Source organism: Mixophyes fleayi, chromosome 4 (assembly GCF_038048845.1).
Source record: "Mixophyes fleayi isolate aMixFle1 chromosome 4, aMixFle1.hap1, whole genome shotgun sequence".
NCBI lineage: Eukaryota > Metazoa > Chordata > Amphibia > Anura > Limnodynastidae > Mixophyes > Mixophyes fleayi.
This window is the reverse complement of record NC_134405.1, coordinates 228,590,991-228,821,489: the sequence shown is the minus strand read 5'-3', so window position 1 is coordinate 228,821,489 and position 230,499 is coordinate 228,590,991. Positions and strand designations below refer to the sequence as shown.

Below are 230,499 nucleotides of genomic sequence, written 5' to 3'. Positions count from 1 at the left end.
TCAGCATCGGCATAGGATTTCCAGTGAGCGTTACCAAAATCGGTGTCTGATTATTCTGTGGAGGAAAGAGATTTAATTTGGCCAACGAGTGACACAATCGATGTGGGCTCTTCTCAGGCCTGTGCGAATGAAGGAACCGAGTAATGAGGTTTTGGTGGGGAAAGTCCACCACGTTTCATCCCTTAAAATAAAAACTAAATACACAAATTCATATAGTGCCAAAAACAAGAAAATAAAAAAAATCAAAGGGATGAAAAGTGTGGGGTTCTGCTAAAATTGCAAATAGCAGTCCTAATCTATGCCATCCCTGCTGGTGACACACAAGGTTCTCCCTGCCATAGTCAGAACATAGGAAATACCCTAGTTATAAATATACCTACATTTGCATCGTATGCTCTTAACTGAGCTAGCCTTGCAACACCTATGGGGGGTTTCTATTTTGTATACATCCGATTGTTTACAGATGAAGATGCCAATGATCCATTTGCTAATCTTATGATTTGGTGAGGAACTAAAGAGGGTGGTGGGTTGTGTAGGGTGTTTTTATTTCAATATTTTGTTACATCAGTGTGTGTCTATTAGTTACATTTTCCTCTGAAGCACTGCAGATCCCATTGGACCCTGTGTGCCAGGACATGCTGGTAGTTCCTCAAGTGCCAGCATGCCCTAGCATCCATGGATATCCTGGCACTTGTAGTATTACAAACACCAGCATGCCCAAACACTTAAAGACTGCCTGGACATGCTGAGACCTATGCACCATGGAATAAAATGAATAATAACTTGTTTACTCTTTTTACCTTATTTTACTTAATTAACCCCTACCCACCACACCAGGGGAGTGGGAAGAGCATCATTTCTATCAACATGGGGCTCATTAGTTCTAGGGGTGGGCTACATTCCCCATAGGAATTTCTGTCACAGTTCTAGGGCTTTTTGGTACTAAAGCAGGGGGGACACAAGCTGCAGGTTTACCTGCTATAGTGCCACAAGCACTAGACTAGTGCTGGTACTGGCAGTTTTGGGGCTGGTTTGGCTTTTAGGGGAGGTTTCAGTGTTTTTTTTTTTTTTAAATGTATTTGTTTCTCGGGCTTACAGCCAGTGATATGATATGGTTTAAGCTTACCTTACTAAAATGTTTTCATCTTTTGTACTGTGCAGAGTCACGCTAAGATAAATGCGGCTCTGGTTTAAGTATAAAATGTATCCAACTCTACATCAGGCCCTAAATGTCACAGACAAACAATTTACGCTTAATGGTGTGCTGTGGTAAGGAAACCTCAATATCCCATTTCCCCCACAAACACACACACACAATTCTCTAATTTATTTACACACAAGACAGACAATTGATTTAGACACTGCTTACATAGGTATAGCTAACTTGAGAGTACTTACCACCAGGGCCGGTGCCAGGGTCCACGGCACCCTTGGCATTTTTAAAAAAGCGGCGCCCCCCACCCCCCCCCCCCTGCAAAAATCTCTCCTCACCTTGTCTCACCACCGCCGCCTCTCTGCTCCGTCTCCTCCCCTCCGCTCACTGACACTAGTAAGTGGAGGGGAGGAGACGGAGCAGAGAGGCGGCAGTGGTGACAAAATAGCCTCTTCCCCCCCCTCCCCGTCCATCTGAATGCTGTGCGGCGGCCGTGACAGGTATGGTCAGTGGTCGCCGCACAGTTTTAAAGTATTTCAGAATTCTGTGGCGCCCTTCAGAGCCCGGCGCCCTAGGCAAGTGCCTAACCTTGCCTAATGGGAACGCCGGGCCTGCTTACCACACAACACCAACCAGTGCTACAATTGTCAGGCACCGGATATAGAAATTTTTCACTGTTTGTGCCCTTAAGAGCCAAGAATTGGATCTTAGATGTCATACATATCTATATTACCTCAATTCTTACAGCTGACTGGGTAATGTGGAATAACAATATTCCAGCAACACATCAAAAATTGGCTGTGGGCATTAAATGATATATAGCCAATTGCTCTAGGTCAGTGATGGCTAATCTGTGACACTCCAGGTGTTGTGAAACTACAAGTCCCAGCATGCTCTGTCAACTATCAGCTAGTTATCTACTGGCAGAGCATGCTGGGGCTTGTAGTTTCACAACACCTGGAGTGTCACAGGTTACCCATCACTGCCCTAGGTCCATACCTTGGTAGTAAATATACAACAATCTTAAAACAAAAAGGTTTCAGCTCAACCCCTTCTGTATTATCCCGCTGTATCTGTTATCATCACCATGGTTACACTCACCCAAAATAATAGTAATAGTAGGAATTTATGAAAATATATCTTCCATGGAGAGAATATGGATTAGTAAGCATTTTTGGAGAAACTATTTGAATGTCTTTGTTTATGTTTTATTTTCCTGTTTACAAGCACCATGTCTAAGATTGAGGCTGACGCGTTTCATGTATATTGTTTACTTTATTGAATAACGTTTAAAGTAAAATGTAAGTAGTAACACAGAAAGACGCGGGAAATGACAGTTAACATAAAACTTTTATAGGAACCTATTACCATTAAGACTAGAGTCACATTTGCAGCATCCACATATTACATCTTTACATTCAAGCTCTGCAAACAATTACGTTGTAATGAGTAATTGGCTTATTCAGGCAACATGAGAATCTGAGTCTACAATGGAAGAAACAGAGATGTTTCACATGGCTCATTTCATGCCACAATGAATTTATATAATAATAAAAGTCCTTACTGAAAAATATTTAGGTATCTTACATATACATGCCTTTTGATTTCTTATTATTTTATAATTACCTTATTATTATTAATTACACCAATAATAAGGGGTAATTATAAAATGTTGAGAAATGAAGTGAGCTTTAACTCACTATTTTGTATAATGCACACTACACAGAGCACAAATTGGTTTTAATATTCACTGTCTCCTTATTGTTAAGGATTTTAATTGATGAATAATAAAGTATAGTTTTTTAGACTTATTCCCAGGATAATAGAGTCCAAGTAACTAAGTATCAATTGAAGGCTGTCAATGCACCATCTGAAGGAAACTGTTCTTTCTAACTGTGTTGACACATTTAACAGTTTCTGATTGCACCTTTCCATAAGATATACATAAGAACAAAACTAATATGGATTTTGAAAGAGAAAAAAAAAGATTGGAAAGAGAACAGCCTAAATTATATAATTCTAGTGCGGTAGTCTAGGAATCACTACCCCCTCTCTTTTTTTTTTTTACTTGGCTCTTTTCACCTGCTAGGCATGCCCCCAATGGTTTGAACTCACCTATTTGACAGGATGATGCTATGGAGCGGCGGCATAAATTTATCTATGATTATCAATTATGGGGGTGGTGGGTTGCAAGAAGTTGCTGTAATGGGGCCCAGATTTTCTCTTGGCTGCCCTGGTCACATGCCCCATCTGGTGACTTTTGCAGCAGCGTCTATTAGTGATATAAAATTTGGACTGCAGAGTTGTTTGAATGCCAATTCATTTATACGGTGCAGTACAAATGCTGCCTAGTTGGTAAGTATAATTTCCTGTGACAACTAGGAGATGCATATGTTTGAAGGCACAGACATTTCCGCTCAGGCTGAGTGGCAGTCCCAATGTTGTCTAGCTGAAGGAGGGGGTTTATCCTCACTCAGGGCAACCCATATTCAGTAAAACAGCTATCAACAGGTACCTTTCACTATGAAAGTGTCTCAGTTAAGTGAACCTTAAGAGAAAATGCAATATTTTATTTATCATCACTACGGGTTTTGAAAGATTTCCAGTAAAACAGAACTTGTTTCATTTCATATTAAAAAGTGATGAGGCAAGTTAAGCCGATTTTACCACTTCTGTATTATCTATTTGCATGTCTAATGTGAAAGAAGAAGATCTAATTGTCCATGCAGCATTGACTGGGTATCAGGGCTGTATGTCTTCATTCCCATGTACACTTCTTTCTATCAGCGATTAATTTTTTGAGATGTAACAACTGCTTCAGTTCATTGTCGAACCCAGTCTCCTTCTCTAGCGTGGTTATAATCTGTAAAAGATTTAAATGGATAAAATAGATTTTGAGACTTATATAATTAACCTATTATAGTTCCATGATACTAATAATGCTTTGTAATTATTTATTAATAAACAGCATTGCTGGTTAGCAACTAGCAGATTCCAGCAAGAGATTATATAAATTCAATTTATATTTTTAGTTGGGAAATCCTCTCTCAGTGCCAGGCTCTGTTTTGCAAACTTTGTGTTATCACATTCCATGCTCAAATCACTTCTGCGGGTAAATGTATGAACATGCGGGTTCGGCGATTAAATTTCAAGCGGCGCTGCATTGTAAAGAGAAGTTTCCCTTTACAATGCAGCGCCGCTTGAAATTTAATCGCCGAACACGCGGGTGTTGAAGAACCCGCATGTTCATATATTTACCCCCTGATGTGCATTCTTCACATGAAGTTACATATTTAGGTAAATTCACAAATTGGCAATGACCAACAAGAGACATTTGTGATACAACTGTTTTTACAAAGTTTTTATGTGGCAATAAAAAAAACTGGCCCAATGATATTTTTTTGCTCCTGGTTGAGAACAGAGTATCTTTTATACATTGTAAGATAACTCTAAATTACACAACTGATAAGGGATGGAATAGCTAAAACAAGATTTTCTTTTTACAGATAGGATTTGCCAGTGCATAGAATTTTAAATGGGTTGTCCACTTCAGGACAATTTATCATAAAACATGCCCACCTGTTACCTGTTCTTTTAGACAAACTGGGCCTGATTCATTAAATTTCTCCTGGACAAACCATGTTACAATGCAAGGAGTGCAAATGACTTTACTATTTTGCGCATAAGTTAACACGGACTGTTTTTTCATGTAGCACACAAATACTTATTTTTTTATACTAAAATTTAAAGCTGATCTAGGACATGCCATACCCAAACTATAAATCTGTCCCCACATTTTAAATTTACCTCCCCCTTCAATGCAACATGGTTTTGCCAAGGTGCAAAGTTACTCCTATTTTTTGCTTTACTTTCCTTAATGAATCGGGGCCACTGTGTCTTAAGAGCTGCAGTGCTTATTTCCTGTACAGAAGGGGCATGTTTTATTGAGAAGGATAACCCCTGTAATCATGTAGAAGGGCAAGATTCTAACACCACCTCTACTCATTTAACCTATTATCTTTGCTCTGTCTATGCACGTCTGCATACATGAATCAATGTATTTAAATTCTTACCATAAAAAGTATTACACTTGAAATAAAAGTATCCTCAATTCGTCATTCTTTTCAGAGATATATCGTTAGATAATTGATAAATATATCAGTAGAGAAAAGGATATTTTCAAACTAATTAGGGGGAGAGGTCCAAATGTGTAAGCAGGAAGTGCAATCATTTCACTTATGTAAGCTATAAACATTTACTGATGACTGCAGATTTCTTACTGTGACTCAATTTCACAAAGCACAAGCAATAAAAAACAGAACTTTCGTCTGTGGCACTACTTATTTGATATTAAGATTAACCAATAGCTGTTTCATTTTGTAACCTAATCAGCAAGGAATCTACATTGCTGATGGTGGTCAGGTAAAGATTACATATTGAAGACATATGCTACTGATTAAGAAAAGACAGTATTAATTGGTGCATTCTCAAACCTTATTGCACTCAAGAGCGCTGTCTCTTCTACCTACCCATCATCCCGGCCCTGTCCATTTATAATTCAGCTAAGGCTTAATTTACTTTCTATACAACACTTAACTGAGAGCTGAACTTAAAAGGAGCCCCATTTGTTTATGCGCTAATATGTGCCTACACTCTTTATTTCCACAACTGTATCTGACAGGTGTCTTAAGATACATGCCACATTAAATCTAGCAAATAGATGTGTCTGGAGCAAAGATATAGATCCCAAATCTCACAATTCTCGCATGATTAATTTGCGCGTGCACGCCCTAGTGGCTCAATATTTTATACAAAAAATACGGGCACAAGTTGTGTATAACTTGTCAGACTGCGTATGTACATAGGTATGTACACGTAGGTTTACGTTGTGCAAATGGATTTAAATCTGGTCTTTTGTGCACATTTTGAAAATGTTTCAGGTGGATTTTGTCTTGCATTAATGTACGTCAACGCTATATAAAATAAATTTGTACAACAATACTTTTTATTTACTGAGTGTTGTTGCTTTCCTCTTGTGTGTCTTTATCTGCTTTTGGTTAACATTCTATTTTGTTCACAGCACAGTCCAGGGGGTAAATGTATCAAAGTGCAAGGTTGCCAGCGTGTTTAAATCGCGAGTTTTGCTAACTCTGGCGATTTTGTGCGATGTAAACACTCCCGAGTTTAGCTAACTCTCCTGTGTTGTAACAGTGAGTTGTAAACACATCACTGTAACACTGCCCCTGTCATACAGCTGCCGGAGCTCCGGCAGCTGTAAAAACTGTAAAGAATAGATCAAAGTGAAAAAAAAAAGCGTGAGGTCCCCCCGCTATTCCAGCTTAACCCTAGTGCTGCTTGACTAGTGCTGGTCCCGTGAAAATCGGGGAAAAATTTTGCGTGGGTCCCCCCGATTTTCACTTTACCAGCACTAGGCAAACCAGCCAGGGTTGGCGGCACTATAGCAGTGGGACACACGGCAGGGGTCCCCCTGCCATAATGACTAACCAACCCTAGACTGTTCAGCCCTGGGCTGGATTCCCTAGGGAGTGGGGTCCACCGAAAAAAACGAGTGGGCCCCCCCCCTAGAAAGAACCAGCCCATTGCTGATAGCACTAGGGCTCTTCCTACTACCCCTGGGCTGTGGGTAGTAGGGTAAAAAGGGCGAAAGTGAGTAAAAATAATAAACTGACGCCATTTTGTTTTGTGGAACTACAAGTCCCAGCCAGCCAGGTTGCTAAAAACAGTGTGGCCATGCTGGTGCTTGTATAGCTACAAGCACCAGCATACCCACGGCAGCCAGGGCATCTTGGCACTTGGAGAACTACGGGTGCCAACATGCCCTGACATCCCTGGCTTGCTGGGACCTATAGTTACACAAAAAAAAAGTTAAATAAATAACACCCTTGTAAACACCACATACATTTATTAAAAATAAAAAACCCACAATAAACACACTAACCACCCTCATTTTCACCACATCTATTTAATAAAAATAAAAACACCCCAAATACTCACCGAAGATGTCTTTCTTCTCCAAAGTCTGCTTGCCCCAGTCCCATATTAATTATACCTTCCAATAGTCTGTGCTTGCCCCAGTCCCAGCAAAATTATACTTCCAAAAGTGATGGCTTCGCCACTTCAGCTACCACCTTTACGCTGACGACACTCAACTATACCTCTCCTCTCCTGATCTCTCTCCCTCCCTCCTCTCTAGGGTGTCCGCCTGCCTCTCTACCATCTCCTCCTGGATGTCCTCTCGATTCCTTAAACTTAACCTTGCCAAAACTGAGCTCATAGTTTTTCCTCCCTCTCATACCTCATCCCCTTCTGACCTCTCCATCACTGTCGACAACACCTCTATCTCCCCTGTCCCCCAACTTCGCTGCCTTGGTGTCATCCTCGATTCCTCTCTCTCCCCTTTGGCCCCACATCCTCTCTTGCTAAATCCTGCCGCTTCCAGCTGCGTAACATCGCTCGCATTCGGCCCTTCCTCTCCCAAGATGCCACCAAATGCCTTATCCACTCTCTGATCATCTCCCGCCTGGACTACTGCAACCTCCTCATTGACTCCCCCACTCTCATCTCGATCCCCTTCGATCTGTCCTTAACGCTGCCGCTAGGCTTATTTTCCTTTCTCGCCGCTCCTCTTCTGTCTCCCCCCTCTACCTAGCCCTTCACTGGCTCCCATTCCCCTTCAGAATCCTCTTTAAGCTCCTCACACTCACCTACAAGGCCCTCGCCAACTCCACTGCGCCCTACATCTCCACCCTCCTCTATTCATGCTCCATCCCGCCCTCTCCGTTCTGGCTCTGACCGTCGCCTCTCTTCCCCTCTTATAACCTCCTCCCACACGCGTAACCAAGACTTCACCAGCGCTGCCCCCCTCCACTGGAACAAGCTCCCTCCCTCCATCAGAACTTCCCCTAATCTGTCCAGTTTCAAATGGGCCCTAAAAACCCACCTTTTTCTTAAAGCCTTTCTGTCTCCCACTTAACTTCCTACCTTATCTTCTGCCTCCGTCCCTCTACTCTCCCTCTCTCCCCTGCATCTCTCTGTCTGTCCACCCCTTCCCTTAGATTGTACGCTCCTCTAAGCAGGGCCATCTCTCCTCCTGTTTCCACCACTTCTAACTCTGCTCTCCAGCTACTTAGCCCTCCTCCTTGAGGGTCCTCCACCCCACGTCCACTCTCGCTCCCCCCTGGGGGTCTCCCTGTCTTCCGCGCCCTCCTTCTTGGGCCCCGTCATTTGCGGATCCTCCCTCCCCCTTCCCCGCCCTCTCTAGCTGTGCATTAAGCTTACTGAGTTGCCGTGCTTACTGTTTACTGTACTGTGCTGTCTCCCATTGTATTGTAATTTGTTTGTCTCAGTACGGCGCTGCAGACGCCTTGTGGCGCCTTATAAATAAAAATTAATAATAATAATAATAATCTTCTGTGAGTATTTGGGGTGTTTTTATTTTTATTAAATAGATGTGGTGAAAATGAGGGTGGTTAGTGTGTTTATTGTGGGTTTTTTATTTTTAATAAATGTATGTGGTGTTTACAAGGGTGTTGTTATTTATTTAACTTTTTTTTTTGTGGAACTACAGGTCCCAGCAAGCCAGGGATGTCAGGGCATGTTGGCACTTGTGGTTCTCCAAGTGCCAACATGCCCTGGCTGCCGTGGGTATGCTGGTGCTTGTAGTTATACAAGCACCAACATGGCCACACTGTTTTTGGCAACCTGGCTGGCTGGGACATGTAGTTCCACAAAACAAAATGGCGTCCGTTTATTATTTTTACTCACTTTCGCTGTTATTACCCTACTACCCACAGCCCAGGGGTAGTAGGAAGAGCCCTAGTGCTATCAGCACTGGGCTGGTTCTTTCAAGGGGGGGGGGCCCGCTCGTTTTTTTCGGTGGACCCCACTCCCTAGGGAATCCAGCCCAGGGCTGAACAGTCTAGGGTTGGTTAGTCATTATGGCAGGGGGACCCCTGCAGTGTGTCCCACTGCTATAGTGCCGCCAACCCTGGCTGGTTTGCCTACTGCTGGTAAAGTGAAAATCGGGGGGACCCCACGCAAAATTTTTCCCCGATTTTCACGGGACCAGCACTAGGCAGGCAGCACTAGGGTTAAGCTGGTATAGCGGGGGGACCTCACGCTTTTTTTTAAAAAAAAAACTTTTATTAATTCTTTAACATTTTAACACGGCCAGGGCAGTGTAACAGTGATGTGTTTGTACAACACGCTGCTGTCAAGCAGCGTGTTGTATCTGGCATGTTTTGAAGCAAACTCACCTGAGTTTGCTTACTCGCAGCTTCATACATTGGAGACTTGGATAGCTGCAGTAGCAAACAGTCGGGAGTTTGATCTCTGGCGATTTTGCAAATAGCGATTTTGACAGAAGCACAACTCTGGCGATTTTGCATGAAATCTCAGCTTCATACATCGGCGAGTTTCAACTCTCCAGAGAAAATCGCTGGAGTTGCAAAATCGCACTTTGATACATTTACCCCCAGAAGTGAAACAGCACGACGTAGGCTGTCATGAGATGGTGGCTGTTTCCAATACATAAAATGAGCTCAGAATCATTTTACTGCTGTTTAATTTAGATGCCTAAGCTGCCGTGTTAACTTTATCAGTGCCAGTACAATATTAAGTTTAGAAGAGTTACTCTTTCAGCCAAGTAGAATAACCAATTTATATAAATAAAGGTTAATAAATAAATAATTTTAGTGTTCGTTCTTTATCATGCACACATACTATTCACATTTTGTAAATTTGACATTACAATGTGTATAATTTAAATATGATTACGTCTACGTACCACATTGTAATATTTTTCAATATACTTGTAGAGTTCCAACATAGCCACATCTTCTTTAAATTCATGTTCATGTTTCTAAAAAAGTTCAAAAATACATCAGTACAGCATCTGTGTTCCACATCAATACATCAGTACAGTGTCTGTGTCACACATACATACATCAGAACATCATCTGTGTGCCACATACAGGGGAGGGTTGGCAAATTAGGGGCAAGACACGACTCAACAGCCTATTAGAAACATTTTAAAGGAAAAAAAAATGCAGGTAGTCCAGTGACCCAGCCCAAGCTAGCCCACTATGGGTTCGGCCCAGGGAGCAGATGCCCCCCAGCCCAGCCAGCAACTGGCCACATATATACATCAGTACAGCATCTGTGTCCCACATAAATATACCAGTACACCGTCCGTGTCTCACATAAATCATACCTTCAAACATGCAAGTCCACAGCAGCGAGACAGGAGACGCGATCAGGGCACAAGGTGACGTGGTTATTTCAAGGTGTGGTCACGCCTCCAGAGGGCTGCAGCGCTAGGCTGCGCATTAGCTATCTCTCTTCCCCAAACATTCCAACCCATAGGACAAACATGCTCATGAGTGGGACAGCAGGACAGAACTCTAAAGTCTGGACTGTCCTGCTGAAATCAGGATAGTTGAGAGGTATACACAAATACATCAGTAGTGTCAGGGTCCCACATACATACACACATCAGTACAGTGCCAGGGTACCACATACATACACACATCAGTACAGTGCCAGGGTACCACATACATACACACATCAGTACATCCAGGGCCGCTGAGAGGGGGAGGGGGGGTACTGATAACTTAATGCCGACGGTTTTTGTGTTGGTTTTTTTTATCCACGTTGAGAGGGGGGGGGGGGAGGTGGCTCAGCCCCATTCATTGGTGGGGGGAGCAGGGTAGTTAAAAAAAAAAAAAACACACTGACGTGATCACGGCACCAGCGTCCCTCTTACCTCCTCCCTGCTCCGTTCACACTGAATGTTTGGCATGACGTCATCAAGTCACACACGACATTCAGTGAGGAGCGGCGCAGAGAGGAGCCTGCAAGTAGTAGGGTTGCCTAGCGTTTTTCACCTGCTAGCCACGCCCCCAAACTTATGAATACACCCACAGCGGTTTCGCAATTTTTATTTTTTTTAACATGCTCAACTATAAGGGGGGCCCTATGAAGTTGTTGTATCGGGGCCCTGAATTCCTCTTGGCTGCCCTGCACACATCAGTACAGGGTCTGGGTCCCACATACATACACACATCAGTACAATGTCTGGGTCCCACATACATACATACACACACACATCAGTACAGTATCTGAGTCCCACATACATCAGTACAATGTCTGGGTTCCACATACATACACACATCAGTACAGTGTCTTGGTCCCACAAACATACATCTGTACAGTGTCTGGGTCCCACATAAATATATAATAATAAAGCAGTTTTTCCTGTGGGCACCCCCGGCTAACGGCATCCTGAGATTGTGTAAACAATGAGGACAATGGCAGTATTTGATAGATATACTTTACCATGCTTTGCATGAGGAAGCATTACATGAGTCCCCAGCAGTGACTATCCGTCTGCGATAGCCGATGATCGCCTTTACCGGCCGGGGGTTTTGCTAAATAGGGAGGAGCCCTTAATTCTGTGAAAATCCTTTTTTTGTAGGATTTAGGGCTCATTTCCTTTAATAAATAGACCACTTAGTTTTACTGAAGTACCACACTTTGAATATATGTTTGCATATCTGTTTGTGTCATGTATGTTAGGTAGCAAAATTCAAATGAATAAAATACCATTGATTCCATAGTCAAGAACTCTGTCAACTCTGTGGAGGATAATGGAGATGCATCTCGGATTTCATTATAGTAAGCTTTAATCTCCTCTTTATACAGTGGGATTTCTTTGGCATAAAGGAGCTTGTTAGTTGGAGCGGACTGTGAATGGAGACAAACAATTTGTATCAATCAAATATAACAAAGTTATGTTCAGTACAGTCTGATAATACATGTTACAAGTACCCACATTAAAGAGATTTGCATAAAAAAAAGTAAAATCTGCAAATTTTTTAATAATTTACTGTATATTTGTTTCCTGAGTTCTGATGCTCACTCCAATTGTTTCTGATTCACAGAACCTGCTCCTACCTGTGATATTTATAAGCTGCCAATCAAGCTTACTAGGCAGTAGTCACGATGAGTGAGAGCTTGTCCTAATATACTACAACAACTCCTGTCTGGTGTGTAATATGATGTACTGGTTTATATCCAGTTCCAAGTAAGTTCCCCAACTTTTTCCCATTTTGTAAGACAACTAGAACCTCCTAAGTGCCTGGAATGCTGCATTCCCATTTATTAAACCATACAGTGACCCAATGATTCAAGGTATACTGTTCACCACCAAAGGGCCTCATGGTGCCACATCTGCTGCCAATCAGACTGCATGACCTCTGTTTTCAAATTCTTAGTGTTCATCTGGTACCAGCAGAGGGAACCCTTTATGAATGCCCTTATATTGTACCAAACTGGCTTGCTTCTGTGAAGTTAAGGTGCTGTGCACTGTACCTGAGTGTGAACTTAGAGGAAGACAAATGAGTGACAGGTTAGAATAGCAAACAACACAAAGGACAAGAGAGCTCTCCCTGTACTGTGAAAATGTCCTTTCTCATTTACTCTGCAGCTGTTGAAGTGGTCAGTGCTCATCATTTACGATGAGTCCTTACTCACACCAATGCTTATACTTTTTTATTGTATTGCTGGGACAGCCTCTTTAAGGTTAGATGTCAGGTCCCAGACATTATTAGCCCCAAAATTCTGGCTCTCTGAGTAGCATTACAGTGGGTGGGTGAGACCTTCGTTATTTGGTTGCATCACTACTTGGGAATCTTACATGGGGATAGAACCAGCGTCATGGTCCTGACACCTTATACCATCCACTCCTTTAAAATGTAAAAAATTTTTTTTACTGACCATAGTTTTTCTCCTACACTAAAACACTGCCAAAATTAAATTATGGAAATGGTGCAAAATGAACTGGTTGTGTATCTCTTCTGAGGCATTGGGAGCACCCTGTATGGATTATAGACCATGTCAGTTTCCAACAAGTGAGTAATGTTTCCATTTGTTGCATTTATGGATATATTACCTTTCCTAGTTGCTGTTCTGCAAGAGAAAATCCATCCATAAATGCCTGAGTAATTACTGACAAGCAGCTGTCCAGAAGAGGGGTCTTTTTAATGTCCAGGACAAATTGTGGATTTTTCAGTATGTTAACCCAAAACCGCAGAGGAAGACTGATTAAAATAAAAGACAAAAATATGTAAGTAAAACATTGACTCAGGGTCTGTGATCTTACAATGGTGACTGGGTCCAGTATAGTGAGAACATAAATATAAACCATAAACAACATCTATTAAACAGGTTCATTCAGTAACACAAGTGGTTTGGAAGTGGAGTTCATTGGCTCATTAAGACAATTTTTGGGAAAGTGCTTGAAATAGCAAAAATATTCTGCGAATTCATAACAAATGTCTAATATGTTAAACAGCTATTCTCTATCAAATTTATGCAATTTATAGATATTTCCATGGATCTAAAACACAATGTTTTCCAAAAAGTTTTTTTTATTAATTTAAATGCCACATACATTTAAATTGTGTTTCCAGAATGTGTGTTCCATGTAGAAACTCCACTAAAATTAATGAGTTTATTGAAATGAATGGGAAAACTGTCAGCCAATCAAAAGTGGCAAGTGTGGGAAACCACTTGTGATTGGCTGCTGGTGAAAGGGAGTCCCTGGGACTCCTTTTTGATTGTTTAGCAGCAGCTAGTGTTAGTTAGTGGGTGGGTAATTTTTTTAAGGTTATTTTTTCCCCATTTGGACTACACGTCAAGACAGAAGATATAAGAACATATTTTATTTTTCCATTTGGACTATGATGGATTGAGAAGGAATATTCTAATTCATATTTAGTAACACTGTAAACATAGGTTTGGGGAGTCTTTTACTCAAAGTTTACTTTAACATTGTGTATGTTTACCTGTTTCTAATATTTTGGTATAATGGTCAGGGGTCCATTATACTGGGATTGTCACTCAAGGGGTACTAATCTTGTACTTTAATCCTACACCCCAGCACTTTTCAGCTCAAAGATGGACGCCCCTTTAAGGTGGGATGCTGTTTTTTGCAATCTCATTCTCCATAGACCAGACCAGCTCCTCTTGTGATGTTGATTTTTTTTTTTAAACTTTCAATAGTTTTCGGTGAGACCCGGGTAGCGCTGATCTCTCTAAACACTTATGAAGGTTGGAGCACCTTGCACACTGCCCTTGAAGTGTATCAGGTTACCCATCATTGCCTTCTATACTTCACTGAGAAGAGACAAGTATACATTAAGGGCCCGATTCATCTTCGGACACAATTCCATTTCAGTGTACCTTGCGGAAAATAGCTCTATGCATCCTTACGTCAATGAGGGCAATTGCATGCAATTCAGGTCTGAACACAAACAACATTTATGTCTGCCTACAATGGTGGGAGGGGAGGGAGGGGTCGGATGAACATAGACAATGTACAACACTAGAGTGCCGAGGATGTGTTAACGCAGATGCGACCGATACACTGTTCTGTCTACATACGATAATATATGTATTGTATATAATTGACATGGATATTTATACTATACAGTGTGCACTAGATTGTTTTCTTCTCTTCTTTTGTTTCTTTCCTTGATAGAAAAGGATCTATGCTCTGGAAATCACCCCCAATACTACATTAAGAATATTCAGGGCCGGACTGGCCACCTGGCAAATTTGGCAAATGCCAGAAGGGCCGATGACCAGAAGGGCCGCTTCGGATTCGTTATCACTGCCTTCCAGGACCTGACAGTCAGGTCCCGGCAAAGCAGTGTGTAGAGCAGAATTAAAGGGGCCGGCCCTAGCCTATTAGTGACCGGCCCCGACATTCACTGACTGCTGGGTGGCTGGCTCCTCCCCAGGAACCAGCCACCTTACTACCAGTGCCGCACGCGCGGATCAGTCCAGCGCTGCTCCGCCTCTTCCCCACCCTTTCCAGATGCCTCTTCTGTCTCCTGCTGTCAGATTTCCTCAGAGCCTCTTCTGTCTCCTGCTCGCCGGCGGGTGCTCCCATCACACAGAAGCTGACAGCTGCAGGTCCCTCCTTGCTCAGCGCCCAGAACAGCGCCATAATCAGGTATGTATACATTTTATTAAGTGCAATGTAGTTTTTATTACTACTATGTTGGCACTATTTTGAACCTGGGGGCACTACTGTGGGGCATAATTTGATCCTGGAGGGCACTACTGTGGGGCATATTTTGATCCTGGAGGGCACTACTGTGGGGCATATTTTGAACCTGGGGGGAACTGTGAGGCATAATTTGAACCTGGGGGGGCAATACTGTGAGGCATAATTTGAACCTGGGGGGCACTACTGTGGGGCATAATTTTATCCTGGAGTGCACTACTGTGAGGCAAAATTTAAATCTGGGGTCACTACTGTGGGGCAAAATTTAACCTGGGGGCGCTACTGTGGGGCATAAATTGAACCTGGGGGTGCTACTGTGGGGCATAATTTGATCTGGGGGTCACTACTGTGGGGCATATTTTGAACATGGGGGCACTAGTGTGTGGCATAAATTGAAAATGTTGGCACTATTGTGGCATAATTTGAACATAAGGGCACTATTGAGGCATAATTTGAACATAAGGGCACTATTGTGGCATAATTTGAACATAAGAGCACTATTGAGGCATAATTTGAACATAAGGGCACTATTGTGGCATAATTTGAACCTGAGGGCACTACTATGTGGCATATCAATTGGGGGCACTACTGTGTGACATAATATGAACTGGGAGCACTACTGTGTGACATAATATGAACTGGGAGCACTACGGTGTGACATAATATGAACTGGGAGCACTACTGTGTGACATAATATGAACTGGGAGCACTACGGTGTGACATAATATGAACTTCTGCCAAAGGGGGGTGGCCTAGTGCTTTTTTACGCACAAGTCTTTGTCATTGACAACTATTGAGGGGGCTCCAAGAAGTTGCTGTATCAAGGCCCAAAATTCCTCGTCGGCCCTGCCTGGGAATCAACGGGGTAGACGTCTCCAGGTAAATAATCTAAATGTTTCCTATCTAATCAAACTGATGGCTCACATCCAATTATCTCTCACCCACCTCCTCTATCTTCCTTAATTTATATACTGTGTTATTTAAAATGAATAGAAAAGACTCTTATCCAATTACTGTCGTAAAAAGATTATTTTCCTCTGACATTTTGCTGTAGATGGAAATACTTTTAATGTGGCCGTGTAGGGTCAGGTGATCATTCAACAGTTATGTTATTTCTCTGATATATTTGTTAGCGTTTTATTTTGTGTGGAATGGTTCATTAAAATTCTGCCATCCCAGCTTAATTGAGAGAAAGGGGTACTTGTTAATTATATGTGTGCAACTACTCTGCTGCAATTTTGTGGGAGATTTGCAAAAAGCAGAACATTGGTTCCCTACAGTGGCGCCCGTATAATTGGTGGTATTGCTGTAGTGTGAGGGTGGTGGTAATGTTGTAGTGTTTGGGGATTAGTATTGCTAATAAGTAGGAGAGGGTATTGCTGTAATGTGGGGGTGATGCTGGTTGCTGTAATGTGGGGGGTCATGTTGGTTGCTGTAATGTGGGGCTGATGCTGGATGATGTAATGTGGAGTTGATGCTGGATGCTGTAATGTGGGGGGTCATGTTGGTTGCTGTAATGTGGGGGGCGATGCTGGTTGCTGTAATGTGGGGGGCAATGCTGGTTGCTGTAATGTGGGGGTCACGTTGGTTGCTGTACTGTGGGGGGCGATGCTGGTTGCTGTAATGTGGGGGGGTGATGCTGGTTGCTGTAATGTTCGGGGTTATTGATGTAGTATAAGAGTGTGTTTTATGCATTTTCCTTGTGCTCCAGGTGCTTTGCAGAACAAGGGAAATGATCATGTGGGCAGTAGACCATACATAAGTTTGTGCTGGTGCTTCATGTTGCACTGCACCAGCAACGTCACATCACGTGCAACAATGTAGTGCACGGAGCCCACAGCAGGTGGGCCTGTGTGCTGTAAATGACAGGGCTGATTTTTAGTCCCAGTCCGGCCCTGAGAATATTACACTGAGAGGTGGTGACAAGTGTCCATTTAAGGCTTGATATTCCCTTATACTAAGTCGGTGTAACATAGTATACACTTTGGGCCTCATGTACAGTCAGACCTAAGTCCAATATGGAAACACAAAATGCGCATGCTCTGTAAAAAGGAGTATATCTCAGTCTGTATGCAGAAATATTTACTTGTTATAGTTCCTTAAGTACCAGTATGCCTGGGCAGCCATGGGTATGCCAGCGCTTGTAGTGCCAGCATGACCAACATTTAAAGGTGGCCTGGGCATACTGGGACTGGTAGTGCACCACAAACAAAATGACAAATGAACCCTTTTTTTACGTGTAGCCCCCTGTCACTGTGTGTAGTGTGGTGTGCAAAGGGTACACAGTGCACCTCCTTCTCAAGCCCTGGCTAGCTGATGGGCATGGGTATAAATGATCAGGGGGTCCCTGCACATGCAGGTGTTTCTCTGTAGTTAGTGGGACACAGGTAATGTCACTTTGTAATGCAGTGTAAAAGTCACTATAATTTGGGCGCCAGACCATCTCTATAACAAACTCAACTCTTTATTTACATTCCTCCTCCAGCACGATAATCATAATGGTTGCAGCAATAAAGAAATATATACACAGCTCCTCACTCTCTCCAGCACAGTTCTTAATGAGCAATACGAATATGGTTGCAAATATATCTCATTACTCCTCCTGCACAGTTCTTAATGTTATCCAGATGTTATATAACATAAATCATAGGTCTCTCTTACACTCCATACTCACTGCAGATCACCCTTTCTGCAGGGGCACATGCATGGATGCTAATAGGCAGGCAGCTTCTCCTCCATGCAGCTCTGACACACTCTGTGTACCTCTCAACTGCAGCTCATCCCTCCTCTGCGGGGATGATGTCTCCTGTGCTCTGACACGTCACTCTGTGTACTCTCAGCCTCAGGATCTGACACTACAGCTACCAGGCCTCTTGTAGCAGCCCTCACTCCAGGGCCTCTTCCATGCGAAGTGTCCCCCTCTTCCTTGGGTTCTCTATAGTGACATGGAGTTCTCCCCCTCATACAGGGCACACATTCCTTGCCCTGGTTCAGTCACCACGCTCAGACAGCCAGGCAATGCTGGGGGATCCTGGAGCTTCCACCCCACACTCTCCCAGGTCCCCAGCTACCATCTCTCTCCTCTTGTGTCTCCTCTCTGTCTCCTTTTCCCCTTGCTGACAGCCCCTCCTTTTTCTTCTCACTCAGTCTCACAGGCTGGGCTGGGTTATCACCATGGTAACCTGTTTATGTAACTTTTCATAAACTATTAGCTTACCCTCTAGGTGACCCCTCCTGAATTCACGGAGGTGCAGGGTTTTACTAACACGCCACTAGGGGGCATTACATACGTATTACCTCACACCTACCACACCAGGGGGTAAATGTATCAATGACCGGATTCTTCAGCGCTTAAATTTAAAGCGGAGCTGCCTTGTAAAGGGAAACTTCCCTTTACAAGGCAGCGCCGCTTTAAATTTAAGCGCTGAAGACGCCGATCTCGCCGGAGTTGAAGAATCCGGACATTGATACATTTACCCCCAGGTGTGTGGGAAGGGCCCTAGTGCTAAAAGCCCTGGGCTGGTTAACTACAGTTGGCTGCAAGTTATTTAGGTTGTGGTCAATTCTCAATACACATGTGACATCATTGTGCATGAAAACTGCAGCAGTGTGGCTGTTTCCTGCCCACTACCATGACACATCTTAAGTCACTTAAATCTTCTATTGAATACATTTTCCTTCTGAATTACACATAATTTGATGATACCTACCTTTATGCACACATCATGCTAATTACAACACTAAGTGAGCATTCTGTTACATATAAAGAACAACTAATATACTGGTCATTCTATGTATATGTAAGTAACAAATGCAAATACATGTCTCACAACTTGCCCTGTCTACAATACATATCCCAATGTGGACTTATTATATATATTTGTCACTACACTAATCCATACTTGCCAACCTTTAATACATTTCTTCCGGGAGCTGCAAGGGGGAGGTGGGCGTATAGGGGGCGGGCCCTCGGAAAACGCGTCATTTTAGCCCTGCCCCCAGGATGTAATGATGCAAATCGCATCATTTTACAGTGGGGGCGGGGCCAAATGCCGCGATTCCCGGTGAATCGCGGCGTTTGAACCAATTTCTGCCCACTTCACTAGGAAGTGGGCAGATCAGGGAGAAAATGCGGGAGTCTCCCAGACATTCCGGGAGAGTTGGCAAGCATGCACTAATCCCAAAGTGTTAGTTTGGCACCTGCATAGTTTGCTCTATTGTCTGCTAAATTTAGTAAAGTATATTAGTGGTAAATTGCCACTCTACCTTCCGATATACAGAAACATAGCAGTCTATGTTGTTAAATGAGGTTACAACTTACAATAATCTACCGTATGATGATGTAATGTAATGTTGCGCTGGGGGCACAATTTGGCACCTTTATCTCTCCCAGAACTTTCCCATATACAATGTTAAATGGATTTAAGGGTGTCTTTATGAACACCCACATTAATTCAACCAAATTTCATGATTTTGCTAACTAAAGATACCATTGGATGTTTATGGGAAAACCTGCAATGTCGTTGGGCCTGATTCATTAAGGATCTTAAATGAAGAGGATCCGTATTTCAGTCTCCTGGACAAAACCATGTTACAATGCAAGACAAGGGCAAACGCAGGATTTTTAAGGGGGGGTTTCCTCCCCCCCCAAGAAAAATAAAGAGCGAGAGCGATCTGCTGCGCATGCGGCAGCGCATGCGCAGCAGCTCCATTTTGGTGATACTGTACAGCAGCCGCGGCGCTGTCAAAGAAGCGTCCGCGGCAGTGCTGTATTGTAGTACAATACAGCACAGACGCGGACGCTTCTTAGACAGTGCCGCGGCTGCTGTACAGTACACTGCTGCAGTGTTTAGCTCCAGTTCGTCTGCGGAGGGGAGGGGTTGCTGGAGACCCAAAAACCCCCCCTGAGTGTGCCCCTGCAAGGGGTCCAAATGAGTGTTCTGTTTTGCACATAAGTTAAATACTGACTGTTTTTTCATGTAACACACACATATCAACTTTAAATTTCAGTGTAGAAATAAGCTATCAAGTATTTGTGTGTTACATGAAAAAACAGTCAGTATTTAACTTATATGCAAAACAGAATACTAATTTTCACCCCTTGCATTGTAACATGGTTTTGTCCAGGAAACTGAAATAAGGATCCTCTTCATTTAAGATGCTTAATGAATCAGGCTCGTAGATTGTAAAGTAGATCACTACCTCCTTCATCTCCAGAACTGGTCCAATATACCACTAAAATCATCTCAAAACTTGTATAACGCTGAAGACCTCTAACTCAACACAGGAGATCTAACAGCACAACCATACAACTGAAAAGTACAAAATTGTTTATTAAAAAAAACATGGGTGTTTCTCTGCAGAAATGCAACATTATCAGGACATAATATGCTATCTGTTGACTATTACTGAACTTGGATGAGGCTCCTTAGTATCTGCAGCTACCTTTCAATTGATTAACTTAGGGGGCCTGGTGGTTTGACATTTATCCGAATCAAATGTTGCAAGCTACAGTGTGGGGGGGGGGGGGAGGGTGAATGTATGATTTATAAAACAAATGGTTCAAACTTTCAGGGTGGCTACATGGTTTTGCAAGGCAGTACTGTTTATTTTGCGCTACACGTCAGCACTTAGCCTTTGCCTTCTATATCATTTATGTTGTATCTGGCTTCCTTCTATTAGCCTCAATCCAGTTAGCAGCCCTACAGTTGGGTGGTTAGCTTTGCTTTCTGCCAACAAGCAAAGGATCTTGGACACTGAAGACTCCATGTTAGACTAAAAATTAGCAGCTCAGTTTACAGTCTGACACTACAATCCAGGATGGGTTAACGTGTAAATACCTATTTGTTTTCCAAATGTGCATCACATCTGGATCTGTAATTTTCTTGATTTCTCCCTGGGTATCCAAGAAATCAAAAAAGTATTTTATAGCCACTGGGGGTTTGTTGTGTTGGATCGTCCAAATGCTTCGAAACAGTTTTTCAACAGCAGAATGTATAGAAACCTGTAATAGATAATTTGGTTAAGTAGAACATATGTAAAGAACATCACACTTCTTGTACATGTACAGCTGAACTAAAGATTGCAAAATAGAACGATAATTTGTTTAAAATGTGAGAACATGGTCCAAATTTGTAGGAACAATTTTAAAACGTTACAACAAGTTTCCGGTAAATGAAATAGTCATCTTACATATACAAGATGTTGTTCTAACACATTTAAACACAAATTGTATAAGACAAATCATAATAAATGTAACTACAAACATCCATTTAGCTCTCTCACCCTGTAGTGAAGCAATCTCAGGCGGAGAACAAGCTCTGCATGCGGAGTACTATGCTTTGTTCTATACACAGAGGGCCTGACTCATCTTCGGACATAAGTCCCTAAGCGTGCCATATCTTGTATGAAGTTGCTCTGCGCATGCTCAGAAATGGATATTACACCAATGAACGCAATTGCATTCAATTCATGTCTGAAGACAAATGACACCTACTGCTGACTACAGCTTGAAGTGTGGTAAAGGGAGAGAAGGGGCGGATTGGGGCAGCATGGTGGCTCAGTGGTTAGCACTTCTACCTCACAGCGCTGGGGTCATGAGTTCAATTTCCGACCATAGTCTTATCTGTGTGGAGTTTGTATGTTCTCCCCGTGTCTACGTGGGTTTCCTCCGGGTGCTCCGGTTTCCTCCCACACTCCAAAAACATACTAGTAGGTTAATTGGCTGCTATCAAAATTGGCCCTAGTCTCTCTCTCTCTCTGTGTGTGTGTATCTTTGTGTCTCTCTGTCAGTGTTTGTGTACGTTAGAGAATTTAGACTGTAAGCTCCAATGGGGCAAGGACTGATGTGAATGAGTTCTCTGTACAGCGCTGCAGGATCAGTGGCGCTATATAAATAAATGGTGATGATGATGATGATGATGATGATGCAATGTTCAGTAAGGACGTGCCGAGGGCATTCCAACTTGGATGCGGACTATTCAAGCTTGTACATCTTGTATGCACGTGTTTTTTAGCTATACCATTTGCACCAGCTACTGGACAGGTGTAAATGGCGACTGATAGTGAGGACTACACGTATGCATACCACTATCTAGCACAGAATATGTGTATGCAAGGAAGATTTACTATAAAAACTAAAACTATAAAAAATTAAGAACACCCGGACTTATGTATTTAATGTAAAAAAAATTAACACTTTTTAGAAAAAATAAAAAAAAAATACATATTTTTATTAATGATTTTAGTATTGTTAGCTGGCAATTATTTTTTTTTGCATGCATGAATTCTAATGAGACTTTATGTTGCTCATATGCATGTGTGTCTTTAACTGTGTTTTGTCTGTCTACATACGGCAAGTAACTTATAGTCAGAGCGTACTTTTACCCATATTCAAATGGAAAAGTATCTTGAGACACGCTTGTATTTGAATACGGCTGTAGGGGCGTGCAAGTTACATGCTTTTTTTTTTGCAAATTGCGTTCACATTGCGTTGGAAAATAAATCAGGCACAGAATTGCTGATCACAGTTTTTGTCACTAAGTCATTTATGAAGTCTTTGGACAACATTTAAAGTACATACTTGTGGCACTACAAGTAGAAGCATGCACTTGTAGCGCCACAAGTATGTACTTTACTTTAAATGATGTTCCCATCTGGAAATATTAAGTTTTGCCACATAAAAAAAAAAATATTTCCCCACTGGCAATGAAATAGTATGCCACGTAATATAATAAAATATTTTTTCCCCCTTACATATAATCATTAATGAAATTTGGCTCAGTAATTTATCATAAAATAATTTGGCCCCTGTAAAATAATTAATAATAATTTTTGCCTCTCTAAAAAAAATCATGATTAGCAGCACTCTGTGACTCAACCCTACTTCATAGTAAAACAATCAGACTACAAAAAACTGTCTGTTGCAGACTTATTGCTGGAAGTTTTTGTTTGCACTGTTCTAAATCCAAGTATTTGGAAAACCATCTCGAAAAATTCTGCATTGGGATTGCAATAAAAAGGATGTGTTAAAATGCATCAAATTCTTTAAGATAGGCTTTGACTATTTCCTAAGTAGCCACCAGAATTTGGTTGTCACTGCATTTGTAAATTCCCTTGATAACCACTGGTCTAATAAGTAAATATGTTTTAAAAGAGCTTTACTATGCACTCTATTTCCAACATAGGACAACAGTAAAACAAAACAATAACTTACATATTATCTTCGCCAATGTAGTCTACCCATTGTTTTAAATTAATACTTTATTCCCACAATTGACCTGCACCTATTGGGATTCCTTTCCTGTTGTTTACTCAACTACAACTGTTGGAAAATTGCCTCAAGCAACAACTACTCTTAAAATAAAGTAAATCATATTTTCTATCATTATCCTGGGATTTCCCATCATTATATGGAAAACTTTGGTAGATATGAAATAAAAGTAGGGAAGAGTTCATCACCATCATCGTTTATTTCTAAGGTGTAACAGAACCTGCAGTACCATACAATCAACAAAATATAAACAGAACAAAAAACAAATAAGTAAGAGGGGAAAAGAAACAATAGCATCAGTAAAACTCAATACAAGATGAAACAATAGAAAAAGCATCTACATTAGAAGACAAAACTTGAACAAAAACACACATTTCAAAGAGAACATGGAGAGGACCATGTCATGAGAGCTAACATTCAGGAGGGGCAGGGAAACAAGCTGAAACAATTGAGGTGGAGGGAAGCGGGTAAAAAGTGTCAAAGTCGTATAGTTGGATGAACGAAAGTATATTGGTTAATATTGTTTTGCCGTGCGATTGCGATCCGTACGCCACGTAACACAGATCCGTACGCCACCTAACACAGAGCGTGGTGCGATCGCACGGTAAAATACGCACGCACACACTCGCATGACAACATTTAGTTATTTATGTAATTCATATTGGATCCATTACACAGTAATTTATGAGCAGACAGTATTTGGTTTATTATTAGTCTATATATATTATGATTATATGTACACTTCAGTGATATTCAAGGTTCAGGTTATAGGAAAGGTATCATGCCTAGTATCATATTAAAACCCTATTCATCAGCAGCTGTCCGGTTCCATCGCCGAATAGATCGCATATTGCATATCTAGTTATTGATGTTAGGGAATAAACCTTTGTATGATGCTGGCTATGAAATGCTAATTGTAACTGGAGCATTGGCGGGAAGAAAGGAGCTCATCCCCTGGAGAGACGACCCCCACCTTTGGATTCCTTAGATTGAATCAGCCTATGACCTGTTTAGCCTGGACCCATCTGATGTCTGGTCCTATAGAAGCAAGCCACATCATTTGCATTGTTCTCTGTAACACTGACTGTGTATATATGATCATAGCTGTGCACTCAGTTCTCAGACTTCACTGATCACAGTATTCAAGGGTGAATCATTGTCCAGGGGTGCCCGTGGTTAGCGCAGCGAGCGCATGCGATAGCAGCGGTATGTATGTATCTTTTGGTATTGGCTGTACTGTACTGTATTATAATATAATAATGTATTGAATTGTTGACTATTTACATTTGCTTAAATAAATCACTTTGTGCGTTAGAAACACAATACAATCGACCTATGCAATGCTTATTTGAAAATGATAGAATTACTTTAATAAAAGGGTTGGTGAAGCAAGAGGTGGGATTTGTTCGAGATGGAGGAGAAAGAAAACAGATAGATAGGGGTGGAGTGAAAGGAGTGGAAGGGACAGGTGGAGAGTGAGGAGAGAGCTGTATTAGAATGAGGCAGGATAGGCAAGATCATTTTAATGTCCCCACATTTTATTATTATAATTACCTTGGTAGAAAGTAGCTTTGTCAGATACAATTCCTTTACTTTAAACTTTTGTTTGCCTTTGTTTTCCATATTTTTTAGATCTTCACTTTCTTCAGATTCGGATATTTCCTAAAACAAAAATATATCTATACACATCTAGGAGATTAAACTTTCTGGACAAACTGGTACATCTCACTCTGATTTTTGATTTAAAAAAATGTATGTATTTATACACTTGAATGTGTACTATTATATAACTATTACTGCACAATGCAAACTACTATCATTTAGTCTGCCCTCAATACTACAATCATGAAACCACAAGACCAGGCTGACCAACCTGTTGCCTGCAGAGCACTAGTGACTAAGTGAAACTTTCTGCCTCTGGGAAGGATCTGCAGAACCATTTACACATCTGAGGTCTGAGGCGGAAACAAGTGTGATGGCAGAAGTAAAAAACGTCACATTGAAGTATACCTACTATCACTTTTGGAGTACTCCCCAATTCATTTCAGAATTAACATTTTTCAATTAGATACTGCTCATTACAGCCTCATTTAAGCCTTAAATATGTCATGATCCTATAATATTTATTTAAAAGATGTTGTATAATATGGTGCTAAGTAAGTATTTCTTAACACCTGGAGATATTTTTCTTTCTTTTTAGCTTTTATTTTGTAGATGTTAGTTATAGTGGTAGATCAGGGTTAAATGTTATACTGTATGTTGTTTGTAGTCTTAAAAGTTAATAAAACAATACTTGATTAAAAAATAAAAAGGTCATGAGAATAAAGTAATACCAGGCCTGTAACATTTATACATTTTAATGTTTTGTTTTTAATTACATTGGTATTTGCATATCTTAAATGCGCTTTTCTGTATAATGTGTGTGTGTATGGTGAAAAACACATCCGATAAAAATTAGCGGCTGATGTTACCGAGATGTGTCCCACTAACACTACTAAATAACACCCAATCTCTGGCATCTCTGAGGACATGTAAAATCGAGGTGTTTTGTAGGTGTAAAAAAACTGTGACCACCCAGGAAAGAGTGCCACCCTTAATATGCAATATCCATATTTTGAAACCGATTTAAACATCCCATAACACAAAATAATCATATCATTATATATATATATATATATATATATATATATATATATATATATATATATATATATTTATTATATATACACAAGTATATATACACACGCATGCGCGCACACAGACACACACACACACACACACACACTTACCAAATGGATATAATCATTAGAATATTCAGTATCTGCAAGATAAATGCATATTCTATATTAGGTATGACACAGGTGTAAATGTAAATATTTTAGGCTTTCTGAACTTGCATAAGTTCATTCCCTTACTGCTGTCAAATGATATTGCTGAATAAAACTGCTTTGTGTAACATGATAAACCGCAGGAGGGGTGAATTTCTAACACTGACAGCACGTCGTATTAGACTATCTACTACTTGTAAATCCTGATGGTTTGAAAGACTTTTTGTTAAGAAGGTGCTGGGTTGTCTACCTGACAAGCACCCCTGTATTAGAAAAAAATAAATATAAGGATTTCCAAAATGCACAACAAATAAACACTCAAGGCTAGGCCTAACTGACTTAGGTTTGAGTTAGGAGTAAATCCAGCTAGAAGGTGCAATTTTGCACCTTGGTAAAACCATGTTGTGTGCAAAATTGCGGTGTGAACATAAATTTGCCCAGCATTTATGTGCTACATTGGAAAGCAGGCAGTATTTTATCATCATGCAAACAAATCCAAACAATCAAACTGAGAAACAAATCACATTTGCACCCCTTGCATCACAACTGGCTTGTCCAAGTGCAAACTTGCACCACGTAGCTGGGTTTGTTTCTAACTCTATGTGAGGTATTTAATGTCATTTACCACGTTAAGCAATGACAGAAAGTGGTCATTTCCAATATGTAAGGTCAAAAGGGTAAACTATTATTAATAAGGTCAAAATGATAAATGATAATAAAAACATCTCATAGCTAAGCACAGCAGAAGATTTGTATCTTAACATAAAAAGTTGCAATTTTACTCTTTTTATTTATTCTACTAACTGATGAAATTACTAACTGTGTATATTTAAACCACTTACAGTATATTAATAGCAATGCAATGGCACTATTATCATGCACCTGGTACCAATTTTTGGCCACAAAAACACACAGAGGTTGAGAAACAAATTTTGTTAAAGTGTATGTAATTTGACCTTGCTTCAAGAGAGTTTTAATGGTCTCAAAGCTGCACTCCATCATAGTGTACTATAGTGTTTTCACGGATGCTAAATGGGCACTACATTACATTTTATAGAGCTTTATCAATTGTGATCGCAGCAGACCATGTCAACATTGAGGTGACACAACACACAGAAAATGCTTTTCAGAAACTCTGAACCAAGCATGGAAGAAAGAATGGAGGGAGAGAAGTCATGGGAGGAAAGGTAGATTAGAGTGTCATTGGCACAGAGGTGATTTTGTTTTTCAAAGGAGTGGATGAGTTGACCAAGAGAGGAGGTGTAAATAGAAATAAGTAATAGGTCCTGGGGAATCCGAACTGATAGGAGGATAGCTGGAACTAGAGGAAGAGACACTGATGGGACAATCAGAGAGGTAGGAGGTAAACCAGGAAAGGACAGTGCCATGAGGGCCAAGGGCGTGAAGGGTGTCCAGGTGGAGAGGATGGTCAACTGTGTCAAAAATGGTGGGGAGAAGAGCAGGCAGTTGATGGTAGAAAAGAGGAAATGGGGGTTTTGGGATTGGGAGGAGAAAGGGATTCTGAAATAGGACTGTTTGGTAAGAGAGAGGGCAGCATAATAGGATGACAGGATGAATTTGAAATGGATAAAGTCTGCATCGGAGCTGGACTGCCCCCAGAGGCTCTCTGCAGAACGGGAGCATCTCTGATGGTAGCAAGTGAGCTTGGAGTGCCAAGATGGGGTCTTAGAATGAGGGTGTGTGGTGTGTGGTGGCAGGGTGGCTTCATCCAGGGCTGCAGAGATGGGGAAGTTGTAAAAGTAGGCTGCTGTGTTAGTGTAATACAAACAGGAGATAGGAGAAAGGAGTGGTTCAAGAGTGGCAGTGAAGCAGATGGTGTTAAGATCACGCAGGTTGAATAGTATAAGCAGGGTTTTTGGTGCAGGACAATGAGAGGGAGGTATGGAGAAGTGGAATGGGAGGAGGTTGTGGTCAGAAAGCAGGAATGATGAATTAGAGAAGTCAAAGAGGTAAAAGAATATGAAGTCAAGGGAATGCCCATCATGGTGTGTGGGAGAAAATGTCCACTAGTTGAGTCCATGGGCAGAGGTGATGGAGTGGAGTTTGGAGGTAAATTGCCATTGAAAGTTGCAACTCGGATGTTGAAGATGTGGGTGGGTAGTTTGGAGGAAAGTAAATGGGAGAATAAGGTGGCAAAAATTGTCAAGGAAGTGAGAGGTGGGTGAGGGGGTAGTAGCTGACTGCAACACCGAGGTGGAAAGTGGAGAAAATATGTATTGTGTGAATCTCAAGGGAAGTGAAGGAGGGGGAAGGGACAAGGGAAATAATGCTAAAGGTGCCAAAGGAGAGGGCAGAAGCATAGACAGTGTCAGAAGGTGGGATCTAGGGGAGGAAAGAATGGTGCGGCTAAGCAGTTTACAGGTGGGGGGGTTATAGAAACTGATAGGGGAAATAGTTTCTCAGTGCGAAAGGGAGGAACAAAGAGGAAATGGGACAAGGGATAAGATGGAATGGTATAGGAGGGATAGGAGAGAGAAAACCCGAGGTTGCAAATTGTGATGATAGAAATAAGGTAGTACTATCTTGGATACCAGGTGTTGCCACTAATATGGCTTGCCACTACATTTGTGATTGTCCACATATTTTGGCAGGGGGAGTCACAGCTTTATATTATTAAATCAAAACTATTTTAACAGCATCTTTGATTTACAAGATACCATGTGTGCCCTGTGGTGTGACAATGTTTGCAGAGTTTATGGGCTTATGCACAAGGATGATACTTTGCCAATAAAGGCAATTAGATTGCACATATGTTTTTATATCATTTGTGTTGCCTGTTTCATTTGTGTTAACTGTTTTTATTTTCATTCATGTTTTTTAATGGAGCATACCTCATTTGTATATGCAAATGCTAGCATTTGTTACCTATTAAAGCATCATGACCTACAAATATAACGAAATATATGTAAATAGCTCTACTATTTTAGTATGCAATTTACAGTTGTTGTTTTAAAGCAGCTTTGTGATTTACCAACAAGAATAAACTCTAAAAAAGGAGTATCAATGTGGTTGGGCCATTACATGTGTGTCTGGTTTCTGTTCTGTTCCCTGATTCTTCCTGTGGCTTCTGCTTTCCGTGTTTTGTCCTGGAGCTTTTGTTTTCTATGCTATTCGCGGGTTCTGTCCTGTGTAAGTGGTTGAGCTGCTGTTTATTCCCACTTAGAATCACTGCCAATTGTTCTTGTCTGCCATTTAATATGAGAGCTTCTGTTTTCTGTTACTGTTGGCTTGGGTGTGTCTAAGTAGAAGATCATCTCATCCTATGGTGGGCAGCTACTTGATTTCTCTGATCTTCAGCTTACATTTGTGTCTCTGCTCTAATCCTTGGTCATCTATTGACTTTGTCTCCTAACCATCAGGGTTTGCTATTCTTGTTTCTCTCTGAAGTGTTTGTGAGCCAAGTGAGGGCTCATTTCCCATTATGCACTATATTTCGGCAGCTAGGGAGAGGGCAATAAGTGCTGAGCAGACAGCAATACATGAATTATCCCTGCCTGCTCCTCTATAATTGTTCAAAATGGCACCAGCTAGCACGACTCATATGAGGGACCTATAAAAAGTAGGTTCTACCAAAATAAGAGATTTTTTTTCCAAAAGTGCCCCTGAAAATATTTTGACTCCTAGACAGGTTCTCTTTAAAACAAAATTAATCTTTGCAGTATTCTGCAAAATGAGGGTACTCCCATGGCAATAGCAGTCAGACTTATAATCACTGACCACTCAAGCAGTGTACTGTAAAGATTTACGGCTCGATTCATTAAGGATCTTAACTTAAGAATCTTCTTATTCATGTCTCCTGGACAAAACCATGTTACAATGCAAGGGGTGCAAATTAGTATTCTGTTTTGCACATAAGTTAAATACTGACTGTTTTTTCATGTAGCACACAAATACTTGATAGCTTATTTCTACACTGAAATTTAAAGTTGATATTTGTGTGCTACATGAAAAATCAGTCAGTATTTAACTTATGTGCAAAACAGAATACTAATTTGCACCCCTTCCATTGTAACATGGTTTTGCCCAGAAGACTTAAATAAGAAGATTCTTAAGTTAACACCCTTAATGAATCAGGCCCTTAGTCATTATCTTTGATATTGAAATGTTTATTAATATCCCTCCATCTCTTATTAACTGTATATAAAATAGAGATAAAGGCATGGCACTTTATTGCATTATGCAGTATATATTTTCTAAAATATATTTACATATTGTCTGGATGAGAAGGGTTAGACTGATTCCCCTAAATGAACTATAATTACTGTACCAAGTCATAGCATCAAGTCATTTTGTCATTAGATATAATAAGGGTTAAGGTAAACAATTATGTGTCCAATATTCTAATAGCTTTATTTGGTCTCCTGTGGCATGCTGAGCTGTACTGTCTTTGACTGAGTCATTCACAACCATATGCCATCTATGCCACAGCACGCAATTCTTGACATAAAGAGGAAACCCTGCAATTGTGCTGCTCACAGAATTAGTGTACAGTTTCCTAATTGTTGAATGAGTCAGACATATTTACTCTTTCATTAGGGTCACTTAATTGTATAACACTTACATGGTAGTTGTAACAACAGATATGGCAAGCTTGGCTCAAAACCCTAGCAATTTCTTATTGCAACTACTTATTTATGTTCACCCACCACTATTATATAGTTATTTGTCAGATATTTTATTCTTGCACTGTTGCCATTTATTTGTTTCTTTTTAAATTTTAGGACATTGTCAAATGTCATCATATACCATAAGCAACATGCTGAAATTCTAGCTACTTGCATTAATATACAAAATAAAACGGATTTTCATATTTAAATAAGATATATATATATATTTTCTTTTTCTTTTTTCAAACAAGTTTTTAGGTTACCTTGTAAGTCACAGTTTTTTTTCGGAATAACTTTGATGGTTGCACCATTCTCAATCTGGAAAATGTTGTTAGGGACAGTGTAAAAATCAGATAGTGGGATGCAATATACAATATTCCTAGGGTAGTTGAACCAACATAGAATACACATGATGCTGACAACCTCAAGCAAAACACCATTATAGTATGGACAATTACATTTTTGATTATATTTTGTAATGCGTAAAACAAGGACAATTAACATGTTTTGACTATGAGTCTCTTCTCCGTCACTTTTTCAAAATAGTAGTGAATTCATTATTTTGTGTACTGGATTTTGCGTGTGATTTGGATCCACAGACCTCCAGCAACCGTGATGATTTCATTTTAGGTTGTGCACAGGGGAGGGATGGCAAATTTTGACCCGGGGGACATACACAATCAAGTAGCACAGGCTCCTCTGTCAGTGTGTGTGTTTTTCTTCTAATGTGGGCATGGTTTTATATAGCCAATGAAATATATGAAAAATTGTCATGCCAAAGAGGTATAATCAGTGGTCGAAGTCTAAGTTTAGAAGTGGCAGTATAAAGAATGTAATTGAATGGAATTTGATAGTTATACAATGAAGCCAGTAGGAGAAGTGGTGGTATGGCAGACCACTGTATATCAGCTCACTTCAACCACTGGGCTTAATCAAATACAACACAGCCTCAAATGCCTAATATTCAATGCAGACTATACTAGTCAGCTTTATACAATGCAGAGAATATTCAAGTGAACTCTTTACAATGTAGAGATTATTCTAATTATTATTATCTTTTATTTACTAAATGCCGATATATTAGTGTTGTAGAATGAGGGGATCATTCCACAAAAAAATTACCTACAAAGACATGAAACAGTAGGTACAGGTGGGCTTCCTTAACGAATTTAAAGTTTAATTGCTGGTGGGGACAGTGTGTGCGGCTACTGTAGAGCAGTAGCATTATCAGTCTACAATACCAAGAACAGTCACTGGATACTGGCATTTCTGTGCACCAACTGTTGGTGCATCACTGTTGGATTGAAGATAGATGGTAGAAAGCGGAGGAGTGATATATGAAACAGTCCTGTAGAAATCTTAAAACAGTTAACCATAACTGTCCTTCATTATTCACCCCAACTGAACCCTCCTTCCTCTTCTGGTTCTAGAAAAGGCTTTTGCTTTCCTGTTGCACAGGAACTATTGTAGCTATGCGCCAGTTTGGAGTATCTGTGAATCTGGTGTTTTTAGTAACCATAATTCTCAGTGCTGGTTGCAAGGACAGTTGATGCCCATGATGTTCGACAGCAACAGCTGTTAGCAAAGAGGCAGTAAGGATCATCCAAAGGAGGAATTGAGATAACAAGTTGACAGTAATGACAGTTTTCTGGCTGGGTCCAGGTGCTGTACTGAGTTGGTATCCAGTAGATATTATAAATAACTACCTTTTAATTTCCCAAATGTTTAGCTCTTTTAAATTTGTGGGAAGATGATTAAGTGGGAGGTAGGGTGCCAAAAGCATCCTAATTGCCAAAATACAGCATAGAAAGCATCCAAATAACATACAGTATCTATGATATACAGTACAGATAGTATGTTAATAAATATTTTACAGTACAAATAACATTCTAGCAACCTCTATACAATACAGAGAACATTCTAGTTCTCTGTATTGTAACCACTACTCAAAACATTAAGCATACTAGTGACTATTATTTAAATGGCAACCATGTTTTGAAGGCAGCTATAAAATGCAGACCACAATTGTGGTTGTTTTACAATGAGGTTCCCCCAAATCTCTTGTTGATTTAAAATGTAGACTGCAAAAAAATCTCTAGTTGCTTTATAATTCAGATCACCGCACATTTCTGGTCTCCCAGACTTATGGTGGTATTTACTATACAGATCCCAAACCTCTGGGGGCTTTACTATACAGAATCAAGACCTATGAAGGCTTTACTATAGAGATTCAAAACTCATTCTGACGCAAGCACATGTAGATGAAGTTTGGCTGTCCAAGGATACCATCAAACACAGTAGACAGCTTCTGAAACTGTGATTGGTGGATAACTCAGCCATCCACCAATTTTTTTATAGGGACCACTCTGATTGATGGTCGCCATAATATACATTAATTTTGTGGCCGCCTATCCATAGCCATGCATGGAGACTTTTAAGCATGCAGAAGATCATGCACCTCGGTTCCAAATTAATCAGAACAGCAGAAGACCACCTTCTGCCAACCTCCCTATTGTAGCTGTGTGACTGCAGGTAAAAGTGGCCTGAGTCCATTACAATTTTATCATCTCCCCCACCCAGTGTAGCACTATGCACTGTTTTAGTGACTGTCTGATTAAAAAATAAGTAACTATTATATATTTTAAGACTGTAAAAGCTGTACTAAAGACTGAAAATGTTTAATTAAAAAGCTTCATAAAAAAGGAAAGTAAATGTTCCTTTTTTCACCAAAACACAGTGTAAGCATTAAAAATTTAATCCCCTGAATAAATATCTACAACATTGAGACATCTCATTGAGGTGCAGCTGTGTCTTCTCACCCCAAAAGTGGTAAGACAACGGAAAACCCATACTACCAATCTTATTCTACATATGGAGTAGTAATGGGAAGCTTTCAATCCCATCAGATGCTGTAGTTTTGGCTATAGAATATCATGTTAGTGGAACTGTACCAGTATGGGTTTCTGGGGAAGACTGTGGTGTTATGTTAATCGATCAATGTTGACATATCCTTTTGCCTGGAAACTGCATTTGTTCTTGTGCATCTTCCCCTTTTATAAAAATTTGTTAAGAGAACTAGAAACCCAAAAGTATTTCCCAATCCATTACCTTGTAATGTTTTATGGTGTTTAACCTCCTTACACCATTCTCCATCGTGACAGTAGAATCATCTATGTCTGACAGTTCCTTATATGTCTGACCATGATGAAGTTCTAATAATGGAAAAAAAACAAAACAAAAAAACCATATATACTGTATATATACACATACATATACGCACACATATACATATACACACACAGAATGAAGAATGTGCAGGCTGAATGAACCAAATAAATACTTCCTGCAGTTATATATATTTTTATTTATATGTTGTAAATAAACTATGTTTTGTTAGATGCAGAAATGAAATCACAGCTATACATAGAAACGTATAACTATGATATGTCTTCTATATCTAAAGGTCTAATGCTTGGTTCAACTATTAATTCCCACAGAAGATAACTTCTCTGAGGAGACAAGCTTGGTTTAGATATGTATTGCCTAGCACCAGATTCTTTCTTCTGGTTGCAAAAGCAAGTTTATTAATAGGTTCAACATACTTGTCAACTTTAGCAATCTCCCCTCTAGGAGATCCTGGAGGGGAGGGCAAGAGGTAGGTGACGGGGCAGGGCAGGGAGCCCCCTGCCAATTGTGTTATTTTGTGTCCGTCACCCGTGACACAATGTCATCGAGCCAAAGGGGGCAGGCCAAAAATATGCAATTTCGTGACTATTTGCATCATTGAGTTACCTGGATCAAAAGAGAAAGGTCAGCTCTCCTTGGGGTCCCGAAAAACCACCCGAACTTGCTGATTTCCTCAACTAATAGTTTACAACCACTCAAAAAAGAGCCTTTGCACGCTTATTGTGGCAATACACCTCTATAGCAGAATGACAAAACATAACTATAGTTAATCTATATAATACAATGTTGGTTCACCTTTCATGGGTGGGGGGGGGGTTATGAATAGAACTCACTGGCTGATGTGGGGTCATATGGCTATTTCTATAAAGAGAGGTGTGGTACAAATTCTGTGGTGTTACTTTTAGAATATCACTTAGATGATGTAGGACAATATGAAAAATGAGTAAATGGGTACCATAAGTCTACAATATATTTATGTAATAACTTACCTGGATTGAGACAAGTTAGCTAGATAACAGACTTATTTGGCCTGAACGGAAAAGGAAATTTCTAAGGTAAAGTGTGCATATCAGCCAAAGAGTTGGAGTTATGGTGTAGCATGTATGAACAAAGGGGAAAAAGACAGCAAATGTAGGGATGCTTAATACTTAGCACTATAATTAAAAATTACCTAATCCAATATCACAAAGTGTGACTCCAAAATGATATCCTTTTAAAGTTAGGAAAGTTTGAAGGATTTTCTCCTTGACTTGTCCAATACTATCACAATCCAAAACAGTAACATTTACACTTTGACTGACATCTTGCTCACTCTCATGTTCTGAAGTCATTGGAAAATGTACGCTGATCTCCTAAAAGAGAAAATAACCAAACAAATAATCAAACTAAACAAAAAGCAAGGATTATATTATAGTATATAAAATATATATATATCTAAACCTATAACCACACACACACACACACACACACTATATCCGTTGGCTTGCCCTCTTCCCATAGTCCATCTTAGTACCATCTCATCCCCAGGTAAATGTTGCACACTCACCTGGCCATGCACATGATGTAAAAGAAAGCATGATTCATCATACCAGGCCACCTTCTTCCATTGCTAAATGGTCCAGTTCTGACACTCACATGCTAATTGTAGGCGCTCTTGTCAATGGACGTGGGTCAGCATGAGCATTCTGTGTCTATGCAGCAAGCTGCGATGATGCACTGTGTGTTTGGATACCTTTCTATCATAGCCAGCATTATCTTTATCAGCAGTATGTGCTACAGTAGCTATTCTGTGGGATTGGAGCAGATACCTTTGCTCTCCACACACATCAATGAGCCTTGGGCTCCCACAATCCTGTCACCGGTATACCAGTTGTCCTTCCTTGGACCACTTTTGTTAGGTACTAACCACTGCATACTGCAACACCACACAAGACCTGGAGATGCTCTGACCCAGTCATCTAACCATCACAATATGGGCCTTGTCAAAGTTGATCAGATCCTTACGCTTACCTATTTTTCCTACTTCCAACACATGAAGTTCAAGAACTGACTGTTCACTTGCTGCCTAATATACCCATACCTAGACAGGTGCCATTCTAAAAACGTAGATAATCAGCGTTATTCACTTCACTTGTCAGTGTTTTTAATGTTGTGGCTGACCGGTGTATGTATCATTTACATTTAATCTGAACTGCAATGGAAAACAACACATATGTATACAAGAAATTTATCTTATTTTATTTGTTAACTTTTGTAAAAAAAACATTACCATGTTAGCAAGTAACTGTTTTTAACATCTTAAATTGGTAACATTTTGCTTTAATGTAAATTGTGCTATGTCATAACAAAAACAGTTACAGTCACCGACTCTGAGGTGTAGCGATCACTATGTGACCATCATTAGATCCGTAGGAGAATCTATTATTTTATCGGTGCTCTGTCTTTTTGTAGATAGCTGCTTAGTACTGATCACACTGGTATTGTTTTACAGGGTGGTGCCACTTTTTGCGTTCTCTTTTCAGTGTTTCAATGCTTGTTTTTTAATTATTTAAACTATGGCACAAATTAGAACAGGTACAAACATACTATCTTTATATACATATATCATCATGCTCATAACAAAGAGAAATGAGATTAGTATTAACCTTTATTTATAGGACACCACATGAGGTCTACAGCACCGTACAGAGGGAAAACAACAAGAAATTACATGGTATAACAGTACAATACAGTAAACAAATAACACTACAATTTTCAACACAGCTACTGGGGTTCAAGGGGTATATTCTGTGCAGACTGAGTGGGTGCAACTAACAGGTTTAGAGCCACTGAAATAGGTGCTAAGACAAAGGAGGAGTGGAGTCAATGGGCAGAGAGCCCAAGGAGGAGGGGCATACTGTAGTTGGTGAGCAAAAGTTATAGGTAATGAGAACAGGAAGGAAGAGGGCCCTGCTCACTAGAGCTTACAATCTAAAAGGAAAGGGTAAGACAAACAGTTGACACATAAAGGCGAGCCAATGTAAGGGGATCTGAGAACAAGAAGCAAGAGTGTGAAAGATGGAGGATGAAAGAAGGTGAGGTGTCCTAGTGGAGTACTGGTAGACTTTTCTAAACAGGTGGGTCTTCAATGACCATTTGAAGCTATACAGGCTAGGAAATATTCTGATAGAATGAGGGAGTTTATTCCAGTGGTGGGGGGCAGCACGGGAGAAATCTTAGATAAGGGAGTGAGATGTGGTTACCAGAGGTGAAGAAAGGTGATGATCAGTGGCTGAATGGAGAGGGCAGGAATGAGTATTTATGGAGATGTGGTTGGAGATATAGGGAGCAATGGAGTTGGAGAGAGCCTTGTACATGAGGGTGAGGAATTTGAAGAGGATTCTGTAGGGGAAGAGGAGCCAGTGTAATATTTGAAAGAGAGGAGGCAGATGTGAAGCAACGAGAAAGGAAGAGAAGTCTAGCTGCAACATTAACTATAGATCAATGAGGAAATATATGGGAGTGGGGGAGGCCAGTAAGGCAGTGTTTGCCATAGTCAAGGCAAGAAATGATCAGTGAGGGTTTTTGTGGCATCCTGGGAGAGGAGGGGTCTGACATAGGTGATGTTAAGAGCTGGAAGCGACAGAACTGGACAAGAGATTGAATGTGAGGGGTGAAGGAGAGGGAGGAGTCAAGAATGACACTCAGGCAGTGGAGTTGGGGAACAAAGGCGATAGTTATGTTGCCAACAGTGATAAAGAGGTCAGGTGGGAAGGAGACTCTTGATGGAGGGAAGACAATGAGTTTAGTTATGTTTGAGAAAGCATAAGGACACCCAGGAGGTGATGGCAGAGAGGCAAATGGACACCCGAGAAAGGAGGGAAGGGCAGAGATCAGTAGATGAGAGGTAGGGTTGAGTGTCGTTGGCACAGTGGTGGTACTAGAGGTCGAAAGAACTGATGAGTTCATCAATGGAGGGGATGTACAGAGAAAAATGCAGAGGGCCAAGGACAGAACCCTGTGGGACTCTTATGGGAAGGATGGAAATGCGGGAGGAGGAACCAGAGGTAGAAACAGAGAAGGAGCAGTTGGCGAGGCAGTAGATGATACATGAAAGGACAATGCCAGAAAGGCCAATGGTGTGAAGGGTGTGGAATAGGAGAGGGTGATCCACAGTGTCAAAGGCCGCAGAGAGGTCCATGAGGATAAGCAGGGAGAAGTGGCCCCTGGATTTGGCTGAGAGAATATGATTGGTGACTTTGGTCAAGGCAATTTCTTTGAAGTGGAGGAGGCATACGCCAGATTGAAGAGTATTAAGGAGGGATTTGTCATAGAGGTAGCTGCTGAGACAGCTGTAGACAAGCCACTCAAGTATTTTGGAGACAAAAAGGAGAAGATAAATGGGGTGGTGGAGAGTAAAGTGGAGTCAAGATTATTTTTTTAAAGAATGGGTGAGACAAGAGTATGTTTAAAGGATGAGGGGAAGATTCCAGTGGAGGGGGACAGATTGAGGTGAGCAAGGTGGGAGCAGGCAGTGGGCGGAGAGGGAGTAAAGGAGGGGAGAGGGCCTGGGATGCAAATGGCAGGTTGAGGGTGAAGAGGATAATATAAGAGAATGGACTTCATCACCCATAGTGGGGCGGAAGGAGCACGAGAGGTGGTGACTGGATGGAGGGGCAGGTGGATTGGCAAAGGTGGCAGAAGAATGATGGGAGGAGGAGATTTTGTGTCTAATTGCCTCATTTTTCACTTCCAAATTTGAGGCTAAGTCAGTGGCAGTAAGGGAGGGTGGAAGGGTTGTAGGAGGGGCATTAGAGTGTTTTGAAAGTGGCAAAAAGGCAGTAGGAATTGGAGGACAGTGAAGACATGAGAGACTTGAAGAATGAGTGTTCAACAAGGGAGAGGGAGGAACTGTTGCATGAGAGAATGAACTTGAAATGAAGGAAGTCTGCCAAGGAAGGAGATTTCTTCCAGTGGCATTCAGTGGTACGGGTTCCTTTTTTTGAAGAAATCAGGTAAACTTGTAGTGCGAAGGTTGGGGTTTAGAGCAGCAAAGTTGAACAGAAGAAATGGGGGCAGCAGAGACAAAAGCGGTAATGAGGGTGTGGGTGTAAAGGGAGGCCACTTGGTTGGGGCAGGCCTTGGGTGGATAGAGGGAAGGGGAGAGTTTCAAAGAAGGGGCGACAATAGCAGGATCAAGAGCATCAAGACTACGTCTAGAGAGGTTACATTTGGGGAGGGTGTAGTAGATGGGTAAAGGAGGAAAAAAAGGAGATGGTGGTCAGAGAGTGGGAAGGGAGAGTTGGAGAATTCAGAAAGAGCACATTGATGGGAGAAAACAAGTTGGTGGGGTGGAAGTCCATTGTGAGAGGCCAAAAGAAGAAGAAAGGGCAAGAAGTTTGATGGATGCTGGGTTTGTGGTTAAAGTCACCCAGGATGATGGAGGGGAGATCTGAGGAGACAAAATGGGGAAGCCAGGCAGCTAAATTATCAAGAAATTGGGAAGTAAGACCAGGTGGCGGTAGACACATAGATGGATGGAGTAAAAGAGATGGATAGAGTAGACTTCAAAGTAGGAGAAAGAAAGGCAGGGCTCAGGGGAGATGACACGAAAGTTACAATTGGGGGACAGGAGGATGGCAAACTAAGCTGCGTGGGCAGTCATCAGATGTGCCGAATTGGGTGAAATGGAGACAATCATAGGCGAGATCAGCAGGGGAAGCAGTTTCAGTGGAAGAAAGCCAGGTTTATGTGATGTTATGAAGGTTAAGACAGAGTGTCGGAGAGGAAGAGGTCATGATTAGAGGGCAGTTTGCTGTGGATGGATTTGGAATTCCAGAGAGCACAAGAGAAAGGAAGAGAGGGAAGTAGGGAGATATGGATGGTATTGGTGGGGGTTGCTGGTGCATGCAGGTAGGCTGGATCTGGGATGGAGATGAGGGCAGGGGGTGATGATGGGTATTGAATGGGAGCAAGGAGACATTGTGAAAGATTAAGGGAGTAGGGAGAGGAAGGCAAGAGAATGGATTAACAAATGAGTAGACGTAGGATGCAGAGGTACTATGAATAGGATCAGGGGAAAGAAGAAAGACAGCAATGTGTATGTAATAGGCTGACTGACTGACGTGCGTGAGACTGTCTGACTGACGTGCGTGAGACTGACTGTGCTGACGTGCGTGAGACTGACTGACTGACGTGTGTGAGACTGACTGACTGACGTGTGTGAGACTGACTGACTGATGTGTATATAACTGGCTGACTGATGTGTGTGTAATTAACTAACCTACGTGTGTAACTGACTGTTCTCTCTCGGTCTGTGTGTGCATGTTGCGGCATTTAGATTGTAAGCTCCAATGAGGCAGAGACTGATGTGAATGAGTTCTCTGAGCAGCGCTGCGGAATTAGTGGCGCTATATAAATAAATAGATCATGATATGCATGTAACTGACTGACTGACGTGCGTGTAACTAACAGACATGTATGTAACTGACTGGTATGTGTGTAACTGACTGACTGAAGTGTATGTGACTGACTGCCTGATGTGTATATAACTGGCTGACTGATGTGTGTGTAATTAACTAACCTATGTGTGTAACTGACTGATGTGCGTGTAACTGACTGATTGACGTGTATATAACCGATTAACAGACGTGTGTGTAACTGACTGACATGTGTGTACTGACGTGTATGTAACTAAATAATTGATGTGCGTGAGACAGAAATAGAATGTTTAGTTTCATACATACTTACTGACAAATCTATATAGAAAAAAATTAATAAGTGTTACAAGGAATAGTTAGTAAAGACATACTTACCACATTACTAAACTCTGTAATTTGCCACAGCAGCCAATCCTCATTCAAAGTATAAAGAGCTTTACAGGTTATTGCATCTATTGGGCCTTTGTGTATTCTCTGATTTAATGTATGAACAAGACCATACAGAGGTTCTCCCACAGATTCCTGTGAAGTAGTCTTGTAATTAATAGCAGGCAAGGATTTATAATTATTTGTCTAAATAATACATGTCATCTGTACATTCCAAACACTATCATGTCCATTTACAACATAATTAAGTTTTATTTTTTTTCTATGGTCTCTAGGCACACTTAGGACCTGATTTAAAGTTTTAAATAAGTCCAACTGCACAACTGCCATAAAATGCAATCACATTTAGAGTTAAGTAGAACTTGCAATTGTGGACCCAAATGCCCTGGAGACACCGAGAAGGTTTGGCAGTGTACACTGGGGCAGGCAGACATAAGTATAGCACGCTCCCTGGAGATGTGGTCTGCTTAGACTTCCCTGCATCTCTAGATGTGGTATTAGTAAGATTATTAATTGCAGGTGTCTAAAGTCTGGTATAAATATATTTGCTGAAGCTGATGTCAGCATCAGCATGGAGCGTGTACATGCAAAAGTGGTAACCTGCACTGGCTGGCCTGCTCACACTATAAGAGACATTTAGCATGGGTTCCTCCTGTCATAATTGAAAACTAGCTCAGACACCAGGTGGCAGACTATCTAAGGGGAATCATACCTGCAAAAAATGTGCAAGGATAAACCAGCCAGTACCAAATAGCACTGGGGCTCTTCCTGGCTACACTAGGGCTTTGGATACAAGGGTAATAGTGCATAGTAAAAAATACATTAATTACGGTCATGAAATTACAAGTACCAGCAAATGCTGACTGCAAAATCCTACTGAAACATGTAGTTCCACAAAAGTAGTTCATGAAGTAGTCAAATTAGAATACAAATAAAAACCATAACACAAGACTTGTTCCTAGATGAGCCACAATGTGAATGAATGAATGAAGAGTTCAAAATGCAATCAGCCAATAACAGAGGCTTGTGTCTAGAGTGTGCGTAAAATTGCTCTGATCGGCTAGAGTATATTCACCTCTTGAAATCAAATCAAGTTAATTGCATTACGACTTTGCAAGGAGTAAGCCTTGTCATTTTTATTTATTTGTAAAACATTTTTTTTATTTCAATTTGACAAATTCAAGAAAGATAGTTCCCTATGGATTTAGGAGTATAATAAAGGAGTCTAATAAAGAGGTAAAAGGGGACGTTTCAATATATTAATTTAACATTTGGTGTGTGTGGATTTTTTTACTGGACTTTTGTTCCAGCAGGGCCTCTACTCAAAGTAAACGGAAAGCATAGCTTACGAAACACAATCACATATATTAAAAAGACCTAAACCGTCCATAAATACACAGCCTATGTAACTTTTTGAGAACTGATAAATGTATTCCTCTCTTACTGAATATATCAACACTGCAAATTTGTCCCAACTAGAACCTCATTGTTTTTCTTTTGAGACTCCACCTTTCCTATAGTTTGCTGGTCATTTAAAATTGTCAATCACCATAGAACATTGCTCTATTACAACTTCCTCCTAATAAACATTCATATACTGTGCGTTTCACTTAATGCTTATAATAAGAATAATATATGTGTTTTTGCAATCTAGTTTACTTGTATTACATTGTTTTATAATATAGGCAAAAATGAAACAATAAGAACAGAAAGAAGAATATTGCTGTATGAAATCAAAAAAGGAGAAAGAGTAGCAAATCCTTGTAGGCCATGCATGTCTTATGGAGAAATACGATGACACACAGATACATGAAATAAAAGAGTGTTTCCTACCCTCAGGTAGCCATACAGGCAAGTAGACATCCAATTGGTCAATAACTTTTCCACAACTGTTTCTGTCCGTCTCAGCATTAGCTTTGGATGTTTGTTGCTTGATTGCTCCATTAGATCTTTAATTAAAACTTCAAGTAGCCCAGTGAGGTATAGAAGATTACTCTGAAAGTTAATGGTCAGGAAGGATGCAAACATACACCTAGTAAAAAAATGGAATGATTATCATACATGTACAGTGATTCCAAGTAAGATATTAGCACAAACACAATCCTTTATATACAGTACATCTAAATCAAAATTATGAAACATTTTCTAGAAGTACTTTTTTTTTTAATATCACGTTCAAGTGGTTTTTAAACATATTTTTCTGTTTGAAAAGGTTGCTCCACAATTGACATGGACTGCTATTGGAACCTTATACAATCTTATCTGTAAGATTTCTTTAATACTGTTTTTTTATTAAAGTTCTTTACAAATAAAATAGAAAAGGGAAAAGGGTAAAGAAATAAAAAATAGTGTGCAGTGGAAGTAAGGGACACATATCTGAAGTATATCATACTTTTAAAACTTCCACTCTGGGAAATCACAGAAGGGAGGTCATGTGACAAGTGCAGGAGGGGGTGTAACCATAGCCCTACCCCCTGCTATGAAATACCGAAGCTCACGACATTGCATGGCGAATCTTGTCATTAAGCCCTGCCTCCAGCAACACCTGAGAGGATGCGAACTGTTCCGGGAGGACTCTCCAAAATTCGAGAACCTCCCAGAAATACCTGGAGAGTAGGCAAGTATGAAGTATATACATTTAAGATCTCCAGTATAAGGTGGTATACATTTCTGAATTTGAAGACAGCCAGAATAAACAAACATCAACAAAATACCATACTTGCCAACATTTTTTTTCTTTTTCCGGGAGATGCCGGCTGGGACGTGGGCGTGTAGGGGGCGGGGCTGCGAAATCGCGTCATTTTGGCCCCGCCCCCGTGACGGAAGGACGCAAATCGCGTCATTTTACAGTGGGGGCGGGGCTAAACGCCGCGATTCCGGGTGAATCGCGGCGTTTAAACTAAATTTTTCCCCCTTCCTATCAGGGAGATTGCCACACTCGTCCGGGAGACTCTCGCAAAACGCGGGAGTCTCCCGGACAATCCGGGAGAGTTGGCAAGTATGCAAAATACTAAAAAGAGGATTTTTACTCACCGTAAAATCAGTTTCTCTTACTACACTGGGGGACACTGCGTTACCTTGGGGTATAGTAGGTGGGACTGGAGTTAGGCACTTATAAACTTGTTTGTTCCCCTGACTCCTCCCCCACTATGCCCCTCCTCCGTAGCTGACTTCAGTTTTGTATAACCAAGCCAGGAAGAGAGAAGAAGCAATTTAGAAAGCAACACCAAAGATAGCACTACTTTCAGAGCAAGGGAGGGCGCGCAGTGTCCCCCAGTGTAGTAAGAGAAACTGATTTTACAGTGACTAAAAATCCTCTTTTCTCTGTCCTACCACTGGGGGACACTGCGTTACCTTGGGGAGCTACCAAAGCTGTGTCCAAGGGCGGGAATGCTCTGGAATGGCTGTGCGCAATATTTTGTGGCCAAAACCCTGCATTTGTGAATGCAAAGGCATGCAACAAAGAAAACAACATGCAGCAGAAACAGACTCTGCCACTCTGTACAACTGCGCCATTGAATGACGCTGTTGTGTCGTACAAAAAGCTGCAACCCTCCTGGAGAGTGCATTGTAAAAGTCACTGGATCCTGCAGAAGGGTACAAACAGAATGTTGGTCGTGATGCGATGGAAAGAGACCACCTAGACCCTGCCCCGCCCCTACGTTCTTTAGCGCTAGAGAAGCTAAAGGGCATAAAATTCCTAAACAGGAACTGTGTGAACAAGAGCACAAACTATCTCCTGTTGGAGAAACGTTACACACAAAGAAGAGGCACAAGAATGATATACCGCAATCCCTGTGTCAGTGGTATGCAGGCACTAAACGTCAGAACCAATAATGCCTCGTACAACGCACCACTAATTTTTTGGGAAATAAAATGAGGAAGAGCCATACACACTCTCGCCCCGGATCCCCTACGAGATGTGATAGCCAAGGGAGCAGCCTGCATTGAGTTAACAACTCAATCCACTCAGTGATATCCAAAGGATCACCATATACACCGATTCAACAGCTTAAGCCAATCAGCGATATCTAAGGAAGTACTGATACAGTGCTTAAACCATTCAGAGATATACCAGGGAGTACTCATACAATGAGCTAAACGGCTTAACAAACTCAGCGATAACTGAGGAAGCACTCATATAGAGAACTGACAACGTAAGGCTGTCATATATACAAGAGAGCACTCATACCATGAGTTAACAGCTTAAAAAATTCAGAGAGTCACCGGAGGTCGAAGCAAGCCCCCTGATGACGAGAATTAGACTACCTGGAAATATGCGACCAACCAAAGGTGGGCTAAGCCTGAAGAAAACCCCCCTTAAGCTAGGCAACCTTCCGGTGAGCTAACCGGAGAGCCACGGAAACTGTCGCTGAAGGGAGTAAGGCGGAGACCTGAATCGGAGCCAGCTAGAAAAGAAAACCCTTTAAAGATTCCTGAGTGGGATGTGTAAAACTCAAGCAATTTACACCAACCGAATATATTTTCAAGCCCAAAGAAACAGCTGAAGAAGCTCTACGGCTGTATTTCAGGTAGCAACCATTTCCCTGTAAGGGCTCTCAGGCCATAAATGTTGGGTGTCCGACGCCACAGCGTCAAACTAGATGATGGAAATCAAAAAGGGCCGAACTGCAAAATGAGGCCGCTCTGGGACCGGAAAAAAGAGGGACGTCAATGCTAGTCCCCTAAACCAGGAGAACACTGCTTTGCGAGACACACGGCGGACCACCAGACTAGCTGGGATGCGCCCCCTCCTAGAAACACTTGAACACCCACGAGGAAATGGGACCTGTAAATAACATGTACACTCCCTAAGTTCTAGGGAAACCAGACTTGGCTATGGACAAATCCACTTGAGGGTCATTAGATTGAGAACCGACAGACAAAACAGGTTAACATGTCAAAAGAACCTGGGCTCCCTCTTGGAGAGCCCTATGACCTAACCAGGAAAGCACAAAGGTATTAATCCTGGAGTGACTCACTTTATCTGGTAAATGACTGATTGCTAAGGCATTCGGCACTCAATAATAATACGTTGGACTCACTTGGCCCATAGTATGTCACAAAGCACACCCCTTTGACCATACACAGGTCGACCCCTATCCTGCAATTAGGATTAGGGGTGTGCACCGGCCACTTTTGGGGTTTTGGGTTCTGATTAGCTTGAGGTTTTGGGTTCTGATTTGTTTTGCCAAAACACCCCACGAAAGGTTTTGGTTCTGATTTTGGGTTGTGGGTTTTGATTTTTTTTTAAAAAAGCATAAAAAGTGCTAAAATCCATATTTTTATTTTTTTCACTCCTACACTATTATTAACCTCAATAACATTCATTTCCACTAATTTCCAGTCTATTCTGAACACCTCACACCTCACAATATTGTTTTTAGTCCAAAAGGTTGCACCGAGGTAGCTGGATGTCTAAGCTAAGCGAGACAAGTGGGCGGCACAAACACGTGGCCCATCTAGGAGTGGCACTGCAGTGGCAGACAGGATGGCAGTTTGCAAGAGTTTGCTAGAGGTGCAAGATGGAATTGTCCTTGGGCCCTCCCACCCACCCTGATGTTGTTGAAATAGGACATTTGCACTTTAACAAACCAATCAGGAACAGTGAACGTAGTTTAATCTCTGGTACTAATATTTATGGACTGCAGGAACAGTGAATTTAGTTTAATCTCTGGTACTAATATTTCTGGACTGCAGGAACAGTGAATGTAGTTTAATCTCTGGTACTAATATTTCTGGACTGCAGGAACAGTGAATGTAGTTTAATCTCTGGTACTAATATTTCTGGACTGCAGGAACAGTGAATGTAGTTTAATCTCTGGTACTAATATTTCTGGACTGCAGGAACAGTGAAAGTAGTTTAATCTCTGGTACTAATATTTCTGGACTGCAGGAACAGTGAACATAGTTTAATCTCTGGTACTAATATTTCTGGACTGCAGGACTATCTCTGATCGAGATCGTGGAGGAAATTGACGAGGAGGGTGTTGCTGGTGTGGATACAACAGGACCAAGGGATTTAGGTGTCCCTGGACTGCTGACGGTCCTAGCCACAGGTCCTGAACTAAACACTGAATTATGAAGGTTCTTCAGGTGACGTATAAGGGAGGTTGTCCCTAGGTGGCCAAGATCCTTACCCCTGCTTATTTGAGCTTTACATAAGGTACCTATGGCCATACATTTGTTGTCCGGATTGGGATAGAAATAACTCCAGACCGAAGAGGTGCATTTTTTGGTCTTCTGCCCAGGCATGACGATGGGCTTTTTCATCCCATGGACAACAACTGTTTCCCCCCCTGGTGCCTCATTTAAGATAACCACATCAGCATCCTCCTCGTCAAGTTCCTCCTCAGCGCCAGCTACATCAATATCCTCCTCCCGGTGTATAACATTGATACCTTCATTAGCCAAATCTGTAACTGGACTGTGGGTGATCCTTCCAGCATATGCAGAGGGCGTGCTGCAAATGGTGGAAGGAGCCACCTCTTCCCATACAGTAATGGGAAGGTCAGGCTTCACAACCACCAACACCCTTGGACTCGCCTTGGGGATTTGTGATGCCATCTCTTTAGAAGGCAGAGTTGTTTGCTGTGTTGTTGCTGACAGCATAACTCTTTTTAATTTTTTTGAGGGGGGGGAGGAGGAGGGCTTAGATCCTTGGGTGAAGCTGAACCACTAGTCCTGAACACGGGCCAAGGCCTAAGCCGTTCCTTGCCACTCCGTGTCGTAAATGGCATATTGACAAGTTTACGTTTCTCCTCAGATGATTTCAATTTTCTTTTTTTGCTAATTTTAGTCAACTTTGGGTTTTTTGGTTTTACATGCCCTGTACTAGGAGATTGGGCATCGGCCTTGGCAGACGACGTTGATGGCATTTCATCATCTATGTCATGACTAGTGGCAGCAGCTTCAGCATTAGGAGGAAGTAGGTCTTGCTCTTTCCCTACTTTATCCTCAAAATTTTTGTACTCCATTATATGCAGCACTAATGAGTGTACCCCTAAACCACACACACTTTGGAAATGCTTAAAAATTGAACGTAGTAAATGTAATATAGATTGCAGTACCTATTCTCTGGAACTGCTTAAAGAATGGACGTAGTAAATGTAATATAGATTGCAGTACCTATTCTCTGGAACTGCTTAAAGAATGAACGTAGTAAATGTAATATAGATTGCAGTACCTATTCTCTTGCACTGCTTAAAAATTGAACGTAGTAAATGTAATATAGATTGCAGTAGCTATTCTCTGGAACTGCTTAAAGAATGAACGTAGTAAATGTAATATAGATTGCAGTACCTATTCTCTTGCACTGCTTAAAAATTGAACGTATTAAATGTAATATAGATTGCAGTACCTATTCTCTGGAACTGCTTAAAGAATGAACGTAGTAAATGTATAATAGATTGCAGTTCCTATTTTTTGGACTGCTGAAACAGTGAACATAGTAATATAGATTGCAGTTCCTATTTTTTGGACTGCTGAAACAGTGAACGTAGTAATATAGATTGTAGTTCCTATTTTTTGGACTGCAGAAACAGTGAATGTAGGTATTGCAGTACTAATATTTCAGGACTGCAATAATATATTGCTCTAGAATTTTTTTATACTTTTTAAACTATTTTTTAATAATTTTTTTTTACCTTTTTTTTGTATAATTTTTTTTTTTTTTTTTTAGAGTTTTCAATAATTAGACAATTACTATGGACTTAGCACAAAAATGCACAGGACTAAAGCACCACTGGACTCAGCAGGACAGACACTGGCCAAAGCACCACTGGACTGAGGAGGACAGAGCACAGGACACAAGCATATAGCACAACTGGACTGATCATGCAGGAGTACCACTACCCTACAACCTCCCTCTACCCTGATCACAGCCCAAATGAAAATGGCGGCCGCTTGCGGGGAATTTATGCAATCCGAGTCTCGCGAGATCCGACGCGAGACTTGGACGTCAGAGCCTCAGTTTCATTTTTTTGGGCGCCGGAAATACCCGAACAGTGCTCGGATCCCGTCGGATCCGCACTGTTCGGGTGGGCTCGGATTAGCGGAATCCGAGCCCGCTCATCCTTAATTAGGATATGGGTATTCCAGAAGTGCTACAAATATACAACAGCCCTGCATTATAAGACCGAATCTCTACAGGTTTCCTGACCCCCTGCACAAGTAGGACAACTGACCCACTCAAATCAGTGTGGCTAAGCACCACCCGAAAAGTAAACCAGTTGATCAGGGCAGAGGGATGCGATGCACGTCCAAAACAAGGAAAACAGCTTCCCTTGATGAGAATCTCCCTGTTGAGGCATGGGAGATGTTCCGATGAGGAGAGCCAATGATTCACTAGAACCTTGGTATCCTATTTTATAAAACATAAACTCATGTTACTGAAAGGAAATTCTGCCAGGAACATTTTGGCACTGTGTAGAAGAGAGATGAGCGTGTTCTTCGGTAGGAAGATACGGAATGTTCCATTCTAGAAGATGAGGCAGAAGCCAACACTTCTGGTGTGGTAGAATAAGCGAAGACCTGGGAAGGTCTAAAGTGACCACCTGCGAACTCAATAATGCAGCCCTGCTGCTTGCTGAGAGGCTGGAAGTATAATATTCTGGCAGAAAACGTCTAGCTATAAGCTAAGCGTTGGTTGTAATAAAGAACTTCCATCTACGGGGGATGCCCCCCCAGACCTATGGATGTTTACCTGACAGCCACTGTACATAAACTATAAAATACCGCTGTAAGGCTAGGCCTGACCCGGAATGTGGTATCCTGACCTTAGATCAACAGAGAGGATGAACGGATTGAACACGTAAACATCATGGCCTGGTGTCGCTGACATAAAAATAAAAGAAAGCACACCCATCGCCAGAAGCTTTTGAATACTCGTTTGTAATAGTGCCAATTAAGAGTTCCGATATTGGAACGTAGTCCTGTAAGCCTGTGACAAACTAGTGTTATCATAGCTGGATGGCTATATTACTACCAGCTATGACTCTGCTGGGTGAATACAAACCACCCCAGTAACCCTTAATGGAAATAAAGGGTAGAGAACTACTTCTGTCAGAGAACCCCTAGATAAAACCCTTTACCAGCTCCTGCTCTGTGTAGGAAAAACCTCTTTAATCAGCTCCCATTTTAGGGATAGCAGAATAAGAGAACTGAAAAACCACAGGGTTGTTACCAGCCGGGATTACTTCCCTTGTATTCACTCTGACAGGAAAGGGAGGAAAGATGAAAATCTGGCCAGTCTATTACCATTTACCTGGTTTTTGTCAAAAAGCAGATACCAAGTGAAATATATGAGGAAAAACATTTTCTCAATAGGGTGCCACTAAGGCTTAGATTGCAATGAAATAAAGACTGGAGTTTTGCCTAAAACTGTGTAAAGTTTAAGCCGGAATAATCCACCTCGTGTGTCTAACCAGAGGGAATAATGTGCTTGTTAGTAAAACCAAGATCGAAATAGACATCCTCTGGTGAGGAATGACCTACATCCTGATTCTGACTGTGACAACAGTGAGAAATAAAAACCCGCCCATCTGTGGAAGATGGTGAACAACAGCGTCTCTGTTCAGATGGTTTTTCACCTGAATAGCGGAATGCCGCTTCTGTGTTAGCGGACAGATATAAGCTGTGTAAGGGCTTAACCAACACAGTGTAACATGTGTAGAAGTATGAAAAAGGGTATACTCACGCACCATTTCGGACTTTAAAATCACCTTAATGAGCTCGACCACCGGAGGCGACAGTGATTTAGGCCAGACCTGTTTCTGCAAAACTGCTGACACCGAAATGGGAACACCCTGTTTGTAGACCCTAGGCCATTGATGCTGCCGTAGATTTAGCCCAGCTTGACATCCGCGGAACTGCTGTCACCGAAGTGGATGCACCTTGTTCGCCAAGCTAAGTCTCATAAGCTGCACAGAGAGCATCCGGGCTAAGCTGTAGAAAAGGTGATATAAAATATACATTTTGTACAGACATACTGCAACTCAGGTGTACCAACGAGGTACTCCGACACCTAAAACAATGGTAAGCAATGGTCAGGAATATAAATGAATCTCGTCATTTTTACATAAATATTGTCAGTACAGACGGAAATCTCCTATTGGGGGAGTTTTTCCAGCCAAAACGCAATGGAATTATAGGCGAGACCAAATACATCTGAATGATATGTCTTGGGCACCTTAATTATATACACATTGCAACATGCAAATGCTGATTCTTACCTCGGTAAAGCATACAGCATAAATATATATCCTTTTAAATAAATACATTGTGTGATACATACACCTATACACACATGTATACATATATATACATATATATACACATTATATATATATATATATATATATATATATATATATATATATATATATATATATATATATATATACATACACAAACACAAACACACATACGTGTGCATACAGAGCATTCTGGATAGGCTGGTCAAAAGATAATCCAGAAGTACATAAGGCACCTGTGTATCCTAGTACAGACATAACAGAAAATGTCTATTACACTTAGGAACTCTGCTGCAGACACAGTGAAAATTAAAGGCACAAGTTGCAATAACAAGCCTTTTATATATATTAGATGTTCAATGCAGCATAGAAACTCCTCTAGGCTGTATACCAGGAAGTTTCTAGGAATTAGACACCAAGGGCTAGATTTACTAAGCTGCGGGTTTGAAAAAGTGGGGATGTTGCCTATAGCAACCAATCAGATTCTAGCTGTCATTTTGTAGAAGGCACTAAATAAATGAAAGCTAGAATCCGATTGGTTGCTATAGGCAACATCCCCACTTTTTCAAACCCGCAGCTTAGTAAATCTAGCCCCAAGTGTGAAAAACCGTCCTAGTCTATATCCAAAAAGACTGAACAAGTTAACTTTTGTTTAGTAAACAAAATAAAAACAATACAGGGGTACCGGCAGTTTTTAGAGGCAGAGGGGTTTCAGTGTGCAGCCCGATGTCTCTGTCTGGCACAGCCTCCAGGCATGGGCGCCGTCTGTGTTCAGTAGCTGAAAGGGGGAGGGAGTTCAGACTTCCATCCGTCCACAAGATGGCCGTCTCCATGTGCCGCCGAACTGCACATACAAAGTATGTCAGTCGGCTTAATAAGGCATCCTCCGCTAAATTCAATGTGCCCAGGCTGCGGGGAGCATGACTGCGCTAATCGCCTTATCCGAAAGCGCAATTGCGTCTCTGTCCCCCCGCTCGCTGCCCACAGAGGGAAGGAGACGGGGTACCTTGCCGCCATGTCTGCGGGGGGAGGAGAGGCTATTGTAGCTTCACTCCCGCCCAACAAAGAATTAAGGGCCCCGGCCTTTCTAGATGGCCGTTTAAACTAAAGATATATATATATTGTAGCCACTTTCGTGGCTGCGGAGATCTGCTGCCCTTATGGCAAACTAACAATAAGAGGGCCAACTGCTCATTTCTAGGGGGAGACTGCCGGCAATGGTGGAAGGTAAGAGGCAAGCTGCTTCTTACCCTGCCCTGGGACCCGGGTAAAGTAAACCTGACAGGCTATTCACCCACTCTGGGACTTAGGCTGGATCCCCACGCCGCACCTGCAAAAAGGAATAGAATAAAAACATGAAACCTAAAATTAGACTAAGTATAGGCAGGAGCCTATACAGAAGTGACCTTTCTCTAGAAGGCACTTACAACAACTGAAGTCAGCTACAGAGGAGGGGCATAGTGGGGAGGAGTCAGGGGAACAAACAAGTTTATAAGTGCCTAACTCCAGTCCCACCTATTATACCCAAGGTAACGCAGTGTCCCCCAGTGGTAGGACAAAGAAATAATCACGTTCTACAAATTTAATGGTGTACATTGTTCTGGAATAGAAAGGAAATTGTAAGGATAAAAAAAGGAAAGAAGGAGGAGAATATTGCCTCTATATCTACCCAAAATCTGGTTGAGGGAGGGAAGTGCCAAAGTACACATTGTGAGATATGTGTAGCGAGATAATATTTTTAAATACCAGGGATTCCCAGGCCCCCATCTTTGGGATGCTTATGAAGTGTCAGCAGCTAAACTCTGGGCCTTCTCCCAGACCAGGTGAACTTTGAGTTGTTGCATGTTCTTGAGAACTTTTGCTGGTACACAGATAGGGAGGGTCTGACAAAGATATCATAACCTTACGAGGATATTATTTTTGACCATAATAGCACGTTAGATCCACAATATGATTCATGAATATGATTATGAATCGTTGAACAGATCCTGGAAATGAGTAGACTATCTTCTTTTCTCCATAGTACAAATGAAAAACAACTAACATTATTATTCTTCTGCTGAATTATGTATGAGATAAATCACATGGTAAAGCTGTTTCAACAAAACGATTTGTTTTCATCATATTCCTACTGACCTCAGTAGTCTGGGCTCCTGTGAGTCATTCACGGCAACATAGCTTTTAGCTTTCTCTAAGTGACAGTCACTACCATTGGAACATATTGCCCATGATGTTTAGGTATGTATGTGTAACACTGATGGTTTTGCTGTGCACAATAATTACTATTTGTCACACTTTTAGAAGACAGGCAAGTACTTACTGCTTCCTAATACATCTATTGCCTCACTCCATTACTGAGTGGGTCGCAATGCTCCATGTCTGCTGTACCAGGCAACATGCAAGGATGTAATTTTTGGATAATGCACATTCAAATTCAGTGCGGGCAGATTACTGTCCTAGGATTCTCCCTGCTATGAAGCAGATATATAAACATTAGGGCAGTGAATTACTGTGCTGCTACTTATTGTGTGCTTTTAAAGCTGGCATACAAAGGATGTGGTTTGAAAACACCGTACGTATAAAACAGTGGTTTGTATGATATGGCAAATCCAAACTATTAAAAGTTTTGATCAAACCACTGGATATCAAATCAAACCACATAGTAAAACCGCGTGAGAAGGAAACAACCGGTTTTACTGTGCAGTTTCAACTCACAAAAGACGCAAGATTGTGACCTCATGACCTTAGGTCATGTCTATACAGCTTACCACTTCCATATTATCATTGATAGAAGCCAGAGGAGGGTGGAGACAGGAGCGTTAGAGGTAGAGATAGATATAAATAATTTATGAGAGTGGCATTGACTCTCTGAATTATAAGGACAACCTCTGTCCAAATGCTCTAACCTTGCAGGGCATCTGTAACAAACGCTGCTGCTCCTTTTCCTAGCCTGATCCTACTGTATGTTTTGTTAAGCATACAAACTGGAAACACCAACAACTTCATCAAACAGCCACATTTTGTCCTGTTTTACATGCCTTAAAAAAACTGCATGCAATTTGATCAATTTCGACAATCCCGGCCTATGGCTTATTTAATAACATTGCATTTAGGTGCAAAATGTGAAATACATCAATTAGCTGTTACCTGTATAGTGCAACGTAGACAATGAAAGAAAGTTTTTGATTGGTTGAAAACCTTATACCTATTATATAATGTTAGTACAAGAGCCCTACTGAATGTATATACTCCACATCGATTTATGAAACAAACAAACCTGTATTACCTGTCCTTGACTGAGAAATCACTCTGTTTTTCCAACGTGTGGATCAATAAGACCAGAAACCCTTGGCTCTCAAATATGGTATTCAGGCTAGTAACAATTTCCTGCTCTTCTTCTGTTTTTCTAGCTTGAAATGGCTTTAAAGAAAACATAAAGTCACACATTACGGTTAGGCTCTTGTATAGCTATGTCTATTGTACAGATACTTAGTTTTCTGTTACACTCAGTCTGTGGAGAAGAAAAGGTCTTACAGTTTACTAGATACAATAAACAATAAAACAACTTAATGCAAGGTGTTAACTTAAGTGTAGAGACATTTACTGACAAAAGGTTGAGAGTTTGTTTTAGAAATACTTTCTTCCTTCACCCTCTAGGAGAATGAACAACTTTAAAACTTTAGATAGTTAGGACAACTAGATATACAGTCAGGTCCATAAATATTGGGACATCTACACAATTCTCATATTTTGGGCTCTATACACCACCACAATGGATTTGAAATGAAACTGACAAGATGTGCTTTAACTGCAGACTTTCAGCTTTAATTTGAGGGAATTTACATCCATATCAGGTGAACAGTGTAGGAATTACAACGGTTTCTATATGTGCCTCCTACTTTTTAAGGGACCATAAGTAATAGGACAAACTAAACAATCCTACATCCAACTTTCACTTTTTAATACTTTGTTGCAAATCCTTTGTAGGTAGTTACAGCCTGAAGTCTGGAACGCATAGACATCACCAGACGCTGGGTTTCATCCCTGGTGATGCTCTGCCAGGCATCTACTGCAAATGTCTTCATTTTCTGCTTGTTCTTGGGGCATTTTCCCTTCAGTTTTGTCTTCATCAAGTGAAATGCATGCTCAATCGGATTCAGGTCAGGTGATTGACTTGGCCATTGCATAACATTCCACTTGTTAGCCTTAAAAAACTCTTTGGTTGCTTTTGCAGTATGCTTCGGGTCATTGTCCATCTGCACTGTGAAGTGCCGTCCAATAAGTTCTGAAGCATTTGACTGAATATGAGCAGATAATATTGCCCAAAACACTTCAGAATTCATCCTGCTGCTTTTGTCAGCAGTCACATCAACAATACAAGGGAACCAGTTCCATTGGCAGCCATACATGCCCACGCCATGACACTACCACCACCATGCTTCACTGATGAGGTGGTATGTTTTGGATCATGAGCAGTTCCTTTCCTTCTCCATACTCTTCTCTTCCCATCACTCTGGTACAAGTCGATCTTTGTCTCATCTATCCATAGGATGTTGTTCCAGAACTGTAATGGCTTTTTTAGATGTTGTTTGCCAAACTCTAATCTGGTCTTCCTGTTTTTTGTGGCTCACAAATGGTTTACATCTTGTGGTGAACCCTCTATATTCACTCTTGTGAAGTCTTCTCTTGATTGTTGACTTTGACATATATACACCTACCTCCTGGAGAGTGTTCTTGATTTGGCCAACTGTTATGAAGGGGTTTTTCTTCACCAGGGAAAAAATTCTTCTGTTATCCACCACAGTTGTTTTCTGTGGTCTTTGGTGTTGCTGAGCTCTCCGGTGCGTTCTTTTTTAAGAATGTTCCAAACAGTTGACTTGGCCACACCTAATGTTTTGCTATCTCTCTGATGGGTTTGTTTTGATTTTTCAGCCTAATGATGGCTTGCTTCACTGATAGTGACAGCTCTTTGGATCTCATATTGAGAGTCGACAGCAACAGATTCCAAATGCAAATGTCACACCTAGAATCAACTCCAGACCTTTTACCTGCTTAAATGATGATGAAATAATGAGGGAATAGCCCACACATGTCCATGAAATAGCTTTAGAGTCGATTGTCCCATTACTTTTGGTCCCTTAAAAAGTGAGAGGCACATATAGAAACCGTTGTAATTCCTACACCGTTCACCTGATTTGGATGTAAATACCCTCAAATTAAAGCTGAAAGTCTGCAGTTAAAGAACATATTGTTTATTTCATTTCAAATCCATTGTGGTGGTGTATAGAGCCCAAAATATGAGAATTGTGTCGATGTCCCAATATTTATGGACCTGACTCTATTACAGGGCTAGCTAGTACAAAGTCCATTAGGTTAAAAAATAAATCTTCAAGGATAAATATTTTTTAGCAAAATACCTCAGGTCTTTTGATCTGGGATACTTTGCTTAACAGAGTCTTCTTTATAAGATCCATACAGTTATTTGCAAATGTCAGCATATTTAAAATATAAGCCCTCGCGTGGAGGGTCCTCTCTGACTATTGTCCCACATCTATCTTCTGTCCCTTGTACGTCTTGGCACGTCTTTTGCTACTCTGTGTGTGAGTCCCCATAGTATTACTCAAACTCATCTGTGCTACTGACATGTATTACCTCATCTATTTTTTTTTATTTTTTTTAAACATATTTTATTAGGAAGATTTTTAAATTTTCCAAAACAGTGTAAAGGTTAAGTTACATTGATCAAACAACAAACACATTGCGAATGAGAAAAACAATGTGAACTTTGTCAATAAAAGCAAAAACCGAGAAAGGGAAAGAAAAGAGAGAACAGGGGACAGGGGGGAGGGAAGGAAAAGGGAAAGAAAAGGAAAAAATGTTAGTATGGTGAGAGGGGGAAGGAGAAGGGGCACCTGACCTGGCATCTAAATGTATTACAGGCACATACCATATATTGAACGTCTTCTGACGCTATGTACATTAGTCTCCATTCTAATCAGGCCTTGACTGTTCTGCACCATAGGAGGTGAGCCAAGGATCCCAAATCGCATGAAATTTATTGGGACGGTCATTGAGAATGCTTGTAATGTGTTCACAGCTATAGGTCTGCAAAATTCTGTTGATAATTTCAGGCAGCGACGGGGATTCTGGGCGCCTCCAATTTGCTGCTATTGCGCATTTAGCTGCATTGAGTATATGGCCTATAAGCGCCATTGTATATTTGTTAACGTCCGGTATAGGCCTATGTAGTAGTGAGTATGAGGGGCAGGGGGGGAGTTTTACTGAGGTGACTATCAATTAAATTGTGAATTTTCCGCCAGAATTCCACAAGTCTCGGACAGGACCACCAAATATGTTGGAATGAGCCGTCCTGTCCACAGTCTCCAGCATTGACTAGAGGAGTCAGGATATATGGCTTTCAAGCGGGTTGGGACTAAATACCATCTATATAAGAGCTTATACGAGTTCTCTTTGGTACGGACACAGATAGAGCTCTTAGCGACTCGTGACCTGATCTTAGCCCATTCCTCTATTTCCAATTCAACGCCAAGGTCTTCTTCCCACTTCAGCTCATAGCGATCTTTGGCAGGTTGACAAAATGCCACCATGATGCTGTAAAAAGTAAAGATTAAACCAGTAGGAAGGGATTTACGTCTGCAAAAAGTTTCTAAAGGTGTAAGTTGGAATATAAGCTTAAGCGTTGGGATCGATTGATATAAGTGTCTCAACTGAAGGTATTGATAGAAACGGTCATGGGGAATGCCATATCGTCGTCGTAAGTCAGCAAATTCGTGGAATATCAGCATGGGCGCTATGTCAGTAATGAATCTCAGACCTCGTCAGGACCAGTGGTGAAAAGAGGAGTGTTGTTGTCCTGGTGGAAAAGCTGGATTGTTCCACAGTGGAAACATAGCTTCTGAATTTTTTATTAGCTGAAACGTGCGAGTACTGTAGTCCCACATCTGGAGGGAGAAACGAGTGGTGAATAAGATTAGCGGGAGTGGCGGTCTATGTTTGATTGAAATCCAAAGTAATGTATAGGGCGAGAGTAATTGCAAAAAGGTAGCCTCAATGTCTACCCAGAGCCTTGTGGAAGATGGAGAGTGAAATAAAACTAGCTGGGTCAAGTGTGCAGCATTATAGTATTTGGAGATGTTTGGGAGGCCCACCCCTCCTTCTGACGTCGGAAGAGCGTGCAGGCCCTTACTCGGGGTCGCTTGCCTGCCCAAACAAATGTAGTAATTTGCTTCTGGAGGGTCTGTAGCGCAAGAGAGGGTACTCGAACAGGTAGGGTTTGAAACAAATAAAGAATTTGTGGCAAGAGGTTCATTTTTACCGCCGCCATGAGGCCGAGCCAAGAGATATATAGTTTATCCCATTTTACAAGATCATGTTTGAGTGAGTTTAAAAGCCTGGGGAAGTTAGCTGCATATATCTGATTATAATGGGTCGTTAAGTAAATTTCCAAGTATTTAAGTTTATCTCGTTGCCATCGGAAATTTGTTTGGCTCTTCAGGGTATCTAATAGGTGGGGAGGTAGATTAAGAGGGAGAATTTCCAATTTGTCCATGTTGATCTTGAAGTTAGATACTGCGCCATACTCGTCGAGTTCTTTTTGAAGACATGGAATAGAGGCGAGGGGATTGGTAACTGTAAGAAGAATATCATCTGAGTACATAGATATCTTATAATCAGTTGTCCCCATTTGAATTCCAGAAATTGTCGGGTTCCTGCGTATACGCGACGCAAAAGGTTCCATCGTGAGAGCGAACAATAAGGGGGAGAGTGGGCAGCCCTGTCGTGTACCATTTGTAATGTGAAACGGAGATGACGCAGCACCATTGGCTATAACCGTAGCTGAGGGATGCTAATCCGCATAGGAAACGGCCCTTGAACCCCATTGCGCCCAGGGTGGCTCTCATGAAGGGCCATGAGACCCTAATGAATGCCTTTTCTGCATCAAGAGACACCACCAGAGCAGGGACCCGGGCCCTATTTGCTATTTCAATCAGATCAATAGCCCGTCTAGTATTGTCGGCTCCTTGTCGACTAGGGATAAAACCTACCTGGTCTGGGTGGACCAGGGAGAGAATTACTCTGGCTAGTCTGTTTGCCAGTAGTTTGGCAAATAGCTTTAGGTCCACATTTTAAAGTGAAATTGGTTGATAACTTTCACAGCGACTAGGGTCGCGTCCCTTTTTGGCTATAACAATAACGCCTGCTCTGGTGGTGTGCCTTTCAAAGTACCCACCATTCAAAATTGTTTCAAAAAGCGAGAGAAGCATGGGTGCCAGGTCAGAGGCAAATTTTTTATAATAGATTGCCGTAAGGCCATCTGGGCCTGGAGCTGCTGAGTTTCTTAGGGTCTTAATGGTCGTTTTGATCTCTTTTATCGTGATGTCGGCGTTTAGAATTGAGAGCTCTGCTGCAGTAAGGCGGGGGAGGGGGCAAGTCTGAAGAAAGTCTCGTATCTGGGTATGAAGGATATCTGGGGAGTCTGTTGTCAGGGGGATATTATATAGCAAAGTGTAGTAGGCACTGAATCTATCAGCTATAGATTGTGGGTCCTATGATGATTGCTGTGCTTGATCCTTAATGGATATTATGCGATTACAGGTCTGTTTGTTTTGAAGCCTACGAGTGAGCAATGTATCAGCTTTATCCCCTTTTTCATAGTGTCCTTGTTGGAGCCATTGAAGAGTCTTAGCCGCACCTCATCTATTTTTTACTTGCTTCTGTATCCTGCGCTACAGAATCTGTGGTGCCTTATAAATTAATAAATAATAATAATAAAATATCATATTATTTTTCTACTTTAAAGAGTCACTAAACCTAAAATACAAGTTCACTTAAATAAAAGAGCTACTAATAACATTCTCAATATGTTTGTAAATATTACCATTCCCTTACACAACTTGTGAAATTTTACCTTATATTTATGCTTTATATACATATGTATGAACATTAGTATCTCTTTTATATTTCATCTTGTATTTTGGGTTAAGTGTAAACTACAAGGGTCCACACTTACCGATGGGACGTTTTCACATAGTTTTTCACATAAATCTTGCCTGCTTTTATCAGACTAAAAGAGAACATATACAATATAAATACAACACATTGACAGTGATATAATGCACAACTTTTACTTCTGTGGTTATTACTATATGAACAAAGTGAAAAACCATCTTTGTTTAGAACACTCGGGATAACAAAATAAAACAGTATGCTTTGCTACCTTCTGTTTTATAAGCATGTTTGTTTATACATTTTGGCATAAAGATTTTTTTTTATCATTTTCAACCGAAATATCATATTACAACATAAGCAAAATATACCCTCTATCTCAATCGGATATTTTGGGCTTTACTTATAACACATGAGAAATCACTTGTGATCTGCTTCTATGACATTAGATTAGTGCCTGTAGAACATGAGATAATAGCTCCTATAACAAAATTAGCTTATGTGTGCCTTTTTATTTTTATTATTATTATTATTATCATCCATTATTTATAACGTGCTCAGATATTAAGCAGAGCTATACATTGAGAGGATGATAATAAACACAAATGCCGTACAATGACATAAAATAGAACATAAAAATGTCCCTCCCCAGATGAGCTAACAATCTAGCAGGTATAGAAAACAAATGATACACAAGCCAGAGGCATTTTTGTGCACCAACAGGTGGTGTGGTACAATTGAAATATGGGGAGACGTTGAAAGACGGAAACATGAAATATGAATTAGTCATTTTAGAGAACTTAAGACAGTCAGCACCTGACAACCATGATTGTCCATCACCATTTACATTAACCAAACCTCTTTTCTGTTCTAGTTTTGGAAAATATTTTTGTGCTACTTGGGCACACTTGTTGTTATCCGACACCTCAAAATAGCTGTGTGTCTGGTATATTTGTTTGCTATCATGCTCACTGCTGGAGAGGAAGTTGTGGTGGCAGTTGCAGCCATCCGAGATAGCTCACCAATGAAATTGCTACAGCTAAAACAGTTAAACTCTCTAATTCCCAGCAGCTGAATTGAGATAGTATTCCAGTAGACCTTAGAATCTGTATATCCCTAACAGTAGATGACTCACCTGACATTGGATCCCCTTCACATACTGCAAAACTAGATAATACATCTATTAACACACTAACTACTGTAGAATCATCTACCCACACACTCATGTATCACTAAAAGGCATAACCCCATAGATTAATATGGCATGTGTGCAGACAGGGGAAAAAAAGCACATCTGATCAAAAATATGTACCGTCTTCCTCATTTTTATCTGATTATTTTTAAAAATAGCATGTTTGAATCCTCTTTCTGTAGCCACATGCAGCAAAAAACAATTCTGCAACTCTGAGTTACACTTAGGGCTAGATTTACTAAGCTGCGGGTTTGAAAAAGTGGGGATGTTGCCTATAGCAACCAATCAGATTCTAGCTTTCATTTATTTAGTACATTCTACAAAATGACAGCTAGAATTTTATTGGTTGCTATAGGCAACATCCCTACTTTTTCAAACCCGCAGCTTAGTAAATCTAGCCCTTAGTCTTGAAGCACACATTAATTGTGTTGATTTATATGCTACAATTACATTTTAGCAATAATAATTAATGCTATGCTCATCTCAGTTTTTGCCCCCTGCGGGATACGTTTTAGCTGTTATCGGTCACATTAATCATGCAACAACAATTATAATTTGCTGCCTAAATTTGCCTCATTAGAGATACCACTGCTTGCACTGTTTCATTGTATTGTATTGATGGAAGTACTTTGTTTTGCCTTGCACCTGTTTGAATTGCTAGTTCATCGGTTAAGAAGATAATTAGCCCACGGTGGTGGCATTTGGCATTTATTAACACTCACAAAATGACCGGATATCTAATTGTGCAGCCACTATTAAAAGTTATGTAATGTATGATGCAACCGACTGTTACAGTCACAAGTCCAAATAACTAAATTTAATAAACTCACACAAGCTGAAGGAGAGCAATGCGCCAAATGCAATAGACTAAAAACTAGTATTAAATAACAGCATTGTGACAGATTTGAACATCTGTGGATGAATTCCAGTGATTTTTCTATAGATGTCTAAGCAATAAGCATGCAGGTGAATATGGCTAGCAATGTATGAGCAATCTAAGCATGTACATACACTGCAAAGTAATCTCCATAGTAAACTAAAGTCTTCATACAATGGAGGTAGTAACAAGATATACCAAAACAGGCAAAAAGTTTTATTTCTTATTTTAAAAAAATGTCACACTTCATTGAAATAGCAGGGTGCAGAATTGTGCACATTTCAGTCTAATGTTGTAACTTATACAATTACTTTATTTGGAAAATCCAACAAGTTAGTGATTTGTTCTCCTTATATTGGGTGGATGGATGTAATGGGAAAGACAATGGACAATGTGACACAGGAAGCTTATTGTGAGCATGTAAGAAAAAACATGTCCATTCCTCTTACATGTCACACATCGGTGTCTTAGCCGTACTTACCACATCCGCCGCTGTCATATCACGGCTACCCGGGTCCCTCCTGGTCGCCTGCAGCATTCCTGTCTATCACATCTCCGTTTGTAAACAAACACATACTGTTTGTTCTGCTGCATGAGTGTGGCCATCTTGGATGCAGCCAGGTGATCATTCCAGACCAACCAGACTCAGCAGCTGTGATCACATGAACTGTGCAGCCAATAGTTGTTTGGAACACCTTATTTAAACCTGCTGCTGAGATCTGTTCATTGCTTGAACAACACACTTCTTTCCTGAGGATAGGCAGTGGCTCACCTGTGTTTACAAAGTGATCACTGTCGAAGTCAGCAAATTGGATAAAGTCATTTCAATTAAAGTCGAGCAAACTTGGTTGTCTTTGTCTGAAAAGATGCGTACAGTACGCTACGGCGTGGAAGGGCGTACGCAGCTATTACACGTGGCAGCAACAGTATTTGGTCTTTTACCATACATTCGCACAAACACGCATACTTGTAAAGTAGTACACATTAATGGTAGTTGCAACACATAGTCATTTATGTCGAAATATAGTAGTATTTATGTTATATATTATAAGTTATATGCACATTAGTGAAATATATGGAACAGGTTGAAAGAATCATATCATATGTGGTATCATAATAAACCTCTTAACATTTGCTACTGTTTGGTTCACTCTGTGAAGGAATCGCAGAGTGCATACACAAGTTATGAATGATAGGGAATTATGAACTATTTAAGACTAAGGAATCTTGGCGGGAAGAGCAGAGCATACCCCTGGAGAGATGACCCCCTCCTTTGGATTCTTTAGTATGAACTAGCCAATGATGACAACTCCTTGGACCTTCCTGAAACCTGGACTAATAGAAGCAAGCTATACCATCTCCATTGTATTAATGTATTTCTGTGTGCATATAAGCAGCAGCTTCTCATCTAGTGTGCAGACATCTTGTCCCCAGACTTCAGGATTGAATGACTGCACACTGGATCCAGAGCGCCTGCGATAAGTAACGGCTGTATTTATTATCACTTCGCTTGAACACATTATACTACTTTTTGCGAAAAAATCTTTGAGCGTTGGAAACACAAATCGAGGTTCGACAATCGTTATTGGTTAGCGACAATACGCACTTAACAATTTGGGGGCTCGTGAGCTTTGGAGGTTTCGTTGCCGATGATACGCAAGACCAACGGATTTCGGTTCCGCAACAAAGGGTGGAGACGCGTCATATACGGGTAAGAACGCATGGTGTTCAAAACCTGAATTTTACTCTGTGTTGTGAAACCGAATGTCCGTTTTGCATTGTCTAGGGCACGCAAACTAGAACCTAGGGACAAAAGAGAAAACTGTTTATTTTTTACTGTCATTGTGCGTTTTAACTGTATTGCATTGCTTAGCGTATGTGTATTTCCTGCTGTGCGTACGCGAACTTCCGGTAGATTTGCCACGTGGTTAAACAATCGTTTTGATAGTTGTTATACATGCATAGTATAATTACTTGTGAAAGCCTCTGAGACATTATTACTATTGTTGGGAACTTTTGATTTTCTATGCAGAAAAGGTGTATAGTGTGTGATTTTGTAACGTAGATACACTGTTTTACTATTCATTGTGCTCAGTTGCTGTCTGACGAGGCGGATTGCCCAACTGTAGGACGGTATACAGGGCAGGTATACCGAATGCGAAAACGTGGTTTTCGCAAAAGTGCTACCAAAAGATCGCAAGGTTTGCTAATAATAAGTATTGGTAGGCTGTGCGATCTAACCGCACGATAACCATCAGTGCGAATTGGTGAAGCAGCTAGGAGGAATTATACTGGAAAGGCAGGTTGATTTTATCAACTTGTGCTCCCAGCTATAATAAACTCAGCAGATTTTGTGGTGAGCCAGGGTATCGAGGAGCTGATAGCCCTTGGGGCCCACAGTGATAGTTCTGTATTAGGGGTCCTCGCCGGGTGCGAGAAAAAGCGAGTGGACGCGGCTAGTGGAAATACGTTCACCGGGCATTAGAGATCTCTAGCGGTAATTGTAGCAACAGGGTTGAAATTGTTGGGTGGAAAGAACAGAGCATTGCGGTGTGTCTGTGTTCCACAGAAAAGAGTATTGTTGGCCAGAAGGAACAGAGCATTGCGGTGTGTCTGTGTTCCGTGTAGATTGGTATTGTTCAAAATGGGTGCAAAGCATACGCTAGAGATGGCCAGTGTACTGCCTAAGGAAGGGCCTATTGGTTCAGCGAGATTTCTCATGTGTAAGAAATATGGTGCATACGCAACTGCGTATTGCAACACATGGGTCAAGATGACCAAAGATTGTGATAGGCCTTTCCCAACAATAGGGAGTTTTAATGCAGAGGTACTAAATACTGTAAAAGATAAAGTATGGTTGATTAACTCAATGAAAAAGAGAAATAGAAATAATGATTGTTTAAAATTGTGGAAAATGGAAGGTAACACGTGGCAGAGCAGTGAATGCACAGTGGAAGTAGGCGTGGCGAAAAGCACGCGCACGGCGGAAGTAGCCGTTGAGAAGCGTGGCGAACGTAGCGGGAGCGATAAGTACAGCCGTTATTAAAACTGAAAAAAGGAAAATTGCTAAGTTGTATCCTGTTTTAAGCCAGTTTAAAACAAGTGTATCAGAAGATGAAGATGAACCCACTGTGATTTCGGCCATTGCTCATGCTGTTAATATGCTAGAGGTTCAGCGTAAGTATGGGAAAGGAGCAATGGCTGAGATAGGTGAGAGTAGTGTGATCACTAGGAGTGATAGCGTTCTAAATCTTGAAACAACAGATCCGGTAGTGACTTCTGAAACCAGTGAACCAGTGGGTGCATACTCAATCCGCACAATATCAGTTCCCAATGGGAAACCGGATAAGGATGGTGTAGTTCCTTTAAGAAATGTTACAATGCATTGTCCCTGGACTAGATCAGAATTACGTTCCATTATGACTGAATTCCCAGATCCCAAAAAAGAGTTGGCAAAGTGTCAGAAATTTGTTAAAGACTTAGGAAATGCACACGAACCAACCGATAAGGATTGGCGTGTAGTGTTGAGGGCGTGTCTTCCTCCCCATACTGACATACAAAAATTCATTAAAGATTGTGTGTTGGAGGAAGATGACACCTTGACTGATGAGATTAACCAAGAAAATATAGAACAAATTGTCAAACATTTAGCCATCTATTTTCCAGTAGTAGTAAATTGGAGTAAGATTTTCACCATAAAACAAAAGGATAGTGAAACAGCCTCAGATTACTTTGCTAGAGCTATAGCAGCGATAACACAGTTTACTGGGATATCCAACATAGGTGAGGACCCACATCACAGAGAGGTAGCTGTAGGAGTATTAATGGATGGCCTTAGAGAAAATTTAAAGACAAGAGTACAAACCACATTACTTAATTAGAGAGGGATCACAGTAGATTCTCTTAGGGAGTCTGCTGTGGAGCATGACAAAAACCTTTTTAGAAAAAAGGAAGAGAAAAGTGATAGGTTAATGACGGTAAGTATACAGGCTCTAGAGGGGATGCATACACGACCACCAGCATACAACCCATATAACAAGAAACCTAAAGTGATCAGGTGTTTCAACTGTGATGAGGAAGGACATTACATGAGAGATTGTAAAAAGGAAAGATTCAATGCACAGAGGGGTGGGTCACGTAGATATCCTCCAAGGAGGAATTTACATGGATTAGAAGACTCACATCTACCCGCGCATATTACAGCAGCAAATGCTGCGCGGGAAAGCAATAGTCAGCGCTAGGGGTCAGGTCATACCTGTAGTCTACAGCCAGTGAGGTTAACTGAGAGTCAGAGAGAAGAACCAACAATGATAGTTGACATAGCTGGTAGGAAAGAAACTTTTCTTGTAGATACAGGGGCGGCCCGATCTGTGATAACCTCTCCTTTCAATCTACAGGTGACCAGTAAAACCATTCCAGCCATAGGGGTAATGGGAAAAGTGTTGCATTATCCACTAACTAAACCGGCTGAGGTTACTATCGGGCCCCTGCATACCAAGCATTCGTTTCTCTTGGCTGCGGCGGCTCCTACTAACTTGCTGGGAAGAGACTTGTTATGTAAAATGGGATGTGTCATATACTGTACTTCAGATGGTGTGTTCTTAGATATACCGGAGAAGGTCGCACATGAGGTACAGGATATATTGGACACCCCTCAAAGGTTAATGTTACACTCTCCTGTTATAGAACAAAGTCCATCTCAAGTAAAGGGGATGTTGCTGGAAATACCAGGTTCACTATGGACCAGAGATGGACAGGACACTGGACTGATGGCAAACGTAGCCCTTGTCATGGTCAATCTAAAAAGTGGTAGAATAGCTCCAAAAATCCCACAGTATCCATTAAAACCGGAGGTGGAACTAGGGGTATATCCTGTTATTGAGAGGCTGTTACAACAAGGGATTTTAATTTGTACAGCCAGTACAGCAAATAGTCCCATTTTTCCTGTGAAGAAGAGTGGGGGGAGGGGCTATAGATTAGTCAAAGTTGTTAAGAGCCAATTCCCCGTAGTGCCGAATCCAGCTGTCATCCTCATGCAGATTCCACTGTCTGCTAGTCACTTTACTGTCATTGATCTATGTTCTGCTTTCTTCTCAGTCCCTCTTCACCCTGACTGCCAATACCTTTTTGCATTCTCCTACCGGGGAGTGCAATAAACATGGACCAGACTACCCCAGGGGTTCATTGACAGCCCCAGTATTTTCTCCCAAGCCTTACATGACTGTTTGCAATCCTTTCAACCCCACAATGGGTCTGTTCTAATTCAATATGTGGACGATTTGTTGCTGTGCTCTGATTCTTTTATGTCATGTTTACATGATACTAAATTGTTGTTGCTTCATCTTTCACAAACAGGGCACAAGGTGGCAAAGGATAAATTACAGCCATGTCAGACTAAGGTCAAATACTTAGGACACTGCCTCACTAAGGGGCTAAGACACCTGACAACCGACAGGATTGAGGCCATACAACACATGACTCTGCCGCAGAGCCAGAAGCAGATTTGTACTTTCCTGGGGATGTGTGGATACTGTAGATCCTGGATCCCAGGTTTTTCTATTCTGGCATTACCATTGCAGGAGCTAGTCTCTTCGTCAAAACCAGAACGTGTCGTACACACAGAGGAGTCAGAGCAAGCGTTCTTTAATCTTAAAGATAGTCTGACTAGAGCACCTGCATTGGGAATACCTGATTATGAAAAGCTTTTTGAGCTATACTGTACAGAAGCTGATGGTTGTGCAGCAGGTGTCCTCACACAGAAACATGGTGACGCTAGCAGACCGGTAGCATACTACAGTGCACAATTGGACAATGTGGCAAGATCACTCCCAACATGTCTCAGAAGTGTAGCAGCAACTGCTCTTCTGGTAAGAAAGAGCGAGGACGTAGTATTAGGACATAATTCAACTGTCTATACACCCCATGCTGTATCAGCTCTGTTAAATTCAGCCCAAACCAGACATGTTTCTTCAGTTAGATTCACAAAGTGGGAACTAGCCCTGATGGCACCCTCAAACATCACCATCAAACGACGTAGCACCTTAAATCCAACTACATACCTTCCATATGTGTCTCTAGAGACACAAAGGGTGGGAGGTGAGGAGACCCTGGCTGATGATGAGTTAGGCAAGAATACTGACACACATGACTGTATGGAACACCTGAATCAGACCTTTACTGCAAGTCCCGACATACGTGACACCCCCTTAGAAAATGTAGATTTTACTTTTTATACAGATGGAAGTTGTCATAGACAGACAGAGACGGGAGAGCTATGTACTGGTTACGCTGTTGTAGACGATCAGGATGTGGTAGAAGATGAACCCCTTGGCCCACCTCACATGCTCAGGTGGCGGAACTAGTAGCACTAAGGAGAGCGTGTGAATTGGCAGAGGGTAAATCAGCCAATATATATACTGACTCTAGGTACGCCTTCGGGGTAGTACACGATTTTGGGGCCCTTTGGCGTCTTAGAAACTTTACGACAGCAGCAGGTACGCCAGTGGCACACTCACAACACATAAAAGGACTTCTGACAGCGATACAGTTACCCAGAACAGTAGCCGTCATAAAGTGCAAAGCCCATACCTTTGAAGAAGACCCAGTGTCAATGGGCAACAACAGGGCAGACGAAGCTGCTAAATGGGCAGCAGGGCAACCTATGACTGTATCGACTGAGACTATGATGGTTTTTCAGACATTAGACATGCAGAAATTAATTGAAATGCAAGATTTGTGTTCCCTGCAGGAAAAGCGAAGGGATGTGGTCAAGAGTCCTCAGGACTCTGGAGGGATGGACAAGGTAAGCCTGTTGCTCCCCGAATGTACTATCCAAGCCTGGCTGAAGCAGCACACGGCCTGACTCACCTGGGTAAAGAAGGTATGTGCAAACTGGTGAGAGCATACTGGTGTGCTCCCGGATTTTCCTCTCAGGCTGGTAAGAAGGCAATGTCATGTCTTACTTGCTTGAGGAAAAATGTCGGGAAAACTATTCCAACTGAGCCATCCCACATCCCTTCTACAGACGGACCTTTTCAGGTAATACAAATTGACTATATCCAATTACCACCGTGCAGGAATCTAAAGTATGTGTTAGTTTGTATTGATGTGTTTTCCGGTTGGGTAGAAGCATATCCGGCAGCCACTAATACTGCTGTGTTCACTGCAAAGAAAATTGTACAAGACTTTGTATGTAGGTTCGGTATCCCTAGAATCATTGAAAGTGATAGGGGTACCCACTTTACTGGTGATATCTTCCAAAATATGTGTAAACTCATGGGAATCGGTAGCAGACTCCACACCCCTTACCGACCACAAGCCAGTGGTAAGCTGGAGAGAGTAAATGGCACTATAAAGAACAAGCTTGGTAAGGTAATGGCTGAAACTGGGTTGGCATGGCCTGAGGCTTTGCCATTGGTCCTCCATAGCATTCGGACCACTCCTAGACCTCCTCTTAATCTGTCCCCCTTTGAGATACTATTCGGACGACAACCTCATTTGATCGTGAGTACACAAGACGACTTGAAGTGTAATAATGAAGTGACTGTACAATATCTTATAAGAATGAGTAGACAGCTAAAGCAACAACAACAAAAACTAAAAATGCTGTCACCTGGTATGCCAGAAACGAACTGTCATGATGTTGAACCTGGAGACTATGTTATGATTCGCAATTTCTTACGTTCAGGTTGTTTAACAGACCATTGGAAAGGCCCGTACCAAGTCCTGCTGACCAGTACTACATCACTGAAGGTTGCAGAGAGAGACATTTGGGTCCATTCCACCCACTGCAGGAGAGTCCATAATCCGGAGAAAGTGCAAGATAAAACTAAGACCGATGACATAGATCTGTCACTTGTGAGTCTGTTCCGGGAGACCTAAAGCCTGCAGTCGAGACACCTGAACCAGAGACGTTGCCCCAGAACTATCTTTCCAGCGATGGAGTGGCGGTTTTTGTTTTTCTTTTGTTCCAGGATTTTCCTTGTTTTTACTCTTTCTAGGACATTCTATTTTTGTGAAGGAGGATGGAGGACGGAGGAGAGTTCTGGTAGTGATACGGATGAGATGGAGGCAGAGGAAAAGTTATTAGAATACTCAGAGCAGCCCATTATCAAGCTTGGTCCGGGGGTTATGAAAAGGTCTGCTAGCTCAGAAAGTGTGAGGGGCTATTGTCTGATGAGTATTGTATCTGCAAGTTCTGCGACTCCCTAGTTGAAGAGAGATGCATCCAACGATGCCAGTCCCCCAGTACTCTGAATATAGGCAGGCATCCTTTGGAGGATTATCACTCCCTGGTGGGTAAGGTGCTAAACCAAACCGAGTGTTGGGTGTGCTCTCACGTGCCGCAAGGGCAGCATAATATAGGACTAGTGCCATTCCCTCTAAACATATCCGAAGTACTCGAATTGAGGGATGGGAGGCCCATAGACGGGAGGTACAATAACACTAGGTCCCCTAGTCTGACGCTTCGACAATACTCCATAGGCAGATCTTTGCTGTGCCTAAATATATCTCATGCAAAGTGCCTGGAGAATTGGGAGGCTGACCTATCAGATCAGACAATGGCTCGCCACACTCATTTTAGAGGGAGACTCACAAGGTCACCAATAGGCAGGAATTTTGATGGAAGTCACAAATTAAGGCGTATAACCAAACATAAGAAGGTATCCATTGGAAAAGTCTCTACAGATAAATGTAAAAATGTCATTAATGCCAACATGTGTCTAGAGCAAATGGAGACACTAGGCATGGGTAGTTTTATCAAAACTCTGTGTGATATAATTCATGGGCATACTGTTCCTTATGTTCTCCCTGATGATGTGTATTTTGTTTGTGGAAGGAAAGCTTATTCCTGGGTGACTCCGAGTTCAAAGGGCTTGTGTTTCTTAGCTAAACTGGTTCCTGATATCATAACTATTACTCATGAAGAAATGGTTGGTATTCACAAGACTACATCACCACCATACGTACACACACAGTATGAACACCGTGGCAAGAGAAATATGATTCCTGGTGAGGAACCCATAGCTACAAAATTGATTAGTGAATCTGCTGGTTTCCAAGTTATGGTAGCCCTAGATCTCACCAGGACCGCTCGGGGAACATTAAACTTTAAATATATCCAAGACCTAGCTAAATTAATAGATAATATCACCGAGATGTATGATGACACTTTCAGGTATACTGGAAGGGAGCTACAAGCGTACAAGAAGGAGTTGGTGCAACATAGACTGGTACTAAATTATCTCACCTCTATTACTGGTGGGTACTGTGTGACATTGGCCACCCAGTTCGGTGTCAAATGTTGCACGTACATCACCAATAATACGGATGACCCTAAAGAGGTTATAGACCAGAAGATGGATGAAATTTTGCAACTAAAATGGGAATTTTGAAAGAACCATAATTCTTCGTTATATGAGGTCGGGGAAATGGTGGCAGGTTGGTTCTCATGGTTGAACCCTGTGGAATGGTTCTCTGGTCTGGGGGAGTGGGTACAGGAAATGGTTGCTAGTGTAGGTAATCTCCTTCTCCTTATACTGGGTGTCATCTTAGCAATTGGTTTATGTGTTCCTACTGTGTTGAAGTGTGGAAAATGGTCTCCTAGGAGTAACACAGAGAAAGAGACTGAAAGGGTGGTACCAGATACCGAGATCATGGTCTATGAAGAAGTATTGTATAATCCTGAACTTGAAATGGTGATTGGGTGATAGTTTATTACACTATCAAAGGGTGGAGCTGTCGAAGTCAGCAAATTGGATAAAATCATTTCAATTAAAGTCAAGCAAACTTGGTTGTCTTTGTCTGAAAAGATGCGTACGGTATGCTACGGTGTACAAGGGCACGCTACGGCGTGGAAGGGCGTATGCAGCTATTACACGTGGCAGCAACAGTATTTGGTCTTTTGCCATACATTCGCACAAACACGCATACTTGTAAAGTAGTACACATTAATGGTAGTTGCAACACATAGTCATTTATGTCAAATATAGTAGTATTTATGTTATATATTATAAGTTATATGCACATTAGTGAAATATATGGAACAGGTTGAAGGAGTCATATCATATGTGGTATCATAATAAACCTCTTAACATTTGCTACTGTTTGGTTCACTCTGCGAAGGAATCGCAGAGTGCATACACAAGTTATGAATGATAGGAAATTATGAACTACTTAAGACTAAGGAATCTTGGCGGGAAGAGCAGAGCATACCCCTGGAGAGATGACCCCCTCCTTTAGATTCTTTAGTATGAACTAGCCAATGATGACAACTCCTTGGACATTCCTGAAACCTGGACCAATAGAAGCAAGCTATACCATCTCCATTGTATTACTGTATTTCTGTGTGCATATAAGCAGCAGCTTCTCATCTAGTGTGCAGACATCTTGTCCCCAGACTTCAGGATTGAATGACTGCACACTGGATCCAGAGCGCCTGCGATAAGTAACGGCTGTATTTATTATCACTTCGCTTGAACACATTATACTACTTTTTGCGAATAAATGTTTGTGCGTTGGAAACCCAAATCGAGGTTCGACAATCGTTATTGGTTAGCGACAATACGCACTTAACATCACCTTCTGTGAACAATCCTGTATTACCAACTGAACTGCACTTTGCAAGCATCCTACATTTTAAAGTGCACATCTCTTTTCAATTACCTACAATTCCAAGTGCATACCTTCCTTTAAGTATTCTGTATTACCCGGAGATCATCTTTCTGCAAGCACTCTACATTTCCAAGTTGCTCAACTCCTGCAATATTCTGCATTCAGCAAGAGTGCATATCACATTAAGAACTTTGCACTATCCAGAGTCTATTCTACAATTATCAGTTTGCGCTGTCCTGAGTTTGCCATTCTGTGTCACGCTTCTGAGCTCCTAGTCCCTGTCTCCAGTTCGTTCTGTTCTGAGTTTCCGTGTGTTTTATCAGATTTCTTATTAGTGGGTTCCAGTCCTCTGTGCCTGGCCACAGGTGCCAGGAATGAGTTCCTATGAACAGTTCCAGTTCATCATTACACCAGACTCCGGTCCTAAGACCCCTATACTGCTTGTGCTACTTTGAGTACTTTAGGTGAGCAAGGAGATCATCAAATCATCCAAGTTCTGTTTCAGTCCTGCTCCAGCTAGACCCAAGGGTCCCGAATTGGATCAAGAAATACAGACAACCATGACACTACATCTTTGTTCTTTATCTCCCATGACATTAAATGTGTACATAATGATTATAACCCCATTATTGTTTTCATAATACCAACATCTCAGTCCACCTCCATGCCCCACTATTGCTCACTGTCCCCAATATTATTAATGCATGTCTTATGCCTTCCTGTAGTTGTGGCTACATCTTACTAAGATCAATTTCTACATCACCCTGAACACTCATCTCCTGTCCCATTTTATTCTCTGAAATATAAATACCCTAAGAGATTCCTTAGGGAATCTGTGTAGTTAGCGCTATCTAATAACCACTTAAAGTGAGGACACACACACAGAAGATGTATCAATCCCAAATTATGTTCTATATTTTAAAGTGGAATACTGGTGGCAACTGATTATTTCATTTCATTAGCAAGTAGGAATAATGCAAATATTTACCTCTGGAAATAAAGTGTTTACTGCAAAATGCTTGTAGTCAAAGAATGGAATAGTTCCTAATGTATCCACTGTCACAACTTCTTTGTCTATTTGAAATTCAGCAAAACCTACACAGGAAAAACAGTATTAATAATGAAAACATATTTAAACACTCTGGAAAACATAGCACACACAGTACATCAATCTTATGTGTTGGTAATGCAATATACATATGGAATGGGAGAGGATAAAGGGGCAGGTTATGCAAATGAAGTCTAAGGGGCTCATGTAGTGGTGGACGCAGATTCCATCTAAAACGTGACGATCATCACTATCAGTTCCTAACGTACACCTGTGATCTAGCACCCGCAAGTTTCCCCTCTCTTGACAGGCACCTAAGTGTAAGTCTCAGTCTGCCTAAGTCACGTTTGCTCCAACACACCCTCCTATCCCCCATTCTGCCTCTTTAATTGTAAGGGGCTGCAAGCGGTCGTAAGTGCAAAATACAACTCGGTCTACATATGGCCGCAAATGTAACTAGTGATTTTTGGGCATACGCAGAAGTAAAAAAGATTATTATATGATGAAAATTTAGTTTTTCTCCAGCTCTACACAAGCAAACAGTGTAAATCTGCCAGTAAATAGGGAAATGCTGGCAAGTTACACTGGTGTTCATTTTGCATTTATTGTGGCACAATTAATAACCCGTATAATAGCCTATGTGCAAGTATTGGCATATTGCAAGCCCAGGTGGTTCCTTGCTGAATGTGAGCTAGCTTGTATAATGTGCCTTATTCTCCACCCACCTCACATTTTCTAAATTGTACTAGAATCTTTTGCTACAGACATCAGCAATTTTATTTGTAGTTTCCTGTGAACCACTCTTCATGAACTTTCTGTCCTAGGTTTTGCAACCATAGCAGAATCACACTGAGAAATGCTTATTTGTCTTAAAATAAAAAAATCCATTGTTTTTGTCTCCAGTGACACTAGTTCCCAAAGTGTTGACCTATGGTACCATATGTAGCAATCTTAAGACTGTTACACCACATTGTTATGTGGACGATACATCCATCTGCAGACTTGCAACATTGCCTTCACATTTTTACTTACTTTTCAATATATTTTGCAACATCATATCCTGCTAGGAGGACTAGAGACATTTCTCTAACTACAAACCCAAACCAACATTAATTTACATTTGTAAATGTCCTTTTATTAAACTGTTTAAGTATTATTTTTCAGTTAGTGTATTATCTTATCATACATCTTAATCAAATAAGAAGAAATACATGCTTTGATAAAACTAAAGATGAGTTCACATTTCTGCTAAGTGACACTTACCATCGCGAATTTCTTGTCTTATATCACACTCCAGCTGTTCAAGCTGTTTGCTCAGTCTGTTGCTAAGCTGTTTGGATTTGTATCTGGTTATTAAACAGGCAGCTAAATGAGACATAAGACAATTAATATACATTAATAGTATAAAGATCAAGTTGCATGTATGACAATATATAGAGTGCTACTCACATATATTGTATTTGCTGTTTCACAGAAAGCTTGCCAAAAACAGAGAGAAGTCTATGTGCATGTTTTTTGTGTCACCATGTGGGTTTTTATGTTGTTTCGTGCAATGCAGGCCCGGCGCTCCCATTAGGCAAGGTTAGGCACTTGCCTAGGGCGCCGGGCTCTGGAGGGCGCCACAGATGAAAAATTTCTTTAAAACTGTGCGGCGACCGCTGACCATACCTTTCACGGCCACCGCAAAGCTTCACATACATCCACAGTGAGGGGGAGGGACTATTGCTTATCACCACTGCCGCCTCTCTGCTCCGTCTCCTTCCCACTGACAGTGAGTGGAGGGGAGCAGACGGAGCAGAGAGGAGGCAAGTTAAGGTAAGAAAAGACCGGGGGGGGCGCCGATTTTGAAAATGTGCCTAGGGCGCCAAGGACCCTAGCACCGGCCCTGGTGCAATGAGCAGTATTGAACTGAATGTCTGAATATACACATATCCCAAACCTGGTTACATGCCCTTACACCCTTTCCATCGAAAAGGAGATGCAAGTCAACTTTACACAAGACTATATATGGACATTTGTGTATTTTGGGTATGCATGTGCACAACAAACAGATTTACTGTCACCTCTATATTAGACCCTGTGGGGGTCATGTAGATTCAGACCTATGTCCAACCCCTAAGTGCAAAAATCACTTTTTACAACTGCGCTTGCAGAGCGAAATGTATCTCCCCCTTGCGTCTCAACGCTTAGAAAGGCGGAACGGAGGGGTTAGTGGGTGAGCGCGTGTAGGCATAGTGCTGTAAGTGTGTTAACGCTTCTTACTTGCTGAGGGGTGGAGTAGGCACAGATATGCCTCAAGGAGGTGAATCATTTGTGGCTGCTTATCCTCTGGTGAAAGATCCGTACTGATAATTATTGATTCTACATACTATTCAAATTGCCTGTGTCTTAATATATGTGTGGCTTGGAATACAATGTAGAGTATGGGATGCAATTTACACTTATGTTACGTCCAACTCTACATAACCCCCCTGCATGCATCTACACCTGTATGTATCTGTATGTAAGCCCATCTGAATGAAAAATGAGCAAACTGAATATAGAAAAAAAATTGAAATTAGGTTGTGCCAGCAATAAAATGAGTACCATAGGTGAAATATAATATTTAGATAAATAGAGACAATGCATTCAGTCTGAGAGCATTAACATGATATTTACCAATAGCTACAATTAGTAGAAGAGGAATAACCAGAAGGATGTATAGGTAAAAGGATGACATTTGGGCATCCTGTTCCAATGTAATTGCAAACTTGCCCAAAATAACCTGTAACAGTAAGAAATGGTATTGTTAGAAAAATGACACAAACATGCCTTATATAAAAGCTGGAATTTTTTTTAAGGTGTTTTAAATGTGGTTTTAATGTATTGTTTTTAGTGTTATTATTTGCACAAGTTTTTGTTTTCACATTGCATATTGGTAGTATTTGTGTTTACTGCAGGTCTATCCATCTGGAATGCCTACAATATTTTTTTTAATGGTATTAGAACGCAAGTCAAATGCAAAGACTAATTACTGGGCATGTGGATATATGCCCTTATAGAAATATCTATCAATGTATTTTAGGTAGGTTATACTATCGAGTCAGCTTACATTGCAATTGTTTGCAGGTGCAATATCCTCATGTGCCCACTTTGAGCTACACATGAACTGGAAACACATTTTTTAAGTATTTGCTCCATTCATATCAATGTAGTTCTGAAAAGCACTTCAAAATAGCTCAAATGAACTGGTCTGAATAGATTCAATCCTTTCGATCTACAATCTGCAGCAAGTGCATTTATATAAATAATGCGTTCCTAGGGTGAGGAACCCCTCCTCTGCCTACATGCTGTGTGGGGGGCAGGATACTTAGATAGGTGTGCTCACCTTTGAAAGTGGTAATTCTCAACTACCTGCCTCTCAACTGTTTTCCCAGAATTTAGTTCCTTTGGATGAAGTGCAAATAGTCATGGTCTACCTTCACATTGTGAGCCTGCTTCCATTAAGGGTTGTAAGGAAATTCTGAAAACAGTGCCAATCTTAAAAGTGGAGTCAATAATTAAGGCATAGATTAAGAATGCCATTGCTGGTGGTTTTAGAACAGGGCCTTGGATCTGTGAATGAGTGTGATTTGACCTTCCTGCCAAAGTAATGATAACTACTGCTTAGTCCAGACACACTAGTCTATGTAACATGCTTTCTATAATCAGGAAACTCATGATTAATAATGAATAACCCCTGTCTCTCTGGCAACTTGGATGCCCAGCATTGTTGTTTAATATAGTACCCCTAATTGTAATCAAAATTTGTTGTCCAAATGCTACTGATCTCTGTAGAATTGTGTGGATTAGGATATTAAATACTACACCTCTTAGCTGAATTTAAAAACAGATTGCCAAATAATAACTTATCAGTTGAACAACTAGTGACCATTATGTGGGTAATCTTCCTATCGTGACCGTTATAAACTCCCCAGGCTAGTGAGATACCCTATTGAATCTTTCCCCTTATATAACCACCTGGAACCTGTTACGGCTCACGCCCCCAGGCATCAACTCCTAGAACCGCTTCAGAGGTCTTCGCCTATAGGAACCGCTTTTCCCGTAGAGCTAGATGCGCTCACAGGTACTCTGATGCCCCCAGGTCTTGTACTCTAGTAGTAGGAGCTGAGAACGTAGCGCAGGTGTAACACAGAGGTGGAGTGAAAATCCTGGCAAGGTATATAGGTAGCCGGCAACAGCAGCTTCTAGGTCCAGGCCAGAGGTCTAAAGGTCACAGGCAATAAGGCAGTGTCAAGGTCCAGGCTAAGAGGTCAGGGTCACAGGCGAATACGGGGAGTCAGAATCCAGGCAAAAGGTCTAGGGTCACAGGCAATCCACAAAGTCAAATACAGGCAAGGGTCAGCAACGGTAATCAAAAGAGGAATAGTAAGCAATGGAGCAAAATACAGCAGGGTAGTATGCAAGTAGCAGGGCTATAACCGGCAGGGAGGCTTTGCCCCTTCCTGCCTTAAATACTGATGTAGGCCAATGGGAAACGTTTTGCACTGCAGGGGATAATGAAACCAGCTGGGCTATAAGTTTTTTATTAGTTTGCGCGCGCGCCCGGCTGCCCTGGATGCCGGGGACGCGGCGCTGCAGTCAGAGAGCGTCCCGACCGTTGCCTTGGCAATGGCTGGGACAATGTGGAAGTGACGTCCCGGTCGTCATGATGACGGCCGGGACGCAGGGGCAGAGGAGGAAGCGAGTCACGGCGGCTCGTGACAGAAACCTTTGTTAAGGGTTCCAGGCACCTGTCAGTAGTAACTCTGAGAAGGTTTGTGGTCTAAAAAGAATGTTTTCAGTACATATTATCAAATGTCAGTATTAGAACAGAAGTGGTAAACTTATGGCCAGTGAATGATTAAGTTCAGCCTGGAGGTCAGGACAGATGGCAGAAAGTGATGATCATAGCTCAGATGGAGTATGGGACGCAATTACTGAAGTATGATGGTCAGGTAATGATAATAGAAAGAGGCAGGTTTATACAGGCATGGATCTAAAATGGCGGCAGAGAGGATGGGGTATGGCAAGCAAGCAAAAAGGCTGCTAACAAAAAGAGTACAGTAACAAAGGTGGGCAAAAGTAGATAAATATGAGGTGGACTGAATCAGTAGCAGTCTTTATAAACAGTGTGCCAAGCAGTCATCTGATGGGCATGTATAGACTTCAGTTGACAGAAATCTAAATAAAAAAATAACTGATCAGCATCAGGGAGCAGAAACAAAACAGAAGTAGATGACAACTTTTTTCTGATTGTGTCTACCTAATAACCTCTTACATATTCATGGTCTTACAGTGTTTACCAATGAAGGTCTTCAGCTTCAGAACCAATCATATAGGAATAGGCATATCCTTATCCGCACACTGATATTTCAGTAGAACAATCAGAGTCCTACAGCTGCGATTACTGCAGGGGAAAGTGACCTAAATTTCATTAGTTGTTAAATCTGGTGTACAGTCATTAAGTGTGAAGTGGAGAACTTTTAAGCTCAAGGGCCATATAAGGTGCATATCAGTTGCTATTATATTATTTCAAAACATTTGGTTCTTTTTGAAAGTCAAATAGGAAATTTGGATAACAGCAAAAATGTTTAACTAAATATTAGTACTTAATAACTCACCTTTACGTTCATTTTAGATGCATCAATTTTTTCTCTGAAATCCTTTTTTGCTTTACAGAAAATCGTATTGCCATCAACATTTTCTGTTATATTCTGTACTTCACAGATTAGTTTTTTTTCTGCATAATTTATGATCACTTCAATTTCATTTGCCTGGATATGTAATTCATCTCTTGTTTTCTGTTGAAATAGGTAATATTTAATTAAATGCTGTATAGTAGATAGAATGTGGTAAAATTCTGCAATAGTCAAACCCAAATGGTAGTGGTAGTCTCGCACAGATTGAGAATACGTTTTGCAATACATTACAATTCTGAATTGATCTCTGCAAGGCGTCGTCTGTTTTCCAGTTTCACATTTATGCAAATCCAATCCCAAACGGCTACCCTTATGCTTAAACTATACAGAAATCTACTTTCTACAGGATGGCTAGCTACTGTAAGGTTGATTGCCCCACCGATACTAATCCAAGTCTCCTATGAAAGTAAGTAACTTCTCCAGTCCACTGTGTGCTTACGTGTGTGAGGAGCTGTGACCAGCCATGCTATGGAAACACTGTACCCAGAAACACATGTTACTGTCTTCATATTGCTGCAACAGTTATGCTTAAGAATGTACTGGAGGAGTTATCTTGCAGCAGAAGGAGGGGAGTATGAGTACAATTATTCATTGTGAGAGGGTCTGGCACCCAACCTCATTATCTGCAAGGCACCAGCCCAGTCCAACACCTGTGTCTCAACTGCATTATTCATCTATTTTAAACACTAAGTAGTCAGGGGGGGGGGCTCTAGTCTTTCTTTGCCCATACCCACCTGCTAGCCAAGAAGGAGGACCACATATAGCAACAAGACAAAGCCACAGTAGGGTCTTCACAGTTACACAAGATACACAAATTTTATTGATATGGCATGTGAGTAATAAAAATAGGACTCCATGATAACATTTTGGTTGAATAAAGAACCCTCACACCCAATAAGCAGGACTGCAGGTGTTCCATGTCTGGAACTCCCATACCAGATACCCTAAACCAACCCTCTAGGGCTCACAGTTTGAACCTAAACTGCTGCAGACGGATGTTGTCCATGAGGTTTTTAGGTCAAATGTGTCAGCAATCTGCATCTTCAGGTGTATCAAATCAAACCTCAGTTGAAAGATCTAGAGCAGTGTTTCCCAAACCCCCCCAGGGACCTCTAACCCCATGGACCTCTAACAGCGCAGGTTTTCCAGGTCACAAGTGAAATAATTAGTACCACCTGTGGATCTGTCACATTGTATCAGTCAATAAAGAATACACCTGTGCTCCAGTAAGGAGATATGGAAAACATGCACTGTCAGGGGTCCCTGAGGATTGGATTTCGGAAACTGATCTAGATCAATGTCTTCCTGCGCCCCCCTTAGGTGACAGTGTCAATAATTACCCTACCTGTTTCCACGGACAGAAATCCTCAAAACATGAACTGTTGGAGGTGAGTGAGAACTGGCGTTAAGAAACACTGATCTAATGGTCTATTTATCAAATAGAGCAGAGCTCTACATCCATGTAAAACAGGAGTTTTCATTGGATTTAGGGCTTCTCCCTATTTAAGAAGCTCTCCCTGCTAGTGAAAGCAATCACAGGCTATCGCCAGAGAACGCTATTGTCGGGTATGTTTGGTGAAGCTTTCCCATACAACAGATGACGTTAGCCGGTGGTGCAGTAAGGAAAAATACTTTATTAGTAAAATAAAACATCCCCCCTTCCAATTTTTTTCTGTCTATTTTTTTTACATTTTTTTTTTTTATTTAAATGGAGGTGGAACTAGAAGCCCAAGTCCAGGCTTCCAGTTCCCGTGCTCAGACACAAGTAGGCAAGCTGGCTCACGCAGACCCAGAGGGGACCTGGGCACTGGCTTGGCGAGTAGTAAGACTCCTCTTACCACTGCAAGCCAGCACTGCTGTGAGATGAGCTTTGCTCAGCTCCCCCGGTGACCTTTTCTTGATAAACTGGCTGACAGAAGATTTTCCAACACTGCAGTAAGCAGCAATAGAAAATATTCAATATAGCCCAATATTAATGTGGTGTATGGGGAGGGATCAGAATAAACACTTTACAACTATGTATGTGAGAGACAGCAGCTGCTGCATAAACAGTTTATTGAATATAAACAGGAAGCACATAGCACAACAGGATGTAATCAAAATACATACATTATGCATGTCAATATTTTAAGGGGTATACTTAGTAAACTATGGGCTTGAAAAAGTGAAGATGTTGCCTATAGCAACCAATTAGTTACCATTTATTTAGTGCATTCTACAAATCTGATTGGTTGCTATTGGCAACATCTCCACTTTTTCAAACCCGCAGTTTACTAAATATCCCCCTTAGTGTTAAAACAGCAATAGTTACCTTTATTCTTAGTTCGATCTCGCCAACAACGTCATTAAGCACAGCAAAATTACGGAAAATTGGGTTATTCCTGTAAAGTAATTCCCCACATTTTACACTACTTTCTTCAATGTTTATATTTATGTTGTAATTCTGGCTGATGTCATGTAATTGTGGAGCTGTGAAATAGCAGTGTGTATTATTTCCTGAGCATTCAATGTTCTGGAAAAAAAACAGACAATAGACAAGTAAAAAAATAATGCATATTATGTTATGAGTGCTACAGAGTTCTTCCCATGAGGAAGCGCCCTGGCCCCCAACCTCCCTCAGTGCTTTGGTAACTGAGCAATAACGTATCACTTTCTGCAATCTCTATAGTATAGTGTAAAATAATATAAATAATCTTCATCTACACAAATAGATATTGTTAAAGCTTGGGGCCACTAGTCTTCATCTAGAATGGTCTCATGGATTTCACATGTAGATTGCTCATAAAAATCATGTGATGCTTACGTTGTATAGAAATGTATTCCGTGAAATGGTTAAATTATCTTTAAAATCCAGGTTTCTACCAGATATTGAGAGATTTCGACCACCACTAAACAAAAAGAAATAAATCAGTTGGATAAAGCAATAGTCATATTGAGCACTCATTTATTTTTACACTTCAGTTTTATAATAGAACATTACTTAATAACATAACACTATTTGCTTATTAGAGCACTTCTTATTGAACAAAACAATTGTATTATCTAAGATATGTTTTTCCTCAGATCCTGGACCTTCACCCTAAAGGTTACATTTTTTACTTTTTGGGGTGTAATTCAGCAGACTAAATGCCAATTGAATATTTGTCTCCTCCCTGTCTGATGTAGACCCACATGTGACTGGTCAAACTGGATGAGATCTGCATCTCACTATTTGAGCCGACAAGCTGGATTACTTCCAGTGTCACTGCAGCCTATTAGTGCATTTGGAAGATGAGTGCACACACAGACTGACAACAAGCAACGTACGACTGCATTCTTCAATTTACCAGCTTGGATTGGATCATTATCAGGTTTCAGGGTCATCTGTGATATTGCACTTTGTATGGCCAGTGTAGATTACAGGCAATGTTTATATGAAGCAGCTAAAATGGGAATTTAGGCTAATATGAGTATGGCAATGTTTGATCAGACAAAAAACATGGTAAAAAGTAGTTGTAGGAAGGTAAAGGGTGAGTTTGGTAGATAAGAGATTGGCTAAGTTTAAAGTCTGAATAGTACTGATTAAAAGTAAATATCTGATTAGTCATGATAGATTAGTGGATCTCACCAACTGGATAAGGTCTCAGAAGCACATGAAAAATGTATTTCAGCAAATAATTTAGTCTCTCCCCTTAGGTACAACAGAATTTACGAGTACCTGTTAAAAAGTAGTCAACTACCCAACAAAACAACCAAATGTAGTTGTAATCATTTTACCTGTGCCACACAGAATTTGGAAAGTTCACAGAACAGGATGGCAAGGATTCATAGAAAATATCTCCTTGGTAACACTTCTGATCGAAATCTACACACAACCTCTTGATTTCTTTCTGACTTTGCGGCAAGGACATAAAGGCATGTGTGCTATTTTGGACATAGGTAACTTTAACTCTGCAAGAAAAAATAGGGACAAAAGACAATTGCAGCCACTAGAAAGGGAACATACATCATACATTCAAAACGTTACACTGCTATATAATTTATTTTTAAATTGATATATTAGAGAAATTATACATATCATAAGAGAGGGCACTCAACAGTTCTGCAGCAGTCTTCAATGGAGTTTAACATAGCTCTGTCCTATACCAGTATTCATATGCATATGGTTTATTTTACATAAGTATGGTGCCAACATTCTACACCACAAGTGGTTCATTGATGATGTGTTTATGATATGGTTAGGCACTATTGTTGATTTTAATGATATAATGCAATATTTAAATGGCCTGGAAGAGCAAATGTGTTTTACTTCAAATGTGGACACCAAGAAGATGTGCTTTTTGAATGTGACAGTATATTGTAATAATGGGAGACTAATGACTTCCTTGATCAAAATACAACATTATATGAAACTTCATCCCTCGACATTGCCCATCTCACAGTGCATGCATGTCCTTAGAAAAACATTTATTTTGTCCTTAGAAATAATTCTGAACAGGCCATTACTAAAAGACAATTGGATCATCAGAATAGAGGGATAAAAAACCTGAGATCAGTTGCAACAGGTAGCATGATAATTCTCAGTATTCGGTTCAATACTAATGCCAAGTTGAAAAAGGCCCTGAATAGATATTTGGCCAGCGATAGCTACAGATCTGACCTTAAAACAAAAATTGGTGTTAAATCACTTTTGCCAAGCTACCATAGAGGACTTAATTTAAATGAGTTGCTGATGCTTTCTGACATTAAGAGGGAGAATAAGAGGACCCCATACAGCCTGAATAGCTCTAAACCAGGATGTTTCAGATGCAGGGAATGTATAGAGGAATGCTCACGAGTAGGAGCTTCCCACACCCACATAGTGGGAGAAAGATTGTGATCTGACATAAACTAACATGTGCAATGGCCATATTATATATGTATTTATTTGCTTGTGGGGTCTAATGTATGTCAGAAAGACAAACTTTTGGAAAAGAATGACATTTCACAGGTCCTCCATACATGTGGCATAAACGAACGGCATGTTTGATAAGCCCATACCAACTTCTGGGAAAAAGGATATCAGGTTTTGACACTGATATGTATGATGACTGATTGGGTAGCACTCCATACGAGGGATGTTGACAAAGGTTTAGTGCTCTTAAAAAAGGAAATCCATTGCATTCACTTTCTTGACATTGTGGCACCATAAGGCTTCCAGAGTCACCAGATCTTCATCCAATAGAGCATCTTTAGGATGTGGTGGAACCGGAGATTCGTAGCATGAATTTGCAGCTGACATATCTGCGGCAACTGTGTGATACCATCATGTCAATATGCACCAGAATCTCTAAGGAATGTTTTCAGCACCTCGTTGAAACCATGCCACAAAGACTTCAGGGTGTTCTGGGGTCAAGCTTACAACTAACAGGAAAATAGGAGTTTGATACATGAGGTTCAGTGCCACAGATACTGGTCCAGCCAAATTGATATGGGAATTGTAAAGCGCTATGGTATTTGCTGGCGCTATATAAATGTTGATGATGATGGGGAAAATGCTAGAAGGGCTATATGATCAAGTTAAACAGCAATATTGCATTGGGAAGTCAGTGGTTTGTTTTAGTAGAGAGTGGTTTTGTGTGAACTGTATAGAGATGTAGTAGTTAGGTACAAAAAGTGTTTTGAGAATCTGACGAGCATGACTAAAGAAGTGTGTTTTCAGGTAATACTGTAAGTTTAGGCAGAAGGTTGAGGTTGACTGAGAGGAAAGGATCATGTATGGAGAGTAGTTTGTTACAGGCAGAATGTGCATTTAATGGATATTGAAAGTGATTGGAGATAGATGATATCATTGAGGATTGCTGGATAAATGAATTAGGTGATGTAAGGGAAACTACTGTAAAATTTAATGTCTGATTTTGTGCAGTTAGGTTGAGGATATTACAATTAATTACAGGTGAGTGGAGTGGTGTAGTGTCAATATAGATAAAGCAAACGTGGTACGATGCAGGGAGGTGAAGGATGTTGTAATTCTACGTGTTATAGAGGGATAGGAAAAAAGATGTTAAAGTGTGTTAAACATTGTGGAACAACAATTGTCCTAAACTTTTAACGCAACATTACAAATTTAAGAATTTGACGGAACCTATTTTTCAAACAAAAGATTATGTTGGTAAAAGTGTAATGCATGAAAAAAGCATGGAAACACGTTAAAATGCATCACTAAAATGTTTCTAAAGAGTCTGTTTGTTTTTATGCCTTTTTACCCATTTCCTTAGGAAGTATGTGTGTACAAGACCATCGACAACAGATCTAGATAATTTTAAGAGTCCCTTGTGGCTGTGTTGCATTTTTAACATTTTAGTAACAGAAAAATGTAACATTTTAGTAAAATGTAAAATAGTAACAGTACAGTGCTTCTTCCTTTATATATGTATTGGACACTATTCTCTATATTTGTGATTGTTTTCTATAAGAACTAATTTATTGCAGTTTGGTGCTTAAAATTTAATGAAATCGCCTTTTGCGTAGCGGAGTTCCTAGCTAGCTAGGAGCTGTTTGCGGCAGCTCCTCCCATTTGTTATTTTTCTGCAATCAAGACAGAAGAATCGTGGGAATTACAAATATGGCCCCCCCCTGGGCGAAGAAATGAACAGATTTCAAGCAGGACTTTTTTGGAAGTACAAATATGTTTGGGACAGGGGCAAGCCGGACTTTTGGAAATACAATTTTTTTTGGGACTTTTTCAAGCATGGACTTTTGGATACAAATTTATTTTGGACTTTGTCAAGCATGGACTTTTGGAAGTACAAATTACTTTGGGACAGGGGCAAGCCAGACTTTGGATACAAATTTATGTTGGACTTGGTTTACAGCCATTTTTGGATTGAAAGCTGCAGACGAAAGGAGAAAACTTCATTGGTGAGTATCACGGAATTTCTTATTTTTAATAAAAATATGTGGTATCAATGAGGGTGTTTACTGTATTTATTGTGGGCTTATTATTTTTAATAAATCCTAGTGGTTTTAAAGAGGGTGTGGTGGTTTTGAAAACATTTTCTTTTGTGGAACTACAGGTCCCAGCCAGCTGTGGGTGTCAGGGCATGTTGGCACTTGTGGTTCTCCAAGTGCCAACATGCCCTGGCTACCATGGGTATGCTGGTGCTTGTAGTTATACAAGCAGCAGCATGCCCACACTATTTTGGGCAACCTGTCTGCCTGGGACTTGTAATTCCACAAAACAAAATGGCGTCTGTTTTTTCCCCAACTATTTTTCGCCAGTATTACCCTACTACCCACAGCCCACGGGGGTAGAAAGAGCCCTAGTGCTATCAGCACTGGGTTGGGTGTCCGTAGGGGGGGCCCGCTCGTTTTTTTTGTTTTTTTTATTTTTATACTTGGATCTATTCTTTACAGTTTTGACAGCTGCCGGAGCTGTATGACAGGCAGTGTAACAGTGATGTATTTACAACTCGCTGCTACAACACAGGAGAGTTTGCCAAACACGGGAGTGTTTGAAATCGCTGCAAATCACCAGAGATGACCAGCGATTTTGAAGATCAGGGTAAAAATCGCAGCTTGATACATTTGATACATACCTGCGATTTTAACACGCTGGCAAAATCGGACCTTGATACATTTACCCCCAGGTCTCAGTTTCACTTGTCTGCAGCCCCCAATAGTAGCTACCCTTTATTATATAAGTCTACTATTGTGTGGAACCTACTTGTTCTACAGTTGGAATTCTAGATGTAAGATAACATATGGTGCACTAACTGACATACTTACTCCTGTGGTTTGCAGTTCCTGGTACCAAATAAAAACATTCTTGTCAAGTTCTGCAGATTGTTACCAATAATTAGGACATTCTTCTTTCCTGCAGATGTTACTCTGCTAGGTATTACAGAATGAATGGAGACCTAGTGAGGGTAAAAACATTATATTGAAAGTCTAGAAGTAAACTTGCTTGTATAATAGTTCACAACCACAACCAATTGCAATTTGGTATGATTAAGAATTCACATATTCTAAGTACAAACCAGGGTAGAATTCCTTACAATAACTTCCAATGACTGGGAGTGTAAGAGGTGCAGGTGGGAGGTAAATATTGTTTTAAGTGGCAAACAGTAATGATTAAAATCTCCAGTTATTCATTTGTTTGGAGTGAAAGTCATTATTTCCACACATTTGTAATATAAACTATACAGAAAAACAAAAATACCACTGTAATTCCTATGTGAGAAGAGTCTGGTAAAAGGTCATGTTTACAACTTTATATGTTTTTTTTCTTTTCTTGTCCCATTATATTTGTGTTTTTGTAACTGCCTTTTCTATGCTCCTCCCCTGAATGCTGATTAACAAATTCAGTGACTCTCGTTCTAATATAATCTTCAGGTCAAGCCTCTTCTTCTCTATTGTGCTTTCATTCTTATTAGCTTTTATAAAGGAAGCCCATAATATTGATCACTTGTACTACTATAAATGTATTCTGTCCTGAATCTTTCTAGCAAACAGTCTTGCTTTGATAACTTACAAATTTGTTAATGGGGCAGTCCACTTTTGTACGAAAATACTTAATATATACTTCTACATCTTATAGTAAATCGGAGTATCCCAGTACCAAGACCACCCCATTACCTAAAGCCAGGATGTGGATTACTCCAATGAAGGACTCAATCTGTTCTGTCCTTGATGGATTGAAATACACTGGAGCGAGCTATGGTATCCCCACTTCGGGTAATAACTAGCCCCGGAGGGATAGGGTGAGAAATTTAATCAGTGTTGTGTTGCATTCTGTTGAAATGTAGTTACAGGTACACTCTAACTCAAACTGGGAAAGATCACACAATGGAGTCGGACTGCTCTATAATGAACTCAGCACACATCAGTTCCATAGTCATACCTATAGCATACTTACAAGCTTTGGAATTGAGACACAATGAGAAAGGGACATGGCTTTATCATGATGGAGAGGAGGTCGTGTGCTACTGAAACTTTCCTAAGCCTCCTTTGCTGAAAATATGCTGAAAAACATTTTGGTCCAAATTCCAGAAGGGGTGTCTGAAGCACCCGGAAAGAGATTCATACAGGGAGCTGCAACTTCGATATTGCTGAGTATATTTGGAGTTCATGTAGCTGCTTTTTTTCACACAAGTCTCTGGATGGCTGATGTGTGAGAGCAGTTGAACATTGCCTTAAAATGAAATCAGCAACACCATCTTGACAAGTATATGCCATTTAAGCCTGCTTGTCTTACATAGTGACTATATGGGGAGGATTATGTTGTGACAATCCATATATATGAACTTATGACTTATTATAAGCATCTATGATATGTTTTTGGACAGTGTATGTCCCAACGAATGAATATAACTGTATGCTTAATATTGTTTGTAACGTTTTTATATGTGTTTTAGACAATAGTTTCTTCCTTTGTTAATCTGAGTTTGACTGATTTTTATATGCATTTTCTATGGTTTGAAGTGATTTTTTACATTGGTTACCCATTTATTGACCATCTTTCAGCGCTGCTTGGTTTTTGTGCCTTTTTAAAATCCCATTAATTTTAAGTTTATGACCAATTATTAGGGTTAGGACTATCAGATCCCCCCTAGTATGTTAAGGATGTTAGGGACACCTGGGTTCATTATTAGGAATTATTGTGAGCCCTGTCCTGATGGGCCTATGCAACTGCTCCCTTGCCGATTTAGCAAAATAGCCCGATGCACATAAGTGTTGGTGAAAATCAACATGATTTTATAACATGTTGATCTGAGGATGTCATTATGGTGTGTGCTTCTTAGTTTATACAAAAATACAGAAACACTGGCATAAGAGCTTATCACTGATCTCTAAAACCACAGTGCTGTGGCAAAATATTAAAGTTCAAGCCAGTGGTCTCAAACACTAACTTTCAGGAAGCATCAGAACAGGAAAAAGGTGTTACAAATTCTGAAACAACATAACATGATACAGGGTACTCAGAAGTCATATTTCCTTTCCTTCTGTTTGCATAACAGCATACATCGTAAATAAATGCAAAAATTCTAGCATATTTTTCTGCCACTGAGAACAAGGAGATGCAAGAGAAGTAAATATAATGTCACCCTATGAATGCTCTTTTTAAGTTACTGGGCTTTTAATTAATTTATAGACCCAATGTCTGCTATTTCAACAAATAACTATAGCAATAGATGACTCTGCTTTGAAAACATTGCTCTTTACTCTCCTTTCAATAAGAACAATTTGTAAGCCTTGAATTGGTTTCACACAATGAGTCTGACAACAGATTTGTTTTGCAAATATAGAAATTTAGTAAATAAATATATTAAAAAGTGAGCTTACGTTAGTAGAGGAGCTCTGCACTGTTCTTTCTTCAATGCTTTTGCATTTAGCCTATGATATAAAGCATACAATTCAATAATGAGTAAGAAGCTCTGGTTAACATTTTGTAATTGATGTACTTCCTTGAAAACAAGGACACATTTTCATTTCTATACAACTGTGACTTCTATAATTTAACTATAGAAGTGATGGACAACAGACGGGCCTATGGCTGCATGCAGCCCTCCAAGCCTTCCTGTGACTCCCAGCAGCTTCCTACTTTATTGTGAGATGTGCAACACTTGTTTCAGTGTCTGCTGATATATTATTACAGATAGGTTTCTTTGTCTTTCTTTAAATGTATTGTTTGAAATTATTATTGAGATTAAGGGTAATGTGTGGCCCTTTTGAAGCTTAGAGGGACACTCATGTAGTCCCTGAACTGTATCAGTATACCTGCCACTGAACTGTAGAATATGAAAATAATTACAAAAGTTACATTAATTGCTCACATTATTTTTCTATACATTATCGTACATGACAATAAGCTCTCTGAAGATTTCCATTTTTGTTTTCCAGCTTAGTTTTGTCAGCTATAGAGGTAAATAATATAGATTAATTGCATAGCTTATTGAATAACATTAACAAATGTATAAAACAATCTAAGTACAATTGCAGGGACAGGTAATACTGAAGTGTAAGCTTTTAAAATACAATTCCATGTACATCAGTTTTAGATTGTTAGGCACATTGATCCCAGTAGTGTGTATAGCCATTATTGGTTGTAAGTGAGGTAGAGTCACGGAGACTCGTAACTATGGAGCAACACACAGAAAAAACAAAACAAACAGGACTCAAAAGAGGAGTCAAATAATAGGCCAGGCTGAGATCCAACAGCAAGGTCCAGTAAAACAAAGCCAAGGTCACACACAGACCAGGATGGAGGGATCATCATCATTTATTTATATAGCGCCACTGATTCTGCAGCGCTGTACAGAGAACTCATTCACATCTGTCCCTTTGGAGCTTAAAGGAGAGAGAGAGAGAGAGAGAGAGAGAGAGAGAGAGAGAGAGAGAGAGAGAGAGAGGAGAGAGAGAGAGAGAGAGAGAGAGGAGAGAGAGAGAGAGAGAGAGAGAGAGAGAGACTAGGGTCCCACGCAAACACAGGGAGATTATACAAACTCCACACAGATATGGCCATGGTTGGGATTTGAACTCATGACCCCAGCGCTGTGAGGATGGAGGGATGGAGGTGCTATCTCATTCTAAAGCTGCAGGAACTATCCTAGGTAAACCTAATGCCAGCAAGGGAATAATGGCAATGTGTGTATTTATGTAGGTCCTGGCCAATCAACTGCTGGGTAGGAATTATGTGAGCAGCAAGTGTGACTGATCAGCTGCTGGGTAAAAAGCAGGTGAGCAGAGAGGGATGACTGCTCATCTTTTATGTAATGAGCAGTGGTGAATCTAGCAAGAGCTGGTAATCAGCTGGTAATCAGCTGCAATGTGGAATCCTCAGTAGCAGCTCAGAAAGCAGGGTGAGTAAGGTTGCTCAGCAACAGAACTCTGATATTCAGCAAAATCTGGAATGGATTTCTCAGACAGAGCAGAAAAAAACCGCAGAGCATAAAAAACATTACACACCCAGGGCCTGATTAAGTAATCTGGCCACCCTAGGTTGACACACCCATAGCACCCACCCCCAAAATAATTTAAGGAAAATTCAGGAGTATTTTCCAGCAGACAAATTTAGACAGATTTTCTTACCTGTTCTTGTTGCTCTTTCTTGCTTTTTCTTGCAGATTTGTTGTCGTTTAGCTACCTTTTGAAAGTTGTGGTCCTGTTTTGAAAATGTGCAAACCCTCAATGATTAGGCTCCTTAGAGAGCATTCTCATGAATGCAACACAATACAGAGATCATACCCCCCACAAGCAGCCAAATCATGAGCCCCCAGCCATTTCATCACAACGCAGCGGCAAATTCATGACTCCCCTGCACACTGTCCTCCTCAGAACACACTCTGCCCCCCTTCTGCACTCTGTCCCCCTCAGAACACTCTGTCCACCTTTTTGCTTGCTGACCCCCTTTCTGCACACTGTACCCCTCAGAACACATGCTGTCCCCCTTTTTGAACACACTCTGCCCCCGTTCTGCACTCTGTCCCTCTCAGAACACTCTGTCCACCTAGAACACATTCTGTCCCTCTTTCTGCACACTGTCCCCCAAGAGCACACTCTGTCCCCCTTTCTGCACGCTTTCCCCCCAGAACACACTCTGTCCCCCTTCAAAACACGCTCTGTCCCCCTTCAAAACACACGCTCTGTCCGCCTTTAAAACACACGCTCTGTCCGCCTTCAAAACACACGCTCTGTCCGCCTTCAAAACACACGCTCTGTCCCCCTTCAAAACACATGCTCTGTCCCCCTTTCTGCACACTGTCCCCTCAGAACCCACTCTATACCCCTTTCTGCACACACTCTGCCCCCCTGCATAAACACGACTTCTTACCTGTCTTCTCTTTCGCTGGCAGTCAGCACTTCTCACTGTAGCTCCTCACTGACACAGTCAGGACATGATGATGACATCACGCCCGACAGCCAGTAAGGAGGGAGGAGGGGGAGAGGATGAGGATTGGGAAGGAGTGGGTAGGAGCAGAGGGGAGCAGGGAGCGACAGTGTGGAGGAGGGGGGAGGTGCGGCTCTAAATGCACACAGTCAATAGCAAAAAAAAACAAACTTAAATGCTGCCTGCGTTGCCCCCCCCCCCCACAAGTCCCAGCACTTCTAATAGTCGATCATGCTCTACACGGTCTGCGGCTACACAGCCCTATACGCGGCAAGCTGCGATGCACTGTGTGCTCTGACCCCTTTTTATCATATCCAACAATAGCTTCAGCAATTTGTGCTATAGTAGCTCTTCCATGGGATCGGATCAGAGACACTAGCCTTCAGTCCCCACACTCATCAATGAGCCTTGGGCGCCCATGACCCTGTCGCCGGTTCACCGGTTGTCCTTCCTTGGTCTACTTTTGTTAGGTACTAACCGCTACATACTGGGAAGACCTCAGAAGACCTGTCGTTTTGGAGATGCTCTGACCCAGTCATCTGGCCATCACAATTTGACCCTTTTAAAAGTCACTCAGATCCTTACACTTGCCCATTTGTCCTGCTTCCCACACATCAACTACAAGGACTGACTGTTCACTTGCTGCCTGATATATCCCAACCTTGAGGGGTGCCATTGTAATGAGATAATCAATGTTATTCAGTTCACTGGCCAGTGGTTTTAATGTTGTAGCTGATCTGTGTATAATATAATTAACCCCTCAGTTTACACATCATGTTCATAGTCAAAGTCTTATATTTGTGTGTTTGTGTACTCTTCTAATAGTTATATTAGAATTTCTACAACCAAAGAAAAAAGGTGACCCCAAGAGTGAACGGAGAGGAGGGGTTGCCTCTATGAATAGGCAATTAGCAAAATGTATGTAGTGTGTGTGTAGCATCATAGTGGCGTCAATGATGGATGACTGATGGTTAGAAATAATGGGTCTACCTAATAATATTTACTAACTGGAAGGAGGTTAGGGTAAATGGTTCCTTGTTACAAGTATGAAGAATGCAGACACTTAAGGAATATAAATACAAGTTAAAACAGTAGTGTGCACAATGTAGAAGATGTTAAGTTTGCCTGTTATAAAGGAAACAAATATTGAATCTGATAAGCTTGCCTAAAGACGAGTGTTTTCAGTGAACGCATAGAGGTTTGGATGCTAGGGGAAAGTCTTGTTGCAGGAGGGAGGGAATTCTACAGAGTGGGTGCGGTCCAAGAAAGTACCGCAACCGGGAATGAGATCAGGTAATGAGTATGGATAAGACGTATAGATCTTGGGCAAGGGTAGAGTTGGGAGATATTTTGAACCAAGTGAGGAGATGTATGTTGGTGCAGTTTTGTTAATGGCCTTGTATGTTAGCAGAAGTATTTTTTACCTAATTCAGTAAAATATAGGCAGCCAATGTAGGGATTGACAGAGGGGAACAGCAGTGGAATCGTGGTTTGTAAGGAAAATTAGTCTAGCTGCTGCACTACAATGACATGTAAACTCAAACTCATAATACATTATATTTACCTCATCTGCATAATGTTCACATTGAGTCAATGGAGTCAATGGAGAAATACATGTAGAATCTTTGGTGCACCATAAACATCCACTTGATATACAGTCGAAGCAACTGTAAAAGGAAAACACCATTAAATACTAAAGCCCAGCAGGTCTGTATTTTCAGTGTGTAGAAATCAGAATGAGTTCACCAAGTGTTTCAGGACAAGCGATTAGGAACTAATACAGATACTTCTTCCCTAGATTCTCTCAATCATTTCCTGTGACCATGATTACACCCATGTATATAATCCACTGATGTCTTTATGACATTATTAAGATAAAGCAAATCTAGTTTTAACTTACTAAATTACAGTATACTGATTAAAAACACCATTTGAATACTATAAGACATGTACCTGAACTTTGAATACTGCGAGCAACGTTTAAACTGAAAATCTGCGGAGACAGTTCTGGTATTACTTGTTGCTTCAACAGATATGTGTTCTGAAAAGTAAAATAAAGGTACATGAATAAATAATATTTTTCATCAACATACTTTTAAATTATTTTCATTTAGTTTTTTATATACACTTGTATGTTTTAAGTTAGTTCCAGCATGTCATATCTACATTCATGAACAGTGACACAGTCTGGTACTCTAGCACAAACAATGTTGTGTGATTGTAGAAACCTGACAAATAGACGACAACTAGTGATCTTAAGCAAGTTAACATGATAGGGGGGATACACAGCATTCAGTCATTTGCCAAGGGGTCAAGGTTAACAGGCTAATACAGTGTTTATTGCCACATTATTTTATTCAGTATATGCCATACTTACCAACTTTCTGTTGGTGAAATCCGGGAGCCTGCAGAGGAGGTGGGCGTAACGGGGGGGGCCTCCAAATGGCGTCATTTTGGACCCGCCCCCACGACGTGATGACGCAAAACGCGTCACTTGACAGCGGGGGGCAGGGCCAAACGCCGCGATTCCCGGTGACTTAATTTGGGACTTAATTCTGCCCACTTCACTAGGAAGTGGGCAGAATTATCCAGATGCGGGGGATTGCCACACTCGCCAAATGCGGGAGTCTCCCGGATATTTCGGGAGAGTTGGCAAGTATGGTATATGCACTCACTGATTGCAACTTGCCAATATTTTTACTGTTTAGTATACTGCACCTGGTTGAGATGTGTAATGTTTTACTAAAAAAGTTCTATTCACCACTATAGAACAACACCTTTGAATTTACATTTTGTAAATTTATCTTTTTTAAACAACTAAATAGTTCTTATTAATTAAAGCAATGGACCTTTGTGTTGTCTGAAAAAAACTGATGTCCATACCACCATTTCCTTTAAATTATTCATAAATTTATATGCAGTATTTTTTTCAGCCAGCAGCAATTGAGCTACAGTGTAGTTATAATGTTACTGAAACAATATTTTATTATTATTATTATTAATATTTATTTATAAGGCGCTACAAGGCATCCGCAGCGCCGTACAGAGACAAACAAAATCACAATACAATGGGAGACAGCACAGCACAGTAAACACAGCAACTCAGTACGCTCAATGCACAGCTAGAGAGGGCGGGGAAGGGGGAGGGAGGATCCGAAAACGACGGGGTCCAAGAAGGGGGGCGCGGAAGACAGGGAGACCCCCAGGGGGGAGGAGGGAGGGCTAAGTAGCTGGAGAGCAGAGTTAGAAGTGGTGGAAACAGGAGGAGAGATGGCCCTGCTCAGAGGAGCGTTCAATCTAATATTGAACATTGAATACATTAGAGCTATCAAGATTCAATTTTATTACATTATTGCAGATCTGACAATTTCACATTTAACATCAGAAATAATATGCTTAATAAGTTTCCTGGTAGGGGGAAATATAATATAGGAATTGCTCTACAAATTCTGAAGGAGTTCCCTGAAATTACTAAATTTAATCAGTGTAGATGAAGGAAGTCCTTTAGAGGAACAGTAATAAAATGGTTTAGTTGAATATATTGGTAGTGTTATGTTATTTATATTTTTTAAAGTGTAAAAAAATTACAAAAAATCTGTTAGTAATAAAACATCATATTAGAGACGAAAATAATAAACTTTGAAAGAAAAATACAACACTCCAATGAAATAAAACAAAGCCAATGTTTTAAAAGTAGACGTTAGCAATTTATATTTGACACAAAAGTAATGTATTGCCCCATATATTTTTTAAATGGAGTAAAAAAACAATTTATCAATGAAAGAAAACAGAAAAATTCCTACATGAGATTTTATTTTTACATCTCCTTTATATTTCACGTACTTTTGGATCATGCAAACGGTGTTTTTACACTGCTTTAATAAAATATTTGCATTTTAAATGTCAGTGTTAGGAACTCACTAGCCAGCACAATGAAACTCGGAGTCTACTCCGAAAGCCTGGTGTTCGCTGGAGCCCCTAGTGGTGGGGACAGACTTGGCCGCAGGCTGTCAGAGGGTCGAGAATCGTATACCGGCTAAGGAGAACCCAGGAGTGGAGTGATTGGCGGACAGCAGCGTGGGGTTCAGGCAGAGTAAACCAAGGTCAGAGGTCACAAGCACAGGTTCGGAATCCAGAGACAAGCGAAAGGTCAGGTGCACTGGCGGAGGAGCAGAATCTGGCTTCCAGGCAAATGGTCAGGGTCAGAAGAGTCGGTTCAAGGTCCAGGAACAAGCAAGGGTCATACACGGGAAGTCAGTCACAGGTTTTAACACCAAACAGAGAGAGAGCAAGCAGGCAGCAGAACTGTGAACAGGACGCTATAACCGGCAGTGAGGCCCAGTCCTCACTGCCCTAAATAGTACAAGGAGCCAATCAGAATAGAGCCCTACAAGTATCCACAGGAGTAGCCTAATTGACAGTAGTTCAGGTGGCCAATACAAATGCAGAGCTCAGCTGCATAATAAATAGCCCAAATATAGACTGCCTTCTTCAGCACCTGACATAGCCATGATTGGCTCTATTCTAACTACCCCTGTGCGCGCGCGCCCGCCTATTGGCCAGCTGGCCGGGTGCCGCGACAGGGAGCCTGGAGCGTCCCGGTTGTTGCCCAGACAACCGGGACACGGAAACCGGAAGGGAAATCTCGGTCGTCATAGCAACGGCCGGGACGCCAGCAGGGGACACCAGAGAGTTGCGGCGGCCGCTGACACCGCCGCGACTACTAACAGTCAGTCAGCCTTTTTTTTTGCTGCCACTACTTGCGTGGTGAATATTCAGACAGCTGATTGATGTTAAAACATCATCATCATCCTAATAAAAAACATTTATTCGATACGGACGGCATGGCTGTAATTCAATAGACTGCCATGTCAATTTCCAAACTGCTGTATAATTGAATATATTTTCAGTATCTGATCTTAATCTGATCAAAATCATTAATTGATTCATCATTCATCATGTGTTTCCCTATCTTATGACGGCTTTATTTGCAATTGCCGTTAATAGCCTAATAGCACGCTGTCTCTGCTGCTTCGTTAATCATAACACACACCCTGGCAGACTGTGTATTAAAGGTAGGGATAAATGGGGAGACCTGGGAATGTTTTCTTCTTTGATTAATGACATATAAAATAAATATAGAAAACAGAGAAATAATTAATTGTCTTGGTCCCACCAGAGACATATGGTTTGCTGTCCTGTGACAGGAGACAGATAAAGAATACAACACACCCCAGCACGTGTCTTAATGCAATTTATATATGAGTAGGAAATATATTTGCTTCCAGGAGTGTAATTTCAGTCTGCAAGTGGCTCTAGCTTTGGATCTCACCCAGTAACTGTTTATCTTCTGAAATAAAAAATAATGAAAAGCAGATTGCATGTACAGTAGCTCAGGTAAGGTCAGTTCAGTGGACTGTCCTCATTTTGAACTGTGTGATTTTGCAACATTCTGAATGTAGTTGTCACTACGGAAGCCAACATGCCATGTGTCACCTCCTGTCATACAGAAGATACATTTCTCTTCTGACCACAAAATATGACCCGAATGTGCACAATACTGCCTTATACTGATGAATATCTTAGTAATACAGAACTCCATCCATTAACGTTAGTATGTACTTGTCACATATACACATTTGTTCTCCCCCTTCTCTTCTTTATCTAAAACCATTTTCATGCAAGGTTTCTCAAGGTACATCTGTAGGGACCATGAGCACTTTGACATGGCTGGTTACAGGATGAAATAACAATTTTGTTTAATTTTTTTCAATTGTTATTTTTTTTATTTTTTTTTGGAATCAGCTATATATTCTATGAACAACCTCAAGGTAATTAGAACAATATTGTAGATGATTAGCAAGCGCCTGTCATTTGTTTGACTACTTTAACTTTGCGGTCAAAGTTGCATTGTAGGGCTGCACTAACTTGTTCCTAATGTAGCTACACAAACTGATTTCTAAATTAAAATGCTGTGATAAAGCAACCCTATTGTGGCAACAGCTGGGAATATGATATTATGCATTGAACAGGGATAATTGCTACTATACTACTAGAAGAGATTATTAGCTGGTAGTTTTGAATGCAATATTCTTTGTCATTCTACTGTGAGAGGATACCTAAGGTACTAAAAGCCTTGCATATAACCGTCTTCGTTGGGTTCTCATTTATAAAATCTATCCTAACAGCTGCACAAATTAATATCTAAATTGAGCTCTATACAAAATAAAAAACGGGCTCAATAGAAATTAAAATTGAGCAGATACACATAGAATAATAACAAAAATAATAAATAAGAGGAAACTATCATAATAAAAAAAGTACTTCTGGCTCCTAGTTTGTGCTTTTCACCACATATACACGAACATTCTCTAATCGACTACACTGCTCTTGGACCAGATGAAGAGCACATATTTGAAGGTAAATTGTGTAGAGTGTGTACACATGAATCAGCATGATGATCAGGACATTTTTTTCCCCCACTTGTTGGTAAATCGCTAATCATTAGAATTTTTCTATAGTGTGTACCTAGCCTTATAAGAATAATAAATGGCATTACTGAGATTAGTGATGCAAATAAAAACAGCTTTATTGCTGGCTAGAATAAAGCAAACATATTTTACCATAAACTACCACAAACCTCTGAAACAAACAATAATACATTGAGTACAAAATAATCAAGACAACTAGTATAACCACTGAATAGAAATAAAATGTGTTTTTCATTATAAAATTTGTTTTATATTTGAACAGTTGAAAACTGGATGCCCTTTTCACACATGTTTCACATTAAATATGTAAATAGTTTTAGTATGGATGGAAGATATACCGCTTTCAGGTGATTTATTTGCAGGAAATTGGCAGGAACAGTTCACGGGTGATGATGTGGATTGGCCCAAACAAAGAATTTCCTTGGTATCCATATTTTTAACTTCACAATTCCAGGGTGTATTTTTACCAAGCAATGAAGGGTTTTTCTTAATATCTATTCTGATCTAAAATAATGAGATGAATATAAAAGTTTTGTTAGAAAAAATGCAAAATTATGGACTTTAGGTGCATGCTTCTTACATACAATTTGGAAAGACAATTTTAGCCTCTGCATCTGAACACAAGGCCAGAAATGCAAATTTGAATGCCACATAATGTAAAGTGGTAGCATAAAATAAATTATACCATTAATGATTTAAATTAACTGTGTACAACTAACCATTATTAGGTTTAGTATATTAAGGATAAATATAAACAAATTATTTAACCATTTTTGCTTGAATGGTGGATCTGCCAAACTATAATATGGACATAGAAGAGATAATATGATCAAGTGCTTCAAAAATACATTGGACCTGATTCATTAAGGAACGTATCTGCCTGTTTTGATTGTATTGTACTCAAAATCACTCTGCGCATGCTCAAAATCAGCAGATGCAGGCATCAAAATAGCCCTTTTCCGTGCTCAATGTAACCTTTCAAACCTGCCGTATCTCTTGCTCCAGCTCAGGGGCTAGTCTAACTTGGCCGACCTAATGTTATTGACCTTAGTGCTGCCAGGCTAGTGCTGGTTTTGGCGAAATTGGGGGAACAAAATCTGTGGGATTCCCCCCCCCGATTTTACCGCAACCAGCACTAGGCCAATCATCCGGGGTGGGTTGCACTATAGCAGAGGGACACAAGGCAGGGTCTTCCTGCCATTAAGACAAACCAATCCCAGGATCTTCAGCACGGAGCTAGATTCCTTAGGTAGTGGAAAGTCTTGTACAGTATAAATAGGACTCGTGTTTATTTCTCATTCAGCATTGCATGTTCCTCCATAAAGGAGCGACAGCAGTCTGGTCATTTGTTAATGGTATGTTTTTCTGTCAAGCCTGTTCCAGTGGATTTATTATGGGGTCCTTGGGACTAAAGAACAAAAGATTCTTACAGCCATTTTGGAATATTATGGAGTTCTTGGACGAGGAAAAAAATATATTTTCATGAAATATTGGAATATTAAGTGGTCTTTTCGACTGAATAAAGAAGATATTTGTCATGGACATTTGGACCTGGACTAGTATTTTTTTTTGGACACCTTCAGGACCTTTGGGAATATTTGGGTTTTGTTTTGTGTATGGTTTAAAGCCTTATTGGATTGAAAGCTTAGAAGAATGGGTCTTATATAGATGAAGATATCTGATGGTAAGTATTTTCTTTTCCGATTTTGGGACTACCAGGTGTTATTTTTTAAACAAAATAAATCTATTTTTAAACACTTTAGAGAGCTGCCAAGTCAGGAGGCTGTAATACCGGCTCATCCAACGTCTCAGCAGGCACTGACGAGTACATACATAGCTGCAGCGCCTGAATATTACAGAGGCCTGTGCTCGAACTCAACAGGCCACGGATCTTTTTGTGATCTTGTGATCCATGGCTTGATGAATTCAGGCGCACGCAGCTCCAAAATACGGTTGTGCTCAGAATACGTGCCCTAATAAATCAGCCCATTGTCTCAGTTCTTGCTAGGTTAAGGGCTGCTTCTAAGTGAGCAGTTTGGATGCTTTATCATGAGAAATTTAAACTAGCACAAGGGAGCAGTGAAATAAATAAGAGTAAAGCAATCTGATGTCCCACACAAGAAATATTGTTTGGGCAGGCTTGTACAGCAAGAAACATATTCAAAGGGAATCCCAGAGCAAACTACGATAATGATATGGGATTATCTGGATATTGTGGCTATTACATGGTGCAATGACAATCATGACAGGACAGAGTGGGGATAATTGGTGGTACTAATTTATGTGAAAGTAAACATAAAGGTTATTTGATTGCAAAGTACTGATGATGAAACTGAGTAACTTTGGGTAACTATAGAAATTGAAGAAAAAGTATTCTTCATAGTGGAGTGATCTACAGACCTACAGAATGGGAATTGGACAAAAACCTGAAGGGGGACATAACTAAAATTGTTTTAAATGGAGATGTTATAATCATACTTTAGTCTAACGGACGTCGAAAGGGTCTTCCACAAGTTTCAGCAAAAGTATGGACTCCCTAAATTCCATAGAGCAAATTTGATTTACAAATAGAGTACTGGATGTAAGTGTGGGTTAGAACTAGAGATGGTCACTGACCCCCGTGTTTTGGTTTTGGATTCGGTTTTGGATCTGGATTACCGTCGTGTTTTGGTTTTGGTTTTGGTTTTGCAAAACCGCCATTGCGTGTTTTGGTTTTGGTTTTGTTTGGTTTTGTTTTGCTATTTTTTTGGAAAATCCATGTTTTTGGGCCTAAATTAACCCAATTTAGTGCTCCAACTGTTTCAGAGACAAGTAATCTAATTGTTGAGGTAATAAATCATCCAAAAAAACAGTTTAATTCTTCGTTGGTAGGCCTATTCTACACACAAAACAGATTGTCTTCCTCTCCATCTATGCATATTGGCAATGCAGCCATCGTCTTTGAATGTATATTACACCCTACACTTATAGTTAAATATGTAAAGAAATGGAAAAAGCCAGTTTGGTTTCTGTCTCTCAAGGCCCCCCTCCACTTGTATAAAATACCAAAAAATTCAGCCATTATAGACTGTACAATATTAATTGACATGGAGAAAGCCAGTTTGGTTTCTGTCTCTCTAGGCCCCCCTCCACTTGTATAAAATACCAAAAAATTCAGCCATTATAGACTGTACAATATTAATTGACATGGAGAAAGCCAGTTTGGTTTCTGTCTCTCTAGGCCCCCCTCCACTTGTATAAAATACTAAAAAATTCAGCCATTATAGACTGTACAATATTAATTGACATGGAGAAAGACAGTTTGGGGGTCACTCTGTCTCTCTAGGCCCCCCTCCACTTGTATAAAATACCAAAAAATTCAGCCATTATAGACTGTACAATATTAATTGACATGGAAAAAGCCAGTTTGGTTTCTGTCTCTCTAGGCCCCCCTCCACTTGTATAAAATACCCAAAAATTCAGCCATTATAGACTGTACAATATTATGAAAAATGGACAAAGCCAGTTTAGGGTCACTCTGTCTATGACACCCTACCCTTAAGGATAAATTGCCCTAACAGCAGCCTTTCAAGATGGTATGTGATATGGAAATGCCACAAGTCCCTTTCCTCTTTGGGGGTAGATTGCACCCTACACTTACATAGAAAGTTTTAAAAAGATGTTATCGGCATCATCTTCAGCTTAATCCTCACCCTCATCAGTGTGTACGTCATCATCACAGACTATCAATTCATCGCCGCTTGAATCCGCCATTAGAGAACAGTCAGTGCTTGGATGTCTTGGATGGTGAAGGCCTTCCTCGTGGAAGATGTAGTTCATTTTTATAAACATCATTTTCTCCACATTTTTGGGAAGTAACCTTCTACGGCGATCACTGACTAAGTTCCCTGCTGTGCTGAACACTCGTTCAGAGTACACACTGGAGGGTGGTCAGCTTAGGTATTGCAAAGCAAGTTTGTACATGGGTTTCCAAATGGCCTGCTTTTCTTCCCAGTAAGGAAAGGGACTGTCTAACATTTCCATATCAACTACCTCTTGAAAGTAATCCTCCACCATCCTTTGCATGTTTATACTCATATTGGATGGAGTTATGGGCAAAGTGACACATTTTTTTGAAAAATCCTTCAAACCAGCCCAGATGTTAAATTGTTCTGGTCTGCCCCCTGTGTCTTCCCTGCTTCTTTTTTAGAAATTTAATTTTTTACGAGCAACAGCTTGAGAAAGTGAAGGAGGACACGTCGTCAAGCCGAGGCCCAGTTCAGCGGCCAACTTGCTGAGCAATGGCTCCTTGCAAAAGTTCACATCTCGCTCATTTACAAGTAAAGACTCAATGTAGGTTTTAAACCTTGGATCAAGCACAGTGGCCAAAACGTACTGATCCGAGTTCAAGATCTTAATAACTCGAGGATCATTGTGAAGCAAATTAAGTACTTGATCGACAAGGCCAACATACTTTGCTGAATTGCTTGCTTTCAGCTCCTCATTCATTTTCTCAAGCTGCTTTTCCAATAGTCTAATTAAAGGAATGACTTGGCTCAAACTAGCAGAGTCTGCACTGACCTCACATGTCACAACTTCAAATGGTTTCAGCACCTTGCACAGCACTGAAAGGATTCCCCACTGTGCAAGAGTGAAATACATCCCCCCTCCTTTCCCAATGTCATGACTTGTGCAATATGCTTGGATGGCTTTGCGCTGTTCCTCCATCCTCTGAAGCATGTACAGGGTGGAATTCCACCGAGTTACCACCTCTTGCTTAAGTTGGTGGCAGGGCAAGTTAAACTGCTCTTGGAGCTGCTGTAATCTCCTACATGCTGTGGCTGAATGCCTGAAATGGCCTGAAATTTTACGGGCCACCGAAAGCATCTCCTGCACCTCACGGTTATTTCGTAGGAAGCTCTGCACCACCAAGTTGATGGTGTGAGCAAAACAGGGAATATGTTGGAAATCACCCAGCTGTAATGCTCGCACTATATTGTTGGCGTTATCTGAAATGACATACCCTGGGGAGAGTCCGAGTGGTATAAGCCATGCATCAATCACATCTCTCAGTTTGCGTAACAAATTGTCAGCCGTATGCCTGTTAGTGAAGCCGGTGATACAAAGAGTGGCCTGCCTGTGACAAATGTTACGTAGTGGTGTACATGCTGCTGCTGTTCCTGCTGGTGAAGGTGAATGACCAACCCAGTGGGCTGTCACAGTCATATAGTCTATGGTTTGGCCACTTCCACTTGTCCACATATCTGTGGTTAAGTGAACAGTGGGCAGAATGGCATTTTTCAGCGCAATCTCTACATTTTTACACACTTTTTGGTATAGTTGTGGTATAGCTTTACGGGAGAAATGGTGTCGCGATGGAATTCTGTAACGCGGACACAAAACCTCAATTAACTGTGAAAAACCAGCTGCGTTTATTGTGGAGATTGGACGCAGATCTAACACTAACATTGCAGCCATGGCGTCTGTGATTTGCTTGGCGACTGGGTGACTGCTGTCATATTTGCTTACCCTCGCAAATGATTGTTTCACAGTTAATTGCTGAAATGTAGGACTGCTCATTTTATTAACCTGCCTCTGGGATGACGATTCACCCCCAGCAGCAGCAACAGCAGCAGCAGGACTAACACTTTCTTCAGAGGAATCAATAATAGTGCCGGAGTCATCCAGCCTTAAGTGGGATGCCGGGCTAACTCCGAGCGCTACTGAGGATATTGATGAGGATGGTGTGGTGGGTGTATTTTGTAGCCGTCGGTATGTCGGTGAGCGGAGGGTCTTAGCTGATGAGGGAGTGCTTGTATTCTTTTGGGAAGAACTTTCAGCTTTTCCCAACACTTTGCCATGAACTCTCGTTAAATGGCGTAACATAGACGAGGTTCCAAGATGGTTAAGGTCCCTCCCTCGACTGACTGTGGCTTGACATACACTACAAATGGCTATACAATTGTTGTCTGGATTTGGGTAGAAATAATTCCACACATAAGAAGTGGATTTTTTTGTTTTATGCCCAGGCATGACAATGGCCTTTTTCTTGTCACGTGCCAGAACTGCTGCCACTGGTGCAGGACTTACACAAACAAACTCATCCTCATCAACATCCTCATTAGCGCCCTCGTCGCCTACACAAATCTCCCCCTCATCCTCTTCTAATTCCAATGTGGCATCCTCAATTTGGGTATCACCGGCTACACTCGGGCTATTAAGGCACACATCAGCAGAATGCTCACGATTAGACATCCCACTGTTGGATGGACTCTCCACAGGGATTGTTGTCATTTGTGAATCAGAGCAAATATTCTCCTGTAATGCCTCACTGTTATCTTGCAGCTCGGCTTTGACGCGTAACAGTAGTTGTGCACCAATTGTAGGCTGGGTAACTTTTTGGGATCTGCCACTAATAGTCAAAGGTGAAGGCCTCATTCTCTCTTTGCCACTGCGTGTGTAGAATGGCATGCTTGCAATTTTTTTTTTATCGTCACTTAACTTTTGCTCAGTTACACTTCTTTTTCGCTTCACTACAGTAAATTTTTTTTTGTTTTTTGTTTTTTGCACTAATTTGAAAACACTCTGTTGTTTGACATCGCCTTGGCCAGATGACGTACTGGGAACACTAACATCAGGACTGGTGACAGAACCTGGTTGCTCATTCAGATCATATGTGGACTGCTTTGAATCCATTCTGAGCGCAAACCACTGGGGAGTGCTAAAAATTATTTAGTAGATACTGCTGACAGATATGACTTTTGACAGCCAGAAATATTAATGCACAATTAGGGAGGACACCCCAAAAGCACTGAGGAGTGCTAAAAAATATTTAGTAGATACTGCTGACAGATATGACTTTTGACAGCCAGAAATATTAATGCACAATTAGGGAGGACACCCCAAAAGCACTGAGGAGTGCTAAAAATTATTTAGTAGATACTGCTGACAGATATGACTTTTGACAGCCAGAAATATTAATGCACAATTAGGGAGGACACCCCAAAAGCACTGAGGAGTGCTAAAAATTATTTAGTAGATACTGCTGACAGATATGACTTTTGACAGCCAGAAATATTAATGCACAATTAGGGAGGACACCCCAAAAGCACTGAGGAGTGCTAAAAATTATTTAGTAGATACTGCTGACAGATATGACTTTTGACAGCCAGAAATATTAATGCACAATTAGGGAGGACACCCCAAAAGCACTGAGGAGTGCTAAAAATTATTTAGTAGATACTGCTGACAGATATGACTTTTGACAGCCAGAAATATTAATGCACAATTAGGGAGGACACCCCAAAAGCACTGAGGAGTGCTAAAAATTATTTAGTAGATACTGCTGACAGATATGACTTTTGACAGCCAGAAATATTAATGCACAATTAGGGAGGACACCCCAAAAGCACTGAGGAGTGCTAAAAATTATTTAGTAGATACTGCTGACAGATATGACTTTTGACAGCCAGAAATATTAATGCACAATTAGGGAGGACACCCCAAAAGCACTGAGGAGTGCTAAAAATTATTTAGTAGATACTGCTGACAGATATGACTTTTGACAGCCAGAAATATTAATGCACAATTAGGGAGGACACCCCAAAAGCACTGAGGAGTGCTAAAAATTATTTAGTAGATACTGCTGACAGATATGACTTTTGACAGCCAGAAATATTAATGCACAATTAGGGAGGACACCCCAAAAGCACTGAGGAGTGCTAAAAATTATTTAGTAGATACTGCTGACAGATATGACTTTTGACAGCCAGAAATATTAATGCACAATTAGGGAGGACACCCCAAAAGCACTGAGGAGTGCTAAAAATTATTTAGTAGATACTGCTGACAGATATGACTTTTGACAGCCAGAAATATTAATGCACAATTAGGGAGGACACCCCAAAAGCACTGAGGTGTGCTAAAAATTATTTAGTAGATACTGCTGACAGAAATGACTTTTGACAGCCAGAAATATTAATGCACAATTAGGGAGGACACCCCAAAAGCACTGAGGAGTGCTAAAAATTATTTGGTAGATACTGCTGACAGATATGACTTTTGACAGCCAGAAATATTAATGCACAATTAGGGAGGACACCCCAAAAGCACTGAGGAGTGCTAAAAATTATTTAGTAGATACTGCTGACAGATATGACTTTTGACAGCCAGAAATATTAATGCACAATTAGGGAGGACACCCCAAAAGCACTGAGGAGTGTTAAAATTATTTAGTAGATACTGCTGACAGATATGACTTTTGACAGCCAGAAATATTAATGCACAATTAGGGAGGACACCCCAAAAGCACTGAGGAGTGCTAAAAATTATTTAGTAGATACTGCTGACAGATATGACTTTTGACAGCCAGAAATATTAATGCACAATTAGGGAGGACACCCCAAAAGCACTGAGGAGTGCTAAAAATTATTTGGTAGATACTGCTGACAGATATGACTTTTGACAGCCAGAAATATTAATGCACAATTAGGGAGGACACCCCAAAAGCACTGAGGAGTGCTATAAATTATTTAGTAGATACTGCTGACAGATATGACTTTTGACAGCCAGAAATATTAATGCACAATTAGGGAGGACACCCCAAATGCACTGAGGAGTGCTAAAAATTATTTAGTAGATACTGCTGACAGATATGACTTTTGACAGCCAGAAATATTTATGCACAATTATGGGGGACACCCCAAAAGCGCTGGGGAGTGCCAAATATGAAGAAAAAATAATAAACCTCTATCCTCCTCTCTGCACTAGCGATTTTTGTTAGAGCAATTGCAAGAACAATATTGTATTCTCTGTCCCTGCTCTAATTAGCCTATGACTACACCCTGCTCTCTCCCTCTGTCAAATGGCGATGGATTGCTGTGGAGGCGTGTATTTATAAAGTTGAAGTATCGCGAGAACCGAGCCCTGAGATCCGACGACGTCACAATGACGTTCGGCCTCGATTTGGATTCGGAATGGGCGGGAGAGTACCGAGCTGCTCAGCTCGGTACTCGGATACCCAAAGTTCGGGTGGGTTCGGTTCTCGGAGAACTGGACCCGCCCATCTCTAGTTAGAACCTAGGGTCCAGTGATCATCAATCAGGAAGATTTAATGTAATGAGAGAGATTGACTCATATCACATGCAAACAAAAGAGTTAGATTTTAAGATGGCTGACTTTGAAAAGATGGGGAAATATGTAAGTGGTTAATTGGCAGGCTGGAGGCACTTTAGTGGAAGAGTGGGAAAAATGAAAAAGTACAATATTAAAAGTAACAAATATTTGTGCCAAACAGATTACGAAAATCATAAGGAGAATGAAGCCAATTTGTTTGCTAAAAGAGGAAGCAAGCATTGTAAAAGCAAAAAGGAAAGCTTTAAAGAAATATATATAGACTCAGAGGAATGACGAAATAGAGGTATATGCTGCTAGGCAGAAGAAGGCTATGAAAGCAATCAGATGCACAAAGGCCCAAGCTGAGGAGAAGATGGCACAATCAGTAGGAGAAGGGGACTAAACATATTCTAGGTATATAAGTGCATAAATACAATGAGAAAGAAAAAACAAAGGAAGAAGGTCTTGCTGAGGGACATAAGAGTACAGCAAATTATCTTAATACTTATTTTTGCTCAGTGTTCATAGTAGGAGAAGGGAACGGATCACAGCTAAGTAACAAGAACACTGATATAAAGGAGTTAGACACAAGTTTATCTACAGAGGAGAAGATCCAGAATTCTCAAAACTGAAAGTAGACAAGTCAATGGGACCAGATTGGATATATCTAAAATAGCTTAAGGGGATTCTGGTAACATAACTATTCAGTCAGTCACTATTAACAGAAGTTGTTCCAGAGGACTGGAAAGAGCAAATGTAGTTCTGATGCACAAAGTTGAATTAGAGAAGAGGCTGGTAACTGCAGGACAATGAGTCTTACATCAGGGAAATAATGGAAACAAAGAACAATTGTAGAATGTCTCAAATGAAGCAACTTGAAAGCTCTCACACACCATGGATTGAATGGGGAGGAGAGATCATGTCAAACAAATCTGATTGACTTTTTTGCGGACTGGTTGACTATGGTAATAGAACAAAGTGCAGCCATAGATTTAGTATATCTAGGCCTTAGGGTCAACACTGTCACCCACCAAAGATTTTTGAAAATGGCACAGAGATACAACAGGGTTGTCACTCCAGGGGGGAAAACAAAATAATTGATGAGCCAGGTAGGCTAGAGACAGGGCTGGTGCATAAATCTCCAGCGCCCCGCCCCACCTTCCCCCCCCCCCCCCCGCCATAATTTGCACATACACAGTAAAGCTCCCTTTTCAGGGCAGGGAATTTGAAACTTAGGAGTCACGTTGCCCCCACAGTGAAAAAAAAATAATTTCCCCATAGTCGGGCTTCTGTGCTTACCGGTTTTACCATGTTCCGATGGCCCTGACTAGAGGAATGGTCAAGAGTGTGGTAACTACAGTTTAATGTGAAAAATGCAAAATCATACTGAATGTAGTACTAATGATATTAAAATATCAACTGCTGAGAAGGAAAGGGATCTAGGAGTCACTATTTCAGGAGTCTTTGATGGACAAACAACGTAATAAAGCAATGTGGAAAACCAGTAAAATACTATGTTGCATAGGGGAGGTAATGATCCCACTATATAGGTCATTGGTGAGACCACATCAACAATTCTATGCCTAGGTCTGTAGGTCAGTCATATATCCTGAAGGACATAAATAAATTAGACATTGTAAATGGTGAATGTTCCAAATTATAATACTTACCAGGAAAGTCTAAAAGATCTAAACATGTATAGCTTGGAGCAGAGGAAGAAGTATATGACAGAGACTGTCAATTGTATGAAGGATTTTTAGAATGTACAAGAGTGAAGCATTCTTCAAATGAAGAGAATTGTTAAAACAAGAGGACATGCACTAAAGCTGAAAAAATAAGGGAAATTTGAGGTAAAAATGCTTCTCCAAAAGGAATAGCCTTGCAACAGAGATGGTAAAGACAAATATAGTAGGGGAATGTAAACAAGTATGGGACAGACTTAAGGCTATCCTAAAACTGTATTTGCTTTTTTTTTATCTTAAACTTTACAGACATATGCGATTCATGAAAACAACTTAATAAGTAAATGATAGACCTCTCTCTGATCTGCGGCAACAACATGAATTCCCAGACATTTTCCAAATTCCTCTGAAATTCCAATCCAGTCCCCAAGTGCAGAGGATGCTTCACATTCTGTATTCATGGTGCACCTGTCAATATCCAATAGTAAGCTGAAATCATATCATTCTGATATAGCACTTATATTTCTAATTTAGTATTAAAGTTAATTACATTATATTTGTATTAATGAGAAAAAGGGGGCAGGTAAGCATTGGATAAGTAAAGTAAGGGTGTTGTTAATGGAATATAGGGTGTGTTGAATATGTTATTACATGCTTGCTATTTTCATACACTGTTCCTAGCTAGTCTTATTACATACTCACACTTTTTTTTCTTATACAACCATGCCTACTTTAGTCCTTTAAACCAAGTTAAATGACCTACAACCCTCACAGAGTTTGTTGTCAAATAGTTACTATATCAAAGCGGTATTTCACAGTATACAGTCATGACCAAAAGTTTTGAGAATGACACAAGTATTGGTTTTCACAAAGTTTGCTGCTTCAGTGTTTTTAGCCCTTTTTGTCAGATGTTGCATGGTATACTGAAGTAAAATTACAAGCATTTCATAAGTGTTAAAGGCTTTTATTGACAATAACATTAAGTTTAAGCAATATTTGCAGTGTTGACCCTTCTTTTGAAGACCTCTGCAATTCTCCCTAGCATGCTGTTAATCAACTTCTGGGCCACATACTGACTCATGGCCACCTATGCTTGCCTAATCAGTGCTTGGAGTTTGTCAGAATTTGTTGGTTTTGTTTGTCCACCCACCTCTTGAGGATTGACCACAAGTTCTCAATGGGATTGAGGTCTGGAAAGTTTCCTGGCCATGGACCCAAAATCTCGATGTTTTGATCCCCAAGCCCCTTAGTTATCAATTTTGCCTTATGGCAAGGTGCTCCATCATACTGGAAAAGGCATTGTTCATCACCAAACTGTTCATGGGTGGTTGGGAGAAGTTGCTGCTGGAAGATGTTTTGGTACCATTCTTTATTCATGGCTGTGTTCTTAGGCAAAATTGTTAATAAGCCCACTCACTTAGCTGAGAAGTGACCCTACATATGAATGGTCTCATGATGCTTTACTGTTGGCATGACACAGGACTGATGGTAGTGCTCACCTTTCCTTCTCCAGACAAGCGTTTTTCCAGATGCCCCAAACAATCTGAAAGGGGATTCATCAGAGAAAATGACTTTACCCCAGTCCTCGGTAATCCAATCCCTGTACCTTTTGCAGAATATCAGTCTGTCCCTGATTTTTTCCTGGAGAGAAGTGGCTTCTTTGCTGGCCTTCTTGACACTAGGCCATCCTCCAAAAGTCTTCACCTCACTGTGCATGCAGATGCACTCTCACCTGCCCGCTGCCATTCATGAGCAAGCTCTGCACTGGTGGTGACCCGATGCCAAAGCTGAATCAACTTTAGAAGACGGTCCTGGCGCTTGCTGGAAGTTCTTGGGCGCCCTGAAGCCTTCTTCACAACTACTGAACCTTTCTCCTTGAAGTTCTTGATGATCTGATAAATGGTTGATTTAGGTGCAATCTTATTAGCAGCAATATCCTTGCCTGTGAAGCCCTTTTTGTGCAAAGCAATGATAATTGCACGTGTTTCCTTGCAGCTAACCATAGTTAACAGAGGAAGAACAATGATTTAAAGCTCCACCCTCCTTTTAAAGCTTTCAGTCTGTTATTCTAACTCAATCAGCATGGCAGAGTGATTTCCAGCCTTGTCATCATCAACACTCTCACCTGTGTTAACGAGAGAATTACTAACCTGATGTCAGTTGGTCCTTTTGTGGCAGGACTGAAATGCAGTGGAATGTTGTTTTGGGATAAAGTTCATTGTCACGGCAAAGAGGGACTTTAAAATCAATTGCAATTCATCTGATCACTCTTCATGACATTCAGGAGTATATGCAATTTGCCATCATAAAAACTGAGGCAGCAGACTTTTTGAAAAATAATATTTCTCAAAACTTTTGGCCATGACTGTACACATTATATACCTGTTATAAATAATCCACACGCACCATGTATATAGATATATAAATCAAAGTAATTACTTACATTATAGTATAGTTGTATTAATCAGTATGTAATATAGATATGTTAATCAATAAATATATATATATAATATGTTTATACCACAGGGATATATGAAATTTTCCCACTATCCTGTATCTCTGTAGTGCAGAGATTATCCATGGATTAAAGATCCTATCCTTTTTTGTAGTGCAGAAAATTTCTATAGTACAGGGAGTGTGTCAGAACATAGAGAGTGAACTGGAGAGTCTTGCGACCAGGTGTATGTGATGACATATTCACGCACACGTGGACACTTTGTGCCTTATCACTCCTCCACATGCGCCGTTGGTGCATTGCACTGAATAAGGTGCATGCTTTGGCTGCAGGTAACAGTTTTGGACTATTGACCACGTCAGCTTATGATGACTGTATTAAAGGGCACATTGGTATAAGAGGAGGAACCAGTCCTTTACAGGTATGTACACATTCTTGTGTAGCACACCCTCTGAGGATGTGACCTAATAAGACTTGAACGCATTCCTATATATATGGTTTATAAGAGGCATATCTTTTGTGAGTACTGAAAGCCTGCTGTAAAGATACATGATTATGATGTCACCAGCAGCACTATCTAGCCACTTCTGATTGGATGTTTGCATACTGACTCCTTCCTCTTACAGTATTTCATTCATTAGGTTATACTATGTTATTAGCTATAATTATGTTAAGTTGTGGCCGCCAATCAGATTTCTTATTTCACATCTCCATTTCAACTACTATGGGAAAGAAGATTCTCGTTGGATTTATAAAGCAGTAAACTACAGATGTGGTGGTATTTCTTTACATTTTATATGGAAAATGCAACATCTGCATTTATTGCTAACACTGTCAAGACACTATTCTCTCTTGTGTATATGACACTACATTATATTGTGTACAAATAGGGTAATGTGATTTTTACATTTGTAACTAATACTGTTACGCTGCATCTGAACGCCATTGTTGGGCGTAAGTACATACATTTATAAGACCTTCTTAGAAACACTTCTATGTTTTGAGATTGGATGTAATTTAATAAAAAAAAAACCAAGTAAGATTGCATTTTTGGGACCAAATTTTTACGCGTGTGTCCAGTGTGCAAAATGCATCACACTCTAAATCAGGCCCATAATACACAATGTAAGTTAGTGTTACAAAAGCAGAAGCATAGCAACATGAAGAAAACAAATAACAGTGAGTTTACACTTGTTTACAAATGAATGTTTTTTTCATATGACATCCTATGGTCAAATCTTAAAACAGTATCTTTGGGCACAACATGTCATCAAGTGGCAAACAAAGCAGTAGGAGGTAGATTTACTAAACTGCGGGTTTGAAAAAGTGGAGATGTTGCCTATAGCAACCAATCAGATTCTAGCTGTCATTTTGTGGAATGCACTAAATAAATGATAGCTAGAATCTGATTGGTTGCTATTGGCAACATCTCCACTTTTCCAAAACCAGCAGTTTAGTAAATATACCCCTAAATCTCTGTTATTATATCTGAGTGCAGTGTGAGGTACATGACTAAGGAACATTGCTCTGCCCAGCTCCTCCCATTCGAAGTAGCAACATTTTAAACCTTGACATATTTAGCCCTGAGCTTACCGTTATAGACAACACAAAATAATATTTTAACTACATGGTCACATTCTGACAGTTTCATAAAATATATTTGTTCCTTCAATATTTGTATGAATTGTTGATTATGATTTCTTTATAAAGGGTTGTTGTCAACAAGCAGAGTAAATACCGAAAACAAAACTGCTGAATGGATTTGTTCTCGTTTACAACTTTCATAATGATTTTAACTCAAAGCTTTAATGATGTGAAAATCTTGTAAGGAAGTGACGGTATTTATAAGCCAGTAGTAGGAACAATTCCACATTGGGCCATGTATGGGTTAAATCAGCCAAACCTTGTTCCTGCAGTTTTACCAACTTTCATACAAAAAAGTAAAGAAGGAATGAAATATTGATGCCCTCAGCTCTCCTTTGTTTCACTACAGCAAACAAAAAAAACTGCCCCAATCTATATGAAGGAGAGAGTTAGAGACTTTAGAAATGTATTAAAATTGTATAATCTAACACATGTCCTCCTCTGTTACAGATGTTGTATTATATTACAGAGCTTACCTATAAGACATCTCTTGTTTTTTAAAAAGTCTATAAAATGCTTGATTTACACTTTGGGTGGACTTCTTCCAATTAGGCCCCACTATTTAATAAGAAGAGCATTAGAAAGGTGTCAATGAACTAACCTCTTCTTTGACTGGCACCAGCCGCAGTGTGGATCGGTCGCAGACAAACATTCATTGCAGGATTCATATTGTTCACACTTCGCAATTTTCAGCCGTTTAATCTAGGCAAATTATACAAATTAAAACAAACATTTGCAGTAAAACAAATGATAAGAAAATAATCTTAAAATGAGAGAAATTGTTTATTTTCTTTTATAAAATTAAATCATTGTTATTAATGGGAAAATGTACATTCAGAGAAAACTGCTTTCTAAGCACATTTACTTACTGTATGTTGTTGCTCTGAGCTACAACAACCGATCTGTTGTGTAGATACAAGTTGTCAAACATAGAATCTGACCAATAACATTTATATATGGTATAAAAAATTCTCCTTTCTCGACAGAACCTGAGATGATTGACATTCTGTCATGAAGTGGAGACAAGCTCTCATTCTGTTGTCAACCATTTGCTTCAAAAGGCTAAAAGTGGCTGCATGTGGGCAGGAAAATCTCTACACTATGATAAAGACGTTATCGTAAATATGTCCAGTTCTGATAATCTTCTGAATTTTTTGCATGTGCATTTGTGAAGGTTACCAGCAGCTCTTTTTTTAAAAAAACAAAAACCTACTTAGTAAATTTCATTGTATTTTAGTTTTGGGAGTCTGTAAAGGATAGTTTCAGTTCAAACAAAATTGAAATAGTTAATATTTGGCAGCACCTGTTTCTATCTTAAGTAGGTGCAATTTCCATGTTATGTTGGTGGGAGACTATATTTAAATTTACTGGTGATGTATATTGTTGTTACTGGTAACCAGGGACAATATTAGTAGAGGAACTAGCTATTGGTAAGGTAAATTATTTATTTAATGAATAAAGTCAAATAACTGAGCTTTGACTATCAATTTAAATAAATGCACTCTTTAGTTTCCCATATGGGTACAAATCTAATGGCAATTAAGCTGTGGTAGTTTTTCTTGAGCTAAAACTCTGTTTTTGGTCTACTTTGCCCCAATATAACAGTTCCTCGATGTGGCTGCAGACGGGGTTAACATATATGAGGGAAACTGTTTTTCTAATGAAAACTACCATGACAAGCATGAAGATTACTACATATTCCATTGCACATTGCAGTTCGTAGCTAAACATAGACGTAGATAGTTGAGCTTGTAAGGTAGATAACAATCTATCTTATTTTTCCACTGAAGATTCATTAGAACATGTTGTCTGCCATATCCCTCTTGGTAACAATAGAACAGCCCTATAAGGAAATTGTTGCCAGATCATCCACTGTGGATGCTGGGATTTAAACACAAACCTTTCTACCAAAGGGAGACGTGTAGTCATCCCCATCCCCATTAGTAGGCACTAGGTTTGAAAATTTGCAAATTACTAGTTTTCCAAGAGAAGTCAGATGCATATAAAGAGCAGAGGGTCTAGGACCAAGTCTTGTGGTACTCCTACTGAAGAAGTAGGAGGAGAACCAAGATAGGATGGTGTCTTGAAGACCTTCGACATACAGCATTTGTATCAGTGAGCAATTGGCAGTGTTATAGCCACTCTGTAGGTCACTGGTAAGACTTCAACTTGAGTACTGTGTACAGTGCGGACGCCTTTGCAAAAAGGCACTATTAACATATTTAAAATTCAGACATAGTAACTAAAATGGTGTATGGGCTGCCTGTTATAACTTTTCAGAAAAGATTTCAAGAGCTGAACATACAGCTCAAACGAGAGAAGGGCAAGTCTAACTAGGCCACAAAAGTGCATCTATAGTAATCATAATGGTATAACAAGCAAGAAATACCAACCTCATTCACAGTGGCTACATAAAGGTAGTTTTTGTCAATGGGATCCAGGTGAATAGTTCGGAACACTGCAGCTTCATTTTTAAATTCATATAATACTTCTGGGCAGTTTGCGGTATAGTTTGAATTTAAAGTCACCTGAATATTAGTAATGTATGAAACAAAAAATAGTCAATAAATATATCACAATTTTGGATTGCCTGCTTAAAAAAGCAAAAAAGTGATTTAAATTTATATTTAAAATAACTGTTTTTACATATTTAGTTTCATGTTATATACTGTAGTTATACTGATAGACATTTGGTGTAGATAGTATTTTCCAAAAAAAGTTACAGTTTGACTTTTTTATCTTCAGAGCTGCAACTGTTTTTTAACAGTTGCTTCTATTTCTAAGTAAACAGGTCACTTTACTGCACTGATAATATGTTCTACTATCTATTCATAGTGATGGCATTTGAGTGATTGGTGCAAGAAATATACAAGTCTCTTGTAGAAGCACACATACTGTGAATCTAAATTAACAAAAACAGAGAGAAAATCAATAATTTGCCATTTTTGTAGCTAATAATTTTGAAGGTACATTCCCTCCTATTGTAGATTATATTGATATTACAAATCTTAAATAAGCACAAATAACAAATACAAATAAACAGTACAGCTTTCATACAATAAGTGATGGAAAAATAGGATGCAGGGAGGTAATATTAAACCAGCAATTCCACATAAAAGGTTTATATGTATTCTTTAAATTGCAAATTAAGTATATTTTAAGCATGCATCTGATTTTTTCTTAGCTGTCCTTCTACAAATCATTATCTACTTTCAAAATCTCTCTGGAGGTTGCAAAAAAATATCGCTGTAACAGGCTCACAGTTCAGAGGTGGAGGGAAAAGGGGAAGGTTTTATAGTACACAGAGTAGACTGAGTTTAGAGGGGTGTTCCAAAACCTTCCACTTCATAATGTGCCATGCGACTGTGGTTGCCACGGTAGTTGATGACTCTGAGCAGAATTATAAATCCTCAAATAGCAGTCTTAAGAAACAAACCAAGAGACAATGCCAATATTCTTCTTATATCCTGCCACAATGATTTTTATTAAAAAGCACTCCTCATTTTTTGGGATTGCTGCTTTAAACATCCTGAAATGTAAAGGAGCTGCTAAAGTATGTTGCACTGCCATTTAACCACATTGAAAGTTATTGTATACTTGGTTACACAACCATACAAGAGCACAATGATTGTGCTTAATGACATACAGCTAGAACAGACTCTAACAATGGTTTTACCTTACTTTATTATGTGATATGTACAGTAAAACAAGTATATCATTGATTGACCTTAAGTAATTGTCCATTTCCAGTTCCAAGAAAGAATACCAGTCTTTTCTGAACTTCCATTGCATATACAGCAGATAGGTCTCCGTGGGTCAGTGTTGGTTTTTCATGTAATGGCAAAAGATCTGGATAATTTGTCTAAAAATAAAATGCATAGAAATATTACAATCTGGAGAATGAACAAAATGAAAATCTTCAAGACAACAATTCTAAATATCAATGGATACTAACAAAGAAGTAACAACCATTATTGCTATTTATTATTATTATTTTTGTTACTATTATCTTTTATTAATAAAGTGCCACAAAGGCTCCACAGCACTGTAAAGAGAGCATATAGTAAAATAGTACATGACATAACAGAATAATACAAAATAGGCAAAACAGTACAATACACAGCATCAAGATGTAGAACCTAGGTGCTAGGTTGGATATAACCTCTTACTATAACTTGATGAAAGAGGCATGAGACGTAGGGAATGGGAGGGGCAGAATAGGGAGCAAACCTGCTGAACCTGTACTCAAGAGAATGGGTGAAACGAATGTGAACAGAACCACTCACTGAGTAAAGGAAAGTCACTGGTTGCATAGGTAATGAAAATAGGATATGAGCAAAGAGGTTACATTAAAGATGGGAAAAGCAGAGAAATGGAAGTAATACAAAGAAGATGAGTCAGGGTGATGGGGACAGTAGGTGTGGTTTAGAAGGAAAGCTGGTAGGCTTTGGTGAAGAAGTGGGTTTTGAAAGCACATTTGAAGTATTGGAGAGAGCCTGATAGGTACAGGGAATGAGTTCCAGAGCTGCAAGTCTGGAAGGCCGAGACTGAGAGATGAGGTTAAAGATGTAGGGGAGAGAAAATTGTGTCAGGGCTTCGTAGGTGACAGTAAGGAGTTTGAACTGCACTCTGCAGGGGAAAGGGAGCCAGTGTAGGGACTGGCAGAGATGGGAGGCAGATTCAGAGTGATGGGAAGGAAAAATAAGGCTAGCATTCAGCGTTGGACTGGGCCGGCGGGGGATCGGGAGATCCACCGATAGGCCCTGATGCCAGATAGCTCTGCCCTCTTCTGTGGTGGGGCGGGGCTAGGTGCTGCATGGGGGAAAGTGAGGCAGCGTTACTGCTGCTTGTACCCTAATTTGGTTTCTCTATCGCCCCCCCTGTCTCCCCTTTGTTTCTATAACAATGTCTTGAGATGCTTTGTATAAGCAGCAGTTATATATAAACGTGTCTTCTGAGATATACTCACATTGTGCTGGGCATTTATAGATCATTCAGAGTTATTGTGTTATTTTATGCATTATAGTATGTCCACAACAGGTCAATTAACTGATATAGTGCACTCTTTATCCAACAATAAATATGACACCTGACAAATGTCCCATCTATAAAGGATACTACACATGCACTGCTTCACTTACAAATCTACTATATTTATATCTGCCTAGCTGCCTAAAGTATCTCAATCCCAGCAGTTAAATCCCTCCATGGTTGTCTGTCCTACCCTGTTTGATTCTGCACCTCTCTTTATTTTGCTATGTGTACCTCTGGCCCTCTCCCTACTGTCTCCTTTATATGTGCTCCATGCTTTTGTATTTGTACCAATGTCCACCTGTCTCTCTCCCCATGTGCATTTCTCTCTGCCCAACCCCTCCCTCCCCCCAATGCCCCACTCCCCAACTGTTTGTGTGTGGCTGGCAGCATTAGTCGCATCTGCCCATGTTGTTGGTTTATTCACCACTAAAAACTTGGGCCTATAGATGGAAAGAACCAAAAGATGACAGAAGAGACAGAAAGGATAATTGTAACATTTAACTTTTATTTAGGTAAGTGTATGTACGGTATTTGTATATATTGTAGTTATATTATCAGTGGTTGAAGTGGAAATTTGATGGGGAGAGCATTTGCCACATTTGGTTTTCACACTTTTCCCCTTGTCACATATTTTCCCCCATTCTCCCCTTGAAGGGAGCCCAATCACTATTATTGTACACAGGCCAAATAAATTCATAAAACACACCCAGGATTTGCCATGTCTCCACCGCCTACAATCACTCCTTACAACAAACAGGGGCGCCAGTGTTCTGGTATACGGTGGTACACCGCCACATCTTCTAGTGCCCTTATTGTAACACTATCACACTCTAGCCACTTACATTTCACATACGGCTGCGCTATATATATATATATATATATATATATATATATATATATATATCTATATATATATAGTGTGTATATATGTAGATTTATTTAATTATTTCTTATTTTATAACGCCAATATCATGATAATATTAAAAGTAATGGGACCAACAAATAAGCGTTCATGTTATGCCACACAATATTGCCCCTGGTTAATATTATGCCTCATAGTTGTGTCCCCAGCTCACATTATCCCTCATAGTTGTGCTTTCATTTCATATTATCCCTTATAGTTGTGCCCCCTGTTCATGTTATGCCTCACAGTTGTGCCCCCATTTGCAAGGTCTGCTTTGTCATTATAGACCACACTGTGGTGCTATAGGTTATCCTCTGTGGGCTGACCACATCCCCTTTAATGACTGACCACACCCCTCTTGCAGTTGGCCACACCTCAATGTATTGGGCCACTATCATTGTATTCCCCCGGTGGGCCCTTTATGTCCCAGTCCGACACTGCGATCATTCATGGTATTAAGTTTAAGGAAGCGCTGGGACATCCAAGAGAAAACACCAGAAAGACAGCTGGAGAACCAAGAGAAGGGAGAGGTCAAGGGATGAGCGGTAGATCTGGGTGTCATCAACATATAGATGCTATTTATGGCAGATAGAGCTGATGATATCTCCAAGGAACGACGTATACAGGGAGAAGAGGAAAGGGGCATGAATAGAATGTTGGAGACGCCGGCTGGTAGAGAAAGTGGAGGGGAGAGTGGAGTCAGAGGTAGAGGCAGAAGAAAAGTTGGAAAGGTAGGAGGACAGTAATATTCACACAAAGGATTTTGTCTGCACTGGAAAGTGAATATACCCTCTCTTATCAGTATCCTATGTCCTTTTGGTTCACATTTATATTGTTAGAGGTGTTGGAGGAGGTGTTATCTTAATATTTTAAAATTTTACTAAAATATCAGAATGTGTGGAAAGTAGGAGGAGAGAGAGAAATTTTAACTTACCGGAGTTTGATGCTTCAGCCGTTAAGTTCCGCGGTGGAACGCAAAATGCCGAACTTCCTGTCAGTGGAACGCACATGCGTTCCACGGCGGAACTTAACGGCTGAAGCATCAAACTCTGGTAAGTTAAAAGCTCTCTCTCTTTTCAGCCCTTAAGCGGAACTTAAGGGCTAAAGTCAGGTAGCGGGTGGCTGCTGCACCCCCTTGGCTTTGCGCCCTGGGCGACGGCACCGCCCGCACCACCCTCGTTACGGCACTGGCGTAGATCTATAAAGACTAGCAGTGACAGTCGGGGCAGTGACAGCAATCAATGCGCAATTATCATTGCTCAGTCTAGCTCAAGTTAGATGAAAGCAAATATCTATCTGGCATCTTTCCATCACTATACAAGCATGCAGTGATTACTCCTATTCTAAAAAAAACAAGATTCCGACCCAAACTCTCTATCAAATTACCGTCCCATCTCTCAGCTGCCGTGCCCCTCCAAGCTTCTAGAGAGACTTGCCTACACTCGCCTCACACGCTTTCATTCCGCTAACAACCTGTTGGATCCTCTTCAGTCTGGCTTTCGTTCTCAACGCTCCACAGAGACTGCGTTGACCAAGGTTGTCAATGATCTGATCACTGCTAAAACTGAATGCCATTACTCTCTCCTAATTCTCCTGGATCTCTCGGCTGCATTTGACACTGTTGACCACTCTCTTCTCATACAAACGCTGCAATCCCTAGGTCTTCAAGACACTGTTCTATCCTGGTTCTCATCTTACCTTTCTAATCGCTCTTTCACTGTTAATTTCTCTGGAGCCACCTCTGCTCCGCTTCCCCTATCAGTTGGAGTACCACAAGGCTCAGTGCTAGGTCCTCTGCTGTTCCCTATCTATACCGCTTCTCTTGGAAATTTAATAAGTTCCTTTGGCTTTCAGTATCATCTCTATGCGGATGATACCCAAATCTATCTATCCTCTCCTGATCTCTCGACATCTGTGTTGTCCCGTGTAACTGACTGTCTTTCTGCCATTTCATCTTGGATGTCCTTTTGCCAACTCAAACTTAATCTTTCTAAAACAGAGTTAATAATATTCCCACCCACCAACAAGAGCATACCTGACATTTCTATCTCTGTTGATAACTTGACCATAAATCCCACCCCACAAGCTCGCTGCCTAGGTATAATCCTTGACTCACACCTATCCTTTGTTCCCCACATTGACTCTATATCTAAATCCTGCTACATACATCTAAAGAACATTTCCAGAATTTGCAGATATCTCACGCAAGACACTGCAAAAACCTTAATTCATGCACTCATCATCTCCCGCATTGACTATTGCAATTCCCTCCTTACTGGTCTTCCCAAAAACAGACTCAAACCTCTACAAGCTATTTTGCACGCTGCAGAAAGACTGATTTTCCTTGCAAATCGTTCTTCCTCTGTTGAATCACTCTGTATGTCTCTACACTGGCTGCCTGTTTTGTACCGAATCCAATATAAAATACTTTTACTAACCTACAAGGCCATCAACAAAGCTGCACCAACATACATCTCCTCTCTTGTCTCAAAATATCTCCCAACTCGGCAACTCCATTCTACACAAGATCTGCGTCTCTCATCCACCCTCATTACATCCTCCCATTCCCGGTTACAGGACTTTTTTCGGGCTGCACCCATTCTATGGAATTCTCTCCCTCGCACAGTAAGACTCTCCTCTGTTCTACAAACTTTCAAGCGTTCTCTGAAAACCTACTTCTTCAGACAAGCTTATAATATTCCTCAGCCACCCTCTTAACCTCGCTACCTTTAGCCTGTTACACAGTTTCACGCGGGACGGCTGCCCCCTGACCAACATTGTTGTGTGACAGGTTCATTTAGCTTATGAGTCACTTTTACCTTTGCAGTCTGGCTGGGCCAAAATGCAAAATGTAGACTTAACCTCATGTGTCAATCTTCCATTGTCCCATAGATTGTAAGCTTGCGAGCAGGGCCTTCTCACCTCTTTGTCTGTTTTACCCAGTTTGTTTATTATGTTTGTCCCCAATTGTAAAGCGCTGCGGAATATGTTGGCGCTATATAAATAAATGATGATGATGATGATGATGATGTCTGGCTGCAAATTTTCATTATGATTTTGTATTTTTCCACTTTTGTTACCAAATGATTCCCCCTGTATTACCTGCAAATTGTTATACATCTTAACTACATACATGTCAACTTTCAAAACTTTTCACCTTCTCACCCGGGGGAGATATAACATAAAGACCATCTTGCAAGAAATCTCCCTTTTTTTCCTATTTCACTGACTATCTAGAGTGTGACAACATTAAGCATCATGGAACGGAGGCACATCCAGTCTGAAACTAAACATAAGACATATGACATTAAGAAAGTGGAATCCCACTCCATGTTTACTTAGACTCTGCAAAAACAGAGCCAGTTGTCCTTTGCGAGCTGTTACTGTTAATAAGAGGCACAACTGTACCAGGAGACCATACTAAGCACACTGATGTTACTAAGTTCAACATACTGTATACAACAGTTGAATACTGACAAATACTGTAACAAATTCAATTGATGGGGAAGTTATACTGAGCAGACTTTCCATTATTCTGGGAACTGTGAGGAAGCAAATCTTTTCATCTGGGGAACACTCACCACATGTATCTGATTGATCTTTTGATGCCAGAGTCCTAATTATTGTGAAAAACTACTATACTCAAGTAGTGGTTGCAAGGCTGACTTGTCTGTGATAATACCTGCAATAGGGATGACTCAATTGTAAAATTTTTCCAAAATGTGTCAGGTATGTGGTGATTAGAGATGGTCACTGACCCCCGTGTTTTGGTTTTGGATTCGGTTTTGGATCTGGATTACCGTCGTGTTTTGGTTTTGGTTTTGGTTTTGCAAAACCGCCATTGCGTGTTTTGGTTTTGGTTTTGGTTTTGTTTGGTTTTCTTTTGCTATTTTTTTGGAAAATCCATGTTTTTGGGCCTAAATTAACCCAATTTAGTGCTCCAACTGTTTTAGAGACAAGTAATCTAATTGTTGAGGTAATAAATCATCCAAAAAAACAGTTTAATTCTTCGTTGGTAGGCCTATTCTACACACAAAACAGATTGTCTTCCTCTCCATCTATGCATATTAGCAATGCAGCCATCGTCTTTGAATGTATATTACACCCTACACTTATAGTTAAATATGTAAAGAAATGGAAAAAGCCAGTTTGGTTTCTGTCTCTCAAAGCCCCCCTCCACTTGTATAAAATACCAAAAAATTCAGCCATTATAGACTGTACAATATTAATTGACATGGAGAAAGCCAGTTTGGTTTCTGTCTCTCTAGGCCCCCCTCCACTTGTATAAAATACTAAAAAATTCAGCCATTATAGACTGTACAATATTAATTGACATGGAGAAAGACAGTTTGGGGTCACTCTGTCTCTCTAGGCCCCCCTCCACTTGTATAAAATACCAAAAAATTCAGCCATTATAGACTGTACAATATTAATTGACATGGAAAAAGCCAGTTTGGTTTCTGTCTCTCTAGGCCCCCCTCCACTTGTATAAAATACCCAAAAATTCAGCCATTATAGACTGTACAATATTATGAAAAATGGACAAAGCCAGTTTAGGGTCACTCTGTCTATGACACCCTACCCTTAAGGATAGATTGCCCTAACAGCAGCCTTTCAAGATGGTATGTGATATGGAAATGCCACAAGTCCCTTTCCTCTTTGGGGGTAGATTGCACCCTACACTTACATAGAAAGTTTTAAAAAGATGTTATCGGCATCATCTTCAGCTTAATCTTCACCCTCATCAGTGTGTACGTCATCATCACAGACTATCAATTCATCGCCGCTTGAATCCGCCATTAGAGAACAGTCAGTGCTTGGATGTCTTGGATGGTGAAGGCCTTCCTCGTGGAAGATGTAGTTCATTTTTATAAACATCATTTTCTCCACATTTTTGGGAAGTAACCTTCTACGGCGATCACTGACTAAGTTCCCTGCTGTGCTGAACACTCGTTCAGAGTACACACTGGAGGGTGGGCAGCTTAGGTATTGCAAAGCAAGTTTGTACATGGGTTTCCAAATGGCCTGCTTTTCTTCCCAGTAAGGAAAGGGACTGTCTGACATTTCCATATCAACTACCTCTTGAAAGTAATCCTCCACCATCCTTTGCATGTTTATACTCATATTGGATGGAGTTATGGGCAAAGTGACACATTTTTTTGAAAAATCCTTCAAACCAGCCCAGATGTTAAATTGTTCTGGTCTGCCCCCTGTGTCTTCCCTGCTTCTTTTTTGGAAATTTAAATTTTTACGAGCAACAGCTTGAGAAAGTGAAGGAGGACACGTCGTCAAGCCGAGGCCCAGTTCAGCGGCCAACTTGCTGAGCAATAGCTCCTTGCAAAAGTTCACATCTCGCTCATTTACAAGTAAAGACTCAATGTAGGTTTTAAACCTTGGATCAAGCACAGTGGCCAAAACGTACTGATCCGAGTTCAAGATCTTAATAACTCGAGGATCATTGTGAAGCGAATTAAGTACTTGATCGACAAGGCCAACATACTTTGCTGAATTGCTTGCTTTCAGCTCCTCCTTCATTTTCTCAAGCTGCTTTTTCAATAGTCTAATTAAAGGAATGACTTGGCTCAAACTAGCAGAGTCTGCACTGACCTCACATGTCACAACTTCAAATGGTTTCAGCACCTTGCACAGCACTGAAAGGATTCCCCACTGTGCAAGAGTGAAATACATCCCCCCTCCTTACCCAATGTCATGACTTGTGCAATATGCTTGGATGGCTTTGCGCTGTTCCTCCATCCTCTGAAGCATGTACAGGGTGGAATTCCACCGAGTTACCACCTCTTGCTTAAGTTGGTGGCAGGGCAAGTTAAACTGCTCTTGGAGCTGCTGTAATCTCCTACATGCTGTGGCTGAATGCCTGAAATGGCCTGAAATTTTACGGGCCACCGAAAGCATCTCCTGCACCTCACGGTTATTTCGTAGGAAGCTCTGCACCACCAAGTTGATGCTGTGAGCAAAACAGGGAATATGTTGGAAATCACCCAGCTGTAATGCTCGCACTATATTGTTGGCGTTATCTTAAATGACATACCCTGGGGAGAGTCCGAGTGGTATAAGCCATGCATCAATCACATCTCTCAGTTTGCGTAACAAATTGTCAGCCGTATGCCTGTTAGTGAAGCCGGTGATACAAAGAGTGGCCTGCCTGTGACAAATGTTACGTAGTGGTGTACATGCTGCTGCTGTTCCTGCTGGTGAAGGTGAATGACCAACCCAGTGGGCTGTCACAGTCATATAGTCTTTGGTTTGGCCACTTCCACTTGTCCAAATATCTGTGGTTAAGTGAACAGTGGGCAGAATGGCATTTTTCAGCGCAATCTCTACATTTTTACACACTTTTTGGTATAGTTGTGGAATAGCTTTACGGGAGAAATGGTGTCGCGATGGAATTCTGTAACGCGGACACAAAACCTCAATTAACTGTGAAAAACCAGCTGCGTTTATTGTGGAGATTGGACGCAGATCTAACACTAACATTGCAGCCATGGCGTCTGTGATTCGCTTGGCGACTGGGTGACTGCTGTCATATTTGCTTCCCCTCGCAAATGATTGTTTCACAGTTAATTGCTGAAATGTAGGACTGCTCATTTTATTAACTTGCCTCTGGGATGACGATTCACCCCCAGCAGCAGCAACAGCAGCAGCAGGACTAACGCTTTCTTCAGAGGAATCAATAATAGTGCCGGAGTCATCCAGCCTTAAGTGGGATGCCGGGCTAACTCCGAGCGCTACTGAGGATATTGATGAGGATGGTGTGGTGGGTGTATTTTGTAGCCGTCGGTATGTCGGTGAGCGGAGGGTCTTAGCTGATGAGGGAGTGCTTGTATTCTTTTGGGAAGAACTTTCAGCTTTTCCCAACACTTTGCCATGAACTCTCGTTAAATGGCGTAACACAGACGAGGTTCCAAGATGGTTAAGGTCCCTCCCTCGACTGACTGTGGCTTCACATACACTACAAATGGCTATACAATTGTTGTCTGGATTTGGGTAGAAATAATTCCACACATAAGAAGTGGATTTTTTTGTTTTATGCCCAGGCATGACAATGGCCTTTTTCTTGTCACGTGCCAGAACTGCTGCCACTGGTGCAGGACTTACACAAACAACCTCATCCTCATCAACATCCTCATTAGCACCCTCGTTGCCTACACAAATCTCCCCCTCATCCTCTTCTAATTCCAAAGTGGCATCCTCAATTTGGGTATCACCGGCTACACTCGGGCTATTAAGGCACACATCAGCAGAATGCTCACGATTAGACATCCCACTGTTAGATGGACTCTCCACAGGGATTGTTGTCATTTGTGAATCAGAGCAAATATTCTCCTGTATTGCCTCACTGTTATCTTGCAGCTCGGCTTTGACGCGTAACAGTAGTTGTGCACCAATTGTAGGCTGGGTAACTTTTTGGGATCTGCCACTAATAGCCAAAGGTGAAGGCCTCATTCTCTCTTTGCTGTGTAGAATGGCATGCTTGCAATTTTTTTTTTATCGTCACTTAACTTTTGCTCAGTTACACTTCTTTTTCGCTTCAATACAGTAAATTTTTTTTTGGTTTTTGTTTTTTGCACTAATTTGAAAACACTCTGTTGTTTGACATCGCCTTGGCCAGATGACGTACTGGGAACACTAACATCAGGACTGGTGACAGAACCTGGTTGCTCATTCAGATCATATGTGGACTGCTTTGAATCCATTCTGAGCGCAAACCACTGGGGAGTGCTAAAAATTATTTAGTAGATACTGCTGACAGTTATGACTTTTGACAGCCAGAAATATTAATGCACAATTAGGGAGGACACCCCAAAAGCACTGAGGAGTGCTAAAAATTATTTAGTAGATACTGCTGACAGATATGACTTTTGACAGCCAGAAATATTAATGCACAATTAGGGAGGACACCCCAAAAGCACTGAGGAGTGCTAAAAATTATTTAGTAGATACTGCTGACAGATATGACTTTTGACAGCCAGAAATATTAATGCACAATTAGGGAGGACACCCCAAAAGCACTGAGGAGTGCTAAAAATTATTTGGTAGATACTGCTGACAGATATGACTTTTGACAGCCAGAAATATTAATGCACAATTAGGGAGGACACCCCAAAAGCACTGAGGAGTGCTAAAAATTATTTAGTAGATACTGCTGACAGATATGACTTTTGACAGCCAGAAATATTAATGCACAATTAGGGAGGACACCCCAAAAGCACTGAGGAGTGCTAAAAATTATTTAGTAGATACTGCTGACAGATATGACTTTTGACAGCCAGAAATATTAATGCACAATTAGGGAGGACACCCCAAAAGCACTGAGGAGTGCTAAAAGTTATTTAGTAGATACTGCTGACAGATATGACTTTTGACAGCCAGAAATATTTATGCACAATTATGGGGGACACCCCAAAAGCGCTGGGGAGTGCCAAATATGAAGAAAAAATAATAAACCTCTATCCTCCTCTCTGCACTAGCGATTTTGGTTAGAGCAATTGCAAGAACAATATTGTATTCTGTCCCTGCTCTAATTAGCCTATGACTACACCCTGCTCTCTCCCTCTGTCAAATGGCGATGGATTGCTGTGGAGGCGTGTATTTATAAAGTTGAAGTATCGCGAGAACCGAGCCCCGAGATCCGACGACGTCACAATGACGTTCGGCCTCGATTTGGATTCGGAATGGGCGGGAGAGTACCGAGCTGCTCAGCTCGGTACTCGGATACCCAAAGTTCGGGTGGGTTCGGTTCTCGGAGAACCGGACCCGCCCATCTCTAGTGGTGATGAAATACAATATGTCAACAATTCACATCCGGTGCTAGGTAATGCCATTTTCATAATTAAGGGATGTGCACAGTGTTGGATGGTAGGTGTGACAATTATGCAACAGAATCAACACCACACAATCTAAAAAGTGTCTTGGGCCCCCTTCCACAGAACATTGGCCATGGTAGTGTTGGAGAAGTTACCATGTAGACAAATAGGAAACTACAGACATAGAGTGCAGTGGGGCCCCTACAAGATACTTGCCCTGGAGCCCTCATACATCTTAATCTGTCCCTGGGTATACAGATACTTCCCATAATCTGACTGAAATTAGTAAAAACTGCATAAAGATATTGGAGGTTATTTACGAAACTCACTGCAAAACTCCTTTGTGTTACACCAATGCACGTTCATTCTCCCCCATTATCTCCAATTTTAGAAGCTGTCTCTGCAAACTAAAAGTGCCATATTACCAAAAGAGCCCCTGTCCATTGGAGTTTACAATCTAAATTCCCAACCACAAACACACACATTTTGCAGATGTCAAATAACCTACCACTATGTTGTTTGTCTGTGAAAGGAAACCAGAGCACCCAGAGGAAAACCACACATACAAAGGGAGAACATACAAACTCTGCACTGATAGTGCTCTTGTCAGAAGCAAACTCATGGCTCCAGAGCTGTGGGGCAGCAATGCTAACCACTGAATTATGTATAATTTATTAGAACTTACATTGTGAACACATTTAAGACATCTTAGGGATACTTAAAGCTTATACATTTGTTTTAAAAGTATTCTTATTTCTTATTAAAATATTTATTGTAAGATAAGCCAATAGTGATTTTATTATATTTTTTGTGATATTCACACCAAGTAAAAATTATATTGTTTTGTTATTTTGCTGATAATTAGTGTTGTGAAATTATCATTTTTCAGATACTCCATTCCTTATTCCAGACCACACTTTCAAGCCATATTCCAGGCAGAGTTGGTAGTGATACCTGTGGTCTGCCTATAAGTCATGCAATCTGACAGGCGGCTGTAAGCAGATCCCTGCAGGGGGCGGATGTAAGAGCAGCGGAGCTCTTGGTGTTGTATTTGCAGGAGAAGGACTACTGTGAAAGGTTCTGAAGGAGAAAGAGCTGTGTCTGACCGAAGCTTCAGGTTCGGTTATGTTTGAGTAACAGAGACCATTGCTTACATTGTGCACTTTTATTTTAGTAGCCTAACTTAAAGAGGTCCCAGGGGCAAGGTAGGACCTAATGTGAGTTAATTACGAGACATAAAATTTCATAGTAGTTTGTATATAAGAGGAAGCCTCTATATAGCAACTGCTTTATGTTAGTTTAAATCAACATTTCTGTAAATGTAGGCAAAGCCCATGGTGAAAGAAGCTGTGGCACCATATGCCTCCTTTATAAAAGGGCAATGGTAACAATTCCATCAACTAATATATACATTTATCAAATACTTTATTTTTATTTTTCTTCTTTCCAGTTACCATACTTTACAGTAGGTGCAAAGTAGGATGGCAACTACCTCAAAACTAGTACTTATGTTCCTGGGGGGATGTGTTAAGTTGCAGCTTTTGAAAATCACAGATGTATGAAAGAGCTAACCGAAACGGAGGCTTACCAAAGCACCAATTTACAAATTGGCATCCCGACTTTTAGATAAGAATACAGAGAGTGAGATGTTTTAAGCGGCAGTTGTGCACACTGCCAAAAAAATCAATTGGAAAACCACCCAAAACAGAGATGAGGTTCTGAGAGATGAGAATGTCAGAATGGTTTTAAAAAAAGGATCATCATGTGCCGACAGGAGACAGGAAGTTCCGATCTACTGGCAGTCAGATTTTGTGCAAAAGTAATGGAAGGAGTTAAATTGGGAGTAACCTATCTGTTATCCAGCCACAGCCCCTTAGTTATCCTAAATAGGGCCCCATTGTCCTGGTTGTGGCCAGCTAGAAAGTCAGGAGATAGGCCTGTGGGTGTGTGGATTTGGGAAGGGACCACAGGGTACCATTGAGCCTTTCCTGAGACCCCTGGAAAAAATACACATGCCCACTTTAGTAATCTAATAATAAATTGTGCCCCCTTTATTATAATTTTATAGTGCCCCCTTTATTAATTAATAATTATATACTGCACCCTTTTATTATTACATAATTATATAGTGTCCCATTTATGAATGAATAACAGTAGAATACCCCATATAGAAATAAATAAATATTGTCCTCTTTTTTATTTTAATAATGAAACCACTGGCTTGTAAATCTGGTGGCTTGGAGGACAAAACAACCAGCGATGTGCAGTGGGCGATTGATAAGGCAATAGCTGTCCTTTACTTTGTTGGGAGTTTAGTACCCTGTATAACATGAACACATGGCAGTTGTAATCCCTCTTCTCTCCTCAATCTCATTTCACAATTTTATTACAGAACTTCCTCTTTCTTTACCACACTGTTTCCTCCGTATCTAATTCCATCCTCCGCCCCTCCCAGGAAAAACATTGCATGATTCCCGCTAGGCTATAGACTTAAACTTAGACCTAGAACTATATACAGCATACTCAATTTTGGCTAACTCAAATATGATTAGAGGGCAGGTTATTAGAATGACCAGATTACTATAATTTTAGGTGAACGACTGCGCTATGAAAAGAGCAGAGCCGTAAGTTAACATTTCAGCGCCTGGGGCGACAAGGAAAACTGCTGCCCTCCCCCCCCCCCTTGCCTTCAATTTTAACCAAATTAACCTATAGTATTCACAAACTGAGCAGCCCTTCAGCATTGCGCCCTGGGCGGACGTCCCTCTTGCACAGCCCTAGTTACGGCCCGGGAAAAGAGCCCTGGTTAAATATATCACGTCTGGAATAGCTTTAAAACATAAGTACACTTAAATACTGGCAGGTAATTTTATTTAGGCTGTGAAGTACATACGCTATTGTTTCATTTAAGTGTGGGTATGTGCGGTTAACGTTTCCCTGTGCTACTGTGTATAACACAGAACTGACAATTGTCAGCAGCCTTGGGTTTACTGAATTAGTTTGTTTCTTCTGTTAGATTTGCACCGTTATTCAAAGATTATTTTTTGCTTCACAAAAAAATACATTAAAAAAACCTGAAAATGTGATAATCTCTTCCCTTAAACCGCCTTGGTTATTCCTCCGAATGCTCCCAGTAATGTTTTAGATTACAATAAACACAAAATCACTGTTTAAAACAGAGACACATCAATTGCCATAAGGATCCAGCTTTGTGGGTGCTGTGGGTGCTTTATCACCCCCAATATCATAGTTGCCAACATTGGCAACTTGTGTCCCGGGAGGCAGGTGGGTGTGTGGGGGCGGGGCTAAAATTTATTTATTTTTTTTTGGTGTTGTTAGCCCCACCCCCAAAATGGCCTCCGTTTAATTTACCAAGCCACCGGGAATCGGGAAAATTGCCTGCTCTCCTGGGAGTCCGGGGGACAGACCCGAATTTCGTGAGTCTCCCGGACATTCCGGGAGAGTTGGCAAGTATGCCCAATATTTGTGCCGCCGAAACCACTAACCATATCTGTACACTGCAGTTTTCAGTCTTATTGGAAAGGGGAAAAGTAACATGCACACCCAATAATTTTCATACGTTTGCTTATATGTGTATGTAGGTAACTGGCTTTATGATGCAAAACTGAGAAATTCTATAAAGGCTATAATCAGACTGGGTTACAGTTAGTGGCATACTACAGAGATCAAATTTAGGCCCTGTCTTTTGTAATGACCTTGTTGGGGGTCTAGAAAGTGTTTACAGATGATACTAAACTATGTAGGGTCATAAAAATGGATGAATGCTCCCTTCCACACATGCACACTAAAATAATAATGTGATTCCCTGGAAGACGAGTCTGCCACTTACCACTGCTCTGCTCCCAAACCAGGCCTTTGGAAACCACCCTTAGAAATCCTGTGTTTGACCCTGGGTCTTTAAGCCCTTTTTAACATTGTTCTTACTTATACTTTAACAGACAATAATTCTATTCCAAAAAATAACGTTTTTTTAAGTGCATCCGTTCTGGTAACAGTATCTGATGATGGCATTCACACACCAGGGAGTACCACTTCTATGCCTGATAAATAGGCTTCTCAAACAGTGGTTATTTTGTATAAAACTTCCTTTTTAAATAAAACATACTTAGAAGAACGTAAGCAATCCAGTATTATGGAACCTATTACCGTCCAGTTGCTGTGGAACTACAAACCCCAGCATGCCTGGATGTTTGTAGTTCCACAACAGCTGGAGGGTAACAGGTTGAATAATACTGGGCTGTTTCAGAAGAATTGGTATTTTGGCAGGGCGATCAGATTGGGATGGGATTTTGGGGCCCAAACCTGTCCGTGTCTCAATCCAGCTCTGAAGACCATAATTTTATATTATACCTTCACTGGCACAATTATCCATCTAGACCTCAAAGAAGGATCAGCAAAGCCCCACCCAGCGCCTCAAAAAAATGTTCAAAAGCATTTTAAACAAATAAGTCCTTCTTAATATGTGTACTATAATCATACATTTTAAACTGTAAAGCTAGCTGAATATGTTTAGGATTCTCATATTAAAAGTCATCTACACTTTAGAAAAGGGGAGCTTTTTTGCACTTTGCAATGCTTTTATATGGCAAAGCAGGTTTCTACCAATGTAATGGAAACATTGAAATGTACGATAATAGCGAATTATAATAAAGACAGTGCAGATTTACACTCACTCTCATTATATATTTAAGTGAATGAAGCTTAAACAAACTGTATTTTAGGAGAAAATGGGAAAAGTTAAATAATGTATGGGGTGTTCCTAATGGGCCAGTAGGTGGGACTGATGTATTTATGTTTTCCACTGTGTGCATTTCTTGCTCTAACCTCACTCCCGCAAAGAAAGGTACAGAGTGATTTAATGGGGGCAGTTCCCAAAAATGGAATGCGAAGGGTTTGTTTAAATAGTAAATTATATAATTTCCTATAGAGTGTATCCTTTAAGTGCCAGGAGGTGGTACGAGCAGCTGCAGATGCTCCAACACGAAATCTTCAACCTGGTACAAAGTACTTTGCTCCCGAACTACCAACTTAATTACAGCTTACAGCTGAATGTATAAAGGGAATAAATTGATGTGACAAAACACAGTTCACCTCAATTAAATCTGCATAGGTGACTGCCATAGTAATTAACTGGGCTCAAAGTAGTTTGTACCAAGTGGAAGGTGTCATGTTGGAGCATCTGCAGCTACCGGCACTAACAAGTTGGTCAGTTTTGGGTGGAATATCCTTGAATAAACCTTGGTCCCCAAAACCCAAATATTGTTTTCCTGGGTTTTTGCATTCAGGATTTATGGTGGGCAGGGGCGGTTTGGGCTGGACAGAAAATTACTATTTTGGGCCAGTGCAGGGATCGGCCCAAGTCTCTATTACCTGGCCCCTCCTCTGAGACTAGCCACCTTCCATCATTGGCCACGGCTCCTTCTCCCCCCCCTCCCCTCCTTATGTGTGGCCTATTACATGGGACGCACACCACGTGACATGTGTCGTCCCATGTGTGAAGTACTACAGATGTGCAGGTGGAACAAGGTAAGGAGGGGGGTGTTAATATAGTGAGTGTGTATGTAGTGTCTTAATATAGTGTGTATGGGGAGTATATAAATTTATAGGAGTTTGTGTTTGTGTGTGGGCAGTATATAAATATAGTGTGTGTTTGGGTAGTATATTAATATAGTGTGTGTGTGTGTGGGCAGTATATTAATATAGTGTGTATGTGTGTGTGGGCAGTATATTAATATAGTGTGTATGTGTGTGTGGGCAGTATATTAAAATAGTGTGTGTGTCTGTGTGTGGGCAGTATATTAATATAGTGTGTGTGTGGGCAGTATATTAACATAGTGTTTGTGTGTGGGCAGTATATTAATATAGTGTGTGTATGGGCAGTATATTAAAATAGTGTGTGTGTCTGTGTGTGGGGCAGTATATTAATATAGTGTGTGTGTGTGTGTGTGTGTGTGTGTGTGTGTGTGTGTGTGTGTGTGTGTTTTTGTGTGTGTGGGCAGTATATTAATATAATTTGGCTATGGGCAGTATAATAAAATAGTGTGTGTGTGGGCAGTATATTAATATAGTGTGTGTATGGGCAGTATATTAAAATAGTGAGTGTGTCTGTGTGTGTGTGGGCAGTATATTAATATAGTGTGTATGGGCAGTATATTAAAATAGTGTGTGTGTGTGTGTGTGTGTGTGTGGGTAGTATATTAAAATAGTGAGTGTGTCTGTGTGTGTGGGCAGTATATTAATATAGTGTGTATGGGCAGTATATTAAAATAGTGTGTGTGTATGTGTGCGTGGGCAGTATATTAATATAGTGTGTGTGTGGGGGCAGTATATTAACATAGTGTTTGTGTGTGGGCAGTATATTAATATAGTGTGTGTATGGGCAGTAAATTAAAATAGTGTGTGTGTGTCTGTGTGTGTGGGCAGTATATTAATATAGTGTGAGTGTGTGTTTGTGTGTGTGGGCAGTATATTAATATAGGGTGCGGGCAGTATGTTAATATAGTATGTGTGTGAGGGGGGGTCAGTATGTTTATATAATATGTGAGGGAAGGGGGGTCTTAATCTAGTGTGGGAGGTAGGTTATTTAATGGTGGGGTGCAGGTGGGTGCTAATTATTTAATGGGTGCTACTATATTTGTGGGGTGACAATGGGGCAATTTAATGTATTGGTGCAGCTATTTAATTTAATAGTGGGGCCTATTAATTTAAGGTGAGGTGACGGTACCTTTAATTTAATGCTGGGGTGGTTTGGAGCTATTTATTGAATATGGGACTAATTTTAGGGAAGAGGGCTATTTGTTTATTGTGAATATGAATTATTTAATGCCGGTGATAGTTGTGGGAAATGATTATATTAAACGCAAATGCTATTTAATTTATTGCTGGGGACAATTGGAAGGTACATTCACAGTCAAGGCAGTTCATGAAGGCAGAGCTTTGTGCACCAAACAGTAGTGCACACAGTATTACCTGTGTATTGTATACAATTTGTCTAAAATGATAACCATGTTACATCTTAGGGGCCCCACTGTCTAGAGTGCACTCGGCCCTCCAGAGGCTTAATCCAGCTCTGGGCCAGGGTGTCAGATTGACACCTAGGGCTAGATTTACTAAGCTGCGGGTTTAAAAAAGTGGGGATGTTGCCTATAGCAACCAATCAGATTCTAGCTTTCAATTTAGTACTTTCTACAAAATGACAGCCAGAATCTGATTGGTTGCTATAGGCAACATCCCCACTTTTTCAAACCCGCAGCTTAGTAAATCTAGCCCCTAGTGTGATGCTCCTCCTCACAGTACCACCCCTCATATTATTTGTTTTAGGTTAACCTTAAAACAATTAATAACTCTATTAGTATATTGGGTGAAGCAAAAACAATCCATTTGCTGGCAAAAACATCAGATTTTTAAAGCAAATGGACTTTGCATTTTGATAAATCCCATTATAGTCAGACAGGTGTGTACAGAAGGGAAAAGAAAAAATGTTGTAGGGAGCACAAACATATAAAATAAAATGCAATATAAAGTGAGGTTTGTTTTTTGTTGCATTATTTATTTTTATTATTTAAGATTTATCATCTATAATAATAAAGTATTGCTGGTTTAAGCAACAATATAATAGCCTCTTGATACATATATATTGTAGGGATGTGCACCGGCGACTTTTGAGGTCTCGTGTTTTGTGTTTTGGATCCGGATTTTCGTTATTTTTGAGGTTCGGATTTGTCTCGCAAAACACTTGACGAAAGGTCTCGGTTCGGATTTAAGGTATTGGATTCGGATTTTTTTTGAAAAAAACATAAAAAGTTTAAAAATCAAGTTTTTGGGCTTATTTTCACTACTAGGCTATTATTAACCTCAATAACATTCAATAACAAGCATTTCCACTAATTTACAGTGTATTCTGAACACCTCACAATATAGTTATTAGTCCAAAACGTTGCAAAAAGGTATCTTTCTGGACTGCGTAGAGGAGTGGGTCACCACAATATCTTAAAAACCCTGAACTTTTATGATTCGCACCAATAATTGTACCTGGACTGCGTAGAGGAGTGGGTCACCACAATATATTAAAAACCCTGAACTTTTATGAATCGCACCAATAAATGTACCTGGACTGCGTAGAGGAGTGGGTCACCACAATATATATAATAAGAAAACCACCAACTTGTTTGATTCGCACCAATAAATGTACCTGGACTGCGTAGAGGAGTGGGTCACCACAATATATTAAAAACCCTGAACTTTTATGAATCGCACCAATAAATGTACCTGGACTGCGTAGAGGAGTGGGTCACCACAATATATATAATAAGAAAACCATCAACTAGTTTGATTCGCACCAATAAATGTACCTGGACTGCGTAGAGGAGTGGGTCACCACAATATATTAAAAACCCTGAACTTTTATGAATCGCACCAATAAATGTACCTGGACTGCGTAGAGGAGTGGGTCACCACAATATATATAATAAGAAAACCACCAACTTGTTTGATTCGCACCAATAAATGTACCTGGACTGCGTAGAGGAGTGGGTCACCACAATATATTAAAAACCCTGAACTTTTATGAATCGCACCAATAAATGTACCTGGACTGCGTAGAGGAGTGGGTCACCACAATATATATAATAAGAAAACCATCAACTTGTTTGATTCGCACCAATAAATGTACCTGGACTGCGTAGAGGAGTGGGTCACCACAATATATTAAAAACCCTGAACTTTTATGAATCGCACCAATAAATGTACCTGGACTGCGTAGAGGAGTGGGTCACCACAAGATATATTAAAAACCCTGAACTTTTATGATTCGCACCAATAAATGTACCTGGACTGCGTAGAGGAGTGGGTCACCACAATATATTAAAAACCCTGAACTTTTATGATTCGCACCAATAATTGTACCTGGACTGCGTAGAGGAGTGGGTCACCACAATATCTTAAAAACCCTGAACTTTTATGATTCGCACCAATAATTGTACCTGGACTGCGTAGAGGAGTGGGTCACCACAATATATATAATAAGAAAACCATCAACTTGTTTGATTCGCACCAATAAATGTACCTGGACTGCGTAGAGGAGTGGGTCACCACAATATATTAAAAACCCTGAACGTTTATGAATCGCACCAATAAATGTACCTGGACTGCGTAGAGGAGTGGGTCACCACAATATATTAAAAACCCTGAACTTTTATGAATCGCACCAATAAATGTACCTGGACTGCGTAGAGGAGTGGGTCACCACAAGATATATTAAAAACCCTGAACTTTTATGAATCGCACCAATAAATGTACCTGGACTGCCTAGAGGAGTGGGCACTGGGCACCACAATAAAATATATAAAAAACCTTCAACAGGTCTGCATTACACTACACATACGGCTGCTCCTCCATCCTCTCCATCATATACATGTTGGAGTTTTAGCGTGTGACAACCTCTTGTTTTTGATAATGTCAGTGCATTTTGAATATTTTTCAATTTGCCCCACACCACTGAATGTACTTTATCTATGATACGCATCTATCTATCTTGACTGCGTAGTGTGGTGGCCCCGGTACACAATTTGGTACCGAGGCCACAATATAATTAAAAAACCCTCCACGTGTCAGAATTCCACCAAACAAGTATCTGGACTGCGTAGTGGGGTGGCCCCGGTACCCAATTTGATACCGGGGCCACAATACCTCCTCAAAACATGCTCCAGACAATTCGTCATTGACAGACCCCAGACAGACAGGGTCGTAGTGTTATTGTTTGACTTTGTAAACCCAAAAAAATGTCCCTGTTGCACTTGCACATAGTCGTGCAATGAAGACTGACTTTTTCATTTAAAGGCACGATCTTTAAAGTGTCAGAAAGAGAGAGAAGACACAGGAGAGGAGAGTTGTAGCTGGGGACCTGGGGTGGAAGCTCCCAGGCTCCCCCAGCATTGCCTGGAAGTCTGAGCGTGGTGACTGAGCCAGGGCAAGGAATGTGTGCCCTGGATGAGGGGGAGAACTCCATGCCACTATAGTGAACCCAAGAGAGAGGGGGACACTGCACATGGAAGAGGCCCTGGAGTGAGGGCTGCTACAAGAGGCATGGTAGCTGTAGTGTCAGATCCTGAGGCTGAGAGTACACAGAGTGACGTGTCAGAGCACAGGAGACATTATCCCCGCAGAGGAGGGATGAGCTGCAGTTGAGAGGTCTGTTGTTGAAATAGGACATGCACACTTTAACAAACCAATCATTTCAGCGACAGGGCCTACCAAACAACTTTGACTGAAATGATTGGTTTGTTTGGGCCCCCACACCAAAAAAGCTATTCATCTCTCCCTGTACAGACTAAACAGGCTCTACTGAGGCAAGATGTCGTCCTCATCCTCAACCTCTGATTCCTCTCCCCCTACAGTGTGTACTTCCTCCTCATCACACATTATCAATTCGTCCCCGCTGGACTCCACAACCACAGGTCCCTCTGTAGTATCTGGAGGGCAGTGCTGTACTTCATTGAGGAATTGATTATTCATTTTTATAAACATCATTTTTTCAACGTTGTGAGGAAGCAACCTCCTTCGCCGCTCACTGACCAGGTTCCCCGCTGCACTAAAAACTCTTTCCGAGTACACACTGGAGGGGGGACAACTCAGGTAAAATAGAGCCAGTTTGTACAGGGGCTTCCAAACTGCCTTTTTTTCCTGCCAGTAACAATATGGACTGTCTGACATGTCTACTTGGATGGTGTCAGCAAAGTAATCATCCACAATTTTTTCTATTGTCACAGCATCCAATGCAGCGAGAGTAGACATGTCTGCAATGGTTGGCAGGTCCTTCAGTCCGGACCAGATGTTATCAGCATCCCCGCCAGTGCCTCTTTTGGGAAAACTGAGCTTTTTCCTCGCAGCCATAGATGTGGAAGAAAATGAGGGTGGAGCTGTTGGCATGTCACGGTCCTCTTCAGAGGACAATCTCCTGACCAGCAGGTCTTTGCACCGCTGTAGATTTGTGTCCGCCGGAAACAGAGACACAACATACGCTTTAAACCGAGGATCGAGCACGGTGGCCAGAATGTATTCCTCTGACTTTAAAAGAGTGACCACCCTCGGATCCTGGCAAAGCGTACGAAGGGCTACATCCACAAGACCTACATGCTTGCTGTAATCGCAATGGCTTACCAGCTCCTCCCTCACTTTCTCCAGCTGCTTCTGCAACAGCCTGATCAGGGGAATGACCTGACTCAAGCTGGCAGTGTCGGAACTGACTTCTCGTGTGGCAAGTTCAAATGGCTGCAGAACCTTGCACAACACGGAAATCAGTCTCCACTGCGCTTGACTCAGGCGCATCCCCACTCCTTTGCCTATGTCGTAGGTGGCTGTGTAGGCCTGAATGGCCTTTTGCTGCTCCTCCATCCTCTGCAGCATATAGAGGGTGGAGTTCCAGCGCGTCACAACCTCTTGTTTGAGGTGATGGCAGGGCAGGTTCAAGCTTTTTTGATGTGCCTCTAGTCTGCGGTAGGCACTGGCTGAATGCCGAAAGTGTCCAGCAATTTTGCGGGCCACCGCAAGCATCTCCTGCACACCCCTGTCACTCTTGAGGTAATGCTGCACCACCAAATTAATGGTGTGGGCAAAACATGGGACGTGCTGGAAATTGCCCATATTTAATGCCCGCACAATGTTACTGGCATTGTCTGACACCACAAATCCCCATGAGAGTCTAAGTGGGGTAAGCCACTGGGAGATAATTTCCCTCATTTTCTCTAATATGTTGTCAGCGTTGTGCCTCTTATTAAAGCCTGTAATGCACAATGTTGCCTGCCTTTGCATGAGCAGCCATTTTGTAGATGCTGCTACTGATGCAGCTGTTGCTGTTGCTGCGGAAGGGGATGCATCTACCCAGTGGGCTGTCACAGTCATATAGTCCTTCGTTTGCCCAGAACCACTTGTCCACATGTCCGTGGTTAAGTGGACAGTGGGTACAACCGCATTTTTAAGAGCACTGAGGACACTTGATCGTACTTCTCTGTACATTTTTGGTATCGCCTGCCTAGTGAAGTGGAATCTCGAGGGGATTTGGTACCGGGGACACAATACCTCCATCAACCCTCTAAATCCCACTCCACTGATGGCGGACACCGGGCGCACGTCTAACACCAACATTGCAGTTACAGCCGCAGTTATACGCTTTGCAATAGGGTGACTACTATCGTATTTGGTGGTCATGGCAAACGACTGTTGGACGGTCAATTGTTTGGTGAAAGACTTAGCGGTCTTACGACTTCCCCTCTGGGAAGATGACCGACTAACAGCAGCAACAGCAGCAGTGGCAGTAGTAGGCGTACCGCTGCAGGATTCCTCGGATGAATCCCGTATTGAGGAGGACTCAGTCTGGCTGGTGACTTGGGCTGCAGGACTGAATCTGATGGAGATTGTGGAGGAAGTTGACGAGGAGGGTGTTGCTGGTGTGTATCCAACTGGACCACGGGATTTAGGTGTCCCTGTACCGATGAGGGTCCTAGCCCCAGTTCCTGAACTAACCACTGAACTATGAAGGTTATTCAGGTGACGTATAAGGGAGGATGTTCCTAGGTGGGCAAGATCCTTACCCCTGCTTATTTGAGCTTTACATAAGCTACATATTGCCATACATTGGTTGTCTGGATTTGGATAAAAATAACTCCAGACCGAAGAGGTGCATTTTTTGGTCTTCTGACCAGGCATGACGATGGGCTTTTTCATCCCATGGACATCAGCTGTTTCCCCCCCTGGTGCCTCATTTACAATAACCACATCACCATCCTCATCATCAAGTTCCTCCACAGCGCCAGCTACATCATCAATAGCCTCCTCCCGAGCCACCTCTTCCCGTACAGTGATGGGAAGGTCAGGCTTGACAACCACCAACACCCTTGGACTCGCCTTGGGGATTTGTGATAATTTCTCTTTAGAAGGCAGAGTTGTTTGCTGTTTTGTTGCTGACAGCATAACTCTCTTCAATTTTTTGTAGGGGGGGGGGAGGAGGAGGAGGGCTAAGATCCGTGGGTGAAGCTGAACCACTAGTCATGAACACGGGCCAGGGCCTAAGCCGTTCCTTGCCACTCCGTGTCGTAAATGGCATATTGGCAACTTTACGTTTCTCCTCAGATGATTTTAAGTTTCTCTTTTTGCTACTTTTTCTTAACTTGGGCTTTTTGGATTTTACATGCCCGGTACTACGAGATTGGGCATCGGGCTTGGAAGACGACGTTGATGGCATTTCATCGTCTATGTCATGACTAGTGGCAGCAGCTTCAGCATTAGGAGGAAGTGGGTCTTGATCTTTCCCTACTTTATCCTCCAAATTTTTGGTCTCCATTATATGTAGCACAAGATACTGCAGAATGTGTGAACTTGGTAATATTGCAGTACCAATGGACTTATACTGCTGGATTGGTTTTGCAAATTTGGTTATAATTATTATATATATATTTTTTTTTTTATTTTTTATTTTTTTTTACTTTTTTTTTATTTTTTAAAAAACTTGGGAATAGTGGGGAAATAACTATGCCCTTAGAAGCACAGAGCACAGGACACAGCACCACTGGACTGAACAGGACACGGCACAGGACCCAGCAGCACTACGGAACTCAGCAGGACAGAGCACAGGACACAGCACCACTGGACTGATACTGCAGAATGTGTGAACTTGGTAATATTGCAGTACCAATGGACTTATAATGCTGGATTGGTTTTGCAAATTTGGTTATAATTATTATATATTTTTTTTTTTTTAAATTTTTTATTATTTTTTACTTTTTTTTTATTTTTTAAAAACTTGGGAATAATGGGGAAATAACTATGCCCTTAGAAGCACAGAGCACAGGACACAGCACCACTGGACTGAACAGGACACGGCACAGGACCCAGCAGCACTACGGAACTCAGCAGGACAGAGCACAGGACACAGCACCACTGGACTGATACTGCAGAATGTGTAAACTTTGTAATATTGCAGTACCACTGGACTTTTACTGCTGAATGTGTGAACTTGGTAATATTGCAGTACCAATGGGCTTATACTGCAGGATTGGTTGTGAAAATTTTGTGGTAATTAAAAAATATTAAAGTAGTTTTTGGTATTTTTTAAAAAAACTTTTTTTTATTTTTTTAAACACAGGGGAATATTGGGGAAATAACTATGCCCTTAGAAGCACAGAGCACAGGACACAGCACCACTGGACTGAACAGGACACAGCACAGGACCCAGCAGCACCACTGACCTCAGAAGGACAGAGCACAGCACACAGCACCACTGGACTGATACTGCAGAACACAGCACAGCACAGCACAGCACAGCACAGCACAGCACAGCACAGCACAGCACAGCACTAAACAGCACAGCACAGCACAGCACTAAACAGCACAGAACTAAACAGCACAGAACTAAACAGCACAGAACTAAACAGCACAGAACTAAACAGCACAGAGGACCACCTAACACACCCTCCCTCTACCCTGATCAATGCCCGAGTGAAGATGGCGGCGACTAGCGGGGAATTTATAGGATCCGAGTATCGCGAGATCCGACAACGGGATTATGAGTCAGAGCCTCAGTTTCACTTTTGAATTTGGCGCCAATACCCGGATCTGTCTCGGATCCGACTCGGATCCGCAACGTTCGGGTGGGCTCGGATTTCAGAAATCCGAGCGCGCTCATCCCTAATATATTGTACTGAAAACCACCCTTTAAGGATGGTCCAGTGTTCTGTGCTTGTACCCCGGGCTAAAGTCTACCAACCAGTCCCTGACAGTGGGTTTCCCCGACGCACGCCAAAGCTCCATTCTCATTCATTTCCAGCTCTTTATGTGTGAGAGACTTCTGATGACCTGTCAGATATACTGAATGCCTAAGTCCAAGGAAGTAAGCTTTACAAACTGGAATTTGACAAAATCCAGTTTTGGATGTAATTATGCTTTAAGCATACTTGCCCATTCACCAGGAATGTCCAAGACAATCCTGAATTCTGGGGTACCTTTGCCGGACTCCCAGGAGAGCACCCTCCTAATTAGGAAGTGTGCAGGATGCGCCACCCTTCCGCATCCTGCACACTTCCTAATTAGGAGGGTGGGATGGGGAACCTTGATGATGTGATCTGTGCCATTTTGGCCCAGCCCCATGGTTTGATGGTGCAATCGCCATGGGGGTGGTAGCAAAATGATGCAAGTCCCCGCACTTTCCTAGACTGGCTAATCCAGGATCTCCAAGAGGGAAGCATAAGAAATTTGGTAAGTATGCCTTTAAGAAAAGCTACTCTGCATTAGCAGATCAGGGGGGTGATGTGAGTGTGTAGAACAGTTGACTTTCTCCGTATAACCTGCTGTCAGCAACAGTGTATTTCAAAATCAAATGTCATTGCATATACAAAATAAATCTGCTCTACTACAGTAAATACTCACACAATCATGATAATTTTCAACTGAAAAGTCATTGTTGATGCACCCTTTGGATCGGTTATCCAAGACAGAGAAATTGTAGACGCAAAGTGCTGTTCTGTCCGGGGACACAGTCTTGTTTGTAGAAAATATTCCAGCCCAAAAATCTCCTCCTGAACTAGTGAATGAAAATGAAGACAAAATAGCCTCACTTTGTGTCTTCCTGCCACATATAAGATTGGACTGACTATCAAAGTTAAATGATAACTGATTATTCTCGTCAACTACGTGCATAACAACAATCCTCGCACCTGTACTGTGAGTTTGGTAATAAGGAAATATAAAATGTTGCTTCCACTGAAATGCATCCACAAAATGTAGAGCCGTTGTAGTTCCATTTAATAAAACAAAAGTGTTTTTATCTGTAAACTCGCCACTCTCTATCTTTCTAATTTGTATTGGCCTTTCTGTGCGTGGGCAGTGTCCACGAGTAAATGTAGCAACAATTAAGTAGAAGAAATTGTCTTTAAAGAACGTAAGTCCCGTTGCGGCGTATTCAGGTTCGCTAGGCACAATGCATTCAGTAGGTTTTGTTAGAGCCGTCAGCTCGGTGATACTTCGCACCCTGCAAAATCCTTTGTTTTCATTCCAGCAACTGAGCACAGTGTCACCATACACAAGTAGGATTTTGTTATAATAAGTAGAAATCGAACCCATCTGGCCTCTTTTTGTGCACTCTGTGCCATTTACTCCACGTGGTCCTGAACTTTTCAGCTTATTAAGTGTGTGATTAAATTGGTACAGGCAATTTTCTGTGGCTACAATAACATATTGTCTTCCAACAGCAATGTTATTGACAGGAAATTCGAATGCGAAGGATCCTTCACTCGACACAGGATCTGTTGCTAGAAGACTGACGAGAATAGAGAATATGATGCTGGCAGAATGAGTGCTTGACATCCTGTACAACTGCTTTCCAGGTGTGAGGTCTATCGGCACGGTGTGTGCTCTGTCTGCAGACATGAGCATGGAACTGGCATCTAATACATTAATAAGAATGTTGTAATACTGCACTAGTTCCCCTTTTAAAGGCAACTTCCTGAGGTCTTGATCGCTAGTAACTTTATAAATATATGCTGACATGTCATCATTCATATACACTGTCTAATGAGTTGCAAATAGTTATTTTTTACTTAAAAGTTTATAATGTATGGCTTATATAGTAAACCCAATATTGCACATGTGTAATTGTTTCCGCTCTGCCAACTTCTTTCATGCTAAAGTAGCTAGGTCAAAATTTAAAATAATAAAATGCGGCAACTGCTATATATACAAACCAATGTATCTACTATCAATTCACTATCATTATTATTAGCTGCTGAAACATTTATTAGTATCAGTCTAGCTTAGCTAGTATGTATGCAGTGAGGAAAGGCATAGAAAGGACAATCCCATGTTTAAATAATATATATAATAAAAAAAATTGCTTAATACATTTTTTATTATTGTAACCGCAGATAATACCTCTCAACTGTCCCAGTTTAGGCGAGATAGTCGGGATGTGATGGAGCTGTTTCGTCCATCCCAACAGTCCTGAATGCCTGGAAGTGAGAAATATGACCCACGCTCACTATGGTGAACGGAGACATTATCTTGATGAGCGGATGCTGTGGGCACCAAGGATTATTCTTTATGCAAGCAGCTCACCAGCTGGTCCTGATTCCCAAATATATTGGGGTGCTGGTTATGTTAATTTTGTTCTGTTCCCACTACATAAAAAGACCAGATTAGGAAAAAAAAAAGACCAGATTAGAGCCACCCATCGCACCTGGAACTTGCATAATGACAGTGATTGGACACTTGTTATACTGATCTCTGATGGTTGAAGTGGAAATTTAGAAGTAGCAGTATGGAACATGAAAGTGAATAAAATTTGATAGTTTTACAATGAAGACAGTAGGAGAAGTAGCGGTATGGCATACCTCAGTATACTAGCTCTCTTCCACAACTGTTGGTTTCAGTACTCCACTGTGATGTAAAGGGATGCCAGCTCTCTTTATACAAGAGAGCCGGCAACTATTTTTATTATAAAGGAATAATGCCTTTTATATTCCAATACAATACTGATATTGTATCACAGCTTAATAAGAAATATTAATTGGAAAGATTGGCATTTGTTGGCTAACATGCTGCAATACTAAGAAGCATTTATACTGGTGATAAGTAGGGTATTTAGCAATACACAGCCACCAAGACAATACTGACCCATTGCGGCAAAGGCAGACTTTCACAGTCTAGTTTTACGTTAGTTGCGGGCATGTGTGAACCGGCTTGCTAGATTTTAGATTTAGCTCCAGTAGTAAAGGAAGCAAAAACTGTATACTAGTAGATTTATTTTAAAAATTACAGTTTTGTTAAGTATTATTGAATGTAAAAAAAATGCTTTATCCTTAGATGTGGATAACAGAACAGGTATTGCAGTGGTACAAATACCACCGCTTGCTGAAAAGGCTTTGTGAATCTTACCACTGATGGGTAATAGTCATTTGATGTATTGGACAATACACTAGCAATATGGCTTTTCATGCTTTGATAAATATACCCCTCAAGAGAAGAGAGATAACACTAAAATAAGATGTGGAGCTCCTTCTAGTGACAATAACTAATAGTTGAAAAAGCATCAAATGATTTTAGTGATCTAGAAGAAATACGTACATAATAGGGATGTGCACCGGCGACTTTTGGTGTCTCGTGTTTTGTGTTTTGGATTCGGATTTTCGTGATGTTTTGGGTTCGGATTTGTTTCGCAAAACACCTGCCGAAAGGTTTCGGTTCGGATTTAAGGTTTCGGATTTTTTTTGAAAAAAGCATAAAAAGTTCAAAAATCAAGTTTTTGGGCTTATTTTCACTCCTACGCTATTATTAACCTCAATAACATTCAATAACAAGCATTTCCACTAATTTACAGTGTATTCTGAACACCTCACAATATAGTTATTAGTCCAAAACGTTGTAACGAGGTATCTTTCTGGACTGCGTAGTGGAGTGATCCCCACAATATAATAAGAAAACCATCAACTAGTCTTAATCGCACCAAAAAATGTACCTGGACAGCGTAGAGGAGTGGTCACCACAATATAATAAGAAAACCATCAACTAGTCTTAATCGCACCAAAAAATGTACCTGGACTGCGTAGAGGAGTGGTCACCACAATATAATACGAAAACCATCAACTGGTCTGAATCACACCGAATAATGTACCTGGACTGCGTAGAGGAGTGGTCACCACAATATAAATTAAAAACCCTGAACTTGTATGATTCGCACCAATAAATGTATCTGGACTGCGTAGAGGAGTGGTCACCACAATACAATTAATAAAAAACCCTCCACGGCTCTGAATTCCCCCCAAAAAAATTCTGGACTGCGTAGTGGGGTTGCCCCGGTACCCAATTTGATACCGGGGCCACAATATAATAAATACACCCTCAACTGGTCAGAATTCCACCAAACAAGTATCTGGACTGCGTAGTGGGTGGCCCCGGTACTAAATTTGATACCGGGGTCACTATAGAATAAATACACTCTCAACTGGTCAGAATTTTACCAAACAAGTATCTGGACTGCGTAGTGGGGTGGCCCCGGTACTAAATTTGATACCGGGGCCACAATATAATAAATACACCCTCAACTGGTCAGAATTCCACCAAACAAGTATCTGGACTGCGTAGTGGGGTGGCCCCGGTACTAAATTTGGTACCGGGGCCACAATACCTCCTCCAAGTTCCAAGTGTAGTGTTTATAACATATTAACACTACACTAATTCTAGCACGTCAATACCTCTTGTTTTAAATGACAGGGCATTTAACTTTTGATTTAATTTTTTGAATTTGTTGACATTTTCTTTCACTTTTTGAACATGGCAAACGACTGTTGAATGGTCACATAATGCCAAAAAAATAGTTGCAAGATGGAATTGTCCTTGGGCCCTCCCACCCACCCTTATATTGTTGAAATAGGACATGCACACTTTAACAAACCAATCATTTCAGCGACAGGGCCTACCAAACAACTGTGGCTGAAATGATTGGTTTGTTTGGGCCCTCACACCAAAAAAACAATTCATCTCTCCCTGTACAAACTAAACAGGCTCTACTGAGGAAAGATGTCGTCCTCATCCTCAACCTCTGATTCCTCTCCCCCTACAGTGTGTACTTCCTCCTCCTCACACATTATCAATTCGTCCCCGCTGGACTCCACAACCACATGTCCCTCTCTACTATCTGGAGGGCAGTGCTGTACTTCATTGAGGAATTGATTATTCATTTTTATAAACATCATTTTTTTAACGTTGTGAGGATGCAACCTCCTTCCCCGCTCACTGACCAGGTTCCCCGCTGCACTAAAAACTCTTTCCGAGTACACACTGGAGGGGGGATAACTCAGGTAAAATAGAGCCAGTTTGTACAGGGGCTTCCAAACTGCCTATTTTTCCTGCCAGTAACAATATGGACTGTCTGACATGTCTATTTGGATGGTGTCAGCAAAATAATCCTCCACCATTTTTTCAATTGTGACAGCATCCAATGCAGCGACAGTAGATATGTCTGCAATGATTGGCAGGTCCTTCAGTCCGGACCAGATGTTATCAGCATCCCCGCCAGCGGCTCTTTTAGGAAAACTGAGCTTTTTCCTCGCAGCCATAGATGTGGAAGAAAATGAGGGTGGAGCTGTTGGCATGTCACGGTCCTCTTCAGAGGACAATCTCCTGACCAGAAGGTCTTTGCACCGCTGTAGACTTGTGTCCGCCGGAAACAGAGACACAATATATGCTTTAAACCGAGGATCAAGCACGGTGGCCAGAATGTATTCCTCTGACTATAAAAGAGTGACCACCCTCGGATCCTGGCAAAGCGTACGAAGGGCTGCAGCCACAAGAGCTACATGCTTGGTGTAATCGCAATGGTTTACCAGCTCCTCCCTCACTTTCTCCAGCTGCTTCTGCAACAGCCTGATCAGGGGAATGACCTGACTCAAGCTGGCAGTGTCAGAACTGACTTCTCGTGTGGCAAGTTCAAACGGCTGGAGAACCTTGCACAACACGGAAATCAGTCTCCACTGCGCTTGACTCAGGCGCATCCCCACTCCTTTGCCTATGTCGTAGTTGGCTGTGTAGGCCTGAATGGCCTATTGCTGCTCCTCCATCCTCTGCAGCATATAGAGGGTGGAGTTCCAGCGCGTCACAACCTCTTGTTTGAGGTGATGGCAGGGCAGGTTCATGCTTTTTTGATGTGCCTCTAGTCTGCGGTAGGCACTGGCTGAATGCCGAAAGTGTGCAGCAATTTTGCCCGCCACCGCAAGCATCTCCTGCACACCCCTATCACTCTTGAGGTAATGCTGCACCAACAAATTAATGGTGTGGGCAAAACATGGGACGTGCTGGAAATTACCCATATTTAATGCCCGCACAATGTTACTGGCATTGTCTGACACCACAAATCCCCATGAGAGTCTAAGTGGGGTAAGCCACTGGGAGATAATTTCCCTCAGTTTCTCTAATATGTTGTCAGCTTTGTGCCTCTTATTAAAGCCTGTAATACACAATGTTGCCTGCCTTTGCACGAGCAGCCATTTTGTAGATGCTGCTACTGATGCAGCTGCTGCTGTTGCTGCGGAAGGGGATGCATCTACCCAGTGGGCTGTCACAGTCATATAATCCTTCGTTTGCCCAGAACCACTTGTCCACATGTCCGTGGTTAAGTGGACAGTGGGTGCAACCGCATTTTTTAGAGCACTGAGGACACTTGATCGTACTTCTCTGTACATTTTTGGTATCGCCTGCCTAGTGAAGTGGAATCTCGACGGGATTTGGTACCGGGGACACAATACCTCCATCAACCCTCTAAATCCCACTCCACTGATGGCGGACACCGGGCGCACGTCTAACACCAACATTGCAGTTACAGCCGCAGTTATACGCTTTGCAATAGGGTGACTACTATCGTATTTTGTGGTCATGGCAAACGACTGTTGGACGGTCAATTGTTTTGTGAAAGACTTAGCGGTCTTACGACTTCCCCTCTGGGAAGATGACCGACTAACAGCAGCAACAGCAGCAGTGGCAGTAGTAGGCGTACCGCTGCAGGATTCCTCAGATGAATCCCGTATTGGAGAGGACTCAGTCTGGCTGCTGACTTGGGCTGCAGGACTGAATCTGATGGAGATCGTGGAGGAAGTTGATGAGGAGGGTGTTGCTGGTGTGTATCCAACTGGACCACGGGATTTAGGTGTCCCTGTACCGATGACGGTCCTAGCCCCAGTTCCTGAACTAACCACTGAACTATGAAGGTTATTCAGGTGATGTATAAGGGAGGATGTCCCTAGGTGGGCAAGATCCTTACCCCTGCTTATTTGAGTTTTACATAAGCTACATATGGCCATACATTGGTTGTCCGGATTTGGATAAAAATAACTCCAGACCGAAGAGGTGCATTTTATGGTCTTCTGACCAGGCATGACGATGGGCTTTTTCATCCCATGGACATCAGCTGTTTCCCCCCCTGGTGCCTCATTTTCAATAACCACCTCACCATCCTCATCATCAAGTTCCTCCACAGCGCCAGCTACATCATCAATAGCCTCCTCCCGAGCCACCTCTTCCCGTACAGTGATGGGAAGGTCAGGCTTGACAACCACCAACACCCTTGGACTCGCCTTGGGGATTTGTGATAATTTCTCTTTAGAAGGCAGAGTTGTTTGCTGTTTTGTTCCTGACAGCATAACTCTCTTCAATTTTTTGTAGGGGGGGGGGGGAGGAGGAGGAGGGCTTAGAACCTTGGGTGAAGCTGGACCACTAGTCATGAACACGGGTCAGGGCCTAAGCCGTTCCTTGCCACTACGTGTCGTAAATGGCATATTGCATATTGGCATATTGCCAACTTTACGTTTCTCCTCAGATGATTTTAAGTTTCTCTTTTTGCTATTTTTAGTGAACTTGGGCTTTTTGGATTTTACATGCCCTGTACTAGGAGATTGGGCATCGGGCTTGGAAGACGACGTTGATGGCATTTCATTGTCTATGTCATGACTAGTGGCAGCAGCTTCAGCACTAGGAGGAAGTGGGTCTTGATCTTTCCCTACTTTATCCTCTAAATTTTTGCTCTCCATTATATGTAGCACAAGATACTGCTGAATGTGTGAACTTGGTAATATTGCAGTACCAATGGGCTTATACTGCAGGATTGGTTTTGCAAATTTTGTTGTAATTAAAAAAATTTTTAATTATGTTTTAGTATTTTTTTTTATAACTTTCTTTTAAATTTTTTAAACACTTGGGAATATTGGGGAAATAACTATGCCCTTAGAAGCACAGAGCACAGAACACAGGACCACTGGACTGAACAGGACACAGCACACAGGACCCAGCAGCACCACTGAACTCAAAATTGACAGAGCACAGCACACAGCACCACTGGACTGATACTGCAGAATGTGTGAACTTTGTAATATTGCAGCAGTACCACTGGACTTTTACTGATGAATTTGTGAACTTGGTAATATTGCAGTACCAATGGGCTTATACTGCAGGATTTGTTTGGCAAATTTTGTTGTAATTAAAAAAAAAATTAATTAGTTTTTTGTATATTTTTTTTAATGACTTTTTTTAAATTTTTTAAACACTTGGGAATATTGGGGAAATAACTATGCCCTTAGAAGCACAGAGCACGGGACACAGGACCACTGGACTGAACAGGACACAGCACACAGGACCCAGCAGCACCACTGAACTCAAAATTGACAGAGCACAGCACACAGCAACACTGGACTGATACTGCAGAATGTGTGAACTTTGTAATATTGCAGCAGTACCACTGGACTTTTACTGCTGAATGTGTGAACTTAGTAATATTGCAGTACCAATGGGCTTATACTGCAGGATTGGTTTGGCAAATTTTGTTGTAATTAAAAAAAAATGTAATTAGTTTTTTGTAAAAAAATGTTATTAACTTTTTTTAAATTTTTTAAACACTTGGGAATATTGGGGAAATATTTATGCCCTTAGAAGCACAGAGCACAGGACACAGGACCACTGGACTGAACAGGACACAGCACACAGGACCCAGCAGCACCACTGAACTCAAAATTGACAGAGCACACCACACAGCACCACTGGACTGATACTGCAGAACACAGCACAGCACAGCACAGAACTAAACAGCACAGCACGAGATCTACCAGGACAGAGGACCACCTAACACACCCTCCCTCTACCCTGATCAATGCCCAAGTGAAGATGGCGGTGACTAGCGGGGAATTTATAGGATCCGAGTATCGCGAGATCCGACAGCGGGATTATGACTCCGAGCCTCGGTTTCAATTTTTCATTTGGCGCCAATACCTGGATCTGTCTCGGATCCGGCTCGGATCGGCAACGTTCGGGTGGGCTCGGATTCAGGAAATCTGAGTGCGCTCATCTCTAGTACATAATAGGCCTTTTTATTTTTTTTAATATAATATTCATTTGGAAAGGAAAAAGTACAAAATTACAATTTTAAACCAGTAAATGAAAATACAAAAACTACTCAATGATCTCTTACAACCTCATAAATACATAAATACATAAAAACATAAAAGGCGTCAAAGAATAAAGGAAAAAATCCATAAAAAAAACCCCTGGGGTCTCAGTAATCAGAGGTTTTAAAGATGTAACACTTTTGAATTTTTAAACCACAGACCCCCGAGAACCCTAAAACCCAGGTGCGACCTAATGTAATGTGGTAAAGTAAAGTACTTGAAATGTATCCACTTTCCAGGACAACAACCCCCCAACCTCCCTTGATCCAAGGTTGACCTAAACTACTAACCACCCGTGAAAACAATCAGAGGATCAACTACCAATAATCTAGTCTTATACCAAGATTTTACTGCAAAACAAGACTGGATTTTCCTTAGAGATGGTCACTGACCCCCGTGTTTTGGTTTTGGTTTTGGGTTTGGATCTGGATTACCTTCGGGTTTTGGTTTTGGCAATACCGCCCTTGTGTGTTTTGGTTTTGGTTTTGTTTGGTTTTGTTTTGCAATTTTGTATAAAAATCATTTTTGTTTGGCCTAAATTAACCTAATTTAGTGCTCCACCTGTTTCTTGGAAAAGTAAGGTATTTCTAAATTCAATAAGTTAGGAAAAAAACAGTTTAATCCCTGGTAGGCCGTCCTTAATTCTGCACACAAACCTGATTGTCTTCCTATCCATCTTAGCCTATTGGCAATGCAGCCATCGTCTTTGGGTGTATATTACACCCTACACTTATAGTTAAATATAAAAAGAAATGGACAAGGCAGTTTGGTTTCTGTCTGCATCAGCCCCTCCCTCCATTTCTAGTAAAATAGAAAAAAAACAGCCAGCACAGACTGTACAATAAAAATAGAAATGGACAAAGGCAGTTTGGTGTCTGTCTGTATAGCCCCCCCTCCACTTGTAGTAAAATAGAAAAAAACAGCCAGTATAGACTGTACATTAAAAATAGAAATGGACAAATGCAGTTTAGTCTCTGTCTGTATAGCCACCCCCCCTCCACTTGTAGTTAAATAGAAAAGAAGCAGCCTGCAGAGACTGAACAATATAAGAGTAAATGGACAAAGGTAGTTTGGTGGCTGTCTATGAGCCCCCCCCCCCTCCACTTGTAGTTAAATAGAAAAGAAGCAGCCTGCATAGACTGAACAATATAAAAAGAAATGGACAAAGGCAGTTTGGTGTCAGTCTGTATCAGACGCCCTCTCCACTTGTAGTAAAATAGAAAAAAAACAGCTGGTATAGACTGTACAATAAAAATAGAAATGGACAAAGGCAGTTTGGTGTCTGTCTGTGTATGACACCCTACCCTTATCGTGAAATTGACAAAACAGCAGCCTTTCAAGACTGTACGTGATATAGAAATGCCCCCTTTCCCTTTTGGGGGTAGATTGCACCCTACACTTATACTTATACTTATTTTTTTGGGGGTGTGTTTTTTTCCCTGATTTAAAAAGACTATGTACTTTTACATAGGCTTTACCAGATGACATACTGGGAACACTACCATCAGGACTGGTGCCAGCACCTGCTTGCTGATCCTGCTCATATGTGGACTGCTTTGAATCCATTTTAATGAGCCCAAAGCACTTGTAGTGCAAAATATTCAATAGATAGTGCTGCTAGATAATACTTTATGCAGCCAGAAAAATTGTTGTTTCAAACTGGGGAATATGGGACACCCCAAAGCACTTGTAGTGCAAAATATTCAATAGATAGTGCTGCTAGATAATACTTATGCAGCCAGAAAAATTGTTGTTGCACACTGGGGAATATGGGACACCCCAAATTACTTGTAGTGCAAAATGTTCAATAGATAGTGCTGCTAGATAAGAGTTTCTGCAGCCAGAGAAATTATTGTTTCACACTGGGGAATATGAGACACCCCAATGCACTTGTAGTGCTAAATATTCTATAGATAGTGCTGCTAGATAAGACTTTCAACACCAGAATAATTATTGTTTCACACTGGGGAGTATGGGACACCTCAAAGCACTTGTAGTGCAAAATATTCAAAAAAATGCCTCCTCCATCCTCTCTCTTCCTGCTATAACAATTGCTAGAAGAATTGCTAGAAATTTTTTTAATAATAATTGAAAGAATAAGGTATACAATAATTGCCCTGTCCCTGGTCTAATGCTGCCTGCGACCTAACCCTGCTCTCTTCCTCTGTCAAATGGCGATGGATTGCTGTGGAGGCTGGTATTTATGCATTTCAAATATCGCGAAAACCGAGCTCTGAGATCCGACGACGTCACAATGACGTTTTGCCTCGATTTCGAATTCGAATGGGTGGGCTCGGCTCGGTACTCGGATAGGTGAAGTTCGGGCAGGTTCGGTTCCCGCCCATCTCTAATTTTCCTTTTGATATCACTGGGCATTAAGTCAATATAACTCCCAAAACTGAAAAAAACCTTTAGTCTGTCTTCTTCAAGCAAAGAGGATTCCAATCAGTCCACCAGAAGATAAAAAACGATTTAGTTTTAAATAAGGCCAAGGATGGTGGAGACTCTTGGATCCACATCTGCAGTATACTTTTGTTAGTAGCCGCTGAAATAATCAATAACAACTTCCTGCTTCCCTTTGATATTTCAAGTGTCTTGGGGATAAGCCCCAGGACCACCCACTCAGGGGTAAGTGGAGGCACATAATTCAATAAAATGTCAAAGGCGTATTGATATACTTGCCTAACAATCGTTTAATAAATGCACATTCCCACATACAGTGAAGAAAGGAAGCACAGTGAACATGATATTTTGGACAGCTGCTAGATTCAAAAAGACTTAAGTGTGCCTACTGCGTGATGAAAAAATATCCTCAATGAAAAATATTATAATACTTTTCTCTATAGGTACTGGTAGAGAGAGAGCGAAGTGAGTATGATTGTGTCTTAAGAATTGAATCTATTGAGATATGAGGAAAAATATTCAACTAATGGGCGAGCCCCGAACTTGTATTAACAAAATCAAAAGAGTTTCTGAAGATTTTATAGTGTTTTGAGACAGCATTTCTGCCAGAAAGGTGCCTATCTAACAGCAGATCTAAGTCACTGCACCAATCGGCAGGATGCAAAGACTTGAATACAGTATTCACATAATGTCGCGCCTGAAATATCGCAAACACCTGTGTATGAGGAAGGGTAAGAGGCATGGCCAGGTTAAATGTCTGGGTTATGTAAAAACAGTAAGTACAATGAGTAGTTGCTATTCAAATGAAATTTATGGCAAATAAAATGTCAGGCCTTCCAGACTGTCATCAAAAGAGGGTTGTCCACAATATCTCTTGCGATCTTATGTTTATAAAAATGAAGAAAAATGGTCTGATCCACACCTGAGTGGAACAATTGTTCAAGTTTTAATTTATGAAAATATTACCAACATGCAGCCAGTCTCTGATAAACCTTAAAGGTCCTGCATAGCTGTATAATTTAAGATTATGAAAATTAATACTGCCCTCAGACATATTTTGCTGGAGCTTAAATAGGCTAATTTTGGTCCGCTTAGATTTCCAAATACAGTTTGAGTTCTCTGTTTAGTCTCTTTTCATCTGATGGTGATATTAATATAGGTAATGCAGGGGCGCACGCAGGATTTTTAAGGGGGGGAAACTCCCCCCCTCAAAAAAAAACATATAGAGAGAGCTGCTGCGCATGCAGCCGTGCATGCGCAGCAACTCCATTTCGGCCGCACTGCACTGAACAGCAGCCGCGGCGCTTTCAAAGAAGCGTTTGCGAAGGTGCTGTATTGTACAACAATACAGCACCGCCTCGGATGCTTCTTTGACAGCACCGCGGCTGCTGTATAGTACAGTGCCTCTATGTAGGGACACTGTTCTTCGCTTAGGGGAGGGGTTTCTGGAGGACCAGAAAACCCCCCTGCGTGCGTCCCTGTAATGTGACAGGATGGACCGCCTATTCCACCCTGTCTGTTGTTGATGGGAACCGGCTGGGATAACTTTGCCACCGTCGAAAAAACAAGCCCACGCTTGGTATATCCCACATTATATATGGTACCAGCTGCTTGGCAATAAGCCCGCACTCGGTATTTGCCATATTGTATGTGGTACCAGCTGCGTGGCAATATAAATGCCCATATACGTATACAAAACAAAAAGACAGTTGTCAGCGCTTATCCTTTACACTGCATATCTGTGCGTCTAGCAAAATGAAAACATGAGGTATTAGTTCATATTTTGATCAAAACATTTAAGCCTGCATCCCAGCGTCAAGGGCACCTCATTATATGCAGGTCCTACACTGACCTATATGCTTTAAACACCATTAAAATGCAGTTAAAATCAGATGCACTCACCTCCCAGGTATAGGGGTTTACATCTAGCAAGGGCTGGCTTGTGAGCCACACCCAAATGTGCCTTAAATAGGCTTGATGGACAGCTGCTATGACAATAAGGCAATACTTTGAAACAAAACCAGAGAAACCCCCCCCCCCCCTGAGTCCATCCCTGTAATGTGACAGGATGGATCGCCTATCCCACCCTGTCTATTGTTGCTGGGAACCGACTGGGCTTACTTTTCCACCGTTGAAAAAACAAGCCTGCGCTCGGTATATCCCACATTATATATGGTACCTGTTGCTTGGCAATAAGACTGCGCTCGGTATATCCCATATTGTATGTGGTACCAGCTGCGTGGCAATATAAATGCCCATATATGTATACAAAACAAAAAGACAGTTGTCAGCGCTTATCCTTTACACTACATATCTGTGTGTGTCTACCAAAATGAAAACAAGAAGTATTAGTTCATATTTTGATCAAAACTTTTAAGCTTGCATACCAGCATCAAGGGCACCTCATTATATGCAAGTCCTACACTGACCTATATGCTTTAAACACCATTAAAATGCACTTAAAATCAGATGAACTCATCTCCCAGGTATAGGGGTTTACATCTAGCAAGGGCTGGCTTACTTTGCCACTGTCCCCTTTTATTATTCCGAATATACCCCTCCTGCCGCTGTAGGAGGAGCCTGCTGCCACCACTGGACTCCTTTATGGCATCCAGAACCACGTTCCTTCTGGGTTACTGTAGCTGCTAGTGTACTCCAGTATTGGTACACTTGGGCTGGTACCCCTGACCACTTACTATGCATCAGGGTGCTGTGGATGGATCCCCCGTGGCCTATCACACTGGCCAGAGCTGCTGAGTAGCGGCAGAGCAGTGGTACTGGAAAGCTGGGTCCAAACCTCAGAAACAGCCGGAGGACGGATTAGATTTAGGGTCTAATATGTAGGTCACAGGATTACAGCAATATTGAAGAAGTTATCAAGCAGGGTCTTGAAGCAAAGAGTGATGTTTATTTCGCTCAAGTGTCCTGACAAGGACAGTTCCACTGATTAAAGGTATCAGTGTTCAGGTCAGATGAACCATCAGAATGGTACATTTCCGTTTACAAGGGCTCTCTATTTATATAGTTTTAGACACAGCCTCACAGGCTATTTTTAGAATTAGGATGCAACCTGTTTACTCAAACATGGATTACATGCAATGCAAAGCTAACAATATTTACGCTTATCTGTGATATCCTAATACCTTCCTGTGACTTCATACATCTTATCTTGGACACAGTGGACATCTGACAGCAAATTGTTATGCACATCTAGTTGCTATCCAATAATGATTGACGATTGCCGTAATGTGGTTCCAAAGCACCATGTGGTTTAATAGCCAAAAGTAGCAGAATAACAAATCAGAATAAAATAAGTACAGCCGTTACTTATCGCAGGCGCCCTGGATCCAGTGTACAGTCATTTAGGTCTGAAGGCTGTGGTCAAATAGACTGTCCACTAGGTCCAGAGCCCCTGCCTATATACAGTCAGTAAATACAGTAAAACAATGCAGATGATGTGGCTTGCTTCTATAGGTCCAGGCTTCAGGAGGGTTCAGCGTAATGCAGGTCATAGGCAAGTTCAAACGAAAATATCCAGAGGTGGGGGTCAGCTCTTTAGCGGATGCACTCCGATTTTCCCACCAAGAATCCAGTCTCAACTAGTCTGAAATGATACTGTCTGTGTAATGTAAATAAACATTTATTCCCTATCATCGCTAACTAGAGTATGCAATGTGCGATCTCTTCGACGAATTAACCGGACACCGAGGATAAATAGGGGATTAAAATGATACTAAACATGACATATTTCCTGTAGCTTGAACCTTTGATTTCACTAACATGTATATAACTTATAATATAAACCGTAAATATTGCTACATTTCGACATAAATAACTATGTGTTGCAACTACAATTAATGTGTACTAATTACAAATGTGTATGTTCATGTGAATGCGTGCAAATGTGTAAAACCTGTTATTGCCACATATTGCAGCTGGATACGCTTCTCCACGCCGTAGCGTGCTATATGCATAATTTTCAGACAAAGACGATCAAGTTTGCTAGATATTAATTGAAATGATTTCATCCAATTTGCTGACTTCGATAGATGGATGATATGAGGATTGTACAGTATATGAGACAAGTGTTGATAGAGCAAAATAATTAATAAGAGTCTTCTGTGGAGCAGTGGCTTTTCAATATAGTTGCGAAAAATTTAATCTAAATGTTTCAAGGGCAATGCTAATATTCATGATGAGCTGGTTGAATGTGTCAGTGGGAGGATTAGATTACTGGGTGTAACATTTGGTGATGAATTGAAAAAGAGAGAACGGTGGTATGAAATTGGATTTCTGGCGAAAACAGATTTAACGTTTTCAGGAAAAGTGCTAATAATGAAGGCTATTTTTACCAATGTTATATGTGGTGAATGTTTATCTCCTGTCAGTTGAATAATAGGACAGAGAGGAACTGTCACAAAACTTATCTGTTCCACACTCCAGTACTGCTGATTTCCTCTGCCTCTGTGTAGAGGTCAACACTTCCTGGTTCGGGCTGTCACATGATCGTGGCTGGAAGGCAACATATTCAAATCTGCAAAACATATATGTCTCACTCTGACACTGCAGCAGGGTCAGAGCAACAGGAATTCATACCCAGACTGACTCCGTGTTATGCTGTATTGCTGCTGACCTTGGCTTCCCTTGCGATTCCTTCTTGGATAGTGTTTCTGCCTGTTAATCCCTCATGTAACAGTCATTGTTTAGACCACTTTCTCTCAGATTCTGATTTTGTACTGCACTATTGCCTGTGTATCAGATCCTTGCTTGTTTTTGGACTTCCCTTCTACATACTGACTTTGTACCTCGATGTCCTCAGCTAGCTGACCTGCTTTCTCTTCGCTGTGTTATGCCTAGTGGCTGATCAGAGGGCCGCGGCCTGCGTGTTTCCGACAGCAAAAGTCCGTCCAGCCCTGCGGAAGTTCATGATGAAGGCCCATTAGATACTGCACCTCTGTTTGGCCAGTGCTAAACCAGGCTAACACATGTATCTATCACTCCAGGCTCTCCTCCTGAGACAATCGTTACAGGTACTGGTTAGAGAGAAAGATAAATGACTGGGTTTTTCAAGCGTAGAAGCTTAAAAGCTTAAATTATATTGTGCAAGTGTTGAGGTTGGGAAACAGTGTGGATTAAAGTGATATAAGAAAGATCGATAAATGTATTTTTGTGTTTTTCAGTGGTATGTAGTTATCAAAAGAATTATCAAAAATATGATTTAAGGGATATACAAATATTGGATTTTACAGAAAAAAGTCGCTTAATGTGTTGCTAAGTAGAGAAAGTATATTCATTATTGATACACTGAGCTTGAAAGAAGTTGTAGAGGTGTGGAAGAAAATGGATACAAATAACCAATAGACAAAAAAGTTATGGATGAGTGTACATGGGGTGTTGCCAGTGAGATGGAGACAAAAAAGAGATTTAATGCTTTTGGATGTATAACCTAAAGATGGGTGTAGTGGGAAAGAGACTATTCTTAATCTGTGATGGGATTAAGTGTGATATATGAATGAGTTCTGACATATTTTTGAAGTTGTACCCATAAGACCTTCATAAAACTCTGTCCATTAAAGGCAAAAAATAAGGCTGTATACTCAGAATCATCTTGATCCTAACGGAAGCTTGACCTACTCTTGAATATAGTAATTTTTCTTCCTCCAAACCTTGGATGGAAGTTGCAGCCTGGGAAAAGATGAATAGCTCTGTCAAGAAAAACAGCATGTATCCGTTCAAAAGCATTCTTGCTGTTAAATGTGGGGCAAGATAAGATCTCATAAGATCTTGATTCCAAAGAATTCAATAAGGAATCAAGTTGTGAGTCTTAGGCTGGGTGCACACTACAGAAAATTTCTCCTGATGCAACATCTTTAACAATTTTACCAACGGCAGAAAAAAAACAGTCCCGATCAACATTCCGAGTCATGACTACACACTATATATGTATTACACTATTTACCTTCAGATCTGTGCTCTTCCTCTGTCATAACCATCGGCTGAAACGATCGTGATTCTGCACACTACACAGAGATCTATGGACACTGCTGGTCGAGAGTGCATACACACTGCAAAATTGGAATGACATCATTCCATAAAATCAAATGAAACTATACAATGTGCTTTGGAATAATAATCGTTCATCGTTGCAGTGTATACACTGAGACGATATTGGGCTGAACGGTCGTTTATCGTTTGATTGACCTGATAATTGGCTGAAAACACTGTAGTGTGCAAAATTCATAACTCACTTTGCAGCGTCTCCTTGCTGACGTGCAGCGTGTCAGCTCCATATAGTCCTAGGTGACCACCAGATACAAGTGAGTGCGGCAGTTCAGCTGTTCACAAACTGCAGGCACTGAAGAAAAGTTCTACTTAAATACAAGATGTATACCCTTGTTTATGGTATCCTCATATAGCACTTCAAAGTACAGGGCCGTGAAAAAATCTACAACGAGTAGATTAAGCACGTTGTCTGTACTTTTTCTTTGTTTAATCTCTGCATCACTGGCAATATGTGGCTCTTCCAATGCCAGGCACCTTGTTAAGCAGCTCAAAAAGCAGCTATCAGGTTATCAAGAGTTAAATCTTTTGATTCTGGTAACTGGGGACCTGGTTCATGGTCAGACAGAAGTTCGTTTGCATGCCATATTTTGTGTGAAACAGTTTGTCTTTTTTGGAAAAGTACACATGCATGCCACTAGTTAGCACAAAACGTGTGTATGCAATTAAGATACACTTTAAAAATGCATTGTGGACTGATTCATCTTTGGACAAAAGTTCATTTGTGTGTCATATCTTGCATGAAATAGGTCTGCGCATGCTCTGAAATGGACCTTACACCAATGAACGCAATTCATGTCTGAATGAAAATGACACAACGGCCTATGACTTGAAGGGTGGAATGGGCAACTGAAGGGGTGGATGCAGTGCTCGAACATTCATGTTTACATCTTTATAATCCTGTTATCCAAAATAAAAACTGCAACAACCTGGCCATGCATATACTACAAATGCAGCCAACTCTGCATCGGACACATAGCATACCACCCAACATTGGTCTATCTGCCAGTGGGAGGGGGGAAGTGGGGAGGTGGTGGTGGGGCATGTAGAGCAGCAGTGAACAGAATACTTCCCAACTTTCCCACCAATCGGGACAAATCTGTCCTGATCGGGATGGTGGGACAGAGCCCTCAAATCGGGACTGTCCTGCCTAAATCGGGACAGTTGGGAGGTATGACATAGGGCCTGATTCATTAAGGAAAGTAAGGAAAAAAGGAGTAAATTTTCTCCTGAACAAGACATGTTACAATGCAAGGGGTGCAAATTAGTTTATTATTTTGTACATCAGTTAAATACTGGCAGTTTTTTTTTGCAGCACAAATACTTGATAGCTTTATTTTTACACTGAAATTGAAAGTTGATCTAGGACATGCCTTACCCCAGCTATAAATCTGTCCCCACATTTTAAATGACCTCCCCTTCCAATACTTTCCTCTCCTCAATTAATCAAGCCCTGTGTGTGTGTGTGTGTGTGTGTGTATATACATATATATATATATATATATATATATATATATATATATATATATATATATATATATATATATACATATAGATATATATATTTATTACCTGGGTTAGGGAATAGGTGCCTTTTCCTGGGGTAGATTGTAGTGTGTAGCAGCTGAGAGACTGTACCTGTTAAGGGCTTTTATTAGGCAAGAGGCAAGAAAATAAAATAAACTTCAAATTAAACACCTTGCCTCTCCGGCATTAACTAAATACAAGTCACTCCTGACTAGCAAACTTAAACAAACTAAAAAAGTTCCAGCACAGTTTTCTCACAGCAAAGATCAGTCCTTTTCCCCAGGTAATGAGACACTGAATCCACTGCCTAGCAGCTCACAGGTTCCAGCATTAATCAGTCTGACAGCAGAATTGAAGAATCGGACTGGGACTTTTAAATGGAGCCCACCCTTCCCCCTCCATTTACACCACAGGGACCCTTACCAGCTGTTCCATAAAGCTGAACATCTCACTGAGAAGCATTGCCCAGATATAAACCCTGTGGTTTTATAATATACCTGCAAACACTACACTGCCCGCAAACACTGTTCCAGTACTCTACTCTCTCTCTCTCTCTCTATATATATATATATATATATATATATATTTATATATATATATATATATATATATATATATATTGTCGAAGTCGTATAATTGGATGAACGAAAAGTATATTGGTTAATTTTGTTTTATCGTGCGATTGCACTCAGCATGCCACGCTACACTTGCACTACAACATTTGGTTATTTATATATTTCATATTTATTAAAGGTCCCAATCCACATTCATTTATTAGTAAAATGTATTAGATTGTATATTTATTTATATATAATATAATACTGTAGTAAAGGTTTTTATGGTTCAGGTGTTTTAAAAGATAAAGGGCTAGATTTACTAAGCTGCGGGTTAGAAAAAGTGGAGCTGTTGCCTATAGCAACCAATCAGATTCTAGCTGTCATTTTGTAGAAAGTACTAAATAAATGAAAGCTAGAATCTGATTGGTTGCTATAGGCAACATCCCCACTTTTTCAAACCCGCAGCTTAGTAAATCTAGCCCAAAGAGTTTGGTCTCATATTAAAGCTTATTTCACCAGCATTAACCTGCTGTGGACGGAATAGCGATCGCAAGATACAAGCAATATGAGATTAATGCTCTTAAATACTTTTATGTGGGTCAGTTTGAACTGATCATTCAGAGTCAAATCATGGGAACAATAGGGTGGGGGATGTTCCCCTCACCCTCTGTAAGGATCAAATGAACTGACCTATAACTTGCAAGGAACTGGAATGCCATTAACCCCCGGACCAATGAAGAACTTACTAAGTGTTAGCTGGACAACTATATACAAGCATGCTGGCTTTTGTCCTCTCTCTTTCTTTTGGAAACTGGAAATGTGACCGCATGGCTACAGTCATTGAACCTGAATGAAACCTATAAGATGTAATGTATTCAGTGTTTTATACTTTCCTGATTTAATGTAACATCTTTAATAGGTATCATGTATCGGCTATATTGTACTGTATTGTACTTATTTATTGAACTGCTAAACAAATTGCTTTTGCTAAATAAATTGCTTGTGCTTCGGAAACACAATACAATCGCTTGGGCAATGCTTATTTGAAAATGATAGAATTACTTTAATAATTTGGGGGCTCTAAAAGGCACTACATTGCTCAAAGATTCACAAAAGTGCCGGATTTCGGTTTACCAACAAAAGGGTGGGATGAGAACGTATGCCTTTATATCATCTAGTGTTGCTAAATCGAATATCCGCTTTGTGCAATCTATGTGGTGCTATTGAGAATCTAGGGACAAGAAAGAACAAAAACAACTGTTTCTTTTTCATGTCATTTTGCGATTTAAATGTGGTTTGTTTGCATTGCATAGCATATGTGTTCCTGCATTAAGAATGTGAACTTCCATTATTGTTACCACGTGTTTAAACAATCATGTTCATAGTCTGTTATATATGTATAGTATAATCACTTGTTAAAACCTCTGGAACATTATTACTATTGTTGGGAACTTTAATTTTCTGCGCAGAAAAGGTGTATGTCGTGTGATTTGGTGACTTTAAATACACTGAGGTTTTGATCTATTGTTGTATAGAGTGTCAGTTGCTGTGTGACGAGGCAGGTGCCCAACTGGTGTACGGTATACAAGGCAGGTATACTGGTGGCGGAAACAGAGCAAGTTTTTGCGACGCGCACCCAAGAGTAATCGCATCGTTTACTGATAACTAGTATCTTTAAGCGTTGCGATCGGACCGCACGGCAAGGAAAGCCGTGATTGCGACTTGGGAGCACGGGGAGGAATTCTGTTGGCAAGTCCGGTAATTGACTTTACCGGATGCTGCCAGTTGTAATAAACTCAACAAGATTGCTGGAGAGTCAGGGGTAATCGAGGAACTGATAGCCCTTTAGTCCGCATTGATATTTTTGTATTACAGATCCTTGTTTAGTACGAGAGGAAGCCAGTGGATGCGGCTTGTAGCAAATACGTCCACAGGCCTGTAAAATATCTCTAGCGCTAGAATGCGGGTGGCAGAGTGTTGAAAGTAGTGGCATGATATTATATTCCTGGGACCCTATATTGTGGCAGGATATTGTGATATTCCTGGGACCCTTTATTGTGGCAGGATATTGCCATATTCCTGGGACCCTATTGTTCAACATGGGTGCTAAGCAGACGCTAGAAATGGCCGATGTACTGCCTAAGGAAGGGCCTATTGGTTCAGTAAGGTTTCTTATGTTTAAGAAATATGGTGACAAGTGGGTCAAGATGACCAAGGATTGTGTTAGGCCTTTCCCAACAATAGGGAGTTTTAATGCAGAGGCACTAAATAACGTAAACGATAAAGTGTGGTTGATTAAGTCAACGAAAGTAAGAAATGAACATGATGATTGTTTGAAATTGTGGCAACTAGAGGGGAACACATGGCAAGGCAGCGCGTGCACAGCAAAAGTAGGCGTGGCAAAAAGTGCGTGCATAGCGGAAGTAAGCGTTGCTAAGTAAAGAGAAGCGAGCGCAAGGCAGGAAAGTATAAAACACTGAATATAATTTAAAAAAAACAAACTTATAAAAATAGCAAATGTAACTATCTGTGTAACTATTCAGGTTTAAAAGCTGAGTAACTTAAATGTATATTTTTATTTTTTGTGTACGGTGGGTGTGATTGAATTTAGGAAAATAACCCTGCAATAGAGAAAGAAAAAAAAAAAAAGAGACCAGGTTTTTCAAACAGTCTGAAGAAACTTTTTTTAATTCCATGCATCGAGTACAGCCAGGGAAAAGAAGTGTAATTGTGACTATGCAAATGGCTTAGATTCAGGAATCCTAAAAAAAAAATGGTCTTAGTTAATTGACCCTGACTGTAATGAGGCTATATAGCCTTAGAACAATACACAAAAGACTGGAGATAGGGTTGCTAAGGAGTTCTTTTGTAATGAATGAAGAGACAGAGAGTTTTGTTTTTTTTGTTTGTTTGTTTTATGTTGTGTTGAGTTTAGGTTCCTGTCACAGGTCGATGATAAGGATTGAAAGCAAAAAGAAATATCATGTTTGTTTTTTTTATTTGAAACTGACTTTATTTTGTTTCTCTTTTTGCAGCTATAGGACATGATAAAAGTATAAATAAACAGAAAGAGACACTAAGTGATAAGGTAATGATGGTAAGTATCCCAACACTAGAGGGACTGCACACACGACCACCAGCATACGACCCACATAACTGGAAACCTAGAATATTGAGATGTTACAATTGCAGAGAAGAAGGACATATTAGGAAGGATTGTAGGTAAGAAAAAAACACAATCTTAGAGGAGGATCAAATAAACACCTACAAGGAAGGCGCACACAAGTCTCATAGGTTTTCCAACAGGCATCTGCACACCTCACAGCAGTAAATGTTTTGAGGGAGAACTATAGTAAACTCAAAAAGTCAGGTTATATCTGTAGTCTTACAACCAGGCAAGGTAAAGGTTAAAACCGTGGTAAGTATTAGTGTGCAGGTTTAGAAAGAAACTGATTTAAAAAAAAGTAATCTTTGTTGATTTTGCTTGTTTGTTTTATGTTGTCACATGCTTGCTTTTCTGATCGCTAGCCGATGGTAAAGAATGAAAATGTTTGTTTCGTTTATTGTTTAACGACAACTATCATGTTTTTTCTTCTCACAGATAAGGGTACACAAAAGAAATATAGACTTAGTGCTTAAATGGGTGGGATAGAGAAATGGAAAATTACTCTTGAAAGACTAATTAACAATGGATCATTGGAACACTCTTTGTTTTAGGCTGCAGTGACTCATGATAATTTGTTTGGCTGAGAATCATTATCCAAAAATGAAGTATGTACATACTTTGCTCTAAAATATAATTTTATGTATCTCAGATGAGTCATCAAGAATTCAATTTTTATATTTCTCTATCATAAGTCAGGAAGTCCGTTGCAAAGGTATGTAGTTAATGTGATACCGAGTTCTTAATGAACAAACGACGGACGACACTGGATTGCACGGTTGACGTAAGACCCCCTAGTTAAGTATGGGGAGGGGTCATAGTTTAGCGAATAGCTAAGGGGATTAGTGGAATAAATACAGCCATTTTCCCATAGAGTCCAATCCAGCTGTCATTTTTGCTGTAAAATCTCCCTTTCTGCATGCCTATTTGTTTTCAAACCCTTGTATTCAAATCTTTGTATTCTTATTATTCGTTTCTCTCCTATTTTCTCATTCTTTACATCTATGCTAGTATCTCTCTCTCTTGTCTTGTATAGATACGAAAAGATATAGACACAGTCTCATTAATGGGGCTAAGACATTTTATTTTTACATAAGACAAACTCAGGGATATACACACTAGATTGACATGAGTTACAGAAACATGGGTGTGGTGTTATGTGTATAGAAGCTGCTAATGTTAAGCAGAAAGTTTTTTTTGTGTGGAAATACTATTCATGTTTTATAGATTGCATATCTGTTTTTTTTTTTTTTGTGTTTTGTGCCTCCTGTACAAAGTGTGCCTTTATATTTATGCACAAAGGGTAGATGTATGGATTGCTGGAGGTAAGACATACAGATATGCATCTCTGTGTAGAACATTGGAGTAGGATTTTTTCCACAAGATACGAAATAATGTGAAACCCTAGAAAATGTAGAATTTTCGTGTTTTATATTTTTTCACTGTTAGACAGACATGTACTGGATACTGTTATATTTTGAAGAAAGTGTTGTAGAAATAGACCCCTTTGCCCTTCTCACTAAGTCAAGTAGCTGAATGTGGAGTACTGAAAATGGCATGTGAGTTGGCAGAGGGAAAATCGATTGATATACATTGGTCTTCAGCATTTTTCTAGTCTAGGGGGCGACGTTGAGGTGACTGAAAAATCTTTTTATAGCAATACCAGCACATGAGTAGGACACTACATAGAGGACTTTACACAGTGACACAGTTACCAACTGAAGTAGCTGCTAGTAAAATCCACACTTACACACACACGACTATACATGGCTGTCACACCAGGGCGAACATAGCTGTCAAATAGACAGCAGGGTTGTATGTGACAGCTGACAAATCTATGTTTTGTTTTGTTTTCGTTGTATTGTTTTAAAATGTGAACACACACACACACACACACACACACGCACACATACTGGTTAATATATGAAGATTTGTGTTGCCTGAAGAATAAACTGTCTGGAAGGTGAAGAGATGTGGCTAGGAGTCTGGCGGACCCTGGAGAGATGGACAAGGTAGACCAGTGGCTCCCAGAGTGTATCTTCCAGACCTAGCGGAGGCAGCACATGGTCTGGCTCAGCTGGGTACAGAAGGTATGTGCAAGCTGGTAAGAGTATATTGGGGTGCACCAGACATTTCTTCTCAAGCCAGTAGGACAACAATGTCCTATCTTGATTAAGAGAATGTCAGGGAGATGATACCAATAGAGCCATCCCATATCCCTCCTGCAGATGGGTTTTTCTCCAGGTAAAACAAATCCACGTCATCCAATTACCACCTTGCAGGATTCTCAAGTATACACTGGTGTACCGATGAAATATATCTGGGTAAAGGTTTATTGAAATGTGTCTAATTTAATACTGTGTCATACTCAAAACTTTTGTTATTCAATGTGATAGCCCTAAAGTTATAATAAGCGATAGATGTATTTGTGATATTGATAATGTATAATGTATGAGTAGTGGTAACAAATTACATACTTTTGATTAGCCACAAACCAGTGTGAACATAAAGTTATGGTACTAGTTAGAACGAATTGAATAGAATGAGGGTTGAAACTTGATTGAAGGGACTGAAAGCTTTGGCCGCTAGTCCTTCCCCACTATCAAGATCACTCCTGGGCTGCCTCCTAACCTGTTGACTTTTGAAATGTTCTTGACCCCTCTTGGGATGAGAGACTAGTTTAGACCTTGAGAGGGAAGGTAAATAGTGAGACAGCAACCGAGAACGTTCAAAACACTGTTTCCTAAAAAGTTACACTAACTGTCAGGATGTTGGACCGGGAGAGTAAGTTGTGGAACAGTAATTTCCTAGGCTCAAGTTATTTGACAGACAGGTACCAGGTGTAAGCTACCAGCATCACGACTTCAAGGGTAGCAGAGACACACTGGTGCCCATTTCACCCACTGCAGAGGAGTCAACACTCAGAGAAGGGTCCAAGTGCACTCATGAATCTGTTCTGGGAGGCCTCAAATGCAGTTAGTAGCACCTGAGCAAAGGCTAAGACAGTTGTCCAGCATGAAGTTGTAGTTTTCCTGTTCTGTGTTTCTCTCATCACATTCTCTTTTCAGGACGGTCAATTCTTTTGATTATTGACAGGTGACAGAGGCTGGTTCAGGTAATGATATTGAGGAATTGGGAATGAAGGAGAAGTTAGTAGCACAATCTGTCCAGCCAATTACTCTATTCAATTCAGGGGTAAAGGAAAATTTGTAAACCTTGGAGCTTGGAGAAAGTGTGAGGGGCTATTGTCTGAGTAACATTACGTCTGTAAGTACGTTGACCACATAGTTAAAAAAGAGGTACACCCAGCGATGCCAGTCCAGTAATATTCGGACTTGAGCAGGCATCCTTGAGAATGATTATCATTCTTGAGTGGGTAAGGTTTTAGACCAAACATAGTGCTGGGCGTGCTCTCACGTGCCTCAGTGATTATACCAAGTAGGACTAGTTCCCTTTCCACTAAATATTCTTGAGGTACCCGAATTATGGGTGGGAGGTCACTAGGGGAAAAGTACAACACCTAGGTCCCTTAGTGTGGAGTCTCCGAATATTTTGCAAGCCGATCACTATTTCACGCACAAAGAAACCTGAATATTTGGAGAATGGGAAGAACGAACAGACAATAGCCCGCCCACAAGTGTTGATGAAAAGAACTGATGACATTATTAGAAGTGTGTATATTAACGCAAGCTGAAGGAGATTGTATACGACATTATTGATAGACATAGGATGATGTTATTGATGAACATGAAGTGTTAAATGTATTCTGAGCTTAGACATGTGTTGGACGGATGAACCTGTTAAACTTGAAGAACTGTAGTAGAGTATTCTGTATTGTTGATACATGTTCTATTGTACTCTTGTGAGAGTATAAAATAATTGATAGTTATTAAGATGTACAAATATATGGTAAATGCCTTAAAAAAGAACTATATAGGACTACGCTTTGAAGGAAAAAAAACAGATTCTTCCTATGGAACAAGACAGCAGCAAGATGCCAGACTGAAGTAAGCAACTGGCAGGAAAAGCATGTAATGCTGAACAGAGGATGTGGGCTTATATGTATATTTGCTGAGCTAAAGAGATTTCCTTATATGTCCTTGTTGTTAACCAGTTAATGCTGGTCACTATGTATAAATAAAGGATCAGTTTGCATGGACCCTCAGAACTGCAACACCTCGTTTGTGTTTTATTCTTCACTCTCCTGTTAACAGCAAAATACCACATAGGAAATCAGGTTATCAGAGATCGATAATGAGGGCACCAAGCCTTGGTACCCCGACATTTTCTGGGGGCTCGTCCGGGATACTCAACATACCAGCCCAGGACTGACCAGAGACCTCCTAAATCTTCAGGAACAGCAGAGAAAACCGTGCGGTGAGCAGTCGAAGTTTTTTGCATTTGCAACTCACTACTCCATCTGCTCTTCCTGTAAGATATAAGGTGGGGTTCAGTAGGGGATGGTATAACGGGTATTTGAACAAATTACTGAATAACCTGTTTTCCTGATATATATTTGTTTTTTTTGTGAAAAATAGATAAGTGAATGTATGTGTTTGTGTCGATACAGGATATATATAAAAGGATGCAAATACATAACTTATTGATTGACCTTGATAATCAAAAGCAGTCCTCTATACTTGTTGCTGAGACCTCGCCTTGTTTTGTGTAAATGATTGTCCTTGGGTTTGAGAGGTCATTATAAGATCCCTTCGCTCCTGAAAAGATTGAGTAATAATTGTACTAGTATTAATATATTGTTTCATAAAAACATCAAAGGGAGCTGAGGGAATCAGAGATATGCTGTGGAGAGTATAAATGTCAGAAAATAATCTTAGTTGTCCAGACTGTAAATGTGTTGTTATAATTCAAAAGGCATTGACAATACAAACTAGTAAATTGATAGCGGTGATAGGAACTGACACTGATTGTTCAGTAACATATGGTAAACATAAGGAGGGAATTTTTAATCCAACGATATATACAGCAATAGTTGGAAGTCATGGTTGTCCAGACTATCTAAAAACCCAAATAGGATTGGGATGGTGGCTAATATATCATTTTTTAGAAGGATAAGGCCACCTACATTTCTATTAATTAATAAAATATCAGTAAAGTATGTACCCAAGTTGATCAAGCAATACATAACAGGATTTAATTGTAAAGGTGTATAAAATTAGAATAACAGTCACTTCTCAGGCACACTAGGGGCCGGTATTCCCATAACTGCAGTAATGGGGGCCCAGGGCAGTAAAGGTATGATGGTACAGACATCATTCACTCCTGCGGATCTAGTTAAGGAAAGAGAAGGTATTGTGGCTGTTAGAGAAATCTATATCATCTTTAGGAAGGTGGGATTGCCAGATTTTCAGAAAGAATATAGTATATAGATTACTAGGAATAATAAAGAACACCAAGTATCAGCATGGGTAAGGGCATGTAGACATATAGAACAAGAACAAATGTTAAAGGAAGAGATGTTAGAAGACATCCAGGGACATACAGCTGTAAACTTGCCTCCTACTCAGCCACCCCCAAGTGCACCATCAGACCCACATAGTCACCCATTAGAAGGGACGTCAGGACAACTACCCCATGTAAAGGAAATTGTGATATTTTTAATTAAGCAATATATAGCTTTCATAGATAATGTAGAAGTCAATTAGTTAAAAATGACTACAGACCTTCGTAGGTAAAGAAATTCCAATTAGATAAACAGATTTAAAGGATGAGCGGTTATGCTTTAAAAATTTGGATATAACTCACTTTCAGTAAAGATAAGCAAGATAAGCTGTCTGTCCTGCTCTAAGTGAGAAAGATTTACAGATGTCTTTGTTCAATTGGTTGCAGGTCATAGCTACAATTTAAAGGATTTTGTTTATTATTATAGTATGTAACCATAAGAGGGTATGCCAGGTTTTATGTATAAATATTAGTATACCAGTTTCAGTAAAAAAGAACTGATTAATCTAGACAACAGTGTGAGTCTCAGATCAATTCTCCAGTGTGCACCGTACACCTGAATTAGAAGGGATTTTACTGGTGGCAAAAGGTCTATTGCCTTTAACATACTTAGAGGCCACAGTGAGCTTCGAAAATCTTCCTGAAAAACTGTGAAGGAGTCGGGGAGAGGCAGAACTAGGAACGACAAAACCGCGGTGGGTAGAAGTTTTATTCTGCTCTAAAAAGGTCGTTGTTATTTCTGTGTCTTCTAAGATTCATCAGTTTGATGTGAAGGTTCAAGAATACTCACCCTTCTGGTTCTGATAAGATTCATTGTTTGTATTTGTTATATTTTGACATATTGCTTTATATGTCTGTTGTTGAAGAAAGGTGTACAATAATATTTAAATTAGCCACTGAAGGATTTAGAGTTAACAGTATTTGTGCTGGTAGAAATTCGAGAAAGCCTTTTAAATTCAGAGGGTCATTCTATTTTTGGCTATTGGAACTTGAGAATTGCACTGGACTATTTTTAGCTGCAGTCTTATTTTTCATATATTCTCTTTTGCGCCAGATATAATACTTTTTGTATTGGTTGTGCAAAATGAATTAGGAAAAAGAAAAGACAAATTATACATTGTGCATATTTTTGTTTTAGTTTTTGTTATGTTTCTGTCTTACAACCTGTGAGTGAGAGACAGAGAATGGAATGTCTTCCCCTTCCTATTCTGTGTAAAAGACTTCAGTGTGTTGAGAAAGGGAGGGGGGATATGAGCAGAGGGGGAATGAAGTTGCAGATTCTCTCCCCAGTTTGTTCAGTGTTCAGTGTGAAAGAGAAGGATTTATTTGACAATATATGTGGTTGATAGAAAAAAAGGTTTTTCACGTGTGCTTCGGTAATTCAAGAGTAATTGAAACATCTCAGCGGTGGTAACAACCTAATTGAAGCTGAAGCTAATTGAAGGCTTGGACTTGTAGTTCCACAACTCTATGCTGTAACATATCAGTGATATTTATTTATTTTTTTCTTCCTCTTAGCAAGAAAGAGAGTGTTTTGTGGATTACTGAAAGAATAATATTTTCTGCTTTTCCATTTTTAAACTTGTATTAGTATAATTTTACCACATTTCTAGATATTGATTTGAAGGGATTTTTGTTAGTAATTTGACTTGTGGTACAATGTTAGGATTCCAGCTAGGTCGTTTTAGCCTATTGTAGGTGCAAATGATTTATTTTTATTTATTTTTTTTGGTGTTGCCTCTATGGATAAATGTATGCCTGCTGAAAGTATATTCAGTTGAGAGAATGTTAGGTGAACATTTGTGTGTGATTTAATGTCAGACCCCTAGACCAGGTGAATTGAAACCAAAAGAACCTCCTGCCCCACCCGCATACAACGATATGTTGGATGCAGGAGATTCAGTGACACAGGCTATTTCACAGAGTCAAATGAATGAAACAGCTGTTGAATAAAAACAAGACACTCTTCTAATATGTAGATAACTTATTACCATGTTGCCAAATAAGTGACAGGTGTCAGGAAGAGACTACATCATTAATTACCTTCTTAGGACAGCAAAATTGCAAGGTATCACCCACAAAAATAAAAGCAGCGCAGAGTAAGGTAATATTTTTAGGGCATTGCATCTCACAAGGTACCAGACACCTCACACAGGACAGGATAACTGCAATCCAGCAGGTAAAGCCACCACAGAACACCAAGGAATTAAGGGCATTCCTAGGTTTGGTAGGGTACTGCAGGGAATGGATTGTCGGAGCATCCCTCCTAATGCAACCCCTCTATGATGCTCTTAGTGAGGTAAAAGGGTCCAGGATATATTTAACTGAATCACAACTAACATCGTTTGAAACATTAAAACAAGCCATTGTGCAGGCACCAGCGTTAGGATTACCACAATATGATAAGCCATTTACCTTGTTCTGCAATGAATCTAAGGGACATGCACCAAGGGGTCCTTTCACAGGTACACTCACATAAACAGAGACCGCTGGCTTACTATTCATTACATCTAGACAGTATCATAAGAGGAGCCCCGTCCTGTATAAGGGCTTTGGCAGCCGCAGCCTTGCTAAAAGATAAGGTGGCAGATATAGTACTAGACCACCCCTTAACTATACAGGTCCCACATGCAGTTACAGAAATACTAAACCAAGCAAGAACAAAGCATCTGTCCACAGCAAGGCTCACTAAGTATGAGGTGTCATTATTAAGTCATGCACATGTAACAATTAAAAGATGCACAGTTTTGAACCTGCTACACTGTTTCCAGTTGAAGCAGGTTCAACAGAGGGGAGAGAGGTGGGTGGGGACCTACCCACCCTTGATGAATCAGAAAGGGAGAAATGTATCAGTACCAGACAAAATACACACAAAAATTTTCCCTTTTCTGAGTCACATGACTGTGCTGAACTAATGAAGCTAGAAATGAAGGAATTAGAAAATGTGACAGATGTCCCTATACCTAATGCAGATTGGAACTTATTTGTTGACGGTTCCAGGTATTAATATGAAGGGTCACCACACACAGGGTATGCTGTGACCACCCTGGAAGAGACTTTGATACAACAACCACTCCCACCTTTCTGCTCAGCACAAGAGGCGGAGTTGCATGCACTCACTGAGGCATGTATAATGGCAGAAAACCAAACGGCTATCATATACACAGACTCCAGGTGCGCATATGGCGTGGCCCATGATTTTGGGCCAATATGGAAGAGCAGGGATTTTGTGGGGTCAGCAGGAAAGCCTATCAAGCATGCAGAACAGATAAGGGCTCTGTTTAGAGCACTGCAGCTACCCAAGAAGGTAGCTATATTGAAAGTCCAGGCACACACTAAAGAAAAGACTAGGGAGGCTATGGGAAATGCCAAGGCAGATGCTGCTGCTAAACAGGCAGCACTTATGCCCAGGGTGCAGGTCTGTCATGTGATACAGGGTAAAAACCCTGAAGAGCCTGTAACCCTTGACATACTGCAAAAGTTCCAGGAACAAGTCTCCTCAATAATAAAAAAAAAAAGCATGGGAAAAGGAAGGTGCTACATGTCAGGGAGTGCTCTGGAGAATAGATAACAACTATTGTCTGCCCAGAAGCCTATACCCTATGATGACTCAATTGGCACATGGGCTGGTCCACAATTCTAAAGAAGCCATGACCAATATTGTCTTACGACATTGGGTAGCACCAGGATTCAATGCAGCTGCTACGGTATATGCAGCAGCCTGTGTGATATGCGGAAAATCCAATCCAGGTCAGGTAGTGAAAACACCACAGAAGGACACACCAAAGCCATTGTACCCATTTCAGAGATTGCAGATTGACTATATACAGCTACCTAGGGTAGGAACATATGAGCATGTCCTTGTGTGCACAGATCTATTCTCAAATTGACTAGAGGCCTGGGCAGTGGCTAAGGCAACAGCTAAAAACACTGCCAAGAAACTGATAAGTGAGGTAATTTGCAGGTATGGAATACCTGAAACAATAGAATCAGACCGAGGATCACATTTTACGGGGAAAGTAATGAAAAATATAATGAAGGATATGGGGATACAGCAAGCGTTTCATACCCCGTATAGGCCACAGGCAAGTGGAAAAGTGGAAAGATTGAATGGCACATTAAAGTTAAAAATTCAGAAAATGATTGCAGAAACAGGAAAAACCTGGGTAGATTGTCTACCTTTAGCTCTATATTCAGTTAGAACAACACCAGGAAAGAAGCATAAGTTGTCCCCTTATGAAATATTGTTTGGGGGAGCCCTGAAGACAGGGTGTTATTTTCCTCAGCAATTGCAACATAATCATGCAGATCTAACTGATTATTTAATACAGCTTACAAAGATAATGACTAATGTGCACTCTCAAGTTTTCTCCTCCATTCCAGATCCAAATAACGATACAGGAACACATGCCTTGCAACCAGGAGATTGGGTCTACCTAAAAAGGCACATGAGGAAAACTTTGGAACCCAGATTTGATGGTCCATATCAAGTGGTCTTGACTACTCCCACTTCTGTTAAGTTAGGAGGACAATAGACACCTGGGTCCACGCATCTCACTGCAAAAAGCTGACGGTGAAAATTGAAGCACCATGAATCCTTTTTGTGTGATAATGTGCATAGCACTAGTAACAGTACAGATAATGTATATACAGATGTATACGCCAGGAAATAAAGTTAAGAAGGTAGACTTAACCAAATGTGCAGGTATGATATGGAATAAATCAAGTAATCAAGAAGAATGTGTGAGATGGTAGATGTAGGAACAGGAAGTAGTAGAAGAATGATTCCATATCCCTGTTGTAAGTTAAACGTTACATTTACTGGTGCATAGGAAGTTTTCAGACATACAGTATACTGAGGACTGAGATAATGTGTAAATTCCTCACATTGCCTGTCCCACTCTATGCCCAGGTCAGTGGAACACAATTATGGACCCCGCAGATAAGAGGGGAGTATATAGATGATAATAACAACACACATAACTTAGGATTGTGTTCAAATACAGACAATGGAATAGTGTGCTCTCAAAACACTCAAGTTTATGAACCTTGTAAGCTAGAACATCCAACTAGTGTCTGTAATTGGGAGCTCCATGACAGGAGAAATGATATGTTTATAGAAGTAGCACCACAAATAGTGTGCTTAGTAACCCATGATAAACAAACTATAGAAATGTATAACTTGACTAACCCATTTTCAGGATGTATCCAAAATGTTACTCATCTAGTAATGGTTTTGATCCTGTTGATTGTGTGGAATTGTTTTTTGTCCTGTAAGTTTAGGAAAATGGTTAATCAGGCCATGACTCCGGTACCAACATATTTTAATCAAACTCAAAAAGTATGTGCCTCATGTAAACGGAAGAACCCCTATCAAGCAAAAATAACATGTGTATACTGCAGTAAAATACTGCTAGGGAAAGAATAAATGATGCAAGGATACTTTCTCTTGTGAATGATTAATTCTCTATCTTCATGGAGACTTTAGGTCAAAGTCGGGATAAATGTAGCTTGAGATTAGGTAGCCCTGTATCATGACATGATAGGAAGGGTCAGGAAACACATGTATATTTGTTTAATGTAATAAAAGAGGGGAATGTGAGAGTATAAAATAATTGATAGTTATTAAGATGTACAAATATATGGTAAATGCCTTAAAAAAGAACTATATAGGACTACGCTTTGAAGGAAAAAAAACAGATTCTTCCTATGGAACAAGACAGCAGCAAGATGCCAGACTGAAGCAAGCAACTGGCAGGAAAAGCATGTAATGCTGAACAGAGGATGTGGGCTTATATGTATATTTGCTGAGCTAAAGAGATTTCCTTATATGTCCTTGTTGTTAACCAGTTAATGCTGGTCACTATGTATAAATAAAGGATCAGTTTGCATGCACCCTCAGAGCTGATTTTGAAACTGCAACACCTCGTTTGTGTTTTATTCTTCACTCTCCTGTTAACAGCAAAATACCACATAGGAAATCAGGTTATCAGAGATCGATAATGAGGGCACCAAGCCTTGGTACCCCGACACTCTGTACCCTTCCAAATAATGTATTACATGTTTTAATGTGCCCTTGAAGGGCAGACAAAAAGGTTATCTCCAAGCTCCAAAGGTATACGGTCTATAGCAAAAGAAAAAAAAATTGTTTAGAGAATTAAGACTCTCTATTATGATAACTTGTTTGGATCTACAGACAGCGTGGTCATACACCAAGGGGGACTTACATTACAGAGCAATGAAACGTGGTACTGAGATCCTGCATCTAACATCTTTAAGGTGATAGTTTATTATACTATCAAAGGGTAGAACTGTCGAAGTCGTATAATTGGATGAACGAAAAGTATATTGGTTAATATTGTTTTATCGTGCGATTGCACTCTGCATGCCACGCTACACGGGGCATGGCGCTATCATGCGGTAAAATACGCACACACTCGTGTCAGAGATGACCTAAACGGGTCCTTTCTCCTGAACTCCGGCTGCTATACCTTGTGGGTATCGATCGATAGAGAGACAGACAACTTCAGATGTTAGGCTGAAAATGTATCTGGTTCTGACCAGCCCTAAGTCAGAGTAGCTTTATTTATACATAGTTTCACAGAAAAAGGGAGATAAGAAATACAAGGTTTCTGAAGGCATCTTGTCCATGTCAGCAGTTTGTGGGCATGATGTAAAGCAGATATCTTATCTCAGTCACGTAGGCCTCAAGTGGGGGTCTTGGGCTCCTGGTACCGAAGCTGCTGGATGTGCACATTCTTGAGAAGAGACTTGTTGGCGAAGAGAAAAGAATGTGAGGCAAAGTTCATAGAGAATATTCTGCAAGCTGCAGACTATTCTTCTTTCAGCAGTAATTATACAAAATGCATTACTTTAAGAAGTTCATAAAATGTATATCTCTCACACTCGCACTACAACATTTGGTTATTTATATATTTCATATTTATTAAAGGTCCCAATCCACATTCATTTATTAGTAAAATCTATTAGATTGTATATTTATTTATATATAATACTGTAGTAAAGGTTTTTATGGTTCAGGTGTTTTAAAAGATAAAGAGTTTGGTCTCATATTAAAGCTTATTTCACCATCATTAACCTGGTGTGGACGGAATAGCGATTGCATCTAGTGATCGCAAGATACAAGCAATATGAGATTAATGCTCTTAAATACTTTTATGTGGGTCAGTTTGAACTGGTCATTCAGAGTCAAATCATGGGAACAATAGGGTGGGGGATGTTCCCCTCACCCTCTGTATGGATCAAATGAACTGACCTATAACTTGCAAGGAACTGGAATGCCATTAACCGCCGGACCAATGAAGAACTTACTAAGTGTTAGCTGGACAACTATATACAAGCATGCTGGCTTTTGTCCTCTCTCTTTCTTTTGGAAACTGGAAATGTGACTGCATGGCTACAGTCATTGAACCTGAATGAAACCTATAAGATGTAATGTATTCAGTGTTTTATACTTTCCTGATTTAATGTAACATCTTTAATAGGTATCATGTATCGGCTATATTGTACTGTATTGTACTTATTTATTGAACTGCTAAACAAATTGCTTTTGCTAAATAAATTGCTTGTGCTTCGGAAACACAATACAAACGCTTGGGCAATGCTTATTTGAAAATGATAGAATTACTTTAATAAAACATATATATTGTGAGGATACCACCCCTAGCTGGTATGGCAATTGCCCTCTGTAGGATTCAACTCACTCTGGTAGACCAGGGTATATCCAAAATAAGGCTTAATTACGACAGCACAACAACACAGGACAGTCACAAGATATAGGGTAATGGTAGCATGTATCCTCCAGCAGCCTCTTGCAATCAGCACTCCAAAATAATAATCTCAGTCTCTTTCAGAGTCTTATCCTCCCGCAATATTACCACTACTGATTAGCTAGACAATTATGATGTTGCCCAGCCTGGGTTACTGGCTCACACAGACCTTGTGCTGGTAGGGTTTCCTTCAGCGGCACCACAATATCTGGCTCAGAGTCCCTTTCTCCCTATATTCTTCAATATATACACAGGGAGTAGGGTCAAATGCCTCAATCCACCCCCTTACAGCAGGGGTCTATCAGTGCACATTTTAGCTGTTAGACATATAGTCTCTGATACCTTGATTATAGAATGGAATGGCTTGACTTAATTTGCTATTTGGCTGAATACACTAAACAAAGGGGTACAATATAACATCAAGGAATGACACTTCATGCCTGCGTGAAACAACAAGACATTTGACACATGGTATCTGCAACATTACACTATCTGAGTCTGTGATATATTTTGATACAATAACATGTATATTGATACATATTAATACATTTTGCAATGCTATTTCAGCCAGTATATTAATGTGGAGGCACATTGCATATGATCTAGAAGTTCTAACCTAATTACCTCTCAGATTACCTGTTGACTTAGCTAATTAACATGGGCTGCCAGCTAGCTATGTCAAGTCACTCAGACATTGTTCTGATTACAAACCTGGTCTACGCCACACCTCATAACAATGGGCATTTGAGATAAATGGAAATTACCTTAGCTGACAAAAGCAAAATGCTGTCCTGTTATTTTCATACAATATGGCAATATTCTTTCTCTTTCTATTACATACAATCAAGGCAGGTAATAGCAAGGTCAAAATGAACCTAATACCATGAAATAATAATACACATAAAAGATCGTTGCTCTGGTGTATATACTTAGCCTGGGCCAAGGCTTAAAATGTACATTAAACTGTGAGAAACGGGTGATGAATAAAAAGTTCTCAGTCCAGTAGCAGCCTGTCTATCTACCCATCTAATCTGTCTATATATATATATATATATATATATATAGATATATATCTCTATATCTATCCATATATATATATATATATATATATATATATATATATATATATATGTGCACTTTTGGATATCAGGAGCAATTACTCAGCTGGAAGAAGTTTTTGATATATGATACATATTGTGGGACTGATTCATTAAGGGGCGCTAACCGATACAAGCTGTATTTTGGCTACTGGCATTTTCTGTCCGTTTTAATAAAATGCAAATTGCGTTCGCTTTGCTTTCCTGAATGAATCGGGTCCTGTATGGATTTTTAAGGAAGTTGCATTGTGTGAATAATCTTTATTATAAATGAATAATGTTTTAATTGAGAGACTAATTACCATAAGGATGGAGGAATTTGTTTTTTTGTGGAAGTTATATAATGAAATTAATACCAGCTTTTTTTTTAATGAAATTTCTTCTGTAAAAAGTTGATTTTTGAATTATGAAGCAGAAAAATATAGTCCTTTTTCATCTTAATGCCATTCACATATCTCTTAAAGGTAAACAATTCATGCAAACCATATTCTCAACAGTTGATAGAAAGCCCGAATAGGTTGATATCTTGATCCATAACAATATACCATTCTCCCCAACTTGTACTGTTGCAGATCTGGATGCACTCTCCATCTCTTTTTTATATATTCTGTATATGCTCCTGACATGGGTCAAGCTGCTTTTTTTTCTAAATTGCTCTAACAATTGTCCACGTAATTAAGGCACACAAAATCAGTGATGAGATTTTCTTCTGTTTTCAATAGACTGGACAAATACACCACTGGATACTTGGGCCCAACAGGGAGGCCAGAAAGCTTGCACGGTACACAATTTAGATGGTACTTGGAAACTGGAAATTATGCAGCTAAAGAATTCACCACAAAATGTATTCTTACCTAGACATATTTATTGTTAATTTCCATGTGTCCCAGCAAATCACTGACACTGCCCACTCTCACCACATAAGTCCAACTAGCAATTAAAATGACTCTCTCTTGTTAAACTGTTTTTTTATGCTTGAAAATAAGAAAGGTATATTAGAGGTTTTCTATTTTAATGCCAGTGATGATTTTTCTCCTACAACTAGCTGGGAAATCCAAAATAATGCCTTGTATGTACATCAGCATCAGCTGCCCTTAATAAGAAAAAAAATAAACAATTGCAGACTTGGAAGGACAGCTCAATCTCTTGTTGATTAAATATAATCTCACCTGTGTTCTTAACTTTACTGTAAAAAATTAAGGTAAAGAGGCCAATTAAATGCTTTATTATCAACAAAGCTACTAAAACCTTTAAATGGTTTCAACAGAGGTTTTATGAACACAGTGATAAAACTGGGAGCGTCCTTGCCAATAAACTCAGAAAAAACATGTCCACAATGCAATAAAATAGAAAATGGGATTTTAAGACTTATGTTAATCCCTATACAACCTCCGTTACACTTTTCCCCTCCCCATTAAGATTGAAAAACTCCATAAAGCCACACATTTGTATTTATTAACTTGCAAATTACCCAAAGTGACCCACTTGGATATTCTCCTACAAAACAATTACCATCACCCTAATGGTGTCTTCTGTTGTTGGCCCAGACAGGTTCAACGCCCAAGTACTGCAAGAAAAAATATTGACCTCCTATACCCTAAACTGACAGATCTGTGAGAGCATTTCTAGGTCCTCAATAATGATGGTAATAATGATGATATGTGAAGGGGTCAAAAATCTTGGTATTTGCCTTAAAAATACATTCAGTGTAATCACTAGCTCCAGCCTTGAATTATCTCAAAAACCCCTAGGACAGGGGATAATGGATGAGGACATTGGGAGTACTGGCTCCAGTGAAAGTTGATAAGAACCCATAAAAGTGACATGAAGAGAACTAACTAGCTTTTTTAGAAGATTTATATTTACTCAGGAAAATATCAATCATGTGTTTCTGTTCTATAACCAAATCAAACGCTTTTTCATGTATAAATGTATGCCAGAAATAAACGAGCACAGCTCAGTTCTATCTTGACATTGGCATGTCTGTGTCTTGGTTCATGATCTCCTGGTTAACCAGCATCTTATCTCACTGATATCTGAAGGGACTTGATAAAGAAGAGGTAAAATTACCCTAACAGATCTCTTCAACTCTCCACTGAAAGAGACACTTTTGATTAAGCTAAAACAAAAAACAACCACGATAATCCTGCGCTGAGCAAAAAGATGGTAATTATATGTGACCACAAGAGCCGCTGAAACAGAAAAAAGGGCTAATTGCAAACCCTTAATATCAAACATAAAAATAAACACAAGTAGGTATCTGACAGCGCTATGTGGTCTTCCAAAATTAGATTTATTCCAGGGAAAGAATTTTTATATAATTAAAACATAAATGTATACACAACAGATGAGACCGCTCTCAAAATTAGAACATATTAAAACAATGTGGTAAATAAAATTAAATCACATTGAAAACACCAGAATAGCTTTAATGAAGCTGCTGTTAGTACATAACACACGTTCTAACATAATGGTAATTGAGATGCATTGAATCAGTTAGATACACACCTGTAAGAGGGAGGAACTTATATTCAAGAGAGTATATGGAAATCTCCACAAACGGCAAGTAAAATGTCTGTTAGAACAGAAATGGTTTTTACTTGGTGATGGAAATAGCTAGCTCAAAGTTTAAAATATTAATATAGCACTTTATAAGTGTTCCGTGGAGCACCGGACCAATGCGGTTAGTAACAGATCCCGTTGTTTTCTCAATAATAAGCCGATGTTCTAATGTCGTGTTCAGATATATTGTATTAACCAACTTGGCAAATAGAGCTGGAATTTTGAACAGACGGATTAGCTGTTTAATAATGGCACGAATCCTATTTGTTGTTCACTGTATACATGCAAAAGCTCATGTGGATGGCACAGGGAAATCTACAGTCCAGATATTACCCCAATAGGGAATAGACAGTCTTACCGTGCCAAAGGGTATTCCACTGGTGAACTTGATTGAATGCGAAGGATCTGTAGCTTTCGATGTGTCTCGTCGTCTGGCGCACAACGAATGCGCGAGTGACTGAGGCATGATCTATTCACATACACAGGATTTCCGATAGGTCCAATGAGTGCATCACTGTAGAGTCTTCCAAACAAAAATAGGCCACTGCAGATAGACAGGAAACGGAGGAGAATATATACACAAATGGTGTGTCTAAAACATCTTTTTGCCCCATTGCAACATAACTCTCATAAACATTAAATAAAGTAAAGAAGTTACAGGTCTATATAAGCAATGAGATTACTTGGTAATATACATTATTAATGTTCAATATATTATTATAATTACGCTAAAGGATGTCTATATCAAACATAGATGTGTATAGTATAATAGATGATCATCACAACAGACACAAAACACAATGTTATTTAACATAATGCAACATGAAAATGTTGCAATTGATGAAAAGAAATTAATGTTCCAGGGAGTAGGATAGAAAAACACTCCACTAGCATCCTCATGTGTTCAAAGGGGTTATGGATTCTTGAAATCTGTACATCTAGTATCATAAACCTCAAACCAGACAAGCTACAAATAACATCCCTAATTAACCACCAATATTTAAATAGTATTGAATAAGAAGTATATAATATACCTAAAAGGCAAATTTATGTCTCCAAAAATTCTAAAGATTCATTGAGCCCATCAGGGACCAGCGTGTGAAGTTGGAAGATCCAAAAGGTTTCTGCTTTACTGAGCTGGCGAAATCTGTCTCCACCTCTTAATGTCTTCTTGATGTGTTCAATCCCATATAGTTTCAAACCTAATGTGTTTTTATTATGGACCTGTGAAAAGTGTCTGGAAACACTATGTGTTAATACCCCCAATGTGATATTGTGTTTATGTTCTCTAAAACGAGTCTTGAGACTCCTCGTAGTACTGCCTACATATTGCAGTCCGCACGGGCACTGCAACATGTAGACTACAAAATGGGTTTCACAATTGATAAAATGATTGATAGAGAAACTTTTCTGAGACGCTGTTGAAACGATCATATTAGTTCTATTCATCATAAAGGTACACGTGATGCAAACCTTCTTGTTGCATCTAAAACAACCTAATGGTTACAATGGTAACCAACAGGAGTCTAGGTTTTCAGTCCTTTTTGGATTGTAAAAGCTAGGCGCCAACATATTTTTTAAGTTTTTGTTCTCTCGAAATATAACTTTCGGTTTATTTCCTAAAAGGGGTCCCAATAGAGAATCTTGTTTAAGTAAAGTATAGTTCCTGACAATTATTTGCCTAATACGTGGTGATTTGGTATTAAATTTCGATATGAACAAAGGGACATCAGTTTGTTCTATATCCACAGTATCAGAATGTTTTTTGGTCTGATGTTGTAACATTACAGTCCTATCTAGTTGTGAGGCCTTATCTCTTGCATCTTCCAAAAGAGAACTTGGATAGCCTCTGATGGTAAATTCTTGGCACATAATACAAAAGTGGAAGCTGCTCAAATCAATTTATAGGCCATAACAGGTAAGTTAGCTCTCAATTTAAAAACACATATGTATGGCCCAAATATAGGGACTCTCATTGTTTAGAGTAGGACCATCCTATATGCAAAAGCGCCTTGGCGTGGCAGGATGGCTTAAACATACATTTGCAAATGTGTGCAACAAAGACTTTTGCATTTTTTATCTACAGTAGAAATGGCAGATCTGTTGCTGGCTATAGCAGTGTGCTGGGGAAAAAATGTTGTGTGTATGTTCCTTGCAGGATAACCCCACCCTTTCAGCACCTGTTATGGCCTATAAATTGATTTGAGCAGCTTCCACTTTTGTATTTGTCTGAGAGGCATGTTGGTGTCAGTAGCTGAGGGGGAGTGCTGACATTGGATTGCTATTTGGAGGCTTCTGGGGTACCTCTTTGGTAAGTTAGCTCTCAATTTAAAAACACATATGTATGGCCCAAATATAGGGACTCTCATTGTTTAGAGTAGGACCATCCTATATGCAAAAGCGCCTTGGCGTGGCAGGATGGCTTAAACATACATTTGCAAATGTGTGCAACAAAGACTTTTGCATTTTTTATCTACAGTAGAAATGGCAGATCTGTTGCTGGCTATAGCAGTGTGCTGGGGAAAAAATGTTGTGTGTATGTTCCTTGCAGGATAACCCCACCCTTTCAGCACCTGTTATGGCCTATAAATTGATTTGAGCAGCTTCCACTTTTGTATTTGTCTGAGAGGCATGTTGGTGTCAGTAGCTGAGGGGGAGTGCTGACATTGGATTGCTATTTGGAGGCTTCTGGGGTACCTCTTTGGTAAGTTAGCTCTCAATTTAAAAACACATATGTATGGCCCAAATATAGGGACTCTCATTGTTTAGAGTAGGACCATCCTATATGCAAAAGCGCCTTGGCGTGGCAGGATGGCTTAAACATACATTTGCAAATGTGTGCAACAAAGACTTTTGCATTTTTTATCTACAGTAGAAATGGCAGATCTGTTGCTGGCTATAGCAGTGTGCTGGGGAAAAAATGTTGTGTGTATGTTCCTTGCAGGATAACCCCACCCTTTCAGCACCTGTTATGGCCTATAAATTGATTTGAGCAGCTTCCACTTTTGTATTTGTCTGAGAGGCATGTTGGTGTCAGTAGCTGAGGGGGAGTGCTGACATTGGATTGCTATTTGGAGGCTTCTGGGGTACCTCTTTGGTAAGTTAGCTCTCAATTTAAAAACACATATGTATGGCCCAAATATAGGGACTCTCATTGTTTAGAGTAGGACCATCCTATATGCAAAAGCGCCTTGGCGTGGCAGGATGGCTTAAACATACATTTGCAAATGTGTGCAACAAAGACTTTTGCATTTTTTATCTACAGTAGAAATGGCAGATCTGTTGCTGGCTATAGCAGTGTGCTGGGGAAAAAATGTTGTGTGTATGTTCCTTGCAGGATAACCCCACCCTTTCAGCACCTGTTATGGCCTATAAATTGATTTGAGCAGCTTCCACTTTTGTATTTGTCTGAGAGGCATGTTGGTGTCAGTAGCTGAGGGGGAGTGCTGACATTGGATTGCTATTTGGAGGCTTCTGGGGTACCTCTTTGGTAAGTTAGCTCTCAATTTAAAAACACATATGTATGGCCCAAATATAGGGACTCTCATTGTTTAGAGTAGGACCATCCTATATGCAAAAGCGCCTTGGCGTGGCAGGATGGCTTAAACATACATTTGCAAATGTGTGCAACAAAGACTTTTGCATTTTTTATCTACAGTAGAAATGGCAGATCTGTTGCTGGCTATAGCAGTGTGCTGGGAAAAAATGTTGTGTGTATGTTCCTTGCAGGATAACCCCACCCTTTCAGCACCTGTTATGGCCTATAAATTGATTTGAGCAGCTTCCACTTTTGTATTTGTCTGAGAGGCATGTTGGTGTCAGTAGCTGAGGGGGAGTGCTGACATTGGATTGCTATTTGGAGGCTTCTGGGGTACCTCTTTGGTAAGTTAGCTCTCAATTTAAAAACACATATGTATGGCCCAAATATAGGGACTCTCATTGTTTAGAGTAGGACCATCCTATATGCAAAAGCGCCTTGGCGTGGCAGGATGGCTTAAACATACATTTGCAAATGTGTGCAACAAAGACTTTTGCATTTTTTATCTACAGTAGAAATGGCAGATCTGTTGCTGGCTATAGCAGTGTGCTGGGGAAAAAATGTTGTGTGTATGTTCCTTGCAGGATAACCCCACCCTTTCAGCACCTGTTATGGCCTATAAATTGATTTGAGCAGCTTCCACTTTTGTATTTGTCTGAGAGGCATGTTGGTGTCAGTAGCTGAGGGGGAGTGCTGACATTGGATTGCTATTTGGAGGCTTCTGGGGTACCTCTTTGGTAAGTTAGCTCTCAATTTAAAAACACATATGTATGGCCCAAATATAGGGACTCTCATTGTTTAGAGTAGGACCATCCTATATGCAAAAGCGCCTTGGCGTGGCAGGATGGCTTAAACATACATTTGCAAATGTGTGCAACAAAGACTTTTGCATTTTTTATCTACAGTAGAAATGGCAGATCTGTTGCTGGCTATAGCAGTGTGCTGGGAAAAAATGTTGTGTGTATGTTCCTTGCAGGATAACCCCACCCTTTCAGCACCTGTTATGGCCTATAAATTGATTTGAGCAGCTTCCACTTTTGTATTTGTCTGAGAGGCATGTTGGTGTCAGTAGCTGAGGGGGAGTGCTGACATTGGATTGCTATTTGGAGGCTTCTGGGGTACCTCTTTGGTAAGTTAGCTCTCAATTTAAAAACACATATGTATGGCCTAAATATAGGGACTCTCATTGTTTAGAGTAGGACCATCCTATATGCAAAAGCGCCTTGGCGTGGCAGGATGGCTTAAACATACATTTGCAAATGTGTGCAACAAAGACTTTTGCATTTTTTATCTACAGTAGAAATGGCAGATCTGTTGCTGGCTATAGCAGTGTGCTGGGAAAAAATGTTGTGTGTATGTTCCTTGCAGGATAACCCCACCCTTTCAGCACCTGTTATGGCCTATAAATTGATTTGAGCAGCTTCCACTTTTGTATTTGTCTGAGAGGCATGTTGGTGTCAGTAGCTGAGGGGGAGTGCTGACATTGGATTGCTATTTGGAGGCTTCTGGGGTACCTCTTTGGTAAGTTAGCTCTCAATTTAAAAACACATATGTATGGCCCAAATATAGGGACTCTCATTGTTTAGAGTAGGACCATCCTATATGCAAAAGCGCCTTGGCGTGGCAGGATGGCTTAAACATACATTTGCAAATGTGTGCAACAAAGACTTTTGCATTTTTTATCTACAGTAGAAATGGCAGATCTGTTGCTGGCTATAGCAGTGTGCTGGGGAAAAAATGTTGTGTGTATGTTCCTTGCAGGATAACCCCACCCTTTCAGCACCTGTTATGGCCTATAAATTGATTTGAGCAGCTTCCACTTTTGTATTTGTCTGAGAGGCATGTTGGTGTCAGTAGCTGAGGGGGAGTGCTGACATTGGATTGCTATTTGGAGGCTTCTGGGGTACCTCCTTGGTAAGTTAGCTCTCAATTTAAAAACACATATGTATGGCCCAAATATAGGGACTCTCATTGTTTAGAGTAGGACCATCCTATATGCAAAAGCGCCTTGGCGTGGCAGGATGGCTTAAACATACATTTGCAAATGTGTGCAACAAAGACTTTTGCATTTTTTATCTACAGTAGAAATGGCAGATCTGTTGCTGGCTATAGCAGTGTGCTGGGGAAAAAAAAAATCTTGGCACATAATCTCAGATTGAGCCTGGAAATCCTCAAGTTTACTACAGTTTCTCCTCACTCAATTTAGCTGGCTCTTTGGTACATTTTTTAGTTAGGTCTTATAATGGCTACTACGATAGTGTAAGAAATTATTAGCGTTTACTGATTTTACAAAATTCTTTGAAATAATTTTATCACCATCAATAGATAAAGTGACATCCAAATAATTAACACATTCGGATGAAATATTATGTGTAAAAATTGTATGAATTGGTGTTTAAAAAAAGAAACAAATTCCAATGCCAATTGTGAACCGCCTTTCCAAATTATGAAAAGGTCATCTATATACCGGCCATAGTACACTAGATTTGCCTTATAAGGACCATTCCAAATAAGTTCTTCTTCTAATTTGCCCATGTAAATATTGGCAAAACTAGGAGCAAATCTAGTGCCCATGGCCGTCCCCAAAATCTGTAAATAATAAGTCTGATCAAATAAAAAATAATTGTGGGTAAGTATAAATGTTATAGAATCTAAAATAAATTCTAAATGTTTTAATGAAAAGGTAATATCCTCTAATAATTTCTCTCGTATAATAATATGTACACCATATTCGTGAGGTGTGTGCGTATACAGAGCCTGAACGTCTAGCGTAAGGAAGGCATAATCAGGCCTCCACTTCAGAGTCCAAAGATAGAAGCAGAGATATGGTATCTTTGATATAAGATTTCAACTTAACGACATAAGGTTGTAAAAAATGGTCTACATAAAAGGAAAGGTTAGAGGTTAATGAACCGATTCCGGAGATAATGGGTCTCCCCGGAGGATTACTGATGGACTTGTGAACTTTGGGAAGAAAATAAAAAACCGTTATAACAGGGTGTTCTAAAAATAAAAACATATATTCTTCTTTAGAAATCAACTCATCATTTAGAGCCATACTCAAATGCTGTTTTAGTAGATTTTGATATTCATCAGTGGGATCTTTAGATAGAACTTTATAGAACAAGGGTCTTCTAGTTGTCTCAAAGATTCTTGAACATAATATACTGTAGACATGATAACTACCCCCCACCCTTGTCAGCAGGTTTGATAACTATGGTTTGGTCTTTCTGAAGTTGTTTAAGGGCCAATCTCACCCCTTGGGATAAGTTGGAAGAACCTAAATGATGTTTAGTCTAAAAGTCATATAGTATTTTAAAATCATCCAATGTTTTTTTATAAAAAACTTGGATAGCTGGACTTTTTTGATTGGTGGGAAAAAAAGAGGACTTCCTCTTAAAAAGGGACCTATCGGGACCCTTATGAATGGATTGGTCTTTATTAATATCAAAGATAGGAAGTGTTACTTCACAATCGATTGGTACATGATTTTCTTCCCACAATGATTCTAAAATACTTAAACTGGAAGAATCCTCCTGATCTAAAATAATAGGTGTACCAGTCTCAGAATCATGTAAATTCTCAATCTAGATCCATTTTCAATTTGTCTCAGGTAGAACTCTCACACCATCAAATAGAACTTTTAACGAAGGGTCTTCATTTTGCCCCAAATCATCACGTATTAGGCAAATAATTTTCATGTTGCATTATGTTAAATAACATTGTATTTTGTGTCTGTTGTGATGATCATCTATTATACTATATACATCTATGTTTGATATAGACATCTTTTAGCGTAATTATAATAATATATTGAACATTAATAATGTATATTACCAAGTAATCTCATTGCTTATATAGACCTGTAACTTCTTTACTTTATTAAATGTTTGAGAAGATTGAGAGATGCTTTAAAGAGTTATGTTGCAATGGGGCAAAAAGATGTTTTAGACACACCATTTGTGTATATATTCTCCCCTATGTAGAGAAATCAATTGAGATGCGGATCAGCCTGAAGCAATTCATAGTTAATTTCACAGCTCTTATATAATCCTAACACTTCCCCCCTCACCATATCTTTGAGAAAGTTCAGCTGAGCTGAACGAAACGAGTCAGATGGTGAGAACCCTGTTACAGAGAATTATCCACTTATTTATTGGACAATCAGTGTATTTTTAACTGAGTTCCATTTCCTGTCTATCTGCAGTAGCCTATTTTTGTCTGGAAGACTCTACAGTGATGCACTCATTGGACCTATCGGAAATCCTGTATATGTTAATAGATCATGCCTCAGTCACTCGCGCATTCGTTGTGCGCCAGACGACGAGACACATCGAAAGCTACAGATCCTTCGCATTCAATCAAGTTCACCAGTGGAATACCCTTTGGCACGGTAAGACTGTCTATTACCTATTGGGGTAATATCTGGACTGTAGATTTCCCTGTGCCATCCACATGAGCTTTTGCATGTATACAGCGAACAACAAATAAGATTTGTGCCATTATTAAACAGCTAATCCGTTTGTTAAAAATTCCAGCTCTATTTGCCAAGTTGGTTAGTACAATATATCTGAACACGACATTAGAACATCGGCTTATTATTGAGAAAACAATGGGATCTGTTACTAACCGCATTGGTCCGGTGCTCCACGGAACACTTATAAAGTGCTATATTAATATTTTAAACTTTGAGCTAGCTATTTCCATCACCAAGTAAACACCATTTCTGTTCTAACAGACATTTTACTAACCGTTTGTGGAGATTTCCATATACTCTCTTGAATATAGCTTCCTCCCTCTTACGGGTGTGTATCTAACTGATTCAATGCATCTCAATTACCATTATGTTAGAACGTGTTTTATGTACTAACAGCAGCTTCATTATAGCTATTCTGGTGTTTTCAATGTGATTTAATTCTATTTACCACATTGTTTTAATATGTTTTCATTTTAAGAGCAGTCTCACCTGTTGTGTACATTTATGTTTTAATTATATAAAAATTCTTTCCCTGGAATAAATGTAATTTTAGGAGACCACATAGCACTGTCAGATACCTCCTTGTGTTTCTTTTTACTTTTGATTAAGACACCACCAAAGCTTAAGTACTAGTTTCAGATAATTTGGAAGTTATCAACCAATTTCACTGTTTTATGTCAAACTGAAACTTTGTCAAAATGTTAATCAGCATTCTCCAGTCAGCTTAGATCAGGTTAGCTTTATTCCTGTCTAGCAGGCTTCATAATGATATGAAAAAAACGAGAGAAAAGGTATTTTATGTTCACAACAGAAATAAAATTTATAAAAAGTTTTGTGCGGCTGTTAATTCAACTTGTCTCTAGGCCTCATATAACACAATGAGAAAGATTGGCCTGATCCATTTAGCCAATAAATTGTCTTCTCCTTCCCTGATAATGGCCCTTGAAGCTGAAAAAGAATTTAATTGTGTCATTTGACTCTTTGTGATGTAGACTTTATCCAATCTGGAATTTAAGGATATACTCTTAAAATAAATTGTGCCACCAGACCAGTTGCACTCCCTTAGAGCATGCTTAGTGTCCTCTCGTAGTTACTCTGCTATTTTAAGAACACAATTCTTATTGAAAAGCTCTGGCCCGGTAATCCTTCAGCCCACTAGAAGCAGAAACAACATTCCCATCCTCTAACAATACTGACCAAAGTGCCAGCACAGCTAACCTTACTGTTGTCATTACAAAGGAGTTTCTCTGTTTACAGTAGCACTTTCCTGCTACATCTCCTAACCCAAACTCTAACTCAAGAGAAAGATCTGTGCTCTCCAGAGATTATTAAAGTTGACAGTCCCTGAATCACCCTCTTCTCTATTCTCTGCTATTTCCCTGCAGCCACCAGCAACTATTTTAATTCTGCAGAGTTAGTATATACTCTCGCCACAAGAGGGAGCTTGTATACCATCTAATTAACACCTACATTCTCCAAGCCAAACTTTACATTTCGGCCCCATTCATCAAGAAATGCAATAGAAACGTAATGTGTGGTTTCAACAAGGAGCAGATCTGAAGATACGTCTGTTGATGAACACATGCCTAGGTCCGCTCTGATCTAACAGACAAGCCACTGGAGAATACCCCCAATTCATATGTTGAATATAAAGTCACAAGAGAACGCACAGAATAAAAAATGATTCAGTTAATGTCACCTGTTAATGATATAGGGCCTGATTCATTAGCGATCGGATCTGCCATTTTTTTTGCGCATGCCCAGAAAAGGGAGATAAGAAGAAAAATCTGTTGCGCTAGCTGAGAATTTCTTAACTTAAGAAGATAATCCTTCTTAACTGTACTTAAGAAGAGTAGGCGTTATTTCTACTGACTTAAGAAGAGTAGGCGTTCCCTCCTTATCCATCGGATAGCTAAGAAGAAAAGCTGTGAGTTTTATCTTAACTCATTGCTTAAACTTAAGGAAGTTCAGGGTCATGTTTAAATCCAAAGCAGCTGCAGCAGCAGCACTGAGTAACAACAATAAACTGTTCTAAAAGCATTGTTCGTTTCAAACACTCACAACTAAATATGCACAACATACTTCTTAATACACTTCACCTAAAAATGTTTTTATTTTTTGGCGAAAATTTATTTTATATTTATATCAAACATTGTGTACATTTTTTTAACAGCAACCTATTTTTCATTTCAACCACAATTGTAATAAATCGCAATGTAAAGTGGCTGATGTGTCAACAGTTAATTGCTGATATTTGTAGAACAATACGCTAGTAATAATATAAAGCATAACGGTTAAATTTATGAAAATTGTACAGATAATATTTGTACGAACTTAAACCAAGCATACACTTACATAAGGGACACATAGAAAACCACACAAACATGAGAAGGATATATAAACTCCAGAGAGATAAGGGCATTAGTGAGGATTCAAACTCAGGTTTACACTGTTAAAAGGTGGATTGTCTAACCACTAGGCCAACATGCAGTGGAAACAATATGTGCATGAAATAGACTAGAAGGAAGAGCTGAGCATCAACTTCTCTCATAACAATCTTTTTTTCTTTTGTAGTTTTTATTAATGTCAATAATTATACTTTCAAATATTATAGATATGGAAATTCAGTCATTAATAATAATAATAATAATAATAATAATAATAATAATAAGACTTTAAATTGATTCTCATTTTTTTTTGCCACTTAGGTTTTTTAGCTTTCATCTGTGGATATTCCCTATGTCTTTGCAATCAAGTTATTTTGAACAGGTACTTTTCTGTGTTATATTTGCACAAAATTTTCAACATGCAATTTAGCCATATTCCACAAAATGTAGCAGGAATCAAACTCATGAACCCATTGATAAAAAGTGGATTGTCTAACTACTACGGCAACATGCAGTGGAACCAATCTGTGCTTGAACTAGACTAGAAGGAAAAGCTGAGCATCAACGTATCTCAAAACAAACAGTTTTACTTTAATAATATTAATTAATGTAACAATCAAACAATTATATTACTATTATCAATTCTAAAAATAAATATTGCAGCCCTAAATCCTTTGTACATGCACAGTCTAAATTTTTGGATATGGAAATTCCCAACACAACACATGCATTACTGCCAACATGAAGGATTAAGGATAAACAATTAAGAATTACACACACACATTCTTTTGTTCTCCATCACGAAAAATGTGTCATAGGAAATTTATAAATGTAAATAAACATGGATGCGGATGTAATGGCTAATAATTTGCAATCATAAATATGTACGATACTCTATTACGATATACTAGCGTACTTAGGTGCGGGCTGGGAGAGGGATGGCTGGTCACAATATATATATATTGTGAGTTTGATTTTATTATGATACATGCCGATTAAATTGTTTAAAAGTACTACACTATATGGCTCTTTTCTTTTTAAAACATCGGCTGAGTGGAGTTTGCAAGCAGTGAATTTGCTGTGGTTGATGATCCAGATATAATATATCTTCACAAGCAGTTTATACATCGGTTCCTGACTCACTTGGCTGTTTGGAGACTACGTTCAGATTATTCTGACACCGATAAGCTGTTTATTTATATCTACTTGGTACGCTGCCACCTATTATTTACTGTACATCACGGGTGCCTTTGCAACTACATCTTTTGTTTTTCTCTGTCTGCATTTCGGTATATAGTTGGAATATCTGGAAGCTGTTGAATAATGACTGTACCAGCTTGCTAAGATTCATACTCTGCATATCAGTAATTATTGACTGTCTGGGTGATTGTTACCAGCTAACACTACCTTATTGGCGCCATTTCATCCTCCTATCTGTGTATATATTGATTTATTTATTATCGGAGTACCATCCGTAATCTGGGAGGGAGGCTGCCTTATCTTATGAAGAAAGTGTTTTCCTATATTGGATATTTATTAATTTCTACTCACATATTCTGTGTTTGAGCGCCACGTTTTAATCTATCTGCTGCTTTATAAGTAAATTACTGTCTGCTTTTGTGGTAGTTCCCGGAAAAAGTTACAATTTATTTCTACACTTACATTTACAACTCAGCTAGGACAAAAACTAACATACTTAGAAATCTAGTGCCTGTTCACAGGTGCCTGCAATTAAAGGTTCCTGTTATAAAGTGCCAATAATTGCGAATAGCAGAGTACATTTCCCATCGATCCGCCCCCTCTTTGCTAGAATACGATGACTGAATGACAGGCAGAAATTTTGCAAACAGATGAAGAAAATATCCGCGAGTGACGTGAGCTCGCCCACACGTCCTTTGGGAACCAATTCCAGAGCAGAGTACTGAATTGTAACTGGAAGAAGGCAAAGATGAGAGCAAGCACGTTTGCAAGACTGGAGCTCAGGGTGCTGACCAAGGGCATGAACGTTTCAAATGAGATATGTTTCGAATGAGGTCAAGCTGCTGGCCTACCAAAGGCTCTATAGTTCAACTACAGTGTCGATGGAGCGACCTACGGTGGCGAGAAGGCCCAGCCCCAGCTCTTATCTGAACTTAGAGAGGAGATTAGGAGATGTGAGTACTCTATTATTCGGATAAAATATTGTAATATACATAGTTGGTTTACTTTTAGAAATCATTTCAAAGTTTTATAATGGCATGGCCGACCCCAAGTACAAAAGAGGCTCCAGATTAGAAATGTAACTTCCCCTCCAATGCCACATGCTTTGGCCCGTGTATCATACAATTTTGGGGGAACATTTACTTTCCTTAATGATTGAGCCCCAAATTCCAGACCAATAACCCATGTTTGGGATTCAAACGCATGACCCCAGTGCAGGGAGGCAGAAGTGCTACCCACTAAGGCAACTTGCTGACGTTACTTTACAGACATTTACAACATTACAGTGTCAGATGTGTTCTATTGCAAAAAGAGTGGGACGCCATCTTTGGAGACAATGCTCACAGTTGTCCAAAGGTGATTTTCACAGGTTACAATGCCGTACCCAAATACCTCCTGTAAAATGTCTTCCTAATCTGACACTAATTAGATGTTATAATTTTAGAAGGTGGAAAAAATGAATACTTTAGTATTAATGCAAACAGTAATGACATTTCAACATCCATAGTCCCAAATGCAACATTGTTACAGGCCACCTGAAGGTGGTGTGTGTCTATTTCCTTTTCTTAAAGATTATCTTTATATCAGAAGAAAAATGCATGTTTCACAATGTCAGCTCCCATTATTATCTGAATAGATGTTTATAAGTGAGAAGCTGGATGAAGTTTTTACAATAAGCAGATGTGTAATATTTATTCAAACAGACTGTAGAAATCGTGCCCGCCAGCAGCAGGCGGTGGCAGAGGTAGAGGAGGAGGACGAGCCAGAGGTGGCAGAGGTGGAGGAGGAGGACGAGCCAGAGGTGGCGGAAGAGGTGGCAGAGGTGGAGGAGGAGGACCTGGAGAAGGAGGTGGCTCAGGCTCCTGCTGCTGCCACACAGGAGGTGGAGGAGGAGGTGATGGTTGAATGTAAGTATTGACATTAAACCCTTCTACCAATTGTATTCCTTTTGAGGCGCATAGTAGTTATCTAAAAACCATGATTTACCACATGCCATTTACCCAATACCTAGTTATGCATTCCAAAGGTTTCAAACATGATGGACATAATATTAATTGTTGGTGATTCAAGTAAAATCCACCCCCCTCTCCCAGCCCCCACACAAATGTGTATATATAAATACATGCCATACAAAACTATTAATACTAATCCTAGTCCTGTGTTTAGCATACCATTAACTTTTTCCAACAATGTAAAGTTATGTAACACTTCATGGCTCTGGTGATCTCGACAAATAAAACAAACAAAGTACACCCTGAAGTAATATATGTTTGTACTATTAGCTAAGCATGTCTTTTTTTTCTTTTTTTTCAACAGATCAAGAAGACACCCAGGCTGTGGGTGAAATCCCACAAACCCAAGCCGAAATCATTGCCGATATTTTAACATATATGAGAAAAATTAAAAAATACTCCAAAGTGATTAAAAAAAAAATATGTTGGCCCAAAATTAGCTGTTCAAAACAAAAATTATAATGCTTTTTTATATTATTCCAGTTTAAAAATTTTGAAAAGTAAATACACTTTGGTGTGTGTGTCTTATTAATATATAACAATTGCACAACATATGGTGAGACAGGATGGACCGCCTATGCCACCCTGTCTGTTGCTGCTGGGTACCGGCTGGGCATACTTTGCCACTGTTCCCTTTCGTAATCCCAAATGCATCCTCTTGCCACAGTAGGAGGGGCTTACAAATACTGTCACCACTGGACTCCTTACCAGCATCCAGTACCGGGTCTCTTCTGGGTAACTGATGCTGCGAGTGTACTCCATTACTGGCGTACCTGGGCTGGTACTCCTGACCTCTTGCTATGGATCAGGGGTGCTGTGGATGGATCCCCCCTGGCCTATCATACTGACCAGAGCTGCAGGGTATCAGGCAGAGCAGTGGTACCGGAAAAGCTGGGTCCATCCTCAGAAACAGCCGGAGAACGGATTCGATTTTGGATCTAATCTCTAGGTCACAGGAATATCAGCATGGAATATGGATATGGATGGATATCTTCAGACTGTTCTTTGAAGCAAGTGATGTTTATTTGCTCTTCACTGGTTAAAGGTACCAATGATCAGGTCAGATGAAACAAGAAGAACAATTTTTCAATACAAGCCAGTGCTTTTTATACAGTTTGGACACAGCCTCAAAAGGTAAACCAGCCCCCTTGAAGTCTGAGCTATTTTTAGACTCAGGATATCATGTATTTACACAAACATGGATTTACATGCATTGCAAAGCCAACAATATTTACACTTATCTATGAAATTCTAGAGATGCTGTAATGTCCTGCATCTGATTTTCAGATGCAGAGAATATAGGAGCCAGTCTTAATTAAATGTTCCTGCCTACAATGTTGGACCTTAACACATCAAAAGATCTAATTAGCATGGGGCCCCTCTTCAGACAGTCCAGAATACACATTCCCAAAGAACGGTACAAACCCCAAACAAGCCACTTCCCCACATCACAACACACAAAATACTTCCATCCACAAAGGCTTATTGTATTAGATATATACCTTAAGAAATAATGCATCTACTTTAGCAAGGTTAAACAAGAAATGTATTTCTTCCCCTGGTCTCAGAAATTAAAGATTTCCCTTACCAAAATATACACCATATCAAAAATAAGTGCATGTGCAATTATATAAATAAGCAGCCTGTGCTATTTTCTTTAAATAAATTTATACCAGAAGTTATATATCAGTGATCCATGTGGCTATTAGGACAATAAATAATGTACATTTCAGATACATTGTTTTGTTACTACTACCTCATCATTCCAAAATTTATATAGCACAACTAAATCAGCCTCACTGTACACAAAAGGCAATGGGCAGGAAACAAACTCATGACCTCAGCACTGGAAGGGAGAGGTGCTACACACCAAGCCACCGTGCAGAGGCAGTGTTGGCTGCAGTGTTTTTCTTTACAAGATGTGGACATAACATACAAGCAGGATGTTGAAAATAAGTTGTCAAGTTTATAATTGCATTTCCAAAAATACAACCGTGCCCTCAACCAACAACACCCCGCCCCCCTACAAAAGGTAGTCCATTTGTAGTAATATCATACACATAAGGTGCCATGGGGTCCAGATTTATTAATAATTAGTATATTGCAAATGGCAAACCAAATTAACACCTTCACAAAACCACCAGGGATTGAAGGGGGAGATAATTTCTATATAGGAGGTCTGAATAAAATAAAAAAACATCAATTTAGAATGTTACACAAACATGGAAGAGAACATACAAAGTACACACATATAAGGGAATTGAACTCATGACACCAGTGCAGTAAGGGAGTGTCACGGCTAAGCATAATTATGGATCCCAGCCTCTACTTAGATGGTGATAGTAGAGGGTGGTGGAGACAGGACACAGTGGAATTGAAGTTCTTAACTTGAGAGCATCACGAGGAACAATAACACAAATGATGGTAGTGTGTTGCAACTTGATATATTGATAGAAGATACAACAGCAGTTATAATAAAATACAATCGTAATCACAGATGCACTTCAGTTGGTAACTAATGGCAACAGCAAGTGAAATAGACAATATAACAGTTCAACGCTAGATGGTAATAGAACCGATGAGAATAGTATGTAAACTTGGCTGATCCAAATGTATAAAATAATTCACATTAGCAGGTGGTTATAGGTATCACAATAGTTCCTATAGCAGAACAAAGAACGTTATATGCCATCCAGGAACTTGAGTAAGCAGGAAGGTGTTGCCTAGAAGTACAGCGTGATAACGAAATCCAAACTGAGCGTAGAACTACAGGTCACAGGAGATCCAGTTAACAGGTAAGCAAGAGTTCATCACAATTAGACGACAGCTGGTAATGCACACAACTTGTATTGAAGTAGAGGCTCCGGCTTAGCAGTATATTCCTATTAACAGTCCAGCAAATAATAATCAGCAGCATAATAATAGCCGTGCCAGACATAGAACCACAGATGACAAGAGAACTTGATTGTAGTTCAACATAGCATACCGCAACATAGACAGCCGAGTAGAATAGTACTGGAGTCAATCAACATGAGCACAGGTGTAGCAGACAACTCACAAATAGTTCAGTGTGCAGATGAATAACACCACGTAACTTCAACTTGTAGATGAACCACGAACTTGTATACAGTGGAGCCAATGGAGAGCAATGATGACAGGTAACTTCTGCCACCGATAGTATCCAGCAGATAGGCAAAAGGTCAGATATGCAGCCAGAACCCACGGCAGTGTGAGTAACATGAAGATCAGACAATGAGTCCATGATTACGGGAACTTTAAATAGTCCTCTAGGACCAATAGGCTTCAGAAGGAGGTCCCAATCAATATAACAAGAAACACCTATGGACAGGTAGAGACTCTGAAGCGAAAGCAAGCACCAACATAGGTCTTAAAGGGCAAATCACAACGCCAGTACCTAGCTATGGGACTGGCGTGTGACAGTACCCCCCCTTTTAGAAGTGGCCACTGGACACTTAAAGATAACTTTCCGTGGAAACTTAATGTGGAACTTGCGTAATAATGCAGGAGCATCAATATCAGAGGCATTTACCCAGGAACGCTCCTCAGGACCGAAACCCTTCCAATCTACTAAATATTTAATCACTCCACGAACAATTTTGGAATCCAAAATTTGAGTAATCTCAAAGTCTTCCTGTTGAGAAAGTTCTGGTACTGTTGAAGAAGATGTAGATGAAAAACGATTGATAACTAATGGCTTCAACAGAGAAACATGAAAGGAGTTCGAAATATGAAGTGAAGCTGGCAGTTTTAATTTAAAGGACACTGGGTTGATGACTTTCAAAATTTTATACGGACCGATAAATCGAGGTGCGAATTTCATTGAAGGGACTTTAGGACGAATGTTCCGAGTGGACAACCAAACTTTGTCACCCACTTTCAGAGCAGGTGTCAGCTGCTGATTTATATCGAATAGAAGTCCTCTTAAGCTGAGATATAACTTGGTTCCAAGTAGCCGAAAAATTTTGAATGAGTTCTGTAGCTGAAGGAACATGGGTGGGAGGGAGGGCTGAAAACTTCGGCAAACCAGGATGTAAGCCATATACAATAAAGAATGGAGTAGAGGAATAGACTCATGAAACAAATTATTATGCGCAAACTCTGCCCATGGCAGACGATCTATCCAGTTATCCTGGGAAGCAGAAGAGAACATACGAATAAAAGTCTCAAGATCTTGATTCACTCTCTCTGTCTGCCCATTAGATTGTGGGTGGTATCCGGATGAGAAATTGAGCTGAACTCCCAAGGCTTTACATAATGCTCGCCAGAATTTAAAAGTAAATTGCACTCCTCTATCAGAAACAATCTCCTGAGGACATCCATGTAATCGAAAAATCTCTTGAATAAAATGTTGTGCCAAAACTGAAGAAGAGGGCAATCCTTTCAACAGTACAAAATGAGCCATATTTGAAAAGCGCTCCACCACGACCCACACTGTGTTGTAACCTCTGCTAAGAGGAAGATCAGTTATAAAATCCATACTGATGTGGGTCCATGTTCTAGAGGGTATGGAAAGAGGCAACAAGGGTCCCATAGGAGCCAAATGAGAAGATTTAGGCTGAGCACAAACATCACAGGAAGCCACAAAAACCTTAACATCAATACGAATAGATGGCCACCAATATGAGCGAGATATTAGCTCATATGTCTTTACAAATCCTGCATGACCAGAAATCTTAGAGGCATGATACCAGCGTAATAATGTTTTCCGAAGAGTCTTGGGAACAAAAGATTTGCCAGGAGGAGGAGTTTGAGACACAGTAGAGGCCATCAGGCACTTAGGATCCAAGATAAGACGATTATTAGGAGGATCAGAATCTGTAGAAGTGTCAAAAGCCTGAGACAGGGCATCCGCTCTTTTATTCAAATGTCCAGGTTTAAAGGTGACATGAAGATTAAAACGAGAGAAAAAGAGGGACCATCGAGCCTGCCGAGGATTGAGACACTGTGCCGTTTGTAAATATAACAGATTTTTATGATCAGTAAATATTGTTACTACATGTTGTGCTCCTTCCAATAAATATCGCCATTCAGATAAAGCCAGTTTCATCGCCAACAATTCTTTATCACCAATAGTGTAATTTTGTTCTGCTGGCAAAAACTTCCTAGAGAAAAAAGCACATGGTAGCAGACGATTAACAGATGAACATTGGGAGAGGACTGCTCCAACTCCAACTGCAGATGCATCTACTTCCAGAAAGAATGGCTGCGAGAGGATTGGCTGTTGAAGGATGGGTGCTGAAGAAAAGGCTTTTTTGAGATGGGAAAAGGCGTCTAAAGCCTCCACTGGCCATTTCATAGGATTAGCCCCTTTCTTAGTAAGGGCTGTAATAGGAGCCATAACACTAGAATAGTTTAAGATAAACTGTCTGTAGTAATTTGCAAAACCTATAAAACATTGAATGGCTTTAGGAGTCACTGGAAGTGGGCAATCCAGAATGGCTTGAACTTTTTCTGAGTCCATCTGCAGACCCGATCCAGAAACAATTAAGTCTAAGAAAGGCATAGAAGTAGCTTCAAATGAACATTTCTCTAATTTACAATAAAGATGGTTGTTGCGGAGCCTACTTAGTACCTCAATAACATGCTTCCGATGAATATCCAAATCTTTAGAAAAAATGAGAATATCATCTAGATATACAACAACGTAGGAGTAAAGAAGATCCCGGAATACTTCATTAATGAAACTTTGAAAAACGGCTGGAGCATTACAAAGTCCAAATGGCATTACCAAATATTCGAAATGGCCATCACGGGTATTGAAAGCGGTTTTCCACTCATCTCCAGACCGAATACAAATTAAATTATAGGCACCTCTCAAGTCCAACTTCGTAAAGATGTTAGCTCCTTTAATACGGTCAAATAATTCAGTAATTAGAGGAATAGGATACCGATTTTTGATGGTCACCAAATTAAGGCCACGATAGTCAATACAAGGACGAAGAGAACCGTCCTTTTTTTTTACAAAAAAGAAGCCAGGCCCAGCCGGAAAGACAGAAGGTCTAATAAATCCTCTTTGAAGATTTTCCTTTACGTAAATAGACATAGCTTCAGGCTCTGGTTGAGAGAGAGAATACACCCGACCTCTAGGTGGACTTTTGTCAGGTAGTAATTCTATAGGACAATCCCAAGAACGATGAGGAGGAAGAATCTCTGCACGAACTTCATCGAAGACATCAGCAAATGATTGATATTGAGGAGGTAACGTAGAAGATTCTGATGATACAACAATCTTAGAAGAACAAAAAGGTCTCGCCTTACGTAAACATTCTGAATGACCCTGCGGACCCCACGATAGAATCTCAGACGTTTTCCAGTCTAGTTGTGGAGAGTGGCATTGAAGCCATGGGAGGCCCAAGATGACTGGTGACTTAGTACATGGCATTATGAAGAAGGAAATACTTTAGAAATGTAGTGCTCCTATATTAAGACAAATCAACTTGGTCCAGGCATGAATTACATCTTTGAGAAGGCGAGACCCATCAATGGCTGTGATGACAACAGGATCCTCCAAAGAAACAAATGGAATGGACCATTGGGTAACTAAATCTTGTGAAATAAAATTTCCAGCAGCACCAGAGTCAATTAAGGCTTGGGTAGAATATGTCTTAGAATCACATAATAATAAAACTGGAATAGTAAAGGCAGCAGAAAAGGAGGTTTCCTCAAGCCCCAACCTGATCTCCCCAGAACAGATCAGGGTCTGGCGTTTCCTGGCATCTTACAACAGGTATTCAAGAAGTGGCCAGGGTTACCATAATAGATACATAACTTTTCTCGTCGTCTACGGTCACGTTCCTCTAGGGTCAACCGAGATCTCCCAACTTGCATAGGCTCATCAACTACTGAAGTTTGTGAAACCGGATGAGACACAAGTCCATGAGTTAAACGACGTCCTACTGTCACTCACCGGAGTGTGAGTGCCTCCACTCTGGTACGTGGTTTTCCATCTTTCCCGCTCACACCTGTGTGGAACCGCGGCCGTCCGCCATCCTGTCGCACTGGGCATGCGCAGGTCCCTTTAACAACTACACCTGACCACTAATGTGATTGATGGATCAATCACCCCTCCCTACTTAAGGCACCTGCAGCCTTAGGTAGTGGCCTGATCTTGAAGTCTCACTCCCAGTGAACTTCTATAGGTGTGTGCAGTTTCCAAACTGCTTCCAACTCTACTCCTGTGTGCAGTTTCCAAACTGCTTCCAGCTCTACTCCTGTGTGCAGTTTCCAAACTGCTTCCAGCTCTACTCCTGTGTGCAGTTTCCAAACTGCTTCCAGCTCTACTCGTGTGTACAGTTTCCAAACTGCTTCCAGCTCTACTCGTGCTTCAGCTTCCACGCTGCTCCCTGCTCAACTCAGCGGCGGTTCCCATACCGCTACAACGCTTCACTTCTCAGCTGATTCCGGATCTACACAACTGGGTATGCTCTACTGACTATTGACTATTGCCTACTGCTCGCATACCAGTTGTATCCATTGTTGTTTGCTGCACAGGGTACAAGTACCCATATAGACTGTGTTACTGCATTGCTTCATTTAGGACAAGCTTTCACTCAAGCTACGATATCTCCTCACGCTACTACTTAGCGTTATTGTGCATATCTGCTGTGACCAGCTTCTCCTCCCTGCAAGGCATCTACTCCATACAGACTATTCATTGTGCCTTCCATCTCTGCCTCACAAGACATTGCTCTACTCGCGCTGTTTCGATACAGCCACAGTTTGCCTTTCAACTTCACTCTCCTGCACCTGGACAAGTCCTCATTCCTTCTCACAGCAGTGGTACAACTTGCTGCATGCAGACCACTGACTTCCCTGCTACCTACCCGCACCTGGACAAGTCCACCTATCACAGCGGTGGTACAACTTGATATACGCAGACCACTGACTCTCCTATTACCTACCTACACCTGGACCAGACTCCTCACCATAGCGGTGGTACAACTTGCTGAACGCAGACCACCGACTACCCTGCTACCTACCTGCACCAGTACTATTCTTCCCATCACTACAGTGGTACAACTTGCTGTACGCAGACCACTGACTCCTCCTCTACCTACCATCACCTATCCACGTCCACTCCTCGTGTCTACATTATCTTCAGCCTCCAGTTTACTGCTCCAACTCGCTGACTTTCCTCTAACCATAGCTGCAAGTCGCTGACTTCCTCAGACTATCTCTACTCTCCTGCTGTTGTGTCGCTCCAATCATTCACCTGCCTGCTTTGAGGTGCGTGCCATAACCCCGCCTCTCTAGCAGAGTTCCATCTGGTGAAACTCGGGTAAGCAACTCCTAGTGCCCGTGACACCTACTCCCTTCTCCACTGTTCTTTCTCTAAAGTGTAAGTCCACTTTATTATACAATGAAATAATAACATCCAAAGTAGTAGGAAGTTCATGAGGTGCTAATGCATCTTTTATGCGGTCAGATAACCCCTGCCAAAAAGCGGCCACTAAGGCCTCATCATTCCAGGAAAGTTCAGAAGATAATATACGAAATTCAATTACATACTGTGCCACCGTATGATTCCCTTGGTGTAGTTGAAGTATGGCCATAGAAGCAGAAGTAAGACGACCAGGTTCGTCAAAAATCCGACGAAACATCAAAAAAAAGGCTGTGTAGTCAGAGAGAAGTGGATCATTCCTCTCCCAGAGTGGAGATACCCAGGCTAAGGCTTGGCCATTCAGCAAAGAAACCACATATGCCACTTTGGACCTATCAGTGGGAAAATTCTGTGATTGAAGCTCAAACTGAATCGAACACCGATTGAGGAATCCACGACACATTTTAGGGTCCCCATCAAATTTGGCCGGAGCAGGCAACCTGAGCATGGATGAAGTCACAAGAGAGGCCTGGTGTCCCGAAACTTGATCCGGGGAAGAAACTGGCACCACTGGTTAATTTGTTTGCAACATATCCAGACGACCAGCAAGTGCTTGAAGACATTGTAATAACTTATGCTGTGTATTATCTTGTTGTTCCACTCGAGCAATTAGATGCTGTAGCATATCCTTTGCGGAAGGCTCCACTGGGGGATCAGACATTTGGTCGGATCTTACTGTCACGGCTAAGGATAATTATGGATCCCCAGCCTCTACTTAGATGGTGATAGTAGAGGGTGGTGGAGACAGCACACAGTGGAATTGAAGTTCTTAACTTGAGAGCATCACGAGGAACAATAACACAAACGATGGTAGTGTGTTGCAACTTGATATATTGATAGAAGATACAACAGCAGTTATAATAAAATACAATCGTAATCACAGATACACTTCAGTTGGTAACCAATGGCAACAGCAAGTGAAATAGACAATATAACAGTTCAACGCTAGATGGTAATAGAACATTTGGATCCCACACGAAACACACAGCAGATGAAGGTGAACCACTGACACAGCTAAAAGTCCGATGAGAATAGTATGTAGACTTGGCTGATCCAAACGTATAATATGATTCACATTAGCAGGTGGTTATAGGTATCACAATAGTTCATATAGCGGAACAAAGAATGTTATATGCCATCCAGGAACTTGAGTAAGCAGGAAGTTGTTGCCTAGAAGTACAGCGTGATAACGAAATCCGAACTGAGTGTAGAACTACAGGTCACAGGAGATCCAGTTAACAGGTAAGCAAGAGTTCATCACAATTAGACGACAGCTGGTAATGCACACAACTTGAATTGAAGTAGAGGCTCCGGCTTAGCAGTATATTTCTATTAACAGTCCAGCAAATAATAATCAGCTGCATAATAATAGCCGTGCCAGACATAGAACCACAGATGACAAGAGAACTTAATTGTAGTTCAACATAGCATACCGCAACATAGACAGCCAAGTAGAATAGTACTGGAGCCAATCAATATGAGCACAGGTGTAGCAGACAACTCACGAATAGTTCAGTGTGCAGATAAATAACACCACGTAACTTCAACTTGTAGATGAACCCGGAACTGGTATACAGCGGAGCCGATGGAGAGCAATGATGACAGATAACTTCGGCCACCGATAGTATCCAGCAGATAGGCAAAAGGTCAGATATGCAGCCAGAACCCACGGCAGTGTGAGTAACACGAAGATCAGACAATGAGTCCATGATTACGGGAACTTTAAATAGTCTTCTAGGACCAATAGGCTTCAGAAGGAGGTCCCAATCAATATAACGAGAAACACCTATGGACAGGTAGAGACTCTGAAGCGAAAGCAAGCACCAACATAGGTCTTAAAGGGCAAATCACAACGCCAGTACCTAGCTATGGGACCGGCGTGTGACAGGGAGTAGTGCAAGTGGCTAAATCGCTGTGCTGCTGGACTGTGGTCTGCATTGATGTTTTGTAAAGCTGAGTATATAACATAACACATACAAGCTGAAGATGGAGAAAAAACAAGGATTCAAGACAATCTTGCATTTTAGTGCAAGAAAGTCCCCTAAAAAACAAGCCACCACCCTCTGAGTCTTAGGACATTCATAGTAATAGATGTCAGCATGCACATAATAATGTGAATGTGACCTGTGGGTCATCTTCCTTTTTGAAAGTAAAACATTGTAATAAATTCTAAATGCACCTTGCCCTAAGAAAGTGGCATTTGAGCGGGAGATACATCTAAAATTGGAGGACAGATTTGTCATCGTGGTAGAGCATATAGTAGATCACATTTGAACGACAGAGTAAGAATCAAGCAAACAAGTGTTTGTGTGTTACATGAAAACATACCATATACTTTATCTAAATACTATCCTAATTGTAGACCTATCATAAAACAAACATAAGGTGGTTTTGTCAAAGTTCCTGTTGTGTTCCTTTCATTAATGAATAGTGGCCACAAGCTGCACACAAATGCTACGGCCATGCTTGGTATGCGAACTCATGACACCACTTTTGTTAGACAGAAGTGCCACTCACTAAGGTAACTATGCGGATTGTTACTGGCATACATTTTTGGGTAGTAAGAAGGGTACTATTATGTAGCTCTTACATCTGTTGCACACATGCTGTATTAGTGTGCTTCTCACTCTAGAATGTAGTGCTATTTCCAAATAAATGTTGCCTTAGTGGTTTGCCAATCCACCCTTCAACAATGGAGTCATGAGTTTGATTCCTGACTCATGCCCTTTATCTGTATGTACTTTTCTATGTATCGCATATGAAATAGTATTTTGTAACGTACATGATATACATTTTTAAAATACACTACTGTTTATTTTAATATGCATGTTTATTTATGCTAGAGATTTATTATGAGATTAATCTGCATCCACCTTCTTAGTTCTGATCAAACTCTTTACAGGATCTTTCATGTAGGTGATTAAGAAGGTGTGTTAATTTAGCTCATTAAAAACAAATCCACATCATTTGCCCGAGGTTCTATAAACTTTTAAGTGTTAAACATAAAAATGAAATGTTACATATGTGCAGCAGAATACACTCCGATTGTGTTTTTACATTTGTAAGCAAACTCCTCGCACCTCCCACATTTGCCGTTACGTAACAGTTTCTTATCCTAAAATAAGATAGTAAGTTAAGAAGTGGATCTTAAGATCCGTTGCATGTTATCTTCCATTGCGTAAAGGACTGAGCATGTTTTTGTACTTTCCGTTCCTTATTGAATTGCAAATTTCTTATCTCCCCGCTTGTTCTTAAAATACTCATCGCAACTTAAGCACAAGGGGCCTGATTCATTAAGGATCTTAAATGAAGAAGTATCTTATTTCAGTCTCCTGGACAAAACCATGTAACAATGCAAGGGGTGCAAACTAGTTTTCTATTTTGCACATATGTTAAATACTGACTGTTTTTTAATGTAGCACACAAATATCAACCTTAAATTTCAGTGTACAAATAAGCTATCAAGTATCTGTGTGCTACATGAAAAAACAATCAGTATTTAACTTATGTGAAAAACAGAGACTGAAATAAGATACCTCTTCATTTAAGATCCTTAATGAATCAGGCCCAAGATCCGATCGTTAATGAAACAGGCCCATAGTCATTAATGATAACAATGTGGGTTTTTTTACATTTTTCTCCATAACATACATTTATTAGGATGTTATTAATGTCTAATGTGCATAAAATACATTTTTACAGTTGCTCCTGATTGATAACACATGTTCTTGCATGCATACACAGCCATCATCACTAGTATTCAGCATTTATGTGGAGAATACCTATAGGGCGGCGGTTCCCCAACTGTGTGCCGTGGCTCCCAGGGGTGCCGCGGCGCTGTCACTGGGGTGCCGCGAGCCAGACATAAAAAAAAACAAAGAACACAAACTTACCAATCCGCCGGGCGCCGGGACCCAGCAGCCTCTCCGCAGCAGCTTGTTACTGACGTCGATATTCAGTGACAGCTGCGGGAGAGAGGAGGCTGCTGGGTCCCGGCACCTGGCGGATTGGTAAGTTTGTGTTCTTTGGTTTTTTTTTTATGTCTGGCGCGGGGCAGAGAAGTGAGAGGGAGCGTGACAACGGGCAGACAGAGGGGCACTGGAGAGTGACAGCGGGGCACAGGAGAGTGACAGCGGGGCACAGGAGAGTGGCAGCGGGGCAGACAGAGGGGCACAGGAGAGTGACAGCGGGGCACAGGAGAGTGACAGCCGGGCAGACAGAGGGGCACAGGAGAGTGACAGCGGGGCAGACAGAGGGGTACAGGAGAGTGACAGTGGGGCAGTGGAGAGTGACAGCGGGGCACAGGAGAGTGACAGCCAGGCAGACAGAGGGGCACAGGAGAGTGACAGCGGAGCAGACAGAGGGGCACAGGAGAGTGACAGCGGGGCACAGGAGAGTGACAGCGGGGCACAGGAGAGTGACACCGGGGCACAGGAGAGTGACAGCAGGGCAGACAGAGGGGCACAGGAGAGTGACAGAGAGGCACAGGAGAGTGACAGAAGGGCACAGGAGAGTGACAACGGGGCAGACAGAGGGGCAGAAGAGAGTGACAGAGGGGCAGAGGAGAGTGACAGAGGGGCACAGGAGAGTGACAGCGGGGCACAGGAGAGTGACAGCGGGGCAGACAGAGGGGTAGAGGAGAGTGACAGCGGGGCAGACAGAGGGGTACAGGAGAGTGACAGCGGGGCAGACAGAGGGGCAGAGGAGAGTGACAGCGGGGCACAGGAGAGTGACAGCAGGGCACAGGAGAGTGACAGAGGGGCAGACAGAGGGGCAGAGGAGAGTGACAGCGGGGCACAGGAGAGTGACAGCGGGGCACAGTAGAGTGACAGAGGGGCAGAGGAGTGTGACAGCAGGGCACAGGAGTGTGACAGTGGGGCAGAGGAGAGTGACAGCGGGGCACAGGAGAGTGACATTGGGGCACAGGAGAGTGACAGCGGGGCAGACAGAGGGGCAGAGGAGAGTGACAGCAGGGCAGAGGAGAGTGACAGCGGGGCAGTGGAGGTGGACACAGCGTGAGAGGGGCAGTGGAGGGGGACACAGCGCGAGTGGGGCAGTGGAGGGGGACACAGCACGAGAGGGGCTGTGGAGGGGGACACAGCGCGAGAGGGGCAGTGGAGGGGGGACAGGGTGACAGGGGGGCAGTGTGGGAGAGGGCAGTGTGTCTGGATGCAGAGGGGGCAGTGTTTCTGGATGCAGAGGGGGCAGTGTGTCTGGATGCAGTAGGGGCAGTGTGTCTGGATGCAGAGGGGGCAGTGTGTCTGGATGCAGAGGGGGCAGAGTGTCTGGATGCAGAGGGGGCAGAGTGTCTGGATGCAGAGGGGGCAGAGTGTCTGGATGCAGAGGGGGCAGAGTGTCTGGATGCAGAGGGGGCAGAGTGTCTGGATACAGAGGGGGCAGTGTGTCTGAGGGCAGAGTGTCTGGATGCAGAGAGGGCAGTGTGTCTGAGGGCAGAGTGTCTGGATGCAGATGGGGCAGTGATTCTGAGGGCAGAGTGTCTGGATGCAGAGGGGACAGTGTGTCTGTGGGCAGAGTGTCTGGATGAAGAGGGGACAGTGTATCTGGATGCAGAGGGGGCAGTGTGTCTGGATGCAGAGGGGGCAGTGTGTCTGGATGCAGAGGGGGCATTTTTGCATACAACTAAATAAGTATTTCTGTCCTGACCTAAATACTTATTATAATTTTTCGACCCAACTACTTCTAAAACAGGACTGCTCAATAATTATTTTGGAGGGGTGCATTGAAAAAATTTGGAGACTCTAAGGGTGCCGCGAACTGCAAAAGTTTGGGAACCACTGCTATAGGGAGAACCACCACACCACCGGAAACTTTCTCCCGCACCCCAGGTACCAACTTGATCCTGAGGGATGACTATGGAAAGGTGCCAGCCGTTCTCTCAAAGGACCCTGGACTCCAACTTCCACTCTCTCAACCCTGAAGTTGGGAACTGGTCACCTCCTCTTGATTGCCATCTGCAATTCTGTGAGTTGAACTCCTATGAACAGGGGCAACACAATACACAACCACCCCTCAGAGCTATCTGGTTTCTAAAGTGTGCCTCCCACTAGGAGCTGGCTGGACTGGGGGGCATCTGGCCCCCCGGCCAGTGCTATAGTGAGCTACCTTGGGCTGGATCACTGGGCCAACTGCATTTTTTTGTTCTTTAAAATAGGCTGCTGAGTCGAGTCTTGCCCCCCTGGGCTAAAGTTTGCTAGCCCTCCCCTGCCTCCCACACTAGCGTTATCTACAACTACAACAAAGCAATGCCCTGATCCTAACAGCAAAACTGCATGATCTAACACTGCGCAACTATAATATTGCTACAACTGGGTGTGGTGCACTACCCTAGCTTACACCCCATAGTTCAATGACACAACTGACAAAGTGCAAACGGAGTAAAGGAAACTAAGAGCCTACCTTTAATGGGGGCCTAACCTAGGTACTAAACCCACCTGTGTTCCAGGATATCTGTATTCTAACCCTTGGACTTTACTGTGAAATGTAACCTTTCACCGACTAGGAAATGCTCACTTTCCTCCAGGGCCGATTGACACATCAGTCCAGCAGGGGAAAGCAAGGAACAGCACAGCACAGAGTAAGAAGTTCTGACCTGGAACTGCCAGCGGCCGCACCTGGAGCTCAGAACAAGTACTATCAGCACCACAAGGAACACACCACCCAAATTGGAACCATCGGTTTTAACTGCTGGAACTCAAAAAAGGATTGTGTAGCACTGCCAACTTGGAACCCTGCCACCAATCCTCCAAGTACAGTGAACACCTCTGGGGATTAAATACACCAAATGCTTAACTTTGGCCTAGGAGAGGCTAGGTTGGGGAACCAAACTACTTAATCAGGGGACAGTTTAGTGAAGAAGGACACCTTTACTCTCTCTCTAATACTGCTCACCCACCAAATGCCTATAAGGGAAACCCACCCCTAACTTAAAACAAAAATAAAGGTGTATCTGCGTGGACAAGTTGGAGCAGCCCACTATTATCCGACACACAATCCACCCAAATGTGTTAGAAACTCATAAAGAAAAATATGGAAAATAGACGCTTACAACTTAATACAATAATCAAAGGATCACAAATAAAAAAATCCCAATATGACAATACATGCAATAGTAAAAACCTGATTCGAAATAAGTCCAAAAGACCAAGAAGTCTATGCAACTGAAGTTCCTGTGGGATTCTGATGGCCTCCTCCACAGATGTTCATACATAAAAATAAGCCAGAAAATCACATCATAGCGTAACATGTATATGTTAACTGGAGTAAAATTGAAAGACCCTGTAAAACCAGTGTGTATTTAGGCTTACAACGATAATACTACGTGATGCAAATCTGTCCCCTATGGTTTTAAACTTACAAGAGGTAAATCTTAAGTCAGCGTGGTTCGGGAACACTATGTAGATCTCTTCCCGACTGACCAGATCGGTCTCTCTTAGTGAACCCCTTGCAATGAATACCAAAAAAACAAATGCTGGCAATAGTGCATTATCTCTCTGCACAATAATGTATGAATAAACAGACGTAGAACACAAAATACATATAAAACTGATAATCCACAAAAGGAAACAAACACCGCCAGTAAAGTTGGACCCTAAATCCATTGCAGATGGATGTGAGCGTGTAGAAAAAAATAAATGTCCCATGTAAACGATCAGGTAGCTGGCTAGCTAAACCACAAACTCCTGGGACTTGGAGTGGGTCCAAAATGATCTGGTGTGTGTGCACCTCTTAGTACCCGCCGCTTGGTAATGTAGTTTGACCACACTCCGCAAAGGCATACAGCTGCTGTCACGAAAGCCAGATAGTGGGAAAGGTCTTGATCTCTGCTTTAGTGAAAGCTACCCCCAGAGAGTCTAACAGAGGAGAGGTATTCACCAGGGATTCCCGCAAGGGAATATGGTCTTAGCTGCTCTCAACCGCAGGTCGCGGTACTCTAGGGGGCGCAGAGCAGATAATATAGAGAACCACAAAGTAACTGTAAGGCAGGTGTATGGAATTCCGAAACACGACAGATGATGTGTGATGATCAGCAGTATAACCCCGAATCACAGTAATAGAATAGGCTGAGCAGGAAGTACAGTCACGGGTCTAAACAGTGGAATAAGCTGAACAGATAATGCTGTGAAGCGATGAACTGCGGAGAGCAAAAGCACTGAGATCCACACAGGTGTTATCTCTGGAACTGGACCGATGATAAGCGATGTTCTGCAGTGAGACCAAAGGACTTGACTGTGGAGTGAGCTGAACAAGTAATGCTGTGAAGTGGTGAACTGCGGTGAGCAAAAACACTGACAATCACACAGATGTTATAACTCTGGAACTGGACCGATGCTGCAGCTGATGAATGAACGGCCTAACTTGCAAAGACAGGAACAAAGGTAAGTATGAGCACGGACGGTAGTCAGAGGAGACACTTCCTATCAAAGAGGAGACCTGATGAACTGACACCCATAGAAAGGAGGAGGACCTGTTAGGAACCCCTCCAGCCGGCACAACACAACCCGGAGTCTACTCTGCCAGTCAGGTGTTCACTGGAGCCCCTGATGGTGGGGACAGACTGGGCTGCAGACTGACAGAGGGTCGTGAAGTGTGTACCGGCTGGGGAGAACCCAGGCAAGAAGAGTCAGGTCCACGCAGAGGTCAAAAGGTAGGCAGCAGGTAACAGAAACGATGAGCAAGCTGAGGTCAGAGGTCACAGGCAAAGTAGCAGAACGGGTAAACGAGCCAAGGATCAGGGTCACAGGAAACACAAGCGAAGTCAAATACGAAGCCAAGGGTCATACACGGGAAGTCAAAACGTAGATACAGGAACAGGAACTGGAGCAAGCAGGTCAGCAGACTGGAGCACAGAAGCTATAACCGGCAATGAGGCAGCAGACCTCATTGCCTTAAATACAACCCATAACCAATCAGAACCTGCCCCTAGACAAGGCCACACTTGTAGGCTAATTGCCAGCACCTAGCAAGACCAATCAGGGCTTAGCACTGAAATCCACACCTGCAGGCTAATGCCTGCTAATTCAGCCACAGGCTAAATCTGCCTGATTGTCCCTAGAGCGCATGCGCGCCTGGCTGCCAGGACACGGCGCTGAGGAAGCGTCCGACCGTTGCCTTGGCAACGGTTGGGAGTTGGAAGGAAATGACGTCCCGGTCGTCATGGTGACGGCCGGGACGTTGGGACCTACAGGAAGCGAGCCGCGGCGGCTGTGAGTACCGCCGCGGCTCGTGACAGTACCCCCCCCTTGAGGAGGGGTTAAGGAACCCCGACATCCCGGTTTCCTTGGAAGTTTTTTAAAGAACTCCTTCAACTGTTTAGGAGCATCGAGTTGTCTCCGTGGGATCCAAGACCGTTCTTCTAACCCACGATTCCTCCACTGCACTAGGAAGTGCACCTGACCTTGCACTTTTTTGGAATCCAAGATCTTCTGAACAACGTATCTTGGTGATCTGTTTGATTTTCTCTCAGGCAAATTTGAAGACTGGATTTGAGTAGGATATAATACCGGCTTCAACAGAGAACAGTGAAATGTGTTGGGAATTCTCAATGAGCCAGGAATTCTTAACCTAAATGCAACAGAATTAACCTGCTTGATGATAAGGAACGGGCCGATGAACTTGGGACCTAACTTTTTGCAAGGCTGTCTGAGTTTAATGTTTTTTGTAGACAGCCACACTCTCTGGCCCACCTTGAAGGAGCAGATGGTACGGTGGCGATCCGAAAAAATTTTCGCGACAACTGAAGCCTGTTTCAGAGATGCCTGTACTTTCCTCCAGATAACTCTGAGATCTCTTGCAGTGGAACGGATCTCCTGGACACCAACTGGGTTAAGTGAATACAGGGAGTTAGATCTGGGGTGAAAACCATAATTGCAGAAAAACGGAGAAGTTTTAGTAGATGAATGACAGGAATTGTTACAGGCGAATTCTGCCCAGGGTAACAAGGAAGACCAATTATCATGGAACTCTGACGTGTAGCATCGCAAAAATTTTTCCAAGGACTGGTTAACTCTTTCGGTCTGCCCATTGGACTGAGGGTGATATGCGGATGATAAACTAACCTTGATTCCGAGGAGGGTACAGAAAGATCTCCAGAATTGCGCTATGAACTGGGAACCCCGATCGGAAACTATGTCAGTAGGGAGTCCATGGAGCCGGAAAATATGTTGAATGAATAAGACGGCCAAATCCCGAGCTGTAGGCAGTCTGGGTAATGGAACGAAATGGGACATCTTACTGAACCGGTCTACCACGACCCAAATGGTATTGTGTCCTGCAGAAGGTGGTAGATCCACTATAAAGTCCATGGACAAGTGGGTCCATGGTTTTGCAGGTGGTGCCAAAGGAACTAACTGGCCTATTGGGCGGATCCTAGGAACTTTGTTTCTGGCACAAACCTCACATGAGAGGATATGACTCCTGACGTCAGCAGACATAGATGGCCACCAGACTGTACGGGAAAGGATTTCTAACGTCTTGAAAATTCCAGGATGCCCTGCAACCCTACTGTTATGCGCCTCTGCAATAACCGCCTTCCTTAGATGGACTGGAACAAAGAGACGTCGCTCCGGAGTAGTATCAGGGGCTAATTTCTGGAATCTCTGAAGTGTGATACTCAGATCTTGGGTCAACCCGGCATGGATTACAGAAGGGGGAATAATCGGCTCTGGGATAGTGACTGGAATGTGGTGTGCCGAGAAACTTCTGGAAAGGGCATCTGCCCGGACATTTTTGGAGCCTGGTCGGTAGGTGATCAGGAAGTTAAACCGGGTAAAGAATAACGCCCACCGGGCCTGTCTGGGATTTAAACGTTTGGCTGACTGTATATATTGTAAATTCTTGTGATCGGTAATGACAGAGATCTGATGTGAAGCACCCTCCAACCAATGCCGCCACTCCTCGAAGGCCCATTTGATTGCCAATAGTTCTCTATTACCGACATCATAGTTGGCCTCCGCTGAAGAGAACTGACGGGAGAAATAAGCACATGGGTGCAGAAGATTAGTATGAGGATCCTTCTGCGATAGGATGGCACCGGCACCGATGTCAGAGGCGTCGACCTCAAGAATAAATGTCCTAGCTGGATCCGGATGTCTGAGGACCTGAGCGGAGACAAAGGCCTTTTTCAGGCTTTCGAATGAGGCTACTGCTTGGGACGACCAATTAGTTGGATCCATTCCTTTACGGGTCAAAGCGACAATGGGAGCCACAATGTCGGCAAAGTTGTGAATGAATCTCCTATAATAATTGGAGAAGCCCAGGAACCTCTGCACCGCCTTAAGATTGTTGGGTTGCACCCAATCCAGAATAGCCTGGACCTTAGCTGGATCCATGGAGAATCCCTCAGAAGAGATTACATAGCCTAAAAAGGATACTCTCTGTACCTCGAACTCACACTTTTCCAGCTTAGCGTACAGGTGGTTCTCTCGTAATTTCTGTAGAACTTGTTTGACGTGAGTCTGATGGGCGGGCAAAGATCTGGAATAGATGAGGATATCATCTAAATAGACGACCACGAAACAACCAAGGAATTCCCGAAGAACTTCATTGATCAAGTCCTGGAACACTGCAGGTGCATTACTAAGGCCAAACGGCATGACCAGATACTCGTAGTGGCCAGAGTGCGAATTGAATGCCGTCTTCCACTCATCTCCTTCTTTGATACGGATGAGATTATATGCTCCGCGAAGGTCAATTTTAGTGAAGACAGTGGCCCCTCTTAGCTGATCAAACAAAACCGAGATGAGCGGAAGGGGATAGGTGTTCTTGACTGTGATATGATTCAATCCCCGGTAGTCAATACAAGGTCTTAACCCTCCGTCTTTTTTTGATACAAAGAAGCATCCCGCTCCTACGGGAGACTTAGATGGCCTGATGAAGCCTCTCTCCAGGTTTTCATCGATATACTCCTGCATGGATTTTGTTTCTGGAGCAGAAAGGGAATACAAACGCCCCTTAGGTAACTTGGAACCAGGAATAAGTTCGATGGCACAGTCAAAGTCACGATGTGGCGGTAAGGTATCAGCAGCCTTCTTGGAGAACACGTCCCAGAATTCATGATACTGTGAGGGAAGCCGCTCCGGAATAGGCTGAATCATACGCAGAGACAGTGACAAACAAGACTGTGTACAATAAGTACTCCACTTGACAATCTCTCCTTTTACCCAGTCTATGACAGGGTTATGACAGGAAAGCCATGGGTGGCCCAAGATCATAGGAACCGACGAACAATCGATCAGGAAGAAGGTGATTGACTCAGAATGGAGAGCTCCGATCTTCAACTGTAGTGGCGGGGTCTCCCAGGAAATCTTGCCACCAGGCAACGGACCTCCGTCTAAGCCACAGACAGTAATGGCAGAGTTGAGTTTTACCATCGGAATTCCGGCAGAGCGGGCAAACCCAATATCAAGGAAGTTGCCTGCAGCTCCGCTATCAATGAAGGCCGATAGGTCCACAGAGCGAGCCCGGAAGGTGAGCTGTGCAGGGATTAATACAGCATTTTTCGGGGAGATAATTTGCAGACCTAGGTGAACTTTCCCCTCATTCCCTAGGCATGGTCTTTTCCCGACTTATTTGGGCAAGAACGGGAGAAGTGGCCTTTTATGCCACAGTATAGACATAGACCTTGCGAACGTCTCCTGTCTCTCTCTTCCGAAGAGAGACGATATGCTCCTAATTGCATAGGCTCCTCACCATCCTGGGAAAGAGGAACGAAGGCGAATGGAGGTGACGATGCTTCCTTTTCAGTTTTCCGCTCCTTATATCTCCTGTCAATTTTAATGGAGAGGTGCATCAGATCCTCCAGAGAACTAGGAGACGGGTATTGCACCAAAGAATCTTTAATCTGTTCAGATAGGCCGAGACGGAACTGACTCCGTAAGGCAGGGTCGTTCCATCCACTATCAGGTGACCATCTACGGAATTCAGCGCAGTATTCTTCTGCCGACCGTCGGCCTTGTTTCAAGGACCGTAGATGAGCTTCCGCGGAGGCCACTCGATCCGGGTCATCATACAGTAGACCCAGTGCCTCGAAGAAGGAGTCTACAGACTGCATGGCCGGACTGGTCTGCGGCAAAGAAAACGCCCAGGACTGGGGGTCACCCTGTAGAAGGGAAATAATAATCCCAACTCTTTGCTGCTCTGAACCGGAGGAGCGAGGTCTCATCCGAAAATAGAGCTTGCAGCTCTCCCTGAAGTTCCGAAACAGGGTTCTATTTCCGGAGAACCGATCTGGTAAGTTCATTTTGGGTTCACAGATGGGACCTGGAGTCGGTTGTGAAGCTTTTGTGGCTTCTTCTTGAACAGACATACGCTCAGCCAATCCCTGCATCATCTGATACAAGGACTCAACGTGGCCTGCTAGAGTTTGTGCTGGAGACGGTGTGGATCCACTTGTATCCATCCTAATCTTGTCTCCGTGAGTGGGCCGGTTATAATGTTAGGAACCCCTCCAGCCGGCACAACACAACCCGGAGTCTACTCTGCCAGTCAGGTGTTCACTGGAGCCCCTGATGGTGGGGACAGACTGGGCTGCAGACTGACAGAGGGTCGTGAAGTGTGTACCGGCTGGGGAGAACCCAGGCAAGAAGAGTCAGGTCCACGCAGAGGTCAAAAGGTAGGCAGCAGGTAACAGAAACGATGAGCAAGCTGAGGTCAGAGGTCACAGGCAAAGTAGCAGAACGGGTAAACGAGCCAAGGATCAGGGTCACAGGAAACACAAGCAAAGTCAAATACGAAGCCAAGGGTCATACACGGGAAGTCAAAACGTAGATACAGGAACAGGAACTGGAGCAAGCAGGTCAGCAGACTGGAGCACAGAAGCTATAACCGGCAATGAGGCAGCAGACCTCATTGCCTTAAATACAACCCATAACCAATCAGAACCTGCCCCTAGACAAGGCCACACTTGTAGGCTAATTGCCAGCACCTAGCAAGACCAATCAGGGCTTAGCACTGAAATCCACACCTGCAGGCTAATGCCTGCTAATTCAGCCACAGGCTAAATCTGCCTGATTGTCCCTAGAGCGCATGCGCGCCTGGCTGCCAGGACACGGCGCTGAGGAAGCGTCCGACCGTTGCCTTGGCAACGGTCGGGAGTTGGAAGGAAATGACGTCCCGGTCGTCATGGTGACGGCCGGGACGTTGGGACCTACAGGAAGCGAGCCGCGGCGGCTGTGAGTACCGCCGCGGCTCGTGACAGGACCCTTATAAAGGGAGCTGGCTGGTGATCCTCCTATCACCGTGGAGCAGAGGTTTTAAATAGAGATGAGCGCACTCGGATTTCCTGAATCCGAGCCCACCCGAACAGACAGATCCGGGATCGGAGGGTGTGTTAGGTGGTCCTCTGTTCTGGTAGATCTCGTGCTGTGCTGTTTAGTTCTGTGCTGTGCTGTGCTGTGCTGTGCTGTTCTGTGCTGTGCTGTGTTCTGTTCTGAAGTATCAGTCCAGTGGTGCTGTGTGCTGTGCTCTGTTAATTTTGAGTTCAGTGGTGCTGCTGGGTCCTGTGCTGTGTCCTGTTCAGTCCAGTCGTGCTGTGTACTGTGGTCTGTGCATCTAAGGGCATAGTTATTTCCCCATTATTCCCAAGTGTTTAAAAAATTAAAAAAAAGTTATAAAAAAAAATACAAAAAAATAATTACATTTTTTTTTAATTACAACAAAATTTGCCAAACCAATCCTGCAGTATAAGCCCATTGGTACTGCAATATTACCAAGTTCACACATTCAGCAGTAAAAGTCCAGCGGTACTGCTGCAATATTACAAAGTTCACACATTCTGCAGTATCAGTCCAGTGGTGCTGTGTGCTGTGCTCTGTCAATTTTGAGTTCAGTGGTGCTGCTGGGTCCTGTGTGCTGTGTCCTGTTCAGTCCAGTGGTCCTGTGTCCCATGCTCTGTGCTTCTAAGGGCATAGTTATTGTCCAAATATTCCCAAGTGTTTAAAAAATAAAAAAATAAAAAAAAAGTTAATAAAAAAAATATACAAAACACCACCAAATAGACATGTCAGACAGTCCATATTGTTACTGGCAGGAAAAAAAGGCAATTTGGAAGCCCCTGTACAAACTGGCTCTATTTTACCTGAGTTGTCCCCCCTCCAGTGTGTACTCGGAAAGAGTTTATAGTGCAGCGGGGAACCTGGTCAGTGAGCGGAGAAGGAGGTTGCTTCCTCACAACGTTGAAAAAATGATGTTTATAAAAATGAATAATCAATTCCTCAATGAAGTATAGCACTGCCCTCCAGATAGTACAGAGGGACTTGTGGTTGTGGAGTCCAGCGGGGACGAATTGATAATGTGTGAGGAGGAGGAAGTACACACTGTAGGGGGAGAGGAATCAGAGGTTGAGGATGAGGACGACATCTTTACTCAGTAGAGCCTGTTTAGTTTGTACAGGGAGAGATGAATTGTTTTTTTGGTGTGGGGGCCCAAACAAACCAATCATTTCAGCCACAGTTGTTTGGTAGGCCCTGTCGCTGAAATGATTGGTTTGTTAAAGTGTGCATGTCCTATTTCAACAACATAAGGGTGGGTGGGAGGGCCCAAGGACAATTCCATCTTGCAACTATTTTTTGGGCATTATGTGACCATTCAACAGTCGTTTGCCATGTTCAAAAAGTAAAAGAAAATGTCAACAAATTAAAAAAATGTAATCAAAAGTTAAATGGCCTGTCATTATTTAAAACAAGAGGGTTTGACGTGCTAGAATTAGTGTAGTGTTAATATGTTATAAACACTACACTTGGAACTTGGAGGAGGTATTGTGGCCCCGGTAACAAATTTAGTACCGGGGTCACCCCACTACACAGTCCAGAATTTTTTGTTTTTGTAAATTCAGAGCCGTGGAGGGTTTTTTATTAATTATATTGTGGTGACCACTCCTCTATGCAGTCCAGGTACATTTTTTGGTGCGATTAAGACCAGTTGATGGTTTTCTTATTATATTGTGGTGACCCACTCCTCTACGCAGTCCAGATACATTTATTGGTGCGAATCATACAAGTTCAGGGGTTTTTTTTTTTTAAATCCAGTATTTTTATTGAAATTTTTTAAGATATAAACATACTAAACAACAAAAAGAAAAGAAAAACAATCGCATACATATCAGAATTAAATGACGGAATTTACAAGATTACATTAAAGCATAATAATAATAAATGTGCTATATTCATTCAGGATCATACATCTTAAATGCTTATACATAAGTATGTTACACATGCAGGGTTTATTACATGGACTCAGATACTTATTATAAGAACTGCGGTAGCCATACATTTAAGTAGATAGAGCATCTGTACTAGATGACATAGGATAGAATTGAGACTCTAACCATCTGTACCATATATTCTCAAATTCCTTCAGAGCCTGTCTGCTAGTATAAACAAATCTCTCGTGCCTTATGGTGGTATTGACCAGTGCCTTCCAATTTTTAACCGTGAGACTCGTCGGGGCCAACCACAGCCTCGCTATGCAGACCTTAGCCAACATCAATAACTGTGAAATGTACATTTTTGTCAGTTTATTAACTTTCCCCTTCAATCGGAGCCCAAAGAGACAAGTGGCCGGTGAACTAAGAGACACTTCAATTCCAGTAACCTGAATACATCTCCTGATCCTTCGCCAGAAGATTTGTATACATGAACACTCCCATAGAAGGTGCCAAAAGTTAGCATTGATCGAATTGCATTTCGGACAGTTAGGGGTAGCATCCGGGCGAAATTTTGCCAATCTAATAGGGGTAAAGTAGGCCCTGTGTAAGATAAACACCTGTATTTGTTGAAATTTTAATGATGAAGTATAACCTTTAGTACTGTCTGTAACCATTTCCCACTCCTTGTCTGATAAAGGGCCAATATCTATTTCCCACTGATTCCTCAAACCATCCAAATCATCTGCAGTGGATTCATACAGAAGACATGAATACATTCGAGAGATCAGACCTCTATAACCCAAGGCCTGTAATTGTTTCCTCAGTGGATCCACCCCAAACACCAAAGTCTCCCCTTTAAATTGTGTGCTTAGGGCGTTTTGTAACTGAAGGTAAGAATAAAACATTGTTCTGGGTACAGAGAATTCCCCAACCAACTGTTCGAAGGATTTAAGTACATTTGTATCATAAAGCTGACCTACCGACACCACACCCAACCGAGACCACTCCCTGGCCCTCTTCACTGCATTCAACTTCTCAAATTTCTTTGCCCCCAGATAGGAGTATATGGATCAATGTCAGTTTGTTTCATTGTTTTATTACAGATTGTCCAAATCTTAACTGCCTGAATCAGGAGCGGAGGAGCCCGCATACCAAGCCGCCCCGCCAGCAGTGACTGTAAGGGAGTGTGATTAGAATTAAATTGGTGTACCAACACCCAATGTAGCTCATGGTAATCGGGGTCCGAAACCCATGCCCTAAGGTGGACCAATTGAGAGGCAAAATAATATAATTTCAAGTTAGGAAGTGCAAATCCACCAGAAGATCTGGATCTATACAGCGAGCTGAGCTTGACCTTAGCCCTTCCCCCTCCCCAAACCAATGAAATTAAATAGCTATCAATGCATCGGAAAATGGAGGGTGGAATATATACATGTGACTGCTGGAGTATATATAAAAACTTTGGCTGCACCATCATCTTAATTAAATTTATCCTACCGGAGACAGAAAGTGGGAGCTTCTTCCATACATGAGTTTTTTCTTTAATGTATTTGATCTGGGGCAGCAAATTAATTTCTACATATTCAGCGGGGGTATTAGAGATCCATATTCCCAAGTATTTGAATTTCGATGCCCATTTTAACTGTAAGCCTTCTGGCATTGTCACGGGACACTCCCATCCCAGAGGGAACACGCTAGATTTATCCCAATTAATTTTTAGGCCGGAAAAAAACCCCAAATCCATCAACCACCCGCAGCAAATGTTTTAGGGAAGTGTCGTGATCTGAAAGGAACAACAGCATATCATCTGCATATAATGCCACCTTATCCTCTCTGTGCTCTGATCTAAGTCCCACAATTTCTCTATCATGCCGGATCTTACAGGCCAGCGGCTCTATTGCTAATGCAAACAGGGCCGGAGACAACGGGCATCCCTGTCTAGTACCCCGCTCTAATTGAAATTGTTGAGAAAGATGCCCATTGACACAGACCCGCGCCACTGGATGTGAATACAAAAGTTTAACCCATTTTATAAATTCCGGGCCCACTCCAAATCGGGACAATACCTCCCACAGGTATGGCCACTCCACCGAGTCAAACGCCTTGGCTGCGTCCAAGGACACCACAACTTCGCTCTCAGAAGAGGGTGACCACACCTGCAGGAGAGTATACAGCCTTCTAAGATTGATAGACGTGGATTTGCCCGGCATAAATCCCGTCTGATCCGGATTAATTAATTCCAGCACCACTCTACTTAACCTCAAAGCCAGTAATTTTGCTAGAATCTTAACATCATTTGACAAAAGTGAAATCGGGCGGTAGGACTCAGGGTACAACAAATATTTCCCTGACTTAGGCAGCACCACCACTATTGCCTCTGCCATTGAAGGGGAAAGAGCGCCAATCTCACCCAGCTCGCTGAATGTATCCAACAACCTAGACACAAAAAATGGCCGGTGTTTTTTATATAATTCAATTGGGATTCCATCTACTCCAGGGGCTTTACCATTAGGGAATGACATAATAGCTATATCAATCTCTTCAAGAGTATAGGGTGAGTCCAAAAACTCCCTACTATCATCGGAGAGGACATGAAGGGAGATACCATTCAAATACTGCTGTAACGTATCCATGTCATATCTGACCTGTGACTTATATGTATTCGTGTAATATTTATGAAATACCTCAACAATATCAGGCATCAGATACTTCTTAACCCCACTGTCATAACAGATAACCGGTACTGCTGCATCTGCCCTCTCCGCCCTTGTTAGATAAGCCAGGAAGCTACCATTTCTATCGTCCTCTGCATATCGTACATGCTTAGAAAACAGAAATTTACGTTTGGATTTCTCAAATACATACTCTACCCACTCTCTCTGGGCCAACTGCCATGTTCCCCTTGCAACCTCAGTTTTGTCCGCAATGTATTGTGCTTCTAAGGATTTACACTTTTTCTCTAATATCTGTTCTTTTTGTCTGGACGACTTTTTAATTTCAGCTATGCCAGCAATTAATGTCCCCCTTAGGAAAGCCTTAAAAGCGTCCCAAACTATAGGTGGCCTTGCTGTTACCAGATTATCTTCAAAGAAGCCTTCCCCCTGTGTCACCAAGGTCGCTCCTGTACGCATCAAGGAGAGCCAGAAGGGATTTAATTTCCAAAAGGACTGGCCTCTATCAATTGCAAAATCAATAGATAGGCAGAGGGGCGAGTGGTCAGAAATTCCCCTAGCCCTATATTCCACGCTCCTTACCAGCGGTACCAGAGAGTGTGACAGCAGAGCCAGATCAATTCTTGAAAATGCATTATGTGATATAGAAAAGCAGGAGAATTGGACATCTTCTGAGTGCCTCAAACACCATACATCTACTAACCCCATTTCCTCAACCAGAGCAGAAAAAGCCGACTTAGAGTTGCCAACTACAGCATTTTTCTCTCGCCATCTGTCCACCTCTCCATTTATCACATTATTAAAATCCCCTATACAAATGGCTGGAACATCTGGGAACAATGCCATGAATTCTCCACATTTCCTTAACACCTCACCATTATACGGTGGGGGTATATATACAGCTAACAGAATCACCGGAACCCAATTAATGACAGCCTTCATCAGTACAAACCTTCCCCCTGCATCCACTTGAATTTTTTCCAAGAAGAAGCAGAGACGTTTATGTACCAATATAGAGACCCCTCAAGAATTAGTCGTGTACGTAGAAGTACGTAGTCGTGTACGTAGAAGTTAAGGGTTTTTAAATTATATTGTGGTGACCCACTCCTCTACGCAGTCCAGGTAAATTTTTTGGTGCGATTAAGACCAGTTGATGGTTTTCTTATTATATTGTGGTGACCCACTCCTCTACGCAGTCCAGATACATTTATTGGTGCGAATCATACAAGTTCAGGGTTTTTAAATTATATTGTGGTGACCCACTCCTCTACGCAGTCCAGATACATTTTTTGGTACGATTAAGACCAGTTGATGGTTTTCTTATTATTTTGTGGGGACCACTCCACTACGCAGTCCAGAAAGATACCTCGTTGCAACGTTTTGGACAAATAGCTATATTGTGAGGTGTTCAGAATACACTGTAAATTAGTGGAAATGCTTGTTAATGAATGTTATTGAGGTTAATAATAGCGTAGGAGTGAAAATAAGCCCAAAAACTTGATTTTTGAACTTTTTATGCTTTTTTCAAAAAAAATCCGAATCCAAAACCTTAAATCCGAACCAAAACCTTTCGGCAGGTGTTTTGCGAAACAAATCCGAACCCAAAACATTGCGAAAATCCGAATCCAAAACACAAAACACGAGACACCAAAAGTCGCCGGTGCACATCCCTAGTTTTAAAAGGTTCCCAGGGTTGCGCTTGTGCAGAATGCTTGGCAAGATGACGTCCGAGGATAGAGGAACGCCAGACTGTACAACAGATACGAGTAACCACGGGAAACCCATGTATACAAGGCTCAAAATGGAACTAAACCGGAGAGATGCGTGATGTGCTCCCCTTATCATCTATGGGGCACCAAATTCTTCTTGGCGCCACTGATTTTGGAATGCTAAGGACTATATTTCTATATTATCAAAGTGAATTCACAAACCAAACATGCTCCTTGTATTCTGTATTATGGAAGATATTCTAATTCTAAATCTATTTCTATAAGATTTATATAGCCATACCCTTTCACCAGGATGACATATCATATGCATGTTTCACACAAATTATTGTACTAGCAAAAACTTATAGAATTTCTCTCCCTGTTTTCTGTGATCTGGGGATGAAAGCTCTTCACAACACCACTGCCAGTGGGTGTAGGGGTAATAGCAAAAAATAGCTTTTACAACTAAAGCTTGTCTTGTTCCATTTATCGTCAGCAAGCTGGTATTACTGACCACTCCTACTGGTGTTACTTGGCCATCACACACACAAAGGTCAAGGTTAAACAATCCTTTGCAAGAGAAAGCAAGTATGGCAACTGTCACCCAGTCGCACAGCGGATCACAGGCACCATGGCGACTATACTAGTATTAGATCTGCGTCCAATATCCACCATTAATGCAGCAGGAATAAAACAGTTAATTGAGGTCCTGTGTCCCCGTTACCAAATTCCATCTCAACACCATTTTATTAGACAAGTAATTCCTCACCTGTACCAGGAGGTTACAAATAAAGAAAATTATTGGACTACAAAGTGCTATTCTACCCTCTGTGCACTTAACCACAGATATGGGGACAAGCGGAACTGCGGAAACTAAAGAATATATGACTGTGACAGCCCATTGCCTTCACCAGCAGGATTAGCAGCAGCATCTAATAAACAACATCAGATCTTTCAGAGGCAAGCTACTCTGTGTATCATCTGCTTCACTAAGAGGTATATTATTATTTCTATTATTATCGTAGATTTGTAAGGAGCCACAGTGCTCCACAGTGCCGTACAGTAAGTAAGACAAGGACATACATAAAACAGGACATAAATTAAATAAGGCAGACAAATGAATGGAGACATGAAAACAAAGGGTATGAAGGACCCTGCTCATTAGAGAGCTTACATTCTAAAGGGAATAAGGCACAGTTGAAACAAGAGGAGCGAGTGTGGTTCAGAGTGGAGATTGGGATAGTTGTGAGTGTGCATTAGTGTGAATAGTGTTATCAAGGATAAGGTCACCTCTAAAAAAGAGATGGGTTTTCAAAGAGCATCTAAAGATTTGAAGGCTGTTTGAATGTCTGATTGAGCGTGGTAGGCAATTCCATAAGTGGGGAGCAGCACAGGAGAAGTCTTGTAGGTAGAAGTGAGAAGTGGTTATCAGAGGTGAAACATGGCACAGGTCAGAGGTAATTCCACTAACAACCTATTTGAAAAACTAAGGGATGTCATTGCAACATTTCCTTCATGTTATTTATCCTGCTTGGACTCTCCTGAGGATATGTGATTTCTGATAACGCCACCAATATTGTTAGAGCATTAAAGCGGGGGGAATTCCATCACACCCCCAGTTTTGCTCACACAATCAACTTGGTGGTGCAGAACTTTTTATAAAATGACAATTACATGCAGGAGATGCTGTCTGTGTCCCGAAATATTTAGGGTTATTTTTTCGGCATTCTGCAACAGCATGTAGGAGAATGCAGCAGCTGCAAGAAGAAAAGAATTAAGGAGGAATGTACTTTAGTTCAGCGCAGTGGAGAATACTTTCCATGTTGTACAAGGTGCACTCAAACTAGTCACATGTGAAGAGAGTGCAGAGACTGTTAGCTTGAGTCAAGAGAATCCCCTAATTAGACTTCTTGAAAAGCAGCTAGAGAAATTGAAGGAGGAAATTAAACAAAGCAATTCCGCTAATTATGTTGGACTTGTAGATTAAGTACTTTATTTGCTTTGCCAGGATCCAAGAGTTATCAACATTTTGGCAACTGTGCTTGATCCTAGGTTTAAGAGCTATGTCTTCTCTTTCTTTCCAACTGACCCAGATCTCAAGAGATGCAATGAGCTTCTGGTAATCAAATTGACAGCTCAAGTGTTACATGACACAATGACGTCTCCTCCTTCAGTTTCTCTGGAAATTGCTGTCTTTTCCCAAGACACCCAGTGGTGATGCAGATGAGTCTGCACGACATTTTGATATTTGGTCTGGTGTAAAAGAATTGCTCAAAAATCGTGACAGCTCTTCCGTGAAATGAACTACAAATTCCATGAGGAAGGCCATTACCAGCAATTACATTAAAGCACACAGACTTCTGTGATGGTGGATTCCAGCGGGGCTGAATTAGTATTGTTTGAGGATTATGTACACACTGATGAGGGTGAATATGATGACAGTGTAGATTGCAGGTGCTGAGATCTAGCTGAGGGCAGGGAGTTAGCTGATGCTTGTATGCTTGGTAATATTTTGGGTAGAATGGCATGTTGGCAATTTTATGTTTTTCTACAGTAAAGATTCACCTGTATTAGAGAGGTGTTTATTTGTTTTAAAAGGTACACGCTTTTATTGAAATTTTAGTTTTCCTGACTTAAAACCACTATGCACTTGAACATAGGCTTTAGCACATGAGGTAGAGGGATTAGTATCATCATGACTGAGACTGGAGAGTGAAAAGAACAATGTGACTGAAGACTGGAGAGTGACAAGGACACTGCCAACCCTCCTGTTTCTGTATGAGCTATAGAACAGTAAAATGTGACTGTAGACTTTTAATAACACTGCAAGCCCTATTATTTGAATTTCTTTTTCATCACTAAACACTGCCACCTCTCCTATTTCAGGGTGAGCTATGGCACAGTACAATGTAATTGCAGATATTGATGAACACTGCCAACCCTATTAATTCTGTTTCAGCAATGACAGTTAGCAATGGAGCAATGAACCTCTCCTGTTTGTGTGTTAGCTGTATAACACCGTACAATGTGACTGCAGATTTAGACCAAGACTGGCAGCTCTATTATTTCTATTTCAGCAATGACAATTAGATATGGAGCAATGGAGTTCTGCTGTTTGTGTGTGAACTATATAACACCGTACAATGTGACTGCAGATTTAGACCAAGCCTGCCAGCCCTATTATTTCTATTTCAGCAATGACAATTAGCAATGGAGCAATGGAACTCTCCTGTTTGTGTGTGAGCTATATAACACAGTACAATTTGACTGCAAATTTAGACTAAGACTGCTAGCCATTTTATTTCTATTTCAGCAATGACAATTAGCAATGGAGCAATAGAGCTCTCCTGAATGTCACTGGAGACTTGAAGAACACTGCTATCTCTCCTCTTTCTTTTCTACATATGACGCTGCCCAACTGCACTACAGACTGCCAAGAACCTTGCTACCCCTTCTGTGTCCCTCTGTGAAATGGCGCTGGATCGCCGTGGAGGACGGTACCTATAGAATCCAAAACTCGCGAGATCCAATCAAGTACCGATGACGTTTTGCCTCATTTTCAATTCCGAGGGCGCGCGAAAGTACCGAGACGGTTCAGCTTGTTACTCGGACCGCCGAAGTTCGGGTGTACTCGGTTCTCGGGGAACCGAGCCTGAGCATCTCTAAATAACAGTATTAAAGCAAATTATCATCAACATAATATGAGTATTATATATTTAAAATTGGGCATTTATTTGGAAAGCATATTGATTATATTTAGAGATTTACTATGAGGTGCCAACTTCATTAGTATGTTGTTGTCTATAGATAACTTTTATGCATGAAGTGACATGCACGGTTACAGAAGTATCTATAAAATGCTCAGTCTGAAACCTCAGACCTTAGACAGTTAGCAATATCTCCTTCATACATTTTATCACCATCAGCCTTAGACATTATTTTTACAATCAGCATCAGACATTACCATCACAATCAGCTAGATACACCATAATCACAATGAACCTATGACAGATTTTAAACATCATCATCACCATCAGGTTCATATATCAACATCACTGTTAACCTATCATCACCCACAGACTTGATCATTATTACTATCTTGTTGGTTATACCTTCTGATGTTACTAAAGGTGTTCAGTGGTGTTAATGTGGATGTTAAGCCACAATGCTTTTGTAACTTAAACAGGCTGCTGTTTATTTAAAGATGATAACAACAGATGAATGAAGTTACTCAGAGTTACTTGTAGTACAGCAGTATTCAACAGTAACAACAGTTACAGCCAGTGCCGTAACTAGAAATTTTGGTGCCCTGGGCGAGACAGGGCACCGGCGCCCCCCATCTAAGTGGGAATAGCATGTGACAAGTGGGTGTGGCCAACCTAATGTGGGTGTGGCTAGCACTTTACTGAAAGAATTATATATATATATATATATATATATATATATATGCACACACACAAACACACGCAGAGAGAGAGAGAGAGAGAGACACACAGGATATGAAGCACTCACAAGACCTGAATAATGTACAGAGTATATAAAAATCAGTTTTTACAATATGCGTTCCAAATGCCGAACTTCCTGTCAGTGGAACGCATATGCGTTCCACTGCGGGACAGACTTAAGGGCTGAAGCGTCCAACTGTTGTAAGTATCTCTCTCTCTCTCTTAGGGCTGAAGCTATGGAGGCAGGTAGCGGGCGGCTGCTGTGCCCCCTTG

General features: G+C 41.0%; 1 protein-coding gene across 1 annotated transcript; it reads right to left on the bottom strand.

Moving 5' to 3' along the window:
• Window positions 1–2,408: 2,408 nt before the first annotated feature.
• On the bottom strand, window positions 2,409–145,082 carry PLXNC1 (plexin C1). The gene is made up of 31 exons (XM_075209404.1): window positions 144,050–145,082; window positions 117,576–117,710; window positions 116,242–116,376; window positions 114,450–114,550; window positions 110,103–110,217; window positions 99,313–99,478; window positions 94,437–94,524; window positions 94,048–94,150; window positions 89,939–89,989; window positions 87,383–87,513; window positions 83,393–83,566; window positions 82,440–82,524; window positions 81,948–82,148; window positions 79,559–79,738; window positions 76,575–76,680; window positions 75,180–75,281; window positions 73,857–73,963; window positions 60,250–60,303; window positions 54,505–54,638; window positions 42,799–42,997; window positions 40,954–41,100; window positions 35,331–35,511; window positions 34,082–34,185; window positions 31,237–31,291; window positions 26,307–26,338; window positions 25,072–25,179; window positions 21,086–21,249; window positions 13,125–13,272; window positions 11,777–11,917; window positions 9,960–10,034; window positions 2,409–4,016 (listed from the first exon to the last, which is right to left on the bottom strand). Exons 1-31 carry the CDS (start codon window positions 145,052–145,054, stop codon window positions 3,912–3,914), a joined length of 4,632 nt encoding a protein of 1,543 aa, XP_075065505.1. The 5' UTR covers window positions 145,055–145,082; the 3' UTR covers window positions 2,409–3,911.
• Between the last annotated feature and the right edge of the window lie 85,417 nt (window positions 145,083–230,499).

What these genes read in the sequence shown, in the direction of transcription:
- PLXNC1 (XM_075209404.1), bottom strand. Translation starts at nt 145,054, where the DNA reads ATGCTCATGTCTGCAGACAGAGCACACACCGTGCCGATAGACCTCACA. An exon ending in TCGCAGTATTCAAAGTTCAG is followed by an intron (nt 94,151 to 94,436) that starts GTACATGTCTTA and finishes TTCCTTTTACAG; the next exon opens with TTGCTTCGACTGTATATCAA. An exon ending in CCAAATTCTGTGTGGCACAG is followed by an intron (nt 82,525 to 83,392) that starts GTAAAATGATTA and finishes CTTTTTGTTTAG; the next exon opens with TGGTGGTCGAAATCTCTCAA.